The following is a 244,399-nucleotide window of genomic DNA, read 5'->3' on the forward strand; positions in this document are numbered from 1 at the left end:
GTTATCTGTATGTTACTTATGTTCGCATGAGGAGTGTGTGGTCTTGTTTCTTGACCTCCCCCATCTGATTCTTCCTGTCTGTGTCAACCAGGGTCCCAGTGTGTTTGTTGCAGTGACAGAATCCTCCATTCCCATAGAGCATTGACCAGGTAGTGACCTGCACACTACGTGCTTGCCGACCACTGCCTTTCATGTTCAGTTTCTTTGACTCATGTCAACACTGGCACTAATACCTCTAGCTTTCCACCTCTTTCCACCTCACCTTGATTCTGTCATGGAATAAAGAAAAGTTAATTAAAAAAAATAAATATATATATCCTCTTCTGACAAAAGGAATAAAGCCAGAAGACCCCCAACTGTTGTGCGGGTATTTTTTTTCCCACCCCCTCCAATTCATTTAAATGTATTCAGGCATTTAAGCCTCAGTGATTCCACCCCTCTGTCTCCAAGTCCCGGGTGTGCGACAGACGGAGGGGCCTGACCGCTGGCCAAGGTTAACAGAGCCTTAAACTGGGCTTGAGCTCTGCATCGCACGCCCACCGCCGCAGAGATCAAACGTCGTTCTCGTCCCAGCTCACAGTGACAACTCTCAGCTAACCAAACTGCTTCGCTTCTCCTTTCTTTCCTCAGTCTGCAGGGAACCGCATTCAGCCCCACGGCAGACTCTAGTCCCAGTGGGATATTTCTCAGTGTGCAGGAGTATAAACTTTCCAAAACTCAGTGTGAGACTAAATGATGTCTGTGTCTTTGTGGATGAGTCTCACTTTAGAAATAGCAGTTACCACAAAATCAGAAAATGTATCTTTTAAGATCATAAACTCCTCATAAACTCTACTTTTGTGTTTCTTTTTTTTTTTTTTTTTTTTGCTTTATGCAATCTCATTTCACTTTCTGATGTTTGCCTAATTTTAACTAGCAAGCTCATCAAGAAAGCAGCCATTTTTCATTTTAAGCTGCAATTAATTTCTCTTTTACTTGCATTTTTACAGCATCCTCTTTGTTATGCCTTTCGTTACGTTACAACTACTAAAACTACAGCACCTCTTTCAAAACTGAGCGTCAGAACAAAAAATGATCTGTAGTTCACGAGCACCATCTTCTGGTAGAAAAGAGAATGGCAGCGTCTGGATTGCACATCTTCACATGACCAACAGATGGCAGCATAGAGCCACTGAGAATTTCAATTTACAGATTTGAGGAAATTAAAAAACATTTTTTAGCTAGACATTATTCAAATTTAATTTAAAACATCCATAGTATGTGTGGTCTAATATGTTTAATTCTATCACACATGATTAGTAAAACTTGTCTTTGAAAGTGTGCTAAACTTCTAGACAAATCTGTTCTTTTAGAAAAATAGTGGCACACAACACAAGCTTTTGTAACTTTAAAAAGTTGAATAAATATATTAGTGTTATTCTAAAAAGGTACAAAGCTGAACAACACCCATTTTCTTTTTAATTTTTCAAGTGAGGATTCAGCTTGTTTGTACTTTACTTTTGTACTGTAGCAGTTGCAGAGGTTACACGGTAATGCCAACATTTCTTTTGCCTAAAATATCTGTCAAGGGAGGCATACAAAACAGTGTCAATTATATTCCATGGCATCAAGAAGGCAGTCATCAGAAACAAACAAAATGAAGGGAGATGTTTCATTTGAATAATTATTTTAAAAACACAAGTTAGAAACTGGCAGGGATGCAACCAAGATGGAGATACAAAAGTAACTTCATGAAATTTAAAAAAAAAACTGAGCATTCTCCACGTGTGACAATATCTCATGTCAGCCCAGTAGAAGAGCCAGTCCAAGATACTTACTATGTTAGAGGAAATTAGAGTAAATGAAATTCAGCTTTTAAAGAGAAAAATAGTCTGAATTTTTTTAAAGAGCGTCCTGTTCAGTAGTGAATTTTAACATACGTTTCTTCTGCACTTACCAGTGAGAAAATATTTTACTCTATTTCTCTTAGTTTGTTTCTTTTTCTTATACTTGTGGGGGTTTTCAAAGTAATAACATTTTTGACTTTCCCATGCTTCGACATCCTGCCCCAACTAGTCTCTTACCGCCTAGCAGCTCATAATTTTTCCTTCTGTGAATTTTATCATTGCCTCAGGTAAGGTATTTCACTCCTTCCGCGCCTTCCCCCAGCGTAGCAAACACACCCACACTACTCCCTCACTCGTGCACAAACAACAAGCACTTTGCACTCTGGGTGTGGTTTCTGCAGTGCAAGCAATAACACGAGAAAGGAGGCATAATGGCAGCTGGCGTGAATAAGAATCCTTGACACTCAAGGCCTGGGCTTGATAATTGATTAAAAGCAGCTGATGAGCTGCACGAGCCTTGGAAGAGAGGAATCCAACAACAACAACAACGCATCATGAAGTTCTCAATGCACGCCTCTGCTTTCAGGAGCGTGTTGCACGAGAACATGCTGACCCAGATCTCTCGGAGAATTAAGATCATTCTGTCAAGACAGATCAATTATTCATAAAAAGATGACATTGAATGCTTACTTGACATGCGAGGGACATAATGATGGTCGCTCCTGAGCGACCAGGATAACGTGCAGCATCAAAAAGGCAAGCGGGCCCAGTCAGCAGACATCAAGGTTAAAAATCAAAAGCCGTCCCTCTTCCTGCTCTTTCATTTTTCTTTATTTTCCTGCCATGGAAGCAAGTGATGGCATGTAAACAGCTGAATGTGTAAAAATAAAAGTGCAGATTGAGTAAAACAAGGTTTATCGCTGTGCTTTCTTTAAAAGGTTTATTAAAAAAAAAAAAAAAGGATTTCATATCAAGATAACTGTGCGGAAAACATTGCATATTGACCTTCACTCCTGTTTTTCAAGTTAAAAAAGACGAACAACTAAAATATTAAAACGATTAGCAGGACTGTGGTGTTTTGCAAGGAGCAGCTGGTGTCTTTACTAATTCAATTAATTACAGTCTGTTTAGAGAAGTTACAAATAGAAAATGGAGACGATCTCATCAGAAACACTGACTGACTCATTTAAAGTTCCAAACGTAAGAGTTCGGAATAAACTATGTTTCTTACAATTAACAAGTGTTCTGATCGTTCAGACCTCACTGGTGAGACCAACACTTTTATTTATCAAGAAAATACTAGCAGAAATCAGAGTGGTAGAAATGTTAAAGTCAAAATATTGTCAGGGAATCCTATGCTGCTAAGCTTTTTAATGTACAGCTTCCTCCTCTGATCTTTTCTAAATAAAAATAAAAATAAACTGCTTATAAATGGACAGATGAATGACAAAGTTCCTGGGGTAATTGATACGGTAGGTTAATGACCAAAAGCAATCTAAACTTTCTCCCACACTGTAGTAACATATTCCTTAGATATAGTTGCCAACAGCTAATTGTGTGATTGACACAATAAAAATTAAACATAATTGAAGTACATCCTTCAAACATGCAGATCCAACTTATTTGTTTTTGACTCAATGGTCACAGAACCTCACAAAAATGAATTAGTTGCACATGATAGCATAGTTAATAAAAGGCATGTCACATGCAGCAACTGTAAAATAAAACTCCTGAAATTGTATAATAGTATGTTCAAATGAATTTTCAATGCATAAAGTTATTTTATAAGCACCACGTGTATTTTTGTTTAAAAAAAAATAAACTAGTGAGGATTGGTTTGCAACTCTTTGAATCGAAGTTACAACACGCCCATCGCCTTGATGTCAAACTGACGTGTTCAATTCCTACCACCAGGGGGCGCTGTTACACCAGATGGGATTGTTGTTTTTTTTCTTCTTTTTCCCTGCCCGAGTCTGGGATCAGAGCATTAACGTGTGTTGTGCGCGCGTGTGTGTGTGTGTGTGTATCCAGTGAAAATTACCCGGAGACGGACGGAGACCGTTTTTGACCATACCAATGTGTCTGGCCTGTAAATACAGCGCATTAACCCCAACGGAATCATCTCCTGGACACGGTGGGACATCGAAAATGAGGGAATAATCGGAAGACTCGCGCGGCGAGGCTCGTCTGCAGCTACCGTTTTTGTTGAACTGAGAGCGGGGACCACAGCTGCCGCTGCTGCTGGCTTAAGAAAATGTCGAGAAAAATAGAGAGCAAGCAAGGTAAGTCCTGCCCAGGCTAGACTCAAAGCGTACTATTCCCACCTCGCGATACTGTAATAATGGGATTCTTTATAAAGGGGAGCTGTGGATGGATTTAACGCGGGATGTGTATGGGTAAATCTTCAAGCTCCCGGATAACACTGCATGAATGTGTCCAGTGTAAATGGTGGTTTAATTGGGCCCCATGGATTGCTCTTTTCTCGACTATCCAATTGAAAATAAAGCGTCACTCTCTGTCCTGCTCGCTGGTGTTAGCTGATTTAGCATGCCAGTGTAAAATAAGGCAGAAGTAATATCACATATAGATGCTGTGGTTCTTAATCTGGCATGGGACTTCACCGGCATTTTATCAGTCTCCCTGTGATTTTTTTTTTCCTCCTCTCCTTTCTACGGTCACATAAATAAAATCATTTATTGTTTGAAAACGTCCATACCCGCTGGAAACAAATCTCAAATGTTTTTTTGTGGGATGAGGAAATATCTCGGAATAATTTGGGAACTCGGCATATGTTATTTAAAATGTGTTCTCCCACGGCTTATCCTCATTTAATGTGGGTTTGCTGCTGGAAGCAGCAGCTAAATTGTTAGCTTTTTGAGGCTAGCGTTAGCTGCGTCGACACCTGGAGTTAGTTCACGCCCAGGACCTCCGTGTGTATCTGTGCTAAGCTGATTTTCACCACTGTGCATGTGGCAATTTTTTCTCTCTTTTTTTTTCTTTTTCTTTTTTTTTTTTTCGTGGCTTTGGTCGCTTGTTGTGTCTGCCTGCGTGGCTCATTTTGTATGCAGGCGAAAGGCAAATAAAGCACTGCATTGCACTCTTGAGTGCGAGTGCAAACAGGGGTCGTCTTAGGTATGTATGCCTTTGGGAAGGAAACTTTATACCCGCCAGATACACTTGCATACCCATTCCAGCAGCTGTCTCCCTGCCTGGCCTTGTTCATATATATATACAGTCCTGCCCGGTGTCGCCTGCAGTAAATGGGACTCCCATTAACCGACAGGCGGGGAGGGAGTGTCATCATCCACCGCCAGGCTCACTCATTCCTCACAGGCGTAAAAGTTTCCGATTCCTTTCGTGTCTTGCGGACAGATGACTACATATGGTCACAGCTAAATGAAAAGTCAGAGGCAGTGCCGATTCTGACTCGCACATCTGCTTTCCCAAGCTTTCCTAATTATACTTATAGGGTGACTTGTAGGTCTGTTGTCAAGGCACAAATCCATCCGACACATAATTTGCATCCGATTCCGATATTTGCCCAGAGTCTGTAAATGATGATAAAGCATAACGGTATTCTTCCGACATGATGAAAAAATGAATGAGCTGTCTTAATAAAACATTTTTAGAAAAAAAAAAACTGAAATAAACAATGACTTTCTAAAAAAAAAAAAAAAAAAAAAAAGGTTTGTGCAGCGGTTCATTTTGGATCATTAAAAAAAAAAGCAGTAAAATCTACCTGTAAAGCCTTAGACAATATTTTGCAGCATATCACATTTTTCTCCTTTCATAAGTTTGCAAAGTTTCCTTTTTTTACACACTTAAGAATATAATGTACAGCTTGCAAGATTTTAATTTTGGGGAAAAATAAGTAGTATGGACCTATATGCTATGCATTTCATACATGTTTATTCATATAAAGAATCTGCATTATTCAGCTAAGTTGAGAAATAAAATTTTAGCAACATCTCAAAAACAAAAAAAATAAAATGACTGCAGAGTTGACAGTTTAATCAGTCTGGTATCTAGGAAAACACAGGAATTCGGAAAAAAACGAACTCTTTACCTGTGAACTTTCAAAAGAAAAAAACTACCAGTGTTTCGTAATTAAACGTGATCCGTTCCATTTCAAATTACTCTTAAATACGTGTAAAACGGAGGAGGTTTGCTGGAATACCTTCACCTTCCCGACAGTCTTCCTTTCTAAAAGTTTCTCGCACTTTTAGTTGGTGTTTTTAGTTTGTGACTGATCGATCATCAGCCGGGATCAATCGGATTTTAAATCGTCTTAATCGGGTCACTAGAAGATTTTTGTTGCATCTCCACTTTTAAACATTTTCTGATTGTATGTAAAGCTCCCAGTTGTGAGCAGGTGGATTTTTAGCTATTGACTGAAGAATAACACATGATGCATGGGATAACTACTCTAGTGGTTGCCATGGTGCACAGATTGTCTCAGGTTTATCAATGCAATGCACAAATGGACCCCAAACTTCCACAGGAGAGTAATGGCCAGATTCACTTGCTACATAAACATACTCCCCTCTCGCCGTGGTAACCGTGTCCCAAAGTCGCCAGCTTTTTCTCTTCAGGGATGTTAACGCCCAGATTAGTGACCTGTTTATTAGAGTTGGCTTTGCAACCTGTTGTGTGGCGCTCCATTTTGATGTCACATCCAGCTGCATCAAAGTAAATAAATAAATAAAACATCCAAGAGGGTGGTTGATTTATCCTCTGTAGCATTTATTTTGCTGCATACGCACCCACATGACCTCACCGGTTAGGCACCCGGGACTGTAATCCTTAAACAGATGCAGAGTCTTGAGTGTTGCCCAAAAACCGTTGGAGCAGCTGACTTGCAAACTCGCTGCTCTGTGATTTCCTCGAGGGAACGGGAACCGGGTGGAGAGGAGCAGAGATTTACAGCAGTTTTGTCAGTTCACATTTGGTGTGCTGTGCTCTCTTTGCGCATCTACTTAAAAGTTTGAGAAGTTTTGTGTCGGCATGCATGTGTGACAGTTACGCGTATCGAAGCTAATAACGACTGTTGTTTCTATCATTTTCATAGAGACTACAAATATTATGATCCAGCTCAGAAGCTTCACTTGAGTTTCTGTTTCCATCTGTTTGTTAGACAATTTAACATCTGAGCAAAGCACCGAAGACATGAAAATGACAAAAGAAATGATCATTTTCAACTCAGATTACTTGTTGATCATAAACTGATTCAGTCTTTTAGTTCGTTTGAACTGCTTTTTTTCTCCCATTTCAGTCATTCAGTCCACTTGAACGAGCTGGGAATGGAATATAAATGAGATTTATTACCTTCCTCCTAAGGCTGTCAGTTATATAATGTGGTGTTTTTCCAGTTCGGTTCGTTCACTTGTTGGCAGCCGTGGTGGACAGTCTAGACGCCATTTGTCCAACCTCTCTCTGATTCCAGATTCGTTTACCTATCAAACCAAAAACTCTCTCGGCATTTGGTGTTTGTCAGGTGTAAACCTGAATTATATGATTTGTAAACAATACTGCATCCTTTAAGATTTGCTCAACTCACTTGTTTTTCCAACAATGCTCCTTTGGTATAGGTGGGATTAGCTGCTTGTCATTGCAACACATCGCAAAACTGTTGTGACATTCACGGGTGTGTGGAATGGGTATTGGTTTAAATGTGAGATACGTCTGTACTACAGAAATGTGTAAATATCTTTATGGAGTTGGAAACACTTTCAGAGTTTGTCGCTGTTTGTAATTATAAATTTCCCACCAGCAGGTAACAATAGCCTGTTTGCAAAAATTCCTTTGCTGCAACAAACCTCATATGATCTTCTCCATTAAATAATAAAGCTCTTGCAGAAACTATTTTTAGGTACATGTGAACTTATTCTGATTTGCAGAAAATGAGATTTGGATTGTTCTGCAAAGAAAGAACTCGTTCTGATGCCAGGATGTTGTGCTTCTTATTTTTAATTTGTATGAGCAAAAAGCTCTTATTTTGTTTATAAGAAATTCTCTATTTGCGCTTTTTTCCTTTTTTTTTTTTTCTTTTTTTTTTTTTTTTATTAAATCAAAGGCATGTGATGAACTAGCATCTTTCCCAAGGTGTAAAATATTGGTCAGTGCTGGTCCTACTAATTTGTGTGTTTTAAGCCTTAGAAAAGAAATCTTAATCTGTCACAACAGCCACTGGCACAAAGAGTATAAATCAGTATTGGCCAGGAAAAGCCTAATTCATGCATCTTTTTTAAATTTCTGTGTGCAGAATTGCCCCTGTCTGGCCTTCCTTAATGAACCTTGTTTATGTGATGACATGAATTTGTAGTTTTCTACGCGAGCGTTGAGCTGGTGGTGAGTTAGCATAAATTTAAATGCTGGAAGAGAAAAGAGATGGGCCTGCATTACCGTTTCCTTTTTATTTTCTCCCCGGCTACTGCAAAATCCGCGTTTCATTTTCGACACGAAGTCAGAAATCATGACACACGTTTTGGCTCGTCAGCGTTGGTAACAAAGCCGTGGGAGTATCAGCGTTTTAAAATTAGCCCGTGGACTCCTCTCTGACTGGACCGTTGATAGTAGTAACCGGCCGCAGCGGAACTGATCCATCAGTTTCCTATTTTAGACTCCCTGCCACCCCAACTCAGCCTCCCTGCAAATAATAGGAGTGTGTGTCCGTGTTTTGCTGCGATGCAAAGAGTTTCCTCTCTAGCATTCCTAGAGTTAACGCCGAAGTGTGAGTTATTCGGACGCCTTTGTGCTTCTGAAGTGGTTACTGGAATGCTTTAAGCCTCAAATATATTGTTGTGTGATGTACAGAAATAGCGAGGCCTGCGTGCCTTAGTCACCAGAGCTAAAGAAGTTATGATTACAAAACGCTTCCTGGGACAATTTGGTCAGCCCACATTGCTGGTGAGTGATCCCACTGTTACAGAGGGAAGGCTATGGGTCCTGGGTTGACATGCTGCAATTTTTGAGGTTTGATGGGAGCAAGCTCTTCGCCCTCCCTGCACCACAGAATGAGAGGCCTGCTGCTCCCATATAGGTTTAGCAGTGTTGTAATTAGATTTTCTCCTCTTTTTTTTTTTTGCGTGCGCGTGTTCTGTGTATGGGAAAGCAAAGAAGAGGGAGGGAATATGGTTCAGGGATGAGAAGAAAGAGGGTGGAGAAAGATTAGAGGAATGGGGTAGGAAAATGGATTGATTGCACGTTTGGTAACGACTGCGGCCGAGGCAATCGATGGGAAGTGGGAACAGTCGGGCCTTTGCAACGTGAAGGTTTTCAAGTTCTTTGGTCTTCTGCCTCTTTACCAGCGTCTTCCGTGGAGCAGAAGGCTGCGATAAAGGTCGTTTTGAGGGCCTCGTTTGTAAGTCGATGCCATTTCAGTCGGGCTCCCGTCTGTTTTCCAGACGCTTATCGCCCGGACGCTTCGTTCGAAGCTGTGTGTCGGTATCTACGCTAGAGAGGTCGCTTATTCCCACAGGTGGACGGCTTTCCCCAGTGCATGTCACTGGGAGTTGGTTCCCCTTCATGGACACTGATGTCACCTTCTTTGCTCAGACCAGGATTTTTTTCTTTTTCCCTTCTCAAGGTTTTGCTTTTTCGAAACAATCGACTGCTTTCCAGTGCCCGTCGACTTCTGTCACGTCTATTTGCGGCTCTTTCCTGTGAGGCGCGATGCAACATGGGTGAGTCAAGTGAGGACGGTCACAAGGACTAGTGAGTTCATGACTAAAAGTCAGCAGTCCCGTAGAGGGATGGCTGTAAAAACGCGAGGTTGATCGGTGAGCCTCAGCTCACAGAACGTGTGACCATCAATATCACCAGGACTAAGCTCTGTGGATAAAGGATTCTTGCATGGGCAATATAAGCTGGAGGAGCCAGGGTTCCTCCAAGGACACGGACTCCTCTCTACGGGAAGATGTGGATGAGGACGCAGGTAAAGAAACTGCAACACACACAGAAAATTACTGTAGAGCTGCCTTGTCAGAATTTTGTGTTTAAATGCTGGTTTTTGAAAACCTTGACTCTGTGATACTGATTTTATTGACTTTTGGTTTCTCTTTAAGAGAGATTTTTTTTAAAATAGATCCAATTGATAAAAGATAAAAAGGTACTCCATTTAGACTTGATGTTTTCTTTCTCGCTTTCTGAATGCCTGAAGGCAGACAAGTTGTAGAAAACATACTTGCTGTTTCAAAAGCGCATCTCTGCTTCTTCGCTGCAATGGCTGTTGTGCTTGGATGCCTGTACATGGTGCGTTCACTGATCAGAAAAAGATCCGATTTTTAAGTTTCCGACTAGCTGATTTCAGATCAGGCCAGTCAACCTGGGAAAATAATTTTCAGATAATTTTCAGTCGCCATGTGATTTATGAAGCACCTCTAGTTGTATTGTGCTTTTGAAACATGTTGAGCTGAAACTACTGAACAGATGAAAAGCTGTTCAGTAGTTTGTGTATTTTAATATACATGACAAGAATGCAGGTCCCTCATATTATCAAAGGCTCGTTTCACTTGACCTCTGCTTATGTTCTGACTACAGAAGTTTTACTGTATAGAAATGTTGCAGCGGTTTTTATGATTTAATTGCTTAGTTTTAATTGTCTTTAAGGGGCTCTTAGGGCTGTGTACGTCTTTATTTAAAGCTCTTCTTACCAGTTTGGAAGCTTTTTATTTATTTTTTTAAAACTTTGGTAAAATAGGTTCAACTGGCAGAATAAAGTGCAGGGGACATTCCTCGCTGTGCTTTTTGTGTCATGTGGCTTTATAGAAAGTGCTCATTTGCGCTGCAGAAGCCTTGGGCGGATCCAGCTTTAAGAGGCGGCTCTGCAGGCCCGCAGCCCTCCGTCGGAGGCTGCCGCTTGACCTTCTAGCCTTCACCATTCGTAGACAGAAGCGCAAGCAGCCTCTCTAATCCCAGCTCATCAGGTGACGACTTGCCACAGTTGCCTGGATGTCATCTTCGTAATCCTGTTGCACAATAAAAAAAATTATAGTAACAAAATTGCATCGCTTACACGGTTGTGGTTGATTTGCTTCACCATGGTAGCCGAGTATGTTTGTTGACCCACACGTAGGGGTTTGCGCCGCTCGGGTTATTAATGTTTGTTATGAGCCGGTGCTACCCCAGTCGCACTGTGTGAAATGATCCACCCTGGTGAGCCGGTAGCACGTACAGGCTCCTAAATTAAGGGAGTCGAGTCCATTATTGTGTAATTACACAGGACTGAGAGACCTAATGCCTTGTTTTGAAAACACACACTCTGGTGTGCTCAGCTCAAAAAAACCCCATGTATTTAAGCACAGCAGTTGGTGTTTGGATGAGTTTGTGTATCATTCGCCTAAAATAATTTGCTTGGTATTTTTAGCAATATTATGTCTCTGTAGTAACATGTAGATTCTTCGTTGTGATTCACTCGCTAAATAAATAGCAATATAAATAGATGGAGCAGGCTATACTCTATAGATGTTTTTAACATTTGGTGGGAATTAATTAGTTTGTTGCCTTTAATTTTCAAGAAAATGGTTTGATGTTTGTTTTGACTATTGAGTCAAAGATGGAATAAAATTCGATATAGCGCCAAATAGAATGAAATTTGACATCATTCCGTTATGTTTAGCTCTGCAGCAGACAATAATTTTAGTCATCAATCTATCAATTATTTTGACTACTAATCAATCTGTTAAAATTTTGGCACATTCTGCCGATTTTCCATTTGAATTTTCTTTTTATACAATGGGATTTAGAAATGTGTTCAAAATGCAAATAAACAATTCGGTTCCTGTTTTTAAATGAGAAAATAAACATTTTACTGCCTAAAATGCAATAACATAGCATTTGTTTAGCTGATCATTTGTAGCAATGGATGCCTCTGCAGTGAAAAAATAACTTTTAATATCAAAATGTGAAACTCTCAACCCTTTCTGTTCGACTTGACATCAGTGCAGCTGACTTTTTTCTTTTCTTTTTTTGGTTAAACGATTCATTGGATATCAAATGGTGATTAAGAGAATTTTTAAAATTATTTTTTATACAGGATGCTACAAATAAACGGCAAAAAAAGTTATGTTACTTAAAACATAACTGAGGTTCAGATGTATTAGATTACATTGTTTTTAAGTTCTTGGCTTGCTTGAACTTTTTCAAATTTCAATTTGCTGTTTTAATGTAGTTGTTAAGATTTGATTTTAGAAATTAGGAACTCATGACTTCCTCCAACGTATGATGTGATTGTTGAATGCTAACCTTAAGTTGTTTTGAACAATGAATTGTGTTTATTCTCTTGCTGACCACATCGCCTGCAATATTACTCTCGATTTTGGCTTTTTTTTTATTTTTATTTTTATTAATTTTTGTAAAGAAAAAAATGGAGATCCAGTAAAACTGTTTTTGTGTCTTTGCCTGGGCTGAGCTTGTCCACTCGCTGAGACCCTAAAGTGGCAGGGTGCCGGCGGACAATGAAGGGGAAGCTTTACGGTTGCTGCCAGTTTCCGACGCCACTCCAAATCAGGAATGAAAGGGGAAGTTGGCATCGCTTGCAAACAAGTCACTGCTGTTGTCGAGGTAGATCTATGTTTAGATGCCTTTGTTTGTTTTTTGGCTCCATTGATGACTGCGAATCCTTAGATTAATATCTTTTAATCATGCCGGAACTGTAAAGGATATGGTGACTTGCAGGGACACAAATTGTCGGCTTGCATCGACCCACTTCTTCTTGGATATTTCTATTTTGATCAGATTTTAAAATTTTCAAAAATGCTGGCTAAATATTAATTTGAGAACAAAATATTGTAAATTTAGATTAATATAAATGTGTATTTGTTTATTACTCTAAATATAGATTAAACGTGTGATAAAATTAAATTATTTTCTTTCATCATCAACACAAACCTTTGCAAACGCAAAAAAGTCTTGTTATATTTTTGTAGTTATGTGTTATTGGCGTCCTATTAAGTTAATCAAATCAATAGCATGTTTATCTATGAAGCAGTTTGGCCATTTGGTTCATTCATCGGCGTGGCTGCCATGGATACATCCAAGGAAGTAAAGTTTGAGACCATTAAGCTACAGTCGTTGCAGCAGTTAGCTGTATTGCTAACCTCATGGCATCTTGTTTACTCGCCCATTTTGGGCGTCAGCCCTGTCTAGCCTTTGTGCACAAAAGTGTCAAGAGGTTGACAAGTAGGCCACTGTACAGACAGAATGAGCTTTGTGCAGCTCTCTAACAGGAGGAGAGTGGTACCACTCCTCACTGCTCGAGGCCATTTACTGTTTCCTATGCTTCTGTCTCTCTGTATCTGTCTGCTACTCAGCACTGAAGTGATCGGTTCTATTGTGGCTGTTTGTCTCTGTGGGCAAGATCTGTCTCGTTTCTCGAGTGTTTTATAGCGAATGTTTGCTTTGTGCTCTCCTGCCAAGCAGCTGCCATTCTCTCAGAACTCCAAATTCAACCAGCAAATCAGCGTTGTTTTATTTTCGCTGTCGCAGTGTGTTCTCTGGTGCCATTTGATGTCAGAGATCCTGACAAGTGGGGGTATTTATAGCTCTTTGTGGTTCTTTAGTATATTGGTTTCACCCAAGGGGAACCTGCTGCCTGCCAGCCAGTGTGCGCTCGCTCTGCTGAAAGATTCAGTTCGAAAAGTGAGCTTTAAATGGAATCCTAAATTAAAAAAAAATAAAATAAAATGCAGTGATATGCTGCCAGAAGGTCACTTTAAGGATCAAGCTGCTTTGAGCTGTTTGGTGTGTCTGGGATAAATGAGGCGAACCATTTCGAGAGAGGCTTGAGAAAATCCAGAGACGTACCAATTTTAGGCAAGCCTGGACTGCGAAGAGGAAGCAGCGCTCGATGATGGAGACAAGGGACAGGAAATCGTACCAGTGGCTTCGGCGTCAGTAGGGAAGGAACAGGAGGGGTACCCAGGATGGCGTGTATGTGTGTGTTGTGTGATTTCCCATTTTCAACAATTTGCATCATACAAATTTACACCCCACCCTGTCAGGAAGCTTGGTGAATGTGTGCCAGTCTTTGGTGTCTTGTTTGGTACACAATGAAAGAATTAAGTTATTACTTGTATTTGCTGAGTTAAAGTTTTTTGTTTTTATGTGTACAAGAAAAAGTAAGATGTCACTGTCACCAGGTTAAATAAGCAAACTCATGGAATTTCAATTTTGCTATCAAAATACAAAAATATCATTTTATGAAATTTTTTGACACCTTTCCACACATACAGGTTTGAGTAGGGATGTCATAACACATTTTTGCTGGACGATAAATTATCCCAGACATTGCGATAAACTATAATATTGTTGTTTTGAGACCATTTTCAAGTAATGGCTACTAGTGGTAATGGCATAATAATTCAAGAACAGCCTCTTTAAAGATCAATAACTTTTCATTTTAATGAACAATGGTACTGGAAGACATTTTAAATATCCCAAATAATTAAAACGACAAATAAAAAAATTTAAAGTTTCTGTAAACAGAATTGTCCTTAGAAAAAGTGCTAGTTGAGACCAAAGGATCAGACTCAAGACTTTTGTCATCCAGTTTGTGCTAGAAAGAGAGCGAATAGAGGAAAAAAACTATAAATGGTGCAAATAGAAATTATTGAGCCCATTTTAGCTTATCATGAGATTGTCTGACTTACTGCTTAATGAAAGAAATCTAGACGGTGTTGAGGAACATCCCCAGACTTGCTTTTGTAAGATGAAATCCGTTTCATTTATTGCAGAAAAGGAAGAGACAAATTTCCGTTTTCAAGACGTACAGCAAGTTGTTTAGTTGCACAGCCTATATACATTCAATAGTGCATTGCAGTGTTGTGAGGATAGTGTTGATTTTTTTGGAAGCATTCTGATTTTCAGAAATTACTTGGAGAAAATGGCAAAAGCAGCCAAGTAGCACAGAGCAATCTAAGTTCAAGATACAAACATAAAGCTGTTTTTTATTTTTGTTTGTTGTTTTTATAGGAATCTGAAATGAAGTCGAACGTTCATCGAACTACGGCTGTGCCAAAGATAGAAACACTTTGTTTAGAGTAAATACTGACAGACAGCATAGTGCAACTTAAACGTGTCTGAAAGGTGAGCGCTGTTTAATCCGGAGGCTCGTAGATTTTATGGCACATTACCAATGTTTCGCAAAACGGTGTTTTCCACTCCACTGTTTGCCGTCTCATTATCGGCGGGTTTTTAAAAGAAGCCGGGACCATCAAAAGCTTGCCGCTCGTGCGCCGCAGACCATGTTTTGCTTGCCACTGGTGCTGCTGAAAAGTCGCACCCCGGGGGTAATTTGCTCTTGCTTCAGCTTGCGGTTGAATGCCTTTTAGAGACGAGTCGTGTGCTTATTTGTTAGTGTCACTGGATGTGAATGTGTGAGTGAAGGCCCGTGTGTTTTGTTGTACACAGGACAATTGAAACAACTACACCTTAGGGTTCGCTGCGTTACTTTCAATACAGCCCCAATAAAGGGATTTGCCCAGAGCTCCCATGAATATGTTCCATTAGCCTGTCCGGTGGCCGTAATGAGATGTCGACCCATATTGAAACCATCCGATTTGTACTCCAGCTGGCAGAGAGGCTGGATTATTTGAGCGCGCACACATTATCATAGAGGTCAGTCACAGCCCAGAGTAAGGACAGTGTGGCATGTTTTTTTTTTTTTTTTTATAGCTTTGTTAGAGTTGTTATGCAAAAGTAGAACTTTTACATAACGATAATGTGTGTAATGCAAGTAAGTGATGATGCTACCTTGAACTCAAATAGCTTGGGGGTGAGTTTTAGTGTTCCAACTAAGCCAACAAAGGCTAAAATTTTACTCCTGAACTATTTAGAGAAGTGAATTTTGGGGGTGTACTTATTTGGTCACAGTCTTAATATCTTGGTGTGTGTGCTGGCCATTGGAGGGCATAGTAATTTGAGAATATTTTAGGGATCAGAGAGTTTCTATGTCCTACTGCCTCAGCTGTTGAAAGTGAATTTAAAGAGGATGTGGTTACTTTTTTAATATCGCCGCTTTTACACATCCACATTTGTATTGATTCATACAGGAATGCTTTGTTCATTCTGAAAAGGAAAGTAAAGCATCAACTTGATTGAACTTTTTTTTAATTAATTTAATATACTACCAGTACTTTGTAGCATGACTAACAGGTTTTGTATAGCAGAAATCTTACCCACTGCTCTTAATATCTGCACAACATCCATTGCATTTCATTCAAGCATTTAATATTAAATGCATGGGGAATTGTAACCTCAGAAACCCTGAGATCACGCATTGTAGCTTATTTTAAATGGCTGTTATGGCTGTAATTTATGATGTTTGTTATTCTTTGCTCTGCCTTGTTCGTCATGTTGCTGTAATGGTAGACTGCATATAAAATAACCGTGCAACTGTGCCTGACGGTGGATGCGGATGACAGTAAATGTACTGGCTTTAGCTGCTGCCTCGTTTCCCATTAAAATTCTGGTTTAGTCTTCATGGGCAAAGATATGTTTTTTAATCCGTATTGATGTTTCAAACAAACACTGAACAAGCATAGGTGCGTCACCTGGGGATTAGGTTGGATTTGCGTTTGTTTTGTTCTAACATTGCGTGTTTGAATAATTAGTCTAGTCACATGTTTCACATTGTAGTTTCACCTTACCACAGGTTTCAGGTGTTTTTTTTATTTTTTATTTTTTGCATATTTTTACACTTATTTGGGACTCGGCGCTAATAAAAATATGCATCTTTCCCCCGTTACCGTGGTGACAAACCTGACAAAGTGGGCCAGGTGTTATGTGTTTAAGGTAAATGTAATGATTTCTTTTTGGCTTGTCTCCTCAGTTTACCATGTTGTCTGATATAATTTAGAAGAACTGTTTTTACTCTCGAACGTAATCACACCAAGCAGTTCAGTATCTGATGAGGTGCTTTGTGATATGGATCTGCGTTATAGATCGTCTTTACCGTGTGGCGCGCTCTGTTAGTCATGGATGACCAGGCTGTCTGTGCTCATGCGCGGCAGCACACAGAGGACCTCCATCCCCGCTCTGATATCTACTCCTGAGCTGACCCACGGCTTCTGGTTCTGCTTTGCTAGTCATTGATATGCTGAAGGGCGTGTTTGTGGAAGCTGCTGACAGCATACCATAGCGCCTGTGGTTGATTTTTTTTTTTTTTCTTTTTCTTTTATCGCAACCGAGATAAAGAAAAACAAGACAACCCAGGTGCCCTTGGATATATAAAAAAAATGTGTAGTACAATATATATTTCATGTAAAAGCTGCAAGCACAATATAAACCACCTCATTTAGACTTTGATTGGATCCCAGTGCAGTATTGATAAATCTTTCTCACTGTTCACACATCATGCTTGCTCTAACTCCAGAAGTCATTATAAAGAATGCTAATGGGGAAATCAGTATAATGCATTGCCAACTGTACATGGACCATGTAGAAACCCTCTATGGTCTCATTTACTATTTTGTTTTGCGGAAAACAATAGGTGTTAAGTGGGCTAAGCACTTAGCATCCACTTCATGTCATTTAGTTACTCAGTAAGTGAAGCTGATGCTCTCTTACTGAGTCTCCCTGTGGCTCTCTATTGAACATCATGCCTAAACAGCACAGCTGGAAAGCTATAAAACACACCATTGGACTTCTGCCTCCATTACTTCGTAAATCAGCTGTAAGCTATGCTCCATGCCAAGACTTTTTCTGTTGCTGCTGCTTTGCTACTTCTCTAATAGTGTTACTTTGCCTTAGATATCTACAAGTGCAACATACAATAAAGGGTTTCCCCCAGAAAACTTGCTAAGCCAGGTGGTCAGGGCACGGAGGCGGTCCACCGGCGGTCCACCGTTTTTTGTATTAAATGATGTTAAGTAGACAATAAAAGTAAAAATATCACTGGGTATTTGTTATGGGAAAACATCGTCAGTGAACTGCTATATAAACCCACAACTAGTCTTAAAAACAACTAATCAAAAAGTACAATTAAAATAAATATCAACTACGTTTACTTCTGTTAAATCCAAATTAAGTCAGCGGCTCCATCAGGCCCCCCAGAGCTTCAGGAGCCCCATAAATGCTAATATTTTATCATAGACCACAGATATATAAATGTAACATTTGTTTATTGAGATTATCATTGCTGCTAAATTTGACATAATGGTTTCAGCATATATACTGTAAATTAAAATGCTTTAAATTATTTAACATTTATATGTCAGATTTTAAGGAGCTGGCAAGTTTACTTTGTAGAAGTTCAAAGAACAATATTCATAGTCGGTATGCTACGGTGGCGCAGGGGTTAAGCACAACCCATTTATGGAGACCCTAGTCCTCAACGCAGCTGTCGCAGGTTCGATTCCCAGCCTTGGCGACCCTTGCTGCATGTCTTCCCTCCTCTCTCATTTCCCACCTTCCTGTCAATTAACTATCAAATAAAGGCCACTAGAGCCAAAAAAATCTTTAAAAAGAACAATATTCAGTCAGATTAGTTTGTTACCACAACTACAATCTGATGCTGTGAGTTTAATCTCTGAGTTTCAGCTGTTTGTTCACAAATACAAATTGGTAAACTGCAGTTATAATTTATTGCTTTTTAGGTTTGCCAATTTAAACTACTCCCCCTGTCCTAGATTTCACTAAATCTAACACAGAAGCTGTTAGAGGTGCTGATGATTTTAGCAACAAAAGGGGCCCCAAAGTCATATTCTGCTCAAGGCCCCATAGGTAACGCCCAGCGGTGTGATTGGTCCGGCTTTAAATGCATAAGCTATAAACATTTCTTCTATAAACATATCTTTTAGGAATAAATCTGCTCTGATAGTGAAACGCTCGGAGCTACAGAAACACTTGCAATCCGGCTTAAAAAAAGGCGATTTTATTTATTTATTTTATTTTCCTAAATAAAAAAAAAGAAAGGCTTAGCCTGGCGGTGGCGCTAGTAAAGCATGGCGGCCGCCAGACCTATGATATACTGGGGGAAACCCTGCAATATTTCCTGCATGTCTTCTGTCAGAGACCAATTTTTCTGTTTTAAAACTTGAACACAAACATTTAGAAATCCCTAAATAAAGAAATTAAATGATCACAATGATAATGAATCACATTTTTCCTGTTTAATTGTCCCTTTTTCTAATTTGTCTGTTTTTCTGCTGGTATTTCTGTTTACGTTTCATGCCATATTTTTTCACTCTTCATTGCTGCGGACAATATGCCACTCACTGTACTCTCATTTAAAGACTAATGAAGTCCCATAGAGAGAATTGAGAGGGATTTTTGTGGCAGCTTTAAAAATCTTTGTTTTTGTAAAGCATTGATGTGCTGATTCCACTTTTAGTCATTATTTATCTTTATTTAATACAATTCTAGTGTTTCTACTTCCTACTGTGTTGCGGTCATCAGTTAGTTACTTTAGCAGAGGCGATATCGTGCCAAACATTTTAATAAAAAAGACAGTTATTTCAGAGTTGACATTTGAAGCCATCTTCAGCATCTTAATATTGCCAACAAACCAAGGTTGGCATTACTAAACATCTAGGGACAAAGAGTGTTGGTGTTGGTGCAACCTGGAGTCAGACGGTGCTTCCACCATCTGACTCCATAGTTTAGCAGAATTATTCAGCAACAAATGACTTATAAATTTATTTATTAAGAATATATAATGAAACTAAATTGAATCTTTCCCTTTGGAAGATTTTTAAATAACGTTTCCCTTCATATGTAGGAAATCAAACAGCTATCTTAGAAAACTGCATCTGGGATCAAAAGTAATTTTTTGGATTGAATTTTCAGCAAAGGGCAATCAGTGAAAATGCCTTGGTCAGCACTGTTTTCACTAGCCTGCACCAACATGTTACATGTTTCCATGGTAACATGTTGCTTTACCGATGACGAATACTTTAGGTTTTTGCTCAGTTATGTGTCACAGCATCAAGACGTAGGATTTGGCGCATCTTTTTCTTTGTATGTTGTTAGACACCAGCTGACTCATGGCTCTTGCTGCTTTTTGAGATGTTGCTATGGAGTCAGTTCAAAACAAAAACATATCCACATCTTACTCCTGGCATGCTACATTTGTAGTCTTTGCTCAGCTTAATCAGCAGGTGGCCATGCTGTTTCTCTTTCATATTAACTTCTCTGTTATTGTTCATACATAATTAAGGCTTTTCCTAATCTCCACTGGGGGAAAAAACTATACATTGTAGAGCATGCAATGATATATAAAATGTTATATAAAATTATCTGAGAGAGATTTATTTTATTCTTCTTGTTAGTTTTTCATTCCTTAGGTAGAGTTATAGTAACAGTCCTCTATTACTTTGGAATACAGTGAGACTTGAAATCATTTTTATGTGTTTTTTTTATTGCATTTATTAAATTCATACTTTCAGATCTGTTTTTTTCCCAACAGCTGCTTTCTCTTCTCCAAAGCTCAAACAATGACCTTTCAGACTCTTGTTGCGCTCCTCCTGAAGCCGGGAAAACATGTCAGTTTAAGCACAAGGTTCACACACACTTTCATAGACATAAGGTTTAGGAGGAGATGGCAGCTGTTTGTGTAACCCGAATCACAACCTCTGATCCGTATCCTTTCACCCTGCAATCATCCCGTTCTACGGGTGGAAGGAACTTGTGATGGACGCACCAGCTGTCTTAGAAGGGTAACACCTTAACTTGGCGGTTTTAATGTTTTTATACAGACCTGGACCAAACACGCACAACCACCCGACAACTGCACTCACTGCCAGGAATTGGTCTTACAGTTATTAACATCAGAGATAAATATTTTATGCCCAATTCAAAATGAAAGATACATTCTAGCATTCCTGACATAGTTATTAATCACTTTTATTAGGATCAAAGGCGTAAGGGAGCTGTTGCTGTAAAACAAAGTTTGCAACAGAGATGGAAAGCGGAAAAGGGTTAGGGTTAGGGCCAGTCAACTTTAATATATTTGTCCAGCCTTCCTGTTATCTACTGAAAGTCTTGCTCTCTTGTGCTCTCTCAGAGCTTGAATTAACTTGACATGCTGTAAAGGCGTTGCTTTAAACATGCTGCTACATCACTTTGCTTAACCTGACTTCATGTATACCTCACTAATATTGAAAATGGATGCCTTAGGGTGTTTTCACTCCTGATAGTCTAGTAGACTCGGTTCAATTGGAGACTAAAAATTTGTTGCACTGTGTCAAGCAATCCAAACTAATTAAAAACCTCTCCACCACCTCGCCTGTGGTGGCGCTGGACCAAGAACCACTGACGGAAACAGCACAAAAAACTTTGAATCAGACACTGAGCACAACTTCCTTCTTCATAAAATGTAAACAAAGAGTAGGGTCAGATTTTTAGTGGTTGTAGGATATCTCTTTTGCCTTTTGCAAAAGACCATGAGCCATTTCTCCCGCTAGCACTCGAAATGCCCATTTGTTTTGGTTGCATCTACCCAGAATGCCCTGCTCTACAGTTGCTTTGTGCTTTTGGAGCGGTCTTTGGCACGCTTGACATTCACATTCAAACTGCACCAGAGTTCACTTCTATTGAACTGAAAATTAGATTGTTTGGCGGACAACAGTTTGCTCCCCCCCACCCCTCATCAGAGTATGATTATGCTGTAACCTCTCAATGAACCAGACTTTCTAAGAAGACAAACTAGAGTTTAAGTTTGACCAATCAAAGCTGGTATAGGCATACACAATGAAGACTGTAGCATGGGACAATAAACTGGCAATGTTAGAGATCAGGTTTACTGCCAACCTAAATTAGTATTCAGGTTAATGCTGCTTAACTTGTAGTTTATGGATGCACCTAGTCAAAATACGCTCACATTTTCTACATTGGGTGTGTGTTTGTTTACTGATTGTGCAACAAAGCCTTGCCTTAAGCAGCTTGAATGCTCTCCAGACTCTCACACCACAAATGAATGTGCAGTGTGTTTTGTTAAAGATTTACAGGGTTTGTAGTACTTGTTTTTAAAGATCTACAAGTATCAAAGAATAAAAAATTAACGGATAAAAGAATATTTAATTTGCTCAATATCTCACTGGATCCGCTCGTCAGTCAGCCTCAGCTTTCTCATGTATCCCTTTTGACGTCAACGTAGGCTACTTCACTATACCTGCGTCGTCGCCTGGATGACTGAAAGAGAAGTTTTCACTGTGAGCTTTCTTTCACACTTTTGCTCAGTCCATGACTGGTCCGATTCAGCATACGAGACATTACAGGCCATGACCTCACCCGCTTACAACTCTGGCCAGCGGCAGACAGGAAGCCGCAGAGAGCAGGAGCGATGGCCTGGCTGCTGAATGGCAAACGCAGAGAAGCCTGCTTGACCATAACAGAGAACCTCACTGTATTCCCCCTCTTTAGTCTCTGCACCCCCCACCAACTCTGTTTCATGCAGCTTATTTTATTTCTTTTGTCCGTGTAACGATCATGCTAGAAGCTTGACTTTCTGTTGGAGAGGCGTTTCCGTCCAGAGAACCGTTCAGACAGCAAAGCTTCGGGGACTGTGATGTCTGCCGAACCAGCTGCATGAATCACGGTGGTGAATCATTTCACTCATGGCAGCGTTGCTCTACTCTGCAGCTGCAGACTTGGACGCAGTCCTTTTGGGACTTTGTAAGCTGGAACTGAATGTCCAGCAAACCTTCGGTGTCTGTCTCCTCTCATGGCTCTGCTCTAGTGTACACCCCAACCCGAGTTTTGAACAGATTATTGGATGTACAGTTTTATTCTTCAGCCCGTTGGACGAAGTCTTCATGCAATCGATGCCCCTGCCTGACACAGATGACACTAAGATGCTAAAGGTTACACAGAGCATTGAACGCTCACATGAGAGGAAAACAATGGAAAGAAGGAAATGGAGATTTATCAAAATTATGATATATTGTCATCACAATATTTACCAGAAATGTCCCTATCATATGTTTATCTGACATGATATATTAAAATTTAAAAAGTAGCTTGTCATGTATGTAAAGAAACTACATAATTAGGAATATAGTGATCAATTGGCCCCCGATTTCCTTGGTTTTGGGTGAACCTCCGATGCTTGTATGAAAAACCAATCTTATCTACCTCCGCAAATCTCTGAAAATCAGCAACTGTCCACTTTTGCTCTGCAGTGATAGACGGCTGAGTGACAGATGCGCACACCAGGTCACATCAGCACATACGCGGTTAACAATAGTCACCCACCGTCGCACCCCTATAAATAATACAAGGTTGGCTGGAGAAGTAAAATCCCCTTACAGTGTTTTCTCCTAACCGCTTCATTCATAGAAACACAATTTTTTATGTGGCAATACTGCACTGCATATTGCAGTTCAGACAGTTGAGATGAGGATGTTGTCCTAGTCACAGCATCTTGTCCTGCCACTCTCATTTGACTGACTAGATGGTGTTTTACTTTTTTTTTTACCATCAATTTTCTAAAACATATCGAGGTTTTTTTTGGTTTTCTCTGCTTGAGTTTGGTGACATAATGACTACTTATAAAACTAGATGTAATTGTATCTTTTTGTTGTTTTTTTTTAACCAGCAAAGGCAGCATATTTATGTGTGGAGAATAATTTTGGCTCCCATATTCATGTGACTGATTTGGCCCATTTGGAAACTGAAAACTAGGTCAAGTGAATTTTAAAGGTAAAGAGGTGCCAAGAGGTACATTTCCAGTAACTCTGCACATTATTAAATCAGCGTTGCAGCATAAATAAGTCACTCACTCTGACAAAGCAGCCAGTGTTTTTGTAGTTTTTGCTCTAAATTGCAAAATACAGGGTTTTTTTCCTCCTTTGACTGTTCAATGTAAAACAAGAAGAATCCGTTCTTCCTATCCCTCTTGCATCTCCGGATCAGGAGGAATCGCTGCTGGGACCGTTCCTCATCAACATTTTTAATGAGACACACAGCCGTGTTTGGCTGCTTCAGCGCTCTTTAGCTTCCACTCAGGGTTGAGGATGAGGAGGATTAAGGGCGGAGAGTGGGAACACAGGGGTGGATATGTGCACGGCCTGTTGATCGATGGCGCCGATGAAAGCGCGGTGTGACTCTGGAAGTGTATTGTGTGCCGTTTACCTGCTGTTGATTGCTGTTCGACATTGTTTTGTTCTTTTTTCTTTTCTTTTTTTTACGCCGCTGGCCCCAGAATGCCAGATCAAGCTGTCGTTGAGCTAAAGGGAGATCACCACAGATAGAGGAGTCATTTTGTCACTGATAAAACCCACGCTTCCTGCTGACTCCCAGTGCTGTTATTAGCGTTTATCTCTTGAATTACTTTGGGGTAGCGATATAGAGAGGGAGAAAGAGGTGAAAACAAGCAGCGCGCCAGCAAAGGATTGTACAGAAATCGAGACGTGCTCAATGTTCAAATGCAGCTGGCTGGCGCTTCTTCAGTTGCATCATTTTAGTAAATCATTTAGCCATAATAAAGCTACTGTTAGTTGTGTGCCTTGGAGCAATTTTATTGCTCTATTCATCCCTCTTGAGTCAATACTTTATATAAGAACATTTCCCATCAATTACAGCAGCAATATGCCTTTTGGGGATCTCTTTACTAGATTTCCAGAGACTGAAATGGCTCCCCTTCCTATTTTGCAAAATAGTTTAATCTCAGTCTGATTGAATGGAGAGCATCTGAGGACAGCAGTTGTCTTGTCATAGCCTCCTTTAAGCCTGCATTTAAGAGTCCTCTTATTGCACGCTTAAATGTTGCGATAGCAACTGTTAATGCAAATTCAGTCGCTTTCAAATTTTGCACCGACTTGCAATTTTCATCAGTCATAGCAACTTTTTTCTCAAACTGATCGATAATGTTAACATTTTCTGCATTTCCTGCTTTTCTGACTAATCACTGCATCTCGACTGAATTTTGATCGATTCGCTTAACCCCCTTCTAATTTAACTTCCAGTTTCATGGCATCTCTTGAATGTCGAACCTGCAAGATGAAAGCTTGCTGCGCAAAAGGTTGACATTTGTATTTTTTTTTTTGTTCTTTTGTAAAAAAAAAATCTTTTAAGATGTGCTGTAGGGGTTGTTTGTACTGTGTGTACAGTTTATTTTGACTTGAATGACCAATATGAAATTCTTCTTTTGCATTTTGACGACTCCTCACTGTATGATTTTGTTTGTATTAAGGGTTCTGTTTCAAGAAGGTACTTGAAAATGTTATTTTTTGACTGCAACTTTTTGAATATGGTGCCAAAAAAATTAGTAATTTTCAACAATCTCCAAAAAAGAAAAAAAAAAAACCATCATGGAGGACCTGGTTAAGCTCTACCTTTCCATCAGTTCTAAGTTTCCTATCCCCAAGTGAGGCATCCCCACAGCATCATATTGCCACACCAATTTTTAGGCAGAATGTCACACTTTTTAAATGCAGCCGTCTCTGTTCTCTGTAAATGAATCAAATTGGCAAGTAATTTAACTAGTAAACTAATGACCATGTCATTGTTTTCATTCTGGCCACATTTAACTGTTCTGTCCTTGCCTTTGACTGACGCACGCACGCACATATAGGGGCCACTGGAAGAGCCTTGACTGTCTGACTGATTTATATCCAAGACAAACAGAACAGATGAAATACAGATGCTGCACATACTTGATAAAAATCCCTGGTGCACCAGTGTCTTAAGATTCCACTTTCGTTCCGGCATCTCGCTTGCGTCCACATATGATCCTCTCTTTAGCTCAGTTTCACAAGAGCGCCATTGTGAGATAGTGGATTTAGCTCTTCACTGAGCTCGTGCCATCTGTTTATAGATCATTTCCATTCTCTCCCCTCAAGCATGTTTACGCCGTGACTGACCACTCGACTTCCTCCGTTTTCCTTCTGTCCGCAGATTCGCAACGATCCCATCTGTCCACTTTCACCATGATACTGAAGGACAAGTTCCACTCGCCCAAGATCAAGAGGACTCCATCCAAGAAGGCAAAGCAGCTGCAGCCAGAGCCAGCAGCCAAGAGTACTGAGAAACCTGCTAACAAGGTGACTGTGCACCTTGTTACCCACCTCTTATGGGAAATCCATATATTTTCCTACCTACACCATTTGTTTGGGAGTCTTTTGTTTTCCCGATCTGTGTTTTGTGCCCCCTGTGGCCTTGTGTCCCTGCTGTGGCCTTGTGTGAGAGTTTTTCTGTGGGTTCCCACAGTTTTCCAGTTGCTGTGGAAGCAGGCTCCTTTAGAGCAGATGTTTTAGTTTATAAAGACACCAGTGACTCTTCCCTGCTTCCCGAATGAGCAGCTCTGATCCTTCTCTAGGGTTCAGTGTGCGCGAGTTTATTTGCCAGAATGATGCAATGAGACTTGGGACATTGTTTTGAATGAGGCTTTTAAACAAGGCGCAGCTTAGTAACGGTTAGCAATATATTGGAAAGTTTTGAAAATGTAGATTCAAAACCATAAATGTTCTATCACGGTTTCTATGAGTCTTTTTTTGTTTGTTTGTTTTTAATAATATCCCGCTTTAAGTATCAAAAGGCCCAGAATATGAACTTTATGGCCCATATCTTCAAATATTCAGAGAATTCGAATCAAAAAGTGGTTTGGGAAAAACTTCTGATTGCCCTTCACTTTGAAAATGTGGAAGCAAATAAATAAACCAGTGCACTGATATTTGTGGATTTTCAGTTTTTATGTAAAAGTGCTCAATTTCTCCTTTCTGTTTACTGTAATTTCCAGACTATTGAGCATACCTGAATATAAGCAACACCCACAAACTGTAAAAAGACAAAAAAATTTAAAATACAATTATGTACACACACTTATGCATAAACTGCAAGTGCCCCATGTTGTAACATGGGATTTTTACGCAGAAAAACATTTCTTGCTGTGTAAAAAGAAGAAAAAAACAGAACGATTTTCTGTGATTTTTGGTACATATTTCATGAACTTTTAATCAAATAAATCATATTTAATTAAATATTCCCTGGTAAGATGCACAAATGTGTAAATGCTTTTTCCAAACAGTGCCTGCAATACGGCTGCTTAAAAAAAAAATGTAATTAAATTCAATAGCCTAGGAAAAGTCATTGATCACCATCTTCATCTTCCTCCTGCACACTACAACCATTGAAGACATCTTCATCAGTGTTGGAATGGATCAGCTGCTGAATCACTTCCTCAGGCTCTCTTTTGTTGTCACTCTCAATGCTCATCATGCATCACTTTTCAGGGCATGTGAAGAATGTAGATGCTTGGTTCGGAAACTACGCTACGCAAGCACTTTGAATTGCCTTGTTGCTGAAAATGTGCTATATAAATAAAATTATCTTACCTTATATTTATTGTGCAAATACAGCAGCGGGGATATTTTTACAGAAGGGAACTGGAAGGCTTATAACAGCGGTTTCTAAACTTTTTAACTTCAGACTAAGGTGACGCAATTTCAAGGAGAATATTTAATTACCATCACTTTACATCACTACTGCTAAAAATTGTGATTAACCTTCAATTTCTAGATTATTTTCTGTCTTTCCAAATCAGAGAACATTCCAAACTCTCTCTCTGAGCTTTAGCATCTTGACTACTTAAGAAATACATCTAGTGTTGACTCTAAGAGTAAATTGACTCCATCCAACTGACCGTATGCATTATTAATGTGAGAGCTTAAATGCATGACACTTGAAATATAGTATCTTACCAAATACTGCTTCCAAGCAGTCCTTCGTGGTTGTAAAATGACATGTTGTTACTGCGATGATGATTTGCAGTTTGATTTATTGTGCAGCACTACTTCAACCTTTCTTTTGATGCTAAATAAACGACGATATAAACGCATCAATGGCGTGAATTTAATTTTTATTCATTTGTTAATGAGTTTTTTTCTACTACATCTGGTTCTCATTTTTATTTACGTTTCTGAAGAGGATCTTAAAACCCAACAGGTTTTGATTCCTGACTGAACTTGTCGCAGTAAGCGGTTAATCTCATGGTAAATTAAAATGAGCTCAATAATTTCCATTCTGACTGTTTTATGAAGGGCAATTTGGTTTACAGAGACGAATCCATTTTATTCATGGTTTATGTTCCATGTGTATTCATTGTTTTCGCCTGGTTTTTTTTTTGGATATTTAAAATGTCACCCAGTTTTACTGTTGTGTTCTTAACAAAATGAAAGTTTATTGGTCTTTCAGGGGAAAAAAGTTACAATATCTTATTTGAAAATAGTATCAAAAACAACAACGTTATTGTTTATTGCAATAGTTACTGGGACAATTTGTTGTCCATCACCATTTGTTATTGTTACAGGCCCATACATGAGCCCCAGTTAAGATCCTTAAGGATCCACTGACTTGGAGAACTGTGATACTAAATATATATTGGCTCGCTATAATAAGGGTGAATTATTGTTAGTTGGCATTGAAAATGTCAGTGGTTGCATCCAAAGCTACTATTTGATGACACATCCACTTTTCTTCTCAGAAGGTTAGCAGACTGGAGGAGCATGAAAAGGAGGTGGTCAGCGCTCTGAAATACTTCAAGACAATCGTGGACAAAATGGTGGTGGAGAAAAAAGTGCTGGAAATGCTGCCAGGCTCCGCCAGCAAGGTCCTCGAAGCGATTTTACCTCTTGTCCAAATCGAGGCCCGGATACAGCATAGGTATGTTCGGAAGTAACCGCTGCTGAAATTCTGGGCTACCTGCAGTGTTCATCTTCAGTTTAGACTACAGCAAAATGTTTCCTTTACTGTGTATGTACGTTTATTCAGCATATTTATTTATTTTGTGCCTTGACACAGTTTATAGCAGACAGGGAATTTTATAGGATGTTGACTTTTCCGACTGCTAAAGTTTTGTGACTGACATTCCTCATTTTTTTTAGCTTCTCATACATTTAATGTGGGGCTTGCAGTTGACATCTCATTGACTTATTCGGCACAAAGGTTATACTTCCAGATTTAATGCGAGTCATTTTCTTTTACTTTCCATATTTGTGTCTGGCTTGTATAAGCCAAACCTTGGAAAGAAAGCTCACCTGCAGTTTTTTCTCTTCTTTTTGGTGGACTGTCGGGGCATGTTGGAACCTCTCTGTCTTTTGTCTTTATCCTTTCCGTCTCAATGAGTGCTGATAAAGGAATAGAGGCCAAAGGTGGTGGATTTTTTTGTCTTTTCACCCACAGCCCTGTATCTAGAAGCAGTCGATAGTTGCCGTAATACTCATGACTTCAGCCTGTGAAGTAGAATCCTGCTAGTTTACAGCTGACCTAGATTTGAGTTTTGGTGAATCGAACCGTTTAATGCCAAAACACGCTAGCGCTACTTGTCCATCTAAAAGCGCCTATTTTCCAAAAGTAGAGTTTTATTATTCTCTAAAAACTCGACTCAAGGCTGCTTCCTTTGTTAGGTTAACAAGTATACCCAGCTGCATTGCAACCTATAGCTCATATCTTTCCATCCCTCAAATCCTTCTAATTCCAGTAGATTCAGCTGTCTCCCACTTACTTCAGGGATAAGCCCTGCAGAGACAGTCGGAAGAATATTCCGGCGGTGTGAATCAGTCACAACACGTTGCTACAGGCTTACGCCACACCTTAGCATCGGGTCTGAATGCGCAACGAGCTGCTTGGAGAAACGACACCCCTCTTCCATGTGTTGCTATCCATGCTGCTCTCAAGGCCTGGAAAGCTTACTTTAACACACCACACACATCTATCATGGCTGACCAAAAAGTCAGCAGTTGGAGTAGCGTACCTTGCAAAAGTATTCCTTCTCTTAGAACGCTTTCTCACAAATGTCAGTGTATTTTACTTTGATTTTATGTGATGGACTAACAAAAAGTAGCCAAAAATAATTTTTGTCAGTAATTTGTCTCTTTACTACTTTTTTTTTTTTTGACAAATCTCTCAAAAAAAGTCACGTTGCTTTCTTGAGCGTGTGTTAACAGTAGAGCTGGATTTAAGACCATCTTGATATGTTGCATTTACTACGATCGCAATAAAAGTGACAAATTAAAGTATTTAAATATTTCCTGCACGGTTCTGACTGCGGGTTACTGCATTCACTGGAAGCTTAACAAACACAAATATTGCTCTTTTTAGATTGTAATAATTAGGAAGTGGGATACATGAAGACACCAGTTACATTAGGAAGTATTGTAAACAGGTTTTGATTGAAGCAGTTTTTTTTATGGAATAAATTGACTTTCCATGACAGAATCAAACAAAAAAATACTAGTTTTATGTGTGTATATATATATGTGTGTGTGTGTTTTTGTAATTTAGTTGGAAATCATGTTCTGTCATAAATTTAAACGTCCAACAGAAGGGAATGTATCCATCTTTGCTTGGAAAGTATGTGTTTCTTTCTTTTAAACCTAAAAACGGATATAAAATGGGGTTCTTTAAAAAAAAAAAAATGGCAACAAATTCCTGGAAGCAAGCATTTATAAAAAAAAAATTGCAACTTTTACAGCTCAGAACAAATCTTATGTAGCTGGACTAGAGGCAAATATGGCTCTTAAAATTGTAAAGGTTGCAGACCCGTGGTTTGGATGGATGACCATGTCTTTGTAGCCATTTAATCATTCCCAGTAAATGGGGCTGAATGTAAATTCACTTATTACGCTTTTGTGATGAAGTGTATAAAATTCCTAGGGGATACATTGACTTAAAATAATGTATTTTTACAATTCCCACTTTGTTTACCTACTTCTCTGCCTTTTATTTCACCATCAATTACTCTACTACGCCACTTCATGCATTCCTTCCTGCCTCTTTAACATTTTTTTTTCCACTGATGTCTTCTTTCACATTAATCCTCATCGGCGGCGGCAGCTCGGCGCTGTCTTCGTGTCACAGCCGCGTCTATCAGAGTCTGGGCAATCTCATTCGCTGGGCAGACCAGGTGATGCTGGACGGCATCGACTTGGACGACAAAGAAAGCGTAATCGCAGTGACCAGCGTCATCAAGGCGGTGCTGGATGGAGTGAAGGTACGCCGCCTGCCATTCTGTTTTCCTCACGTGTAGTATTCACGAAGGAGTCACAAACTCTGTTTTTGTATTTTCTGCCAACAGGAACTGGTGAAGCTGACCATTGAAAAACAAGAGCAACCATCGCCCACCACCCCGAATAAACCGGCTCCACCTGTTACCGCTGCTGAGAGGTGGGCATAAAACACACTCGATTGACTAAAGCCAGCACATGAAGCGGTTGATTTACCCGGGCGGCTTTTGTGTGCGCAGCAACGCGTCCGTGGAGGTGCCCTTGATAGATGGCGAGCAGGAAGTGTCGAGTAGGACGGTTCCAGCAACCTCTCCTGCGAAGGCTGCCCCTGTACTACAAGACGAGGATGTAGCCCCACCCAAACCTCCTCTTCCTGAAGCCAAAGTGGCAGAACTCAGGTGACAATCTTACACCATTTTTTCAGAGCATTACTCCTTCTTTCTAACCAGAAGGTAATTTTTTTGATAATTTTCAAAAAAATTAAAAATAAACAAAACTTTAGCTTTTACCAGAAGTCAGCCATCCTCAGATATAGATGCTTGGGGCGGATTTTGGCGTTTTTGATGTTGATTACACTTTCTATGTTGCCAGGTTCTTGCACAACTTTCAAACTGTTTTAAGACTTGTGCTTCCTGTTTCCTACTCTTCCTGCTATCTCTCTCATTTATTTATTTATCTTCGTTCCGTCCTTGGTCTCTCGTTCTGGGAACAGAGCACAGTTGAGTGCTGACGCTGGCCAAAGGAGACCCTCTCAGAAGGAGAAGTATGTCGGCCCGTAGGGTCGTCTGATTTCATTATAACATCCCACCCTCGAACCTCACAACGTTTCTGGATTGGATGAAGGCATTTTGGCTTGCATGGTTGCATCACCCTGACGTGTGTGTCGTCCTTGGTAACCCGCTGAAGACCTCCTCATCCAATCAGAAATCCGCCCGGTGCATGAGAGTGTGTGACTGACCTCTGAGTTGTCGTTTTGCTAGCTTCCATATCATGGTCACCTCTGCTGGCTCGCTCCCTATTTGTTTTCCTGTTTTGACCTGATATTAACTCTGAGAGTGTTTCGGTTGGACAGACAGGATGAGTCTGTGCCATTTACAAGAGGGGCTTTCGTGAAACACTCATGATTTCATCTCACCATTAGAGAGCAGGGATGATAATGTCTGTGTTCATGTAAATATACATACATAATCAAAGTGCATACATGCTTAAAGGTGTGTTTTTATGCTTATACGATTGTTTTAAGAAAACTTTCATCACTCATTGCGTGCTTGTAATTTTTTTCCAATGTGTTTTTTTTTCCTCCCTGTAGTCCACCACCAGCACTTCCGCCTAAGAAACGTCAGTCAGCGCCTTCACCAACACCAGTGGCAGTGGTTGCGCCAATGAGCCGTGGCTCCAGTTTACCATGCAGCGATCACAGACAGGTGATAGATTGATTCGATTATGGATTTTCCAGAGTAAAATCGCACTTCTGTTTACAGTCTCCTGTGTTTCCTCAAATTTTTCAACTCGAGGAGCTAGAAAAGCAATTGCCAAAGTGTGTCATACAATCTCTCTGCCCTTTGGCAGAGTGTCAGTGTTCTAATCCTTCACAATCTAACTGTGCTGGGAACATTGTAGGCTAGAGCAAATAAACGTTTTCTAGCTAACGAGAATCACGACATGGGAATCTTCTTTTCCCACGCAGGAATACGAGCAGGAATTCTTGCAGAGGCGTTTCTCTGGGGGGAGCCACTCATACGGCGGAGACTCCCCTCGCCTGTCGCCCTGCAGCAGCATGGGGAAGCTCAGCAAGTCTGACGAACAGCTTTCTTCCATGGATCAGGACAGTGGTCAGTGTTCTCGCAACACCAGCTGTGAGACGCTGGGTAAGGATGCAAGCAGAACTCCGTTCTGTGGATTTTCATGTGGGACACTTGTGGTTCGTTTTTTCATTTGTTCCCGTGTTTGAACTGAAAAAGGTTTAAGTGTTGCCAAATTATTAAGTTCAACTCTAAAATCAATTACTTCTTTTAACAAGTTAAGCTAAATTAATTGTTGTTCTGTATTTTTAACTGAAATATGTTGCATCTGACAAATTTTTCTAAGTCATATTCTGTGGTAGACAGTTTAGTGTTCAACCCAGAGGTTCTCTGTTACCTACAGGTAGTAACCCAGAAGTAGATATTTCTTTCATTCTTTGCACTAAGGTTCTTACAGTCTTAGATTGGTCAAAATTAAGGTTTTAATTTTCAACTCTAGATAAGTATGAAAAACGAAAATGGAGTTCAATTTGCAGACTTTCTTTTCATCCAATTGACCAACATCTGTTTTCATCTGTTAATGCACCCATCCCTCCTTCTGTCTGTACATTCATCCACCCATTTCTCCACCCATACATGCATAAAATTCTCACATCTGCCTCGCCTTCCTTCCTGGCTTTCTTCCTCTCTTCCTTTCCTCCAGTGTGTGTATTCTGCTGCCTCTATTTAAAGCTTGACCACTGCAAAAAAATAAAAAATAAAAATGTCTGCCATGAAATTATAGAAAACGTTTGTATTTTTACTTTTAATATTTATAAAGTGATTTAGAACTGTGGAAAAGATATATGGGAACAGAGATTATTTTTGGGGAAAATCGAGGGACGCACCAATCCACTTTTTTCACTTCCAATACAGATATTTAGGGTTTCATATCTGCCGATACCAATACTATACAGAAACAGTGCTGAATTTAAAGTGCTTCTTTAAAAAAAAAAAAAAAACATAAATGTACTGAATTATAAATTTAACACACTTAAATACACCAATAGCTTCACAAGTCTGGTCAAACATGTAAAAACAAGAAGTGCAATTAGGAATCTATAATGCAAAATAAATAATAAAGCATGACGTCACTCAGAGCACAAAGCATAGAATTAGACTGAATAGATCTGCCATTGTGGACCGTTCATATTTATTTTAATACATATACCGTATTTTCCGCACTATAAGGTGCACCTAAAAACCTTCAATTTCCTCAAAAGCCAACAGTGCGCCTTATAATCCGGTACATTGGTACAAAAAATAAAGCTTTATAAATACTTCTAACTAGTAAAAACTACTTTTCTTTAGAGTTGGGATGTAATAGTTTTATCACAATCATTCTATTAACTTTTAGCTGTCTTTACCTTTTCAGACAACACGGAGAGTTATGACCCGGATTACGACTTCCTCCACCAGGACTTGTCTGCCGGGGACAACCTAACTGCGGTACAGGTGGGGGGCTGCCTGAGCCCCCTGCCCGAGTCTCACAGCGAATCCTCGTCCCCTGTTCCCGGACAGCATCTCATGCACCCCCCTCTAAGCGCCCCTCCCTCCCAGCAGCAAGAATACTGGACTCCACAGCCCAACCAGAGTAACCCGCTACAGTCATGTCGCACCAGCGCACCCCCCGCTCTGCCTCTGAAAAAACGACGCAGCACTCAGACCTCGTCCTTCCCTGACGGAGGCTCCAGGGTGCTGTACGAGCGCTACCCCTCCCAGTACGATAACTTGTCAGAAGAGGAGCTTCACCCCACGCCGCCGTTCCCCCTTTTCACACCCATCTCGCCCATGCCCCAAACCAACGGGGGAGTTTTTGTCTCCCAATACATGGCCAGCGAGAACGCAGATGTCCCCGCCAACCCTCCGCCACTTCCTGAAAAGAAAAACAGACACAGTAAGTGTGGTGGGGATGTTGAGGGGGAAAGGCGATGCTGTGGATGGAATAGACCCAGATGATAAACCGAAAGACTGCAAAATTTATGACAATAGCCACATCTGCATTTTCTGTGTTTTAAAAAAATGAAAAGTTGTTTTTGTCTTTTTCTTTTTTACTTGGCTGTGTGTGGGTAGGCTTATAGTGTTATCGTCTATTTATCGTTATCGAGGCAAACTGCTCAATATATCATGACATTGATTTTCCGCCATATTGCCCAGCCCTAGGAAGTAATGAAGTACGAAGGTCAAAAAAAGGACGCCCTCTGATTGAGATGGATGCAGGACACGGGAGCAGAAAGCAAAGTCAAGAACAAAGACTAATCAAGAGAAAAGTAAATAATGAGGTTGATTAGGAAAAGGAAAGCCGGACATTTGCAGCGCTTCGTCATCAGCTCATTGTTGCACATTTTATGTCAAAGAAATATTCAGTGTGAATAGAGACAGGAAGTAAATACTAGGATGTGCCACAATAGAGTCTGGGAGAGAGGCCACAGAGGGCAATATTTGGTCACTTCCTCAGCTGCTTATCCATCACTTCCTCACTAGCTACCGTGTTATGTCATCCATATGATCAGCCCTACCTCATTGTTGAGACCTCTTTTTTTTTACTGAGTATGACCGCAGTTATGTAGAATGTCAAAAGTACGGGTGTGTGGTGGCGCAGGGGTTGAGCACAGCCCATGTATGGAGGCCTTAGTCCTCGACGCTGCCGTCGCAGGTTCGATTCCCGGCCTGGCGACCTTTGCCGCATGTCTTTCCCCATCTCTCATTGCCAACTTTCCTGTTAATTAACTATCAAGTAAAGACCACTAGAGCCAATAAAATAAAAGAATGTCAAAAGTACAAGAGTCCTGTGAGTTTAAAGATACGTTCTGCTCTTTGGTCATTATTATTCACTTTTGTGTCTCTGGAGGAGTTTTGTCACCAATCGAAAATTGACGGTGGTTGTTTTAATGATGTAGGCTGGGGAATTTAATCATCAAGAATGTATTTGGGGACCTTCCTTATGTGGATGATAAGGATTACAGACACATTTTAAGAAGCAGGAGATAGTTAGAAGCTTTTTTTTTTTTAACCTTCCTGTCATGTTGCAGCTACAATCTTCGATGTATTTTAGTGGAATTTTATGTGGTAGTTAGACCAGCAAAAGCAAGAAGCATAAGTATGAACTGAAAGGAAAACCTGATTTTACAAAATGTTTAACAACTGGCTGTCTGAAAATTGACAGATTGGCGACTGGTTTATGAATAGATGCATCTTTGTGTTATTGCAGGGAACGGTGGGTTCAGGGTCTATCTTTCTTAAAAGCATCACAATCTGTCATTGCTTTGTTGGATAAAATCTCAGTAAAATATACCAAAACTTTCTGTTACTCAGTGTTGCAGGAAGACGTTTAAAGATGTACTAAATAAGTAATACATCCACAAGAAAACGCATGAAATCAAACCGTAAAATAAGTCAGTCCTTATGCAATCGAGTTCACAGCTCTAAATCTTTCCTCTTCCTCCTTCAGTTCTCCAGTATATGCAGTTTATGGAGGACTACTCGGAGCCGCAGCCCTCCGTTTTTTACCAGATGCCACAGAGCGAGAGGATCTACGAGCAGCATAACAAGCTTTTCCAGGAGGTCTACGGCTTCAACGACTCCTTCAGCAGCACCGACTCGGTTCACGAGCCCCTGCAGCCGCCAGCCTTGCCTCCAAAACAAAGACAGCTGGTGAGAAGCAACCGTTCTCGAAGGTTGCAAGCCAGTTAGTTTCATACTGTTCCCGGTCTCGCTTACCGCTGTGGTTGGAGTACATAAACAGCTGGATTCACTAATTTGAGTTGCATGAGCAGAGGTGTAATTTAAATTCTTCGCATTTTTTTTTTCCCCGCCCAGTTTAGACTGAGTGGATGTGATGTATTCATCAATGAAACTCCCGAGTTTCACCTAAAAACAGGAGTGTTATTTTTCAGAAAAGATGGAGAATCTGTCATGTTTCTTTCTTTTTTTTTTCCTTTCCAAGGCTTTCTCTTATCTTGTCATCTATCTGACCCACACAGCTCTCTCTCTCTCTCTCTACGTCTTTATTCTTGGCTATTTTTGTAGCCACAGCAGACATTTGTGTGCAATCCTGAGGCATTAGCTCGCCGGGGGGAGACAGGACAAGATTTTATCAGCCACGCATCAGATTCAGAGATTTTATCTTAATCTGAGGTGGTGTTTGGGTTAATTGAGACAACCTCTGCCAGTGAATCAGCAGCAAACGAGATACACAGGATAGATCACTGCAAGCGAGAGGCATTTATTTATTTATTTATTTATTTATTTATTTATTTATTTATTTATTTAGCTTGAACTAAAAAAATAGTTTTGAATAGTTTAGAAGCCATGTACGTTTTTCTTTGATTGATCACTCCTCTAGATACCTAAGAGGTGGCAAATCTATATGTCCTTAAGCTTTTTGTTAGTATTGCACTGGCATATTATAACACACCTCATCAGCGTTTGTCCTGTTTTTTTTGTTGTTGTTGTTGTTGTTGTTTTTTTTTTACCACCCTGACTGTGTATTTCAAACAGATTTGTATTTTTATCATTCTTTCGTCTGCGAGTGGTCTGGTCACACTGCACACATTTGTGCCGCTGCTGCAGGCCCTAATCCGGCCTCGTGTTTTTTGGACTTGATGAGCTCGAGGCCCGGTGGAATAAGCCTGTTTGCCCCCCGCATAAACCCGTGTTACAGGCTTACATGCTTTGGCGACTTTACACAGCTTTGCAGGAAGGAAAAAAAAAAAAGTAATTCCAGCTGCTGGGTGGATAAAGGCTGGAAATAAAACCCTACAGCACATCATATTGGCTCTGTTTGGACCATATAGTAGTTGGCCTGGTTTTCTCTCTAAAGCTTAAAAGCGAAGGATATCCAAAGGTTTATTTGAGGATCACCAATGATTTGCGTTACCTGAATGCCTCGCGTGAACTTCGAGGACATACGTTTTCTTGAGAGAACTCCGAAGAAGTATTACAGAAGTATTCATACCCGTTAAACTTTTCCACGTTGTCAAATTACAACCACGAACGTCAACAGGTTTTATTGAAATTTTGTGACATACCAACACAAATTGGAGTAAAAAAAAATAATCATGGTTTGCAACATTTTTTTTCCAGAAAAAAAGGGATGAGCATTTTTCATCAAAACCTTTTGACCTTGTTTGGTTGAAATTTAACACTGCAAACCGTCACTGTGATGCACAGTGGTGGCGGCTTCATTCTGCGAGAAATGCTTTTCTCCCCTGCAGGTGTGAGGGACCTGATCAAAGTTGATTTTAGCCTCTTTATGTAGGTTTGTGGAAAAATTTGAGAGGTATGAATATTTTTATTTATTTTTTTATTTTTGCAAGCTATTGATTCTTAGTCTTGAATCCGTCATCCGTCAGACTGAGCTGATGATTCAGCTTTTATCTCTCTGATTTTTACCATTCTGCTGCTGCTGAACTTCTGATTCAATCTGCTCTAACTCAATCTTGCTTACTCAAGTAATCAACTGTTCACTCTTTCTCTTTTCTTTGTCCTTTAACACCGTCTACTCCCTCTTCGCCTGCCCTTGACCCCAAACTACTCTCACTTCCTCTATTTCTGTTTATCTTCTCTATCTTTTCCTTCTTTTGTTCTCCTCAGGCTTCGCACTCCTCTTCCCCTTCTTCCTCCTCCTCCTCCTCTCTCTCCTGCCACCTCCAGCCGTCTGTGGCGGCCCTGGAGGAGGCGGGCTCTGGGCTGGGCCTCAGCATGTCCGTCTCTAACTCCTACCTGATCGGCCAGGCGTCTTTGACTACGCCCACGGTGAGTCGCCTCCCCCTCTCCTCTCCTCCTTCACATTGGCGGTCCGGCTAGATGCTGTGTGGTGAAGTGGTCGTGAGGTAGCTCGACATTTGAGACTCTGTTCACCTTTTATAGTTACTGGCGGAGCTCAAACATCAGTGCTTTTGTTGCTGTTTGGTTCTTGATTTCATTCATTCATCCAACCACCCATCCATGTGCTGACAGATGTTTTTTTTTTATTATTATTATTACTATTCCTTGAAAGAATTGGTTCAATTATGATAAAAATGCACTTTTTTGTGATTATGAGCACTTGCTGCCACTTTTTGTGACTGTGCTTCTGCTGGCTTGCAGCTATCCTGCTTTGTGTATGCTTGTTGTACTTTAGAAGCGTATCCCAAGGTCTGACGTCTGGTCAAGTCAACAAAACTGGGGAGTTCTTAAGTTTGACTTCAGCAATCAATGTATACACAAAAAAATAATTTCAAAAATTATACATATGCTACAAATCTTGCAAGAGACAAAAACAGTACTGAGAAAAAGATTAACAATATTTCAGTAGTTGATGCTGATCAAATTGTGTGTAAACCTGACACAGTGACGTATTTTGCTGGACAATAAATTGTCCCAGAAATGACGGCAATAAATGTAATGAAACTGGCATTAAGATGCAAGTACACCCTCTTAAAGATCAATAAACGTTCATTTTGTACTGAGCGCTTAACACTGAAAACATTTTAAATATCCAAAATAAATAAACAGCCAAAATGATAAATAAAACGGGATCATTGAAGTCTCAACAAAACAAAATGACCCTTCAAAACATATTAGTTATTAGGCTTAGACAAGGAAAACATGCAAAACTGCAAGTTAGAACTTTTGTTAAACATAAAGTGCAAACTAACACCGTACTATACTATGTGTCAAATATTTTCAGCATTTTTCAAAATGACTTCTTACCTGTAATATTAAAGGGCAGCATCTCTTTAAAGTGAACTACACAAGCATGCAGATGAAAATTAACATGTTGATTTTAATTAAGCTTGTGAATAGTTGATTTATTGCTCAGTTTTACAGGCTTAATTGTGTGGTCACAGTCAGGTTGCACAATATATTGTGAATGTATCATTGTCACAATATTTCCATATGCAAGACCTGCTGGGATTGCAATTAGTGCATTGATGTTACTTTAATAGTTATCACAGAGCCTTCCTATGCTTGTGATATATTTGGTGATACATCTTGTTTAACATGGCAGAAGATGCTTTGGAAGGTAAAGAGAAGGAAAGGTTGGTCAGGTCTTTAAGAAACTACAACTAAGTAGTTTCAGTGCTTAAAAAAATAAAAATAAAACGGACGTTGAACAGGAGCAACACTTTCAATAAAACTTTTAGATGGAATTTTTTTTATTTAATTTTTTTAAGTAATGCTTTCATCTACTCATAAACTTGGATCTGTTTTCTATGAACTGATTGGAAAAACATCCAAACTTAGCAGTTTAATAGTTTGTCGCAAGCCATATTGTTTATTCGTCATCTGGAAAAGAATGGAATGGCATGCTCCCATGAAATCGCCCCAACGCCAGGTCTTTCATAGAAGAGTAGGAAACACCTGCCTTCAAAATATAAAGGCATTCGTTTTAGTAATGGTTAAACCAAAGCAAAGGTATTTTTATGCTTTGTGGCGTAACATCAGATTGCCAGTTTTCTTTCCCGCCACAGGCTAACTAATTGCAGCTTAAATGTATGTCTGGTCTTCTTTTGATCACCTCTATTTTAAAATCCTTAATCCATAAAACACTGATTAAAGTACAGCTGAATTTATCTATGGGGGAAGTACAAATATTCTTTAAAACCCAGTGTGAGATTTATGAAGCATTCATTTTATTTTCTACAAATAGGAAAGACTTGTAATGTTTATTTTGGCCTAGAATTAAAAACCGAACTTAAAGTATTAGCTAGTCAGCCTAAACTGAATTATTTTACACTGACCACAGATAATTTAAAACCAAGTTTGTGATTTACAAAACGCTTATTTGTGTGAAAACAATCTAAAAAATATTGCATATTGTCTTTTTACCTGGATGAATCATTACATGTTTTTTTTATTTTCACGACGGGTGGAGGAATTAGAGGTGCATTTGATCTCTTTTACGTTGAAGCTACAGTTATGCAGCATCTGGCTCCTTTTTTTTGAGCTCGTAACTAACAAAACATTTCAACCTCTAACCGGTTCGTATGAATTTGGTATTTTGTAGTCAAAACGTCTCTCCGTGTCCCCTAACTTTAGCCTGGTGTGGCTAAGTATAAAAATCCCCCTCGGTGTGTTTGGGAGGGTCGACCCATGATAACCCCACGACATGGTGCGTGAGGCACGTTAAGACATGGCGTGGATTTCCCCTGGGATATCTCTGGTGGAATGCGGCACCAGATGGGCCTCATGGAAAACGCATTCCCCCCGTTTCATCTCGTCTTTGTCCTCCAGCGTCAATCGCCGTCCTCGTTCTCTCGACCGAGTTTTGCGCAATTTCCCTTTAATGAACTCCCTTTGGAATAATTGCGTCGTTTAGCTCATCGAAGGCGATATTTGGACGCATTTGCTCAAAGATTTTTAACGGTGCTTTTTTTTTTTTCCGGCCTTGATCTTGTTTGAAAAATAAACTAAAATTGGTGTGCGCATGAGCGTGTGCAGCGTTTGCCACTGGTCTGTGTCTGCATGGCTCTGCGCCGGTATGCTCGCACAGGGCTGGTATGTGAGACATGTTCTAACAGGTTACTGCTACCTCCCTGTTGACAGGCATCTCCTATGCTGGCGACACACTTGTACACTGAATCATCTCCGGTTTTAATTTATCATCCCGAGCTAATCGATGTCTCTGCAAGATTTGTCCCCCCTCACCCCTTTTTTTTTCTTACTATAAATCTATTAGTCATATTTGTCTGTAATTTTGTGTATACAGATGTATGTGTGCATGCAGCACATTTCATGTTCAGACACATCCCTCCCATAAATCCGAGTTGGCAGAGGTGACACTGCTTCCCATCATCCCGCTTTTATTGTTCTGTTTCTGTTTGCTCTGACTTCTCTTCTCTGATCTCTCAGTTCTGTCCTTTATTTTCTTTTTTTTCTTTTCTTTCTTTTTTTTACTTTTCCCCTGTCTTTTATTTTTCCTGCTTTGGGTCCTCTCCACCAATCGCAGAGCTTGGACCAGGTCGCCCTGACCAATGCCACCGTTCTGGATGGCAGCGGGGGCGGTCCCAACGGTTCCCTGGCTGGCTCAATGGGCTCTGTGGCCGTCTGTCTTCCCTCTGAGTCTTCTCTCACTGACTCGCTCCACACCTCGGCGGTGAGCTCATATGATGGAGTCCTTTAGGCCTTAATGAAATCTGAACGCCGACCCTCCTTGCCTCTGCAGATTCAAGTTAGATAACAGCTGTTTGGGTTTCTTGTACTGCTGCACATGTAATGAAACTATATAGTGAGTCATTCGCCGTGTGGCATCTAGGTGTCATTATCACGTCCCACAATCTGTGTTCTGTCTTATTATTAGTCTGAAAAGAATCCCAGTGGAGCATGCTACACTGCCTTTTTCTTGCCAGTAGGGTTTTTTTTTTCCATATGATGCGCTCCAGTGCCACCTGTTGGTCATGACGACTCACAGCTGCTCCTTGTAGAATTGAGGTGCACTTCAGTGAATTAGAATGTGATTGATAAGTTATTTCAGTAATTAAGCTCAAAAAGAGAAACTTGTTTCGCTTGATTACCCACAGTATGATTAGTTTAGTGTTTTATGATCATGGCTTACAGCCAATAATAACACAAGACCCAGTTCTTCTGAAAATCCACCAATAAAAAAGCAATTATAGAATTAAAGGGAGGGCCTGTTAGAAAAAGTATATACAGTCACTTTTTGGTGGGGCTCCTTTTGCATCAGTTATTGCATCAGTAATGCAGCGCGGCTTTGACGAACCTTCAGCTCATCTGCATTGTTTGCTCTGGTAGCTCAATATTTAGGTGATAATATTTCATAGAACATTTATCGATTAATCAAATTTTTGGTATTTTAGGATTTCACTTTTGAAAAATCTGGATTTTTTTTTTTTCACCAATGCACTCCTTGGGTTTCTGTCAGATTGATGTTAGGCCTACTACCATCTTAGATAAGTGTGTTTTAAAGCCTCTTTTGCAGTGGTCCCCAACCCCCGGTCCATGGACCGGTACTGGTCCGTAGACCAATTGGTACCGGGCCGCGCAAGAAATAATGAAATATTTCCGTTTCATGTATTATTTGAGTCTGGAGGATCTTTTATTTTGAAAATCCTTTAACCGGATTCTCTCAATTACTTGCACGCCAACATTGAGCCCAAAAGCAGCAAAATGAGTAAGAAACAGATCAGATGTCTTTGGAAAGTTTCCTTGCAAAGGGGAAAAGGCCCAGAGAAGAAACAGGAGAATGGATTTATCCCGGACCGGTAGGTGAGTCCAAGCCGCTCTGCGTAACATGCGGCTACCGGCTGCTAATGAGGCAATGAAACTTAAAGCTGCTTCGCCACATAGAGACCAAGCAGGCTGTGGATATAAGCAACACTTCAGGTGCCATTGTCTCTCGTCTCTCCCTGATAGGACCGACACGTTGCAGAGAAACAAGCTCAGGGCTCCCGTTAGTCATTATTGTGAGTTAAAATTTTCACGAAAGTAAAATGTTCGTTTTTGTGGCGCATCTGTATCTTATTTTGAAGGGATATGTAAACGTTACCATAGCGACCAGAGTCAGAGGGTTTAGGCAGTGGTCGAGAGGAGATGAGTAGAGCTTGTGAGTCTTAAGACTGGTTTAGACGGCAAGATTTATGAATTGTCGACCGATTCTCCAAACCTCTGTGACCACAGAGCTGATAAAAGAACAACAGGTTCGATCGGTTCGTGTGTGCAACACACCACACGAACTGATTCAAGTCACGAACATCCCGATTCCAGAAGAAAATCCACAAAACTCCCAACATAGCATACGGAAATTTAGAATAGCCAAACACGGATGACAATGTAGAAGCAGTAGTGATAGTTTGTGGAGTCATTTTAAGAGATAAAAGACGTAATAAAAAGAAAAGGCGTGGATAAAAGACGACGGGAGCAGCCGCTCTATTTGCTGCACTATGATTTGGAGGCGAGTTATGTTTTTTCATAGTTAACATTTTTAATTGAATAAACATAATAAACATATATGATAATGACCTTTACATATAATAATAAACATTTCCACGTATTATTTCCGATATCCACCGGACCCAGTTGCGCGATATGTCAGCTGTTTGGGATTCCCCTCTGTTCTGACGTCACCACGCTTTCTGATTTGGCTACCTGTCACATTCAGCAGGCCGTACTCTTGTCAGGCTGCGATAAAAAGGCCAAGACAACCCAAATTGGGTATATTCAGGATTTAGCGGGAACACCAACACGCAGAAGCCTTATCTGACGGTTCACGCCTCTCAGTCCCCCCGGGCCGCAGCAAAATTTCCAAATCTTAACTGGTCCGCGATAATAAAAAGGTTGGGTACCACTGCTCTAGTATAATATAAGGACAACAAAGTAGTAATTTTATAAAAATGCCAATGCTAAAAGTAAGAAAATTAAAATGAGGAATATTGAGCATGTCATGAAGTTGTGCTTTATACATTTTGTGAAAATACTTAATCTTTTAACATATCATCATCAAATTATTATCAGTAGCAGGACTTTGATAAGATCATGCAAACAGCTGTTTTGAAGGAAGAATGGACTGAGCTGCTCACCTCAATTTCTAAGAACTTTTTACTCATTAAAACAAGTTTTTCTCATGGTTTTAAGATATTGTTTTAGGTAAAATTACATAATTTTTTGCTAATATTATGACTTTATTCTTGTAATTGAACAAAAATCCTTCTAGGGTGACTATTGCTGTTGTACAACTCACAGAAGGGATGACTGAAATAAAAGTCACTTTTTAAAAGTATTTTCTGTCATTTGTGATTTCTCTTTTAGAAGAGAGAGAAGAGAAATCGGGTCAGTTTTTGAGAAATATGTTTTTGTTTTTAAGCCACATCGCCCAATTCTAATTCTCCGTGTAATTCTCTTGTGGAATATTCAGTTTTTATTTTTGTTTTTTGGGGGTTTTTTTTGGATCTTTATAAAACAGGAAATGAGTTTCCCTTTTTGGATTTAATTATTGTGACAAATAAGGTATTCAGTGACCTTCTAATCCATCGAGATGCACCTGAAGCTGACCTCAGCCAGCTGCTGTTTCTCCTTCAAGGCCGTTAAAGCCTCAGCAAACACTCTGCTGCTTCACGCTTCGGTCTGTGTCCCTCCTCTCTTCCCCTCCTTTAGAGCGAAAGCGTGAATGACGAGGGCGGGGAGGGGGAGTATGTCAACCTATACTCGTCCAGCCAGGCCAATGGGGAGCTGCCGCTCTCCCTCCGAGTAAGTAGCGGACTGCCGCGGGGGTGAAAGGTCAATCCCATTTGCACGTCCCATCGCCTCGGGGTATGAATCAATTCGGATGCGGGGGAGCGATTAAAAGTAAAAAGGGTCTCTGGCCCGAGTCGCTCGGCACATCTCATTCAACGTGTTGCGCCTATTGATTCATCCCCGGGAGGAAGAAAAAAAAAAAAAAAAAGGCGATCGGAAATGCAACGCAAGTGTAGCCGAACTGGACTACATCATGACTTCAGGTTCACAGGTTCGCCTGGGACTGAATCATGGGCTGGTGTTTGTGAGGGGGGTGGCAGGGCGGGGGAGGGGCTTTTGTTGTTTTGACTGCCTGGCTGGTGACTGGTGTCTCTTTGGCTGCTGCTTCAGCTGTGGTGAACATTTAACCCCGTTCTGCTCTAACTCCTGACATCTCTCAGCTCCCAGACTAGGATTCTCAATGGGTTTCCAGTAACATCTGCCTTAGTGAATAACGTGCACCTGTGCATGTGTAGCGGCTTATTTTGTTTGTGTGGTTCTATTCTTTTGGGTCAGCTTGTACCTTTGCTGCAGGTTTTTATTCTTTTCTTTGTTTGTTTTTGGTCAACATACAAAGGAGACGGTGTGTGTGTGTGTGTGTGTGTGTGTGTGTGTGTGTGTGTGTGTGTGTGTGTGTGCGTGTGCGTGTGTGTGTGGTAGCATTCTGGCTCAGACGGTGTTTGAGTTTGAGTTTTACCCCTTTTGGTGTTCCCTCTGTTTTTGGCTTTTGTGCATTGGGTTTTCTTTACTCACACTAAGCAAACACTTCACACCCACTCTGCATCACCACTTCTGGGACGATGTGGTAAATGTGTCGTCAACACTTCCATTCTTCCTTTTTCTCCGCCAGTGTGTTGCATGACATCCTGGCGAGATCATATGAGCTCATCTGCAGCCAGCTTGTTGTTGCTGCATGGAGTCACTCACCAGTGTTGTTCCACACACAGTTCTGCTCAGACTGTTGCGTAAATCCATCATAGGCATGAACAGGAGATTTAAAAAAAAAAAAAAAAAGATTCATTTAAGGTAGTTTTCTCCAAGGTAGAATAATGTAAATGTGTTGAATATTAAAAAAAAGACTTGAGTGAACAAGTTTGAATTTGTTGTGGAGTTTCTCTGATCCATATTTAGTCAAAGTTGTACATATAGGCTCAAATATTTACATACACCCTTAAGTAATATCGTCTTTTTGTGGTTTTCTTCCCAACAACCTGACTCTGACCGGATATTTGACCACTTTCTTGGCAAAATTTGAATTTAATTTGGTTGGTTTCCAGGTAAAACATTTTTAATTTTTTTTTAAATAGCCCAGTAATTTTCAGTAATGTTGAGGTCAAGGTATTTCATCACTACTAAGATTAGTATTTATGTGTGTTTGGCATTATCATTTTGAAACATCTAACTAGGCTTGCCGCGATTATAAATACTGCAGGGCAATAAATTGTCCCAGTAATTATTGTGATCAACAATATTATTGATGTTTTTGAGGTTATTTTCAAGTAATGTAAAATAGTAATGGAAGATGATTTAAATATCCAAATTAAAATGCAATCACAGCTATAAATAAAGTGGATTATGAAATCTCTGTTGGCAAAATATCCCTTCAAAAAATGTTAATCATGAGAATGGACATTTTTGAGCTCATTTTAATTTGTCATGTTATCAACTAATTAAGTTCTTATTACAACAGGCTTAGATCTAACCCAAGAAAAATTAGTTAATATGTCTAAACTCCCCAGTAACCAGTGTTTAAACCTAACTGGATACAACTGAATACCAGAGTCCCTGTCTATCTGGATGGAGTGAGTTTGACATCGATGCTTCCTCTGAGAGAAAGCCTAGAAACACAGAAGCATGTTTTCCAAAGTCAACACCTTCAAGCATGACTTAGATTAAATTAGCATCTACCCACCACAGACAGGCCAATTTCTTTCTGGACAACAGACAGGATAGTTTTCCCAAAAACACAAAAAATGTTTGTCATAAATTTGAGCCTGCATGTGTAATTTTGTGGACTGTAGCAAATTCAAGCTTGTGTGACCTATAGGAGCGTCGGATATAAAAATCAGCTTGACCTGAAAAAGAGTGGTTCCAATAAATAGAAACCCAACAATAGTAACGTTCATGCCAACGTTGGGTGGATGCAAACTTCTCAGCAGAACTGTAAACATCAGAGGCTGACGGTCGCTCTCTTTCCTTCGACTGCTAGGAAACCATCGCAGCTGATGACGTACTTCAAGACCCTGTTCCTCAGATGCCATCCAGCAATAGTAAAGAGGCTGTAGACAAAGAAAGGTAACAGTGATCATTCTCACTCACTTGCGTGTTCTCTAAAACTCCATATTATAGCTGATAATGTGATCTTTGTTTGGACGTGATGCCATAAATCACATCACAACGTTCAGTGCTACGTTAAACGTCCCTTATTGTAAATTTTTTTTTTTTAATGAATCTTGGAGCTCTTCTAAACATTCTTAAGTAAAGGGAATAACATCCTAATTTAATTTGTGAAGACAAATAGAATTACTGCTGCTTTTTGCTGTAAACCGATTAAAAAATATGGAAGATTAGTTTTTGGTTTATGAATGAACCGTTTCAAACATGCATATGGATGAGAGACTGTCTGTGTTGACGGGGAATGTGTGGGTTTGCTTTAGGAGGCAAAAGACGGCAGAAACGGCCGGGAGCGTTGAGGAGGATGTAGACGAGCTGTCTCTGATAGACCACAAGGAGATCATGAGCAGGATAACGCTAAAACAAGAGGTGAGTCGACTTCTGGGTGGTGTGTGATGTTTTTAGTAGGAGTTCACCAATCTATTGGCCCCAATTTCCTTAATTTTGGGTGATAAGAGTCGATTCTTGCATGTTTAACCAATCTTATCCATCTCTGCAAAGGTCTGAAAGTCCTCCACTGTTTCCTTTTTACTTTATTCCTTTTAGTGACTTTTTTTTGTGCCTTTTAAGAGGATCAAAACAAGTCTTTAGTCTTAACCTGTTGTGCAATTTTTGTTTGTTTTTAAAATATAAAAACTGAAGGACTAAAGGAGTGGATTTTTTTTTTCATAAAGTTTGGCTCCAAACTTTTCATTTGTATTTGAGAGCATGTGCAGCCAAAACAAGTGTGTGTTGTTTCTCTGGCATTTTTTGATTCTTTTCTAAAATAAAACAAAATTGTATGACGTAAGGTGCACGTGAGCTTCTAACACTTTGATATCAGTTATCTCGGTATTGGCCAAAATTGAAATCGTTGGGTAATCAGCCAATTTTTAGACTTCTCACAGGTCAAACCTCACAGCAGCAGCAGCAGCACCAGCACATTTTACCCAGTTGTCTTTGGAGCAGAAGTCATTGCCAGTCCAATCAGATCCTGCCTGTGGCCACTCTCGGCCGCTGCTGCCCTCTGCAGTTAAACCTGTTAAACTGCAGCGCTAAAACTTCCTCCGCCTTCTCCCACCCCACCACCTCCTCCTGCTTTGTCCTGAGTGGTGCAGTCTGATATACAGATGTGTGAAAATGCTGCACGCCTCTCCGCAAGGTTAGAGGCACTGTGACAGCTGCGGTTTACCGAGGGACGAAGGGAGGGGGATCAGAAACGCGAGGAGCTTCCTGACCAGGGAGGACATTTAGCGCTGTTACAACACAGACCTATTGCAGTGATTTTTTTTTTTTTTTTTTTTCTTTCCTTCCTTCCTTTTTTTTTTTTTTTGCACAAGTCAGACTTTTTCTTCGTCATCAGAGGAGTCGGTGCAGCGATAGGAGGGCTTGGTGGGGGAGAAGAGGAGAAAATGTGCATGCAATGTTTTGGGCTAAACTGCATCAGTCTCCAGGCTGATCTGCTCTTCATCTTTTCCTTATTTATCACTCCGAATCCTTGCAGAATGACGACGGTCCTGACGTTCGTGCAGGGTCGGGAGACATCCTTTTAGTCCATGCTACGGAAACAGAGCGCAAAGGTATGGTGCTAAAGCTGTTTACCTACTGTGTCTCGTCTTTTCAGATCTGAATTTATTTCACATTTGAAAGCCGATTTTTTTGAGAACATTTCTCCGTCTGAGTGGCATTAAATGGCCTCAGTCTGGCATTAACAGTCTGTCAGCCTGTGCTTGTAGCAGTCATGTTTGATTTGTTGTCAGCTAGTATTGGTTAATCTTGGCGGCACGTCAACTCAAAAATGCTGCTCTCTTATTTTTTGCCCTCTTTTTCTCGACAGATCTTGTTTTGTACTGTGAAGCCTTCCTGACTACATATAGGACTTTTATAACCCCAGAAGACCTCATTAAGAAGCTACACTACAGATATCCTTTCCAAATCACTCAACATGTCACGCTGACCTAATCATCTTTCTTTGCTGGCAAAACCTTTTTTTTTTTTTTTTTTTTGCTTTAATCCTTATTTACTCAGAAAAGGCTGTCCTTATTTAAATCTTTACTGAAGGATGCTGAAATTGCAGCTAAGATGAAAATGCTGCTTTTCTGGATTCTGTTCTCTCTTTCTTAGTTCTGAAAAAAAAAAGATTAGTTTCAACTCACAGTTCCTGAACAACAGAATGGTTTAGATGAAAGGATATTCACATGGTCCAGTCAAAGTCCAGGCCTAAATCCAATTGAGAATCTGTGGCCAGACTTGAAAATACAGTTGAGGCGCTTTTCAGTAAGTCTGAATGAAGAAGAACGGGGAAGATTTTGAGTATCTATGTAAAACCGGCGGGAGCGGACAACAGCATAAGCATAAACCAAGAGACAGCCGTAGCGAAATTATTGACTAGATACAAACACGTGCTGCACGTTTCAGAATTTTGAAAACAATTGAATCATTTTTTCTTCCACGTCTGTTACGTGCCACTTTTTATATTAAAACGTGAGACTTTATAGACCATTACCCTTGACCACAATAGCACATACACCACATTCTGCCACAGTCCGGACACCTTCAAGAAGCGAGTCAGCAAGAACACCTTCTTCGTTCTGGTTCGTGTCGTCGACGAGCTGTGGTGAGTTGAACTGCCGAGTCGGTCAAAATAAAGCCTTGCATGCCAGGTAAACCAGTCAGACGACGAATCAAATAATCCCCACCTGTCCACCGTTGTCTTCCAGTCTGGTGGAGCTGACCGAGGACATCTTGAAGCAGCTCATGGACCTGGTGTTCACGCTCGTGTGTAACGGCGAGCTCAGCCTCGCCCGTGTCCTCCGCAAGAACATCCTGGACAAGGTGGAGCAAAAGAAGCTGCTGCGGTACACCAACTCCCTCAAGCCGCTCGCTGCTCGAGGGGTCTCGGCGAGGTACTGCTGAGAGAAAGGAAAACTGACGCCGTCTTGTTTCCCCTGCTTACTGTGTTGTGTGTAATGTTTCGTAAATAATTGAAGCGGAGGTTCTTTACGGTTTGCGTTTCCTTCCAGGCCTGGGACTCTTCACGACTTCCGCAGTCACGAGATTGCCGACCAGCTCACCCTTCTTGATGCTGAACTCTTCTACAAGATTGAGGTGACGTGATTTCTCGTCTCCCTGTTGGTTGGAATAACTCTGCTTTTCCTCTCGGAGGCATGGAGAATAAACACGGTCATCTGTCATCTTCTCCTCGTCCTGCTTTCTCTTAGATCCCAGAGGTTCTGCTTTGGGCGAAGGAGCAGAATGAGGAAAAGAGTCCCAATCTAACCCAGTTTACAGAGCACTTTAACAACATGAGCTATTGGTAAGACGTGACTTGGATCGGCCGTCTCTTGATTTAGTCTCTCTTTAAATGCTGATACCTTTCATTTCTGGCCTGCAGGGTGCGCTCTTTGATAATTCAGCAGGAGAAAGCTCAGGACAGAGAGAAGCTGCTTCTCAAGTTCATTAAAATAATGAAGGTAAGGAATCTTACTTTTAAAAAGGCAAATTCACATAATGGCAACATTTAACACTTATTCTCCTCTTCTTATTCCAGCACTTAAGAAAGTTAAATAATTTCAACTCGTATTTGGCAATACTGTCCGCTTTGGACTCTGCCCCCATCAGGAGATTAGAGTGGCAGAAACAGACCTCTGAGGTGAGCTTTTTTTTTTTTTTTTTTTTTTTTTTTAGTACTTTAACCGCCCCTTTAAAAAAATCAACTTTTTTGAGCTCTACATCGTGGTCTGATGCTATTCCCTCATCAAAAACATACCTGGGATGCTGCATTGATTCTTTCATGTATGTTTGAGAAATTCTTTAACCTCCCATGGCAACCATTCAGCTGTGCAAAATCCTTCACTCAGCTCCTTCAGACTAGCCAGCAGCGATTAGCAAATACCTGGTGGAACTGCACATCAGCGGAGCTCTTTATCCATGTAGTGAAAGGCTGCTTAAAACGTTGTTAGAGTTAATAGAGGACCAATGTTGTGAGGACTTCCTGCAGAAGGAGTTTCAGAAAGAACAGGAGTTTCTTAAAGAGACAAAGGCCTAATTTAAATTTTTTACGTCATTTTTGATAAATGCAGGATTTTTATAGCAACTGAATGTAACATAGTTACTTGATTGTGCTATAAAATGGCGCTATATGTCTGCACAATACATGATACTGCCACTTGAATACAAGTTTTTTTTTTTTTTTTAATCATCTATTCACAATAACACACTTATCTCTTGATACTGCTCCAGGGTCTGGAGGAGTATTGCACGCTGATCGACAGCTCCTCGTCCTTCAGAGCCTACAGAGCTGCTCTGGCTGAGGTGGAGCCCCCCTGCATCCCGTACTTGTGAGTAAACTTTCCTGCTCAGACTTGAGCAGATCTGCTGCCGCTCTGCTCAACCTGACTTGGTTGTTTTGTTTGATTTCTCCTCCTCCTTCCTGCAGAGGCCTCATCCTCCAGGACCTGACCTTCGTCCACCTGGGGAACCCCGACCTCATTGACGGGAAGGTCAATTTCTCCAAACGCTGGCAGCAGTTCAATATTCTGGACAGCATGCGGCGCTTCCAACAAGTGTAAGACCGCTTACAGTTTCAGCAGCTGCATTCACACCCTTCGAACTTCTCTTTATCCAATTTATGAGAAATTTTAGGCAAAAACTAAAACAAGTGCATAATTTTAAAGTTGACTAAAAAACTGGTCTTAAACTTAAAATTTTAAGATTTTTGTAGTTTAAGGTTTAATGATAATAGAGCTACAAGGATAATCACAGGAAACTTATCTGTGCAGTCCATGAATCTGGCCTTTATAGTAGAGTAAATGAGAACAAAATCATTGTTGAAAGAAAACTATAAGAAATCCCATTTATAGATTGTAACAAACCATGTAGGAAGCACAGAAAGAATTTCAAAGAATATATTATTATTTTAATAACCAGATCACTGTTGTTTTTCTGTGTATGACTAAATTATATTGTGAAAAGATGTTTAATATTTAATTTCTAAAATAGTTGACTAAAATACATACAGTATTTTTTCATATTGTAACAATTTTATAGTTAACCCAATATATTCTGCCACAACCGGCTCTTTAAAGACATTCTTGATCTTGATGTGACCCAAAGTGAAAATAAGTTTGGCCCCCCTGATTTAGATCAAAGCGTAATTATGTGTTACAATGGTCTAGTCAAAGTTTAGACCTAAGTCCAATTGAGAATCTGTGTCAAAGCCTTGACTTTTGCTGTCCATTCAATCGGACTATGGTTGGGCTATTATGAATGGGAAATGAATGAATGGGAGAGTTCTAGACCCAAAATACTTGGTGCTCAAAACAAATGTACACCACACTTTTCAGATTAAATCTCAGTATCTACTTTGTGTTGGTATGGCAGAGTGTTTTTTAAGGAACTACTTCATGCTCTGTTTGACCTTTGTTAAATTGATCGTCTTTTGTTTTGTTTTTTCTCTAACGCATCTACCCTCTTCTGACCTCAGGCATTACGAGCTGAAGCGCAACGAGGAAATCATCTCTTTCTTCAACGACTTCAGCGATCACCTGGCGGAGGAGGCATTGTGGGAGCTGTCCCTGAAGATCAAACCCCGAAACATCAGCCGCGCCAAGACCGACCGCGGGGAGAAGACCTAGGGTCCCCCCCCCCACGCAGGCCTTTGACACCGACCTTCAACTGTGCTTCATGACACTAACTCCACTTTATTATACACTAAAAGAACGACGCAAGGAAGCTACCGGGAGACTCGTTCGCGAGGAATCCAGAACAAACTACAGACAACTGAAATGTCACTGAGGTTTACAAAGAGCTCTGCCGCTCTGGGAGATTATAATTTGGGATTACTGTTGCTCTGACTCGGTAGTGGAAAGCCCGCATCACGGAAGAGAGAGGAGTCAGAGCAGACGGTGGGAGGGGAGGGGGAGAGAGACGCTACGGAAATTACCAAAGTCTGCTCCCTGGACTCTTTGTTTTAGAGTGGAGCTGTCGCGTGTGAGAGAACAATTTGTATGGTCCATATTTCCTCCATCTCCCCCTGTTGTCCCTTATGTACGTGCCATTTGCTGGTCACCTTCTACAACACTAACAAGTCCTCAACCAGCAGAAGCTCAGGAGCCGCGAACTGTGACGAGCACACGCAGGCTGCCGGCTGAGAATCTGCTGCGACTGAACCGAAAGGGCAGGACGGGCCCCTACGGACTGGAATCAGTTTGTTTTGAAACTTTTTTTTTTTTTTGTGTAAGAATCATGTATGGTTATGACATGTATTATATACAGTGCTCCTTTTGTTCTTAAAAAGGACGTTTATGCTTATGAGAAGAGCTTAGCTTCTCCTAAGTGCCGTATGTATGTGCACTAAAAAAAAGGAAAAAAAAGCAAGGCAAAAACACGAAAAAGAAAAATTACTAAAGATGCTGTGATCTATGTACGTCATACTGAATCATGGAGTGCCGTGTTCAAGTATAGAGAACCACGAAGCAATCGCAATCATGTCCCAGTCGTGTGTGTGTGTGTGTGTGTGTGTTCATGTGTAACTATCCAACAGGGGACATGCGTGTCATTTTACACTGACCAACAGGGGACTCACCGTTGAAGAGGGGACATTTTGTAGGTCCCCTCTTGGAAATGACCCTGTTTTAGGGTCAGGGGTTGCAGTTAGGACTAAGGTGTGAATTGACTTTTGGTTAGGGTTAGGAAAAGGGTTAGGTATGTGATGGTTAGGGTTAGGAAAAGGGTTAGGGTTAGGCTGTAGAAATGAATGGAAGTCAATGGAATGTCCCCTGTTGGATAGTAGCGTACGACTGTGTGTGTGTGTGTGTGTGTGTGTGTGTGTGTGTGTGTGTGTGTGTGTGTGTGTGTGTGTGTGTGTGTGTCACTCCATGTGCTGTAGGAAATCATTGGAATCCTTTTTGGGATAATAATCACAGAAACCCTCAACCCCCCCCCCAAAACACATCACACTGTGCTCTCAAACTCCAATAAAACAAAAAGCTCTGTTTATATTAAATCTATGGCTGCAGAGGTTTCTTAAATGAAGACACTTAAATACTTCAAAAGAATTTATTGATGTACACTGTTCATAAAGTGAAAAAAACTAAACGTTAAGGCATAGACTTGGCAGAATATAAGCAAGTGCTTTCAAACTGGGAGTTTTTTTCCCCCCCCACTCGCCTTGCAAAAGTATTCATACCCCTTAAATGTATCTACAAGCACAAATGTATTTTAAAAGCACAAATGTATTTTAAAAGGATCGTATGTGATAAACCAAAATGGTGGATAATTGTATCCAGACCCCATGTCTTTACCGCCTTAGAGAACATTATTAAAGCATTAGATATTCTAACAAACCTCAGAGGCCTTCACAGACCAGTTAAGACTTTAATAAAATTACATACCAGTGGACCATTTCCTGATTGACTTTCTTAGGCAACTGGTTGCACTGGCTTTTATTTACTTAAAAGTAAACATGGCTGAATACCAAACCCCATCAGATTTTGTATAAGGTTTGAAAGCCACACACAATGTTTCTTTCACTACGCTACACTGTACGTAGTCCGTCAGTTTGTAATCTGGCAAAATGCAGGTAAGTTGAATAGGTATGAACACTTTTGCACCGTAGGAAGCCATTTCAAACCCGAACAGGTACGTCAACATAACCACGTTATTTGTATTAATTTACTTTAAATATATACTACCCTAACATTAGCAAAGAAGTTGCCCGCATGGTCACATTTAAAAGTGCAAAAGCATGACTCGAAGAAAACATGTTCTTATTAATAATCATAGGACCTGGGTTAGTAACTGCTTATTTACCCATTTTAAAAAAAACAAAGAAAGCCTTTGGGAACACTGGTTACTTCCGTACGGTGCAGGAACCCTGTTAATAACTACAATAAAATAAGACGGCAGATCTTAGAACCTGTAACATTGAATCACTGATATCACCCTAAACTGCAGAGTGTGTGACATTCCGGCAAAGTAACGTCAGTTCACGCTGCAGCTCCACGGTCTGGACCTATCTGTTCCTGTTCACTTATACACCCACACACACACACACATCTACATCCTCTCTGTTTCAGTGGGGCCGACTACTAGGCTCCAGCAGGACTCTTTTAATAGGAGGGTTGGTTGATCCGTTCTGCAGGTCGCTCTGCTCTGAGGTCAGCCTTTTGCAGGCTCGGCCATGGCTGTTGATGTTTCCCCGCTGCCACTTGCAAATGTCACCATTCAGAATATCTTGGATGTGCTGCACAATCAGGTTGATGGCCACTAAATGACAAATTAGGAAGTTATTAACGCTGCTATCCATTTTCTTGGTGATACTGAAAATAAGCCGGGATTTTTCTATTTTTAAAGATTACTAACCCATATTGTCAACCCCTCTCGGAATGATGACATCTGCATACTTTTTAGTCTAAAACACAATAAAAGTACTTAGAAATCTAGTTGAAATCATACAAAACATCAACGACGACTACAGTACTTACAGGCAGGCAAAACTCCTCAAACGCAGGCTTTACAAATGTCGTGTACTGATTCAGAATCTGCTCCAGGTCCCTCCCTCGATTCATGTCTCTCAGCACTGCAAGAAATAAGGTTGTTTGAAATGGAACGGAAATCCTGCAAACATGTGCGATCGGCGCTCGGGTACCTCTTCGAGACAACCTGACATCTGAATCCGTGTCCACGAAGAGCTTCATGTGGAACATCTCGCGCACTTTCTGGGGGTAGAAAACGAGGATCCCTTCAAAGAGGACGACATCCGCTGGGTAAACCGTGATCCTGTCTTCCAACCTGCAAGCAAACAAACAATGAGCTCTCAGAATACAAGGGAACAGGGCGATTTTTCGTCACGACTTCACAATCGTAAAGTGTTTTTGTCTCAACCTGGAATGAGTGATGAAGTCGTATGTTGGCACCTCGACCGGCTTCCCCTCTGCAATGTCCTTCAAGGTTTTGTACATCAACTCGTTATCGAACGCCTCTGCGAGGCATTAAAGAAGAAAATGAGAATTTAAAGAAAAAGTTCATTTTCCATTACAGCAGATTTTTATTCACAATCACACTTTCAAATTTATCTTAGCTTTGCACAAAGCTCGTGTAATGGAATAGCAAAAGTAAAAGTCTGGATTTATTTACCTGGGTGATCAAAGTTGTACTGTCCTTTAAGGGCTTTAGCCTTCTGATCTGGAGTCAGCACGTTGTAGAAGCAGTCCTGGCTGATGATGGCCACCTTTCTCTGGCGGTGATCCACCTTGTTCTGCCCCAGAAGCTCCATGATCTTGGCGCAAACTGTGGACTGTAAGCAACGCATCTCAATTATTCTATTATTAGCCACGCAGTTGTAATAACACACCTCAATATGGGTTTTTTTTAATATTAGCAAAGCTTCTTTATTCCGTAATGCATTACGGCAAACAAGCAACGATCAAATACATTGGACTGAAATTGCACAGGATTCCTGACTGAAACGGTTGTTATTCCTCATGCGTGACCTCGAGTTCAAAGTTTACGGTCTGACGTCAATAGCGTTACAAACGTGAGCTGTGTTGTATTTTCTTCTAAATATTCATAGTTGGAAAGGGGCTAGGTCAACTTAACCTCAACAAAAGAGTGTCTTAGCAAAGTAATAAACCATTAAACAAGTGGGCGTGACACTTGGTTTGACAGTTTGGTGAATGCTAATACTGATTCCGAGCTAAGATAACCGGTATGCTAATTACGTTTCTAATAGTTTACCTTTCCGCTGGCCGTGCCTCCGCTAACACCGATTAAGAAAGGTCGATGTCTGGGCTTTTCTGCCTCGTCTGTGACTCCAAGTTCTTCCATTGCAGTCAGTCCAACAATAAAGCCAGCAGAAACGAAATTTGGCAGCGTGTCCGACAGCTAACAGCCTGCAAACAGTAACGGCGGAAACTACTGTCATTCTCGCGAGAACTGAAGCTATCTGGGCGACTTCGAACACCAGTGTTCCCATGCAACACATTTTAGTTTGGTTAGGAGTCAACAAAATACTGTTATTTACACCCTTTGAACTGAGTCATAATTTGTCATGTTTCACCTGTTGGTTACGTATTATAGTTTAATTGGTAGATCAAATCACTGCAGCCTGATATTTTATTGGGGAATAAAAATAATCTTATCATTTTACTTATTTATTTTTTAAATGAAAAATCTGGGGTGCATTTGAGTGCAGTCTTTATTATACCCCAAAATAAAATCGAGTGAAATCAAGCACTTTCAGAAGTAACCTGTAATAAACAAAGTCCATCTTTGTCATAGCATAAACACCAATGTTTACACTGTTTTTCAATGCTTCCATGCAATGCATGAGAGGCACCTATTACTCTACATAAAAAAAAACACACAGAATAATTAATTTGGTGTTAAGAGATGAGCGTTTTCTACTGGTAACGAACTGTCAAGAAGTATAAATCAGATTTTTACTCACTTCTCGGGATCATAAATCAGATTTTTACTTTTGTGTTGAATATCTGTTTTACAATAAATTTACCAAAAAAAAAAACATAAACAAACAAACACTTTTCTGCAAAATTCACCAGCTGCACAATTCTTGTTAAATAGTGTAAGATGAGTAGTATTTCAAAACAGCAGAAGAAATCTTATGTTTTTTGAACAATAACAATTTTTGTTGTTAATCCGTTGCTAAGAGATACTAGTAACCAAGTGTCACAAAGATTTTTACTTTTATGAAATGTACCAACGGTAAATTTCTTGTATCTAATCAGGTAAGTATTATTTCGAAAGAGGTTATGTTTTATAAACTACATAACTTATTAATTTAGTTGTAAGAAAAAAGCGTTTTCTACTGGTAACGAACTGCCACGTAGTATAAATCGAGATTTTTACTTTTGTGTAGAATGTGTGTTTTATAATATATCTACTACTAATGACAAAAAGAATGAACTTTTCTGCTAAATTCACCAACTACACAATTCTTAACAAGTATAAAATAAGTGGTATTTCAAAAGAGCAGGAGAAATATATTTTTTTGAACAATAAGAATTTTTGTTGCTAATCTGTTGCTAAGAGATAATCGCGTTTTCTGGTAACCACGTTCCACAAAGTAAACATCTGATTTTCATTTTGCTAAATTTACCAACGGTAAATTTGTTGCGTCTAAGCAGATAATCAGTATTTTGAAAGCGCTTATGTTTTATAAACAATATTACTTATTAATTTGGCGTTAAGAGATAAGAGGATTTTTTTCTGGTAACGAACTGCCACGAAGTATAAATCAGATTTGTACTTTTGTGTTGAATGTGTATTTTATAATACATTTGCCACTAATGACAAAAAGAAAAAAACTTTTCTGCAAAATTCACCAACTGGACAATTCTTGTTAAGTAGTGTAAGATAAGTAGTATTTCAAAACAGCAGAAGAAATCTTATGTTTTTTGAACAATAACAATATTTGTTGTTAGTCTGTTGCTAAGAGATGAGAGCGTTTTCTGGTAACCAAGTGCCACGAAGTAAACAATTTTTACTTTTGTAAAAGTAAAAATCAGAAAGCAGTGCACAAACACAAACATTGCTAATGTATCTACTGCCCACATTAACAGTAGCATTTTTCCTAAAATAAGCTTTTTAGCTATTTTGTTTATTTATTAACCATGTTTAGCACACTGAATGGAGGAAGTCAATGTAAGACAACATGCTAGGCTGGGAATACCAAAAGCAAATGGCAACCTTGATGAGGTCACAAGGTCAATGCAGGAATAATTAGCTGGCCAAAGGAGGAGATAAATACCACGGATGTTAAGACACTCGGAAACTACTAACCATGCATGGAGGGCTCCACCCCAAATCCAGCACCCTGACTATATACGAGCCGCAAAGAAGGTAAATAAGGCAGGTGTTTCCTTGAGTTTTGGTTTTCTAAATTGAGGGAACCAAACCTCTAAAGAATCCTAAACACCTTTATTGGAAATAAGGCCCCTCTTAGAGGATTAAGAGGCAGAGCGACCACAAAGCTGATTTGTTGGATTCTGTGAAGACGTTTGCAGTCTAAAGAGGATATCCCACCCAATTCAAGAAGAATGGGTCTAAGTGGTTGCAGCACGCAATCTCCTCCTCAGGGTGAATTGTTTGGAATAAAATGCTGAACATAAATCTTTTGTTGATAAATTACAGACCTTAATATGTAAAATTTTTCTTTTGTGTGTTTGAATAAAGAAATAAAAAATATATTTCTTTTAAGGATCAGTCAATTAATACATTTATAAGGGACGATTTCATACTAAAAGCAGCTCTAAGAGCTGTACGAACAATTAGCCCTCAGGTTTCTCTGACAAACTGTTCCACAAACAGGAGCCATAATACTGGATGAATAATAAATGACTAAAACTATATTATCACGTAAAAGATTAAAATAAGATTCATAAATTTAAATGTATATGTACAGAAAACAAGAAAAATGACAAAACAAACCCTATTCGATTTCTATTTGCTTTTTCTATCTCCCTCTGTCTGAGCCTCATGTGGTGCATCTGACTTCTGACCTCAACTCCTCAAACCTGTCCTCCCACGGACCAGATGATGTCCCTCTTACAAAACCAGCCGATGAAAATGATCGAGAAGATCTGGAGGATCAAGAAGACAGAAAAGACCTCCCATCACCTCCAGGGCTCAACTGTCAGTCTCCTGTTGGGCATTTGGACTGAAAACTGTGTGAGACTGAGCTTTAACAACCTCCGCTGGTCTGCTGTCCAGTATCAGCATAGAGCAAGACTATAAATATGAAACTCCTAAAGAAATTTAACTGGGGCCTGCTTGACGCGTGTATCCAGCGTTCTGACATCTCCATTGACTTGAATGGAATTTTGTCGTTTTTCGCAATTTATGTTGCCATTTTAACTCAGAATCCCACTAAAAATAATAGCGCACTTCTCGGGATCAAGCTGAACGTTTTGATACCACTTTTGTCGGGGAGGACGCAGCAGTTTGAGCTGCATTAAGGATGATAGGTGTAGAACAATAGGTTCCTGCCAGGCAGTGCCTGGGCAGGCCCCAAAAAACTATAATCAAAAACGCACCAGGGGTGTTTCTCGCTTATTGATATGGAATAACCGAATAACCATCCAGAATATATTTCAGGGAAAAAAACACATATTTAAAATGTATTTGTTCAAACTTTTACTTTTCATCTGTTTCCATGCTTTTGTATCTTTTTTTAAAACTCAGTTGCAACCTGGTTTGAAACATTTTCACTTAACTCTCCCTCAACACGGTCAAAAAGTTGCGTTTGTTGTAAATATAAATATATATACAGAGCAGTACAAAGTGCAAATGCAATTAGTTAAATCATGTTGTTTCTGGCTCATTTTCTTTCTCTTTGTCAGTTTTTTGTGAACAGCCTCTGCTCTTTTCCTCCACGACTATTTCTAAAGCATCGCTTCCTTCAATCCTCTTCACGGTCTCCCCTTTGGCCGCGAGGATTTCCTCAATGTTTCTGAAACGTGAAGCAGAACAACAATGTTTAAGCGATGTGAATACATTTGTAAGGCCCTATGCATGGCTTAAAAAAAAATTATGTCTTTGTTATGTTTATTATGGCTGCAACTGCACCAACCTCTTCCCCTCCAGATCTGAGAACCAGCCGAGGTTGTCGGCGATGATATGGTGGTTCTTGCACCCTTGACAGGTCACTATTACCACCCCTTTATGGTAGGCCACTTTAGAGATCCTCTGCATGGACCTCGTGGAGCAAACCTGCAAACATGGCACAGCCCAAATCGTCAACACCTGCTACCTAAACATAATGCTGCAGACTGCATCACACAACTACAGTTTAAGAGGACAGAACTTGGGGAAAACAAGACGGAAACAAAAACCACAGTCGAATAGTTGCACTACCTTGCATGTGTAAACAAGATGATAATGTGTTGACTGGATCTTTCCCAGAGCTTCCTCTCTGGCTGGCGGTGAAGATGAGAATCCTCTGAAGGAGCTGGGATGAGCAGGTAGGACATGATGGTCATGTGACGACAGCTGATTTAGCCTGGTTCTGATGGTCGGACGGTGAAATAATACGCATGGTCTGGATACGTTAAGTCGCCTGTGGTAATATCGCGATAACAGGCTGGCAGGGAGCCTCCCTCTGGGAAACTCTAATAAAGAAAGACATCTTTGTAGGACTAGCATAATAACTGCTGTTTTTAGAGAGACTTTAAGGGCACAGAAGTTTTAAGTTTCATCAACCGGGGAGAAATTGACGCGCTTTGATGACATCATCGGTCCTTGGTTTTTCAAAATAAGACATGCAATGACGTCAAACTAATACATTAATCTATGACAATTTCTCCAGACGTATTGTTAAAATTACTGCTGATGCATTAAATGTTGCTTAGGAAAATTATATTTCAATGTTCGGTTTGATTGTCTATGAACTAATATTTTTATTTTCTGCCAACGACCTAGAATTTTGCTTAGAGAAATTATCTGTTGCTAATCAGAAACTTAGCAAAAGAGTTTCAATTTAGAACTGAATTTACACAGTAAATGTTCTGTTGTCCCTAAGTGAATTGTGCCATATCTCTTCAAAATTTAGAGGGAGAGGCATCCTGGACACATAGCTGTACAAAACAAACAGCAAACAGTGCACACCTACACACCTACGACAAATGAGTCAAGACAGGTATCATTTAGTCAAAAGGGTGAGGCATAAGGCCAGATAACTCTAACCAAAGATAATAACAGTAAGCAATGAATTTATTTTCTTAAAGTAGAATATCAAGGAAAAACAAGACCTTTCTGTATCTGTCAAATTCTTGGTCAATTTTACCTTCATTTGATCCTTCTTCATTTGTTCATTTGAATCTAAGGCCATCAATATTATTAATCTTTTAATCAGGCTTTCAATGCTTACTGCTTTAAGATTCATCATTAATGAAATGTATGTGTTTTATTGCCTTATTTATATTTATTTGTTTTATGGTTAAAGTATATATTTTTTCCATATTTTTATTTCTCATTCTTTGATCCCAGTTTTCCAAATTCATTTCATTATTATAATATTTTATTCAGTGTAGCATATTTTGCGTACAATTGTTTACAATATGATACATTCTGTGTTATATTTTTGACTGTTGCAACCGTTCTCTATGAATGAAATTTGATCACATGATTATGATTCATACGTATTTTTGGAAGTTATTACAGTTACTTGTCTTAGAGGCTATTCAAACATGAGCTACAGAAATACTTCTGAATCTATGCTCAGTGTCACTTCAATACATTGTGTCTTTTCATGCTAAATCTCTTCTGTAACAGCCTAAAAGTTCTCGGGACTTGTTCTCTATGTACATGCACTCTTTTGGAACAAAAATTTGACATTGAATTTACTTTCAGTCTTGTTTAGTTTTTGTGATAATATTTTATTGTGAGTGGAAGACTAGTTTGACTACATAAAAGAGAAAAGATGTTTTATTTTCTGGTTCAGGTGAGCAAAGCTGAATATGTGTTTCCACGTTGCACCACCAGGGGGAGACAAACAGATTTTGAAATCAACTGTTACGAAATTGAAATACTCTTGCAGTTTTAGGTTGTTTCAAATTATGTTTGCATATTATGATTGTCTGTATCTAAGTGTTATATTAAGTCCTTACGTTTTCTACCCACAAGGCCAAACGTTAGAAGTAAACAAAAGCATGCACAGATTGCAAATGTTAATTAAAAATTTTACTTTCACTTGCGGCTACAGGAAAAAGAATATAGAGCGGGAGTTAATGACAAAAGAAATGCTAAATTCACTGTGACTGAGATGACTAAAGCGCTTCCTACTTAATCCTTTCTGGCTGGCGCCCCGAGGGGATTGTTTTAGAGAAACTCGTACAAGTGGGAGACCATTGAAATCCTGAGTTACTGGTAAGTTCTGTATATCTCCTCTGCTGAATTGATAAGATACCGTGCAGTGTGTTTTATTTGGGGATTTTATGGGATATACAAATTTTTAAAAAAGCACATAAACTTAAAGTGGGAGTAAAAAAACATTCAATCCAACTTTTTTTTCAAATAAAAATCAGAATCCTTCTATTCATTCCACGACATGTTGATCACCATCTAAACTGATCAGAGAAGCAGCAAGAGATCAAAATTGTCACAGCTATGTTTCGATTATTAAGGACTATCAAGCATGCCTGCTACAAAACTGACTGGCTGGAAGAAAAGCATGTTGAAACCCTCTAGAAAGATATAACTCCTGTTAAAATTGATCTAAATTCACGGAGGGAACACGTGAAAAAAAAGTTGTTTTGATAGGATGAGACAAACATTGATTTTATTATTTTAGCCTACATACAAAGCTCTAAATGTAAAGAAAACCTAACTCAACCACACCCTGACCACACCATCTCCAGGGTGAAACATGGTGATGGCAGTATCATGGACCGTGGATAAAGGGAAACTGGTCTTCTTACTCTAAAAGCTTTTAAAATAACATTGGATGGGTTTAAAGCAAAGACAATTTAATATTTGACTACCTCCGTCAGACATCTAAAAATGTGAAAAGTAAGACACAACTGCAAATCATCCAAGGGACGCTTGTCCCAGACAGAAACAGTGACGTAAACACTAGCACCCTCTTTATATCGGTGCTTTTATTTTGAAGACCGGGCGCTTGCAGCACTTCCTGCTGCTTTGTGAGCGCACCGCTGCTCGGCTTTCTCTCGGATATTCATGCTGTTTTCTGCTCTTCGGCTGTCCTGCGAGGCTCCGGCCTGGTGTCCGAGCGGCCCCAGTCACTGAGAACCGGTAGAGAAATGTGTCACCCGTGTACGGAGGAGGCGAGACACACCAGTGTTAAAAACACAGGTGAGTTTTCCCCCTTCTGTCTTTAATATGAGTGCATGTTTTTCTTAGTTAGCTGTGAGAGATATTAATGCCGCAGCGCGCTGCTGTGGAGTCGGGATGAGACATCGTTTCCCGTCGACGGGTTTGTGGGTTGTTGTTCTGGAGGAGTCCGTCTGAAGAAAGGTGGCTCTTTTTGGTGAAACCGCACCCAATTCTGTCTAATGAGGTCATAGCCAGAGTCGGAATTCTCTTGTAATTTATTAGAAATAAAACTAAAAACTCTTTCCAGCTGGAGGCCAGGGAGGTGTTTTGTTATTTTGGCTCAACCACACACTGCTGCTTATTCTCGGAGGTTATAAACAGATAAAAAGAAAAGCTTCTGTAATAAATTGTGTGTTTAATGTTGTCGATAAAATAATAAAGTCTTAATCAGACGGAGACTTCATTCTTAGGTCTGCTTTTAATTGTACAATAGAGGTATCATTAGTTTATTGCCTCAGTTTATTGGTACTATTATTATATATTGCTAGCATATTGAGGGATGTTATTTAAATAAACTGTACACATTTAATTATAATTAAAGGGAAATTTATTGGCATTTAGTATTTAATAAATAAATGAGATGATATTGGTTGTTTATTATAAAATGGTGTGGATAAGAGAAGTAGTCAAGAGGTCTATTATGTCTCTTGGGGAGCAGCTGAGTTGTACAACTCACCACCAATCTGGTTTATGTTGCGGAGTGGAGCGATAATGCTGATAGAAAGCTGTTAGAAGTCCAATTTAACGTAGTCTCTAGTCAGATGAGACCACAGTTTTACTTCTTGGGCTACACACTGAACACTGTGTGTGACAGAAACCTGCAACACACATAATCCTCACCCTGAAACATTGTGGTGGCTGTATCATGCTGCGGGGATGATTTTCTTTAGACTGGCCAGGTCCAAGTTGTTTCTTGAGTAAACAGTCCATAAAAGAGCCTGTCAATATGTGAGATTTCTGAAAGCTTTTTTGAGGCCAATTGTAATAAAATAGGGATTTTTTTTTTTTCCAATTTTGGAAAAAAAAACCCTGTAATTAATAAGTTAATATTAATTTATCGCCATATATATTGACAAGCTTTCTAAAGTTTTGATTTTTCCAAGATCTGTATTGTGAGCATCTCTGTGTGTGTGGGTGTATATGATCTCAGCAGAGCTGTCATAAAAAAAATGTCAGTCTGAACCAGTTTGACCCAGTTAATACAAAATCTTGCATGTTCCATCCAACACTCTGAGCAGACAGGCTCAGGGTGTTGATTTATTGAAACCAACATGCTACAGGAAGTCAAAATAATCAAAACAAGTAAAGATAAAATCCACTGCAGTCTCTTTTATTTGCTAAAAAAAATAAAAAATCAAAAGAGCTGTCACAAAAAGATTTAGAGTAATGCTTGAACTTATTATAGATGTAAAGTACAGGGGTTAACATTAACCTGCTTGAGAACTGCTGAACCAAGGGGCAGCGAGAACAAATAACAAATTTATTAAACTGGTGGTGACTGAAGGGTTTGTTACCTAACTCTGCTAGATGAATGGAGGGGAGAAGGAGGTCTGTTTGGGAGAAACTCTAGTCTGTCTAAACCTTGGAGGCCTCTTTTCTGCTCTTTTTTGTGGACCATTACAGCGTTTCAAAAGGATCTGAGTTTAAAAGCTGCGATAACTCTGTTTAGTAATCAGGGAATGATATCCTGTGCTCAACAGATATCTGTTTATGACCCAGATTTTTGTTGTCAGTATCAAGCATCTGTTCGCTAGCAGCAGAAGCCCGAGAAGTTTCTGGAAAACCGGTTGGTTTTTAAAGCTTATTGTTTAGATTTTTTTTCATTGCTTTCCATCTGAATTCCCTTTTAGGCAGCTCATGTTAGCTACATGTGAAACTGGTAGAACTTGGAGAGTTAACCAAAATGAACTTGTGCACAGAGAACCCCAGATTCTTTCTGGAAATCTGCAGATGTGGTGTGAAGGAATCAGAAAGCGGTGCCGATGATGCTTTCAGGTCCTGTGGGTGTTTCCAACCACTTAGTTTGAAGTTGTTGCGGGGAAAATGTTAATAGTTGTGCTTTACATAAATGAGCTTCAAAGCCTAGTGTAAGTGCCAGGAATGTTGGCTTTCGTCCGTCTCTCAATCTATGCATTTCTCCAAACCGCATTTCCTGTTCAGCCAGATTGAATCCTGTGCCTTTATGGTTTCCTTGCAAATAGATGTACACCCTCACAGAGGCTGCCAGTTGAACCCTGGACTGACGGAAAAAACACTTAAAGACAAAACTAGGCTCTGATACGGAAAATCAGACATAGAACCCAAAACCATTTTCAGTGAAGCCTTAAGGTTGCTCATAAATCCTCCCTCTTGGCGTTATTTATTCAGCATGTTTGCTATTGAACGTTAACAATAAAAAGCTATTTTTGATTAAGCTGTTTTCCAGAGGAGAAGTTGTTTACTGAAGTTAGTTATTTATGTGGCATTTTATATAGCATATACAAGAAGAGTGACAGCATCTAGCATATCGCCAGTTTGTTTATCAGTTTTTGCAATTTTTCAGAGAAGAAATTTACAGAAAAAAATTGGTCTTGAGGTTTAAAAAACCAAGTAGAGTCTTAAACATTTTAGGTTCTCATTTGTGGAAAAAAACCCAATGCATTTATTTCCTTCTTGCTTACAAGTATATTATACTATGCTGCTCTATCATATATCATATGATATATGTTATATCTTATATGATATATATCATATAAGATTTTGTATAATATCATATATAACATATGTCATGTTATATATAATTGGTGTGATATATCAAATTTATGGTATATCATATCATATCATATATCATTATATTGTATCATATATCCAACTTTCTAACAATAGGGTCATACAGAGATTTAAAGAGAAGCCTCAAAAACAAATGAGATGGATTAGCAGTGCTCGCCAACAAATAGAATACTGTATCTTATGTTGGTGATAATATTAGCAAATCATATCATATCATTGCGATAACAACATTAGTGGCAATGTATTCCCATTTTGTTGTTTGTTTTTTCTCCTCTTCACTCTGTGACCTACTCTGCCCAACTGGCTAAATATTATGTTGGCATGGAAAATGCAAGTTCATAACTCTTGTAATTATTGCACTCTAAGCAATCCTTTGTGATATTAATATTGCACACACTGATATTGTGATAATGATGATATAGTTGCAATATATTGTGCAGCCATAGAGCACATCCTGGACGTTGAGCTGTTAGCATGTCAGGACCGTCAGGAGATTGTCTTACAGCAACAGTGTCTTCAGTCAAAGGCCTTCTTCAGTCATTTCCAGACCGACTGCCGCTGGAGATCTTTCCTGCCTTAAGCATCAGCATCACCATCCAACAATGTTTTTTTTCCCCTTTGGGATAAATAAAGTATTTTCTCATATAATCTGAATATAAAAACCCAACAAGTTAATTTTGTAATTGTAACTGGTATAGACAAGTGAAATTAATCACCTGTTAAGAAAAATATATAGATATACATGCCTGCTTTAAAGGCTGGTCTTGCCTGCTCTTGCCTGCTCTTAGCCTGTAGAGCATAGCCTGGACAATAGCAGCTCTGTTTAAGAAACTATTTTAGAAGAAATGCACCAGGAGATCCACGAGCAGAGAGATTGTTTAATCCAATGCTGAAATTCTCCTTTTGAACACACTTATGATGTCGTCTTCCTTTGGGGCTGCTTAGGTCCCAGCAAAAGTTGTGTTCTGTGTCAGGAGACAAGCAGTGATTGTCAGAAAGCAATAAGACTCTTGCAGAAGAAATCTTATTTTATGTCCCCATTTTATAACAAGCTGACTATGATAACATCATAAAAAATTTTTAGATTACACAACCTTTTTGTTATAGTTTACATGAACATATCAGTACGTTCTTGCAACAGGCCACTGTTTGCAGCTTTAATTACAAAGTTTATTTATTCTAGTTCCACCACTCGCTTTCCTTCCCTTTATCAAGAGAGTGGCATACTGTCAGTATAAACATTCCTGATGTTGCGTCTAGTGTCAGATGTAGTTCTAATCTCAGTATTACTCTGGAATATGAATCCCATTTGTGTCACAAAATTGGTTTTGTTGTTTAATACCACGTGAATTTTCTTATTGAGGGCTATTTTAGCAGCTGCTGGGAAGTAAAGCCCAACATAGAAGGTTCTGTGATTCCTAATCTGGCTAGAACAAGTTAACAATACTTTTTTTAATGGCTTACCAGGCTTATTTAATTTCCCTTTTGGATCAATGAGGTATTTTTGAATTTGAATTATTTTTGCTTAAATTTACAGAGTCACTCTGTAACCATTTTGTCTGTTTTTAAAATTAAGAGTAAAGCCTTGTTAGTGGTTTGTCTCTCATCTGGTGTAAAGTTGCCTCTGCTTGCAATATAAATAATTAATCGCTACTTATTGCAGGACTGCTGGAACAATATTTTGAATGCTGTTCATATGTATTGTTACAGTTTCTAAAGACAAATCAGAATCTGGAGAACTAAAACCACCCGCATACCTTTCTTTTTTTATTTCTGTGTCTCTTTATTAAGGTCAAGCAGGTCTTATAAGATGGAAATGTTATTTATAGTGGTTGCTAATGATATTGAGAAAGTTAAAATACATGTACTGTAAGACTTAATTGTTGGCACCTTAGCATTGTTAGCTCTCAGACAGTCTTGTTTTTCTCATTTGCTTAGTAAAACCTCCTTGTTGTCTTCCAGTCATCCTCCAGCTGAAAAAGTTTGCTGTTTTTTTTAAGCTGCCATCAGCATAATAAGCTTCACTTCCTTTTTGAGTAGACAGTTAGTCATTTTCTATTTAACCCTTGTGCGTGCGAGGACTGAGGCAAACGTAGAGGACTATGGCAAATGATACAAGTTTTATGTGTGTGGGGTTGGTTGGACCCCATTGCTACATACAAGGGTTAAACAGTTTCCTGATGTCATATCAGCATCTTTTGGTTCTTCTTTGTCAGTGAGAGTTACCTGATTGACAGAGCTCATCTGAAGGTCCATGTATTTTTCTAAGATGGTAAAGTGGGGTTTTAAATAAAGCCAAATGATCAAACTTGAACATTATTTCAGAAAAAGAAGCTAATTTTGAAAATTGTCTGAACTGCAGTGTGTCTGCCAGGCTCCTGTATCTGGTTTGACAACCGCTAGCATCTACGTTCTGCATGGAGTATGAGGATGACAATGCAATACATATTTTGGAGTTTAATGCCTAGCATTTGTTGATTGCTCATCATGAATTGTATCAGAAAATAAAATCTTGCATTATGTTGATAAAAATATATAGACTGAACAACCTGAAAAACTTAAGGTTGTTAAGTGCTGATGTCCTTCAGATGCCCTTTCTTTAAATTTTACACAATTTCCTAAATTCTTAATGCAACAACTGCGACACACTGTGGTAACGTAAAAAAAAAAAGCACTGAGCATGCCAGTGGACTCTTTATTTAAAGTTGTTTTCTAATTAGCCAGTTTTAGTTTAATAACTCCTTTTTTTCCAATGAGTTCACAACTTTGCATTATGCTACAACTATAAATTAATTAATTATGAGGAAATACCTGTATCTTGGCTAAATGGCTTTTGTTAGGGGTGACTGAATTAATGTATCTCCTATTCTCTAGTTATCATAACTCAGCAGACAGCAATATTTGATGTAAGAAAATGAACACCTGGCTAATTTGTATAATTGTTCATACTGCACGTTGTTGAAGCACAAAGGAAGTTAACATGACTGTTAGGTGATACGTGATAATATGGCAAAAAGACTTATGTTTGAAGTAAGAGACCCATATGAAGATGTTCCTTTGAGTAAGCCTGTCACAATAAGCAATTAATCAATTAAACACACAATAAATTAAATAGTGTTTTTTATTTCCGCTTTATTTATTAGTTTTAGTTGTGTTTTATTTTGGATGTTTGAAATCTTCCAGGTCTAGTATTTAGTGTTCTGTACAAATTTGTCTTTAGGGTGAACTTGCATTATTATCCCATTACCAATGTATTACTTGAAAATAATCCCACTCCTATATCAACAGTATTATAATTTATCGCAATAAATACTGGGACAATTTATTGTGCAGCAAAATTTGTTATTTACCTAAGAGATAATACCAAAACTGGACTTTTATTTTAATCAATATGCAAAAGTTTTATGTGTTGTGGAAAGCTAAGACTGAGATTCATTTCCCTGAAAATGTTTTCAATTTTGGAAGAACAAATTGTGCATTTCCTCTAAGCCATAACAGATAAAAAGAAGTAATATTTTGTTTTTCTGCTTTCACAGATAAACCATCATGATTCCCATCACAGAGCTTCGGTACTTTGCTGACACCCAGCCAACGTACCGCATTCTGAAACCATGGTGGGACGTTTTCACCGACTACATCTCAATCATCATGCTGATGATCGCGGTGTTCGGCGGGACGCTTCAGGTAACGCAGGACAAGATGATCTGCCTGCCTTGCAAGTGGATCCTCAACGACACTTGCGATGCCATGCCAAATGGAACAGGCATCTACGCCCCAGAGCCCAAAGGCATTCGATACGACCTGGATCGACACCAGTACAACTATGTCGATGCCGTCTGCTATGAGAACAAGCTGCACTGGTTTGCTAAGTATTTCCCTTATCTGGTGCTGCTCCACACTCTCATCTTCCTGGCCTGCAGCAACTTCTGGTTCAAATTCCCACGCACGAGCTCCAAACTGGAGCACTTTGTCTCCATCCTCCTCAAGTGCTTCGACTCGCCGTGGACAACGAGGGCTTTGTCTGAAACCGTGGTGGAGGAGAGCGACCCCAAACCAGTGGGGAAAACGAATGGCTCCATGGATAAGAAGGCGTCGAGCGTGAGTGAGGATGTCGAGGCCAGCGTTCCCATGCTCCAGCGAACAAAGTCCAGGATCGAGCAGGGGATCGTGGATCGCTCTGAGACTGGGGTTTTGGACAAAAAGGAAGGGGAGCAGGCCAAGGCGCTTTTTGAGAAAGTGAAGAAGTTCCGGATTCACGTTGAGGAAGGCGACATAGTCTACCGCCTTTACATACGTCAGACCATCATCAAAGTAATCAAGTTCATACTGATAATTAGCTACACAGGCTATTACGTAAGCTGCATCAAGTTCAGCGTGGTGTGCTCAGTGAACATGGAGAAACTGACAGGGTACCGTCTGTTTTATTGTGCACATCCATTGGCGACTCTTTTCAAGATCTTGGCCTGTTTTTACATCAGCCTGGTTATTGTTTACGGCCTCATCTGCATGTACACGCTCTGTTGGATGGTGAGACGCTCCCTCAAACGCTACTCCTTTGAGTCGATCCGCGAGGAGAGCAGTTACAGTGACATCCCCGACCTCAAGAACGACTTTGCCTTCATGCTACACATGATAGATCAGTATGACCCTCTGTACTCCAAGCGCTTTGCCGTGTTCCTGTCAGAGGTCAGCGAGAACAAGCTGAGGCAGCTGAACTTGAACAACGAGTGGACGCTAGAGAAGCTGAGGCAGCGGATCACCAAGAACTCCCAGGAGAAACTGGAGCTTCATCTCTTCATGCTCAGCGGGATCCCCGACACGGTGTTCGATCTGGTGGAGCTGGAGGTCCTGAAGCTGGAGCTGATCCCAGACGTGACGATACCCCCCATCATCGCCCAGCTCTCCAACCTGAGGGAGATGTGGCTTTACCACACTCCAGCTAAAATCGAAGCTCCAGCTCTGGCTTTCTTAAGGGAGAACCTCAAGTCTCTCCACATCAAGTTCACGGACATCAAGGAGATCCCACTGTGGATCTACAGCCTGAAGAACCTCAGCGAGCTGCACCTGACCGGCAACCTGAGCGCCGAGAACAATCGCTTTATCGTGATCGATGGGCTCCGGGAGCTCAAGAGCCTGAAAGTGCTGCGTCTGAAAAGCAACCTGACCAAGCTTCCTCAGGTGGTGACCGACGTGGGCGTGCACCTCCAGAAGCTGTCCATTAACAACGAGGGCACCAAGCTGATGGTGCTCAACAGCCTCAAGAAGATGGTCAACCTGACAGAACTCGAGCTCATTCGCTGTGACCTCGAGCGCATCCCGCACTCCATCTTCAGCTTGCACAACTTGCAGGAGATCGACCTGAAGGACAACAACCTGAAGACGATAGAGGAGATCATCAGCTTCCAGCACCTGTACCGTCTCGTGTGCCTGAAGCTCTGGTACAACCAGATCGCCTACATCCCCATCCAGATCGGAACGCTCACCAACCTGGAGAGGCTCTACCTGAACAGGAACAAGATCGAGAAGATTCCCAGCCAGCTCTTCTTCTGTCGCAAGCTGCGCTTCCTGGATCTGAGCCACAACAATCTGACGAGCATCCACCCAGACATCGGCTTCCTCCAGAACCTACAGTATTTTGCTGTGACAGCGAACAGGGTAAGAAGCTGAAACATTCCTATTTATCTAACCTAAAGTTCTGTGTAAAGCTACTTGCTGTCAAAGTTTTTAGTAGTTTTTTCTTCCAGTTTTTAAAAGACAACTATCCAGATTAACCTGACCCAGAGAGAGCGAGTAACTGGCTCCAGTCATGAAGTAACTGTGATTAAGGACATTATTTTTTGGTTGTTTTTGGTTGTTTTCTGAACTTTCACAAAAGTTCAGAATGGAGAAATCACTCGCATGGAACCTGTTAAGGCCATTTCTGACACTTTACGACTCCAGCGAACCACAGTGAGAGCCATTATCCAGAAATGGAGAAAACAAAGGGGTAGTGAACCTTCCCAGGAGAGTCTGGCCTTCAAAAACGACTTCAAGAACAACTAAATGACTCATTCGGGGGTCACAAAATAACTCAGAACAATGTCTAAATCACGTAAGACCTCAAGTTTTTTTGTTGAGGTTAGAATTCCTGATTCAAAAACAAGAAAGAGACTGGGCAAAATTAGTGACACAAATGTGGACTTTTTTGAAAGGCGTGCTTCCAGTTACCTTGGGCTTAAACCCAAGACAGCATTTCTGAAAAAGGAACAGTGGTTTGTGATGGCCTGCGGTGACTTTGCTTCTTCTGAGTTTGCCAGCCTGATGTACTTTATGAAACCTTGAATGCTGCTCACTACCAGAAAATCCTGACAGAAAATACAGAGAATACGCAGCAGGACAAGTTATCCTAGCAGACTATCAAGTCAACTTCTGTATGGCTTAAAAAAGCAGAATTAATCATTAAATATAAATCAAATGATGATTTATAATCTGAAACTTGTAGGTAAGAGAACACATTTTTCACAACACTGTCATAATTGATTTTTTTTCTGTCATTTTGCCTGTGATATTCCATATGATACATGAATTGTTTGGTTTAAAAATCTAACTTGCTCAAGAATTCAGATTAAAAAAACTATCTGATTCCTTCTCAAGAAATGCTGCTTTGAGCTCCGCGTGCAAACAACATGGTGTGTTTTCAGTTAACACTACTATTACTGCTGTTTTACTGCGCTGGCTCGAGTGGCTTCTTGCTGAAAATAACCTCCTGCAGGTCTGCGAGCAGCCACGAATAGCTCAGGACCAATCCTTTGTACTTCTTCTTCTAGTTTGTTTACACTTTCAGAATATTACCAGGTTCAAGTAGGTTTTAACAGTGAAATTCATGGTAATGCCATCCATTTTAGCTGTGATTCGTATGAAATTAAATGGGAGAATCAACTTCTTGGAGCAATCAGAACAAAGTAAATACAAATATATATCACTGGATTTATTCTTTGGGTCTTATTTTGGTCGTGATTTAAATGCTTAATGAGACTTCAGAGAGGCAGGCTGCATTTTAAGGAGCCTTTTATCTTGTTTTGACAGCGCCTGTTTTCATGTCTGGTTTGTGTTTCATTCTGACATGAAGTAGAAACATGGCTTTTTTATGTATTATTGCTTACTAATGTAATCAGTGCTTTGCAAAAGTATTCACACCCCTTGAACTTTGTCAGATTACGAATTCTCACTGGGATTATATGGCCTACTCCATTACATGTTACGATGGGCCAGAAATTTGAGAGCTACAGACATTATCTTTGACATGTGTCCAATATGCAAAAGTTAACATTTGCATTTGGATGCAATGGTAAAATAGGGAAGTATTTGTCAGTTCAAGCGGGGTTAAATCTTCAGTTTTTTGCTGTGAATTTTACAGTTACATAAACTAGCTCTGGGCAATAAATCAATATCAATATATACTGTGACATTATCAATAACAGTAGAAAGTACGGTAACAAAATGTTCAATCATTTCATTCATATCTAAACCAGAACTGCACAGTATTCTGGGGGATGTAGATAGAGTTCAATGCATTATGTGGATTGTTTTTCCTAGTAAAAGCTTGGTTTTGGGCCACTTGTGGCCCTCAGGCTGCCATTTGAAGAGCCTTGTTATGAGTCTTGTCACTCAGTGTAACGCATAGTTTTGAACTCATTTTGTCTTATAAATGAAACCTAAAAAGTTTGACACTCACCCCTCGAAACCCTGAAAGGAAGTTTCACTTGTAAAACTGAAACTTTTATTAGTTTCAGTTCTTAAGACCTCCATTGTCTTAGAGATGGAAATCTTACAACAATGACAATGCAATATCAAAAGTACGTTAAAACAATGCATCATAGTTCTTCTGTCTCACAGTTATGTTGTACTTTTCACATTATAAGCATTTGCATTTGCTGAAACACAACAAAATATGAAAACCTTCAAACATTGCCTTCATGTAACTCCTCCTGCAACAGCTTTTTTAATCTCTCTGTTTCAGATTGAGACTTTGCCCCCAGAGCTGTTTCAGTGCAAGAAACTTCGCACTCTGAATCTGGGGAACAACTGCTTGCAGACGTTGCCGTCGCGCTTCGGGGAACTCACCGGGCTGACCCAGCTGGAGCTGAGGGGCAACCGTCTCGAGTGCCTGCCGGTGGAGCTCGGCGAGTGCCGGCTGCTGAAGAAGAGCGGCCTGGTGGTGGAGGAAGACCTGTTCAACACGCTGCCAACGGAAGTTAAGGAGCATCTGTGGAGGGCCGATAAGGAGCAAGTTTGAGCCAAAACATAAATGCTGACGGGAAGCTTAAAGAGGCTTGTTAAAGCCAGGACAACCTTAGAGAGACGCAGCTGCATTGGCTGTGAAGGCAAAGGCAAACTGACAGCTTGTCTGCTTCTGGAGCAGACAGGACGATTGATTAGTAAGCTTTTCCTGATTGCGAAGTTGCCGAGAATCTGGAAGCTGCTGTTAAATATGCATGCCACAGTGGGATAATTCTGAAGCAAAACTTGTTCATCCGACGACTTTGCACGACTCAGCTCTGCCAGTGAGCTAACTGTGCTCTTTTTTTTATTATTATTATTATTATTTTACCGAGCACAGGGTACTTGCACAAATGAAACATGTTTAACGCTGAATTCACCCATCCCTCCTCTGGACTTCATATCTCGGAGAAACTTTTATTTTTTCAGTTGTAGCACAATGTGGCTCGCTGTATCTGAGGATGTTATCAAGAGAATCGTTTCTTGACTCAAACCTAATCTGGTCAGGCATGAACTTGTGTTTTTTTCCCCATCCATCTGTTTAATGTCATCATGCATCTTATGGGCACAAAATGACTCTGACCACGAACAAATCATCGCACAGGTAATCTCGCAGCTTCGGCCTTAATTCTGAGAAAACCGCTGGAAATGATTGCAAAAAAAAAAAATTAAGAACAAACTCTACATCTAAAAACACCCTGCGGTTATAAATTCCCTCATTAGCTCGTGTGGCAAGCTGTAACTTGCACAGGAAAAAGTGGAAGCCAGCTTCAGTGTTTGTCTTCTGCTCTGTTCTGTTCGTCACCAATTATTATTTTTACTTAGACGTGCAACAAGGAAACAACGTCACTCAGAATCAAACACTATAAACATTTTCTTAATGCTTAGCTTCACTTGAAGGCAGAGTATTATGATTGAAGATAGAACCAGAGTTGGGTTCAGAAACACAGTTTCAGCTAATAAGAGAGCCGCCCACTGAACACTTCCTGTGAACTTCTGGAACATGTACACTTTGTCGGATAATTTAAGTGACCTTTGTTCATTTCAGAACATATTTTACTTTAAAGAATGAAATGTAACTCTAATGTACACTAAGTCACATTATGGCACCTTTATGGCACCAACTATTCAGCTCCATTTGTTTTCAGATTAACATATTCAATGTCATGAAAACTTACTTACCCCCTTACAGAATTCTTTTGTTTTTGTAAGATTATCAAAGAAATGTTAATGTCAGACAAATATCAACCAAGTAAACACAAAAAAGCTGCTTTCAAACTGTGATTTAATGATTTATTAAGAAAAAAAGCTATCCAAACTAACATGACCCTGCAATTAAATGTGACTGAGCATATCTTGAATTACTTTCACTCGTCAAACTTCTTGTCCCAAATTAAGTCGAACCTGTTTGACAACACCAAACAGGTTAGAAGATCTCAAAAAGCAGCACTATACCATATTTGAAAAAAAAAAGTAAGAATAAGAAAGTCATTGATGTTTATGTGAAAAGGATCACGATTTTTTAAAAGAATTTAGAACTATCAAACCCTAACTTTAGACATTATCCACGTGCAGATATGTTTGATGATCAGAAACTTTTATGTATGTTGGAAACACATAAACAGAAGAAATCTTTAAGGGGGGAAAAAACCTTTTTCCTGCCAATATATGCCTATCATGCAAACCATAAGCATCATGGAAACTACTCAGCAAATTGATTCACACCACTGCTTACATTCTGAATCAGGAAATCTTGGAAAGTTCATTTTGGAAGCACGTAGGATGTGAATCAGTCTGAAGGAGAGAGGAGTTGTCTGCAGCGCTGTTTCCATGCAGACTCTCACTGTATAGTCATCATGCTTACGTTGCTCCACGGAAAGAAGTAGACATTTGTCACTAATGTGTTTATTCAGCCGAGGACAAACAGGAAATTGCAAAGCGACGGGAACTAGTTTCGACCGGATTCCACAAGGGAAGCAGGCTTTTTGTCGACTAAGATCGGAGAGAGTGAGCTGTATCACCTTCCACGCTCCATATTAGTGCAGCATGCCTTGTCTGCTTGAAACACTTTTCTTGTTTAGACCTGGGATTTAATAGCATCATGTGGAGCAAATGTCTTACGTCTACTCCTGCCAAATGTCTCTTATTGCTAATGTAGCCTTAGTTTTTTTACTGGCTATATCCTGTTAATGATCACAAACATCGTCAGGGCTTTTTCTGTTGTGTTGTAAAATGTATAGCTCAAATATTTAATGCTTTTTTTTTATTCTTCGCAGCTGTTTTTCTTTTGATTTGAGCTTTTTTAAAGGTACAGTAGGAGGAAGGAATGGGTTGGTAGAAGACTTTGCCAGTATGTAACCTTTGTGCAAAACAAAACCCTTATCAAATGACATAATTTCTTTTATTTATAACAGAAAAGTAACGCTTTCTGCTATTGGTACAACATTATAAAGACAAAGATATGGCAAGGATATGTGATTGTTATTTGTAACACACACTTGTTGTTTTATAAAGCAAAAAAAAAAAAAGATAGAATACCTGCTAAAAAAAAGTAGTTTATAAAAGTAGTTAGCTCTGTGTCATAGATACTTGGAGATTCCTCAACAATATTAGTATAATTTCTGCAGAAACGTCATTATTGTGATTTCTTTCAAAATAGGAATGCACAATACATTGGTATTAACACTGGTAGCAGTGGATGTGAGTCAGTTTTCAACAACCGGTATTGGTCCGATAAGTAGAACTGGGTTGATTTGACTAATTTATGTATTTTATATTGTTGTTGCTTGTGTCAGTGATACAGCACAGGATTATTTGGGTTTCTAACTGAAACAGAGAAGCAATATGAGCAGTATGGTCATTTTTAAGGAAACATGTAAAATATCAGTTATTAACCAACACGACAACATTAATTTTGGATCGGTGCATCACTATTTTAAAGACTTTCTTTTATGCACAGCATCCAAGAAATTAGGCATGGTCAAATAAATCATTTAGTTACCATTATCAGACAATAAACGACTGGAAAAGTGAGCAAAACCTTAGCACAACAACTCGTGCTGACAACTCTCTTCAGTGTAAGTTGCACTGAAGGAGAAAATGTAGTTAGCTATTTTTAATATTAGTAACATGATGGGGGGGGAGTGCACATTTTAAATTTAGTTGTTTAAAGAGATGTTAGAGTTGGATGAAATTGGTACTAACAGATGAAAGATTTAGAAAATCGGCGATTGGAAATTGACCACAAAATTGTGCCCAGGTCATCTCTACAAAAGAACAGCAGAACAGCTATTTTATTTTATGCTTGTTAATACAAACATGTAAATAAACAACCAGGCATGTTAATACATCAATAAAATTTATTGACAAGCTGCAGAACCCCCGCCCCCCTCACCCCCAAAAAACCGCAGTCAGCAGTTGCATATCATCAAATAGTGTTTTGTTTTTTTTCTTTAATAATGAGGCAGAGTTTTGCTAATGTTAAACAGATCTTGAAGAACTTTAAGATAAACTAGAACAGAATAAAATAAAACCGAAAAATCTTAATTTGTCCCACAATGGAGAAATTCGATATTTGACATTCTTATACTCTGACTTCTTTGGAGATTTAGAGAAAGTTTTCCTGTAAACATTTAGCTGAATGTTTCTCCTCTGTGAAATCTGTTTCTTGGCTAAAAGCTGCTGATCGCAGGTGAAACGCTTGTATAACGGAGTGTGTGTTTCGACCTCTTTCCTGTATATCTCTAAAACTTTTGAGTCTGTTATGTGTGAGGTGATAAGAGACACGAGAGAAGGATTTAAATTGCTTTTGCCTTAATGACAAATCCTAATAAGCGTGCAATGGATGGACTCTTCAATGATTTTTAATACAGTGCCTTATAAAACAGATTGTTTTACTTTTCATCATGTTTTATCCTCAAATTTTAACGTTTCTTTCAAACTTCATGAGATACAGTAACAACCACAAAGTATCTGAAATACCTGCGAACTGGAAGGAAAAGAATGGTTTTCAGGTTTTTGTTCAACAGATCTGAAAAGTGTGGCGTGCATTTATATTTTCTCTGAGGCACTTAGGTCTGGACTATGATTAACCCATTTTAGCTTATGTTTTTTTTTTCTTATCTTTACCATTCAACTGTAGATCTGGCTGCACGTGTAAGATGATTTTTCTCAGTTAAATCAGTCTTGGATGTTGGAAGCTGGACACCCAAGTTGAGGGTAATGTAGTTGCAAATCAGAAATCACTGGTATCTATACATTGTTCTCTCTTTAAGTGCTATTCATAATATAAGCTGATAATAATGTAGTTTTCTCCACATTATATGTTAAAACATGAAAGGAAAATGCTTTAAAGTACACATAGCACTATGTCTGCCACTGGTCAGCTGTGCTAGTGAACAAGTTAAATACATTCTACATTCAGGACCGCCATGTTCAGTGGTGTTTTCACGGTGAAGTAAAGTGTTTGTTCTCTGCCATGTTTAGTGTTTTTGCATGTGAGCCAGAAAGTTCAAATCTGGTCCAGTCAGACCAGAGCACCATATTTTGCATGTTTGCTTCTGTGTCCCTTTTATCAGTTGCTTTGTTCTTGCCGCTCTTCCTTTAAAGGCAGTTTCGTGATGCGGACAAATCGTAACGAAACACACTGACTGTATGGTGACGACGTGTGGAAAAAGTTGCGTGTTGTGCGATCGAGACTGAAGCACTTCAAGTAGATGAAGAAGCGTTTTTTTTTGTTTTGTTTTTTTTCCATAGCACTAAGAGCTACATAGACTGTTGTGCTGGAGGTGACTAGGTACAGGGAGAGGATGTAGGAGATGGTTTATGTCACTCCAGGGTAAATTTGATATTTAAGCGATCATTAAGGTGGTGCAGTGCAGCCCTCCCTTCTGCAGCAGCCTCCTGCAGAGTGTCAAATTAAAACGTAATCGCAGCTTTCTTTGTATTTGCTGCTGATAGCTTGTGGTTTCTTTAGTACTTTTTAACGTTGCTTGACGATATCCAATCTACATTTCGTCCTCAGTTTAAAAAATACTCTCCAGTGCTAAAGTAGTCTCAGAAAGCTTTCCCAGGATATCACTTCCAGCTGATTCAGATTTCCTCAACTAGAGCTTTGTATGTATTGCTATCGGTGCATGCTTTTGTTTCTCTGACCTCCAGAGCTTTGCGCAGACGTCATTTCATCTCTGAGTCATGCTTTTCATGGCAGCGAGCTCCCGTTCCCCTCGCGTCAGCGTTTGGGAATCAGGTGAAGGTCTGAGTTAAGGTCAATCAGATGCTTGTGGAAAACCAAAAAATAGGAAAAAAAGGGAAGTAAAGTCAAGCACTTCTGTTTCACTCGCATGGGCGGCCCGTTTGTGTTTAAGCGGTTATTCAAGCCATTTAAAAGCTGTGTTGTCGATCTGTGCGAACGTGCTAAAAGTTTTTAATTTAACGTCTGCCTCTTTTAAAGTGCAACATTATCTGAAAAGGTGCCCTGTGTGTATGTTCTGTACGCCTTAAGTGATTTTGTTTGCGTGAAAGAGCATGGTCAGTGAGTGAGCGAGTGTTTACTTGGTTGAGTTTCACAGGTTCAGCTCCACATCAACCTTTAGGGCAAACTGTCTCCATGTTGTTTTTTTTTGTTGATGGATGTACTGACACGGCTGAACAGAACCAGAATCAGCTCAAGACAATCTTAACTGGAAGCGAAGGCGATCTCTGCCTTCTGCGTTGACATCTCTTAATACCTAAAACGTGTGTATTTACATTTTGAGGTGGTCACATTTTCATTTTAATTCCTCATAATTCCAGTATTAACTTATTTTTGAAAAAAAAAAGTTTTTTTTTTTTAAGTGCTGAACTGCCATGATTTCATTTAATATCTGGCTTTCTGTGTAACTTTTAAATACACAATTGTATTTACTGTCTACAGTGAGTTTATCTTTGTATTCTGATGCCTGTAGATCAGGGAATTACAAAAACAAGACAAAAAAAACTGTTGGTTTTATTTTTCTTCATGTGACTTCTTTATAAAGCATGGGTTTGTTCAAGCTAAACTGATGTGCAGTATAGCCATACTAAAAACCACATAATTAACCCTTCGAATATAAACTGCAAGCTGAATGGACACATTTTTGTCTGGATCATACGTGACAATGCCTTTATGACGACAGTTTTCGCCAAGTGAATGAAACACTTAGCTTTTTAAGTGTCTGTAACGGCGAATGTTCAGATCCTACTTTTGTACACATGATAATAAAATGAACAGTTAACACTATTTCCTGTGTTTGACCATTAATTTGTCATCCGGGCTTGTTCCTGTTTCAAGGAGAAGTTAAAATTTGCTGAGACGTTATTCTTACACACGTCCAGTAAAGATGAGGGGATAGAAGCACATCCAATGTTAAAACAGAAAGTAAGAATTAAAAAATAATGTTTTGGTTTGCCCTTGTCTTATTATGAGATAGTTTCATGTTGATGCTCTAAAAGGGAGGGGAAAGCTGTAGCTAAAGTTGATCATTTTTTGAGCAGATAAACATTTTTAGCACTTTCTGTCACTCGCATTGAGGCATGTATATGTACAAAATGGACAAAAACTTTTCTTATCTAGTCTCATGTGATCTAAAACATTTTAATTGGTACAAACAGAGAATGGTCTTTAATGATTCCCTTTTCCACAGCATATAGATTTTCCAGAGACTGCAAGCTGAATGAGGTGCACTTCTGATCAAAATTCTTATTATTTATTATTTGACATAGGATTTAGGTCTTGGAATTTTGAAAAAAAAAATAAAATAATAATTTCCGACAATTCAGACTAATTTTATGTACAATGCTGTTTTTTAAGAGTTTGTCTCTCATACAAGATTGGTGAAGTTTTTATTTTTTCATAATTATCAGGTGTGTTTTCCAATTTTATTTTTTAAAATTGTATGGCTCCACTGAACATAGAAGGAAATACCCATAATCACTCTGAGTGTAAAATGAAGGTTTTTGGGGTTTTTTTTACTTATCGCCAGAGATTTAGATTTTATTCATGTATGCTTTATGTCGGGCTGCACAGTGGCGCAGTTGGTAGAGCTGTTGCCGTGCAGCAAGAAGGTTTTGGGTTCGATTCCCGGTCCGGTCTGCCTGGAGTTTGCATGTTCTCCCTGTGCATGCGTGGGTTTTCTCTGGGTACTCCGGTTTCCTCCCACAGTCCAAAAACATGACTGTTAGGTTAATTGGTCTGTCTAAATTGTCCCTAGGTGTGTCGGGAGGAACCAGCACCTCCCGACCCCACTAAGGGACAAGGGTGCAAAGAAAATGGATGGATGCTTTATGTCACGTTAGGGACACCCAGAGGCCAGACTGTGCCACTACACCAACAGAACGCTGCTGGTCGCCTTGTGATGCAAGGAAAGAGTTAAAAGTACAAAATCCTATTACGCTACATTTAAATCGGTTTTGACAGCTCACGTGTTCAGACTGCAGGTTACCCGGATGATAAAAGTTACACACACGGTGGCTTTGCCTTCCGCGGGATCGCTTCCCAGTAGATCATAATGGATTTTATGACAGATCAAGACGTCCAAAAGGTGAGTATTTTATTATATATTTTTTTTTTTTTAACCATACACATTCATTTAAAAATACCAACTTAAATAAAACAAAACTGCTAAAGCTACAACGTGTCCTGAAATACTCTAATGAACTTGCGGCTGAAGGTTGATGCTTTCTGCCAGGATCGTACTGCGAAAATGTGGAAAAGTGCAAATGTTTGAGATCATTACGTAAGAATGCTGCTCCCACAAGAGGCCGCTTGTGGGAGCAGCGTGTGGAGAAACTGTGATTAGAGCAACAGATGAGTCAAAATTCAGTTTTAATCACCAACATTAGGCGACCGATGTCTTAAAAACAGCATTCCTCGACCCTGATGGCACAGATGGTTACATAACGCAACTAAAAATTGCTTCAAGTTTTCACATTGATGCTGAATCAGTTATTTTCACCACAGTTTGGTATTCATGTCATATTTGTTATGCACTGCTTCGCCACTGCAACTGGAAAGGATTCAAACAAACAAACTCAAATTAAGTTTTAAACTAACAAAAAAAATAATAATCTAAAATAAATTATTTACCAATGTGGTTGGTAACCTTTAGAAGATGCTTTAATCTGGAAAAACGTTATGGTAGTGATATAAAACAACTAAAACTTTTGTCAAGTAGAAACATCTTGTGCATTCACTAATTGATCAAATTAGCCATTTTTCTTGTTGCATAATCATTAGAATGATTTTTTCAATCAAAAAAATGTATTCTTATATTAAATATTTATTGTGCAAATGCAGAAGATTTGACTGTCTGTTTAAAAAAAAATCAAATGTCAGCTGCAAAGCTTCATCTCCACACCTCTGTGGGTTTTTTTTTTTTTTTTTTAGTACAAGGAGGATGGATATGTGGTTCTGGACGGGCTGCTGACCTCTCAGGAGTGCGATGAGCTGAGGCAGAGAATGGCTGAGATCGTGGACCGGATGGACGTCCCCGACCACTGCCGGACCACTTTCTCCACCTACCACGACGAGCAGCTAAAAAAGCAGGTGACTTAGAGAAACACATGGTGAAACTCTGGCAGCTTTCGACAGCTCATTCAACCTGATTCTCTTTCTCACACGCTTTCCGCCGCATCTCGGCATAAAAGATGCAGGTAGGGCTGCAGAAAGTCCCGTCACGGTTAGTGTCTGGCAAAAGCAGCTACATCACATTAAAACCATGAACTTTTACGTGTTTTTGGGGGAGTAGAGAACATTGAAAAAGCAGAGTCATGAATGCTTGCAGCAAAAGCTGATTTAAAAAAAAGACTTAGTATATGTCTTTGCTACACTTCTTTTAAAAAGATTTTTATATTAGGAAATACTTTTTCCCCCCCTTTATTTCATAATTACACACAACGTCATGTTGGTCTGTTGTACAAAATACCAATAAAACATGCAAACGTTTGTGGTTATGACATAACTGATTGTGAAAATATTTTGCAAAGCACAAACAGTATATACCTTTACCCCAAATTTCCTTCTACCAAGTTAATGCCAGACTCTTTTGTCAACAGTGCGTTCAGAGACAGAGCGCCTTTCACCCCAGACTCATCAGTTGACTGCTGTTAATATTTCGTCCTGCAGGGGAATGCGGATTATTTCATCACAAGTGGAGATAAGATCCGTTTTTTCTTTGAGAAGGGTGTTTTTGACGACAAAGGTGAGCTCTTGTGAAACCCTATCGTGCCCTGTCAAATATTTAACAAGTAATGAAAAGCCAAATGAACCGGAGCATGTCTTGACCCGCAGGGGAATTCATCGTACCAAAGCAGCAGTCTCTCAATAAAGTTGGGCATGGTAAGAAATCCTGATTTATTTATTCATGTCCAAAAACAAAATAAATATAAAATCCCCCTTGTTGACACAATGACAGACACTTTCTCCTCTTAGCCCTACATGCATATGAAGCTTTGTACAAGAAAGTTACACATTCACCCAAAGTTCAGGTGAGTTAGCTGTAATACAAAATCAGAGAATGGGGTTAAAGGTCAAAGAATAATCAGCATTTCAATGAAATGTTGTGCTTTTAGGGAATAGCCAAGAAACTGGGCCTGGTTAATCCTGTGATACTGCAGAGTATGTACATTTTTAAGGTAAAGGATGTGTCTGTCTGAGAGCGTTACACAGTAAATATTGTATGACTACATTGAGGAATCATTCACTGTTGTATCTATTCTAGCAACCAGGAATTGGTGGCGAAGGTAAGAAAGATTATATTTCTTCATTTATCACCAGAGAGAGGAGTATAATAAAGATATTATAATTTAAAATTGTTCAATAAATGATCATACTGGCTCAAGGATGTTCCAGAGCACAAGCTCTGACTAAAATAGAAAAAATATTATGCAAACTTAATAATTTCATATCTTCATTGTTGTTATTTTAACTGTCTCATTAGCAGGTCAGAACAAAAAAACAGCTTTCAGTTTTCCTTGTAGCATGCAAAGAATTGTTCATTTATAAGCCCAGGTAGTAATTACTAATTCCAATTTGAGGTTTAATTAAAAAAATAAATAAATAAAAAATGCAGATAATATTTGGTTGAATTTTTTATTTCCGAGCCGCCAAAGAAACTTTACTCATAATAAAAGCGACTAAGATATTTTTAATGGCCTACGTAGCCTGAATGATCAGGTTTTGCCTAAATTAAAAATAGGAGAAAGCAGTGTGAGGCATTCAGAAAGATGAAGGTAAAAGCATTCGTATGCAATAAAATGATGCAAAGATGATAATCCGATGCATCCAAAGTCTTTCCCTCCCATCCCGTTCTTCATTCTAGGTATTTAATGTGCATCCAGATGGGACAACTGTGTCTTCCTCTTGACAAAACTGGATAAATATTGAATGTGGGAATTTAAATCAGCCAAACTAACTGCCTTTAGCCTGTTACGACACTGTTTCACTGTGACAGTATGCTGTAAATCAGTCATAATACATAAATGTGATCATTACCTTATGCACTCAGTGGTAGTGGGGAGTCACCATGATTCCTCGTGACATGATGAAATGTAACTTTAAAATCTGCAGTCGATTGTTGTGTTGCAGTGACGCCGCACCAGGACGCCACGTTTCTGTACACGGAGCCCCTGGGCAGAGTTATGGGACTGTGGATCGCCCTGGAGGATGCGACTGTCAACAATGGCTGCTTGTGGTTCATACCGGGATCACAGAGCAGTGAGTACAACACTGGACAATTTTCTGTTGGTGCATTTGGCTTTACGTGAATTTCTCACGTCACCGCTTTATTTTCTTAGGCGGTATTTCCCGTCGAATGGTGCGCACCCCGAAAGGCTCCTTCCCGCTGACAGACTTCATCGGAAGAGAGCCAACTTATGACGAGGACAAGTTTGTAGCTGCGCCTGTTAAAAAAGGTGAACGAGGCAAAGAAACAGTGTTCGGATGATGTAAAGATGGAAGGGGTCTGATTTGTTAAAGTGTCAAAATACTTACTGTTTACACCTTGTGCCTAAAATAAGATTTTGCTACAATGTTTATTGAAGTGCCACCTTTATTTTATCTGCATAGATTGGCCAATTTTCATGTGTATCTCTGGAAGACTATCTCCAAATGGATTGAGGCCTTTACATGGTTCACCTGGAAATAATAGATTTTTTTTCTCATCCGTCTGCTTGTGTTCAGGTGGTGTGGTTCTGATTCACGGGGAAGTGGTGCACAGAAGTGCTGAAAACACTTCTGAAGACTCTCGCCATGTCTACACCTTCCACATCATGGAGGCCCTGGACACTCGCTGGAGCCCTGACAACTGGTGAAAATGAGTTTTTTCCTATGTCAGACCCCCAAGGGTTGACATCACTTGCATTTTACTTTCACACAGCTCTTATCTAGCATATAGCTTACTTGTTGTGAACAATCATTTAATTCCACCCAACAGACAAAAATCATTTGGCTTTGTCTGTGTAGCCCATAAATCATGTCTCCTTTTGTTTTTCCAAGGCTGCAACCCACAGAGGAGCTGCCTTTCCCACCTCTCTACACTAAATGACAACAAAGTCTCTGGCAGCTTACAAAGAGGAACGGTTTTATATGAAGAAGATGTTCGACGACGTCTGCAGAAAGTTTCTGGGAACAATGTTTCACGCCTCAGTGTCTGTTGTTAATGTGTAAATCAGCTCAGTGTTTTTTTTTCCAATTTTACTGGGTCACAACTCCTCAGGCTGGCAGGCTGCACCGTCAAAGCACCGAGCATTATGTCGAAAAAGTATTATGTAGTTCATAAATAATGGTTGAACACTATAATGAATGCATACATATTTTTTTAAATGTAACAAATAATTACTAAAATAAATATGTTTTAGCATTTTAATAACTGTCCCATATCTTTGGTGATAGAAGTGGGGTTTTTTTTGTGAGCTACTTTAAATTTATATTGTTAGTATTAAATAATACACAACGCATAATTGGAAGCGCTCACCTTACCATAAACCTGTTTACAATTTATAATTTAGTTGTTTTTTTTAATATTGGAAAACCATGCATCATTTTTACTTCTAAAACTCAATAAAATGATTGAGACATTTGTCATTGTGGTGTGACAAAATGCAAGAAAGTCTAAGCATTCCAACAGATGTCCATTTTAAGATTCAGCTTGACTAATTAAACTTCAAGGCCAAATAATTTTTAACACAAACATGTAAACATTTTTTATTAACAAATCAAATTATAAATGAGAAAGTTCATTTTTGTGTATTCCTAGTATGGTCATTCATTCACACAGGAGGCTTAGCAGGTATCTGCCATGATGCGCAGATCATGCAATAATACAGAGAAAGGAAAGAATCATGAGATAACAGCATACTACTATGCCAAAACACGTCACAACTTAAAAAAATACACATATATGAAATGACGCCAATCAACACTGAAATCAAAGCTCAGACAATAAATTAAAGTATCTTTGTGTATAAATGAAGTCCAACTTAATGACATTTGTCTACAAAGCATCTTAAATTAAATCTCAGGGAGTCTGTTCATAGTTTGACCCAAAAACATACATACCGATTCATAATAATAATAATAGTTTAAATGATCAGTTTAACAAGGAATGGTCCAGTTAAACCACAAACATACAGAGCAAAGTAAACATTTAGAGCAAAAAAAAAAATCGTAGTTCAGGAAAGCTGCATATAAATATGTTACAGTACTAGAGTTCACATTAGTGTCATGCAGAATCACAAGGAGAGCCAGCCCTTATACAAATAAGTTGATTTGGACTGCCATGCTTTTATCTACAACTTCTACAATAAGTGATCGTCTGCTAGAGAAAATACACATCTTAAGGCATGTTAGCATAGCGGGCAGTCCTTTATATTGCCACGGGGAAGTCAAGACTGACAATCAAAGAACAAGATTTGATAAAGAGAGAAACCTTTAAAATGATGTTCTTCCAAGGCAATGCACGTAGATGTATTGGTCGTACAAAAAATATATCAAAACAATAGGTAGTAGTTCCATATGGGACTAAACTAATGCATTCCCACTGTGCTAAACTCAGTTTGCATAATTTAAGAGTTATAGGTGTCAGTGGTTGAGTTCTTCAGAGGCAGGACAGAAATGTACACCACCACTGACACTGAGCTCATGTTTCTTTAAAACCTGCTCTGGATCTCCTTATTGCAACGTGAAGGTGTACAGGGACAGACTTTATGTGTGCAACATCATTTTCTGAAGTGATCGAGCTTTTAGCAGATTTTTTTGTGCCGAGACGCTCTACCTTTTCTTCCCCGTTTGCTGAAACCTAAAGGGCTTCCGTTACTTGCTTTCCTTTAAGACATTTCATTCACAGTTTCGCTTTGCCACAGGGAAACACTTGAGTACAGACAGTGAGGAAATGTTTCTTTTAGTCGTTTGTTCACTTAAAGCAACAGCATGATGAAGAGGTACAGCGGCAGCAAAAGATTGTCAATCTGGGAGGTGTAGGCTTCCAGCAAAGCCACAAGGGTGATGGAGCCAACAATCCATGAGTAGGTCGAGTTCAGATTGATGCTTCCATCAAAGATGAGGAACATCGCCACGGCGATGATCTGGGCAAACACGGACGTTGCGGTCCCCTCCAAGGTTTTCCTGGTGCCAGGCCAGCGGATCTCTCCCATGGTGCTGCCAAAGACGGACGCAACGGTGTCTCCGACTCCCACAGCCAGCACGCCCGCGTAAGGTACCAAACCCCCAGCCCCAGAGAGGATCCCCTTGGGAGCACAGGGTCCAGGAAACAGCCAAATGGGCAGAGACATGCCCATCAGCAGATAAATGTGAGTGAGAATGAGGGGGCCAGAGTCTCTTTCATCCAGGAACAAGGTGAGAAGTTGCCTGAGCAGCTGGCCGAAAGGCAGGATACGAAAGTAGCGGACATATTCCAGCAACAGGAAAACCGCCAGGCATCCGACAGAAGCCACGTGTAGCAGCTGTCTGTCATAAATCAGTCCTGGAACATAGGTGGCCACTACTATCAGGTGGAAATACTTCCTGACAATGGTAGAGGCCTGGTGCTTCTTGGATCCCGACTGGCGCTGATAGTTCTGATGTAGTACGACACAAGTTGCGACGATTGCCAGAAACACCCAATACCCCAGCAAACAGAGTCTTCTGTCATTCAGGGTGACAAAGTCCAAAAGCCACATGATGGGGTGCCGGCCGATGAACAGTGACAACCACGGCATCAGGATGCCCAGAACCAGGACGGCTGTCATCATATGAAAGAAGAGGGAGGACACCCAATTTTCAGACTCCATGAAGCAGAAGAGCAGGGCGAAGAAAACACCCAACAGCAGTGAGCCCACCACCACCACCGGCAGGAAGTAGTTCACCGGGTCACCTTTGACCTCTGCCAGGTTCAGCGAGCGTTTGATGAGCTGGTTCAAGATGAAACTGATTCCACCGACGATGAGGAGGGCCTCTCCGGGTGTGAAGCAGCGTGGCAGCAGGTAAAGCACAATCAAACAGAGATAAACAAAGATCAACAACACCTCTAGCACCTCAATAACCTCCGACACCGTCAGGGTCTGCTTCGTCGTGTAGAGGATGGCGCTGCCGGCCAGCCCTGCGATAATGCAAGTGTTGGTCGGGACGGGTCTCGTAACACCCAGCGCAATCAGGGAGAGGAACAGTGCCAGCATCATGCCTGTGATGGTAATCACCATGGAGAACCGCTCAAAGTAGACATTCCCTGAGGCTGAGCACTTCTCTCTCAGCACCAGGCCCATCAGAGGCATCACCATGGAAGCGGGAACGATGCCACTATTGGCTGACAGGCGAAACTGGAACACGGCAGCTCCCGACTTGAGCAGACGGTCCCATTTGTGCTGGACGTAGAACGCCTGAATGAAGAGAGCTATGCTGCACCAGGAGTGTTGGTTCCAGATGGCCATGTGGACACAAAGCACCACGGCCAGGACGACGACGGACTCCACGTAAACTGGGTTCACCTGCATGGCGTCAGGGAGGATGAGGCCAAAGAGAGATGGAGGGATCGATCTGAACAGATGGGTCTGAAGCAGAACGGGATACCTCGTCACTTCCTTTTGATGCCGTTCTTCATCGTGTGGCAGGTATGTTTCGCATGCTGCAAAGATAAAAACAAAAATAAATAAACAAATACATGTATAAACAAATGAGAAAGGGAAAATAAGGATGCAGTGTCATAAGTTAATCACTGTATTCAAGATCGTAAAATCACTTTTTCAGTTCAAACGGGATATTGAACTCTTGCAAAACCTACTAAATATAGTCAGTGTGGAAAAACTGCGTTTAGAAACATGCTCAGTCTGGCGTGGAAAGACCCGGGTGATCTTTCCACACCAGCTGCAACCTTTGCTCCTGTGCGGGTGGAAGTCGGGGCGACAAGCAACCACGAATCAGCTGTCCTTTATTGACAGATGACCGCTATTCCTTTGCAGATAAATCCGAAAATGAAAAACACAATCCACAGAAATTCTTGTATTCTTACAGAAAAAAGGCGGTGGGTTAAAGACAGGATGCTGCAAGCTCCAACGACACAGAGCTAACACTAAAATCCAGCAGATCGTAGCGAGTTAGCAACTGAGCGCCGGCAGAAGGCTGTGTGGAAGTGAAAACCACGCCGATAAAGACAAACAAGAGTACCCACCACATAAATGCAGCTATATCTGGACGAACATGCGCTGGGACGGGACGAGCTGCCGCCGTCTCTGTGTAAACCTGTTGGCTTTGTCAGCTGTCGCTCCTCTCACAGCCTGCAGGAAGGGGCCATGTTTGACAGCATTGTCACGTGGTACCATCACAGCGGTCATAAAAAGACGGAAATTAACAGTTTTATTTGATTGTTAAATTGTTTATTTGTAATAATAATAATAATAATAATAATAATAATAATAATAATAATAATAATAATAATAATAATAATAATAATAATAACCAGTTTATGAAGATTTAAAAACTAATTTTGCAAAATATTGTATCATTTTTATACAAGTTGGGCTTTAAAATAAAACTTTACAATAACATCTTTTTAAAATTAAAAGATATGTGATTATAGCGCCTGATATTTACTTTATTTTATTATTCTTCCCCTAAATTTATTTGTTACATCAGAGCTTATTCGTGTATTCAAGGATCGTTTCACGAATGACTCGAGAAACATATATTCTCTAACAAAAAAATAATTCAAAACACACGTCTCCCTTTAGCATTTTGTTGTTTTTCGGGTTTGAATTACTGTATTTATAGGGCTTGTTAATTACATATTAATAAAATATTACTAAAATAATAAGATATTTAGTTAAATCTCATTTGAGAGTGTGTCTGGCGATGGAGAAGAACTTTCAGATCCAAAATTTAACTTATCTTAACAGAGAGCTGACATTTGCAAATATACAAGTGCTATTAACATTCATGATTTATTGTTCTTTTATGTTTTATAACATTTTCCAACTCTGAAAATAGATTTTAGTAAAAATTAAAATGTGTGTTTATTCAAAAGGTATATAACTTTCTAAAATAGATTATGCGGCTGCAAAGTAACCCAGGATATTGAAATTAAGATGGAATATTTGCTTTCGTTGAAAGCTCTAGATAAAAAGGAGAGAACCGTGTTTTATTACTGAGTTTATATCATGAAATCGTGCGAAAGATCACGGGGAGGCTTTACTTGACCTAACAATCTCATTCCAGAAAGTGGCAGTAGAGCAATTCTGAAGTTGAACGCTGGCTCCAGAAGAAGAATCTGATGTGACGGCCAGCTCTCACCGACCAATCACAGGGCCGAGGCGAAGATGGCGGAATCAGAGATCAGCGTCAGGTAGTAACAGCCACGCATACTTCATTTAACATTAATAAGGTCTGAAGACTTAACAAAACCTACTGGAGAGCAAACATGTATAAACATAGCGTCAATTTTTAATTCAAGGTAACCGACGCGTTTGACTGTTCGTCTTTTAAACAGTTAGCGCCACGCTTAGTTAGCTTAGCAACTGCTGCTAACGTTTGAAAGGCTTTTCTCCGGCGCGGCGCCGCATGTCAACAAAAACTACAAACGTCAGCTATTGAAATTACTCGTTATTTTAAGGGACAAATAAGTTATTTTAAATTAAACTATCTCTGAATTATCTTCAACAACTATCACTTCTCGTGAGGGATTAAATAAAGTTATGTGATAATGGACAAAGTAACGGAACAGTTGATTAGAGATATGACAACGAAGTTAGCTTAAGTTAATTAAGTGTAAAATAATGTATAGAGTTTTACAGCTTGGAGATCGATCTGAGAACTGAATTCAATATCCAATCTTTTAACTGTCACAATTTATTAGTTTGATCTAATAGAACCTTTTTAGGCTTAATGATGCCAGATCAAAACGATAGCAGATTTATTTTTGTACATATGTGGAGTATAGTTTAATAGCTGTATTTGTAATGAGCGTGCTAAACAGGATGATGAAAAGGCCATCTCAAAGTTCCATCCGTGGTTTCTATTTTGTCTTCAGCAATTTGCAATTTAATAGTATGTTTCTTGTTTTAAGAGAATATATGGAAAAGTGAAATTGAACAAAATGTTTTCAGACTATTTCATGTCCTGTTTGTCTGAATAATAAATATTTGTGATTATGAAATATATTTTTTTCCACCTGCATTTTATTTAAAGGTTTTGAGTTATCATGACATAAATGTCAGTACGGATAGATTGATCTACTTACTTACTAACTGAAAACCATTCATGTGTGTGTGCACAGACACCATGAGGTTTTATGAATAGATCTTATTTAGGGATAATGGCAGTGATGAAGCCTGTGTTAAGAACCCTTTGGAGAACAAATGCCTTTTCCATGTTGTTTGTGTTTATTCATGGTTTTTGTGACTTGCATATTTTAAATGTTAAGCAGTAGACATATTTGCTCTACAAGATGACTTTTGTATTTATATATATGTGTAAAATTGAATTTGAAAAAGGAAATCATTTTTAAATAAAAATGTTTGCATTTGAAATGCATTTGAAATGGTTTATTATATTTATAAGAGAATGCTGTGGGTGACAAGTAACTCTGATTACAATGATTGTGATTATATAATCAACAATATTCATTACATTGCATGTCTCCATTACTTATTTTAATGTTATTTTTGGTATCAGTTTAATTTAATTTCAGCATGTTGTTTAGAATGTTAGAACCAGTCATTTGCAACAAAAAAGTCTATCCAAAAGAACAAATATGGTTTTTTTGCAGGCAGAATTTGCATGCATCTAAGGATTTCTTTGTGATTACAATCTTGTAAACACAATCCAATTTGATATAATGTGTAGCTCTAATAGAAACTTATTCTCAAAGTGATGATCAAATCACCAAGAACACATCTTGGTGATTCGATCACCAACTGAGCTGTTAGAGCTCAGTTGTTAAAATTCCTAAAATGTTCAAAGCATAAAAACTGAAAACAGTTCAGTGCTGCTGATATGCATTAGCACTGCATTCTGCATTGCTTTGCCTAAATACACCACTTTCACTTTTTTTTCAGGAGCTGTCGAGAGTTATGGACAATTTTGCTGGGGAGATCTGCGTTGAGAGAGCCGGTATGCCTCCTCTGTACTTTTGTGACCTTGCTGAACATTTAATTTATCAGTTTTATTTTTGGTAACGTGTACACCAAATAAAAAAACAAACATTTGTTTTGGATTGTCGCAGGCTCAGATCGAGGGAGAACTTGACAGACACTGGGACAGACTGCATCAAGGACTTGGTTACTACAAGCCACCCAGGTAGATACAGCAAGGTATTTTCACGTCGCATTCATTCAACTATTATTCACAGAAAGAGTAATTGTCAGCTTCTTTTGCTGTAGCCCATCCTCTGCTGGGAAAGTGAAGGAGAAGAAAGATGTGGCGCAACCTTTGAAGGACTTTGGCTTTAGGATCAGTAAATTATTGGTACGAATTCAGTTTTCTTTGAGTAAACGCACACACGTCGGTTTTCAGTGCGCGTGCTAAGACGTGTGTTCATAAATCTCACAGAATCTGGACGAGCAGCAGAGTGTGCAGCTTTTACAATGCTATCTCCAAGAGGACTACAGAGGAACCCGAGATTCCTTAAAAGTATTCTTTTTTGCTCTCCATCAGTTTTTTTAAATTTTGTTTTTATCGCATGACATAAAGAAGAAGAAGAACTACTGCATTAGTGGTGGTGATTAATACAAATTTGTGTCTACAGGTTGTTCTAAAGGATGAGCGGCAAAGCCAGGGACTCCTTCTAAAGGTGAGTCTACAAGTCGGCAGCTTAATTGCAACTTTCCTGATGGCAGTTTTGAAATCCGACTGGTTCCGTAATTGTTTCCACAGATAGCTGATTACTATTACGAGGAGCGGATGTGTCTGCTTAGATGTGTTCTGCTGCTGCTCACGTACTTTCAGGATGAACGTCATCCCTATCGGGTGAGAGGTCACAAGCATATTTGATCGTTCATCATGACAAAGGTTGTGGGTTGTCTTATTCAACTTCAGGTGTTTGCTTATGTGTGTGTGTGTGTGTGTGTGTAGACCGAGTACAGTAACTGTGTCAATAAACTGGAGAAAGACCTGGTGAGCAGCTATCAGTCACAGTTTGAGAATCTCTTCAAGGCCGAAGCGCCGACATGGGAAACCCACGGCAACCTCATGGTAAGGGTGTTTCACAGCTCTTTTGTTTTCGTCTGGCAAGCCAACACAAAGTAGTTAGTGACTAAAAGCAACTTTTCAGCAAGATATACCTTGTTTTAAGTAAATAATTGACTTAAAACAAGCTTCCATGTTTTGCTGAAAAAAGTGCTTGTGAGTTAGTTTTGTCTTATTTCAAGCATACTAAGGTATTTGCACTAGAAAATAGACCAGAAAATACTGCTGTTCTAACTATTTGGGATTGAAATCTTGTATTTAAAACATTTTGTGACATGAATACTTGCAACACGCTGTATGTGGAAAACGCTCAACGAAGCGTGACCTCTTTTTATAAGTACCAGTCTGGGTTGTTTGTGTTTTTGTTCAGACCGAGCGGCAGGTCTCCCGGTGGTTCATACAGTGTTTGAGAGAGCAGTCTCTGCTGCTGGAGATCATCTTCCTGTACTACGCCTACTTTGAGATGAGCCCGTCTGACCTTCTGAACTTCACCAAAATGTTCAAAGAACAAGGCTTCGGCTTACGACAGACCAACAGACACCTGGTCGACAAGAGCATGGATGCACTGGTTGACAGAATTGGGTAGGTCGACAGTGTCGACATCGGCTGATATGATATTGACCAGTTTTATGCAATTTCATGAAATGTAAACATCTAAAACAAAAACGCACGACATGATCTGATTTTATCTGTTTGCTGCACAACTACTTCTACTTGGAATCTCCACATCAATAAAAGCCATTTCTTTTCATGATTAGTTTTCTAATTGCTCCTTTTGATGCAGTTTTAATTGATTTGTTGTGTTTCTCCGGCTGGCAGATACCTGAGCTCTCTCATCCTGGTGGAGGGAATGGACATGGACTTTCTGCACAAGTGCGCTCTGGAGGATTGCACAGAGCAGCACCAGTTTTCCGGGGCTCCTGACGTCATTAAGGTTTGACACAAACCTTTAATTGAAAAAGAGATAATCAGTTTTCTTTTCTCCCCCCCCCCCACAATACGAGCAGAGTGAATTTATGGGAAGAAGTTTTCTTAATTTATTTTTGTGATATCTGTATTTTTTTTCTTTTTTCCTCCAGGAGATGGATCAGCTGCTGTTGACTTTTGGGGACATCCCTCATCACGGCCCAGTTCTGCTGGCCTGGGTCCTGTTGAGACACACCCTCAGACCTGATGAGTCCAACCCTGTGATCCGGAGGATAGGCAACACGGCGCTGCAGCTGGGCGTCTTCCAGTACCTTTCATTGATGCTGAAGGGGCTTGGAGTCTCAGGAAATAATGTAAGATGGCAAAAATTATGCATCACAAAAGGATAAAAAAAAACATGCACAAACAGTTGAGTATTTTTTTGTTGTTGCCCTTGTGTAGGTAACTTAATTTTCTAAATCATCTTTTTGATTCTGCCTTTCCAGTGTACAGCAAGCACAGCCAAGATGTGTATTTACGGCCTGCTGTCATTCGTGATCACGTCTTTTGAAGAAGAGAGCTTACAGGTTCTGTCTGGCGCTTATGTGTTTAAGACAAATTGATGTGTGTGTCGGTAACCGGCTCTCTTGTAATCTGCTGCAGGCCAACGGTGTGGAGGGCTCTCACCTGATCGATGCCGCCTGCGAGGTTCTCTCCGCTCCCAGTTTAGCTGAAGTCTTTTGGGAAATGGTGAGACAAAATGCCAAAGGGAGAGAAATAAAATAAAGCTACCCGTGTATTTCTTGCTGTTAATCCGTCATGTTTGTCTAAATTTGAATCTAGAAGCCAAACAGGGGACTAGGGATGATCCTGGACAGTGCAGCTGGGATGTTCCCTCACAAGATCGGACCTCTGCTGCAGCTGCTGACCGCGCTCGTGTCGAACAAGTCGACTGTAAAGAAGGTAAAATGCCTTCCTGACCAGATGTACGGCAGCCCCTCTTTGTGCAGACGCCTCAGTGTTTATGCTCATGTTTGGCAGGTGTATAACTTCTTGGACAAGATGTCCTTCTACACACAAGTTTACAAGCACAAACCCATTGATATTATTTCTAAGGACGATGAGACATTGTGGAGGAGACAGGCGCCAAAACTCCTCTATCCTCTGGGTTTGTTTCGGTTCACATTTATACAGAGATGTTTAACCTCATTTATAGTTTAAAAATAAGCGCATCTTCATCCCATCATCTTTCTTTAGGTTCAGGACAGGCTAACCTGTGGATGCCCCAGGGAGCGCTGGGCCAGGTGGTGATTGCAGGGGAACAGGGCTACATGGTAAGGTGGGACTACTCTTACAGTGCCTGGACTCTGTTCACCTGCGAGGTGGAGATGCTGCTGCACGTCGTATCCACTGCAGGTACGTCAGACAGGCTGGAAACACAGTAAACATTCAGCCATGATGCTTTTAGTCTGTATTTAAGATTCCTAGTGTGGGCTCAAGAATATCAAAGCAGCCAAAAGTGTCACTTTGACATCAACCAAAACATTCCTAAGTGGAAACTTCTTGAAGCATCTTAAATGAACTTTTGTTGTTTTTTTGTTTTTTTAGTCCAGCTCCAGTCAACTTAAGAAACTTTAGGTACAAATGGAGAATTGCCAGTGATGACACATAACATTTTTTACACTGAAATTACACTTAAAAGTGTAATTTCAAATCAACAAATCCTTCAACAAATTAGTTTTCAATTCATCATTCTTAAGTACTTTGGAGAGGTTTTAAGCTATTCCAGTTTTTTTATGTGTATATTTATAATTTTTTAAAGTGGCTGTGATCAGAAGCTCACCTGGTTTTCTACATATTTTTTAATGTTTTTCTTTGGACTTCAGTGGATTTAGTTTTGTTTCATTTGCAGTTCATTTTTGTGAGTAACTGATGCACCCTAATGTATTGAAATATAATTAAAATAATGAAACGAGTTTTATATAGTTATCTCACATACACAGCATTGTATATTTCACTGAAAATACCCAATACAAACAGAAAAAAATGTTTAATGCAGACATATAAGCCTACTGAAAAATATGTCCATTTAAGGACTCGATACCTTTTTGTTTAAATGCAGCCTTAAGATTTCCTGGGGGGGGTAAATAAAGTTTTAAAAAAAACTTGCTTTACTGACCACTTAATTATTTAAAGTCAAAACTGAAATCCAGATTTGATTGTTATATTGCTAGAATTTAAACAATCTGCTGTTTTGGAGTCGTTCTCAGCATTTTGTCATCAAACGGTTTTTCTAGTTTATTCAAAACAGTTAATTACGTAAAAACAAGTTTTGGAATGTGTGTTGCAGCCGTCTAATTTATTCAGCATTGTAAACCTGTTTGCTCTAGACGTCCTGGCTCAATGTGCGCGCGTGAAGCCCATCCTGGATCTGGTCCATAAGATCATCAGCACTGACTGGACCGTGTCCGACTGCTTGTTGCCTCTCACCTCACGCATCTACATGTTGCTGCAGAGGTAATCTAACGTCAGACAAACTTCTCGAAACTTGTAGGTTAGGATTATTATTTTTTTATAGTCTCGATCTTGCACCTGTCTTGTTTATCAGGTTGACTTCAGTGATCAACCCACCGGTGGATGTGATCGCCTCCTGTGTGAACTGTCTCTCTGTGCTGGCTGCCAGGATGCCGGGGAAGGTGTGTATGATTGAAGCAGGGAGGTTCAGGTCGTTCGTCTCTCATTTTCTTGCCTTCATCAGGGTTTCTACAGGGGCTTCAAATCCTTGAAAATGCTTCAGTTTCAATTGGGTCTGTTCAAAGTTTGGGAATTGGTTGACACCTGTATATAGTCCTTGAAAGTCCTTCATATTCTAAACCACACAGTTTTATTTATTAAGTGCAGTCTAGAGTTTGATTCAAAACCTAAATTTGGTTAAATGTTGTTTACAGTTTAAACCAGATCATTTCATAATAAGGCCTAATAATGACACACATATTTTTTGACAGTTTTGAAGCTAAATTAAACCAAACTTCTCTTGTTTTAGGTCAGTTAAAATGACCAAGATTATTTCTATTTGCTAAATGCTAGACCTGTCGCGATAAACGATGAATCAATTAATCGGACGATAAATTAAACCTATCTACGATTTTAATTATCGTCTTTATCGTCTCTTCCTGCCTTTTTTCTTTCTGTTGATGACACTGAATGAAAAAAGGCTCAACTCCGGTGCTCTCCACTGACCCTCCCTTCCCATTTCCTTAGTCTAATGTCCAGCGCACATTACACAAGTTGTCGGCCCATTTTCAAAACCTGAGAGACACATTAGCAGACAGAAATCCTAGGTACAATGGTTCGATCGGGTTTGTCGTGCCGTGGGGTGTCCAACCACATGGGCACAAAATAATGGCTACAAGTCCAGTTAACTCATTTTAAAACCAGGCATTAATCAATGCTTTACTACAATCTACCTGTGATGCATGTGGCTAGAGTCAGCGTAAAGTCCTGACTGAATGAAAATCATTATAACCTATTTATGTCATGTTAACGAAGAACAGCTGAAAACTTACCGGATTCATCAACTGCGGTAGCAATTTGCCTCCAACTCCTCCCCTTGTCATTTCTATATTCTTTGCACGAAATGTTGAATAAACATTAATGATAGCACATATCATCTCCGGTTGCACCGTTTCAGCTGTTAGGGATTCCCCTTTGTAATTTCCCCTCAGAAAGCATGAGGAGAATCTGCACTTTCTGATTGGCTACCTGTCACATTCAACAGGCTGCATTAAGCTCCCAGTTGGGGAAAACCCCTGATTTAGATCAAAGCGGCCAGGACAATCTACCGCAACCCACCACACACTACAGGATGATTGGTTACGAAATCACCAGCGACAATCTTGGATCGGTCAGCGATCTAAGATTGTCATAAGGGGAAAATAGGGGCAAAAAATGGTGTAGTGTGAACTACTGCATTAGGTAGTCGGATGTGCCGGTTTTCTCTATTTAAATCTAGATATTACTGAAGAGCAATACAGACTTCATAATCTGCACTTTTTGGTTGAATGCAGTATTTATTTCCACTTTGGCTTTATGTTGTTTAGTTTTTATTCAAGTACGTTTTTTGTTCATGGAGACTGAGAATCCATTTTATTTTTGTTTTTGGTTGTTTTGTTTATTTAGTTTATCAGTTCCAGTGTTATGTGTTCTTTTGAAAATAAAGTGTATCTATCAGGAAATCGCATGTATTATTAGTCATTTCCATTAAATCAGTGTCAAACAATATTATCATTTATCGCAATAATTTTTTAGACAATTAATCTTCTAGCAAAATTTGTTATCGTGACAGGCCTACTAAATGCCAGAAAGTGTAGCGAGAACAGTTTTGGGATTTTTTTTGTAACTTTCTTGTGTTTAAGCATTTAATTTGAGCATGTCTTTTGTGTTAATATACATTAACACGAAAGACATTTCAAAACATAAAATTTTGTTATGTTTTAGTTCACTTTATCCCAGAATGTAGAATGCTGTTATAATATACTATTAATAACAGTAATAAATCATATAAAATAGTGAATTGAAATGTCTTTTTTTTTAGTTTATTTGTACAGTTTTTATTGCTAAGTGTGGTGCTGGAAAAGTTTGAAAACGTACCTTGAAAATGCTTGAAAGTGAATGCATTGTGGAAGAAGTGTATGACAGAGTATCTTCAGTCAGAGACGTCTTGAGATTCGCTGTAATACAGACTGCTCCAGAGAGATCTTTTCTGCCAACAGCCATTACTATCTATAGTAACTCTTTGAAGAATCTGAATTAATGATTTAATTTCCCTTTTGGGATCAATAAAGTATTTCTGAATTGAATTGAACCGTGTTCATTTCCTCTCAGGTGTGGTCCAGTCTGCATCACACTGGCTTCCTCCCCTTTGCCTCCAACCCTCTGACCAACATGGCCCAGTGTATCAGGTAACCACCACCCCTAATAAACCAGATTGAATTCTGATGAATCTGTAAAATGTCAGACTAGTATTTCTCCTGTCTTAGTGCTGAGGGGATGAAGGCAGGTAACTACGGCAACCTGCTGGTGCAGATTGAGCAACCCAGAGGAGAGTACGCTGTAACGGTCGCCTTCCTTCGTCTCATTACAACCTTGGTGAAGGTAAATTTATTTATGTTTTAAAGCATAATATCCGAGTCTTAGTTCTGGTTTTTAGTAATGCACCGCTTCACTTTTATCTCCTTCAGGGGCAGCTTGGAAACACCCAGAGCAAAGGCCTGATTCCCTGCGTGCTGCTGGTGTTAAAGGAGATGCTGCCGACGTACCATAAGTGGCGCTACACCACCAATGGAGTCAGAGAGAGAATAGGTGAGCTTTCCCGTTTTCCCTGACGTCGCTCTGGAAGAGCAACAGAGGAACCAGAGTAAAAGTTGACTCGTGTGCGTCTCTACAGGTTGCTATATTTTGGAGTTGATACACGCCATTCTCAACCTGAGCCCAGAAGGAGAGGACCAGGGCAGGTACGGATGGAGTTCAGAAATATCATCACAGCTTTCTGGTGATTCAGAGAGCTGGCCCATACGGTCGCTCGGATTTAGGAATATGTCAGAGTTTGCACTAGAGCGAAATACATTTTTTTAAAAACATTTTTAGTTTTTGAAGATTACATTTTTGGAAAGTAGGGACTATTTTTCCACCAATTTACTCTTTGGGTTTCCATAGTTCAGAGTGATGTCAGCACACTCAAAACCCACAGTTTTGTTTGACAAGCGAGTTTTACAGCTTTGATTTGTTTTGGACTTTGAATTCAGGTCAACTCTATGATGGAGTATTAGGGTCACGCTAAGATTTAAAAAATTTTTTTTTAAACATTACGAGTAGAATGTGGTAATATTAGCAGAATAAAGTCATAATTTTATGAGTAATCCAACACAAAAAAATATCAAATTAAAATGAGGAATGTTGAGCTTGTAAAGTTATAAAGTTATACTTTGGTATAAGTTTTAGAACATCACATTATTATCCGAAGCAGAACTTTGAGGCAAAACAACACCAGAACTGAGCTGCTCACATTAGATCCTGGCTACTTTTTTCCTTGTTAAAGCTCTTTTTCTCATAACTAAATTTTTTCTCTGGTAAAATTGCATCTTTTTTTCTGCTAATACTGACTATATTCTTGTAATTGAACAGAAATTGTCATAACCTGGCCCTGAGGTGCCATCGTACAGCTCACAGAAGGGACGATTGAATTTAAAGCTACTTTTTGAAAATGTTTTCTCCCAAAAGAAAGTGAGCAAAACAGATAAAAACGAGATCTGACATAAAGAATCAGAGATTTTATTCTTAAACCATATCAACCAGCCCTGGTTGGCGCATGGTTTGGTCATCCAAAGTTCTGTTATTATTATTTTTTTTTACCAATATTAAATACTTTAATAAGATGTGCACTAATTTAGAGATAATTTAGCTGATTGATTTGTTTTTTGTTCTCTGACATGCAGCACTCCCACCCTGCAATCCCTTTGCATCTACAGCCTGGCCAACACAGAGGCTGGCCAGGCCGTCGTCAACATCATGGCCGTCGGAGTGGACACCATAGACGTCGTCCTGACTGCTCAGCCCAGCAGGTGAACATTTCAATATGTTTGTTTTAATAATCCACCTTTTTTTTCCCCCTTATTTTTTATTTTGCTTGTTTGCTGTTTTGTCCCCTAAACTGGTGACTAATCTTGTTTCCTCTTACAGCTGTGGCTCTGAGGGTCCAGGTCAGATCCTGATCCAGACGGTCAAACTGGCTTTCTCCGTCGCAAACAACGTGATCCGCCTGAAGCCGCCGTCCGACGGCGTGTCCCCGCTGGAGCAGGCGCTGACGCAGCACGGCGGTCACGGCAGCAACCTCGTCGTCGTCCTCGCCAAATACATCTACCACAAACACGATCCAGCTCTGCCCCGCCTCGCCATCCAGCTGCTGAAAAGGCTCGCCACGGTGAGACCTCCTCGGGCCTTTCATCGATTTATCACTAGCTTACATCGCTAAGGAACTGGTTTCCTCTGCAGGTGGCCCCCATGTCGGTGTACGCCTGCCTCGGCAACGACGCGGCCGCCATCAGGGACGCCTTCCTCGCTCGGCTGCAGAGCAAAACGGAGGACATGAGGATCAAGGTGATGATCCTGGAGTTCCTCACGGTGGCCGTGGAAACCCAGCCCGGCCTCATCGAACTCTTCCTCAACTTGGAGGTCAAAGATGGAAACGAGGGGTCAAAGGTACGTAACCCTGGCGTAACTCCTTTTTTTTAATTTTATTTTTTTTAGCAGCTGAGCATCTAGATTGAAAACGTTTCTGTGTCGGACCTGCAGGAGTTTCTGGTGGGCGAGTGCAGCTGCCTCCACGTGGTGCTGGAGCTGATCGACTCCAAGCAGCAGGGGAAGTACTGGTGTCCTCCGCTGCTCCACCGCGCAGCGCTGGCTTTCCTCCTGGCGCTGTGGCAGGACCGCAGAGACAGCGCCATCTCCGTCCTCCGCACAAAGTGAGAACACACAGCTAAAATAAACCTGATTTCACTGTGAGTGTGTTGTGGAACAATCTCATGGTGCTTTTTTTTTTTTTTTGTGCAGGGAAAGATTTTGGGAAAATTTGACGACGCCTCTTTTTGGAACTCTCACCCCGCCGTCGGACGCCACGGAGGTCTTTGTTAAATAAACAAATCGCATCCCGTTTTCACCTTTCTGAACCAACTACTTCATCACTACCCGACTTGTTTGATTTATCCACAGCCATGCGTCCTGGAGGCCTGCGCATTCGTCATGAAGATCATCGGTCTGGAGATTTACTACGTCGTCAGGTCAGCTGGTTGACCTGAATCTGTGCCAACATCAGTCAAATGATCAATCCTGCACTGTAAAAACACAAAATACCACCAAGTCTAGTTTCTAGGGCAAATTATTTTAGTGCATTTGAAATGAGTCACAAGTGACTTTTTAGCAAAATACAGGAGCTTGTTTAAAGAAATGATTCCTTAATATCGATTAAAAAAAAAAAAAAAGTGCCAGTGCTATCGGCAGATTATTTCACTTATAACAAGTCAGACACTTCTCACATTATAAGTGAAATAATCTGCCAGTGGAACTAGTACTATTCCATCAATATTAAGAAATTATTGACTTGAAACAAGCTCCTGTATTTTGCTGAAAAGTTGCTTGCAAGTAACTTATTTCAAGTGCACTATAATAATTTGCCCTAGAAACTTGACCAAAAATACTTGGTAGTATTTTGTCCTTTTGCAGTGTAAAAACGCCCTGTGTGTGTGTGTGTATGTGTGTGTGTGTGTGTGTGTGTGTGTGTGTGTGTGTGTATGTGTGTGTGTGTGTGTGTGTGATGTTACAGTGGTTCTTTGGAGCAGTCTCTGAAGGATGGGCTTCAAAAGTTCTCCAACGCGCGGCGCTACGACTACTGGTCCCAGTATGTGATGTCGTTGGTGTGTCACGTGGCAGAGTCGGAGGAGGAGGGCATCTGCTGCTTCCCGGAGACACAGATGCTGATTTCTGCGTGGCGGATGCTGCTGATTCTTTCCACCACCCATGTGTGTTACGTTAATACCGATTTTTTTTTTCTTTCTCTGTAAATTGGTTGGTGAAATCCGTTTTATTTGGATAGTTTGTAGAGAAACATCAAATCTGAGTCGTCGTGCTCTGATGTTTTCAGGCGGACGTGATGCATCTGACAGAGGATTCAACCAAACTGAAGCTGTTTATGGATGTTCTAGATGGGACTAAAGCTGCTGTAAGTCGTGACATGAAACTCTTTTTAAATTTTTTTCATTTTAATCCAGTTCTAATTTTCCCTCCTGATTTGCAGCTCACCACACCCACATCTCTGCCTTGTCTTCGTCTGGGATCCATGATGGCTACGCTCCTGCTTATCCTCCTGAAACAGTGGAGGAGGTGTGCTTGGCATCTTCTACGTAGTGCTGCGTCTTACTGTAACAAATCTTTCAAATGTGAATGCAAGTGTCAAAATTAGCCTCAGGTCGTATGTCTTTCATAATCCCCATTAGCCACCTGAATTTCATGATGGCTTCTTAGATGATGGCTGCCATTTTTGAGCTTTTTAAAACAGTTGTTACCGTAAAACGTTCGCCATTTTCATGATTTGGATCGACTTTATGTCATATAATGCATTTTGGACTTTGCTCATCCTGTTCTTACAACTTTAAAGTAGTAATATGTAGCAAAGTCAGACGCCAAATCTGCAATGTCACGCCAGTCGTCACCTGGAAGTTCACTGAAATCTGTGACTCAGACTTAGAGACAGTTAGTGTTGGGTTTAGCTAATTTTGTTAGGTTTAGCGCTTGTTTCCGATTTTTTTTTTTTAATGCATTTAGCGGTTAGCATTAGCTTCTGCAAAAGAAATTTTTGGTTTAGCATTAGCTTTAGCTATTTTTTTCTGTGTTTAGCGTTATTTTTTTTCTGTTTAGAAATTTATGATTTGAAAATTATTTGACATAGAAAGTTGGCATTTTAGTGTAATAAAATATTTTTTCTTGGTTGCCATCTTGAATTTTTCAAACACAAAAGCAACCAGCGTAAGAACATTTGTGGCAAGTTAGGTTCTTGTACCTGCAGGTGAAAGATTTTGCTTAAATATTTATCGGCTGCTCTGCATGAAGTTTCATGATCGAACTCCTCTCTCTGTGCGCAGTGTGGTGGCAGCGGCTCCTGACATCCTCTCGCCCCTCACCCTGATCCTGGAGAGCGTCCTGCAGGCCGACCAGCAGATGATGGACCGGACCAAAGCCAAAATCTTCTCTGCACTCATCTCTGTGCTTCAGATTCAGGGTCTCAACGGTACAAAACCGTCCCCCTTCTCTTTGTCTGCACTTGAGTCAAACGTTCCTCAGTGGCTGACATCTGCATGATGGGTCAACCAGGCGGAGATATTTCCCAGCTGCCCCAGCTGTTGCTCTCCGTATGCGAGACGGTGAAGGACGAGGCGCTGGCGCTCATCGACAACACCCGGCACATGAGCCAGACGGGAGACCTGCTGGAGCAGGAGGACAGCATGGAGACGGACTGTCCCCGCGGTCTGCAGAAGGACCAGAGAGACGGGGTGAGCAAGAGAAACGCGCGTCCCGTTCGAGAGCGGCTCTCTCCGTCCAGAAGGTTTTGGATTTTTTTCAGCTCAGCGTGCGTCGTTGTCTCTCTTTCCCTGCTCGGTCAGGTGTGCGTCCTCGCCTTGCACTTGGCCAAAGAGCTGTGTCGCAGCGATGAGGACGGCGAGCACTGGGTGCTGGTGATGAGGAGGGTCCCGGTCCTGCCGTCGGTGCTGAGCGCCGTGGAGATCAGCCTGCGCTGCAAACACAACCTGTTCTTCACCGAGGCCGCGCTCCACCTGCTGCTGACGCTGGCCCGCACTCCCCAGGTACACGCAAGTACATCTCTACACCTCAACACTTCATTTCTGTGCCATCGTAGTCTAAATTAATGAGGGGGTGTCTTTAATGGGGTTTTTTTTTTTTTTTTTAGGGGGCAGCAGCTGTTGCTGGAGCAGGCGTCATTCAAACCATCTGCCTGCCCCTGCTGAGCGTGTATGAGGTTTCCTCAAACGGCACATCGCAGGTAAAAAAGAAAACACCAAACGCAGACTTTACGTTGAAGGAATAGCTTGTAGTTATTGTAGAGGATTTCTAAACAAACTGGAAAAGTATAGATTCAGTCTATTTTTTTTTTTGGCAGGATTTGAAGAATGTGAGTCTCCCTACAATAAGCAGTTTCAGCCAGAGAAACTTTTCATGTTTATTTTATTTTTTTATAGAAAAGATCGTATTGGAACATTTCAGCGTAGACGATAAGACGGTCTCACAATTTTAGTTAACTTTTTTTAAATTTTTTATTTTTTATGTAGATTTCCCTACAGCCCTGATATTAACCCAGATTTCAGAGCTGCGTAATTTTTCTGATAACCAGATGGTTGGTGTTTCTCAGAGTTTCTCTCGGAAGTCGCAGGACTCCGCCTGCTGGCCGGGCGTTTACCGCCTCTGCATGTCTCTGATGGAGAGCCTCCTCAAGACGCTTCGCTACAACTTCATCAACGAAGCCCTGGACTTCGTCGGAGTGCATCAGGAACGCATATTGCAGGTCGGACCCCTGATAGCATTCTAATCCATGTCATCCGTTTGCGAGCCTGTCGATTAGCTTGTCGTCGCTACGACATCTTCCTGAAAAGGCTCACGGCTGTAGTTTTGCTGCTACAGCTTCCTCTATATAATTTAAAATAGTTGAGATTGGATCACAGGAAGTTCCCCGCCTTGTGTTTCCTCTCCGCTCAGTGTCTGAACGCGGTGCGCACCGTGCAGAGCCTGTCCTGTTTAGACGAGGCAGATCACACCGTGGGATTTCTGCTGCAGCTCTCCAGCTTCTGCAAGGAGTGGCAGTTCCACCTCCCCAGTCTGCTCAGAGACGTGCAGGCAAGTCTGGCGGGAATCGCAGCCTCAGCGAAAACCGCAAACTCTTAAAATTCATTCACCATTTCTCTTGTCGTTCTCTCCGTAGATAAACCTTTGTTACTTGTGCCAGACGTGCACCTACCTGCTCCACAGCAAAAAGATGCTCCACCATTACCTGCAGGTTAAGATCTGAGAGTTTTTATTACTTTAAATCAGATGAAGATAATGTTTCATCTCTAAATGTGCATTTTCTGTTCAGTCTAAGAATGGTGAGGCGTTGCCCGCCGGCACCCGGACACAGCGACCGCCACAGGCTTTGAATAAAGATGCAGCAACAGCAGCAGCATCATCATCATCATCAGGAGGAGGAGGAGAGAGAGAGGAGGCCGAGCAGAAGGCCCTGTTGGCCGTTCAGTGCAGCCTGCTGAAGATCCTCAGTAAAACTCTGGCTACCCTGCAACACTTCACTCCAGACTGCTGCCAGATTCTGCTGGACCAGGTCACTCCCTCAAAGAGTTCACAATAAAATGACCAGACTTGATTATTTACGTTGAGCTATGATACTTGAAGCATAACATGTTAACAATGTGGCTGTCTTGCTCCTCAGTGTATGGACCTGGCTGAGTACAGGACCTTGTTTGTGCTCAGCTTCACGAATCCCGCGTTCGACCCGGACGTGGCGCCGTCATTTGGGACCCTGCTGGCCACCATCAACGTGGCCCTGGGCATGCTGAGCGAGGTGGGCTGCGGGACGCCGCAAAGGTCCGCGTCGATCAACCAAAAGTTAAAAAACGATGACTTAGTGCTGCTTACTTTCAGATGGAGAAGAGGAAGGAGCCGGCCTCTCTGAGCATCGCCTCGCTGGCCTCACTGGAGGAAATCCAGGCTCTTAAGTAAGTGAAAGCTATTTTTTTCTTTTGCAGTTTATGAACATGCAATAAAATCGATTCAGGTTCTTATTCACATAATTTTTTGTGACATTTTCTTTGGATCTCAGGTCGTTGTTGATGTTCACCATGGAGAACTGCTTCTACGTCCTGATCTCTCAGGCTTTCCGCTGTCTCAAAGATCCAGCCATCCTTCCTCGTGACAAACAGAGGCTCAAACAGGAGCTCAGCTCTGAACTGGTGAGACGTCCACCCTGTTGGCCGTGACGCCCATCGGGCTCCAGCTCTCACACTGCGCTTGTGTTAACGTGCAGATTTTATGCAGGTTTTAATCTCCGAACATTTTAATAACATCTAGGTCCCACTTTATTCAAATATTGTATAATTTGTATGTTGCCTGTTTTTAAAAAGTTTTTCATTTTTGAGGAATTTCTTGCCATCAAACTAATATTAAATTATTTACATATTAACTTGAAAAGAACACATGAAATTAGCTTTGTAGATACCAAATAGGTCATTTCGTATCTGATAGTAAGCATGTGTCCACTAGATGGCAGTCTACTGCTTCTAATGATTCTTGGACTGTGTGAAATATGCGTCAACATCCACTCGCTGCTGCCCCCTAGTGGCTATAGGATAGCACTCCTATAATTGTAACAATATTTAATTTGATGGGTAATCTAAATCCCTTTTACATTTTCTCATTAGTGTTAGTTTCTTCAATTAAATTTTTTTTAAAAAGTTATCCCTAAATAACGATTTTTCCCCGTCCAACTTTAGAGCACTCTTCTCTCCAGCCTGTCACGCCACTTCAGGAGGGGATCACCATCGTCCCCAGCCAGTGGCAACCTCCCCTCCCTCCAGTCCAAACCCTCCACACCCGGATCGAAGGCGAGCCACGAAGGTCAGGAACCCATCATCCAACTGGTCCAGGCCTTCGTCAGACTTGTGCAAAGATAAAACTTACGAAAAGCCACATTTCGTACATGTTTTCAGAAGAAACCTTTTCTAGTATCGAGCCCTATTTCGAAGTGAACAGTTGTGGTTCAAGGCGTAGAAACATTTGACTTTAATATTAAACTTGAGGACAGCCTGATATCTTTCAAACTGGTTTATATTGACGAGGAACTGAGTCTATAGGGATCTTGGTGCTGTTCCTCATCCGTCGCTGACTATGGTCCTTCATTCCCAGGCCTAGTTTTATAGGTCACTATGACTAGAAAAGTTTCAAGTGCTACTTAAATGTAATCTGCATGACTTTGTTCAACTCTTTTTTTAAAATTAGCTCTTGTTTTGGAAGTGTTGGCCAAAATTTGTACTTTCAAACAAAAATGTATATGCTATTAAAGGGAGTTTTGTACCACAGTTGGGGTCGTTTTTTTCCTTCAAATCAAACAGACTTCCTGGATTCATCATCATGATACTTTTTACTGCATTTGAACATATTTGTCTCACAGTAGCTCCTACACCAGGTAAAACAGTAGTAAAATACTTTTGTCATGTAAAAAAAAAAAAAGATAAAGGAAAATATTTTTGCTGCAATGCAAGGATGGCTATTTATACAGGCACTGTTTTAAAATAAACTTGTACAGCTTTAGTACCACGATTAAAATAAAGGCAAAGGTTGTGCAATTCAGGTATAAAAAGGCTTGGATTTATAAGGTGACGGTTTTACAGCAGGACATGAAGGCTGGGTAACGTTGGGTTCAGTCGCTGCAGTGCGAAGAGGCGGCGCCGTTTCCATCTGATAAATCAGAGTCTCTGTCTGCAGTCAGACTGGAAACAGGGAAACTTCTCTGCTCAGCCTCCACTACTGCACACTGACTGGGACCTCCTGGAACACATATGAAATGGAGTTAAGGGACAGGGAGGGGGAGGAAAAAATAAAACATTTGGTTGCAAACATGCAAGACAAGCTCTAGAAACATGCCAATCCAAGAAAAAAAAAATTACATGGTGACTTACCATGATGGGAAATATAAATTTGGGTTTTTAAAACTCATCTGTGTTCTTATGGTGTTTTACATCTTAGTTAGGTCGTAAAACTAGATTTATTTATTATTTTAATGCTTTCACTTTTTGCCACGCTACAAACTTTAATGTAGTGGTATTTGATGTGAAAGACCAGCATAAAGTTCACTTATTCTGAAAGGAACATGCTTTTTATAGTAAATAAAAACGTCCACAAATGTATTCTCTGTTTAGCCAACAAAATGAACACTTGATATTTTTTTTATTTATGAAAAACTTTTCCGTCTACTTCATAATCGAACTCTGTCTGGTGTTGGTCTATAACATCCCAATAAAACACATTAAAGTCTGCAGTTGCAACTAAGAGTTTTCAATTTGCTTCCACCTCATGAAACTCATGCAAAGTCTCGGCCTGCAGCCCAACCGCACTGACCTGCGCCTGCTCCTCCAGACGGGCCTTTCTGCCCAAAGAGGGTGCAGTAATTTGTCTAATGTTACGTCACAGAAGGGACAAAGAAGAACGATTCACTGAAGGACAATTTACCACCGAGGACGAAACGCCAGAGAAAACCACAGAGAGCGAACTCACCTCTAAATTCCCCCGAGCTTTCTTCAACACTCCATGAGTCAGAGACACTGGGAGAGAGAGAGACAGGGTTTTAATGGTGAACTAACGGCTTATATTAAGTTGGCCTTGTAAAATACCATATTTTCCGTACTATAAGGCGCACATTCAATGAATGGCCTATTTTAAAACTTTTTTCATATATAAGGTGCACTGCATTATAAGGCTCATAGAATAGACGCTTCAATTTGGGATACAAATTTGTTCCATACTCTATTATTACACATCCACATTTGTAAAGTAGTGGTCCCCGAGTACTTTATATAGTAGCTGCCCCAGTCGTTGTTTCACTCACGGTGTTGCAATATTGTGCCCAACTGCTTTCTGGGTAACACAGACCAACCGACACGCTGCCACTGCAGTCTCTATCTCTCTTCCCCCCTCCGTCCCCCCTGCTTTAAATGTATTATCAAACTTTATTAACAAACCAGCATTCTGACAACTATCCCAGCATGCACCGCGCACTTCTTCTACGGGGGAAAATGAAGTCGGCGGCTGCTTACCGTAGTTGCTACACCTGTTGTGGCTCAATATTGGTCCATATATAAGGCGCACTGTCGGCTTTTGAGGAAATTGAAGGCTTTTAGGTGCACCTTATAGTGTGGAAAATACGGTAAAAAGACTGATAAATCAATTATTGAGATAATCGTCAACTAATTTAGTAATTGATTAATCGTAAACCGATTTATACACTAAGAAAGTTCTACACACCCAGAAAAATTAAATCAAGGGTTTACAAAAATATACATTTTGGATTCAAAAAAAAAAAAAAATCTAATCTAAGAAACACAAGTGGTGTCAGTTAATCCTAAAAGTAACTCTAGACTGTATTATTATTAAATCTAAATTAATTTGATTAATTTTATCTAAAAAAAAAAAGAAAGTCCTACATTGGTCAATGATGACTCTCTCCATCCCCTCTTTGAGCTGGTTGGTGGTCCGCAGGCGCTTCACGGTTCCGCTCAGCATCCTCTCCTGCTGAGACAATCTGCTCTTCAGCCTGGCGATCTCGTTTTTCAGCAGCTCATCCTGATCCGGGGGAGAGCAGAGGAGGTTTGGGTCTTCAGGAGCTTCATTAGCAAGAGCGTTCACACCGTGTGAGCCGGTTCCCACCTGCTGGCTGTCGGTGCTGCCCCCTGCTGGGCCAGCAGCCGGCAGAGAGACCTTCCACAGCAGCTTGAGCAGCCGGCCGGCCTCCTCCAGCACCTGCTGCATGGTGCTGCTGCTGCTGGATAAACTCTTCAACTGCTGCTTTTCTCTTGTCTAAAAAAACAGAAAACCAAACCTCTGGTCTCACTGTGTCATTCCTAGAGAAGCTTCAGCACACGACGGTCCGGTCGCTACCTGGTTGTCGGAGCCTTGCTGTCTGAGCGAGTGCAGGCACTCGTGCAGCTGTGCGTCCATGCTCCGTGACAGCTTCCTCCCCTCTGAGATCTGCTTGCGGAGGGCGTTGTAGTCCTCGATCAGACCCAGGACGTGGCGCCCGTTGCGGGTGGCCCACATCCGGTGGCCCGGGACCAACCGGGAAGGAGCGCCGGAGACGCTCTGTTCGGAGCTGCTGCAGACGGAGTCGGCGTCGTTGTACGACTGAGCCTGATGTTTCACTTCTGAGGAGACTGGGACGATAAACGAAACGATAACGGTAGGTTCGATTGGAGTGTTATGAAGTATCGTGCCAACACCGGGCAGGCTGTCTCACCATGATGGACGCTGGTTTGCTCGCGGCTTTGGAAGGATAGAAGTGGAGGATCGCAGCCTTCCCGACCGGGTGGCCGGCCCGCTTCATCTACAACACACGCAGAAACCTGGAGTTTTCATGTCCTATCTCCTGTGTGATTATATTAGGGCTGGGCAATAGGCCTAAAAATAAAATCTAGGATTTTTTTATACTAGAAAAAATAGGAGAAAATAAAATTAAATAATTGTTAGAATTTATTCTTGTAATATTATCACTTTATTCTTGTTTTATTTCCACTTTATTGTCATACAATTTCAATTAATTAAAAAAAAATCTTCGTCTGGTCCAAATATTCTGTCGTAAACTTGACTTGAATTCAAAGCCCAAATAAATAGAAGCTGTAAAACACAGTTATTAGACAAGATGATGGGCTTTGGACGGGCTAACATCACAATAAACTACGGAAACCTGAGGGGTGCATTGGTGACAAATTTGTTTTTTAGAAAAATTCAGCTTCAAAAACTAAAAAATCAAATCATCGCCCGGCCCTAGCTTATTTAATTTTGCCGTTGCGCGCACCTGGAGACGACAGCAGGTAGTTGATGTTGATGGTCTCAGAGTGACCGGGTCCTCTGAGCAGCTGCTCCTCCAGTCTCTGGCGCAGCGCCGTGTTGGTCTGGATGCTCCTCTCCAGCTGCAGCCGCAGGTGTCTGATCTCGGACAGCAGCTCTCCGAGGTTCACCGAGCCAGACGGCGAGGTGGGGACAGGATGCGGGGACTCCTGACGCCGTTCTGACAGGGAAACAAAGAGAAAACACCGCAGGTGTCACAGAAAGCCAAGAGAAGAGCGAACTGCACTGCATGAGGAAGGTTAACGGCTGAGACAGGCTCCGTGTTGACCCAATACGTTAACTACTGATATCTGTCAAAGAGCGTAATGAATCTGAGCGACAGGTGCAGGTTACCATGCTGGCTGGAGTCGTTCTGGATGTTCTCATAAACCTGCAGCTCCACTCGCAGCGACTGCAGCAGATGCTGGGAGTCGGACAGCTGCTGCCTCTGGAGCTTCACCTCACACTGCAACCTGGGAGGAAACTAGGAATGAGTCTCAATACTTTGATTCAACTATGACTAGAAATATGCTTGGACTAACCTCAGAGGGTGTAATTTATATAGTTTATATATAAAAGGAGTGGAAACTGAACTGAAAGCCAAACACTCAGGAGTGATAAGTGGTAGAAAGGGAGAGGAGATCTAAAAGCAAACTCGATTCCTGGTTTTGGGTTGCAGTCTCACTGAAGTGTGTCAGTAGCCCTGGGGTCAGGAGGTCACGCACCATCACCAAGCTCACCCTCTTTCTCGCACGCACACACGACCGTTTTAAATGACTCAAGTGTGTCAGTGTTGAACCTTTGCAGCTCCTCTCTGCTGGCCTGCAGGGACTTCTGCAGCAGGACGTTCTCCTGGCGGCTTTGCTCCAGCGTCTCCTGCAGTCTGAGGTTTTCCTTCCGCAGAACTTCACTCTCCTTCCTGCTCTGCTCCAGCTTGGCTGTCCGCCGCGCCAGAGTCTCGCGCAGCTTCTCGTTCTCCTTCTGCTTGTCTAAAAAAAACAAACAAAGGCGTTTTGTAAAGGAGCCTTTGGGACTAAAATGAGCGATCAACAACTCGAAAGCAAATTGACCTCGAGATCCCACGTTGAGCTGCTCTTTTAGCACTTGATTTTGTTCCCAAAGGAAGCGAACTTCATTAACCAGCTGACCCTGCTCCTCGCTGTTCTGGATAAAAATGTTTGTGGCTGCAAAAAAAATAAAAGAAAATAGAAACATATTTAGAGAGATCTCTGCTGTGAAAACCAGCGATGAACCGCGGCTGCAGTCGGCTTTATGTACCCGGGTCTTTCTCCACCTCGGCTAACTTCCTCTCCAGCTGTTCTCTCAGGCGGTCGTTCGTGCGAATGCTCTCCTCCAGTCGTTGGCGTAACGCTCTGATCTCCTGGAGATATTCAGCCAGCAGGTCTAGCAAACATGGACACACACAAACACACACACGCAGCTAAATTAAAAGGAGATTCTCCAAGCTAAGATAACTCTGATGTTCGTTGTTCTTTTATTGAACTGTTCTTCTGGTTAGTGTATTGAGTTCATGTGGAAATAGTAAAGTGTGCATGTAAACACAGTGCTAACCTTTAAAAGCACATGCAGTTTGTTTGTTTTGGACTTTTACAGTATCTTGCAAAACTGATTGATTTGCATGTGAAACCCTAAAAAATCACCCCCCCTGTTCAATAAATACATAAAAACAAATAAAAGCACATATTTTGATGCACTTTTCAAACTTAAGTGAAAATCAGATTGGATCAGGAGAACCTTGCTATTTCTTTACTTTGTGTTGGATTAAAATCTTCTACCTCCAACTAACAAAACATATAATTAAAACTTTTACAGATGCTCACAATAAAGTAAACAGTTGCTGCACAAATCAGCATTTGACTCATGGTGATGGACAACTTCTCCAATTATTTGCTATTTGTTGGACTCTGAAAATCTTTATTAAAAGTTACACACCATGTGGAAAACAACCGCCAACTCTTACAGGTGGCATTATCAGGCTTTGCATTTTGCTCAACGGTTTACAAAAGTAGAGTACATTTTCTGTTACTTTAATAAAAACTTAATCTGATTATCTTACTGATAATGCCTCGTATTTACCTGAACTCATAGTGCGAGGCTGTTCTCCTCCTTGTGAGTCGACGTCTCCACCTTGCTCACGCGTCCCCGTTTGAGGCTCTGCGGCTTCCTGACCCGGCACTGGCTCCTGCTCTCGGTGGTGCAGGCTGGTCTGCGCCATAATGGAGCGGTGCAGGTCCAGCTCGCTGCGTAAGGTGACGTTGAGCTCCTCGTTGCTCTTCAGCTGCTCCTGCAGCCGCCGGTTCTCCCGCTGCAGATGCTGCAGTCTGCTGGCAGCGTCTCTGTGAGGAGACGCACCTTTCTCCGGAGCGCCTCCTGCAGGACAGATGGCTGCTCTCGAGTTCTCGGCAGAATGCTGCTGGCCTGAACAGAAGCAGGAGGAAGTTAGTTAATCATCCAACTTTAATTAAAAATGTCCTAAACTAATATTTCTGTACACTTTGACCCAGCTTCCAGAGGCGACTACAGGGTGTTCGTAACACGCTTTGTTCAACTTTGCTCCTTTTTTTTTCCCCAAGAGGGAAACACAATTTGAGGACTGAACCAGATAGGTGCCACTGAATAATGCAACTTTGAGAGGCGGTGGACTGAAACTGGACACCTGCTCTAGCTTTGGTCATCCAGCACGGCTCAGTGGAGCACAATGGACCTGAGTGGAAAATAATTGCCATTACAGACAGAAACTAGACAGGGTGAAGGACTGGAATGATCATAAATGACGTTACACCAGGCAGGAAGTGGAGAGGCGTGCATTTTTAATCACTTGCATTATAACTCTTCAACCACTCTGACACCAAAGACTACACTTCACACCTACAACTATCTCCAAGACGTCTTAATATCTCACGAGGAAACTCACTGTGTGCTCTGCTGCCGCCTTGTGTGGTGCTGCTGCCGCTGTGGCAGGAGGAAATCGTCACGTCTGAGCGGCTCAGGTCGGACTGGGAACTGCGGTGGCTGCTGGGAGTCTGACCTCGGACCTGACTCTGGAGGCTCTGGATGAGGCGATTCTTCTCCTGCAACTCCTTAGCCAGTCTAGAAGAAATCAAGCCAAATTCAGTGTGTGAGTGTTGGCTCTTTAGAACCTCTTCATATTTTGTTGCATTACAACCACCTTCATTTTATGAACTGCGCCTAAAGTTCACACTGACTCAATCATTTTGTAGGTATTTGTAAATGCTTTGACTAATATCAAGTTGTACTTTAGTCCTATTTTTACCTGGATGGGTATGTTCGCTCATTGTTACTTTGTCTTTTTGGGTTTTCTCTCCCAGCTCATCTGGGGACAAACATTTGTTTGTCGTCTTTGCAAAATATCTCAAAAGTTAGCTACACTAATTTAAAAAAAAAAACCTCAAATGCAACTTTCTTTCAACAGCAGCTTTCCTCTTACCACTCTACATATAAAATACATTGAAGGTCATGGTTGGAACTTGACAAAATATGAAAATGTGACAGTGGAGCAAAGACAAAAAAACACTCAAGAGAGAGAAATCAGAAGACAGTGGAAGACTAGTTGACGTTTGGGGGGAAAACACGCAGCTGGAAATCACCACAGCAACCGTCATGCTGTGCGTTTGAATGAAACCAACTCACAGGTCCAGTTGCTCCCTAGTGCATTCAGCCAGGCTGAGGTTTTGCTGGACCAGAAGCCTAATGTGCTGCTGCAGCAGCTCTCTCTCAACGTCTAGCTCCAGACGCAGATAATCTATGTCCTGCTGGATTCTACACAGGCTGTCGTGGGGATCGATTCCGCTCTCTTCGTTAGAGAGAGGCACCTGTTGATGCTCCTCAAGGCTGTCGCCATTAGTAACGGGTCAATTTTCATCACACTAACTGAGGAAAAATTTTAAACACTTGAACAGCTGTGAAACGTTTTTAACTCTCTGGAAAAGCTAAATAATTACAATACTGATCTAATTGCGAACATCGGCTGGGTGGAGCGGACTCTTCAGCTTGGCTTGAAACACTTTCATCAGATATCAGTGGCAGTTTTAGCTTCACCTGGTTCAAATTTTGTAAATAAAATCTTCTATTAAGCACATTTTGGTATGCAATTATTAATCCAAGAAAAAAAATGAATAAACGACAGATTAGTAGAAATTATGCAGAACGTTGGATATTCATTTCTCAAATCCAACCTTACATGCCTGTTGAATATTATTACTCCAAATATATAAGTTATAAATGTTACTAGCATGTTAGTTACATTTAGATAGCGTGATAAATATGTAGCGTACCTGCGAGACAGTTCTAAAGCTGCAACATCCTCACTAACCGGATGAGTTTCTTCTGGAGGACAGAAAAAGAGAAACATTTGTCATTGACAAATCAGAAATTAATATTTGTTTGTGCTGGCTTTTAATGTTTTTTTTTTTTTTTAGCTTTTAGACATAATTATGAAAAATAACTCAGTCATAACTTTGTATAACTCATATAGATATTCTTTTCAGTACTGACTCCCAAGTACAAAGTTACAATGTAAATTTCTTATTGCATTCCCACTACAATGCAAACTGTAGAGCAGATATCATTTTCTTAGACAGTGACCACCTTTGTCCAGCCGGCCCTCCAGCTTGTCCAGAAGGCTCAGACTCTTGTTCAGCTGCTCCTTCACCACCTCCCCCATGTAGTAGTCCACTTCTCCAGAGTGCACCAGGTCTTTGAACGCCTTGCTCAGCTCCTCCAGCTGGCGGCGCTGCAGCACTCCCAGCCTGCGGCTCTCCTTGATTTGCTCCCTCAGCTGTGACAACTCTCTGGCCTGAGACTTCACCAGAGAATCAAGCCTGTCAAGTGGTAAAAACATGATAAATTTGTTTACGACGTTCAAGGTTTGATCAATAAATGGAGTATATTTTTGCCGAAACGGCGCGATGAGCCGTTTACCTAGCAGGTGACGTTGAGCGGCTGCGGGTTTGATGCAGCTGTTCGTTTGTGCTTCGGTTCAGCGTTCTCTCTTTCCACAAGTCGATATTCACAACACCGGCTCTGTCCGTAGCCGACTGGTTTTCGGCCTCTTTTTTCCCACTCGGCTGCCCGACCCTTTCTTGATTGCAGTCCGCTTTGTGTGCGTCGTCTTTCTCCCTGACAGCGAGCGGATGGGAGGTGTTTGCAACCATGTCGCTGGAGAGGGAGTTTCTGTGCAGGAGGCTTTGCATTTGCAGGATAACTTTTGCCTGGTTTTCCAGGTGGGCTTTCAACTCTCTGACTTGTGCCTGAAGCTGCAGAGGGTCCTCTGAAGCCCCGAACTCATCATACATCTGTAGGTTTTTCAGGCTGACCTACGTAGACACAATGGGTGGTAGATAAAAGCTTAACTCAGCAGACTAATTCACAGAGAATGCATTACAACTTAAAACAATCAACAAGCAACAACAAGACTAGGGCTGGGCATTAATACTAGAATAAAATCACTATTTTACCAGAAAAAAGTTGTAATCTTAGGAGAATTAAGTAGTAACTTTATGAGAACTATATGAACAAAAATAAATAAATAAAATGAGGAATGTTGAGCATCTTGTGAAGTTATTCTTTGGTATACATTTTACAGATAAGGAAATACTTCATATTTTAATACATTACTATCAGTAGCTTTCTTTTTTTTAAAAAAAGAAAGCGAGAAAAAAAAAATTAAAGTCAGAAATCAGACCTGGTAATTAAAAATAAACAAACAAAAAAACCCATCTGATTTTATTTTTTATTCCACATCTCCCAGTCCTAATCAAAACAGACGGCGGTGGGCTAATGTTAGTGTCTGGAACTATTGGACTGGCACTTAAACTTAAATATCCTGACCAAGGCAATCAGTGGAATTTAATCATGTTTCATCGGTAAAATAGCTGACATCAAAATGCCTACTTTGGCTGAGCTGAGAGCCGGGGAACTTGGGTAAGGAGTGCTGGAGTTCGAGTCCAAGTTCTCGGTGGAGGAGAAGGCGGCATGTTCATTTTTCAAGAGTGAAGGCAGGCTGGACGCACTGCAGCTGGGTTTCACCCCCACCTCTAGATCTGTGAAACAGAAATACAGACATTTAAAAATAAAAAGGGACACCTTCACATTCAAAATAATTAACCATTTGATATGCAGCTCGACTTAATCAAGGCAAGAAATCAAATTGAGAGGTTAATAAGTGCTTGAAAAAGACATCCCCGAACCGCAGAGTGAAACATGCAAGAACCGATCAGTGAAACATTTTTACTTTTAAGGGAGCTGAGGGGGACAGTGCAGAAGAAATCCAAAGTTAAAACCAGAAAAATAGGCTTTGTGTGTTATTAGACCCAATATGGAAAAAAAAAAAACTTTTTGCTTTTCCATCCTCATGCGCACAAATAGTGAAAGAATCTACCCACATGTGAGATTAGTGTCCACGCAGCAGACAACATGCAGAGTCTGCCTATAGACTGTCTACCTGTGCTACTGCTCTCTTCCCTATCGTTCTCACTCTTGCCACTGGTTTCGTAACCCAGGTCCTGCAAATCCACCTGCACGCTTTTGTGTCCCTGCTCAGGAGCGGCTATTGGAAGCAATACATTTCATGTTAGACAGAAATCCTTGAAGGCACAGGGAAGATGGAGTATTAGGGCCATCCTAAGAAAAACAACAGTACGGTCATAAAATGATAATAAAGTCATAATACTATAACTATGACTTTTTTATGGTGCATTTTATGACTTTCTTCTTGCATTTTTATTTCTTCTCCGTGTGGTCCTGATACTCCATCATATTTAGAGTCAGAACATTCAATTCAAAAAAAGTTATCTAACCTTTTCTTATAGTTTCTGTAGAGGATGTGCTGGTAAGAGCGGTGGCCAGTTTCTCCTCCAGGTTTTTGTACGCTTTCTTTTTCTCCCTCAGAGCCTTATGTAATGTCTCCAGTTGGAGCTTAACATCTGGTGGTAATCCCTTGTCATCGTGTTCGACCCAGCGGACCTCGCCCTCTCTTCTGTGACCTCTCTCTTGCTGCGCGCAGCCCTGGAGGTCACTTATTCTTCGAGAGTAATCGCTGAGAACCTTGTGAAGGTGACAGAGATCCCAATAGAGCTTCGGCTCTTTTGTTTCCAATGAGGCAGAGGGCAGATCGCTGCTGCTTCTCCTTCCTTGCTCTCCAGATTCAGTCAGTTTGCTTCTCTCTTGAAGCGCTCTCTGAAGATTGTCAAAATCTTTTTGCAGGCTAGCGTTTAGTTCTGATTTATGAGAGGCTGGGGAGGCTGTGTTTTTACAGTGGCCGGCTAACGAGGAAACAGCAGCCTCTGTTGCGCTGAAGCACTTCAGTACGACGCTAAACATTTCTTGATTTAAATCGGGATTATGACAACCTCTCTTTGCACTGTCGTCATCCCTCGACTCGTCATCTTCAAGCAACTCTGTAGTTCCATCTCCTTGCCTCCAGGTGGGGCCAATTAAATGAGAACCGTCACGCTGTGCAGCTTCATTTGCAGCCCTTAATTGCTCCTGGAGCTCTGCGTTTAGCTTACTTTGTTCTAACAGGGCTTTTTGCAAAGAGTCTGCATGCTGCTGCAGCTCAAGCACAGAGTTCTCAGTTTGGCCGCTGGCTTGATCTGGGCTATCTCTGTGCGAGTGTGTGTGAACTTCATGTAAAGCACCCTCTATCCGTGAGGAGAGACCATCCGTTTCAGATTTCTCATCTTGGCTCTGAGAAGAAGCGATGGCTTTCTCCGCCATGCTCAGGAGCTCGATGAGCTGGTTGTTGAGCTCTTCCTTCTCCTGAAGTGCTTTCTGCAACTCCATGCATCTACTGTGGAGGTCGACGTCGGAACCCACAGAGCCAGAACTGGGGTGCGGACCAAAGCTGCTCTGGTTGTCCAGACTGCAGGCTGTCAAGTAAGCAATGGTGGATTGCGCAGCCTGCAAGGCCACAGCGTGCTGGGCATTCTGTCTCTCCCTTTCCTGCAGTTGAGCATGCAGCTCCTGCAGGTCGCTGAGCTGCTTCCTCATCTTATTTATCAGAACCTCCTTTTCCTGGCATTCCTGGTGGAGGAGCTCGAGTTGGGAAAGAAGAGCAGATTCGCTGTGGGCGTGATCCACCGGCGCTCCGGGATCAGAGCCCTCGTCTGACTCTGCAGGGCTGCAGCTAGTGTGTGAGTGTCTGACGGTGGTTTGCGGTGCTGAATCTGAGTTGGTATGCAGCTGCTGGTCAGAACCAGAAACATCTTCCAGAGCAGAGTGTTGCTGTGCGTCAGTCTGCGTCGGGTCAGAGGTCACAGACTGCCTGCCAGTGCTGCCCTCTGCTCTGAGCCTCACAGGCACAGGGAGGCGAGACTTGACACCAGCCTGCATTGGAAACAACACAAATTAAGCAGATGTTAGAAGCACTGCTAGTCAGAGCTAATGAAAATAGTCTGCCTTTATATTTATAGAATTGCGCAAAACTTGCCCTGTGTCTGGTGACATGCTGCTTTGGAGACTTGTGGTGTGTTTTACTTTGAGGTTTCGGATTTTTATCTGCAGAGCTGACATTAGTGACGGCGCTCTCTCCAGCCGACGCTTTGCTTGATTTCTTTGGAGTTTGCTTTGGTGATTTAAAGATCGTGGAACCGCGTTTAGGATTAGACAGAAACGTTTCCAAACTCCTCCTTAATTCAGCCTGCCCATCGCTGCTGTTCCCCGAGACATCTGCGCTCTCTTTTTCTTTGCACTCGGTGGACTTCTGTTCCTTCAATAGACCCCACAGCTTCAGATTTTCTGATTGAAGTCGGTGTAGTTCCTCTCTGCAATTAGCAGCTTATGATCAGTGTGATGTTCAGTTAACGGAACGTGAAAAATAATAAGATCTTGACTTGACTAAACAAAAGGACCAACCTCTGATGCTGCTTAGAGTTTGACACAAATCCTGCCAGCTCAGACGTCCGCGCCAAAGCCTCCGTGTTGCTTTCTGCACCGCCGTCGCCTCCGCTGTGTGACAGGGTGCTGACAGAGTGAGCATGCCCTCTACCCTGGCTGGACCTGCTGGTCATGTTTTCATCACCAAGCAGATTTCTAGATTCAGTCTAGAAGAAATTGGCAAAAATGGGGCAAACAAATTTCAAAACATTGTGTTTGAAATTCCATTTTTAAAAAATTATTAAATTAAGGATACTTCAAATTCAATAAAGATAAGTTATATTGCATTTTTAGGCAATGTCTTATCTTAATTAAATAGGAAAATTTGTGGTAACACTTTATTTGAAGGGGGGTGAAAAGGGTTATGACATTGTCATAAACATGACATAAAACATGTCATGAACATAAACTTTACCTTTAATAACATAAAGTTGCCTAATTTTTAAAGTGCAATCAGTTATACTTTTCCAACAAATTTATATCAGTAATGATTTCTTGGTTAATGTCAAGTTGTCATAACAAAGACATTTTCAATAATGTCAACTTTGTATTAAAAGTGTCATAATTTACCGAATGACGCTTTTTGACAACAGTCATAAATATTCATGAAGGTTTATTCATGTTCATGACAGAGTCATGTCAATCTTATTCACCCCCCTTCAAATAAAGTGTTACCAAATTTGTTTTTAATTTATGTATTTCTAATGTTGTATAGAAAGGCTGTACAATGAGACTTTTTTTTTTTCTGAATACTCGATTAACTATTAGAATAAGTTAATCAGTAACTAACGCAATCAATAGCTGCAGCCCTAGAACCATGTTGAATTTTCCTTCTAATTCACAAATATGGACTACTCTGTGTTGGTCCATGTCATAATAAAAATCACATTTATTTGCATAAATGTGACAAGACAAAAAGTGAAAACTAATTTTAAGTATCAGTTAATATCTTACCTTTCTTAAGGTGCTTGTCTCTGTCTGGATCTCTTTATCTTGACCAGGAAGACGTTCCCTGTCAGTGTCACACTGTGGCTGCCTCTCACAAATCTCCTGGAGCTGCTAGAGTAATGGGATGGGAGGCGAGTGTGACACATATGGCTTGGTAAAAGAAAACTTAAAGAGGGAACAGAATCCATAAGACACTGCACAGCAACAGCAGAATGGCATGATGTGTCTAATGTGGCATGGTGAAGAGAAGAAGCCGTTTCATGGCACACAGAGATAAAAAAAACAAAAAAACAGGGAATGGTTAGGAAAAAGGAGGACAGAAAAAAGGGCTGCTTCTACTATAAGCAAACATCTAACTTGTTAGAGAAACTAAACACTCAGCACTACAGACCAAAGAGACATCAGTAACAGGCTGAACAGAGCAAAGGTTAAGATGTAGGTTAGGAGTTCAGAAAGGAGCTAAAAAGGTGAATGTTAGACAATGACATATGATTCAAGTAACTGATTGAACTTTAAACAAACTCTAAATAGCAACAATTCCTCATTATCTAGGATTTAGTCAGACTATAAAACATTCCTGTTGAACTCCATGTATTTGGAGCTCTCTTTTATGACCCCTAACCTGTTTGAACCGGCTTCTACCAGTCAGATCTTTGTCTTCCCTTTCCAAAGCGTCCCGCTCTGACTTCTCCACTTGTGATAATCTGCTCTGCAGCTCATTGTTTAAACTCTGAAGCCCAGCGACATGCTCCTGTAAATCCAGCACCTGCAACATAAAGGAAACTGTTGTCAAGATTTGTTTTAATGTATCATTTTGTTTACCTTTGAAAAAAAAAGAAAAATAACAATCCAATCTAACCATTACATTTATGTTATATTCTACAGCATACACATCTTTCCCCAAGTGCAGTTATCTCTCCACAATACATGCTATTGATATATGCATTATATCTAGCTAGTTCAGTAGGCTGTTTTACCAAAATCAACTATTTTAAATACTATACACCGTAAAGAAGGTGATATTTTTTGGTCTAATATCTCTAAAATTTGTCTAAAATAAGCCTAATAATAAAGTTCTAGCATAAGAAACAACCAAAACATATGAGATCAGTCACATGTGGATGTTTTAGCAGACCTGGATTTACGGTGTCTTTTGTGTATTTTAAGTTGTTCACAATCAGTGCTAATAATCCATATATCACTGTATTCCAAATGCCCTTCACATCCTAAAAAGTTGACTTGATTTAATAAAGATTCTTTGTTTTGCATCTTTATTAAATCCATTTCATATTCAAGTCATATAGCATGTGCTAATTAAGCAACCACAGAATAATATACAGCAGTGTTTCTCAACCTTTTTCGGGCCAGCGCCCCCCTAGCCCTAATCCAGGTCCCCCACCGCCCCCCACCAAAGAATTTGTAAGCTACTTTGCACTGACAATTATTTTATTATTAATGTTACTATCATTATTGTTGATGTTTTGAAACGGCGCACCGATTATGTTTTCCAGTACACTTCAGCGCGCCTTATGCCCCTTCACCTCACGCACATAACGGGGTAAATGTAGCGAGTTTTGTCGTATCGGCGTCTGGAGTAGGAGGGATGTGGGGGGAGCGTATGTTTCTACACTCCTTCGTGGGGGGACGCCGATTTATGTTTTCGCATCCACCTGAATAATGTGTAGTTGCGCCCCTGCCCATGGAACTTCAACAATATTATTTTACCTTTTAACTGGAAATAGTGTCTGTTTATTCTTGCCATACAGTCTCTGTATTAATTATTGCTAGAAAGATCTTGCCATACCAGTTTATTCCTCCGTATTTACTTTAGTTTCTTAGTTTATTCTTGCATTTTGTTCTTCATTCATTTCCATTTAGTTTCATTTGATTCGTATTATCCTCTCTCGGTTTATTGCTATGTCCACTTTAGTTTCTTTACTGTTGCTAGATTTATTTTATCGTTTATTGACGCTCAGTAATTTTCACTCATCACCTCCTGCGCCTCCTAATCGTCATGTGTTTCACATCATGTGTTGATTTTTCACTGTTCAGCGTCGGATTCTCTGTTTTTATGCCATAATTCACATCTAGTTCGTCGCTCCGTTTTATGTCCCGCTTCTCTTGTTTCAGAGTTTTGCGCAATGTGCGCGTCCGTTTTTTTGTTTGTTTGTTTTTTAACTCCCTAAAGGTGCAGGGCGGTCGGGAAACATATTGATGGTGAAAAGGCAGACTGACATAAACCTTTTAAAAACAACGGAAACAATTTCGGTGTTCTGATTATTGAAATTTAAAAGTGCTGTGGTACCGTTGTTCCATCAAACCCGTTTCATACCGGACCACTTACAGCACCATGTTAACGCTATAAAATGAACGCTCTCTATCGTGGTAAAATTATGACAAAATCTTATCAAATGTCTCTTTTACACTAACCCTATATACCCGACTGGTCTGAGAAAGTTACAAAAAAAATCTCAAAAGAAAACGTTTTCTGGCAATAAGCAAATGAAGTAACTGTTTTAGGTCAGTTAATCTAACTGACCTAAAACAAAAGAAATTTGGTCTGATTTAACTTCAGACAATGAGAAAAAAAAAGTATGTGATTGTTTAAAAATATCTTTAAATACTTGGTATGAGCCTCACCTTCTGCTGAAGCTCCTGAGGAGAAAGCTGAAGCGAGCCATCATCCAGCCCTTCTCCCACACAGATGCTCATGTAAGACGTCTGATCTCCAATGAAACTCAAAGTTTCACCTGAACACGAAAACCGGCGTTTAAATCTCACAAGTAGAACGGTGGAGAAATCATTACAGTGTGTGTTTTCAGTCTTACCACCATCGCTGGTTCCGCCAACTCCTCCTCCACGGTTCTGAATTGCTCCCAAGCGAGCCTGCAGTGACGCGTTCCAGCGCTGGGCGTCCTCAAGCTGATGCCTCATGCTCTCCAGTTCCTTAGGATCAATGAGGTCCATACCTGAGCAGATCCACACGCAAGTTTATTTACAACTCCACCACATTTCTATTTAGATTTTTAATGAAGGTAACATTTCAAAAACAGCCTGAAAGTGAAGCATATTTTGCATGTTTATATTTAGAATAAATTTTAGTAAGAAGTTAAAATGAAGCGTTTAAATTTCATAGCTATTAAAGTACTGAAACTCTGCATGTGGATTAGATCAGATGGGGATATTTTCTTGGAATAATTCACATTTTGGGAAAATGGAGGGGGGGATAAAAGGAGACTTACTTGATTTTTACAATAAATTAGTAGTAAATCCAAAAAAATGCTAACTCTATTAGTGATTATACTCCCATTCTCATTTCAGACGAAAAACTCTAATTATAAACAACACCCTATAAAAAGACAGCTTTTTAATTTTTAGCTGCATACAGATTATAATGATTATGTAACTAAAAGTTAAAGCAAAACGTCATCGGAGCCAATTAGCCCGAGTCGTCTGTGCTTCAGTCTGGTAGAGTGTAAGCCACGGCTGCTTTACTCATGGCTGACCTATTTCTACACCTGCTGTCCTCTGGATAGTGCTGTGGGAGGAGCATGCGCTTAATCTGCCCGCTGGCATGAGACACGCATGCATGCAGACACTTGAGCTATGATGCTTAGAAAACAACCTCAGCCCTCAGAGAGGACTTAATTCAGGCTTTGTACTGAAGTCGTGTTGTATTTGAGTGACTAATGGAAGCAGAGCTGAAACGATTCACTGGATTAATCGTGATGAATCGATTACTGAAATAATCATGAAATTAATATACTAATCAATTAATCGTTAACTAGAGTATGCAAACTAAAAAAAAAGCTAATTTCACAGAAAACAGGGTAGTATTTAAGCCAAAACTGTGAAAAAAAATATATGTATTTTGCATTTACGATGCCTTTTGCTATCCAATTATTGATCGGTTAATATAAAATTAATCAACATATCAGCTCTAAAGTGTCAAGGACAAAGTACTGAGCTTTTCACATGTTGATTTTTCATTCTTTGCTATAAGTTAATAAGTGTTCACTAAAGGAATGCCGTTACTGTATTTCAAGCAATAAAACTTATTTGAAAAAGGAATCAAATTTGTTGTTTATTTGCATCTTAGTATTTTTATAATACTGATTAAAAAAGGTTTTCATGAACAATCTGCTAAATGTGCCAATTTTTTTTTTTTTTTTTTTACCCGAATAATCGTCAGAAAAATCAATAGGGTAATATTCACAGCTTTACATGGAAGTGTGAACTCTGCATGCTATGAAACTTTCGGGATGAGGATTTATTCTTTTCTGTTCAATTTCTGATTTCACTAGAAAAATACAACAAACGTATCAATCTTTCACTGAAGCCGTTATATAATAATGTAACAACAGATGGTTAGAATGGGTAGATTAGTGAAGCAAAGCAGATGGAGAGGTGATGTGTACACAAACATTTCAAAGGAACAGTTCACCCCGACAGTGGAGCAGAGAAAACATAAAGCAACAGAGGCATTATTTTTTATTTTATTTGTAATTGGTTTCGGGAGAACACATATATTTAGTGACAGTGAAACAAGTTGCATTTCAGGTACAGACAAAGACATGCAGATGAAAAAATGATTGGGTACAAAGCAGCAGACAAACAGAGCAGACAGATGAGAGGAGGATGGATCAGATGTGCATGCAGCATTAACAAACAGGAGCCACAAGCTTTTCAGCCAGATGTGATGTTGCGAGTCATGAATTAAAACGCTGCACAAAATACGACAGCCGTGTTTGTATTTCCTAGTAGCTGAGTACACACTGACATTAAGCTGTTGTTTCCCCATCACACCTTGTATTTTCTGTGTTTAATTATCATGATCATCTAGAGCCCAGTGTGTTTGACTGCACCTTCTCTGAGTTTGGCTCTCTGTATCTCTCTCTCCAAGTCATCCCTGAGCTCCTCATTAGTTTTGATGCTGTCTTCTAGCTGCTGCCTGAGCAGCTGAACTGCTGTCAGTTCCAGCTGCAGAGCATGGAGACGCTGGCCACTGGAAAGCACAAAGAGGATCAACAGAGTTAACACCCACACAAACAACCTGAATCAGTCACAAACATCCCCAAATTGTTTACTTTGCAGTGATTTACCATGCACCGATTAACCAGTCTGTGAATGAAACTGGCAAATTTTTGGCAGGTCAAATATTGGAAAAAAAAAAGTTTTTTTTCCAGTTTATTAAATGCCTTAAAAACTATAAACTATTACATTTTCACTCTGTTGGTACATTGAAAAACCATCTCTTTAATGTACATTTTTCAAATTTAAATCAGGTGCAGATCAGGGATATGTTACTTTAAAACACTGGTATAATCTTTTAATCCCTTCATGTTTAGTTGGATTAAAAACAACCAGCTCTATAATAAACCTGCAGCACAATTTTTTTTCTTCATAGTCAATTTCTGTTAAATTAAACACAAGCAAAAATCAGATTGTATGGACTATAGAGTTTTAGACCAGAACAAGAAATCGGTGCATCAAGCCCCCCCCAAAAAATGTCATCAATATTTTGTGAACATATTAAGTCACTTTTTATTATTTTGCTTATTAAAACATATAAAGCAGCTCATTCCACCTCCTCTTACCTATCCGGCTCCTTCACAGTCCGAACTAAACTGGAGTACAGCTGCTGTTCAGCTCTCAGGGCTTTATTTAGAGTATCATGCTCCTGCTGCAAGGCCGAACGATGGGGCAAAGCCTGAGGGCAAAAACAGGAACCAGCTTACTAGTGAGTAAAATGTTGCTACACATTTGATGATGAGGCAATTAAAGCTTTACGTTCTGCTGGCTGTCTCCTCCTATCATGGTTATCTCTCTCTGAGGCAGTGCAGGAAGGGATCTATCCATGTTGGAGCCAATCAGATGGTCTTGAGTAGAATCAGTCTGGCTGTGACTTCCCTGGCCAAGGCGTTGATGGAGAACCTGCTCAAAAATCAAAAAGGAACCATGATGGATGACTAAAGAACACAAAGCTTGAAGTCTATCTAAAAAAAAAAAAAAAAACGTCCTTTAATCCCAGTTACTATTTGCTTTAATCACCAACAAATTCTAAGGGCTCCTACCAACTTCAAAATGAAATACTTTGTAGACTTGTTCTGGCTTGTTTGTAAAATGAAAATACAAAAGTTCCCAATAATTTATGTCAGACTTTAAATATGGAACCTGCAAACACTGAAAAAAATTTGGAGGATTGAACAAAATATTATAGGAGCAAAGGAAGGGCGGATAAAAGGACTCAAGGACAGAAGGATTGGCGGATTAATGGAAGAAAGGGAGGCAGTACAAAACAGGTCCAAGGAAGGACACAAGGAAAAGATAAAGGCGGATAAACTGATAAATGAACATATGGATGAATGTGCATCACATATATAAAATCCAGAAAAAAAACCGGCCTAACTAAAAAAAAATAAAATATTTATTTAGACTTTTTAAATCTAAATACAACTCTGTGTGAGATCCCCTACAGGCATTCAGTTCTTACATTAATAATCTCATCCTTGGTCTTCAGTGTAGCAGTGAGGGAATCAATGTTGGCAGCTTGACCTTCACTGCGACCCTGGAGCTCGGACAGCAGTGACTGGAGATCAGCCAAAGAAATCTGGAAGTGAAAATAAACGAGCAGAATAACCAATAAATAAGCTTCTGCTAACATTACCCCAACACTGGATGTGAAAATGTGCTTCCTGCTCACAGACCTTCAGTTCGTTTTCCCTCTTCAGAGCTATGTTCAGCGCTTCAGTTTTCTGAGCCAACTCTTTCTTCAGGACAACAACCGTTTTCTTGGAGACTGGAATGTTCTCCTGATTGTCCTCGGTGTTTCTCCTTGATAGCTCAGCTTCAAACGAGACAAAACAGAATCAAACGTAGGATCAATACAAAGACTAGGTTTAAACATCCAAAATGAAGATTTAAAGCAGACCCAAGTCTCACCTTCTCTCTCATCAAGTTTCTCTTGCATGATCTGAATTGTTTGCCTGAGCTCCAACACGTGATCTCCGTCGGCCTTCTGACTTATCTCTGCCAAGAACTTGTCCCTCTCCTGACCCCGCTGCAAAAGCTTCTGCAGAAAAACATTACAACGCATAAAGATAATATCTGACTTTTGTTTTAATGCAAGTATCCCAACAAATTATGTTGTTCATGTTTTGTGGACATTTCAAGTCAAAAGCTTTACAGCAGTAAGGGATCTTACGTTAATGAGGCCGTCTTTCTCCAAAAGCAGGGTTCTTAGTTCTGCCGTCTCTAAATAACTCTCTTGGGTTGTTGACAAGCTTTTCCTCTCAGCTTTGGCAAGCTCCTGTTGCTTATCAGCCAACTGCTTCCTCAGTTCCTGAATCTCCTGAGCACGCTCAGAAAGCATGCGGTTAAAGTGCTCTGCAGACTCCTTAGGAGAGAAAACGGCAAATAAACGCAATCCGTAGGTTAGACTTGTTTTTTGTCCCAACCACTCCATAAACAAGTCTTCTTTTAATATTCTTCACTACCTTCCCAATGCTAAAGTATCTCTAGCTGATCTTTTGTAAGAAAAACAAAAAGGTTGACTAGACAAAACATCGGAAGGTTGGAAGGACAGACAGATGAGAGAATGAATGGATGTATATTAAACAAAGAACTGATAGCCAGATAGAAGACTTTTTAGACAATGGGATCCAACTAATGTCTGGAAATCCAAACATTTTCGGACTCTAATTTACTTCTTTCAAAACATAAATACCTGGAAAATAATTTCTCCGAGGTCAACATCTCACATTCAGTAGCATCTCTCCTTTGTGGCTAAACACACACAATCATTAAGAGCCACAGTGCAGCACAAGGAGACCAAATTGAGTTCTTCATACTTTATACTAACAAAAGCAAAGGTTTTGGCTGCCAAACTCTGGTAGAGTTGACACAATTACCCTCCAACATCTACAGGGTAGGAAGTAGATCATGTTCAGTAAAACACTATTCCTATATGCAAATTATTACTTGGAACAAAAAATGGAAGTGACAGGTAACAGGTTAAGAAGTTTGATAATTTAATTTAATGCACATAGAAATAAATTTTAGTCAGATGTGCAAAATTAATCAAGATAAATAAAAATGGAATGACATATCTGCTGCTTTTTGAAACACAAATAATATCTGAAAATACAAAATGAAATTGTCTATATCTGAACTACATATGGCATTCTGCTGGTGCTACCTACAATTCAGCCAAAAAATATTTTGGAGAGTGAATGAGAGCAATTCTGTAATATCTGAAAAAAGCCAGTCCTTATAACTTGCCTAATTTCTCCCTGCAACAAATATCTTTTCCTCAGCAAGTCAGAATCTCTCCTTCAGCCTACCTGAGAAAACCCTGCATCATCAACTTCACTGCTGCTGGCCTCTGGTATATTATCTCCTTCCTGATTTTGGTATTTCTATTGTGACAATAAAGACTTCTTTTAAAAATGTGGAAAGCAACAGGGAGTACAACTTCTCTACAGAAATGAAAGAGTGTTAGGCTTATTCCTGCTATTAACTAACTAGCAATGGATGTAAAATAGACATTATCTTGTTAACTAGCTTAATAAGATATACTGGAATTGATTATCTAGACATCATTTAGCTAATATGATCTGCATGAAGCAGCATTACTCAACTTATACATTTGTTTGGAAGAAAAAAAAAATTTTTTTTTGTCTTTTGGCTCTGGTTAGTTGCTGAACATAGCACACAAAAACAGTGGGAGGGGACATGCCCCATGCCTACCCCCCCGCCCCCACCAGTTACGCCCATGCACTGACCTTAAGAAGCTGGTCTTTGCTGTTAATTGTAGCCAACAGTCCCTCCACAGCGCTCTCATTGTCATCTATTAGTCTTTCTCTGGCTTTCACAGCCTCAGCCAGCATTGCTTCTGTGACCTTTAACCTCTGGCCCATCTGCTCAGCCAGGTCCTGAGCATGACTCTGTGATTGGTTCAGAACGTTCTTCGCCATTTCCTACACAAAGCGACAGATTTAGAGACAATTCATTGCAACTTCCAGACCAGGCTGAAACTAGACAGCTGTGACGACTGAAAGTTAAAATCTCCACAGCTGAATGTGGATCAAAGACGAAAAGTAATTTGGTAAACTAACTTCCATATCTTTAGTCTTGCCCTCTAAAGAGAGCTGTAGCTGGTGGATGATGCCGTCTTTCTCCCTCAGTGATCTGTTCAGATTATCCTCTCCAACTTGCTTGGCTCTCTGCAGGTTCTTCAGAGTGTTGGCAAGATGTTGCAGCTCCACATCTTTCTCCTTGATAAGACTGTCAAAGTTCTACAAGAAAAAATGAAATTGCTATACATCGAGCACATTCAGTTTAAGACTTTTACACAGTCAAAAAAAAAAAAAAAGGGTGTCACTTTGACCGGCGGAGGCTCTGCGTTAGTAAGGAGGAAGTGAGGCGACAATATGTCTTTGAGGTGTTTTTATTCAGGAGCTCCAAGTTACACCAACACCCTCTTCTCTTCAGGCGAACAAAGCAGCTTACATTTATACCTGAGGCAAGTTCCACTTACACCAGGTGAAGGGGTGATCAAAAAAGGACAAACAACAAACACTATTTACACAAACCTAACAACCATAAATGATCCAAATATTTACATGCATGCAAATTATTAAAACTAAACTATTCTAAGGTCAATCAAAAAGTAAAGGTAACAAAATAAATCCTCAGAGTATTACCCCTCTTAATGGAAGCTGGTATGTTCCAGGAGCATTTGTCTCCTCTCTGCTCCACCTTGCTGAGACACACCCAAAAAGGCAAGTACTCAATTAACTCAAATTGACTAATCTAAATCAAAACAAACTGACATCCCCCACCCCCACATTCTCTGAACAGGAAAGATGGCCAGTCTCCCTACCCAAAAAGAATGTTCACCAAATGTCAAAGTAACTGAAATAAAGAACTGATACAAAATACATTTGAACTGAAAATAAATAACATAATATCAATAATCAACATGGGATGGAACCCCTGGTCTCCATCACAAAGGGGAAAAAAGTTAAAAGCTACTTACATTGATGGTTTCCTCATTATGAGTGAGCAGGTTATTGAGCCGGTCCAAGTCCCGTTCCTTTTCTCTGAGCTGAAGCTGCAGCTGGTGGATCTCATTGTCCTTCTCCTCAATGGCAGAAAATTTGTCATCCAGAGCTTGCTGTGGGAGAGCAAACAAAAAAAAGTGTCAAAAATCTAATTATTGTCCATCTGGTGAGCAGATAACAATTAAAGGCATCCCAACCTCCAGGGCGCTCTCATTTTCTTTTAGCCTTTGCCGCAGCTTGGTGAGCATGCCGTCATTACTGCCGGGGCTTTTGCTTTGCTCCAAGTCTCTGACCATGTTTATGTATTCCTGATAAACAAATGTTGAACATGTTTCAGTGTTCCAAAGGAGATCTTTTTTAAAAATTAAAATCAAAGAGATCTTTTGGTTAAACATAGATTGTGTCACCTGTAGCTGCTGCTCTTTATCAGCCAGTGTGGTTGTGAGCCTCTGGATGGTGACTTCATGGCTGTGCAGCTTTCTTTTGGTTTGTTCCAGCATCTCCTGGTACTGCTGTTCCAGAGCACTTTCCCGTTCTTTCATCTCACCGTTCACTTTTTTCAGCTGATTGGCGAGATCCTGGGAGAAGAAAATAATCACATAAAATTTTTTTTTTGGGGGGGGAGGAAAAATGTAAAGACAGTAAATGCCTTTAAGCTACTTTACATTTAGGGCTTTGTCTCCTTTCTTTTTCTGTTGCTGCATGTCTTCTAGTTCCATCTCAAGTTGGTCCTTTGACTGCTGCATGTCAGCAAGTTCTTGTTCTTTCCTGTCCAAGGCACGCTGTAGTTTTTGGGCTTCGAGCACCTTGGTGTGATGCTCCCCTTGGAGTTGGGCCAACTCAGTTTGTTTTTCCATTAACAGGCTTTGATGCTCCTCTACTCCCTGAATGCAATTTTTAATAAGTAAAATTTAAGATTTTTTTTTTTAAAACCAATACAGAGATGCACTAAAAAAAATAAACTGCTGATGTGAATCGGCTGATTTTGGAAGCTGTATGCTTCGATTATTCATCCTGTTATAAAGCGTGAGAGAGAGAGCAACAGAAAACAGGAAGGCTGAATGTTTTATGCTTTAAAGCCTTCAACCTATTTCTGCTATGGAACAGGATGAGGTGTAAAAGCTACAGTAACCACTAAATTAAGACACTAAAACAGTTAAAAATGTCCACTATTATTCATTAAAAAATAATAGTAAAGCCTTTTTTTATAGCAACTGCTTTCTGATATATGTGCCATGACTCTGCCTATGCTCATAATATAAATAATGAATGGCCACTTAAGTTTTTAAAGTTATTCTAAAAGAGCAATCAGAATCAAACTAAATCTATATAAGCTGATCAAACCTGTACTAAACTGTTTTTCAAAAACACTTCAATCTGACCAAAGTATCTTGTGAATAAACAAATCGAGAGGGAAGAGTGAAATCTCCATGTAGAGTAAAGTGAAGGATCGATGCCTTAGTTTCTGTAACATACAGTAGGAACAACATGCCTGGTATTTCTGCAGCTGGGCTTTATGTGCAGCCTCTCTGGCCTTGGCCAAAGCATCGTCTCTGTCCTCAATCTCCTGACAAAGTTCCTCAATCTGAAAAATACACAAATTCATTTTAAGAGCATGGTATGACTTAAGAGTGATAGATGACGGTGTTGGTTCTTAAATATATCTTAACCTCTTTTTCCTTTTCTCTGAGGACCTGGGTAAGCCCTTGGATGGTTTTATCTCTCTTCAGAGTGTTTTTCTTCTCTGTGTCAAGCTCAGTCTCCTTCTCCTCCAACGTCACAGAAAGGGTCTATCCACAACAGACAGCAAATTATGTTACTTGAGATATTTCACATTCAGTTATTTAGGGAACATGTGGCAGAATGTAATGTCTCTTGTACCTTGTTGTGATTCTGTGATTCCGCCAGTGTTTTTGTCATGTTTTCATTGGCGCTTTTCACCCGGTTGAGCTCTTCAGTCAGCATTTTATTGACGGACTCCAATCGATTTATATTGCTCTTCTAAATAATATCAAATGACGCACACAAAAACAGAGAACAAAAATCAAATGAAAGAAGTTATTGCAAAGCATTCGTCACTTCACTTCAAAAGGCACAGATCAACCAAGACACCATTACTGACATGATCTACCTTTACTTTGACAGGGGCATACTGATCATTAAACTCCTCAGTGAGATCTTGCAGAAATGTCCATTCTCTGTTTCTTAGTTTGGCTCGAGTAACGGCAGCACCGGTGTTTAACCTCATTAGCACGGGAATACGACTGCCTGAGGGGGCAGACACTTGGTGCTTGGAGATGCAGCGCAGGAGCTGGATTAGGTCAGAGATTACAGACGGCTGACTTGAGGACCTGTGGAGCATTGCTTTTGGCTGAACTTTTCTTCTTGTGTCACTGTTGGTACCATGCCCAGAAAGAAACAACTTTGAGTCCCAAAGTTTTCGCTTGTGCGAACGATCTGCAGGCTGGTCAGAGCAGAAGTCTCTGTTGAGAGACTGTAGAGAAGTGGAGTGACTTTTGAATCCTTGCCTAGACAGCGTTCCCTTGCGCTGCACCAGATCAAGGTACATGCTCTGTGAGCGGTGACGTGTGCCACTCAGTCCGATATTCTTCATGCATCCATCTAGCCCAGCGCCTGATCCCAGTCTGCTGCTCCGAAGCCCCAAGCGGCCAGGTAGCACTCCTTTACCGACGATTCTATCCAGACTCACACACCTTCTCATGCGAATCTCCCCGTCAACGCTCCCATGTTCCCTGAAAAGCAGTCCTTCGTGGAGCGGCTGACACACGGCGTCCACATCGGGACTGCCAACCTCAGAGGACCTGAGGGGAGTCCTGGAGCGGGCGCTTCCCCTAGAACTACTCCCAGGATTGTTTCTGTTGTAGATATGGACAATGCACTGGATCAGGTGTTCCTTCTCCGTCAGGAATTTCTGAATCTTATTGTTGTGCTCATCTTGCAACTGGTTGATATTAATATCACACTGAATAACCTTCTCCAGCTGGAACACACATTTTCCACAGAGGAACTCTCCACGACCATCTCGGATCACCTCCCGACCCAACACGTGGGACAGGATGACCTGCAGCTTCCTCTTCCCCGATGAACTAAATATCCAGCGGCACTGGCTACCCACCAGACGGACACCACATATACGACACGGGTCCTTCATGGAGCTTTGGATTTTCGACAATCGCCCGCTTCAGTTAAGTCCAGAAGACCTACGTCTGTCACATCAAGTGTCCCGTGACTTAATGGCTATCATCCTAACAGCTACAGTCCAGCCATGTTGCATTTTCTCTCTCTCCATCAGCGAGCAAGCATAGCGGCGAATGACCGAGTGCAAAGCACAATAAGCCCTAAGCCTTAATAATCCCTGCCTCCGCCTCTCTTTCACTCTCCCCCACGTATTCAGTCAGATCAAATCCTCTGAGGCTGCTGTAGTCATCTGTGGTGTAGCCAGGACATTTCTGTGCACGTCAAGGAGTGTTCAGTCAATAAAACCATTCTTTGTAGGGATGGGCATTTATTGTTTATATTTTGTTGTGATAAATTTCTTATAAGATTTTGATTTATTGTTGCCACAATAAATTCCAATTAATGATTATTAAAAATCCCATAAACTATCCTTATTGTCAGAATTGTAAATTTTTTCCACTGTTTGTTCAATGAGAGTATCAATAAATATCAATTAATTTAAAAATATGATTAAATGCAGTTACTGTGTGCACTTTAGTGATGTAAATTACACTTCTTTATGTGACTTGTGTCTGAAAAAAAGCATTTTACAAATGGACATGTTTTTCAAGAGTAGCATTTGTATTTGTGGGGCTATGATTGCTGTGCTGTGCAAAGAGTTAACTAAAAAATAAGGAATAAATAATTCTTATAACTTTTATAATTATCACAAAGGAATCACAAAATATTGTGATAAAGCTTTAAGTCCATATCAATCCAAATCCTAACAGAAACCAAGACATTAAAAATATTTATATGAAGTAAATCTGTACATGCATCAGGCTGTAATTTAATGTTTTAAGGCTCCATATGTTTCAGTATCAGACAAAAAAAAAAAAAAAAGACAAAAAAAAAGAAAAACAAAGTTAAGCGTCAGCCAGTGCTGAAACCCCAAATTTACTATAAAGACTGATGTCCCTCATTATTAAAGCTGAGGGCAAGACATAAATCCAGCAACTAAATGTTTCCAGAGAGCTACAACAACAGCAAATCTTTGTTCCTTAGAACTCTGCCTGTGGGCACTTACAATTTATATATTTGAATGATCTTGCATGCTTTTTCACAGTTAAGATTTTTGTTGTGTTTTGGGTATCTTGCCAAAAACACATTAAAGGTCTGATATGACAAAAAAGGTGAGATGTTTGAGAAAAATCACAGCAAGTGGTCTGATAGGAACCACTGTCACTATGCCAAAGAAGTTAAACATTTTCTTAAAGAGTTTCTAGAAATATCTAAAAATCACCAACCTGTTGGTCTGGCTGCGCTTTGTCTTTCTCTCTTTGAAGCTCGTCCCTCAGTTCCTGGAAAAGAGACACACGAGTCCTTTATAAACCCAAGAGTCCTTTTAATAAGCACTCTCATTACAGCCATTGGAAAAAAAACTAAATATATCCTTGTTGCTTCTCAGGATTGTAAAAGGTAAAGCATCAGCCAGGTGCAACTGATCAAAAGCATGTGAATAAGTGATAATCAACAAATGTGTCCACCCGCCTGCCCAGCTGGAAAAACAGCAGTGACCTTAGAAAATCAACTGTTGCTGCCCATCAATATGTGAAAGGTTAGAAGACCATTTCCACATAATTTGAAGTCAACAATTCTACTGTAAGAAAGATTATTTACAAGTAGAATGTTTATACAATAAACGCATAGGGAAAGTGGAGGGTCCAGCAAATTTCCCAGTGATCATAACAGCACAATCGGGACATGACTAAATATTTTTTTCTGAAAAAAGGTACGGAAGAAAAACTTTTTCTTCTACTGCTACATTTTCTCCATGTCTGTATCATAAAAAACTTTGAGTTGTTTAATTTCAGATGACATGACAGAAAAAGAGTAAGAATACAATTAATCTGTATGAGACATTTTAATTCCCACCTTAAGCTCCTGGTCTTTTTCTACAATAAGCTCAGAGAACTGTTTGGTTGATTGCGGCTCTGTCTGTGAGTCTCCGCTGTTCTGCTGTTGGATCAAAGCCTCCTGGTTCTTTACGGTGATCTTGAGCTGCTTGATTTCACTGAAATGAGTAAAAAACACAGTTTATTAATTGTTCTGAACATGTTCAACTTTCATTTACTTCTCAGTTCAAATGGGATGTTTTTCTGTATCTCTTATTGATAGCGTTACACCTTCAAATAAATATGCTGTTCTTAAATGACAATGTACTTTCTGCTTAGAACATTGATACAGTTACATTGATCAATTCAAGCTAAAGACATTTGAAACTTTTTGATCAGTATAAGGGCTCCTGGCTCTGATTGGATGTTTCACGCCAAGTGGTGTATTTCTTCAGAAATACACCACAGATTATCTGTCTCATATTATACTGTCATTATAATATGATTATAATTGTTGATATAAAGATTATGTAAAAAATATATATTTTTATAAAAGTTACATACTCCAGTTGTAATCTTATTGTTTCTTACTTATCACTCTCCCGTAGAGCTTGCTGTAAATCCTGTACTGTTCTTGGGAGAGAAAACGGGGCATGGATGTCTGTTGAAGCAACAGCCTGAAGTTGCTTCTCCATGTTTATATTCTTAAGCTTCTCCTCTTCAGCAATGGCCGCCATCCTCTCAACCTCTTCTTCTGCTGCCTGTAAATTCTGCAAATATGGAAAAAGATGCTATTTTTTATGCTACTGTTCATTTCCAGAATGAACAGTAGCATTAGGTTTACTAGCAAAACTAATGTTGATCTAGTAAAAATGATTTTTTTTTAAATAAGAGAACTGAACATATTGCTTATATTGTTTATGACAAGTATTACATGATCTTTATCTTTTAAATTATTTTGGACTCACCTGTTCTAGTTCTGTTATCCTTTTGTTGAATACATCTCTTAATGCACCCATCTCCCTCTGAGCTTGCTCTCTGACTCGCTGGGGTTCTCCCGATTCTCGACCCGCTAGACTTTCCAACGCTTTACTGGAATGAACATTCACAGGTTACCTCAGGTCAATTAGCACATCCGTATTTAATAGTAAAAAATTTACGGCCAGTCGACATGAGTTTTCTGAAATACGTACGATGCAGACACAAGCAGCTCCTGTTTCTCAGCTAGCTCTCTCTTCATCGACTCCAACTCCACCTTAAGCTCTATGTTCTACAAAGAGTAATAACTTTATAAAGAGCAAGTTCAAACAAACAAAAAAATAATAATTCAAAGTTGAACTGGCCACTTTTCTTTTGATTAGCTTTGATCAATGGGTCAAACACTGAAAATTCTGATTATTCTCCTGTTCAATAAATGCCTCATAACTAAGACCTCCCACTATTTTCAGTCAATGAATGCATCAACAAGATACAGTTTAGGGATTAATGCTTTAATGTAGACACTGAATTAAAAACTAACATCACTATGAAGGAAAGTGCAGCACATTCTTTGTTTAATAATCCTTAAAAAAATAAATAAGAACAATAAGTTAAAGTTTAAAATTGGCAGGTCAGATCGCACTAAAAACCTGGAAGCTGTAAGGGCCAGGAAAAGCCTGATTGGTGCAACTAACGAGGCCAAGGACAGAAAGGCTTTAAGATCCCATTAGATAACCTTAGGACTTTTAATCTAGATGATCTTTTGATCTGTTCCTCCAAACTCTTTCAACTTTAGTCAGAGGCATGAAACACAACCCTGAAAGAATTGCGTAAATACCATGGCACGATGCATTTGATACAAAATAAATACCGTTTTGAAAATGTCTTCAGTGGAGTCATCACATTTCTGCTGCATACGCTCCTCCATGAAGTAAATGCGAAGCTTCAGATTAAAGTTCTCTTTCTTCAGAGCTGTGATTTGCTGTTAAACATAAAGGTATCTGATCAAATCCTGTTATACATAAAATGCATTTAAGACATCTAAGAAGCAACGAGTCAAATCTTTGAAACAATATTTGTGGAAAAAAAGTATTTACACAAATGCATAAAAGGGGGCATGTGTGGTTATTTTCAAAAGGAAGGGAGGCTTCTGCATGTTTAGCAGACTGTGCATCATTGTGCTGGAGGGTCAGAGCAGCGTACATCTGGCAAGTGGGGGTTGGGTGCACTGCTGAAGGGAGGAGGTAGAAGTCTGGACCCCTCTAAAAGCCTCGAATCGTGCAGCCAGTCTTAAGCGTGAGCCCAGAACCTGAACATGCATTCCATTCAAATGCTGAAATGCAGAGTTTAGCCCACCTCAACCCTCATCCTCCTACACACACACTTCATCCTCCAAATGTCCATAAATGGAAAGTATTGGTTTGAAGAGAATAGTGGATCAAGTTCATAACTTGTTTTTCTAAAGCAGTAGGTTAAGGCGTTATCTTTAAACTATCAACAGGCTTCTCATATACCATAATTACTTCACTACAGAGCAATGAATCATAAACAATTGTCTGTATGCAAGAAAGAAAGTGTAAAGTTTATACATTTACTCACATTCTCATAGTCCTTCATGGTGAGAGCTTTGATGGGGGACATCTTTTCAGGAAACAATGGAGCTGAAGAACAGCAAACAGTTTCACCACATTAAGGAAAAACTTCAAAACATTAGTCATAACACAGTAGAAATCACCGAGGTTAAAATGAAAAGCTACAACATTCACCCTCCTTTATTTCAGAAAGAAGGAAAGCAAAAGAGAAAGAAGTTTCTGGGCTTTTTTTTAAGTACAGAGACACAGAAGGAGAAACATTTCTAAGGGCTACCCTGTTTGAGCCAACTGAAGCAGTGAGCAGCTGATCATGTATCCGTACAACAACAAAACATTTCCCAACTAACTCTTGACTCACGATTCGCTCCTGCTCAACAGGAACAGGCAGTGAATGTGTATCACACAGGCTCTTACTTGCATTTTTTCCAAGATATATACAAACATTAAATGCTTTTGAAATAACAAAAAATATATTTTAGAATTAAATTAAATCTCTTCAGGTTTAGTAGGAGTAGGATATTTTACCAAGTAAGCATTATGTTGGTTTTCACACTGAAATGAACCCAACAGACATGGTTAACATTCACATAATTAAAGTAAATTTGTCAGATGGTTATTAATATGTTCCTTAGATTCCGATTTTTTAAATATTTATTTTTATTTAATACTTCTCCAGATTTATTCTAGAGTTTTCCCTACATTTTCAACTTTTGAGTGCAAGACATTAGCCTTGAATTTCACAAATAATGAAACAAGCCTAAGCTAAAGTAGACTTCCATTTTGTTAATGTAGTAAAGGGGATATTTCACCATTGTTGTTTTTCTGGGTTCTGCCTTTACTTAGATCAGTTCTACTTGAAAGTCTATAACATGGTCTACTTCTGGATTAAATTATTCAACAATTAACATGCATGAGAGGGTATTTTTGCTTTGGGTCATCTGTCTAATTAACTTAAAAACAAAAACAGCATGATCAATGCATTAGGACATATATCCAAGTTCTACTTGGCAAATCAATGGCAAATAATGTCCTTTAAATATTTTTAGACTTATCTAACACTTTTGACAAGTGTTTGAACGCAAACATGTTTTATAATCATTTTCTTCATAGATCTTCACACTTCAAAAAGGGATAAAATAAAATTCTGTGCTTTTCAAGGCTGCCCTACGAGATCAATTTTTTCTGTTTTAGGCGTCTTCACTAATGTGAAATACCACAAACCTTTAGTCATTCTTGACATGCAACATTTTGCAGACTTTCATTTCCAGATGATTTTTATGGCAGGTCAAAGCTTTGATGTCATCTCTAACTCGAGATCCTCTTGGCACCACTCAGAACCACTTTTGCCAAGTGTTAAAGCTAATTGCTGCCTACAACGCTGGGGCTATTACAGGACATCAAAGAAACTGCAGCTTGCAACATTCAACTTTCTGCAGAATACTGAGAAGATGCAATTAAAGGAGGGGTAACTTACTAAAATGTAACAAAAAGAACAACTAAGTTAATAAAGGAAGCATTAGCAATATAAATACAATTGTCCTTCATTTGTGCTTTAGAACCTAAGACCTACAAAATTACTGATGCTGACTACTGAGACAACAACAAACAGTCCATCTTAGTTTAGCACTTGATTTTACAGGCAGTGTCAAAATGGAGAAGTGCAAAAATAATATTTTTGGTGCACAATACTTCAACCGCAGCCACCCAAAACAGATTTACATGAGACAATCACAAGGAACAAGTGGAGAAGCCAAAAAAGCTTTTAAGCTTAATTACTGAACGGATGTTTAAGTACCGTAATGAAAATGTATGATAAAACAACAGCTTATCATGCTCATGTTTTTATTGATTTTAGCAACAAAAGAAATAACAGCAGAAATCAGTTACCATCACCACATCCATTTCTAATAAACTGAATCAAATCTGCATCAAGAGAATAAAAGAACAGCTAAAATCCAAAAAGGGAAGCAAAAAATTCAATTACAATCTGTGAAAGTATATCTATTGAGTACAAACTACAGAAGGGTTTGCTTAAAATAACAGAAGCTACAATTACAGTTTATTTAAGATGATCCCTCATAATCACTTAGGCTAACAAATACAAACAGAAATTTCTAATTGGAGGTTTAGTAGAGAGAATCAAAATGGTGAGTTGACTCAAGTGTGCCAAAATCTTCATATGTATGAAATCCAACCCCCTATTTCTGTTTCTTCTAAACAAAAAAAAACACATCGATCAAAAAACTAAATTAATATAAAATGCCAGATTTTTCTGTCTAATTCCATAAAGTGAAAATAACTTGACAAAAACACCTCCTATGGTTTTTAATTCATTTAGTCTGCTAACTACTGGCATACAGCAAACAAAGAGGTGAGTATATAATTTGAAAGGTGTTTGCTGATCAACATTAACTTTTTAGCACCTCGTTAAGGCTTTGGGAGATAAAATTGTGGGAGGACATGCCAATTTTGCAGCAGAATTAATTAATACACATGAGAATCGCACACCTGGGCAAGAAAAGAAACAAAGGAAGCTTTACCGTACCTGTCATGTTGTCTGAAGAAAACTCTCCTGCATTTATGGAGTCTGGGAGCTGGCAGCTGGAAACAAACATTCATTTGTTAATCGTGCAGCGTTCTGTTGTGAAGCAAGTATAATTCAGCAGTTTTACTCTCATCTCTCCCTGAAATTCTGTTGAAATAAGAGAGAAAGATGTGTCAAAAAATATCAAATGAAGCTCTGCTCTCGACATACATCATGTGAGAAACAGGGACGCATGTTGTTTATGTATTGCTCATACTGGCTAGTTCCACTGAGCCCTAAGGACGCTCCATAAATAGCTTCAGAATGAATCCGCTTCATCGAGTCCTTTCTCTGTATGTGTGCTGTTATGTTTTTCCTTATCTATGGTCCAAGAACTGGACTGCTAGGACTAAAATGTTTAACCCAAACTGTTTACTTGGATTTTTTTGAAGTACCCAAACTCTGTTTAGGTGTATGCATACAGTGTGTTGGTTAAGGTGCAAGAAAAGGTATGTATTTAATGAGAGGTCCCTTCAAAGACTTGAAAACAAGAATTGTGTGTAAGTGACATCATGTGCCAGAGGCAGCCAAGCTCTTGTGTTCACACAGGGAGGAGGAGACAAAAAAATAGAGGTTGGAAGGAGCTTTCATTTGCTAGACAAGCGGAGTACTGTGGCCCGGAATCAGCAAAGCATCACACTGTGAAGGGACAGTGGCGTTTCTAACTCAGAACAAAGCACAAAGCAACACACATCTGGACAGCAACAAACAAGAACACAAATGGGTATGCCTGTACCCGTCACTTCCACATGTATCATAGCGGATTTGTAAAAAATTATTTCCTAAAGCAGGAGAATGAGCTTTATATAAAAACAAAAGACCTAAGTGGTTCCAATTGTATGTTCCACACCCTGTGCTTTTACCTTCATATCTAATAATACAAAGCCCTGAAAAACCTCCTTCCACTGCTTTACATTACACATACTTCAGCTTCTAAATGAACGACGCACCAGCAAGACAAATAATTATTTATTTAAAACTTACGGCAAGATGTAATCAAAGAAAGACTCTATTTTGGAAAAATCATAATTACAGAGTCTGATATTTACAGTGCCTCGCTAAAGTATTCTTGACCTTTTCCACATTGTGCCACCTAACAGCCACAAAGGTCAATTCATTTTATTGGGAATTTTTGAAATAGAACAACACTAAGTATTGCATAATTGCAAAGTCGAAGGAAAATGAAACATCATTTTCTAAATGTTTTACAAATAAAAAACTGAAAAGTGCTACATGGATACGCATTTCATTCCCTTTTGCTCTGAAATCCATTTAGGGAGCCAGCACATTAAAAGTGGCTTTGTTTAACAGAAAACTAACACTGCACTCAACCTTGAATGCGGTATCAGCATCGTACACTGGGACAACCAGGAACAGGGAAACTGGTCAGCACGGTTTCATACTGACTCATTGGGGCAGAATACACGTGCACATCACACTTTTCAGATTTTTATCTGTGTAAAATTATAAATTGAGTCTTTATCTGGTTAAGCAAAAGCAGACTAAAATAAAAATAACAGATGCAATGTGAAAAGTAGCGATCATAAAACTGCCCAGAGTAATGCAATATTCCTCCAAAAAATACTGAACGCCACTAACTCTGTGTGGACAATCATTGCATCACTGAGGTTTCACATGCCAAGCAGCCTCTTCCTGTGTAAACGAAGAGTCAACACAGTACAGTTGACAGCAGTGGTAGCCGAAAAATTACTGTTAAACATATTCAACATAACAAAAATTACCTTTATTGAAACTAAAACATAAAATAGGCGTCAGTGACTGCTCAGTGTTTTGTCAGTGCCTCATACATAGTAACCCCTCAAATGGAAACAATGCAGGATTCTGTAAACAATGACTTCCTCTTTTTCTCACTTTGTTCAGCTGCAAATGTCAAACATAAAAGCAACTAAACTCACATAATTTTGAACAATCTTATTGAAAACTCCACCCATTACACGAGCCATCAGAACAAAGTTCATACTTTTAACAAAACTGAAACAGCAACATGAATCGGGTTTCAGAATTAGCCAATAAGTAACTCACACCACACATATCAGCTAACATCTTAAATTACGGAGGCAAGCTTACCACCTGCATGACCGCTTTTCCACAGCACAGCTGGACTGTGTCAGTTTAAGGTAAAACAACCATCGATACAAGGGTAAACAAAACAGCACAGATATAACTAGTTTCACAGCGAAACAGGAAAGCTATGAACTAGCTAATTCAACAAGAGCTGCAAAAATTTATGTTTACCTACCACAATCACAATCTTCGGTTAGGGAAAGCACGAGTGGGGGCTGGGGGGAACCCAAACTGAAAATAAATTCGGCATGATAACTCCCCCTCTTGCACAAAGCAAAGAGGGAGACGTCGCTGCTACAGCCGGAGCACATTGGCTCATAATTTCCGCTTTAATACACCCAGAATGACAGCTCAAATGCCGCCCTACCATCAGTCATATCACAGCATCATCCAATCAGATTGATAGGACATCTCTTTTTTTTAAACACTGTTTACATCTACAGGCATCGTAGTCTAGTCCTTATACGATATTGCTTAATTGATCTATTGGAAATAATTTTATAACACAAGCTAGGTAAAAATACACATCGATTATTTACTGTCAAAATGTCAAGTGATGGGACTAATCATTCCCAATGCAACCCTAACTACTTAATAGCAAGAGTTACTAACTAACAATGTTTTGGTTGGCCTTGAGCGGTTTTCGACGTTAACATATCCTAAAAAGCTTCTCCATTATGACGTGAAAAGTTCACGTAAGACTTAAAATAAAACAATACAAAATAAGATGTAATACTAACGCCTAAAAAAAGCATTTTCCGTATATTAATATACAAAAAGCAATTTAGTTCAATAACTCGCAACATGCAAGTCAATATGGTATAATAAATGTTGACTACGTGGAAGCAAATAGAGCGTTAGGTGACATATTTATAATATGACTTAGCTTCAACATACAACGGTCTGACATGCTAGCTAGCAGCAGCCCGCTAGCTTTCCTTGTTTTAGTTTTTACCTTCCGTTGACATCAACAGGGAGGGTCACGTCGTCGCCAACAACAGAATCCATTATAGTAGTAAACTTAGAAATCGTTTTTACCAATAAAACAGGTCATTTTACCGCGCAGACGCGCCGTAAACCTCGAAAAGCAGATAAGAATTCAAAATAGTTCAGGCTACCGCCATTACGATATGGTAAACGTCACCATTGTGCACGTTGAAAACTGATGATGCATTTGAGTGTTGTAGGAATTTTTAAAACTACCTGAAAGAAGTCTTGTTTGGACAATTTCAGAAGGTAAGCAGAGTGACTTACGTTTGCAACAACACAAGGAACGCTTTAAATGTTCGATTTTTCACAACATATTTGCATCTATATATACGCATGTGGGTGATTATTTTACGCAACCATGAAAATTGAACATTTCAAACAGTTGAGAAGGGAGCATTGAGATGGGTTTATACAGGCAAAAAGCGATTGGTCAAAGCAAGCACTCAAGGGAGGGCCGTGAGACTCAAAAATATCATTTTAAATAATTTGTTCCAGGCGAAGTGGGTGGACTTCGTCACTGTCTCTGATAAAATGAAAACATTACTTAAAAGCAAGAATAAGGCGTATGTGTCCTACTTGTCTTGAAATGATCTGACACATAAAATGAAGACAAAATCCGAAATGAGTGCTGTTTGCAAAGTTAGTGGTATGGCAGGGTTAACAGTGCATGGGCTTGTATCTGTGTTCCCCTTCCCTTAAGTTGAAAAAAATGTCTAAACATGCTAAGCTGTGTACGTGTTGACACTTAAGTGTTCCTTCAAGATAACTTGTGGTGAGTAGGGTGTGTTACAGCATAATTAACACTTACTCTAGGGAAAATGGTAATTATGCTATTTAGTGAAAAGAGTTTACAGCAATATGTAATCTGGACTTTTTATGACATTCAAAAACAGTTCTGTAAGGACAGTAGTGTAGAGGCAAGGTTAAACAAACAGTCTTTCAACTGGTCCAGTTTCAAATGAAAAATATCCAAATATTATTAGCGACACCATGTGGTGTAAACGTTAACTTCAACCAGTGGTGAAAGTAAGCGGTTACGGTCCGGTACTGCATACCTCTAAAAGATTTAACTCGCAGGTGTTCTAATTATCTGTGCTACCCATTCATCCGTCCTACCTTGTGGTAATGCGCATGCGCACATCGACGCTATGTCACATACTGTTTACTCAGTAGATTTCTTAACAATACATCCTACCTTCGCACAAGCAAAGACAGATAGACAAGACAGACATAGCTATTTATCCGTGCTACGGTAAGAAAAGCTGCACAAAATTCATTTCTTGGTTGTACTTTTATTTCAAGACAGTAATATCAAAAGATAAAAAAATCCTGTCATATACACAGACACCTACCTTGTATTTTCTGTGACTATAAACAAGAAAAACATATAAATGTATATCAGAATGCTAATTCTCCATAGCAATTTAGGTCAGTATAAATGAGTCTTCACATTTGTTTTTATTTTAGCCACCATTTCGTCTGGGAATCGAAATCTCTTAAGATCAATTTCCATTTTTATTCCTGATGTTGGGGTCTCTGTGTGCAGGTGAGGTTTTCTGAATCAGATTACTGTGGGACTGACCACCTGTCTGAGCTTGGAGAAGTGGTTTAGGCTCACGGAATTCTGGCACTTTTTAGAGAACCGGTGTTCTGACTATTGAACACCGGCTCTTTTGGCTCGGATCACTAAAAAGTGTCGTCTCTTTCGGCTCCAAAGCGGTTCTTTAGATTTGTTGTTGTTGTTCCTTAATTTATTCTCCAACAGAAAAATGTAGCAAAATGAATGAGACATCATAGTCGCAAATGACTATATTCAACAGCTCTTCTTCTTCTGGGTCACTCAGCGTAAAGTGAAATGTGCATTTTGAGTTTTAAAATATCATGTAACCAGACACCACCTTCTTTACATATGTATTGTTAAAAAGGTGAATAAACTATTTATCTTTAGCCTTCTATATACAAAACTTTGTGTAGCTCTGTCTTATGAGATACCAAATAAAATGCATTAAACCTTGTGTTTGCTTGTTCCAGGGATATGAATACTTTTTGAAAGAACAATATTCTTGCTCTGTTGTGTTTGATTAAGTACCTAAGCTTAGTTAACCACTATAACTACAATATTTTCTATGTATTGATGATTTTTTTCTATAATGGTGTGAGAATTAATGTTCCAAGATGACCCCCTCAGGAATCCTCAGATAAAAATTGTGCGAAACCAGTGTGAGTCTAAATAGAACACATACAGTATAGGTATTAACACCTAAAATGACATTATTATACTTTCACTGAGGTAAACAGTAAAAATCCACAGACAAATTTAAAGTATTTATTTAACAGACACTGAACAATGACTAAAGAGCGGACAAATAAGAGATGAATGCACCAGAAATGATCTCATTCAAAGTTTGATGGTTTGCTGCATTTGTCTGATATTTTCAAACAGGTTTTAATTATGAATGCAATAGAAAATCTTTGCTCATGTAAAATTATGAGGTATTCTTAGCTCATTTTCAGGAAAGATTTACAAAAACAAAAGTAGAAACCATTTTCACATATTTGCATAATTCCTTAAAACACAAGTTATAGAAGAGCAGAGTTTTCATACAGTACATGGTTGATTATCATGAAAGAAATAAAAACAATAAAAAAAATTAGAAAAATAAAAGAAATGATATTGCAATAAATTTGCTCTCTGGAGCCCCAAATTTACACATAAAAACCCCATAAACTCCAAGACCAGTTGGGAGCACGGCTATATAACATTGTCAATAAGAATAGTTTTGCTTTAACTAACAGAAATTTGCGCAATCTGCAACCACATTAACAGCATTAAATAACATTAAATTAGCAAGAGGGGATCCACTGTATACAGCAAGGTTTACAGAATTATACACACTTGATTCCAGCTAGAATAATTATTTTTTTCCCCGTCTAAAAACTATCTTCTAGTTGCTAAAAAATATTACATACAGCTCAGCGGGGGTTTGTACATATTTTTGGAAATGGTTTAAACCTTGTGATTTATACCAGATATAAACACAGAAATATTTGAGAAATGTAAAAAAAAAAAAAATGCTTAAATTTAGCTTTTATTTATATGCAGAGTGGAAATGAAAAAAAAATAATTTGGCAATTATGTCATGATAAATGGGTTCAGGAAGTAGCGCAGTGTAATGGAATGGGTAAGTTGCATATAAACTTTTTTTTATTAAGCAAAGCCTGCATGCACTATATGCATTTGAATAATTTAGCAAAGTGGTGTATAACAGCACTATCACTAGCACCTTTGGAAATGTTCTTAGCACCGGGGTAAAAGATGGAGGTTTCTGTTTTGATTCCTGTACCCGCTCTCCATTCTTCTGTGGCTCAGATCTCCTTTATGGACAGCCTCTACCTGTAGTCTTTTTGATTTTAATTGCTCAGCTCGTGCTGACTATGTATTCTGTTTTTTATTCATTAATGAGGAAGCGAAAACTTAAAGCTATAATCCACAGTTAGAGAAGATTTATTAAAACACTACTGAGAACTTAAGCTTGTCTTCCTCTTCCTCAGTCTGACATTTGTAGCCCTTCCAGTCATCAGTGGCATCCGTTTGTTTTTGGCTTTGGTTTGTGACCACTGTCCTTCTCACAGCAAGAAGAAAATGTAAATCTTCCGTTCAGAGTACATAAATATATGAATTCTGCTTTTGGATAAATTCACCTATGAAATACCATGAACATACGAGCACCAAAGGCAAGTAAAATGGCACCCTGTTCGACATTTAAAAAAATAAAAAATCCTTCCATAAACAGCTTAAACCAGATACTTGCACAATTTGTATTAAAAGACACAACAACTTTTCTCTTCATTGTCTGTCATGAAATCATGCTGAATGTTTTCTGGTGTGGGGTAGTTACCAAAATTATTAGTATATGCTAAATATCAGAATGATCAGAAAGAGATCATTCTGATATCTCTCTGATCTCTTTGATTCTGATATCTCTCTGATCAGAGAGATATCTGATCTCTCTGATCAGAGAGATCAGATATCAGAGAGATACAATAGAAAAAACATTGTACTTTTTCTACTGTATAGAAAAAGTACAATGCTTTGTACTTTTTCTTTGTGTCTGGTAGATTTGTCACTTAAACTGTATGGCTGTGGTAAATAATAATCCCCAAGATTTCTATGGGACTGAGATCAGGGCTCTGCCAATCATTGTCCATTTGCAACACTGCGGACAAACTTTAACGTCCTGGATGATGTTTTGAGATGCTGCTTCAATATTTCAACATATTTAGTTTCTGTCCTCATCATGGCATCTATTTTGTGAAGTGTAGAACACCCTCCTGCAACAGAACACCCACACATTATTAGTATACTGCCAACCCAATGCTTCATGCAGGTGGTGGTGTTCTCAGTCTTGCAAATTGCCTTCTTTTTCACCAAAAGTTGTCCCTGAGTGCATTTGCAAACTGTAATCAGACTTTTTATGTTGCTTTTGCCATGATGACTTCTTCCTTGGAGAGTGGCCTTTCAGCACATATCGACACAGGACTCATTTCACTGGATAATGAATCCCTCTTTCCAGCCTTACACTTCTGTTTTGGGGGTGCTTCACACATTAGCACCAAAACTTGCTCATCTCATGGATCCATAACCTGCCTCTTTCTTTAACAGAATGGCTGAATAATCCCATGGTGTTTGTGTTTGTTTGTAATTGTTTGAAGAGATGAATGTGACAGATTCAGGAATCTGGAAATGGTGTTACCCAAGGATAAACCAGACTTGTGAAGGTCCACAATTTTCTGTGTTTTCTCTATCTTAGCAGATTTTTTTTTTCTTTACAAGGAAGCAGTGCGTTTAAGGTATTGATTTACAATAAAGCAACAGTCATGTTCCTCATTTAACTAAAACATTGTGAATTAACCTACCAGAAGCTTGCAAAAATGACATTATAATGTGGACTTTACCCATCTTCTTAAAGCCACAGTAATCCCATAGTGCATGCAAGCCTCTGAATTTGAACATGATTTTTAAAAATCTCTAAAAATGTCTTACTGTTCTGGCATTTAGCAAATCCAAATAACACAGCTAAAACTAGAAAAGCACAGTCTAATCTGATGTCAGACATTGTGGAGAAAAAGCTTATGTGCCTTTTTGCACAGTGTACTTTAGCATCTGGTTTTAAGCTCTATGTTCCAAAATATTTTTTTTTACTTTTATCTATTGCACTTAAAGATTATTAATTTACAAAAGATATACATGTATAAAATCAATAATAGAGCATATATATATATCTATATTTACAAAATCCCAATTACTTTAGGTGCTATGACAAAATCTGAATATTACACAAAGTATACAGACTGTATACAATTGTGGAAATAAGTTACTTCAAATATCCACTGCTGAACCTCCTTTCACTTAAAATGTCCTGGAGAAGTTGCGTGGTATTTTATCCTTTAACATGGAGATCCTCTGGAAGGAGCTTGAGGAAGCATTTGTTGGTCTGAGAAGCCAGTAGTGCAAGAACTGCCCTGCTCCTGTAACCCCACCGCCTTGCTCTCTCTGCTTCCTCCTTTTTTCTCTGCTTGCAGTCCACTAGGAGTTTGGTTGTGAAGCAGTGTCTGTTTTGGGCGGAGGGGAGTGGGGGCAGGCAGTGAGTTTTTCCTCACTTGGACAATGTTTGGCCACGACTACATGACCTTTCTGGTCTCCGTGCCTGCATGAAGGTGATTTGTAGGGGGAAGTTGTCCATCCCTTTGTGCTCAGAAGACAGACCGACGCTGCGGCCCTCAAAGAAAGCAAACCGGACCGATTTCCAGGTGGTAATGTGAAGCGGAGTTTGTTTTTGGGAGGTTGTAGATGTCGATGACAGGGAGCAGGGTGGGATCAAGGGAATGGAACACAAACTGGGTCTGGTGCCAGCGCCCATCATTTATCTAAAAACACAACAACAACAATAAATAAATAGATTTTAGTCAGCAGATATGAAGATGGTGTGAGAGGATGAGGTCTGAAGTGATTTACACCAGATTACAACATCTTAATCCTACCCAGCAGGAGTCCTCCAAAACGTTTGGCTCGAGCTCCCCTCCCACTTCAAACACTTCTCCGGTCCAGGCCTTGAATCTCACAGACCGGTGGTCAGGGAGCTGATCCTCAGCTGACCTCCAAACTGAGATGTTCAGACAGTGGATGGTGATGTGCTGAATAGCCTCTGAGCTCAGAAGGTGCAAGAAGTTCATTTGGACACGACCAACCTCGATTGACGGCTGTAGGAGAAAAGAGATCAGTGAGAAAAGAGATCAGTGCAACACTGCCCATTTGTTTAAATATTCATTAAACCTGCAGTTGCATCTTGTGTACCTTGGAAACCGTTATTGGTTTAAGGCAGGTTTGTCCACCACCAGTAAAGCTGCAGGAGACTTCTATTGTATCAGATGAGCAACCAAGATTGGGATCTATCCAATAAGTGCCTGAGGAAAAATAAATCACAAATTTGGTTGTAAAACTATCCAAGCAATAAAACACTCACTCTATGTAGCATAACAAGTTTCCCGTCTCACCGTCATTTAACTTCTGTTCACAACTGTGAAGGTCCCTGCAGATACGGGCGGGATTGTCCCGAGTGCCCAATGGGTTCTTCAGGCTCTGGATCAAGTTACTGAGGTAGTGGAGGGTCTTGAAGATCTCTGCACCCTGGTCGAGCATCGGCAGGTCCATTGCTGGTCTATGCTGGAAGACAGATGAAAAGAATCAAAGATTTACATTTTCTTAACTCGCTGCTAGCCATGCTGATAGCTAACATAATTTGCTAAAGATAATTTAAGTATGTTTGCTTTAAATTTACTGCCTTGATAATGTATTTTATTGTAATGTAGTTTCAGCTAGTTGGCCTGTTAAATATTGTCTTAAAAGTCCAACTTTGGACAAAAGTCAAAAAGAACCTATAATAGCTTTAAGGCAACCAAAAATGTTTTAAATATTGCTCTTTTAACCATATAGACGTTTTTAAAGCAAAATTGCAAATTGCTAAAATTGAAATCAACACGTCAAAGCGTTATGAAAACTTAAGACTGGAAATCAACTACTAATATCTAATCGGTGCACAAAATAACAGAAATATTGAATCTGACCAACCTGAGTCCTGACAGGACTGGCTGAATCAACAATCACAAGGCCATCTTCTTTCTGCAGAGCAGAAATCTCACATTAATTCATTTCATCAGTTTCAGTGCCATCTTTTGGAAATTATGTTTTAGTAAATCCCTTTTTTACAACTTGTAAACCTGAACAATTAGGATTAAGGTACTTACAAATGAAAGAGGGATTGCAGGAGGGCCCTACAGAGAGGAAAATAAGTTACTTAGACAATGAGTTTTTAGTGGCAAAAATGAAATTTTGTGTTGTTAATTAAAGTTGAAACTTACTGGAGGTCCAGGACGTCCACGAGGTCCAGGTGATCCCTAATAAATAAAAAAAGAACATCCAGTGGAAACTCGTAAACTACTACAACATATGGGAATAATAAAGCACCCATTTTTAATATTTGAAGGAAAGAAAGTTAATATAAAGACATACCCTAGGACCTTGAAATCCCTGTTTTGAGAAAATAAAGACATGTATTCAGACCCTGAATGATCCATAGTTTTTTTTTCATACTGTGCATAATGTTGACTGTATGTCTGAAATACTTACATTCTCTCCACGGTTGCCTTTTTGTCCTCTAGGACCCTGTTAGAAGACAATTAACAGACTAGTCAATACTGTAGGCAACACGAAAGACGAGAAAATTCAAGAGAAATTTAAGGTATACTACATACTGCACTTCCACTGGGACCAATAATTCCAACAGGGCCGACAACTCCTCTTCCACCCTGCAAGAAAACGACACAAGAGGATAAAATGGAATGGATTGCAAAGCATTGGAAAACTCACTAGATTATTAAGCCAGGTACCATTGCACCCTGTGGCCCCTTTGGTCCCCGTATGCCCTTTGGCCCAAAGTCTCCTGGAGGGCCCTGAAAATGGAAGCACACCTCTATAAATTGACAGGACTTAATTTACATTTTTGCTCAAGCAAAATATATCATTTAATTTGTATAATGAATAAATCTTGTTTTAAAAAAGAATATTGTAATAAAAACTAAAAAATCCATACTTTTCCAGGCTTAAATTTGTACAGTTTTGTATTAGCACCATCATTTTAACCTTAAACATGGGTGGATGACTGGAAATATAGTTGGATTCATGGAGAGATGGATAAAAAAGGATAGATGGATAATAAGACAGGTGAATGGATTGAGAGATAGAGGGATGCACAAATGGATGAATGATGAATGGATGGACATTAAATTACTTTAAGATTTCATATTAACAATCCAGGTATGAATGCAACAATTTTTGTGACATACAGTAAAATCTATATGTTTTTGGTGAGATTGTACTTTCCATAAAGAAGAACCGTATTTTTTTAATATATATATGCTACGTATAAATTCCTACACTGGTCGTGTTCTGACAACTCTAAATTCTTCATACATTTTGACAATGCAATGTTCGATTCAATTTGTGAGTTGCTATTTTGAAATGACCTCACCTTTGGTCCAAAAACTCCAAGAACTCCTGGAAAACCTTGTTGTCCTGCATCACCCTATTGAAAAAACAATCAAGTTTAAAAATGGAGAAAAACATGGCATCTAAAATAAACTGAATTGACTGATTTGTACAGTATTCATAATGACTAAGTCTGAGTAATACCCACAGGCTGTCCTTTAGGCCCTCTGTCTCCCTGTGGCCCCTGTTGTCCCATTCCACCTTTGAAACCCCTTTTTCCTGAATGTCCACTTTGGCCTCGAAGACCTGGCTCCCCCTGAGTGGACGGATGAACAGTTGCATTATCGGTGAAGACATGACCAATAATATGTCAATGCAATGACAACCTAGGAGCTGCAGTTGTTCCCATTTATTTTTTCCTTTCACCTTTGGCCCTACGCCTCCCTGATCTCCGGGGAGTCCTGGAACGCCGGTTTTGCCACGTCCGCCAGATTTCCCAGGAAGCCCTACTGCCCCATCATCACCGTGCTCTCCCTATTTACAAATACAGAAAGTTAACGATTGGTTCATAGCAACAGCATTTAAAATATCCAATCACCTTGAACCAGTACAAGATGCTGGGTATGTTTCAAAAGTTGCAGATACAGAGCAGAGTGAAAATGTGACAGGAACAACGATAAATATGACAAATTGTTTGCGTAGAATATTACAATAATTTTGTACAATAACTGCATATAATCAGCCCAGAAAGTCCATAGCTGTGTGAATGAGAACTTTTATGAAACGAGTTGTGAAGGAGTCTCACCGGCATGCCTTTGCTTCCATCTTTTCCGGTGGTTCCGTCCTCCCCGGGCGCTCCCTCACGCCCCTCTGGACCCACCACGCCTCTGGGACCAGGAGGACCACCCACACCCTGAGGAGAATGGAGGCGTTACTTCCAGACTGAGCTACATGCTTCACAGTGATGCAATCAATGCCTTGCAAAAGTATTTGTATACCCGAGTCCTACATTTTGTTATTTTACTTCTCTGGCTTAAGGATTCCTTGTAAACATGATTAATCAGGTGACTTCTGAAGTTCACTGGTACATTGGATTTTATTTGAAGGTGTCAGAATAAATGAGGGAGGTATGTATAAATAAATTGGGGGGGAAAAAGACGTAGAGATTTACTTTAGTAATAAAATAAATGTTAAAAAGTTCCAGAGATGGCAATACTTCTTGTACAAAAACAACATATGTCCAAAAGTTCTTTGAGACACACATTGGCTTAATGTTTTAGCTGCCCATGCACAATGTTTGTGTCCAAACAGTTTTCCACAGATTTTTCCAGTTTGAAGTACTTCAGGCTTACAAAAAATAATAATAAACAGTTTTCCTTAAAACACAAATTTTTGCAAGTTTTAAAATTATTTTACCTACTTAAATACATAATATTTCACTAAAGTTAACAAAGTGGGTTTGTTTTTGTAAGAAAGGGATCAGAGAATAGATCCAAAATATTTTTTAAAAATGTCTCACACATTCACCTTATTAAAAGATCACTCCTAAAACGTTTTTGATTTAATGTTTTATTATTTCTTGCTCTTGAATTGATCTTTATTTTAGTCTGTGCAGCTAAAACGGTTTGAGTCGCTTGTTGTATTTAGCTAAGCATGGTCCACATCTTTCTGCTGTTATATGCCTTGCAGTAAAAATTGTTGGACGTCAATGGTCCTGAAATGACAGCAAGTGATGTCATCAATAAAATATTAATTTTGAATTTGAAATTATGTATTTTTGATGTTGAACTTCAATGTTTTTTGATTCTTAGAAAGATTTCTTTCTTTGTTTGGAAGAACTTGTATCAGTGAAAATCCCAGCCTAAAAAAGTGAACAAGTCATTAGCTGTAGAGAATTTGAACAGCTTTGTCCTACAGGAAGTCAATGACGTACCTCAGATCCTCTAGCTCCTTTTTGTCCAGGTTGTCCTTTTTTGCCTTTTTCACCCTGGATGAAGAAAAAAAAAACTAAAATTTTAAAAATGTGAAATACTTAAATAATTTTCACTTCTAAATTATTTTTATTTTTGTGAGTGAATCAACCTTTTTACTTGCTCTTTCTGCCCTCAAGTTTCTAGTTTTGTCACAGGCCTGTTGATTTTAACATAATGTTGCACTAATAGTTAAACTTGTTAAACAACCCAGTAAATAGCTGAGTAGTTGAATTGTTCAAAATTTGTTTTATGGCCTTTTCTTTCTTTCTTTCTTTCTTTCTTTCTTTCTTTCTTTCTTTCTTTCTTTCTTTCTTTCTTTCTTTCTTTCTTTCTTTCTTTCTTTCTTTCTTTCTTTCTTTCTTTCTTTCTTTCTTTCTTTCTTTCTTTATCTTGAAACTTTCAATTCAACATAGTTTAGTAGTACTATGTTGTAAACTACATTGTAGGATGTGGTGACTTAACATCTGTTGTCAAATTGTTGCCCCAAATCCCCATTGAACAATGTTTATTTTAATGCTATGCTTTGTGATTAACATCCACCAAGTACCAGTTTTTGATTTTGAATTTATGCAAAGATTTTTCTTTACAGATATCTTGCATTTCTTCACATCCTTACTTGGTCTCCCTTGGCACCTTTAGGTCCTTTTTGTCCACGAGGCCCAGGATGACCCTGCAATTGACATTTTTTTTCTTCCAGTAAATGAAAGCATACCAAAAAAACCTGCACGAATAGACGTGATGCTTGTTTTGCATAAACTCTGCTCTGCGTGACATTAAAGCTTGGTCACTCACTGGTTGTCCAGGAGCTCCAGGTCTGCCTCGTTCTCCATCCAAACCAATTTGACCCTGAAGAACACAACGTTAAAACTCTTTATCAAAACACCTAAATAACTTGTTTTGAAATAATTTGTCGTTCTTACTTTGTACCCTGGGTCTCCTGATTCTCCCCTCTCTCCTCTGTCACCTGGAGGTCCCTGATAACACAGAAAATACATTCATAAACAACAGATTTTCTGATTAAATTTAATTTGTAGAAGAACAGCCAATAGAAATATAGAGAATCAGAGTCATACAGGACTTACCATGAGACCTGGAGGACCAGGAGGACCTTCCTGCTTTCCATCGTCACCCTGCTCACCCTGAACAGAAACAATTTCAAAGTTGTAAAATCAAACTGGGATGCCTTCGAGACTCTAGTCTCTACATCAGGACATGTTCGGTTAATGCTGAAGTCAGACTGAGCAATTTGTACTTATTACACAGAAAAATTGGAGATCAACATTGCACATAAAGTGAATGAGGTGTACCTTTTCACCTTTTGGACCTGGACGCCCAATAGGGCCCTGTGGTCCCAGATGGCCCTGTGGCAAAGTGACAACAAAAAGTAATGAAATTCTACAGTCCCTTATCAGACGATCCACAATCTTCATGCAGTTTATGTACATCTTAACTCTTTATAGAACCAACCTCCACTGCAATAACAGCAGGAGAATTTGACTGGACCATCATAAGACAGGAATATGTCTAGATCTAAGCAGTTCCTCTTTAGTTGTATGTTTAGGGTTGTTGTCCTGTTGGAAGGTAAACTTTCATCCCAGACTAAAGATTTTTGCAAATTTAAAAAAGGTTTTCTTGCATCGTTTAGCGCCACCTATCCTTCTGTTAGCTCAGAACTACTTCTCCCCACAGCATGATTTTGGCACTACGGTAAGAGTGTCGTTTTATATGTTTCCCAAGAGTTCAATTTTCATTTTATGTGGCTAGAAGAACTTCCTCTACATACTTGCTGTGTTGCCTTCATGACTTGTAATGGACTCTCCCCACAATAACCTTCTCTTTGCAACTTCTTCTTCTCTACCTAACCAAGCTAAGTAGAGGATAACGTCTAGGTTAACCATACAACCTCTTAACCTGGGTTAACCTTTAGCTAGAGAAGAATCCCTAGAGAGGCCTGGCTAATCTATAGGTTGGCTAATCTCTATAGGTTAACCTGTAGATTAGCTAGGTCTTCATAAAACAGCCTTCGGTTGCTGCAGCAGATTTTAGTTTGAGGTATCTCAAAATTATGCTTGTGACAAATTGTGAAAACCATTAATCAATTTCCTTCCACCTTGTGTTGGTCCATCACATAAAATGTCATTAGAATATGTTGAAGTTTGTAGTTATAACATGATAGAATTAAAGTTTTATGAATGTTTTTGAGTATTATGCTAATAATTTCTCTAACCTCGTAGCCTAGAAGACCAACTTCACCTTGCTGACCCATTCGGCCCGGTGCTCCCTGCGGGAAACAAATATGCAGTTAATCACACCATCCATTATAACATCTCAAGTGTTTTCAGTTTAAGTAATGGCTGCTTCAAGTGTGCCTTCATCATTACTGTTCCACTTTACCACATGTGCTATAGTCCCTCTGGAACCCTTTGGCCCTAAAAATCCTGGCGGTCCGGTCTCTCCTACTGTTCCAGTTTCTCCAAGGTGACCCAGCTGACCTTTAGCCCCCTAGACATGCATAAAGCGTGATAATTAACTCCCAAGGTTTTGAAACAGATGCTGTCGGTCCCTCTTTTTTTTTGAATATTTGTTGTTGCTGAGTGATTTTTAGCTAATTTAATGTTTGTACCTTTAGGCCTGGTTTGCCTCGTTCACCGATTTTACCGGGCTTTCCTTCTGAACCCTTAAGTAAAAACAGTAGAGAAATGAATTGATAAAGCTCAAATGGATGCTTTATGGTGAAGGTAGTGAATTGTGCATGAATTTCAAGCAGACGTATGACTCACCCGGACGCCAGTGAGTCCAGGACTACCAGGTGGACCTTCCTTTCCCTTTAGTCCAGTTTCACCTTTTTCACCTTTGTCACCCTCCTGACCCATGTCACCTTTATCACCCTGATCACATAAATACAAGTATCTCTTTGAATTTTGGTTGATTCTTTAATGTATTTTCTCAATAACATAAATATGCAGCAGTAAGTATAGTGTGCAATCATGTTTACCTTTGCTCCATCAGGACCAGCTGGACCAGCTTCTCCCTCTAGACCTGCTTCTCCCTGCACACATGAAAAAGTGAACCAACTCTCCAGCTTTTCAGTAAACCAAGTGGTTTCATAACTCGGTTCAGACAAACTCACCCTCTGCCCTATCAGTCCTTGCTCTCCGATGTTCCCTGATGGTCCAAGCCCCCCCTGAGACCCAGAGACAGCAAATTTTTAGTGTTGATAAAAAGAACCTAAATGAAGCATTCGGGCATAATTACGATGGTTTAGTTTGCTTGCCTTCTCCCCAGGTTCGCCTGGCAGTCCTGGTTCACCCTCTTTGCCATCAGGACCCTAGAAAAGTGACCACAGTAAAATTATAAACCTGATTTAAAATGTTAAGATAGTTTCACTGCATGAAAACAATACATCAGTGCCAAGTTCCACTATTTACTATCTTAACTATAGTCAAAATGAAAAAGGAAGCATGTCAGCTGCAGTTAGTTTAATAGGGTAGATTGCTGATATAATTTTATTAATCCAGTGAAAGAAGCTAAGAATCACATACTTGTATTTTACTTGTAATAAATATGGAAGTAAATTTGTGTATCTGTGCAACTCCCTGAACACGTTTCTAGACTTCTTAAACTTTTTTCCAATTTAGTCCTCTCACAAACATTAATGTATAGATTGAGATTATATGTGACAGACTAACACGATATTGTGGGATAAAAGTTTTCATAATTTACCATTTTTGTTTTATTTACAGATAAAATCAGATAATTATGGCGTATTCAGCCCTCTTTGATTTGATACCACTTTTAAAAGTGTAACTTAAAAGTCAAAGACAACTTTTTGACAAGTTTAAAGCGGAGTTAAGTGATTAAACAACATCCAAAGCTTTGCCCACGACATGAAGCACTGTTTAGCTCATCATCTGACACTGTTAAGAGCATGGAATACCTGAAAACCTACCAAAACACCTAAACTGGCAGGCTGGTGGTAATTCTTTGCAAATATCCACAGATCAGGTGAAAAAATCTCTTGACAAGACGGCTATTAATCATTCTATAAATCTAGCTGCTATGAAGAAGTGGTAATGGGAAAGCAAGTGTTGGAAGAAAGCCGTGAAAAATCCTGCCTCCAGTTTATCGTAAGTCGTATCGAGGTCACAGTTAACAGGTAGGTGTAGTCAGATGAAACCAGACTTCCACTTTTTGACCAAGAAGCAAACTGCCACGTGTACAGGAAAAATGACAGTGCCCATCATCCTGAACACACCAACCCCATAATGAAACACGGTGATCGCAGCATCATGCAGTGGGAATGCTTTTCTTCAGCAGTGGCAGGGAACATGGTCAGAGATCATGAGAACATGAATAAAACTAATTCAACGGCTAATGCTGGAAAGAAACCTGCTAGAAGCTGCAAAAGACTTGGGACTTGGTAGAGATGCACCTTCCAGACAGACAAACATTCCTGAACATACAGCTGGAGATTAGACATCTCATTGAGAAGCTGAGGCAAGACTTTAAAACAGATTTTCCATCTGGCTGATATTGCAGCTGCAATTAAAAGAAAAAAGTGCTTCTACAAATTATTGACACATACGTTTGGCATACGCATTTCAGATTTTATTTGGAAACACATGTGTGCTCGATTATGTGTTGGCCTGCTACCTTGAAGCTCAAGAAAACACACTGACACCTGTGGATGCAATGTGAAAAGATGTGAAAAGTTGAATAGCTTTGCAAGGTGTTGTATATTTGCTTACCTTTGGACCAATTTCTCCTAACAATCCAACAGTCCCAGGTGGTCCGGGTGGCCCCTGCAGAAGACAATATGGTAGCTTGAATGATCATTACATTAAAGAAATCAAGATCTAGTACTATTTGTACGAAAAACAACAACATGAGGAGAAAAAACAAGCAGAAAATGTATGGATTAAACCTATTTGATGACCTAACCAACATAATAAGCAACTTATTTATGCCGTTTCATCATAAAATAGAATCTCTAAGTGTAAGCTTGTCATGTCTATTATAAAAAAAATTGTGAATATAGGGGAAAATGGACTCCCCAGCTGATGTATAAAAATCAAAATAATGAAGATTCATTCAAACTTCCCACATTGTCATTCATTTATATTTCAGAAAAAAAGCTCAGAGTAAGGAAACAGAAAGAAGGAAGAAAGAAATTTAATTCCCAAACAGGAAATCTTTATAGATCAGCCATCTATTATTGGTAATCACAGGTGTTCTGACCTTACATGACAACCAAGGCTGCAGCAATAATTAAAATATTACAGAAGTTATCAGCACAAACATTTGGAAAATGAATAAATATGGAGGAAATGTTGACTAAAGCTATATTTTCAAAGCTTGTTGTAGGTTTTAGCAATTTATGCTAAAACCTACAACAACAAAAAGAAAAATGAGACAACTTTGTGACAGCTTTCTATGTCACATAGAAAATGAGTAATTACTATAATGTTTTAATCCTCATTTCTGTGTTTCACCAGTTCTAATTTACTTCAGATTGAGGGACGGGAGAATTAAAGTACAGTTCTATTTCTTGAACGAGACGAAGACATGTTTGATGAGCTGGACTGATAATACCACAAAGAGGTTGAAGGCTGGGTCAAGAGTTTATAAGTCTAAACATACCGGGTCGCCGGCTATTCCCTTGTCTCCTGGAGGTCCAGAAGGCCCTAGGATTCCCTGACAACAAAACAATCTGTGAGTTTAGGAAGATAGCAGTACATCATCTAAAATTAATACAATACTTACCAAGAAACACAATAAGTTTACACAACTTATTTTTTTAGCAGATATTAAAAAGCAATATGAACCAGATTTTAGAAAGTTTCTTCTGCTTTTGGCTTTCAGAGTAGATCTTACCATATTCATGGCATCCATCTCAGCTACACCGACCCTCCTTCATTACATCCATGAAGTTCTGTCCAATAAATCCACCACACCTCCTCTACATACAGCATGTCTAAACCATTTCAGCCTTGCATCTCTAACTTATGTGTTAACTTAGCAATTTATTGAACAACTTGTTTATTTTCAATGATCTATGTCACAGAAAAATCAAAAACAAAAACAAAACATTGAACTTACTGGAAAACCTTTTGGCCCAGTGTCTCCCGGCTCTCCGATCTTTCCCTGTTGGGGACATAAAGGATGGCAAGACAGGATTAACAAAAGTCAATTGTTGAAAACTAGAGCTGGTTAAAATCAAACCTGTTCTAAAAAGATTTTCTTTTATCTTGAAGAAAATTCCCGCATTTCATATGTTGATTAAATGCGGGAATTAAAATGATTAATTTGACTTGTGTCTGACAGATAGTAGAAGTGTTACTGAAAAAAATACTAGATAACATTATATTTACTACCACTTAGTATTAAAACAACAAAACATATTTTTTTGTTGTAATTTGAAGAAAAAAAATGAGGAAAATTTCAAAGTGTCGAATGCTTTTGAATGGCACTTTATGGATGGCCAAATCCATTAAATGAGCATACAATAAAAATGGAGTAATGTTTATGGTCACTTATGTAAGTCTAGTAATAAGCTCTACAAAAAACTATGAAAGAATAAAAAGTGATTCTTTCATAGCTGAATCTGCATCTCAACCTTGCTGGTTCAAAGCAGAGGTTCTCTGAGAACATAGTTGCCAAACCCTCCCCCCCAAAAAAACCCACATCTGAGATAGAAACGAAAAGTAAAATGGTGTTTAGGAGCTTCACCTGTGATCCTGGGAAACCTATTTTTCCTGGAGGACCATCGGAACCCTTCAGTGAAGAGAAAAGATAAGATAATCAGTGTCCAGTTGATTGTATACGTACTTTTCCTTAGATAAAACGGAAGACTAGTGTAGGTCGCCGCCCATTTATTTGAAGTGTTTGTCTTTGAAAAAACATGTAATTGTTATGTTCACGCAGTTCAACTGTATAATTTTATTGAGTAAATGCCAGCACTCTTACCTTTTTGCCCTCTGACCCCATCTCTCCTGTTGGACCATCAGGCCCCATTGCTCCCTGAGAAAACGAGACATGTGTCACTTCACCAACAGAGGTCACTGTAGCACCACCAGACAAAACAAACAGCATGTCCTCATGTGAGGGTCGCAATATCTGTAAACTGCACTTCTTCAAAAAAAAAAAAAAAGTCTATATATACATATGTAAAAATATATGTATGCAGAGTCTTGATATACTAAAAGGTGGCTGGCCTTTCTAGTAGTGAAACTCACAGACCTTATCCTAACATTGATTTTACCACTGGATCCAGGGCAAAAGAGTTCAAACTTAAATACACAAACGATGAACACAGTTCAACTGTTTATCTTACATGAGTGAAACCTTCAAACATAATTAATCCAAACTGCTACAAACTCCTGCTAGTCCAGCGACCAATACAAACAAATATAAGTCAGGGCAGCGTTCCAATACGCTTCACCTGCTTTGCACCTGCGTCCAGTCAAATTTCATAGCTTTGCTCTGGAAAATGCAGCATTACCGACATAGCGATTCTCACTAATTAACAGTGAATACATTAAAAATCTCGATCAGTCTCTTGGTTGTTATATAAGTAGTTTTTTGTTTTTTTAATCCATGGCAAATTTCTCAGGACATCACACTGAAGGAGGCCTTGTTGTTTGACTGATTGTTGACCAGGCGCAGTGGGAGTCTGGCCCAGAGGCAATAACAATAGCTGAAGTGCTATAAGCCTATTATACATAGAGCTGGATGGCCACTGCTCATTAACATTCCTGTCTGGGGTACCTGCTTCCCGCTGGTTCCGTTTACATTGGCTGATTAGCTGATGAGTAGGGAAAATATTCCCTCCCCCACCCCCCAACTCCCAGTCAAATAATTAACAAAAAGAAACAAGCTACGTCCAGTAACTTCAATGTGCCGCAGATTCAAGACTCTTTTCTGACTAACAAAAATGGCAGACGAAATGAATACCAAAAGCATGAATTCAACCAGTTCAATTTAAACCAGCTCAGAAGCAACCACAGACTGCTGAGTGGTAGGAATAATGCTCTGCAACATGGTACATATTAACTCTGGATTTGTTCCTCAGATAGCCAGAGAAATCATCCGTTCCAGATATTAAAAAATGCAAATGTTGGATTTGTAATACTTGGGACTCTGACTTAATAATTTCAAGTAGTTTTAAGCACACAGATATAATGCAATCCAAGAACGTTTCCACATGTAACATTAAGGCCACAAATGTTAACATACTTTATTGGGATTTTATGTGAGAGAGATTACCACAAAATGGTGATAATTGTATCGTGGGAAGAAAATATGTATTATTAATATTTTTTGGGGGTAAAAAGCACCAAAGTGTAATATACATTTATATTCAGCCACTTTTTCTGTCAATTTTACCATTTTGTTGCTATTAAATTTGCACCTTATTTGCAATAAGCCTCCACCAGCTTTTCATATCTAGAGACAGAAAGTTATGTCATTTCTACTCAGGTAAAAAAAAAAACCTAGAGACTGGAGAGGGAACTGGTGTGAACATACATATACATTTTCCAAGAATCTCAATGGGATTTAGGTCTGACTTTGATTTGATCCTCAACCATTTCATTGTTGCTCTGGCTTTCTGTCGCTCTTCTGCTGGAAGCTGGATCTTCGCTCTCGTCTCCAGTGTTTTGTGTCAATCTGACCTGAACACATTCTGCCACATGTTTTCCGGGTCCTCTGGCTTGTGACTTGTGCTTTTCTTTGCCTTTCTTCTTCTTCACAGGAATGACTTGCGGAGTGCACGACTGTATAACCTAATCCTGTCTTAATCCCCTAAACAATTTCATCCCTGACCTGTCTTGTGTGTTCCTTTCCTCTGATTACGCAGTTTGTTTAAAAAAAAAAGGCTCTGAGACCTTCACAAAATTACTGGACATATACTGAGAATAAAGTCAGCAACAATGCCAAATTATGGGACTCTCGGAAAGTCCCATAATTTGGGACTTTCCGAGAGTCCCATTCAGCTAAAGGGAGCTGAATACAACAGTACCCTACATGTTTGAGGTATTTCTTGGTAAATTGTTGGAAAACCATTAATAATTTTTAGCTCATTTCACATTATGCAACAGTTTGTGTAAGTCTCTTTCACACAGAAACTTAACACAGCATTTTGAAGCCTGTGATTGTAACATGACAATATGAAGGAGCCGAGTTCGGTGAGTGAAAACAAAGACAGCACTGGATCCAACTTTTTTTTTTATGTTCTGAAGCCATCCTGCAGACACTTTCACATTAATCAGCATTCCAAGTTTTGAATCTGAGTAAAGGCAGATGTTTTTCTGTCACTATTATTTTCTATATTGAGCTTTACACATAAAAGACGTAATGGTGTATATACAGCTGATGTTTTTTTAACTGTACCCAGTCTCACCTTGCATCTTCTTATAAGTCGTTTCAGCTTTATTTTTAAGCTTCTGTTGAGTGTTATTTTTGAAAAGAACAAGATTCTTTTTGCTTAACTTGTTTCTTGCTGTGAGGAAATAATGTTTTGTGTAGGTAAATGAATCATTTAGTTTTCTAATCTTGGACAAAGCAAGGGAACCTGCTGACATTAGCACTAACCAAAAACACACACTGGAGTGAGAGTGTGCCCAGGCCAACCACAGTAAGGCCAGTGTTACATAAAGGCTTCTGACAAAAAAAACAAAAACTTCATGGTTATTTTCTCCTCCTCACATGGTTAACAGGAATAAAAGTTGTCTAAACTTAGAACTAAGATTCTTAGATTACATAAGCGTACAATTAAGATATTTCGGCTGACTTGCTCTTCTCTGCCTTGAAAACAGAGAACAAACATGACTATATTAAAGCCACTGTCTCCAGTATTTTAAAGTATTATTGGTGCATAAGCTTTGAAAGCAAGGTATTCTTTTTATTTTTTAAGAAAAGAATATAATCACGCTTGGCTTCAGTCGTGTATTCATTTCAAATTGTCTATCTGTCTTTAACAGAGGTAAAAAAAAATGCCAGAACGAAACTGACCATCAACCTGGACACACCACACCCATAGTTAGACATGGTGGTGGTGGCAGCATCATCATCATCATTATCATGTGTGGACGATTATCTTTGGTGCTGACGTAGAAGATGGTCAGAATTGTTATAAAAAAATGGATGGAGCTACAATCAAAGTAGCCCTCCAGGAAAACTTCTTAGAGGGTTGAAAACTCTTTAAATCAAACTTAAATATGATTGAGGATCTGTGACAAGAAAGACGACATGCTCACACTCCAATGCTACTGAGCTTAGGGTGTTTTGCAAATAGAGGGCATTTAAAAAAAAATAAAAATCAATTTAAATGTGCTGTTTTATGCAAACCAAAAGGCTTGCGGATGTGGCTGCTTGTAAAAGTAGTTCAACAAAGTACTGACTCAGGGGAGCTGAGTCAAATATATAAAATGTATGGCATGCCACATTTTTTTTTTTTTTGATTTTTATTTGTTAAAAATGTAAATGCATGCATCGTTTTGCAGTGACTTAACAATGATGTACTACTATTTATTAATCCATCACATACATGCCTGTAAAACTCCTTTAAGTTTGCTGATGTAAAGTGAAACTACGTCTGTGAGGAAGCTTGATGTCACCTCACTGGGTTCCTGATGTCTTCTAGTAGTGCAGAAATAGCTGTATATTCTTCTCATAAACAAACAACAGAATATTTACACACTTGCTTGAGCCAAACTGACTGGTGCTGGGATGCCTTCACAGCAGATCAGCGATTAAAGCTTGTGTCAACCCGCTAACTTACCCGCAAGCCTTTGGGCCCTCTGGTGCCGGCTGGCCCACTTGCTCCGGCAGGGCCCTAATGAACAAAAGAAAAAAAAAAAGGGAATAAAGGGGAAAGGAGATGGGGTAGGAAAAAGAGAAAAAAGGATGGAAAGATAAAAACAAAGGTTTACACTGACAGACCAGAGGGCCCCCATGGCTATTGACCCCAGGGAGGGAGCAGCCTGACCTCGGGAACACAGTATAGGGTTTGTTGTTAGATCTGTCACTCACACCAATTAAAGAGCCCGCTCCGGAATCCTGTCCTGCTGCCCCCAAAGCTCCATGTTTATGTTTGTTTTGGTGGCTCAGTGGCCCCCACTTTGAACAGGGGCAGGGCCTGCACTAAGCCAAGCGGGGGCCGAGGTAGAGACACACCTCAGGGACGAGGGGGGCCGGCAGCAGCTTGTAATTGGTTATAGGTGTTGGGTTTATGACTGACAGGCGGATAATGCGCATTCAGCGGGAGGTTGTCAAAGTTCATAATGCTCAGGAAACCTCTGCAGCCTACTGGGAATACTAGCCCTGCAGAATGAGATCGCCTGCAGTTGCTAAACTTACAGTTCTAGCAAAAAGAGCATTCAGTGATTTTTTTTAGTGCAAAATAATAAAAAGGAGGATGGAAAAAATAAAGGTGATGACTTACTGGTCTTCCTGGTGGTCCAGGAGGTCCAGTCTCACCTGGCGTCCCTGGGTGACCCTGTCGTGTTTGCAAAAATACACAAAAGACATAAAATCCAATTTTATATTACAAAAGAAAATGCTACACAAGAGCTTTCACGGTTCATTAACAACACATATTGCTAATTCTGCAGCTCTTGCAGTGACTGGAAAGAAGTTTCTCCAGACTTAATTCTCCAATTTGGAATTAATTACCGACGTGTCCATGTTAATTTAGTGTAAATCAACTAGAATCCGCAGAGTTTTCTTAGAAGGAATATATCGACTTTCCCGTTGTAGTAAGAAGAGTAAGACTCTGTGCTTGAAAACAGATTTAATGCGCAAATAGGGAAAATCAGAGAGGCCAGAGAAAAATCAGTTTGAGGAGCTGATTTTATATGAGAAAACATGCCACTTCTGGCTCCTTTTCTCTCTCTCTTTTCTTTTTTCTTTATTTTATTGGTCTCGATTTACTGGCCAGCCCATTTGTAGAAGTTGAACGGAATAATGGGGAATGTTTTGGTCAGACTCCACAGAACATCTGAGAACAATAAAATCCATTCAGTCTGCCGGCCTCACAGCGTAGTAGGCATTTCTGACGTCACGAGCACAGAGAAATAAAACATCGACGCTTACAGTAAGAGCTTTCTGTTAGCAGCTTCTCTCATTTTTAGCGATGCCTTCTTTTTTTCCAAAGGGTCTGTTTCTGCTTTGGAGATGAGGAAGAGAGCCAACAGAGAGCTTCCTTTAAAGTGAAAATGTGTACGAGTGGTCATGTCCTCGGGGGAAATCCAGCTGGCTCCGAGCCAACAGCAGTGATAACTAAATCTTCCTCCTCTCCAAACAGTCATATACACTGAGTGGTCCATAAAAGAAAAAAAAGTAAAATATTAAAGTAGGAATTTTTATGTATTTGAAAGTGGATCATATAGGTTTTTTTTTTTTTTTTGACCAACTTGGAGCTTTGTCAAAGAAAACATCTCAACTATGCCTCACATGTGTCTAGACTGAATAAACTGTTGTAGCTGTTGAAACAAAAGGGAAGTGTGTGCAGTAAAAAACCCTAAAAATAATTCAACTCACAAAGGTGATATTAATTTATGTGCTTTTTTTTGGCTGCATGTGGTGGAAAACTAACATGGCGCATCGCCCCGAACAAGCTGGACTTGGTGATGGCAGCACCAGGCTGCAGGGTTGCCTATTTAATTCCCAGCAGCAGTTAATAAGAGTTGATGGGAAAATGGATTGAGCAAATGCACAGAGCAATTCTGGAAAGTAATTTGTCAGAAGTTGCACAAGACATGACACGGTTAGAGGTTCACCTTCAGACACTATGGAATGATTTAAAAGACATTTGTGTATTCACATCAGACTTGAATTGAATTGAGAATTTGTGAAAATATTTGAACATAACTCTTCCCACCCTGATGTATTCTACACAAAAGAATTCCCAAAAATATTGGTTTCTGGATGTACAAGGTTAAGGGACCAATACTCAAAGAGTCCTGCTGCTGAATTTGCAGCAAAATGTTGTTTTTTTGCAAAATAGTGGGGCTGAACACAAATGAATGCAAACACAATTATGCACCACTTTCTGTTTGTCTATCACACACAGTCTCCCCCAGATTAATAATAATACAAAAAGTTTGTGGTTGTAATAAGAACCTTTTTAAAAATGCTTAAGGAGTGTGGATCTTTTTGCAAGATAATGTATGGAAAAATCCAAGGATTTCCAAACGTTTCTCATACAGTCACAGAATTCATAAATAATCTTGAGGAAACGAAGTGTTTGTAGCTCCAACAGCCATCATAAAAGATCATGTCCTGCAGAACTAGGGACTAATGCCAATACTCCTGCAGGACTATTCATTTTTTTTTCATTCTTTTATTTTTCTGGAAGATCCTTTTGGCATGTAGGATGATTTAAAACTTTCCGTAGTAATAAGATCCCAATAGCAAAATAAATCATTGTATAGGCTCTATTGGAATAACCACCCCTTTGTTTGAGCCAGTATTACACCATTTACAACTAAACGTCTTTGGCCATATGGTGAACACGAGATGTTACAGTAAGGACCCAAATAACTCAAACAGTGGTGTGCCTTTGCTTTCCTTGTTGACCTAACTCATTGTCAGCATATACCTTTAAGAAAGTAAGGAAACTTTGTCGCGCTTGGATTATCATAAACTAGCTTAGACCTTCCTTCCAAGTGGGGAAAAAAAAAATTATTTAGTTTTTTAAACAAGTATTGTGGCAAAACAAAGCCAATAATATATAAAGCTCACTTTAATGGACAGATAATTAAAACAAAGTTTGTGACTGCTGGCCATGTGAGTTTGAAGAATTATGGGGGTCAGTTATGATAGCTGCCCAGAGGTGGCAGTGCAGGGAGTTACACTTCAGAATCAGAAGGCCAAGATGAAGAGCTGTGTCCTTTCACAACCCTTGTGATGCAAAGGGTATCATGAAACATTGTGATCTTTACTGATGAACCACCTTACATCTGCACTCATGTTTAATTTTATGATTGAACATTCTCAGCTATTTAGTGGTATTTGTGAGTTAAATTGATATATTTTTTTTGTTTTTCTTACCGTTGATCCTTTTACTCCGGGTGGTCCAGGAAGGCCCATTTCTCCTCGATCTCCCTAAAATGCACAAGTATAAAATGTAGTTTCAAGTGTAGAAATAAAATAATCCATTTGTTTTCATTTCCTTTTATTTTGGTCTTACCTTCTCTCCTGCCAGCCCTGCCTCTCCCACAGGTCCGATGAAACCCACCAATCCCTGAAATGTAAAAAACTCAGCATTGGATGGATGAATGGAAAGAGTTTCCTGGATAAGTGGCTGGGCTGTGTGGGGGGGAAAGGACCATCATTCAACACAGGAAGAAGCAATGTCAGGAATTCTTACTCGTTCTCCCATGGACCCAACTTTTCCTGGGACACCGGCTTCTCCCTGCAGATGCAAATCCACTGTCATTCATTGAGTTATTATGAAATGTGCGCCACTTCTGTAGTTTTGGAAAATGGAAAAGAATGGTAAATGAGTTTGAGTTTATTCACCTTCACTCCCTCCGGGCCAACCTTCCCAGGAAATCCTTTTCTTCCCATTCTACCCTGAAAAAAACAAAAAAGAGCCGTAGAATAACTAACAGTGAGGAACAGACATTCACTGGGAAGTGAACGCATCGTTAACATTCATCACAAACTCTCTGTGAATGGAAAGGGTCTGTTTACGGGATGGGCAGTTTAAAGAGAGATCAGTGGAAAATCTCCAGGGTGCACGCTGATGACATAGGCAGGTAATGCTGACGGGACATTTAGACAGGCTGCAAAAGTGTTCAGTGGCTGAAAACTGTTTCTTTTTTTCTGAACCAGCAATACCTCTAGGTCAGAAATGTCTCAGCCAAACTCCATGAGACTGAGTGACTCAATATTTCCAAAGTTTCAGCTCACATAGGTTGGCAGCCGTTTTTAAATAGTTAAATCTTACACTTTATTTCACTCAAACAGCCAATAAAAGTCAATTTAGGTTGCAATATGAGGATGAATAGTTGCTCTCCTGGACTTGTGACTTCCTGTTACTTGATTTATATTCATGTCTGCAATTTTATGACCGAACTGATATAAAAAAATAATAATAATGAAGAAAAAAAAGGTGCAGTGCCAAGAGGGAATGCAAGGAACATCATATTAAAAAAATGCACAGTCGCTGGAAAAAAGGAAGGTAAGGATGAAGGCTCATTCCTGTTAGAGCAGTAAATGTACAGGTCTACTCGCGGCACCTGGCCAGAGATAAATCACAGCTCCTGCAGGAGCCAAACACTACTTCCCCTCGGACAGAAGACAAGAAACCGAGTCAGATTATGAGACAAGCAGGTGGACGGAAGGTGAGCAAGTGAGGAGGGAGTCAGACTGATATAAAGTGCAGAGAAAGAAAGGAAGATTCACAGGTTACATCTGGGATAATAATTAAGTCAGAAAACTAAATTGAAAACATATATAACAGAGTAAGTTTCTTCATCAGTTAATAAAATGTCTGAAAGAAAAATAAAATAAAACCTATATTTTCTATTTCCACTTTCCAGTGTTTTTATATTAGCTATAAATCTGAGTCATCTCTGAACATGGTGATGAACGCTATCACCCCCTGGCGGCCAAAGTGAAGGACTACACATGTTACAATAGAGACTTGCAGCAGTCTCAATAAAACAGCAAACACGCAGTTTCTTTTATTTGTCCTGAGAGATTGGGGGGAAAAAAAACAACAAAAAAAACTTTTTTTTATCACGTTACTGCTGTCTGATTAAAAAAGAGGCACAATAAACTTTTGCATGCACAATTAAATATGAGTACTAACACTGAACTGCATTTAATAAAGACAACTGAGGCATGACATTTTTACTGACCAATTTATTGATTTCCCAGCAATGTTGCTATAAAGCTACAAACTTTCTTTTTAAAATGACTAAATGCAGGCGTTGATGAACAAACACACGAGGATGAAGATCTCGTTAATAAAACTATAGAAGGAGTTATGTCTGTAATATAGGATAAAACGATTTTATATAATCACTATGGATCAAATTATTTAATGTAGGTATTTGCAGCTAATAAAAAAAAAAAGAAAACCAGTTTGTTAATCTCATGTGTTAATTTGAAAGGAATAGCCAGATTTGAGGAGATTAAAGAGTTAGCACTTATCGTTTCTATCTTAACTTTGTACAATCCCCTCCCAAAAAATATACAGATTCATTTATCATCTCACCTCAAGTCCTGATGGTCCCGGTGGGCCGATCGGACCCTCGTCTCCCTGGAAACAGAGAACACAGATCTCAGCATAGCTTATGTTTTTGGGATATCAAATGTTGCTAGCTGAAGACGAGGCTGGTGCCATGAAATGTTAATGTCTTCCCTTGATGTTGGTTAACGTCGGTCAGAATTACCTCTAGGCCAGGAATCCCTCGGGGCCCCGGTAAACCTCGGTCTCCTATTTTTCCCTTGATTGAGAAAAAAAAACAACGCAGTTGTAGTCAATGCTGGGGTGTAAATTAGGGTTTTAACACACAAGTTTACAGCCAATGTACAGTAATTATTAAAAAGTTGATTTCTACTGAGTTTAACATTAGTGGAAATCCCTACTGTGCCTCAACAAGGATGGAGAGCAAACTGCCATGTTCTGATTTGTGCTTTAAGTCATGCTTGTTGAAAGCTGAGCATGTCAAGTGGACGGTTTAACTCACCTTTAGTCCTTCGACGCCGTTCTCTCCGGGTGGTCCCATGTCACCAGGGAAACCCTGTTACCAGCGATAAGAGAACGGCCATCTTTTTTGTTTCAGAATAACGATAAACATCCCCAACAGAGCAATCAAGGTGCAAACACAAACCTCGGGGCCTGGTGGTCCAGGTGCTCCATCGGGACCTTTCTCTCCTAGTTTCCCCTGTTAAAACAGTAGCAGAATGAATGTAATGAAATATTTGTGTGCCAGCATTGTGCTCATGTGCAAATGTGAAGTGCTAAAACTTTATTTTATGCTTTTTCTTTTATCCATATGCATACTGCATGACAGAGATACCAGGTGTGCTCAGTTGTCTGCCAGATGACCAGGTTTATATTTGAAATGAATTCCCAAGGCCTTAAAAAGAGCAACAGGTCCACAGCATCACTGATGCTCTACCATACTTAACAGTAAGCATGAGGAAAGGGGGCTCCAGGTGAGTTTTTACACCAAACTCAGCTGAAGCCCCATTTGATCTAACACACTTCTAGATAAAATCTCAATATAGTTTATGTCAGTTTGTAATGACTGGAGAGAAAACATGTTTTTTTCCTGACAAGCCTCCCAAATACACAAAAATATTCTCACTCCTGGCAGAAATAGACTTCAAATTATTTAACTAGGAAGTTTGTTTTTTGAGACAGACATGGAGGACAATTTACTTCAAATATCAGATTTTAGTCATACCTGATTAAAAATGGCAGGTAAATGACCAGCCTTTTTCATGTTCCCACTGGCATAGTGATAGTTTATCCATCAAGCTAATCTTTAGCTCCCTCCACAGATTTTCTGAGACTCGAGTCTGACTGGGGCTTTTAAAATGCTCAGGAAACTCATGAATAACAAATTTAAAGTTCCTATGCATTATCATCAACTTAAAAGAAGTGAAGTAAAAATTTAGAAGTACTACAGTTACATTTAATTTTAAGGAATTGTTGGATCAGGTCAGATTAAAATGAAAGGCATGATTTTTTTTACAAAACATTATCAGGTGTGTCCAATAAAAAAAATTTAAAAAAAACCCTGACTATTTTTTATGTTTAATAGTAAACATGCAGCATTTAAAAAGAAAAAAGTACAAAAAATGAAATCACATTAAGAGATTAAGTCATGTTATCTGATCTGACTTTAAGTCTTTATTCTAGCCCTCAAGATAAAAAGTGTTATGCAAACATTTTAACATATTAAAGTAATCTTTGTGAGTGCAGTCCGATCAGATCTAACCTGCGGTCCTGGTTTCCCTCGAACGCCCGGTAAACCTGGAGCTCCTTGGATACCCTGACCGGGGTCAAACAATACACATTAAACAAATAGCATCCAATAAAACTCCTAAACAAAACACTTGATTCCTCTTTAAGGAAACAGACATTAGACATGCATGGTTCTCCTCCCTATGCTGTATCTCTTGAGGCCAATTCAGTCTCTGTTGGACTAGGTTTTACTTACACACACAGAAAGACAAATGTGAAAGACTGACATAAGAGTTTCCATAAGGTGGACAGCAGACATCTGGCTAAGTCATTTTGTGGAGGCAGCAGCGCAACAACGGTTGTGTAACAAGGGATATGCATGATTGAAGGCGAGTGTGCACAGAGAGGCATAATGAGGTCTAGTCAGTGGGGGGGCTTCGTGAGAGGATTTAAACTATAAAATGTGCTGCAGAAGTTGCCTACCTTATCTCCTTTGAACCCAATCTCCCCCTGCTGTCCAGGAATCCCAACGTCCCCCTGATATGCAGAGAGCGATGGAGACGCACAGAGGACGACGGATGGATTGTGGACAACCAATCCATGCAGGATTTTGGACAAAAAGAAAAAAGAGAGAAAAGTAGAAAAAAAACATTAGGGAAGGGGGCGTAACACTGTACCTTATAAATACTCTACTTTTTTTCAACATAAAAAACAAATTAGTGCCCCATAAATTGCAACTGTCAATGCACAATGAATGCAGTTCAATGGATAAGCCAAGGTTTTCATGTGGTGTCAATCTGTCTGATAACAGTCGCTTCGCTCCACTCCGCCATATGTTTCAGAGAGTCAGTCAGATTTCGCCAAATTGAGAACTGCGGCAATTTGTTCACTTTAGCTCCACTCTGAACGGAGACGACCAAAAGGAAACGTTACTATTACAGGTGGAAAAGATGTTTTGAAATCGGTTTGGGTTTCCTCATCTTCTGATTAAACTGCAGATGCTTTCCTGAATCTCAGTCAGACGAACTTGGAACACTAGCAAATCCTTTATGAGGTTCAACTGAACTCATTTACACTCAACATTTGTAAAATTATAAGAAATCTAATCTCAAAAAAACTACAAATTGGATATTAAAAAAGACTTTTTTCTGATGTAAACATATTAGATGAGTCACTTCATGACATTTTCCATCTCTAATGTGACGCATATCCTTTTATCTTTCAACTGAAAAACAAACAAATCTGTAGACGGGGGGAAAACACAAAACAACTGTGACAAATAATAAAAAGTCTGTTTTAGTAGTAAATTTCCAATCAAAGTGTGCTTGATATCTAAAGGCTGGGTACATTTGCATCCAAAGAGCACATAATAATCACATGCTACATATAACAGGCCAATAACAGGAATATTGAGATCACCTTATCACCTTTCAGTCCTGGTTCTCCAGAATTTCCGGGTACCCCCTGGAGAAAAGACACACACGCAAATTAGAGTTACAACATTCAGTTTGCTTAGAGAACAACAGACCAGGAGTGGGTAGTCCGGGTCCTGGAGGTTTTAGATCTGTCCTTGCTTGAACACACTTGAATCATGGACTGGTCGTTAGCGTACGCTTGCAGAATTGGTGTCAGGTTGAGGAAACAAGCCAGCTATTTTATTCAGGTGTGTTGGAGCAGGGCCACACATGATACATGCATGACATCTGCTTTCGAGGACCAGCAATGACAGTCCTTGCGACTCCAACCATTCTTTTGTTTTATAGCATATTAACAAGCAACCATTGACAAGCAACGCAAGAATGGACTTTTCGTCTGTGCGTTTCAGATGTTACCTTGAGTCCAGCAGGTCCGGGAGGGCCCATTTCTCCCACCGGTCCCATATCGCCCTAAAGCCAGGAAAAAGAGGGGAAAAGACAATAACCGTTTAGTGATAACACATGCACAAAGCAGAGATATGTTCAAAAAACATTCCGTTAGCACTTACACAATGTGAACAGTATCTAATTTTGTTTATCAACTGCAAGAACAAAAATCATTGCTTCCAGATCGTCCATACACATTATCACGCTGCAGAGAAGAATGAATGATAATATGTGAATGTTCACAGGCCAAGATTATGATTCATCTCCAGCCTGAAATAAAGGAGTTTTGGCTGCGTGTGTCCAATGTTTGCCTCTTTGAATGGGGCTTTAGCTCCATATGTGACAAAGTAGATTATTTAAGAATATGGCACAGAAGAAGTCCCCTAAAACAAATCAGATCCTTTGGCATTGAGACCTTAGATGGAGAAAAGCTTCTTCCTGGTTATTTGGGAACATCTAATGCAGAGGAATGACGTTATGATGCAGTGCTTTGAAAATGCATTTTTTTTATTTGAGCTTTTTCACATTTTGTCACAAAACAACCACTAGCTTAAATGCGTTTAATTGTTTCACTGATTTTAAGTCACGGAACAACACAAAGTAGCATGTAGTGTAATATATTGTGAAGCAGAATAAAAGGACACATGGCTTCCAATTGTTTTTTTTCTTTTTTACAAATAAAAATATAAAAAGTGCAGCATTTGTGATCAGTTTATATTTTGCAGATGCATTAACTCAGTCCAGTTACAACTGCAAGTCATTTGACTTTGACTAGACCAAGAACATTCTTTGATTTGATCCCTTACACTGTAGGGGAACTCTTGCCTGCTTCTCTGATTACAGCAATTATTGCCCAGTTTGCCAGTTTAGGAGGACAGCCTTGTCCTGATAGGTTTGGAAAATGCCACACTCCATTTTTGGATGAGTTAAACAATGCCCCACTTCATGTCCAGCGCACTGGGCATCTGGCATTTCTTGTTCTTCACAATATTATTTAGTTCATAATGTTCTCTGACAAACCTCTGAGGTCTTAAATAAAATTTCACAAAAGTGAACCTTCTCCATTTATTGGACCGTAGATTTATGTCACTGGATGAGCAAAAGCAACCAACGCATAGCATCTTTTTCATATTTTAGTTCTGAAAGCATTTGGAAACCTTGCATCATGTTCCACTTCGCACTACTTTTTATTGATCTATCAATAAGCCATTGAAGTTTGTGCCTAAAAAATGAAAAAATGTGGAAATTAAGATGTAGAAACATTTTTTTTTCAAAGAGCTGTGAATTGTAAGCTACAAAGCTCCTAGGTTTAAATTTAGGCCAGAACAACCTGTACAGCCAAGAAGTAAAAAAAAACAGAAAGAAAAAGTTACTTTAAGGACATGGCCCAGAAATTACATTTCTGACACTCGTAATGAGAGACAAGGAGAGAAAACTTCTGTCTTTTGTGTTTGGAGTTGCGTAAACAAGAACAGCTGTCTAGACATTTTCGGCTTTCCTCAGTGGCCAGCAGTCATTTAAAGCTTTCAGCAACGACTCCCCAGAGGAGGGTGTTTGTATACTTAAATCATTTAAGTGTGGCTCATTGCTGCTGGTACGGCATGCAATGGAATCAGATGGGTGTAGAGGACATGAATGTGGAGTGGGAGCTATAATCAACTAGTCCCCCGATTACAGGCCTTCTACAACCGCTAGTGGCCTAGAATAGACCAGGAGGAGCGGCAGTGACAGCTGAGGATGGGACACAACAAGAGAAACCAGTGAGACATTATAATCAGGTCCAATTATGTGGCTGTCGGGCCGGAGAGGCATTCAGGGTAAGGTGATGGGTGGGCGGCGGGCAGCTACTGGACGAAAATAGTTAATTTGAGCAGGACTCCTAAAAAGAAGATGATGCGCTTTGAGAATTTTGTTCGATTCAACAAACTTTTGTGAACTGTCAACCGTGTACTCGTCGTTTATAATCGATACAGAAATACGGAACCCTGGTTCTGCATTTCTGTATCGATTGTAAACGACTGTATTCTGTATTTCTAATATGTTCACGGCAACCTTCAGATTGTGGGCGGTTTATCACAAAAGTAGCTGGCGGAGTAAAATGATGACGGGATGAAATTGGGGGTGAACTACTCACAATTAGTCCAGGGACTCCGTTCGGACCCGGGGCTCCTAGGCCACCCTAATCAGAGAGGAAGGATGGAAGGAGCAGGAGAGGCACAAGTGTTATTGGCATTTAAAAAAAACAACAATAAAAAAAAACACGAGTGGCTTAGTATTCACTGTAGCTTATGAGAGGCCGCTGTGTGCATGTATTGGTGTGTATGTATGCGGCATGTGAGCCCCATCATCTCATTCTGGCGTTATAAAATATTTAGGTTTGTTACAGCTCAAAAGTTAAGAAGGATACTTTAAGGAGCACAAAATATGTATCTCAATGTTAATGGTAGCTTAATGCTTTCATTAAATCATCAAATATGAACAAAACAAATTTTCTTTTAGTCAAAACGTCAACATCTACCAGATAACAAGTTCAGTAATCAGTCCTATCAATCACAGACTCTTCCTTCTTCAGTGAAGAGTTAATTTCCAATGAAAACCAAAAAATAAAATTTTAAAAAAATTGTGCAGAAATATTTAACAATATTTTGACCTCCTACTGATTTTCTTTACAGTGGAATGTCACAATTTTTGTAGTTTTGGTAGATTTTAAGCAAGACAAATAAATATGTTAACATGCCTGAGTCACAATTTTGCGTTTTGTGGTTCCCAGCTTAACTCTGTGCACCTGCTGCATATCTGTGCTGTTCATTGATAAACATTGCATTTTAAATGCTGTTTTTAGAAAAAATTATATAGATTTGTGTGTACACATTATGTACATACAAGATGTGTTTATTTTGGCTGTGTGCTGTGTGAAGTTTTGGATTTCATGTGTAGCATCTGTTTTTACTAGTTGCAAAATAAATTTCCATTTTTTGTCGACTGAATTTTCAATTTTTCCCACTGCAGCTAAAATAACATAAACCGCTGATTATCAGAGCTATAGCTTTCTAATGTATTTATTAATGTTATTATTTAAAAAGCAATCAAAAATCTAGAATTTGATCTTAAAATATATTTTAGAATTAAATTATTGGCTTTTAAATTCTTGGAATGCAGAATATTTTACATTTTGATGTCGTTCTGCTTCAGGTTTACCAGAATTGCTTCCAAGTGGCTGAATGTGTTATTTCATAACCACAGGGGAAAGCGTAGGAGCCTTTATTCGGCCAGGTGTCTGACAGTGGGCAACAATAAACGGTGGAGGGGCAGACCTGTCTTACTCTCTAAGCTCCTTGTATTAAATGGCCTTTGCAACAAAGGGATGAAATGATAAAAAATTTTTTTTTGAAAGCATACAATTACATATGCCCAAGTATAACTTTGTGATAGTAACTGGCCCTTTTCTAGTTGGATGACAATACTTATTCTCAGAAAAATACAGTGTAAGAATCTAATTAGACGAGGTATTAGAGTAAATCCCTGATCTGGAAGCACAAACCATTGGGGGGGGGGGTGAAGCTGGTGTTTTTCTCTAAACATAAATGCACCTTATGTTCATTATTCAATTATAGGTGGGTCAAACTGCAAGTTGCTGGCAGGCTTGTATTTTTCCATTCAGGCATAAGAAGTGGCACATTTGTAAAAATAATTACAGTGAATATACAAAAAAATACTATTTGCATGTGATCTGGAATGGCTGCATTGCTGAATTACATGCAATTACTCATACACACATCTTATTACATCATTTGGTGTTTTCGGGATATGAGGTTGTAAAAAGGTCTACATGTGTGGTGGTGGACGTCTCACAGTAGTGAACGGAAACTGCTCACCACCTAACAGTGTGGGCTTTTTGAAACAGAAAGCCAACTTAAATTATTTTCAACAGACCCAAAGCATGGGATGATACTGAAAACACTAGTAAATCTTGTCCAGGTTAACTTCAAACAAGACAGAGAAGACAAATGGACAGAAAGCCACATCATATAGCTAGCAGAGTCTGTGTGCGCGGCTCGGAGCTAAGCTCTCACTCTCAGCTCGTGTGTGTAAAAATGTGGACCGGAAATGGTTTTACATGTGTAGTGGGTTAATGTGGAACATACTGGCTCTCCATCTGGTCCAGGTGGCCCTCTCTCCCCAAAGTCCCCTGGAAACCCCTAAGAACAAAGAGAACAACTTCAATTCTATGGAACCATTAGGTATGTAAGTAAAGAATTTGCTACCACTTGGTGGCGACAAAAACAAGCAATTTGGGTTGCTTAGATTGATAGCCTGACGCTTTAAAAAAAAAAAAAAAGACTTGGACGTGAATTGCGCATCCAGGATTTTACAGATTGTTGTCAGCTTTTACAATAGTGCTTGATATAAAGTTAGGTTAGTTTTATTTTTGCTTAGTATTCGTAACTCAGTATTTTGTAAAACATATCAAGAAGTTAAAGGACTAGGTATTAGCTAAGTATGAAGGCATGGACAAATCTTTAGGCATGCCTGCTAAAGATGTGTACAAAAAAAAAGAAAAATAAGATAAATTCTATTGGTACATTTATTCAGTGACGAAAAAAATATCTGCATATTCATATGTATCTTGCTACGACTCACAGAAAGCAAGACAGTAGAGGAAAAAAAAAAATCAGCACTGCAACAAAGAGTGGCGTCTCTGGGTCACCAAGTCTCCATAGCAACCATTAGACGATATCTCTATGCCAACCGTTTGTTCGGAAGGGATTGCATCCCTTTCATTTTCTGTCCTAACACGCAAAAACGTAAACATGTGGAGTTTGCTAAGTGCAACTGGGATTTTCATTGGAACCGTGTGCTTTGGTCAGAAGAGACTGGCTGTACAGTACAAGTAACCTTTGACCTTTGTTTTACACAATGGCTTGCTGCAAGTGAACGCAAAGCAAATAATTTCAATCTCCATCGTCAAGGCAGAACATTTCCAAATACTGCTTTAATAATAACAAAATCTTACAATTCAAATTTAGAGCAAACATTTACCTATTCAATCTTTTTGCTGAACAAATAAAGCTCTGCTGTTGCAAAAGTAATTGTAATGTTACCAGGTCAATTGCTTAAAATGAGCCCGTTATGGTCCTATTAAAAGCATTAAATCTATTAACTTTAGGGTGTAGGTAGCTTGCTGTTGGTAACTTTAAACTTTAGATGGGAAGAAAATGAGCCAAGCAATTATTCTGTCCATTTACCAGTAATAGGGAGGCTAATCTAAGCTTTACAAAACATTGGTGCTGGAGCAGAGAGCAACCACATCTGTAAAAAGCCCTACCGCTAAGAGCTTTTGTACCGAGACGATTCAGCGCTCATAATGACTACTTTTCACTACACTGGCCTCGATGCATTGTTTTAACATGATAATTACTGTGACCTCCAGATAATGTCAGTTATTTCTGTCGGAGCGGAGATCGCTCAGATAAGCTGCATGTATGTTTTATTTTAATCGTTGAGTCATCTTAGAAATACAATCTCCCGACTAAATGTAGCTCTTTGTGTTTGCCATTTCAATTCGGAGCAAAATGAGTCAAGGAGAGGTTTTTTAAAAAAATTTAATTTAATTGAGGAGGGAAAAAAAAGGATCATTGAGACTCTTCATGAACCAACAAAAAAACATGGAAAATATAGGGTGAGTGATTGGGCAGCTTAAAGAAGAAATGCAAGTGTCATGGAAATCAATTAAGTGTTGGTGATTTTTGTGTGACAAAGCAGACATCTGCTTTTTTTTTTTGCCCGTGTGCGATCCATATTCGACTTTTTTCTGATAATCAAAACAGCCCGTATCCGATCTTTTCACCCAGGAAAAAAAAGTCTGATTTGAGCCACTTCCATTAAATCAGATAGTTTGTTTCTGATTGTTTTCAAAGCGCCTGCAGTCAGACTCGTCATGCCACATTTTATCTGACTTTTAAGTCATTAATACGAGACACGCGGCCTGCATCCAGATGTGAATAAAACTATGCTGTTTTATTCACATATAAAACTATAACTATGAAATTATGAAAGCAGTGCAACACGTTCCAGTCCCACCACTCCTGACTCTGAATACACATCCAAACAGACTTCTCTGCAGAAGTTGCAGTAAATGCTACAAAAAAAGTCTGCTGCTATTAGTTGTGCTTCATTTTTATAAGCTCTGTTCGTCTCGTTATGATCTTGTGACAATACTGTCAGCTCCCATTGTTCAATAGACTTTAAAACATATATGGCTGGACCCACTGTTACTTCTGGAAACATTACGCTGTTGTGTGACATCTAAGTTCTTCTTCTGCACATGTGAGTCGTAAATCATTTGTACAGATGTTTGATTGTGGTCGCATTTAATTAATAAGTAATAATTGGATTTTGGCCACAAAAAAAAATCAAGAGCTGTTGTGTGAACAGAGCCTTAGTGACTCAAAAGCTGAGGAGCTTAGGTTCTCTTACTGCGGACATAAAAAGAGCTATTGCCATGTTGCAAAAATAATTCAAAACAAATTGTATAGATCTCAGAATAGCTCAGTATTAAGTTCTGCAAAACATTTGAAAACTGTTACTATCATACTCAAATTTGCTTAAATTCCTCTTGATTTGAAATAGCTAGTTATAGAAAGCTAAGGATGATCCATTAAATAGCTTAAACTTGAATGTTTACCGACATCTGAAGTATTTCACATGATCTGTTCTCACTCTCACTTTCTACCTCCATTCACCATGTAAACAGTTCCCGGCTTCCTTAGAAGTAACATGACAATAGTTTGAAAAGCCGTGAGGTTCACTAAAACCACTGAGGTCTTTTTAGGGATTAGTTATTTTCATTGACCCCAGAGGTCAATTTTGTCCTTGACTCTAATCTGCTCATTAATTACAGCCTCCATCAGAGACTTGAGGCCCCGTTTGCACGGAGCCCCGTTTGTTAGAAACCCTAGCATGTTTGTTGCAATCCAGCTGCATGTTTACATGTCTCCAAGTTGATCGGATTCTCAGACGGCAAGACGTTTTGAAACCAGGTCGGGGTAATAGTTTTCGGGAAGTACTCTGGATTTGTCTGCAATTCAAATTCAAGAGTTATTTACGGCAGGTCAGATATGAACTGCTTAAAACATCTAAAGATAATCTTGCTTTAAAAATCCTGGAATAATTACTTTAAGGAAACCTTCTCCCTCATGTAACATACCCCCCATCCCTTTTTATTCAGTAACAACTTCAAACAGATTCATTTACGATAAAAAAAAAAATGGCACTGTTTGACAACAGGGAAAGAGAGCTGCCAAAAAAAACAAATAAAGATATATTATTTTAAAAAAGAAGCATCAAATTGAGAAGGAGAACTGCTGGCAATGTACTTCGGAAAGTTGTTGCACGCTCTCTACCGTTTTTGATGTATCTGGGTCTGTGGGAAATGACAGAACGTGTGTCTGCGTGCGCGCGCTTCCTTGAGAGAGAACAAGCGCTGCGGTTATGGTCATTAAAATGTCTGGCTCAGGTTTGAGCAGTTCTCCTGTTTTTCCTCCTGGAAGACGAGAGCGATCTCCTAAGGATCATCTGGCCAAACGCCCTCATGCTCCGGTTTTTCCTGCACGAGCGATTAGGTGCGGATTGCAAAACTACTGAAATTACATAACTCCTTCTGACACCTTCTTCTCACTTCCTCCGTAAACACAAACTAACCTATAGCCATCGTGTTGAGCACAGCGATGCCTCAAAATACACAGCTACTGCCGTCATACATCATCTGCAATGTGCTGCAGGAGGGGAGCAATAAAAATGTGACGGCAACTCTTCTATGCAAATGTTTTTAGCTTTATATGATCTGTGAAACAACCAGAAAAAATGTTTTTTATGGCAGAAACGTGTCAGTCTGCCTTATAGAAAAGGCAGACTGACTTTTCTATAAGTCAGTCTGCCTTATAGACTGACTTATAAGTCAGTCTATAAGGTTGTATAAGGTGTATAAGGCTGTATAAGGTGTATAAGGCTGTATAAGGTGTGTAAGGCTGTATAAGGCTAAAGTGTTGGAGAAAAGGCATCTCCAACACTTTAGTAAAACGCAAGTAAAGCCACAAAAATTTTATAATGCATCCATACCGTCATCCTAAAGAGTAATGTTTTCATAGTTTAATTGTCGCTTCTAAAAGCTTCACATTAGGAACCTTCTGCCCGTCTCGTTAGAGTGTTCAGAAGTTTTGGCAACACAAATATCATATTTACTGAAAAGTCAATAAGCAACAGCTGCAAAATGATCTCAGCGGTGTGTTGTGGGGTTACACAGTTCAATGCATTCTTTCAGACTGACTTTAAACACTATTTAACAAAAAAATAAACCCTAGCAACCAGCAAACTCCTCACTGTGCATAGTGGCAAGATAAACATAATCCACTTCCAGCAATAGCTGCTTTAAAATTTTTAAATGTTGCATGCAGAGCATGTTTTTTTTGTCTTTCCTATTTTATTTGAAGAGAAAGTACAAAAAATAAGCCTCTGCGAAAGGGTATTTAACACATTGAAAAGTATTACCTGTGAAAGAAATACAGTTATAATTACTACATTAGTTACATTAGTGAAGCTTCCAAACATTTGTGAAAATGTATTATTTCTTTCTAGGGGAATTTATTTCAAGGCAGATTGTGGAAGGTGTGAGTCATTTTTACAATACAAAGCAATAGTTTTTATTCTCGCATTACCCAAGACTCCTTATCTCTAGAGGAAATGTACAGTGAATTTGCCCTAGTATCAGTGAGCACCAAGTGGAGAGAAGGGCCATTCTTTTGTGATGAAAGATAACTTCATTGACATATTTGTGGCCTTTGTGCTCAGCACTCTTCTCTCACATTGTGAATACATCTTCTTTTATGTCTAAGCAGCCTTAAACAATGTGTGCTTTCACAAGTCTTTAAAATTGGCTAAATACACCACACAAAAGTTGCTAGATTTGTCAAAAGTTGCTTTGTTGAAAATGTCACTAAAGTGGGTCTGAAAATGTACTAAACATAAAAACAAATTGGCAACAGTGGCACGCACTTCGAATTTGGACTTCAGTGGATTTTCTGTTGATTTTCTTTTCTTTTTGGAACTTAAAAATTCTAACTTTTGCCAAATTTCTAGTGCCAATGTATAAGAACAGCATTTCTTATCTCAATACAAATGGCAACAAAGTAAAAAAACAAAACAAAAACCTCTTGTGTTACTGTCAACGTGTCGTTCAGTGCGGCAGTACTTAGAAAACCTTTCTTGAGACAGTACTGGTTATGAAAAGTTGATAACCTCTGCATTAGTGTAACACGTCTTTGTCAGCATGATTTCCACATGAGTGTGATAGTTGAGTATGACTTTATGCAAACTGCAAACTTTGGTTCAAGTGACGGATCATGATTTATGGTTTACATGTCTGAGGTGTGGAAGTGGTTTTAATAAACACGTCCAGTAAAAAAATAAATATATACACATAAATACTTATCATAACACACATGATCACATTTAAGAATTATTATCTGTAAAGTATGTTGAGACAAAACTTTACCGGCCTACCCATCTTGCCCCTCTTCCCTGGTTCACCCAGAATTCCCTGAAAATCCAAACATCGGGAGGGCAGAAAGAGAGAAAAAAAGAGTTCAAGAAGGACAGAAAAGAAAGAAAAAGAAGATGAAGTCAGTGAAAAATATGCAAAAAACATATCACAACTAAAAACGCTCATGGACGGCACTGATATGAACTCAAAACACACCATTAAAAAGCTGCAGCATTCAGTGTCTCCCACTTCATCCGTCGCCAGATGTGAGGAGCAGCTGACTGCAGCCCATTAAGCATGCTTCCTTATGCAGGGTTTTCTACACTTATATTGAGAACAACCACAAGTTTCTCTGGGGTAGACAGACACTGTAGGGTTTATGACCCATTTTGTTGTCTGGTGATGAAGGGGTCCTGATTACAGTCTCCCCTGCTGTGACGCAACCCCCCCCCCAACCCAGCCAGATCATGCTATAACTAGGCTAATCGCTTTGTGTTTTCGAGGCTGTACACAAGCAGTGGGCGTGGAGTTCAGGCAGTTCAAAGGTTTCAAGCGGGGGTTTTATCATATGAGTCATCAGCACTCCCACACACCAACATCCTAGACAGCTGGAGATTACATCTCCTGTTATAACAACTTCAAAACAGCTGAATGGAATTGGCAGAAGAGCCATCGTTTTTTTTTTTTTTTATCTCAATGGGAAATTGCAGTGCCTTACAAAAGTGTTCATGCATCTCAAACTTTTGTTGTATTACAACCACAAATTTTGATGTCTTTCATTGGAATTAGATGTAAAAAATAAAATAAAATCAACACGAGTTAGATAACAATTGTGAAATGTTAGAAATGTGATGAATGGGTCAAAACTTTTTGCAAAATTATGATCTAAAAAGTCTTCACTCTGACACCCGCGTGTAAAATCCTGTGCAACCAACTGCATTCAGAAGTCAAAAATAAAGACCACCTGTTGATCTTCATATAAATACAGCTGTGCTGTGGAGTCCTCAGAGGAGCGCGAGGGAACATTAGTGAAGGAATGGCGCCACAAAGTCCAAGGAATACACAAGGCAGTTCAATAATAAAGACATGGAGAAGTTTAAAGCAACGGTAAGTTAAAAAGCTAAAAAATGGCAGGTAAAAACAAAAAAAATCTCTCTTACAGTACTACATGGTGGTGTCAGCATCATGCTATGGGGATATTTGGGTGCTGAACAGATTGGACTGTTCTGGAGGAAAACTGGTTAGAGACTCGAAACACTTTAGGTTTCTTCACGGCATCTCAACCAGAGACGCCATTCAGAGGTTTAGACCAAGGGATGTTTCTGTGCTAAAATGTCCTGGCCAAAGTCCAAACCTAAATTAGAATTGAGATCGAGCCTAAAAACATCCAACATGACCTGGCATGAGGCCATAGGCATTGTGTCCGACTCAACCAGTTAACTTTAAATACAGTCCTGAGCATGAAGTAAACCCGACATATTTTAGCTAAGCTTCTACGGCTTTTGTGTTTAAACCACATTTTGAGTAAACAGTGTAACTTCTCCTGTTTTTAGCTTTTGTTTAACGCTATACTGCTCTATTTTGTTGTTTGTTGAAACAACAGGACGAGTCAAGCACAAATCAGTTTGAAGTTTGACTCATAACTATGCTGCTTCTTACAGTTTGAGGAATTTCTGCATCCTACTTGCTTTCTTTATTCCCTCAACAAGTTAAACTTTCTACTTCTCTATTTAGACAATATAAGTAGATTAACACATCGTGCTTTCATGTTTGCCGTTTTATGTGCTGTATGTATCGCAGGCTTATTAAGCACGCCACAGAAGCCCGAGTCCAACCCGAACCTGACTATAAAGCAAATAATTCTGGCTCAACACCAGCCCAAAATCCAGGCCGGGTTCGGGTCGGGCTCAGGCCATCTGTAATTGCAGTAGAATCTTATTTTACAAAGTGCTGTAAAAAAAAAAGCATCCATCATTCAAAATCCCAGTAAAATACATTAAAGTTTGTGGTTGTAACAATAGAAAATGTGAAAAAGTTAAAGAATGCGGATTAAGGTCCACTTGGTCAGCGTCTGCCTGACAGCACTTGAGACTGTGTACATTTGAGAAGAACTCACTCTTTCGCCATCGGGGCCAGGCAGGCCAAAAAGGCCTGGGATTCCAATGAAACCCTGCAGGAGAAAAGAGAAGAAAGCAAGGGCACAGTTGTGAGTGCTTCAACCCAGTACGAGCAGCTAGGAGAAGAGCAGCTCCCTTCGGCTCTGAGGCTGGGTTTCAGGGCCCGACATTCCAGCATGGGGTGGGCTTCCATGAAGAACCAAGCCATGAGGCAAGTGTATATGCCCATGGACTGCATGGTGCTGGCTTCCACGATGTAGTCCAAGGGCACATACCCTCACGCCAGGGATCTCTGAAGATAACCGTGGGCGACACACTGGGCTGTCAGTGCAGTGGAGACAACACACACACGCACGCACGCACGCACACACACACACGCACACACAAAGGAAAACAAGCACAAACGTCACAGTTGAACTGTAGGGGAACAGTCGAGATGCGTGTTATTGATGAGCATGAACCTGAGCAGGTTTACATTTGCACAATGTGGAATATGCACCAAAACAGGGAGGGGAAATGTGAAAAGGTGGCTCAGCGAGTGTTGAGGGGGTGGGGGGGACTAGAATGCCTCCTTAAGACAGCAGGGCCTCATACGGAGCTTAAACAGGAAATTCCAGCCTTCGGGGGCAGGGAAGACTTTGGACAAGCCAAGGAGAGCTGATAAAGGACCTTTATAGGAACACAACCCAGAAATCAGTTTGTGTCCCCGACTGTGTTTCTTTCTGTTTGTATGCAGAAGCTTATTGACTAACAGACTTTCAAAAAGGCTACTGTATGAACCAACACTGTGTTTACGCCTCGTGTGAGGGCGCTACCTTTCTAGCCCACTATTAATAGCAGCACACACTGCACTGGTGACCGAGATTATGTTTATGTGTGCAGAGGTGTATGCTGCAGCACTAAGTACACGCATTCTTTTCATGCATGCATGCATGTGGATGTTGTTTCACTGAGCTACACAAGCATGCTTTCATGCAGCACCGCATTTACAGCATAAAAGACTCGTAGTGTGAGGCGCTAAATAAAAAATAAAAAAACGTTCTGTGGCTAAACAAAGATTTACGTGCCCCCCTTCTACAAACACTGTGGAGAGAGAAGCGCCAATGAGCTGCCTTGCTGATCATTGCATTTACTAATTATGCCAAAGCACCACATTTTATAATTTTATCAGATAAAATCAAACTTTAACGGCACGTCCCCTTACCCGAACGCCTTTCAGCCCTTTTGGTCCAATAGGTCCCGGTAAACCCTAATAAGTAAGAAGAATGAACAGAAATTTAACACCTTAATATTTTTCTGCTCCGTACATGAAGAGAACAAGCCTCTGTCTAAACCTCACTCTAGCTCTGGGATGCACAATAATTGTTGATACAATATAAAAACATGACAACATTTCCTTATTAGGCAAAAGACACATTCAAAATAATATGTGGGGAATCAATTCTATCTCATGTCTGATAAATGCTCCAGCTGAGCATCCCGGAAAAGGAGAGTGTAGCTATTAACGTTGAACATTTTCTGACTTAATGTAGGTATAACCTGTTTAGTGTTTTCCAAGACTTTTTTTTATTCCAGGTCACCTGACCAGCAAAAGCTAATTCCATCCTGGCTCTCTGCCTTTCTTTGGCCCTGACCACAACTGTACCAGTCACAGCAGAGGATTTACTGCACCTGCCTGCCAGGATAACCTTTGGCACCTGGGCTTCCGATTGGACCCTGCTCTCCCTGGTGGGTGGAAAGAGAAAGAAGTGGAAGGGACAGAAAGAGAAGTGGGAGAGATGAACAAAATGAACACAACTCCGACTTGATTTGTAAATCCTAATCAAGATATGGTTCAAGTTAAAAGTCACATAAGCAGGTACTTGAAGAGCCCCAAAGGACTCAAACTGCTTTTTGCAAATCAGTCATAAATGTTACAGGTAAAATAGTTTGGTCAGACTGAGGACATCTTTCGAGAGGAATAAATCTTTTTTAAACAGGTGATTTTACCAGAAATGTACCAATGACTTGACTTGTTTGATGCACTGGATGATTTTACATCTGACTGACCTTAATCTGTGGTCAGCAGATCGGAAGCTAAATATCCTGTTTTTTCCAGTCAGTGATTGGATTTTACACAACAAATGACGATATTCCAGTTTGAAAGTTGTTGCTGCGTGTAAAAAGCTCAAAGTTATCCGTTTACAGTAAGTATTTTCAGCATACAGTGAAATGATTTAGATTTTCTAGAATAAGAGTGAAACCCCGTTTATCTGTGAAGCTAATAGTTACTGCTTTATTGCACATCTGGTGTCATGTCATATCTGCTACTTAAATAAACGACAAATCATTCTTTACAGTGAAAAATCCTCTTAATGCTTCTTTATAGTAACCATGTATGAAATAAATGAGTCACCAGTAAATCTTAGCTTTTTCCATTCAGATATTTCATGTTTCAATATGGTTCTTTTTTTACATTTTGACTCCCCACTAATGTCTTATAAAGAAGTGAATAATATCTGCTGCAACTGCTTTTAGTTTGGGTTTATTTATTAAACAATTTTGTACTGTAAATTTGTAAATGCAGATGTACTACAATGCATAAGCGTCTTAACATGATGTAATGCATTTAAAGCTAGCTTCAAATAATATTAGTGTCCATAAATCAGTTTCATAACTAACTAAAACCAATCTCCAGAGTAAATATGTCTCTTTCCAGGGAACTACATGCTAAACAAAATATAACCTGTGTGGATTAAAGTTTGATTTGACTAAATTTCTGATCTTACTAGACCATCAGAAATTTAGTGCAAAAACAAAACAATTCAGTGGGTTGCAGTTCACTACCAATGTGTGTGCTACATTACAGTGATATATAGAAAACATTATCTGAATGATGGTAGTAGATGGAGCTCCAGTTCAGATTTTTTTGGCACCATGGACTGGCTCTGACATTCATATTGGATCACAACTTTAGACAAGGTTTATAGGAATGAAATTCTTCTGTTTATTTCCGTAAGAGTTCTAAGCATTATAAACCATAAAATACATTGTTTCACTAATCAGGATAATTCCTAGACTTCCCTACCAGCGATTACATAAGACTAGGATGGTAGATAATTAGCTTTGCAGAGTCTCATAATGCATCGCAATGACTTATGGATGTGCTTAAAAACACATTACAGTCATTGCCTTTGATGAAAGCTGTTCTTTTCTCCTCTCTTTCCCAAATGTTTTCTGTCCAGGACTCTGCAGATGCTGATTAGGAGGTTATGCATGTTTATGTAACTTCTGGAAAGCATAACAAACACACACTCAAAGCAGGTTGTGTCCGAATGTCACAGAGATCCAGTATCCGTGTATAACTTCCTTTGACGCAGCCCACGCTTGCCACTTGCCGTTCCCTCTCCTGGATAAATATAGTGCATAAGGCTGCTAGTTAGAAGGAGACAAGGCTTTGGCCAGGGGTGGATTCAGATCTTTAACTGGCCAGCAAAGAGGGAGGGCGGGTGTGTGTGTGTGTGTGTGTGTGTGTGAGAGAGGAGCGAGGGGTGTTGAGGGCTCAGCCAGACATACATTACAGTAACAAAGTCAGCAGAACTGCATGAGCACCAGCTGGCTTGTGGAGCCCACAATGCCAAACAGTTGTGCCTGTTAGTCAGACGCCGGTGGTGCTATGGTGATTCAAACTGCAAACTCACACCATTACCATCATCCACATCATCATAACCAGCAGCAGTAGCAGATCTGTGGGAAACTGGGGGGCGTTTGAGGGTGGACACATGCAGGAGATATTGTTAAGAGAGACGAAGTGCTCGCTCTTTGTAAAGAGCGCAGCGGGAACTCCCTGAGATGATGATGTCATGGAGACTTACTTAATTAAATCCAAGTTTCTCTGCACAAATAAGGAATCTGAGTGTTTCTGCACTCTCAATGCACTTATGCAAGAAAGAAAAGGAAAAAAAGAGGAACAAATAAGCTTGGCAGGAATGTTGCACGGTAAATTATCTGTAGTTACAAATGTGATTGTTTGGATGCTGGCAGCAACAGGAAGACAGAAACAAAGACAATGGGGAGACTTTCTACAGGGCTGCAGTTTAACAGCCATGAATATGTCACTGCTGGCCTAGTTGGCTTGTTCTTGTTTCTCCACTCTATTTTCTCTCTCTCTCTCTTTCTGGCATCACTTTCTAATATCCTGAGGAGCGTCACTGCAACACAGTGCTACAGCCAGATGTCAGTTCTCACCAGTGCTTCATAACAGGCTAATCTAATCTAGCTACGCTGCAGGCAAATGTAGGGTGCTTGCACACACGCACGCACGCACACACACACATACGCAGACAGACAGAGAGGTCAAACAACTATAAATGATGACTAAGGAGTTAGATAATGAATGTAAGACTGAAGGATTAGATTTAAGTGCGCAAGATGAAAGCAGGACACTGATGAAAGCTGATGAGTGGATCCTTAAAATTAAAGACCCTGTGAAAAACAGCAGAAACAGTGCACTGCAAAAACATCTGATGAATGTTTTCACATTTTATAATGTTATTTTCCACAAATCAAAGCATGAAAAGCGGACATGCTTTTGCATTCAGCAACGCTGAGTCAACACTTTGTGGGACCATCTTTTGCACCAGCAGAGAACGAATTTTCTCACATTTCTTTTCTGAGCTCTGATCAAATTGGATGGAAAGCATCCGTGAAGATCAATTTTCAAGTCTAGACACAGCTTCTCAGTTTTATTAAGTTCAAGACTTTGACTTGGCCATTTGAGCGTATGAATGTGCTTTGATCTCCACCACAAAGTTCAGTCTTTCGAAGTCGCACAGGTTTTCTTCCATGGATTATTTTTATCTACTTTTCTATTAATTCAGACCTGCTTCCCTGTCCCTGCTAAAGATAAGCATCCTTACCGCATGATGGCACCACCACTATGTTTTACTGACTATGCAGATTGCTCTAAGTGATGATTCAAAGGGGTCGGTGTCTCATCTAATAAGAAAACCTTCATCCACATGTCTGCTGTTTTCCCCAGGTGGCCATAGTTGCACTTAGCTTCATTTAGGAGTATCAGAGTAAAGGGGACTGAATGCAGCAAATGCATGCAGTGCCTTTTACATTTTCCTTAAAAATATAGAATTGCAATTATTTTCCTCCCACTTAAAAATTATGTACTACTTTGTGTTGGTTTATCACGTAAAACCCCAATAAATAGACAGTGAATTCTGAGGCACCATGAGTAAGATACATAAAAAGAAAAATTTGCCAACCTAAATGTCAGCAGCATGTAAAAAATAACAGGAACAAGAGTTTAAACATGCATAAACTGCAGAAAAATACATACTGTCTCTCCAGGAAGTCCGGGTGGACCGGGGTATCCTTTCTGTCCCTGCAGAAACAAAAATAAGAAAGGATGAGCGTGGGTAGAACAGATGAAAGAAAGCACAAATGTGAGATGAAAAGATTTCCACTTCAATTATGGCACATGCTTAGAGGGATCTCTAGTTGGCGAATGGCAAATTTGCTAAAAAAAAAAAAAAAAAAAGCATGTTAAAATTAACAACACCAACAGACCGGTTTAGTGCCATTTGCAAGAAATCAATCTGCTCTTCTGTCAAAGGATCAGAGTTTCCACTGGCTGCGTTCACAGAGTTTTGGTGCCAGGTTCGTGGCATGTTGAGGATATAAATGCCTTCCTGTTTGAGTCAGATATCAGGACTCCCAGACTGCGTGCAGGGCAACTACAAGACGAAAGAGAACCCGGTTGTGTTTTTCCACAGATCTGCTGACTCCAGAAACACAAACCCCAGTCAATGAGTGTAGAAAAACTAAATAAAATGTGGGAGGACATGCCACCGCAGACCACAGCTTGATAGATTGAAAGAACAAGGCAGAAACAAGGAGAAAGAGAAAAAAAAATAAAGTAAAAACAGACATGGTAAATATGGAAAAACTCCTGTTGTCTGGGTTCAGAGTGGCCTAAATCATTTGATTTCGGCAGTAGAAAAGGGATGAAGTAACCAGGTTGCAAGTATTTTACATGGTCAATATCACTGACTTAGAGGTTCAGGACTTTAAAATATCATCCTAAACATGGTTCTCCGCTTCTGATTAGCTGCTACAAAATGTATCAACAAAGCATTACATTTGAAAGTAAATAAACTAAGTACAGTTCTGCAAAACACATGAAAGACAAAAAGGCCTGAGTCCCATTATCATTCATAAATCATATGATTTTATTTAAAAAGCATCACTAGTAGTCAAGTGAGCTCAGTAGCGGAGGAGCAAACAGCAAAGAGAGAGATAAAAGCAACTGCAAAAAAGAAAGAAAATGATGATAATCTAGTTTGCATGCTAGCTTTTCAATTAATTTCTTCACACACGTTTCAGAGTAAAACTTTCAGTAGATAACAGGAAGGCTAATTTATTTATTTGTTTTTTGTTCTGCAGAGTTGTTCCGTTTTTACCATTTTGAGGTCTGAACCTCTGTTAAAAAAAAACAAAATTAAGTACTAATAGCGCTGGAGGACAGGAAGTCTATAATATATCTTATGTATTTTTATAGTCCTTAAAGAGAAACAAGAAGGTTTTATTACTGCTGTTAGTCTGCCAAAACTTCGCAAAAATCTGAGATCAGAATTAGGTCACAAAATTAAGATTTCTTCACTTTTTGAAGATGGTTCACCGAATAAAAACGTTAATTTAATTGACCGGGACAGAAAAAAGAAGAAATGATTCAGTTTTATGTGCGCGAGCTGAGCAATGTGTTTTTAACTGAAGTAGGACAATCTTACAAATGAACACGCTTGTGATGTGTGTGCCTCTTTATTTCCCCATCTTTTTAGATTATATACCCGGCAGTAGAAACATTTACAGGGTCTGTTTTCCCAGGCTGATCAAAGAACCCCCAGTACACACACATGCAAACACATGCTGTGGATCCTGTGCATTAACTGGAGCCTCCAAAGCTAAGCCGTGTCATCTCAGATCCTTATCTCACTCATTATTTTTCTAACGAGAGCAGCCATTTCCATCAGCGCGAGTGTATTTACAGTAGCACTTGTTTAACAAGCATGTGTGTGCAATCAGATCAACCCCACCAGAATGCTTTTATTTCGCAGCAGCTCTCCAGTAGCACCCTATAACCTCCTCAGTGTGCCAGGGAGAGCTCTAGGCAGGGCAGAGCACATTTTTGCATCAAGAAAATTGAAGACACATTGTGTCTACCCATGATAAGACATGGGAGGCTATTTGGTTTCTCTTTTCTGTACACATTTGACTCCTGGGATGCTTAACTGAGTATGTGCCTGTTCCTGCACAAAAGATCACACTTCACATTACACTGGTGGTCTGAAAGATAAACACCTCCTTCATTTAAGCTTTCATCTCTCCAAGATCTGTAAAGGCATGGAGCCAGAAGGTTGCTCAGTAATTATCCGGCTCCTTGCACGCTTGCATGTACAGTAGAACATAAATGTCGATGTCTGCCTGGAACAAATTAACAGTCTGAACTAAATGGACAATTTGGATAAAATTTACCTTGTGGTGTTATCATTACAGCTACGTCACTGTAAATTGGAATATGTTTTCCAATGAGGTTCGGTTGACAGATTAAAAGTACCTTTCGAAAATAATTTGAGTAGGTGTTACACATGCTTTTCATTGATCCCATATTTCTGTGGGAGAAAAAAAAAAGTTCCTTGTTGGTCTGATGTAATCTAATATTCTGATCTTTTCAGAAATGAAATGTGTTTTCACAAATTGTAAGCGGAGATTCATCATAATTAACAAAAATAAAGGTTTGAAAACGTCAGTCTCCATGTAAATGAACTATATGTGTCTTACTTGAGTTAATTCAGTTACTGAAATAGATTAAAAACAAAATTTTGTCAGAAAAATTCATATAACAGGCTTTCACCAAATTTTCCATTTAAAAATGTCTTACTCTTCCAGACTGAGGGTTAAAAAGAAAAAGAAAAAAATAGAAGTCCAAACACTTGTTTATTTTATCGGAGCAAAGGACATTTCTACAAAAATTAAGAACTTTGTCAATGAAAGCGCTAGCAAAGTGTGTTAAAATACTTTCACAAATGTGGCTCTTCTTAATTGAAATGTTGTAAATTAACAAACTGGAATCTAACAAACCATGAAATCGTAGTCTGGACTTTACTAAAATGCTTACAGTCATTTAAAAGTTGAAGAAAGTAATAACAAAACAAAAAAAAAAATATATATATATAAAAAAAATAAAAAATTCCCTTCTCACCCTCCGCGGGTGGTCTGTTTCATCCTCTGAGCTCGGGTCCTCTACCAGAGGCCTGGGAGCTTGAGGGTTCTGCGCAGTATCTTGGCTGTGCCTAGAACTGCACATTTCTGGACAGAGATGTCTGATGTTGTTCCTGGGATCTGTTTGAGCCACTGCTCCAGTTTGGGGGTGACTGCCCCGAGGGCCCCGATGACCACAGGCACCACTGTGGTCTTCACCTTCCAGGTCTTATATATATATATATATATATATATATATATATATATATATATATATATATATATATATATATATATATATATATATATATATATATATATATATATATATTTATTTTTTATTTTTTAAATATTCTGACATTTAGGAAGAGGAAATATAATTTACCAATATATGCTATTGTAACGTTACAGTAATCCTGATTGAGTTGACACAGTAAAGGTTTAATTTGATTTCCTGTCAGACGCAGAGGAAAAAAAAGGCGACGGGTATTGCTGAAAACAAGGAGCAGAAACACGATGGGAGTTTTATTCAAAACGGGTCTTGAGTAGCCACAGAGAGAGTGTCACACGGAAACCTGCTATGCATAAAAAAATGGAATGATTGATGAGTTATTTTAGCTTCTTCAGGGACATTACATCAAATCCTTTTACTTATGTTTTATGGGGTAATCTTTCTGGGATCGCTAAAGTTCCTCTTTGCATGAAAATGGATGCAGTCCAATTAAAAACAACTGAGCTTCTCCACTACAATGGAAAATATTGAGTTATTCTAAATGTGCATGTGGATGAGTGATTCTGGAGGCTACTGTGTTAAAAAGCCTCTAACCATGGTACATGTGAAAAGAAAATAGGCGTGTAGAGTTGCTTACATGATCTAAAACTAATGTGTCTGACGGTGGTCACTATTTTTTACAGAGCTGCCTGAAAAAATGGGTGCATGAATGACATATCTATTTGAAATGCCATGAAATGCACATCATCTCCAGGAGGAAAAAGCTTAGATGAGTGAGAAGAGACAGCTTATGTAGCAGAGAGAGGAGACGCAGCCACAACGGGGAGACGTGTGGCCTGTGTTGTGGCCTTGTAGCTGAGGTTTGGCTCGGCGCATGTCCCCCTCTTCCTGACCCTGCCTGACATACTGAAAATCCATTCAAGGTCTGCTTAGTAGAACAAATGTTGTACAGAGCGGAACATGCTCGGCCTGGCCAGTGGTGTAAAATCACACTCGACTATGGCGCTTTTAAAGCACCGCTGCTTTTTCCATTAAAAGTTTTTCATGAAAACCTCACAGCCAAATTCCTGAATTCCCACTCGTAGCATCAAGCATAAGGCAGATTTAGGGTCCACTCTGTTGTGCGGACCGGGGTGGGTGTGTAACAGTGTCTTAAATAAAAAGGTGGAATAGAAAAAACTAAAGATACAGGAAAAAAGCCCTATGTTTTCCCATTGTCCCATTGTAGAGCTCAAAGCTAAACAGCAGGGAAGCTATGCAGACAGTTCTGAGATGACCTTCAAATGACATAACTATAAAAGCTTAAGTTTGTTTTGAGTATTTCGGCGCATGTCTTGGTGGAGAAGACCTGCGTAGGGACTTTCCACCTGAGCCGACTGTGAAGTGGAAGAACAAAGACGCAGTGTAAGAGCAGAGTCAAAAGACTGATTCATGCATTTGTCATCGGATGGAAAGTTGTCAAAAGTGGAGCTACAGCTGGTTCCTGCGTTTTGTTCTCTGCTGAGTAAGCCTGTTTGTCTCCTGTATGGAAAGATGTTACCTCCTTGGGGTTAATTTAACAAGCTTCCTTTATCGTCAACATACATGGGACCGCCAACAATACCTGAGTCTTACTCAAGTGAGGTCAGCCTATTTGTGTGCGTGTTGTTAATGTTGCTATGGCAATAAAGATCCAGACGCCAAGCTATTATGTCACTCTGATATGTAGCAGCTACAATTTGCTTGTGAGGTTTACTAAAGAGAAGCTACTGAACACTTAAGCTGCTGTGCATGATCAAGTTATTCACTCTTCATCTTTCTTCCTGATTGATGATCTCATCTTTATAGTGAGCAATAATTTTGAACGTGATTGAAGTATTAGCATTGCCTGGGCTATTCTTTCAAAGGTGAAAATTGATTTAGTTCCTGACCGTTACTTGGCCTTAGTTAGCCAACTAGTTAGTTAGATACCTGAGCTGTAGATCTCTGCAGCTCTCCCAGTCACCACAGGCCTGTTTGCAAACGCTTGCCGCGCTTTTCAGGATTTTACTTTTGCTCTGCTTCAAAGTGATGCGCTGCTCTTTGTCGGGTTATCACAAAATCCCACTAAAACAAATTAAAGTTTCTAGTCGGGACATGAAAAAAAAAAATTGCAACCATTTTAGGGGTGTAAATACTTTTGAGAGACACGGCACATGAGCTTTATGACATGCGAATCAGTCGTCACAGTCAACTTGATTGATGCATCACTGGCTAACCTTCCAATAGGCCTTCAAATCACTTCTATCTCGCTTAAAAGGAATCTGTAAATGTTTTCCACTACCCTAATTTCTTTTCCATTCTGGCTCAGTGTGTCAGTGTGGGTGAAAGAAAGAGGTAGAAACACTCAAATAGACACACACACACACACAAAACAAGCACACACATGGAAAAGCAGACTCTTAACAAAAGCCACATGTTTAGCTTGAGGTAAAAAAAATAAAACCCTGCTGGAGTCTGACACTCATTCATACACTATTGTGACTCTGGAAAGAAAGGTACTACATGCATACAAGCTTTACACCTCTACTGAAATGCACATAAGCGGCCTGTTGTATTCAATTACCCAATAATGCTTCGACTTTGTTTGACAAGGTTGCATGGCTCAGTTGTAACAAATACAGAACGTGACTGGCAGCGGTTCCTCTTTGCTTCTGTTTGTTTGGAAAAAGACCAGTCCGGCAGTAAGAAGCACCAAAATACGTCAGGGGAATGTGGAATAAATTTCACCTTTCCAGTTGCATTAATTTCAATACACTGATTTTAGGTTTTGGGGTTCATGTAGAATTCTTATGCAAAGCAACCGGAGGAATATGGAGCAACATGGTTCTTTTTTCAAGGTCTGCAATACCAACATTTACATTCCAGCATGATAGTTGGATCAGTTGATAGGCCTAGCAGACGTAAACATAGCAAAAAGTTGCAAAGGCCAGATGCATGTTACCAAGGCCGTGTCTGACTAGCTGAAGATGTTTTGTTAGGTTAAGAGAGAGCGCTTTGTACACCTCCTCAATTCTGTTTTAGGAACTTTGAGAATATAAAAATCTGAGTTGAAACTGATTGAATTTTGGACGGCATAATGGTGAGGTTGGTAACACTGATGTCTTGCAGCAAAATGCTTTGAATCCTGGCCTGGTGTATCTTTGAGTACTCTGGCTCCGTCCCACAGTCCAAAAATATGACAGTTTGGCTAATTGGTCTCTAAAATGTCTGTAGGTATGAGTATGTGCATGTGCACTTGTTTGTCTTTTATGTCTTTGTGTTGCTCTGTGATATCGCACTAGTGAGCTGTACATGGTTTACCCAGTCTCTCGCCCACTGACTGACAGAGATAAGCATCATCAACCCCATGACCCTATGTGGACACGCAGATATAGACAATGGCTTATTGAATGTTAGCTTGATACAGATGGGAAAAATTCAAATCAGAGTGAAGTATCAAAACCATAAAGAATGCAGAAGTATCTTAGTACTCTGGCTGAAAGCAGAAATCTTTAGCCTTTGTGTTTCTGCAACAACGCTAAGCCAAAAGTCAACCAACACCACCAAAAAGAAAGAATCCCTGATATTTTTCTATGAGTTGGACCTACCCAAAACTTTATCGAACTCATGCAAAAACAATGCAGGAGCAAAAATAATGTCACTGTAAGGCAAAGCAAGAACCGGTTTTGGATTTGCTTTCCTCTCTTGTAGAACAGAACAGAAAAGAGACACATTAAGAATGAAAAAGCACATGGCAGGACAATAAACAACCTTTTTCTATATACCTATGATTCATATAATAAACCACACTGAAATAATGTCATGCTTGTTACACCCCTGTCAATTAAACGTATAACTCCAACTATTTTTTCTTATGGAAAACCCAAAGTGTGTAATTTTGAGTGGGATTGACATCACCGTTTTCACTGCTGACAAATATAGTCTTTATTTGTAAAAAAAAAAAAAAAGTCATTTGTGCTATCTGTAAGAACGCATTTCCACAGAATCTAATGAACATTCAAAAACTAAAGATGCACAACAGGAGAAAGAGAGGAAGAGAGAAGCAGGAAGTAAGGACCTTTACATGCTGAACACATCGCTCTGACACAGCACTGTCACTGAACGATTATGAAGTGATGCAAGTGACTCATGCAGAATCTGATTCCAAGATATTTCAAGGGACTCTTTCTATTATATTTGGCTGGTGTGCTCACTTACAACAAAAGCTGGTAAATGGTCAGCTAAGGATATTTATCCCGTATGAGGCAGTTATTTAACCTTACCTTTCGCCCCTCTTGTCCAAGCTGTCCAACTGGGCCAATAATCCCTGAGTCTCCCTGAAATACAATGCAAGAAGTTCAATGGGGACAAGAATAGAGGGACGCTGCAGATCAGTAGGAGCCATAAAAGAAGAAGACATACTTTCTCTCCTTTAGGTGCTGGCCCGGGTGAAATACCAGGATCTCCTTTTTTCCCCTGAGAAGGATAATTTTATATGCATTAAATATATCCAAATGGTAGATATTTTAACCCCACAGTTTGACAAACATAAAAAAATGACAAAATTATACCTATTCTGTGAAAAGGCACAGCTTAAAGCTACACAGTAAGTAAAATTCATACAAAAATAGGCATGGATTTCTTAGTTGATTAAGGGCGGCTGCAGTCTCCCACACCAACATACACACGTACGTACCAAGCTTCATTGTCAGCAGGTAACAATAACAGGGTTTCAACACATCAAAGCTATGAATCGGAAATTGGACCGAGTGGGTGCTGGCTCCCTCTCTTTGCCCTTCGGGCTGCCAGCATTTACAACTTTGCTTCATTTATTAATGATGAAAGGGCAAAAACTGCAGTGACCCCCCCCCCCTCCACAGACATCAAACACCTCATAATCTTCCTTTCAACACACTTACCAGGTAGGGGGAGTATAATCTCTGCCAGGTTGCCAAACAACAGACCTGACTGATGATTCATGTGGGGGGGATTTTAAATCTTCACTCATGATGGTTCTACATTGCTGCTTTTTGATTTTCTTTTTTTCTTTTAAAATCTAGAAATGAGCTTTCTCGGTTGAGTGGCTTGACTGAGTGTGAGAATGATAAGGTGGGAAGATTTATTATCTGATGGCAGTTCAGATTACGGGATAATATCTCATAACTTTTAGAGATGTTTTGTACGATGAACCTTGTTGAAGTGTGTAACTATATTGGACACCATTAACAACTGGCGTACTCAATCCACAACACTGACAACTAAAAAAAAAAAAAGATCAGTGAAATGTTCTTCTAGGAGATGTTGGACCAGTGGCAGTCATGATATATTACTGTAAAAATAAATAAAGTTTAAGATCCACAAATGAAACAAGTCCTGGTGTAAGGTAACACAAGATACGCAAAAAGGTTGCGACTCTCTAATGGTCCACGGTATTTTATGAGGAACAAAATTAGACTGTTTAATATGAAGCAGATGGTTATAATTTTGTCACTGGTTCAGTGCACAGCCCCTTTTGAATTACAACAATAAAAAAGTACTAAAGTCCCATCAGTCCACTGTCTACCGTTTACCCAAAACTAGATCTGCAGGAAACGGGTCCAGGGGGACCAGAGGTTAAATACAGCCCTTCTGGTGTGTTCTGGGTCGTCTCCTAGTGGGAAAACTCAAAATAGAAGTGTTTAGGAGGCACTCTGATCGTCTGCCTGAGCAAACAAAACTGACACAGGGACTCACACCTCAAGCTACTCCATGATGACAAAGTTCCTCTCTCAGCTGAATTCATTTAAGGTGCTTGTATTCAATACCTCAATATTTCATTGATAGTCCATATCCCATGATGCTAAGAGAGGGAAAGAACGTGGTCCGATCGGTTTAGCGACAACTTTATTGTTTGACTCAACAGTCTGGATTTGTCTTGATTTGTCAAGGCTTGTCCCACCTCATCCAACCATCACCTCAGAACTAGACACCAAAATCTCCTTGGTGATATAGGCGTCTCCTCTGCTTATCTAATATGGGCCGTTAAGCAAGATATTAAGAAACAAATCAAAAATACATTCCATACTTTTTCTAAGTCTTTATGCAAGGCTAAGCTAAATATTTTTACTGCAGACTTGGGAGTTATAGTTACTGTGTTAACTCTAAATAAGAAACACAATAAATACAATTCCTAATAATGCACTTGCAAATTGCAGATATCTAGAAAAAATTAAGGTAAGATATTGATTTATTATATCAGTGAAAGAAAAGGAAAAGCTATCTACATTTAGCAGCTACATTTATAGAATTTATTAACCTTTTCTGGGTTGAAATCCCTTTGACCTTCAGAACTACCTTCATTTTTCATGGTGAAGGTTCAACAAGGTTCCAGAGTTAGTCCTCGGAGAGTTTGGTTCATGCCGACATGATAGCACCAAACAGCGGTTATACAGATTTGTCTGTATCACCGCTTTCACTCGTCTTCACGAAGTGAAAGTGGTCTTCCAATCCACCACTTCCCACTGGTGTCTTTACTGGATTGAGCTCCGACGACTGTAGAAGACTTTGGAGAGCAGCAAACCCATAGTCATCTTCAAATACGCAATTTGATAAGAACTTTTTGACATGATGCATTATTCTGCTGAAAGTAGCCATTAGAAGATGGACCCACTCGTATCATTAAGAGGTGGATATGATCGCAAACATTACTTAGGAAGCAGTGGTGGAGAAAGTACTCAAAAAATGTACTTAAGTAAAAGTACAAATACACAGTCAAAAATTTACTCAAGTAAAAGTAAAAGTACCACATTAACATTTTACTTAAGTAAAAGTAAAAATACTTAAGTATTAAAAGTAAAAGTACTTGCTGAATGCATTACCTAATCGCTAATATCATTAAGTGAACTGATCGTATTTAATTTTAATTCATCAGAAATGTGCCATTTTAATGAACAATGCCACAGATTAAACATTTTCTTATTGTGTTTATTCTTTGTAACAGTTTAGACTTTGATATGTGATTCTATGAATCGTAATTTCAGGGATGGAAACATTTTGTCTCCTGTCCAGGGTTTCCTCCAGTGTATTATAGGCCTGGCGGTCCGCCAAGCTTTACTAGCGCCACCACCAGGCTAAGCCTTTCTTGTTTTTTTTTGTTTTTTTTTTAGGAAAATAAAATTTAATTTTAAAAAAATTGCTTTTTTTTAAAGCCGGATTGCAAGTGTTTCTGTTGCTCCGAGCGTTTCACTATCTGAGCAGATTTATTCCTAAAAGATATGTTTATAGAAGATATGTTTATAGTTTATGCATTTAAAGCCGGACCAATCACACCACTGGGCGTTGCCTCGCGCGCTGCAGCAGCTGAATATCTAAAGTTTACCTTAGCGCGGATCCGACAGTCCTCCTTTCACTCGAACTGGACACAGGCTGACAGCTATGGATATTTACATAAACCCCCTGTGAGGAATTATGGTTAGTTATGAGGAGTTATCGATTAAGGTAAGAGTTTAAACCCACTGCGTCAGCTCAGGTTGCGCAGCTCTACCTGAACCGCAGGAATAACTTGTAGTCGCGCTTTCAGTGGTGTTTTGAGCAAGCGGTGAGAATTATGTATATTTGTGAACAAAACATTATGCGGCGTTTTTGCATCTCAACACGCTGCCCAGCGTTTGGCCCCGTCTTTCCTGTAAAGTTTAGGTCTGTGTTCCCGGTTAGCCGGTGCGTTAGTGGTTAACGACCCAGTGCTAATCACTCATCGTGCAAGTTTAGCACGATGAGTGCAGGTCTAGCACTGCGCAGACTGCGTATCACTGCATGATACGTGACTGCGAGGAGCTTTCGCTCTCCTCGCAGTCACGTATCACGCTGATATTATTTTATTATTATTACTAGTATTATTTTTCCGCTTACACTAAGCACCAAACCGTATCAAATACTTTGTCCACTTAGTCAGACAGAGATAATGCGCACGGCCGCCGGACATCTGAGAAACTCGTCCCATAAACGCGACCAACCAAAATAGTTTATGTGTCCCCTTGTTAAAAACTCAGCAGACACGAAATGAAAGAGCTACTAAAGCCACATTAGCAGCATTGAATTAAATCTCCCATTTGTTAAATCTCCCCACGATGTTTTCCCATAACATATACTTACCCTGTAATATTTTTACTTTTATTGTCTACTTAACATATTTTAATACAAAAAAAAGGTGGACCGCCGGTGGACCGCCTCGGCGCCCCGACCACCGGGCTTAAGCAAGTTTTCTGGGGGAAACCCTGCTGTCCTAACATAGCATGAACTTCATTAGTGACATTTATTTAGAAAGAAATCCAACTGAAAGGGGATGAAAAGAAGGTGTGGAGGGAGGACATGCAACCAAGGAGCCACGTAGCAGAGTTGTAATCAAGACCACCGAGACCAAGACCAGCGCCCTGCGCTACATGACACAATAAAATTAAGTTTACCTATCAAAATTGGTTGTCAGATTGATATGAAAGATCCACAGTCCCATAAAAACACCTAGATATTAAATACTTAGAGCTGACCAGTATTAATTAAAACTCATTTCATTCTGTTTTGCTTTCATCGCTGTGCTACAATCCGCAGAGGTCTCCTGCCATCCCTATAAAAATAACACCCTGGGCGGTTGCCCATATTGCCCATGTCAGAAACCACAACTGTCTGCCCCATTAAACCATGAAACATAGCAATTAATGATAAGCAACTCTCAACTATGAACACTGTCTTTAAATGACTTCATTGATTCATATATATATATACATACGAACACATGATTTTTGTTTTGTTTTATTGTCTTTTTTTTATGATGATGTTTCCTCATTTGGCCGGGAGTTGTTTGTTGCCTTTTGACTGATGTTTTGATTTAAAGAGGGTTTTTTGGAGAGACAAGGTTGCTAGGCGATCTACACAAACTTCTGACAGTAATTGATGATTGGCTGTTTTGGACATAGTGCAAAGAGTGAGCGAGCATATGAGTCACGGTTGAGTAGAGATAACTAGGGAATAGTCCAATTAAGGTCCAGACAATCAATTTACTAGCGCTTGGTTGATGAGGGAACAAGGTGGGTGTTTTGATGACTGAATTGTATTTATTGAGCGTGATTTTTATGTTTTGACATGAAATGTTGTTAATATTTGATTAACTGTCAAACAGTTGAAACAGTTAAATACGTATTAGTTCATTTGTAATACAGAAATGTTACAGTTAATTAAATGCATGTATTGTAAATTTAATGATATTACATAAAGTGAGGTTTATAGGTTAAAGTGAAAGGTTGGAACCACTAAGAGTTGCTAATGGTATTTTGTTTGTATGTTTGTAGCTGTTACGTGTGTTCATGTATAAAGGCAGTTGAATAAAGAAACGGGAACCATCAGTTAAAGAGACCATCTTTTCAACCGGGACGCTACACTGCCCAACGGCGCAACAAGCAAGAAGTAACCAAGCAGAAGGTGCATCGTGACTGTTCTCATCCTCCCTCCCACTGCGATGCTTGCCACCATGACAGGAGACGAAATCTGCCTTCATACATTCAACTTTTACTTATTCGGCGATTAAATAAATGTTTGTGTGTATGTGTGTGTGTGTGTGTATATATATATATATATATTTATAGATTTATACAGCTATTGTCGATCAGACAGACATCTTCTCCCGCTCTGGAGCTCCGCGTGCGAGTAAAGGGGGAAGCGATGGGTGACCACAGACACGTAAGTCACGTAATGCTTGGATTTGACGGCGCCACCTTAAGACCCCGAACTTCACATTTTAACGGAAAAAAAGCTCAATGCGACTTGGATGTAAGGAGTAACTCGACAGTTTTCTAGAAATGTAGTGAAGTAGAAAGTACAGATACCTGGTGTAAAATGTAGTGGAGTAAAAATATAAAGTATCCATTATTAAATGTACTTAAGTAAAGTACAGATACACGAAAACTGTACTTAAGTACAGGAACGAAGTACTTGTACTTCGTTACTTCCCACCACTGTGTGTGTGTGTGTGTGTGTGTGTGTGTGTGTGTGTATAAATATATATATATATATATAGCATCACGTCCACAGAGCTTACCTTTCTTTAAGCTTTCCTGATTTTACATGTCGCCATATCTTACGATTTATGCAGCTATTGTCGATCAGACAGACATCTTCTCCCGCTCAGAGGAAACCACTGCGCATGTCTGGAGCTCCGCGTGCGAGTAAAGGGGGAAGCGATGGGTGACAACAGACACGTAAGTCACGTAATGCTTGGATTTGACGGCGCCACCTTAAGACCCCGAACTTCACATTTTAACGGAAAAAAAGCTCAATGCGACTTGGATGTAACAGTAACGCGACAGTTTTCTAGAAATGTAGTGAAGTAGAAAGTACAGATACTTGCTGTAAAATGTAGTGGAGTAAAAATATAAAGTATCCATTATTAAATCTACTTAAGTAAAGTACAGATACACGAAAACTGTACTTAAGTACAGGAACGAAGTACTTGTACTTCGTTACTTCCCACCACTGTGAAGTCTGTGTTCCACTAAAGTGCCCAGGAAATCCCAGTGAAATACCGCCAGCAGCGTTACGCCCTTCCAATCTGTCCAATTCTGGTGAGGCTGTAGACTCGGTGTAATTGTAGACTCAGTTTAATATTCTTAGCTGACAAGAGTGACACCCATGTGTAGTTTTGCTGGTGTAACCCACCAGCTTCAGGGTTTGATATGTTGGCAGTAACATGTAATCCAAATACCTTGGCTGTAGCAACTGGCTATTTGAGGTACCATTGCCTTGTCTCAAACCAATCTGCCCATTCTTCTCTAACCTCTCATTAAAAAAAAGACAGTTTCGTCCAAATTAAGGCACCAAACTGGATGGTATAGTTGTAGATGGAAGTCTGAATTGTTCAGATCTTGTTGTCTGGCAATAATAGTTTGGCAAAGTCACTTAAATCCCTTTTATCCCCATTCTTCTCTATGTCTAGAAGTAATTATCACTAATTATACATTTTTTATACAAAACTTGAAATAAAGATTGTACGTCTATGTTCCAAACACACAAAGTCAGAGGTCAAGAGTCTTTGCTAATGCATACAACATTTCAGACCGTTATGGAGGATGCAGAATTTGTCTCGGTCAAGGTCATCTCCTTTTCACACATTAAAATAGGTAAGATTTATTTGGAGTTCTTATTTTCCGACTCCTAATGTCTTTCCCTGACACCTGGATAAATCATTTCGACCCCCCTCTGGTGTCAATGTACTTATTCTGTTCTCTGTGCTCAGGTTACAGTGGACGCACAGAGTCAGCCTTCACACAGAAACTGCAAAAATCTGTGCACGGCTTTTTATAAACTTATTCAAACATTGGATAATATCGTGTCAACAATTAAAGCCTAAAATAACTTGCGTTCGGCTTGGATATTCTAACATAAGCGGAGTGGTGTTAGTGAGTTAATGAGCTGTCAAGTATCTTGGCTTTGTTGTGAACTTTAGTGACCCCACTTCTGCAGCAGTAAAACTCCATAGCCTTGTTTTTCTTAAAGCTTGCACACACAAAAAAAACGAATATGCAACATGTCTTCGCAGATATACAAGCAAATTAGGATAGATATAAAAGCATGATTTACTTTTATTTTTTTTTTTAAGAACAAAATGATTATGATTGTAAGTCTGACAAAGACCGTTTACCTTTAGCCCAGGTGGACCAGGTCTACCAGGATTCCCATGGGGGCCGGGGTCACCCTAGAAAAAAACATCAGATAAAACAAAACACATAAAAAATATTGCAGGATTCTTTTCAGTCTACGTGTAAAGATGCATGATGTGTGCCTTTGCCATAGCAAAGATACGATTAAGGAAAGTCTGGAGGAACTCAGCCATTCTGCTAATATGTTTTAACTTTGTGTGTGGGTGGGTGGATGTGTGCATGTGGTATTTGGGGTTGATGATGCAGGGGGGCTCATGGAAAATGGGGCTCCCTGGAGCCGCTCCAACATATGGCTGTGTTTTCCTGTCCATAGTTGGCTCACGATCCAACCCCCACTTCCATACATCCAGCCACAAACAAACACACAAGAGCCAGGCATGTTAATGACTAATGCTGACAGTCCAATGTCACAGACTTGCGAGTTTGAACTTCACCGCAGATCTCCGTGTCTGTCTGCGCTGGCAGATTATGAGGAGATGGACAGAAACGGAGCAAGATCAGTCATGGCAGCACGTTGGTAATGTGAACCCTCGCAGTCTATCCAGCACCACTCCCCCCCACTCCATGGGAAGGTTCAGCAAAGAAACTTTGGGAGCCAGGGAACGAATCAACAACTGCTTTTGGGTTTGAGCTGTAGCCTGCAGACAGGAGCGTGGGGGGTGGGCTGCAACAACGCTCATCAACCCGTCTGACCGTCTGCTTTCAGGAACCCTGAGAGAGCCCTTCCTGTTGAATTTCTGATCTCCCCCCTGTTCTCTTCATGTGATGTGGCACCTTAAGGCCCCTAACCTATCCCAGTTCAGGGGTCAAGGGTTGGCTGGTGATGAGTGTAGAAGAATAGCCATGAGTGCTTTAGGTACTGGGTCACAGGATTTTGTTGGGGTCACTCCAAACAAACAACGAGGCTTTAATGGTCAAGGTCTGATCTGCTGCATCAAAAGCTGACACCAACTGTCAACTAGACTCTCAAAGACCCTTTTTTTTCCAAGTGAGAGAAAAAAAAACACTTTGGGGTTTGGACTTGACTATACAGCTCCACAAAAATGCCCTTTGAGAAAAATTCAAAAACAGACGTTTTGGTTTGGTGCAGACAAGACTGCATAAATCCGTTCTGCTGTAGTTGATTGGTCTGTCAGAAACTGATGACAGTTTTGTCTAGCCCACCTAAAGCAGATAATTCACTTATATACAAGAGATTTTCTGTTTTTTGTACATGTCAAAAGACAAGATCGCTTTTTTATTCTGATGTAGAGTCAAGATAAGTTTTTTGCCAAATCATTCATACTCCATCAACTTTTGCCAATTTTGACACTGTATTCCACAAAATCCAATGTACAGTATCTCATTGTGATTTTAAGTAACAGACCATCAGAAATGCAAAGGAAAGGAGAATACATGTTTTTCCAAATGTTTTACAATTAAAAATATGAGTATTTGTGTTCTACCTTTTAACTTTGAAATCTTAAAACAAAATCCAATGTAACCACTTGTTTTTAGAAGTCACTACTTGATAAATAAAGTTCACATGTGAGTCATTTAATCTCAGCATAAACACAACAGTACCATGGTAAGGTCTGCTCACCAACAAATAACGACTGCAAACACAAACTGATTGTCGGGGCATCAATCAAAAAACAATCCCAGAAGCCCATTTATGTTTTATTCAGTTTGTCTATGTAAATGTGTGTCTGTCCCTATCAAATAAACTTGGAGAGACCATTGTGACTCTAGAGGAGCTGCAGAGATCCACAGAAATGTAGAGGACACAGCAACAATTCGCAAGAAGATGCTCTGATGAGATAAGATCCTAATAGAATAACATGCAGGTTTGAACATCGTTTCCACAAAGTGCGACTTGGCAGTGGCAGAATCATGCTGTGGGGATGTTTTTCTTAGGTAGGCAGAGAGATGTGAATGGAGCTAAATACAGAGCAATCCTGGAAGAAATATTTCGAGACTCTAAAAGATTTATGTCTCTGTTGAGGCAACACACTTTTTACATTTCCATCTGGTCTGTCACAAAAAAACTGTTAAAATACATTACAGGTTGTGGTTGTAATATGGCTAAATTTCAGGGGCTTTAGATCTTGTTGCTGGGCACTGGAAGTCCAACCTTGTTCATTTATAGAGGTCTTTTTGTTTCCTATTAGTTTAAGGGGAAAAAAATGCTATTAAAGAAATATTTCCTTTTCACAATGTACCATTCTTCTCTTCTAAACGCTGTGACGTTTTAAAGATCTTTTCATCCCACACACTTCCCCTTTCACCCTTGAGTTTGTATGAAGCTGGCATTCAATGGGAGGCGGTCTGTCCACACAGCATTAAGGAACGCTGTTGTTCCCTAAATAAACTTAAACAAACAAGGCATGTTTGAATTACATGTTCCAAAATTAAACCAGCGGCTTACCACAGGTTGGGCAGTGCACTATTGGGCATGGGCTGGCACTTGGGTTTGGTTGTATATGTTCTTGTCTCTATGTAGTGTGCCTTTCTCTTAAAACAGGTGTCTAATTAGAGAGCACTAGGGTGGAGCACAAGTCAGCTGAGGGCTACTAAATAAAAAAATAAAATAAAATAAACCACTATTCAGTGAACAGGGATTCAGGGGCGTCATTGTGGTTCTTATAAAAATGTTCCTATGCAACACATTCTTTGTGGACGCCACAATGGTAAGGATCCAAACTCTCGTGTTCACATCCTTTTAGCTATTTTTTCCCTCATTCTGTCTCATTGAAAACCAGAATCCTCCCATCAATCTGACTGAACAGAACAGGCGGGCCGGGTGACTTCTGGAGATGGGACTGGATTTTTATTTAGTGGTGTCAGAGCAAAAAGGAGCATGAATACAAACCAAATCTTTCAGATTTATTGTAGCAATAAATATTCCACTTCACCTTTATGCACTACCCACAAAAAATACATTAAACCTTTCATGTATGAATTATGATCCTTTGTGTCAGGATTTTTTCCAGTTTTTTTTATATTTTCTTAATGCATAAAAGAAGTGGGACATTTTGTTTGGTAAAAAAAAACATTTTTCTTTTATTTTTTTTTAGGTGATCAATTGTAATTTTCTCCAAATGTAAAGTTGTTATTTGAAAAATACATCAGTAGTATTGTTCTTTAGGGGTTATCTGATGTCACTATATATATATATATATATATATATATATATATATATATATATATATATATATATATATATATATATATATATATATATATATATATATATTTTTTTTTTACCTGCAAGAGTCGTCTACAGTAGAAGGTTTAAACAAAAATTAGTTTAAACAAATTAGTTTAAACAAAACTAATTCCTTAAATTTGCAGCTGACGGCCAGTAGTTGATAGTGTATTTTATGATGCGCTAGTGTTCACTTCAGTGGTCTGTGTGCATTTATAACATAAAAATCCACAAGAAGCACAAGAAAATGGGTTTTAGATAGCTGTCCACTGTATTGACCACTATGCATGAAAGGGTTAAGTTTGTAAGATGACAAAATGTGGAAAAGTTCAAAGGGGTGAAAACATTTGTAATGCACTACATTATATGTTATACAACTTGATTCTAGCTGAGTGACATCACTTCTATCATTACATTCCCACACAGAGAAAAAATAGACTATGCAACAAACAGACCCTGGCTCATAAAACACACTTCAAATGCATATAAAGGCATCACATTAAAGATAAAAGAAGTAGTCTGTGGTATTGGGCCAAACAAGACTCTATGGGACAACATCTAATGACCCTAACATGAAATTAAGAGAGCATGCGAAACCTCTTGATGTCCTGATAATTACAGATTGTGAGCCGGACATGTACACAAGAGAACATTTTCCTCTAGGGGAAACATTTCACTGTTCGTTAGAGACTCAAAAGCGTGTCTAGCCATTGTTGAGTGAGAGGAGTGGAATTCCCAGCTTAATAATGTCATGTAAATTACAGCAGCAGACTGTGTTAATGTGCGGCTTTAACAGCCAGTTTCAGAGGTAAATACATCATACACCGAGCCGAGGTCTGGACATCTTAAATTCTACGTAATCCGACGCATTAGCACAGCAATAACAGTAAAAGCCCATAAAAGCCACGACAAGTCTGAAATTGATGATGGAAAAAAATTGAGATATTTGCCCAAATGTAAAAATGTATGAAGGTGCTAACAGGGATTGCAAAAGTTAACAACTAGAAAGTGGTTGTGATTTTTATTATCCTGAAACATATTAGTCATTTTCCAGCACAGGAAGCATTATTCACAGTTTAGAGAATTATTAAGACTCTCACAAAGCCGATCTGTTGCCATGGGAAATGGTCCCAAACACGCTCAAACGCTGGTTTTAGAATGAACAAAGCTGTCTCGCATGACATTTCAGACTGGCCCCTCAATCAGACCTATTGAAAATGTATTGAAAATGTGTTGAAAAGTTGGGACCATGTTAGGACACTAACAGATTTAAATAACTCCACCAATTTTGATAAGACCGTGAAGCCTGAAGTCTGTTATTGGCTACAAAAGCAGTTTGGCATCTCTGTGACAAGTCACAAGTGCTCAGTCAGGAACATTTATCCAAGTGTTAGTGAGGGTGTAAGTGTACATTTAAAACTCTCGGTATAACATTTTGATCTTCTCCAGAGCAGAGTCTTGTGCACCCAAGTCATAAATAAAAAATAAAAAATATAAAAAATAAAAAACATAAATTTTGTTTGTTCTACAATCCTTTTCTAAAAAAAAAAACAGTTCAAATGCATCAATAAAAGCTAATAATGAATATGACAATATGATGAGTTTATGTAAACTTCTGACTGGTTAAGTTTTTCTGATTTCTTTCTGTTCAAACGGGTGGAGGAAGGTTTCAGGGATTTATTTAAGGACAGAGGAGTGTTGTGCAGGAGGAAGCAAGAGGAAAGATGGGTGACGGAGATTTTCTTCCTCTGAGACAAAGACCCCTTTGACCCATAAGGCTCCAGACAACTCTGTGCAGGCGGTGCCCGAGACAGATACACGGCCTGTACGCCCATGAAGCATCCACTTTTCCTCTCACACCCTCCTACCATCCTCATCATTGCACACCCACAAACACGCCTGGAGGAAAAGGTCGGACTGGTCATTCATGGACACCTTGCAAAGTGCCTAAGCAGACATTTGTTACTATGACAAGGGCATCTCACACTCACATGTGCCAGACCAGAGGTCAGGGTTCATGGGTGACGGTTCTGGGGCTCAATGGGCCTCTGTGTGTAATTGTACAGACCTCCAGTAATCCAGGGCTAAAGAAGGTCGGGGGGGGGGAAATGTTGGAGAAGTTCGCTCACTCTCCGGCTGACCCCAAGAGCGGAAGCTGCTTTTTCGTAGCTTCCGCTTGAAGCTACGAGTGGCGTAATATGAATATGTCAATTTATACTTCACCACCTGTAAGCCTGAAGCCTAGAGCTGTTATTTGGAGCTGATTGTGTCCCTGATGTGGTGAATCCTTTTCTCTAAATGGAAACCACACGTCCATCTGGTTAAGAGGCGTGGCTTTTGGAGAGCATTTGTTTGCGCAAAGTATGCGTTTCCATCTGTGTAAATATGTGTACATGCATTCATGTGTTAGCACACACACACTTACTTGGCAGCTGCAGTTGAACTTGATAAATGATTTTGTTTACAGGAAAAGCTCCATAATTGGCCTAGCTCTTAATATAGGAAGGCCATAAACACAGATGCATACATCCATGCTTCACAGTGTGGGATTAGTGCAAAGGCTATGTATACAGTCCCATGTCGCAACGTCATAAATAAAACGGCCATGAGGTCAGACATTGTGACATTCACAAGAGAGTCTTGTATTTGCAAGAATCCTTTGTTAAATTTGCACCAAAATCACTGATGCTTACAAGGAAACCTTGACTTTCATTCTTTGCACTTTGCTAACCCTCCATTAACATTTAAGGATGAAGGGTGGAAACCAGGACAGGAGAAAACAACTATAAGAATTAGTCAGGTACATACAGACCATTAACCCGAACTCGTAACTCTGGTGGAGAAATAGAGATTCCACATCTCAATATGTTTAAGGGACAATGGTAAGTTGCAGTGCCATCTGACTTTTCGTTGTTTGCAATGGAACCTGAGAAGTTGATCTGTGCCGGATGGAGATAAATGCAGAGAAATTCCCAAAGAAAAACTCTCTGAGGCTGCAAACGACTTGAAAGTGGAACAGAGGCTCTCGTCCCAGCAGGATAAAAACCCTAAAAGATACAGCCGGAGCATCAGTGAAACTGTGCAGCTGAAAGCCTTTTCATGTGTTAAAATGGATCAAAGTCCAGTTTTAAATCCAATTAGGAATCTTTGGCAAAACATGCAAAGATTGTGTAGGTTTTGCGTGCGAAACTGTATGCAATTCGCACACATTTTTTCTCCACTTTGACTGAAATGGAAATATCTTGCAAATAAGAATCGGCTGAGGGTTCAGCCGTAATGTGCAAAGCTAGTAGAGACACTGCATAAGCATTTTAAGTCAGGGGGACACAGCAGAAATATACAACATACTTTTCAGATTTATTTTTTTTATCTAGAAAATAATGCATCCTTTTTGTTTGACTTAATAGTTGTGTTCAGTATTTTGTGTTTTTTTTTTTGATAAATAAAAATCTTTATCAAAGTTTGTGCAAAAAAATTTGACCCCAACTCCAAAACTTTCACCAGGCAAGAAAACATCTTAACCAGCAATGATTCTATTCATTCACAGGGAAGTGGCCACTGCTATTTATTTTCACTATGACATTGCAGTAGATAAATATGTTATATTTACATTTTGTTGTTATATTTGAAAACACTGCTGGACTTCAGAAAGCACAAAATATTGGACTCTGAGTTAAACTTGGTCTGACTCGGTTTCACTGCACTGAGGAGGCATTTCTAGCTCAATTAAAATTTAATTTACCTAAGTGTGATTTGGATCATAAGCACTGCTTATCTGAGATGAAATTGTGGAACTTTAGGTTTAATTATCTCTAATGAACCCAGAAAAAGACCTTCTTATCCTCCTAAACTTTTATTCATAACAAAGTATACCCCAGAGTAAATTCTAAAGCTTTAATGTTGAAATGATCTGAGCTTTCTTCTTCTGTGAATATGTTTAATTTATCCTCTAGCATAAAAAAACAAACAAACCACCACAGTCAGTAATCTAAAGAAGAAAGAGCTGAGCCACAAAGTCAATCTATGTCTTAACCCTCACCTATGGTCATGAAGTATGGAAAGCGAGACTATGAATAGTAGCAACTGAAATGATGTTTCATCTGTAGGGCGGCTAAGCTCAGCCTGGTTGTGTCCTACATTAAGGGAACTTGGAACAGAGCTGCTGCTCCTCCGCAGAGCACTGAGGTGGTTCATCTGGTCAGGATGGAGGATTTCTGAGCAGATCCAACTGGGTAGAGACCCCAACACAGATCCAGATTACACTATGGGCACAATCCACCCCTTCCTGTCTGGGAACGCTTTGGGATTCCCCAAAATGAAGGGAGGAGGGATGTCTGCATTTCCCTGCTGGACCTGTTACCTCTACAACCCAATCTGGGATAGGTGAAAGCCTATGCATGGAGGGTTGTATTTTAGTTTCATCTGTTTTTTGGGGATTTTTAAACTAAACACCATGGGACAAGCTCGAGATGCTGATTGCACCGGCAGAAGAGTTCACCAGGTTTGAAGCAGCTCTTTCTGAGAGGGAAGAACATTTTATGGCAAACGCTCTCACAGCTGTTGAGGCAATTTACTAAAAGCTACAATTCTTAACTCTAATTGTGCCACTAGTGGAAAAAGTGAGTTGTATAAATATTGGCACATCACCTCATTCAAAGGGATTCAGATGTTGTAAGAATATGTCTGTTTTTGACAAAAGTAGTAGGACACAGTTGTCCAAATTCTCTCCAAAATTTCAGAGGCATTTTCAAAACCATGACTCACAAGGAGAAACAAAGGAGATGGAAGGACATTCTCTAAGTGAAGACTCTAGAATGATTAACTGGTTTGGAAAAACTGGGGCCTCCATTAGTCTAGAGTGGGGTTCCTACGAAGGCCTGCTGCAACAGCTCGGTTGAGAGGAGAAAGTCCAGTGAAGCCATGTGTTTTCTGTCTGTTTACTGTGCTTTAGTAGGCATCCTGTGGCACAGACATGCTTTTGAAAGGTCGTCTTTATAGCAGCTTTCCTGTTTATGCTCAGGGGTGGGAGGTCAGCACTCGGAGCCCTGTGCTGAACATGGTCAGTCCGCCTGCACAGGAGAACTTTGTCTGCAAGCATGCAAAAGAGCTCGCGCGTATCAGCTGCTCAACGAGGGAGATTTAAAGTGATGTGGGATCTCGCTGCTTCAGCACAGAGATACAGCCTTTTGCTATTACAATATGCTATGCAAGAACGTGTCGAGAAACAACACACAGAATATATCTAGATGTGTTTGGTCAGCCAGACTTACCTGTGGACCCCTCTTGCCTGGCAGGCCTGGTTTCCCTGAAGGTCCTGGCAGTCCCTGGAGAGAGAATTTTCAATCAGTGCTCCAAGCTGACATACCAAACAAACAGTCTCTTTAGCACCCCAGTAGTCTTTCACAGGCATATTTGTCAAATCCATCAGCTCAGGTTTTTTACAGGTTAAATGGTTCTGCTCTGTGTCAAAAAAAAAAAAGTGATCCTCTTTCCCTCTGAAGTAATTCAATCTCTGGGTGATAAGAGTTAAAACATATTTATCAAAACCATCAGAGCCCATGCAGGCAGGAAACTATAGAGAGACTAGAAATAACAGGTCATTTCCTGCGTCACTCAATGCCTCTGTGTGTCTCTTTCAGGCTTCTGCTCATTCGTTTTCTTTTAATTAGAAAAGAGGGACAGGAGGAAGGAAAACATGAGCAGTGGTAGCTGCTTTTGGCTGACACAAGGCCTGTGGATCCTGTGATTAATATTTCAGACAGATGCTCTGCATTTAAAAGATATCCTCAATTTATCTTCATTACATAAATTAAAATAGCAAGTCTTTTGAGGTTCCTCATCTTAGTGTCAGACATTCAATATTTAAATATAAGAAAAAGCAACTTCATTTTTACATCTCCTGAAATATTTTACATTCACAACTGAATGTTCTGAAGTGTAAACTCATGCTTACATCAATGTAATCTTCAACTGATTTTATACCTCTTCAAAATATAACTAGGGTTGCACCGATTGCAGTTTTCAAGCTAATCACTATTATAAGAAGATTGGCTATTTGCTGATTGCTATTCTATCCAATTATTTTTAAGTTACAACACACCATCAGTGCAAATGCTCCAATACAAATATAGCGACAAAGTTGCTAAGTTGGCAGCAGCAGGGGTGACTTTTGTTTAATCGCACACATGCAGATGAGACCTGCTGGGAAGGTTAGTCAGTCAGCAATCAGTCAGCAAAAGGAGACAATGGTTAGTTTTCAGTCCTTTGTGGGGGTAGATAGGATTGCTGGATAAGATTGGCTTCAAATTAATTCATAAGAAAGATGTGCATAAAACACACCTTTCCACAGAATTTGTCTCTTCATCTCCATCACCAGATGGAGATGAAGAACTGGTAGAGATATTGAAGATGAGATATTAAAGCTGAAGAAAAGAAATGGCAAAATAGGAAAAGACCATCAATTGGTCTGGAACATTTGGAAAGATCTTACATTATGGGGTGCAGATGACCGAGAAAAAAGTGAGGGATCAGCCCACAACCATTTACCTTGGAGAAACTTGTCAAAGATCTGAAGATATGCACGAATGTATTGTAATCTTGCAAACCTCATATGTAAGTCAGTTTTACGTTTTGCCAGCAAACATTCAAAGTACTGGTTTTAAATCCTTACTGTCCCTCATGTTTCCCTGCCAGAGAAGGCTTGGAAATAAGAAATGTGCAATCAAAATCAAGCTTTTTGGCATCAACACCACTCACTCTGTTGGGAGGAAGAGAAATGTTGAGTACGAAGAACATAATTTTCACAGTTAAGTATGGAAATGGTAATATTATGCTTTGGTTTTCTTTCTTTTTTTTTCTTTCTTTTTTTCAATAAGGGTACAGGATGACTTTAATGCATCCTGTAGTCGAAGGAGCCATGTAACATAAAATCCTGGAGGATACATTTCTGTCCTCAGCCAGAACGCAGAAAGTGGGTTGTGGAAGGGTATTCCAAAAAGAAAACGAATCCAAACACGCTGCCAAAGAGACACCACACTAAGTACTGGGAGGGGCCGAGCCAGTCTCATGACCTCAATCTAATAGAAAATTTGAGGAGAGACCTGGAATCTGGAGTTGCTAAGTGGCAGCAAAGAAATCTAAAGGATTTAAAGAGTTTCTGTACAAATGAGCGGGCCAAAATCCTTCTTGAGATTCTGAGCAAACCTGGAGACCACAAGAAATGTGTGACTAATGCAACTGCCTACAAGGGTTTTGTGAAGTCCTAGGACATGCTTTGTTGGAAATCAAATACTAAACAAGATAAATTCAGATCAGCTTAAATATAATTAATATTATCTGGATTTTTGGTTGATATTCTCCATCTCCACAATAAAATTAAACAGCCATAAAATAAAACATTGTACAAAAGCAAACTGGGCTTAAATGTTTATTTAAAGCACTTTATGCTGTAAGATTTAATCAAATTAAGTTCTCTTGATGGAAAGAGTATTTAAGCTCCAGCTGTTTAAATGTCCCTAAAAGCTGGCAGACGACAAAAAAATTTAAATCAATCGCCACATAACCAAATTAAATTTAAACACGTGACCACATTAGCTTAACAATCTCACTTATAGCAAATGTCAACTTATATGCCATATGAAATAGATTCAGTTGCACAACTAAGGTTACAGGAAGTCTTTTCAAAGCAGTAGGAAAGCCTGTCATTTTAGTCAGAATTGGAGAAAGTGATTTAAAGAAGATTTATTTGAAGAAATTATCTTTGCTTTGCTAAATTAAGCAGACAATAGTAACTTGTGGCAAACATAGTGTAAATTTTCTTTTTTAATATTTACTTAGCATAAGATACACTGGTAATTCCCTCTAATCTGTCTATCCCACAACTTATGCCCTGTTTGGAGTACATTGCAGGAGCAATACGAAAACCACAGATTACTTATAAAAGCTAAAATAAATAAATAAAAATAAATAGTAGTATGCATGCATTAATGGTTAAGAATTAGCTTCAGTAAGAAATTACTTAAGCTGAGTGGTCAGCTGTAATGCAGACAGATTCTGAAGCTTAGTGTGAACTGACCTCTTGAAAGGGTTAAGCTGGATTTCAGCTTCAGGCGACACACCGAAGGCCTGACCTAACCTTGTGCGTGTATTGAGAAACTCAATGTTTGCCGACTTCTTTGACCTTCAACCTTGATCTGAAAGGGGCTTAGTGTGACCTTGTCTAGCCTTCTTTGACAGAGGAATCTGGTCAAGAGATGGCAAAGTGTGAAACGCGGCACGTCACAGCCATCCTGGATGGTTCAATGAACAAACGGAGGAGAACGTAAGGAAGTAAATTAGGAACTCTTAAGCTGTTTAAGACAACAGAAAATGCATTTAGAAAATTTTCTATTTAAAGTGTTAGTGTTTGATTTAAATGGCATCTGTAAAAGGTTTTGACATGAATTCAGAACCTACTGCCTTGACTCTAGTGTGACATTTATTTCAGGTTTTTTTTCCCCTACGAAAGGCCACCCAGAACCAGCAAAAGAGAACATACATTGGATGTCCTTCTCAGTTTAATTGACCTTTTTGTGATAGCACTTCTAATTAAGGGTGAACAGATGTTCTTACCGGTGGGCCAGGGTCTCCTTTCTCTCCCTTTGGTCCTGTCAGCATTGAGAACTGTGTTGGTGGCACCTCCCAGCTCAGGAAGCCATCGGTGGCAGGTGGCGTTACTGCGTTGTCTGTAGGCTTGGTAGGTCGAGGAGTGACTGAAGCTTTGGTAGTTTTGAGTTTCTTTGTTGGCTTGATGGTTTGTTTAGAAATTGGCTTTTGAGGCTTAGCAGTTGTAGTTTTGGGGAATATTGATTTTGAGGACTTTGCTTTGGATAGTGTTGGTTTAGAGGGGGTAGCTTTGACATAATCTGATTTGGAATTGGGCAAAGGACCTTTGGATGGAGAAACCTTAGACTTGGGGAGTATTTTCTTGGGTGTTGTGGGCTGGGGTTGGTTCGGGACTCTAGCTTGGTCTTGTAAAACAGTGTCAATTTTGGTTTTTGGGGATTTGGTGGCTGGAGTGGTAAGTTTCTTCTTGTCTGTTCTTGTTATAGTCTCTTTTGAGGTGCTTTGATGAGTAGGCTTTGGTGGTGTGGGCTTAGCAGTTTTGTGATTTGAAGCTTTAAAGCTTGGAGTTAAGGGAGATTTTGTGTGCGGCGCTGGTGTCCTGAGTGGTGCTGTTACAGTTTCAGTTTCAGTCTTGGTTATGGAAGAAGGGACGACCAAACCCAATTGGGATGTGGTTGGCATCACAGTTACTAGCAGGGGAGCGGTTGTGGTTGTCTGATTTAGCTTTTTTTTATGGTCGGGGGCCCCATACCTGACAGCTGAGGCAGCAGCGGCGACATTCCTGGCAAGGCTCAGCTTTGTGGTCTTCCTTGCGGCGTCTGAACCACCACGCTTAGGGGTAGCAGGAGTAGCTGAAATGTTTGTTACTCTTGGTAGAATAGGCAGTAGAGGAGAAAGGTTAGGCCTGTAAGTGTCAGCTTCCCTGCATTGTTTCTTAATGTATTTGCAGTAGTTGTGAGCTGCCTGTGCAGAAGGGACAAGATCAAACTGGCAAATTGCTCCTTCAAAGTATCCTGATACTTGGTGCTGGCTTGACTTCCCCAGCAAGAAGGAGCCCTGGCGTTCTGGAGCCAGTCCCTCCTCACTGTCCCACCCAAAGTCTGCCTGGACACTCTGCTCTCCGCAGGAGGCATATAGAGTCACTGTCTTTCCATTAATTCCCAGTGCCAACTGGTGCCACTGGCCATCATGGGGCTCATAGGGCAGTGTCACTGAGGTGTTCGGTCCTGTGTGTAGGACAAGACTACCTGGTACAAGCTGCAGACCAAGAAGGAGCTTCTTGTTGCTTGAAAGCAGAGTGAAGAGGAAAGCACTGTTTACACGATGTGAGCGTACACTCAGGACCAGTGCCAACTTGGGCCAGATGGCCGCTGGAAGGACTGAGTGCAATGGAGCCTCAATATGCGCCCTCTGGTTAAGGATGATCCCCGCTCTGAATGGAATGACCCCTTTTGGCATAGAATGTGACGGCTTCTGTCCTTTAAGCCCCAACTTTTGGAGGATATCAACATCTGGGGAAAAAAAAAGAAAAAAAAGAGAATGTAGTGTTAGTCATGCATGCCTGTTGCTATACTCCATTTATTATCTGAACAGCATGCAGACTTTTAATGTTCAGAATGAAGAATACTTTAGCGTTCTGTGTAAACCGTTTTAGATCATTATCTTTGAGATTTTGCATTAACTAGATTGAATTACAATGCATTATTAGGATACAATGGACACTGTGGTCCTAATGAAAGACTTCTTCTCTCTTGTATCTTGCTATTAACTTTGCAAGGATATTTACATTATTTACATCTGCAGAAAGATGTAGATGTATTTAAATAATATATTTACTATTTAAATATATTTTAAATAATGTACTAAGATTGATAATCTTTGATAAAGTATAAAGGGCTAAGCAAAATCCTCCACACAGCACAATATAGATTCAGTCTCACACTGAAACATTTAGAAAACCCGTTCTTTAATTTGAGTAGCCTAATTCAGTGTGCAATATAACAACTTTTTGATCTTTGACATTTTCATTACTTATCCATGGCTTTCTGTTTCCCTGAGTTCTAAGCAAAATTTGACACACAAGGTCTTTTATTTTCTCAGCCACTCTTCAGAATGGGAAAGACCATCAAACATTTACATTTTTGGTCACAAAAATGTGATTTACAAAAAAGGAAATAACTTTTAAACAAAAACAAATCACTAACATTTCATTAATATCAACAAAAATGATTGAAAACACCTAAAACTTGAACAAAAGCTTCTCTTTCCACATCTTATCATCTAGTTCTTTTAATTGTCAATACTTGTGGAGTGTGCTGTATATAATCAACCTACTGGATTATGAAATGACTTTACAGATGCATCTTATCAACAAAACAAAGCATAAGCTTGTAAACATATCCCATGTGAGCTACTTTGAAAGTCGCTTTCACCTTAACGCTGCAGGGTAGTAAGACTATTTTGATTATTTTACCCATTGTCCTGGTCACTGAATGAGCAGTTTCAGCAATGTTCCTCAAAACAAAGTTGTTTTTTCCTCAGTCTTACCCCATAAGCCACTTGTGATGTCTTAAACGGCTTTAAGTGTGGCCACAACAGTAACATGTTTCCTGCTTTAATGGTCTGCAAATTGTCAAAGGAGCAGTCTGACATAAAATGTGATGCAATGTCTGTAAGCGTTGGCTCTAATTTTAAATAATGTTGACCACAGCGTACACGGCTTGAATTGTGCCATATGTAATTTAAATTAGCTAGCCGGTTATTTGAAATTCAGCTGCTTTGAAGGCAAATAAAAAAATAAATAAAAATAAAATATGTGCAAATACAGAGGTTGAACTAAATCAACGTTCAGAAGAACTTTGCATGCATGTCTAGGAATGCAACTGCATCCTAAAGGGGCTTAAATCTTTCTTTTTTAGACTTAATAGTCAGCACATTTTGCCACAAGTGAAAGAGAACTACTAAATATTAAGGTACGCCGTGAAATTGGCTGCAGATTGAAACGAAGAAGTTTGCAAAATTAATTTCCAATAATTTTTGAAAGAGTGACAGCTCTGTAACTTTGAGCTAAGGACTTTGCTATAAATGTGCCAGTGTTATTTACAGTTCTGATAGAGAAATAAGAATACACTAGAGTCAATATTATCAGTTCAAATCTTTAAAAAATAGATTTTTGCCACAAAACCTCTGAATGATCCACCTTTATTAATTAAAGTATAATAAATACTCTGTGTATTTTGCACACAGTGGCTTACTTGCTGAACCAAATATGTTACATTTAAAATTCAATATCAAATGATTATCTTTGGAAAGCCTGATATATTCTTTTCACACATTAAACTATTACAGTTGGATTTTTGGGATGTGAACACAAGATTATTTGACTTGCTTTTACCAAAATAAGTTAAGGTTATTGACTAACACTGTGTTTTCTTCAGATATTTAGAAACTGAGCACACTGTCTCCCTCCCTGGAGCCAGAATACAGTCTGCAGCTTTTTATACAGCTTTAACTCAGTCAGCATTCAGTCTCAAAGTAGTCCCAGCTTTCATCTTCTCAATGACCTATGACCCACAGGATCTGCACTATCTTTATTGTCCTCAGGGTGAACTCGGACTTGTGGTTGCCCGTTTAATGGGGATGTGCACTTAGAAGAGGGATGAGTTGCCTTAATGCGCAAATCTTTGTCTACAATGAAAACATTTGGAAAGATGATTACGTTCAGACTTTTGAATTGTACAATAATAGACAACTGCTGAAAGTTATAATGCAGTGTGCATTTATTTTGTGGAGAGAACAGACCTATGACAGGGAACAGTTGCTTTGGTGCAAAAAAAGAGTTTTTGAATTTATGAGTCAAAGAAAAAGCTTTCCAAATAAAGGTTAAAATGTCTACACAGTCTGGTTTTCTAAAGCTGTTCTTGCCTCAAAACATAAGGACTTCATAAAACAGAACTAAGGAATACACTGAGCGTATTGTATACTCATCCTCAGTAAATTTTCCTCTCTGTGTGGTCTCTCTGGCAGCAAGGGACAGCAGGACTTGGCAGTAAAGCAGGGCATGCATTACATGTAATGTACATACTGATGTTTCCAAAGTCTTTATTTAACAAATTATTCTATTACAGGCATAGTGTACATTAACCCAGTGGTTTTACAGCATAACATATGTGTTTGAACGTCAGTGTGTCAAGCACATGGCGAGAGCTCGTAGCATTGCTCTGTGCCAACTCACTAATGTAGCACAAATACAAAAACCAAGGGTCTGCCCGTTGTAATTTTATCCACTGTAGAGGATGAAGTCATTTATTCTCACTCAAGAGATCTCCCCTCAGCTGCCCTTGAGCACTGCAGTATGAGCAGTTGTGATTATTCTCATTCCTCATCTTTTTCTTTCTGCTAGTAAAGCTGAAAAGTCAATAAAAGATGCTTTTCCTAAAGGTTGTGACCTTTCTCAATCAGAAACAACAACCGGGCTGCACACCATGAATTGGAAACATCTTAGGAAAAACACATAAAGCAAAAGGCATAATTTTTCCCCCCCAATTAAAAAATAATCTTAAAAAAAATCTATGAATTAAGAATGAACAAAAAGGCTAAGTCTTACATAATATATATATATATTTTCTATATGGGTGGCTGGGTGATGATTTACTGGAGTAAATCTAGAACTTCTTCGTCAAGGAAAACCACCAAAACAGTGAAAGAGTAAATTTACCTGTTATTAACACTGCTGCTTCCTGGCAAGAAAATCATAGATTCAAATCTCAAACAACTTTGCATGTTCTCACAGTGCTTCCGTGGGTTCTTTCCAGGTACTCTGGCTTCCACCAAATGTCTTAAATGATGCATGTTAGGTCAATGAGCCACTTTAAATTGCCCTTAGGTGCAGGTGTGAGTATGAATGGTCGTTTGCCTTCTAAAACAAAGGAGTAGTGACCTGTCCAGGGCGTAGCTATCTCACCTTTTGCCCTCTTGACTGCTGGAGTTATGTAGCTCATAAATGTGAAGTGAAACACAAGGTTTTTTTGTAGGTACAATGTTCTAATCCCATTTCTTCCTTAAATTTGCTTCCTTTATCAATTTGAACTATCAGCAACAGCTGCCCCAAATTCACAAAGAAATCTTGTCACGGCTTTGAACTCTCCACAGCTTTACTGAACAGGTAAAGGATAATTGCAAAATCACCTCAGCCTTACATATTTTGCCTTTTGCGTTAACATTTTTGAACACACAATGAAAAGAAAAACATGAAATGAATGGAGATGAACAACGAGTCTTACCTTCAGAGTGTTCTTGTGTATGTCCCAGGTAACAAGTACAATATAAAACTGCACAGAGCAATAGGGCTCTCCTGGTAAAAGAAAGAAGAACAGTGTTGGAAAAAGGAAACAGTTTGCAGTACATGGAGTCAGAGACTTTCCTTCATTTTCATTTGATTAAAATCATGTAGTTTTAAAATCCTTCTTTAAAGGCTGTCTTGTGTTTGATAATGTGGAAACGTGCAATCGCAATCCAGTTAAAATATTGTGAATTTCTTAATAATCTTGCATCTTCTTTTTCATCACCGCAATATTTCATCAACTTTCTCCGAGCTGTAGCATCTTTGTCACTGATATTCATGTGAGTTGTGGGCACCAAGGGAAGGTTTGCTACATGCAACCTGCCAAATATATTATTGACATTCGCACTTTGTGGTATTAGGAAAACATCTAATTGCAATATTCTTGAAAATGATTACATCAGTATCAATCAGTATCGCTCACATTGCAATGTTGATTGTCATTTGATATATTGTGCAGCTCTAATTGGCATTCAAAATGTGAGTGCGTAATAAAACTAATAGGATTATTCAAGTTCCCAGTTGGAAATGCAACCAGAATATTTCCAGGATTGAAATTTTGACCAGGGAAGTCCCAACCCCCACCAAAGTCCAGATTATCAAATACATCAAGCAGTGTAAAAGCTGCAGGTATAAACTGTCTATCAGCATCTCTGATAGCTTATCTTTTCAAAAGACTGACATGAGATCTCTGGGTTTAGCGGTTGAATGCATTTAATTGAGAATAATAAACTGTACTTACAATGCTATTAGGAACAAAACTGGCTTGTGATGTTGCTGCTATACCACAACAATGAACAATTCCCACAATTAGAACACATCAATGGAATTGAAAATGTCATCAATCCGATCTTAAATGTGTTCCAGTCCTAGGCTTGTAAACCAGTGGAGTTTTCTAAGCGATATACTTAGAGCACAGCCTAAGTATAATTAGAATTACATCATCAAACACTGAGTCAGCATGGCCATTTAGACTTATTGTTGGAAGAGCAAAGAAACTTCTTGATTCAGCTTTGAGTAAGCTTTGGATGCAAGGGAGCCCTACCAAGCATACTTTGATTGTCCTCAGACTTGCTATCCTTAGGAGTCACTTGAAGATGTATCACTTCACACAACATCTTCCACACACACACAAACATCTGAAAGTCCCTAGAATGACTAACCTTGCTTTGCACTTCTGTACCTATTCAATTTCATTCAAAGTTAGTAGCTAATATTTAGACCAGGATCTTTAAAGCGGCTGTCACACAATTACATTGCCATGTGTGCAGGTGCATAAAAAAAAACCTGTGAGGAAATGAAGGAGATTTTGTGGATTGTGAAATTGTGTCACATCTTTTAGGTGTGTGTGTGTCACTTTTCATGTTTCCCTTATCAGAATTTTACACATACATGTTGGGATTATCAACTTCTGCTAAACCAGGATTGGGTGGATTACTCCTTTCTTGACATCAGTGCCTTGTGTTACTTAAGTTTTCCATCTTTAGCGACTAACATTAAAGATGGAAAACTTAAGCAGTTGTTTATTTTCAACTGCTTTGTTGAAAATAAACAAAGCAGTTAGCAGGAGTAATCAAAGCCAGCTGTTTCATAAGTTTCAGCTTCTCTATCCCAGTATTCAATAAGCAACGGTGAGGTCAAGTAAGGTTATCACTGGTTATTTGAACAATAGTTGTATCTAGTGAAAATACTCTTTTTCACTTTATGAGAACTGTGCATTTGCCAATCAATAGAATATTTACAAAGAACCCTTCTCTGTTATGTCACACTAATACAATTACTGTCAATTCAAAGAGCTGTGTTATTCGGAAACCTGGACACAGCACAAATTCATAAATTCATAGATTAACGTTAACATCAAACCAAAACACAAGCTTTAACAAAAACAACTGTCAGCAACTGAGTTTCCATGGGAGTAACAACGGGAAGCGGGACTCTGCAAAAGCACTTAGAGCACCTCTTTGAAAACCCCCCCAAACACAAACACACACAGGGCTGTAGGTCGTGGGTTCTGGAGGTAAAAATACGTGCACTTATCTAATAACTGTATTTTCCCAAACCAATATGCATTCACACGTGGAGCTAAACAAAATGATCTCTCTCAGCAGTCTCTACAGGGCCAGGTGTGCAGCAGAACCTAAAGACTGGCCCATGTTAGTATTGAGAGCTCAATAGGGGGACCAAGCTCCAGTGACAGGCAGGGGAGCCACTGTTTACCGCTGAAAGTCCTCGCACGCACGCACGCACGCACACACACACACACACACACACGCCCCCACACACGGACACGCACACACACACTGGAGAGGAAATGTGTATAGCAGCTGTGCTTAGAGGGCCACAGAGAGGCAGACAACAGGGTTCCAAATACAGAAATGTGGGAAAGAAAGTAATGAAGGTAGCTGTCTTAAAATGCATTTACCTGAACTACCGCTACCTGCACACAGGAACAAAGAGTTGTCCCTGTGTTTAAAGGAGTTAACAATTAGTCTAAGCATTAGAATCCCCTTCAGACCTGGATAATTATAATCAGAGCATGTGTGCAACATGTACATTTGTGGTGTCTGCGTCTTCTGCTTGTTCAGCCCCTAGATGCTAATAAAGATTCATCACAGCCATCCCCACATACAGCTGGCTGTGGTTTTCACAGGATGTGTGTGCGTGTGTGTGCTTGTGTTTAGGTGTCTGTGTTATCTCCATGACTCCAAGTTAATTACAGTCTGATTTTGTCTTATCAGCTGAGAAACCCGTCCTCTGAAATCGAGTCATGAGACCACTGCTTGTTATTGCAGTAAAAACAACTTTCGCTTTATTCCTCGGGCCGTTTGCATCTGTGGAAACTGGAACAAGTTTACCCAGGAAGCTGCACTGCTTTCCTTAGCTTCTGCTTATTCAAAATTCTCAGTAGCTTGTTTAGATTTCTATTGGGGTGCTTTAGAAGTGCCCGTGACAGGAAGGGGTTTTTCTTTTGCACAGAAATTTTATTTATTTATTTTTTGTTCAAAATGAGTCATAAATTGGAAAGGCTAACATCACTACAGTTAGACTAGTGTGGTTTTATTGCTGCAGCTATGAGCAATGACATGACTCGCATTGGAAATTCGACCGTAAGCTGAGTGGACAAAATGCAAGATGGATGAGCAAAGGCTCCTATGATGTTATCCAGTAAAACACACAATGGTTTTTATGCTGTTTGAAACTTCTCTTTCGGGAGCAGACCTAGTTGATGAAACTGGATCATTGCATACATATTCCTTTTGTGTTTTTATAGTATCCAAGTAATATATATAATTTTAACAGGGATTAATAAAGCTTACATTCCTTGTAGACACCAAGTCTGCAATGGTTTTACTGTTACTGTCTTGAAACCTGTACTGTTTTTCTGCAGACATCAGTTGAAAGTGGGCTTGTTGCAGAAGGGAGGTGCAGTCGGGTGGATTGGGAGGAGGTGGGGGGAGTGTACGGGTTAGACACAGAAAGCCCAGTGTATAGTTTCCATTTCTGTTCATGTGTTTAGACTACTGACTGATTCCATGCAAAGGTTTCCCAAAGGACATCCTTCCCTCGTCAATACACACACACACACACACACACACACACACACACACACACACGCGCGCGCACACACACGCATGCACACATGCACACATGCACACATGCACAGACACGAAGCGGAAAATTCCTATGGATGAGTAGACACTAGTGACACTAATGTGAAGGACACTCACACCTCCATCACCAGGTCTGTCTGTGCTCACTTGGTGACTAATTTCAGTCACGACCTAATTCAGTCCTGCAAATGATGCATAAACACCTGCAGACCTAAAGGCTAGGAAACTGATTGCCAAATTAGACCTGAATGTGATTTTGCAGCTAACTCTCAGGACTAAAACTGGGAGTTAACCCCCCACCCAACCCCACGCCCCCACCCCCCACTCCCGTCCCCCACTCCCGTCCCCCCAAAAAACACAATTACCTGTACAAAAGCTATTACATATAAAGGGCGACACCTCGTGGACGCCTACTGAAAAACAACGCAGGTAGATTGCTTTTATTGCGCAAATACATCAGTAGCAAGGAAGGGCAAAGCATTTGTAGGACGAAGCCCAACAACTTGTTCTGGTGATTCAGCTGTGATCATCTATTTGTGTTATTAAAGAACACAAAAGTGGTTACATCCCTGGAGATAATTAAAAAATAATTATCTCCAGGGATGATACGTGAGGAGAGAAGCATGCATGTCCTAAACATTGATTGAATGAATGAATGAATGAATGAATGAATGAATGAATGAATGAATGAAACTTTCATTCATAGCTAGAACCAGTCTATCTGTGGACATTTGCAGCTTTGTTCCCCACAACAATTTCAACACTAATTCCAGATTAAATTCAATTAAATTACATTATCGCCGGGAGCTCTAAGGTTAGTTTTAATGGCATTTTCTTTAAAGCACTAATGCGTTATTGTCAGTGCGTAAAAGTGGCCGCTTAGCCGGAAAAATGGAAAATATCCGACGGCGCAGAGGATGCTGATGAGCCACTCATTACATTTTATAGGTCCTAATAATTGCTCCCCCTTTCTTCCCCCTGTGTTGTCAGATGAGTCGGTTTAGCCAACCTTGCATGAAAGACTGAACCATTTACCTTTCCCAACATTAAAAACAAACAAACATGTAAACGTGAAATGCAAGAATTATACAAGTATTGCGCAACTTCCATGTTTTATTTTAATAATGACTTAGGCTAACTAATTCCTGCTGCAACGCTAAATGCATCACATTTGATACGTGCTATGGAACATGTCTGATCAATATTCAGAACCTCCTTTGACCCCATGCGGACATCAATCCTGGACCAAAGCAAGCCGGTATCACAGGTAACCCCTCCGTGTGTCTGAACGGATCCCACAAAAGCATCAAACACACACACACACACACACACACACACACACACACACACACACACACACACACACACACACACACACACACACACACACACACACACACACACACTAAAGAAATCTTACTTACTTTGTATCTAGATGAGAGGTTCTGCAAGCTCTCCTTCGGGTGCCTAAATTCATTTGTATTCATTTGTCCTGCCAGTCAAAAACCTGATCCGTTAATCACAGCGTGACTCCTTTGCGAGGGGGGCAGAAAACACCGGCCGCCGTTTCACGCATTTGACAATCACGAGATGAAGTTCCAGACATAAAAAGTCATGCTGAGATGCCTGTCAAGCTCGACATAGAGTCCTCCTGGTTGTCTTGTTTGACAAGAGAGAGTTTCCAGGTTGCGATCGTCTGGCGATATTCCCTTGTGGCTCATTCATTTATGCCGATCCAGATTGAGGGACGCTGCGGCCGGCGAGGAAAGCTGCGTGGGTTCTTCTCAGCGGGGTTACGGAGTCAGAAGCGCTGGACTCATCGCTTTCCTTTTTAAATAGATTTTTCTGAGGGTAAAAACGATGGCAAACGAACCGCGCAGCCAGGTGTCAAGTTACAAGCCCAGCGGTTGGAGAAAGCAACTACACGCCTCTTTCTCCAGGGGGTGGCCACACGGATCCTGTCCCAAAAACTCTGGTTAACCATATGAATGAACCACGGTGACAAAGTTGGGCTGGACGGGCACCGAGTAAAGGATGTGCTTCCAGGGCGCACAATGCGGGTCTATCCATAGCTGCACCTGAGGCTGTCAAACTGTGATGCCACTGGTGGTCAGCTTGTGTTTGAAATGTTGAGTTATTTTATTTAATTAAAGTCTACAGTTAAAACTTATATACAGATTTGTCCCACTTAGAAGAACACAGTGCTGTGAAGACCTGTTTTCTCCCCTTAAAGATTGCTTTATTTATTTATTTTTATTTCTTTAATTGAATGCTAAACATAAAACTCCTGGTACTAATGTTAAGTCATTAACGTTTTATATTTAGTTTTTATGACCACTCCTGATTACTACCAGACTTGGTGGCTCAAGAAATCATGAAAAAAATGTATGTACCAACATGCCTCAATCCAAATGTATTTAAAAAAAATAGACGAAAATCAAACACGTTGACATCCACTGCTCTGGAAAGGCCATTTCTAAGGCCCTGGGATTCCAGAGAACCACAGTGGGTACCATTATCCACAAATGGAGAAAACATGGCGGTGAACCTCCCTAGGAGTGGCCAGCCAACCCAAAGAGCATGTCAACCACTCATCTGGGAGGTCACAAAAGAACAAAGAGCATCTAACGCCCCGGAGGCCTTACTTATGATAAATGTGTATGACTCAACAATAACAAAGAGACCAGACAAAAATGGCATTCATTGGATTGCCAAGATCATATTCATTGTTGACTAGAAATAAACATAAGCACTTGTCTGTTAGACGTTTGGTTTGCACCGTTACGTATGTGAGCTTAGAGTTGTACCCTTTAAGTCTTCTGTTTCTAGGTATCTGTTTCATTTCCCCTGCTTTCATGATCACCTCTCTGCTAAAGGTTAACGAGCTAGTCCATTAACTTGCTGCTGCTTAACTTTGTTGTCTGTTTGTCTACTCTTTATGCCCATGTTTTTTTTCTATTTTATTTCCCTCCTTGGTTCTACCATTTCACCTTTTTTAGGTCTTTGGACTCTGGACTTTTTATCGGAAGATTCAGCTTCACTTCTCAAACATCCTTCACATCCCACCATCACATCACGTATTTGCATTTGATCCACCGCACCATAGCATGACAATTGCACATCTGCTTTTAACACATTACCTTGATATTTCCCAATATTTGGGGAGGAACAGTCTGTGGATAGACGAGACAAAAGGCACACTTTTTGGACAATGTGTGTGATAATCGCTTTAAAACCACAACTCAATTAAAAGATATTTCTGAAAATATAAATCTTTTGTAAATTGTCAAGGGACAGTAGACGCAAATTAGTTCATGCTATAATCTGGAACAGTGCATCAGAATAGGACATTTATGTTAGAGTTGTACATTGTCCCTTTTTAAATGAAGTTTGTCATTAATGTCAAAAAGAGATCCATGTAAAAGTCAAAGATGGCGGTGGTATTGTCAGCGTCTGGGGTTTGTTTGCTTCCTCAGACTTGCAATAAATGATGGAATCCCAAAAAGTGCAGAGAGAATATGCTGGATTATGGTCCAGAACAACGGCTCATTGTATATGGGTAATGCTGTATACCTGTTGTTGCTGCCAATCTTGGTATAACTATGTTTAAGGGGCAGGTTGATATGGATATCTTTTTTCTCTTTAATACATCAATTTGAATGTGCGCATGCACACCCAATGTCAAATACTCCTTCAGCAAACTGTGTATTTTGAGCATATATTTCTGCAAATTTGTACTAGATACAGAAAAGTTGACCTACTGAAAACTGTTCATGTGCTCATTTTCCTCTAGACAGTATTAGACTCTCCACAGGAACTGCTTGAACACTTTAGGTCAGTTTTGCTGGCCACTCAAACACACCATCAGTGAATAATATGGCTTTCCAAATCATCGCTGACTGTAGAAGTTTCCCTCTGGACTTTCAGAAAGTCAGATGCTGCGTCTCTCCACTTTTCCTTTTAAGACTCCAGGATCTTGATTTCCAAATGAAATGCAAAATTTCCCTTCATCTTTATCCTTACCCCAGCTAAGAGATCTCTGATGTAGTTTATGACTCAGGAGGAGATGAACTCAAGGGATTGACACATGATGTACACTGACTCCCATCCACATCTGATAAATCTCCCCCAAAATTTTGAATAACTATTGCTTTGCAACCCTCTCGGGTTTAAATGTGTATCTTTTTTTCATCAAGTGTTCAGAATAGTTTTTATTCAGCATATGGAAAAGTTGAGCGACTTTGGGTTAGTTAAGCTCAAGTGACAGAATGAATGCAAACAATAACTTGTAAAGGAGATATTAAAAAGTGTCATACTTATCAACAATTAGGAAATACATTAAAAAAAATTAAAATAAGGGAAACTATTTGAAGCAAAGATATCTGTACCTATTTATATAAGTAGTGAATATAACTAAATATTTAAAATAATTCAACATTTCAAAAACACAATGAGTTTACCTTTTCGTGAAACCTGTTCAAATGGGAAGCATTTTTAAGAAACAAATTTTTGATTGGGGTCCGTCAAATCACAATTTTAATATTCTTCAAAGTAAACCCAAATAAAGATCTACTTAGACGGTAATTTAATCAAAGAGATTAAACTGGAATGACGCCTAGATAGGGAGGAATTAAAGTTTAACTCTGACTAAATGTTAGCACTCCGAGTCTGTTATTACAGCAAAGACCCAGATGAAGGGTGTATTCTCCAAAATTAGTGGATAAATAGCGAAGGAGGTGACACGTACGTACGTCCTGCTTACTTTTTGAGCTGACTGGCTGCAGGCGTTTTGAACTGAAAGGTCGTCTTTAGTCACACAGTGAAGGTGAGGCTGACAGGCTGTCTCAGTGCTGGTGATCTTCTCTCGTTTTGACCTCAGGCTGCTGGCCAGCCAGCCACAAGGGTGGGTGATAATGGACACAAGTCATTAACATTTACTTTACAGGCCTTCGCACACACACACACACACACGCTGGGCCTTGTGTTTCAGCACTGGGTGCCACCTGACCCTCCCATGCGCTTCCAATGAGCCACTCTGCCTCCATCTTCAAAATTACAAACTCTGTGTTTGCTAGTGCGCTCACTGCCACCCCTTAAAGCAGCTTAATTATGGTCATTGGCACCAAGTATGAAAGCTCCCTTTATCCCCCCCCACGCTCCCGAAATAGGTCCTCATCGAAGCTCACAGGCAGCCCAGATCAAACGCTCCCCATAGGGAAGGGGTCATTACTGGTACGCAGGGCGGACACAACCCAATGGGTGCTGGGCCACGCCTTGAGCCGAAATTGCAGCCTGGGACTGGTGAGGACACAAGCCTCTTCTTTGATGAATGACAAGGGTAACAGCAACACAGCCTGTTTGAATACCGCTGTTTACAGTCGACTATGTGCTGTACATACAGATAAACATCCAATAAAGTGTTTTGCGGATTTGAAGCAAAGAAAACTAGACGCTGGGCTTGGTCGGGTGTTCACAAGTTTCTCATGGTTTATATTTATCTAAATGCTGGTGCTGTTTTAAATAAGTACAGTGCCTAGCTCAGATGCTGAGCGGATGTCTCCTTCGTTGGGAAGTAGTCCGGTCCATCCTTCGGCCTGATCTGAGAGGAAGTATCAGGTCTGTCTACATTTATACATCACAGAAAGTGTGCGTGGGATCCAAAAATATCGATACCAAATCGGTATCAGTATCGGATTGATATTTTAGTTGAAGTGTTCCCGCAAAAATTTAGTTGTGATTTGCTCTCAAATTAGATTTTTTTTTTTGCATTTGGTTTATTTATTTAATAATAATAATAATAATAATAATAATAATAATAATAATAATAATAATAATAATAATAATAATAATAATAATAATAAAAACATCACACAATTAAAATATTCTATAGACATCTATAAACTTTGATCAAATTCTGTACTAGATTTGAGCAAAAATAATTTACAGGAAAAACCACAAAAGTTAGGTCAAACTTATTGGTATTGCTACTTACTACTTGGTATCAGATCAGTGCCAAAGTAAGCAGTATTGCACATCTCTAAGCTTTGCAAAGAACGCTGAAAGAATGATTTTTGTGTATTAGGATTTTAGGTGATAAACCCACACATATAACACATATAACACAAATGTGCAGAGGATGAAAATGATGGATGCGTTTAACTATGATTTATTAATAAAAATATAGAAGGAGTGCTATGTATTTGTTTACCCATCTTTACATCAACTCTGATGATGCTCCCCTAACCTGCTGAATAACAGCATCCCCACAGTGGATTCTGCCACCACCATGTTTCTTTGTAGGGATGCTGTGTTCAAGGTCAGGGACAGGGTCAGTTTGCATGAAATGCACACCAGTCTCCAATCTAATATTTTCATTTTCATCAATCAATCACAAAACTCCCAGTAAATAAATTGAAAACTTTTGCAAGGTTTTGTAAATATGAAATACATGTCCTTTTAATACAGTTTTCTTTACTTGGGCATAGAAAGTACACTAAATTACATATGTAATAAGCCATATTATCTTTGTCATCTTAATCACATAATTATCTTCTACCGACTTATTTTAAGTCCAGTTGCAGAAAAAAATAACAACATAATGCCACCCAGCAAACAAACATCGTGTAAATACAGCCTCCTCTGTGTACCTGCATTTCCATGGTGGGCATTTGCAGAGGTTACCAAGGTGGCGGCACGAACCCAGACAGTGCTGTCTCTCTCAGCTTCACGGAGCACAAGAAGACTGTTCATACAAGGAATGAGTGTGAATCTGACAGTGTGGAAAGCACGCAGACGTGTGTGTTTGTGTGCGGAGTGTCTCGGTGGCTTGTATTTTTCCCTTTACAGGTGGTTCAGTCCATTTGCTTGTATTCCTGGTTTTGTCTCCTTCATGTGGATGGTTTGATGACACGCTGTGGTGTGGAAAATGGTCAAGCACACAAACACACAAAGTCACACCTCTCTGCATCGACTTATCCTATATCTGCTGCTCTTTTCTTTACTGTTTAATCTCACATAACATTCCTCACAGTAACTTTTGTCTGCATAATTCACACAGCTTCTTTCTCCCTCGTTATGTTTATCTTTCTTCCTTTTGCTGACATTTCTTCAACAAAGCATTCCCGCTGTTGGCATGATGAAGAAGACAGCCACCCCGAAAATCTTTGCCACAACCATAATGAGCACGTTGACCTCTCATAATAACACCAGAATAACCTATAGGGGGGAGGAAAGCTCTTTTGGGGTAGGCTTGGAGACCGGACCGGCCTGGACTGTCAGCACTGCGCACAACAACAATTGCTGAAGTGTGAAATATGTTCCCGCACCGTGTTGTTTTTCTTAGTTTTAAATTCTGCAGTGTTGCAATCTTCCAACTTTTTTGCAGAATAGGTTGCAAGAAACTCTAAGATGAGCAGCATTGTAGGTGATCTGCTGCCAGATTTATGTTCTTTCTTGTGTGGAGGTGAGGGAGTCTTCGTAAAAGGGAGAGCTGCTCAATGCAGGATAGTGTAAACTTGTTAAGTAACATTTAAAATGTTATCTCTGTCAAGCCATATCCGCATGATAACAGAAGCAGAAAATCTTGACATAAATGACTGCATACGTACATTAACTTTTACATCAAATTGACAGTCTCTGGGAAACTAAATGTAATTAGCTACATTGTCCAAATAAGCAAACAAAACCATTTTGATTACTCATTTAACAAAATCGTTCATGTGTGCAAATTGTCCCAGTTAAATGCAACATTTTGCAGTTTTAAAAATTGAAAAGCTAAAATGTTAAATTTGCACAGAATAGCGAAGCAGACACTTTGAGATGGGGTGCGTTCAATTTCTGTCAGTCACTTCCAGGTTTTCCTACCCTGACTGTCCATCCTTTGACTCCCTTTAAAAAAAAAAGACCACATAGCAGTGATGTGAGTTTTATGGTTTATTTAAAGTGAGAAAAAAGGGGAGACACAGTGTGGCGTGGCAGTTTTATCTCAGCTGAAAAACGATCTGGTTTACTGAAGGTGAGAACATACTAGAAGATTTTTTTTTCTTCGTTGGGCAAAATTTGAACCAGTCTGCACTAGTTGGGGCCAGCGGGCACTGGAACAAAAATCTGCTAGTTTGTGAGAGGAACATACCAAACCCATCCTCAATCACCTTTATTTGAATTTTTAAAAGTCAAATCTGGATGAACTCGACCAGTGTGGACCGATTACTGACTCAGCTGTAAAACTTGCTGCCAACAGCCAATGAAAAGAAAGGAGTGAAGTGCAAGAGGGGGGTGTAAAATGGATTAGGCCAATTTTTTATCTTGATGTATTGTTGCCAAAGTCTCACAAATGTTTATCTTAAAAAAAAAAAAAACAAACCCTGAAATATTAACAAGTGTATTCATGTCATGTTAAAGAAAGGACTGAAAAGCCCGGATAATAATGTCATGTGTTTACTTCTTTGTCCTGTTCTTCTACTGCACAAAGTTTTATTGGCTGTTAGCAAACAACAATTACCCTGCCAGCATGCCTAAGTGGGCCCCATATGGGGAAAAGGAGGGCAGACCAGATGGGTCCCATATGGGTTTGTCCGCGGGTTCCACGATGACCCCATTGGTTTGGCCATGTAGGGCCACCTCCCACATGGGCCCTACATGGTGGTGGGCCTACATGGGTTTGCCCATTTAGGGTCCATGTAGGGCCCACGTAGGCTGTGGCCCTACATGGGAAAACCAATGGGGTCATCGTGGAACCCGCGTACAAACCCATATGGGACCCATATGTGTGCCCACCTTTCCCCCATATGGGGCCCACCTAGGCATGCTGGCATTGGTGCATTACTGCAGCTAACTGACATGCTTTTATAACTGCCTTGTTGCTGAAATGTGGTATACAAATAAACGTGACCTGACTTGACCTAAACCATGTGTCTGCAACCTGCGGTTCCTGAGCCTCATTGGACCTTTTGCAATGATTCTTAATAACTTCCACTAGAAATGATGAAGAACCAGGTAGTAGTTTAGATATTATAGTAAACACAGGTTTTGGCAGCTTTTTATGAAAATAAAAAAAAGGTAAAAATGGTGTGCTAGTGAATGTTCTGAGGCTTCTTTAAAATCAGAAAACCTGCGTCCCTTTTGTGTGTTCTCAGTTACAGAAATTCACAATCTATTGACAACTCACTGGTTCCGACATCCCGAAAAGGTTGTTTGACATATGTTTGAACTCCAGCATACAACATAAACACATTTAAATGGCTTACTCTAAAATGTACCTCCTGGAGCTCTTCCTCCTCCAGGAGGAGGAAGAGCTCCTCCCTCTGTGAACAGGACACACTATGACTGTGTTCAGTAAAAAAAAAAGACTGTTTTAGTTCGTAGGTAACCTTCTTGTTGAGTCTATTGTATAATTGTCACTTCATCTACAGACAAAATATACATTTATTTTACAGTTTTTCTAATGCACTCATCATATATCAAACAGAGCCAGAATTCATTCTTATTCTGAACTTAGGGCTCTATATTCAATTCGCTCTGGGCCGCTGGGGACCAGCAGGGTAGTTGAAACAGCAGAGTCCACTGAAACCTGCTCTCCCTGGCATAAAATCAGTGTCCAGATTCCAGTGATGCCTTCTGTAAAAGGACTTCATTATGCTCTCAGAATATGAACTACACAAATATTTGGCTTGGTCATTATGATGCTCTGTCCACACCCCCATGGTTCTCCAGGTCTTACACCGGGTCCAGTGTTTCTGCATTGCAGAAACCGCCGCAAAATGCCTCCATTACTTCCTCATGAGTCAAATGAGAAAAACTAAACAAAAGAAAGACAGCAATTTATTATTTGTCACAGCAAAATCAATCACGATAAAGTGGGCTTTTGTTTGAGGATTTAAGTCTCTCTTAATTATATCTGAGTAAAAATGTAATGACAACGTACTTAAGAATAACTTATCCCGGGCCTTTGCTCTCTCCTTCCTGTCTGTGCTTGCAAATATTTTAATTTTCATAGCTTCACAGGACACTGTGTCTTGTATTTTTGCAAATTATATATTTTTTCCGTGTGCAGCTGCCTAACGTTAAGCAGGTCTGTCCTTTGCCATCAAAACAGTTATGATGTCTAATGATATGTCAGGAGATCAAGGGATCTCCTGCCAATGGATGGGTTTCTTCAAATACCACCAAACCTGGAGATTTTGTAAATTGAATATGCCCAAAGATATATATCCAAAGATTTTCTGCTGTGACCCGAGTTATCGCTCTCTTTTTTTTTATAGTGTGCAAATACATTATTTTTCACCTTCCAAAAACATGTGCACATTTTAAATGTCAATATGCGTCTAATAGTTTGTTTTTATTTCTGTGTCCTGATGAATTGGGTTCTTTTTAACTGAGCAGATACATGTCATATTGTCATTTTGTGTGAACATTCAGAAGAACCGATCTTAATCTGGAAGCACCTTGTCTTCTGAATGAATCTTCGCTGTGACAGTATTATTTTCAGCTGAGGAGCCGTGGAGTTATTATCTGACTTACTGCACCATGGAGACTGCAGGAAATTGTGAGACTTTGCTACAGGCCAAGTGATGTTTTTTTTTGACCGAGTGTCCTGTCACTGAAATTACATTTTCCTCTTTTGACATTAGTCATAAGTATGAGCAAGGCACAAGTGGGTTATGCTTCTTATTTAAGAGACTTTCTTGGAGCCTTATGATCTTACTCAGCAAAATGTGGCTTACTGAGGCTCTCTTAGCTCTGAAGGGCTGGGCTTACAAAATCTCATATTATTATAATAAAGCTACATGCATAAATCTATTCTTTTTTTTTCAGAAACATGGCTTAACTTAGCTACTTTCAATTCCTCTGTATTTATTTATAAATCATTAATATGGAGTAGGGAGCTAAAAGGAAATAAAGCTTTGAACATGTTTAGAATTTATCCATGTGAATGAAAGCCTGCAGGCAAAGAGCTGGTTAAGTTTTATTTGCGGTCAAGTTATCCAAGGTGTGTCAACTGGCTTGGTCTAAGAGCTTGTTTTAAACACTTTCATGCCACCAGTGCTTTGCAAAAGACTAACGATGCAACATGTATTCCACCACGTAAGGCACTGCAAAAGTTGACCTAAAGATTGGAATCTAGATGATCACTTGCAACTATATGACAATGACAAAATCAGACTCAAACGAACACAATTTTAAAATTGTGCAATAAATATATATCAAAATAGATTCTGTTAGATGTGCAGCATTTGTGTGAATACAAGGGTATTAAAAAATAAACAGAATGAAGAACAGTGTGTGAATCATCCTTTGATAGGATGATTTGTAAAAGACAAACTTTCCTTCTTATAAGACTACTAACACAACTGCACTGGGTTGTGTAACTGGAAAAATATGCAGAGTTTTATAAATGATCTGTAAAACTCTATATATACCTATGTATGCCAACCATATTGCTCCTAAAAGGACATTTTTATGGCTAGAGTGATAGTTTTAGCTTATATTGTTTGAAAAGGTAAAGTTTGGGGCATGAACACGACTGATCTGCTGCGATTACGAATCGGATGAGTGCAACCCAAGCATGACTGACATGGAGTTAAGCTCAAATCCCAGTAAACACCATAAATAAAAATGACCCTGTAGTGGTCAGGGCGGTAACACGATAAAGGACAATAGCAAACACTTTGTTTAAAAGTCACACAAGTTTTTTCTAACAAAGCATTCTGCTGAGTTAGGAAATTATACCTTTTTTATTCTTTGGAGCCCGGCCTCTAGAACAAAAAAGTGCACCACCACACACGGATGAACATGGAGCGTATTTAAAAGCAGAGCATGGGTTCCTGCGACCACAAAAACCTTTTCTTTCCCAAAACAGCCTTTCTGGTGGAAACACGCCAAGTGGACTGGCGCCCAACACTAAACATTCAACCTGTTTGTGACTAATTTCATTCACAGTTTAGATTATGACAAGACTGAAATTGCTTCTCTAAGAGAAGAAAAACAAGCCTAAACAGAAGGACGAGCCCACAACAGAGTCCGTGCCGCAACGTTGACAGATAGCTCGAGCGTACTCAGCAATTGAACCACCAAAGTGACGCTGAGGGCGATGTTGGTTGTGGGGAAGGCCGACAATTTTTGGGGCAAGGAAATGCGGTGCTTCTCAAGAGAGTTTACATGTAACACGGCCTCTGCCAGTACTAAACATCTCCTTAAACCCGTAGCACTGCTTAACTTCATAACCTCTAACTTAACTTTAGTTCTACAATGTAATTTAATAGTTAGTTGTAGTAGTTTATTTGTATTTAAGTGTTTTTACATCCCATGTGTACAATTTGCTTGGAGTCAGAAAACATGGTTTAAGAAAACTACAGTTAAAAAGGGCAATATAATATATTCTTTTAGGCACATAGTGCCATTTTATAGCACAATAAAGCAACTGTTACCTTAATGACTTTATAAAGTTTGACTTTAGAATTTGATGCCCTGAAATTGCACTTCTGTGCCCTAATAAGACATTTTTTAAATAATTGTTTTATTTCAGGTACATTTTCTGTTCTATATATTCTACAAAGATTCACATTTGGGAAATGTATTATAAAAAAACTCTAATTCATTACTGTTATGCAATTGTTGTTGCTGCCTTAATTCACCAACGAGTTTTGGGAATCTGAATTTCCACTGAGTGAATTTAGGATCAACATTCTGTTCATGCCTCCATCTTCATCCCGTCTTGCTGCTCTTTCATTGTAATTTCTGTGACCCTGCCTCTACCTCACGTCTCTTAGGTTCCACAGGAGGAGGCCAAATTTAGAGGCGAGGAGTGGAAAACCTGTCCTTTCTTTAAGGCAACCAAAATTCTCTTTGCTAAAGCCCCAGGGTTACACAATAAACATTTCATTTCCTCTGGCAAGTATTTCCTCTGGGTAGGCTTACATGATGTAAAAATGCAGAAATGGCCAACGAAAAATCCTTGTCATTCACGAGAATCATTCTTGGACCTTAAAGCCCAAATCTATTAATGAGGATTTGATTCATATTGCAAAAAGGATATAAATGCTTTATTGTGAATAGCTCATGCAAAGAAGAGGATGTTTTATTCAAAGAAGGAGTCAACAAACAGTAACTTTGGAGGAAATAAGGAATATATCTGGCTAAATCCAGACCAACACTGTTGCTTTGGGACATGTTTTTATTTTATAAATAAATGCACAGTCAGTTCAAACAGATGTTTAGAAAAAAAAAACAATGCAATAAAAGCAGATGTGATAGCATGCCTTCCAACCATCTGATTGGTTGTGATGAAGCTCGTTGTGCACGGAGAAAAGATAAACCTCTCCAGGGCCGTCTGTCCAGTTTCAATTCTTTTAAAAAATGTTTTTGTCTTTTCCGATTTGAGAAAGGTTTTAAAAAAATTGGCTTCTGTGTCATGTCATATTTATACTTGAAGGCCACAGGAAATCAAACCAAAGTGTGTGATACACACAGGTTAAAGGCATAAACCTATTATCACCAATAACGCTTTAATAAAGCAGGTCATTAATTGACGGTTTTCTTTTTCCCCGGCTAGACGAGCACAGAGCCTCTCTCAGTGCCAGACTGCCAATTACTCTAACAGACTGTTAAATCCAACATATGCTGCCATGTTGGAGCCAAAAATAAATACGGCTAAAGTAGGTTTTCTGCAGGAGGATGTAGTCTATTCATGTATGAAACACACTAATCTTCCATGTCGCTCTTAAATTGTAATCCAGTCCGGTGAACAGTTGCAGGATGAAAGGAGGAAAATGGGGTAATCTAACTGTATGTTTATTTTTCTGAAGAAATGGGCACCTGTTCCTGTTCACACCCCTTTGTTCATTCTAATCAAAACTCTTTGCGCTTGCTTTCTAATCCACGGTCAGGGTTTGATTGCTGACTTACGTCGCCTCCATGTCTAAAGCCTTGTGTTTTGGTTTACGCACTGCGTTCCAGTCGTGAAGCCGGCATGGCTTTGAGATCAGAAGCCTCAGTCTGTTCGTCGGTAAGTTCACACTGGCAGTGGATACACCTTCAACCCACCGAGCCAGATTTATGGATTTCCTTGCCTGTAGTTTAGTACGACTCTGAAGAAATTTGGAAGCCATAATAAAAGCCTACAGGTTTTAAATAATCATCCCTTTCCCATATGTTGAACTAATGTGATGAGAACATATCAAATCCTTTGTCAAAGAGAGAAATAGCAATAAAATGCAGAAAGAGGGCAAGAAGACAGCCCTGCTGACTTGGAGCAGGTTTTCCCGTAATAGTATCCTGGAGGAGATGAGCTGGCTTTCTCCCAAACCCTGAAAAACATCCTTATGTGAGCTTGAATGACTCTGCAGTGTCGGCGCCTGTTCTTGGAAAAGAATTACAGTTTTAAGGCAGTTCTTGGCGATAGATTGAAGAAGTGAGATTCGGCAAAGCGTCTCCATCTTTTAATTCAACAAACTGACCTTTCTATTATTTAGCAGTACAAAAAATACATTGCTTAAAATGAGAGAATCCCAAATTTTATTTCCCAATGCCAAGAGTGTGAAACCAAGTCTTCTCAGCTTTACACATTTAACGGAGTATTTATTTGAAAAAAATTTGAAGGATAAAAGTTGGACCATTTTGCAATGTTGCCATTATGGCTTAAAATGTGTGCAATCACATGGTATCCTTGTATAATAACTCCCCACCATCAGGCGAGTTTATTTGAGATTTCACATGTGAGATTAAGACTCCATCTTTCTGACTTAGACTTATGAAACGAATACATTGCTCCTATTTGTGTTTCAGCTGTCAAAATGACACTTCGAAGTTAATGGTTGCAAAGTTTTCTGTTTCACTGTGAAATTCTGCGTAGAAAATTATTCACTGACAGAGTAAATGTCAATCAGAGATAACGCGCCTCAGAGCAAGTTCACTAGTTTGTGTTTTTGTAACAAGTCATTGGTGTCGTTAGTTTTATGATGCTAAATTGCGAGTTTTCAGCATGGTAACAGCCACATTCATAGAAACAAAATCATTTATATTCACAAATTCTAAAGTCGTCCAACTTGTTAAGACAAACAAGTTTTTTATTCTCTTAAGCATTTTATGAACTTCCGTTTAGGGCATGCCTGAGGAATGGATAACTTGAGGGATCAAAAAAAAAAAAAAGAGCCTAATGCAGTGTTTCTCAACCCTGGTCCTCACCGCCCCCCCTGTCCTGCATGTTTAGGTATTTCCCTTCTGCCACACACCTGAATTGTATCTCTGGATGATTCTGCAGTACTTGATGGTCATGCAATCATTTGAATCAGCTGTTCTGGAATAGAGGCACATCTAAAACATGCAGAGCAGGGGGGCTGAGGACCAGGGTTGAGAAACACTGGCCTAATGTCAAACACATCCTCAAAGTGAGTCACCTTGTTGTATGAGAAAACCCAGGAGTTTCTTAACTTTCAGCAGAAGACATTATAATTACTCATACTTTTTCTTGATAACATCTCTTCTTCAG

The 244,399-nt window shown here is 39.6% G+C and overlaps 9 protein-coding genes across 29 annotated transcripts; 4 read left to right on the forward strand and 5 right to left on the reverse strand.

Moving 5' to 3' along the window:
* The first annotated feature begins 3,773 nt into the window (after window positions 1-3,773).
* On the forward strand, window positions 3,774-54,139 carry rapgef1b (Rap guanine nucleotide exchange factor (GEF) 1b). Of its 12 annotated transcripts, XR_014090030.1 has the most exons (28): window positions 12,227-12,386; window positions 25,659-25,804; window positions 28,243-28,421; window positions 30,594-30,750; window positions 30,835-30,923; window positions 31,003-31,161; window positions 31,476-31,526; window positions 32,073-32,187; window positions 32,451-32,631; window positions 33,920-34,441; window positions 35,996-36,198; window positions 38,140-38,301; window positions 41,480-41,626; window positions 44,641-44,733; window positions 46,970-47,055; window positions 47,418-47,523; window positions 48,638-48,713; window positions 48,971-49,055; window positions 49,658-49,750; window positions 49,854-50,039; window positions 50,157-50,241; window positions 50,355-50,449; window positions 50,528-50,606; window positions 50,684-50,785; window positions 51,376-51,473; window positions 51,572-51,700; window positions 52,619-53,838; window positions 53,872-54,139. XR_014090030.1 is itself a non-coding variant. In XM_008423672.3 (27 exons), the coding sequence occupies exons 1-27, from the start codon at window positions 4,081-4,083 to the stop codon at window positions 52,767-52,769; spliced, it is 3,603 nt and encodes a 1,200-aa protein (XP_008421894.2). In that variant the 5' UTR covers window positions 3,774-4,080; the 3' UTR covers window positions 52,770-54,139. The 12 variants fall into 12 exon arrangements, 11 of the variants coding, with proteins under 11 accessions (XP_008421894.2, XP_008421892.2, XP_081469209.1 ...); XM_008423672.3 differs by lacking the exon at window positions 12,227-12,386 and adding an exon at window positions 3,774-4,108 and having other exon boundaries at window positions 52,619-54,139; XM_008423670.3 differs by lacking the exon at window positions 12,227-12,386 and adding an exon at window positions 8,489-9,759 and having other exon boundaries at window positions 52,619-54,139.
* A 39-nt stretch (window positions 54,140-54,178) lies between these two features.
* uck1 (uridine-cytidine kinase 1) lies at window positions 54,179-57,172 on the reverse strand. Its single transcript, XM_008423680.3, has 7 exons — window positions 56,872-57,172; window positions 56,272-56,431; window positions 56,020-56,116; window positions 55,784-55,926; window positions 55,620-55,714; window positions 55,498-55,546; window positions 54,179-55,401 (listed from the first exon to the last, which is right to left on the reverse strand). Exons 1-7 carry the CDS (start codon window positions 56,959-56,961, stop codon window positions 55,208-55,210), a joined length of 828 nt encoding a protein of 275 aa, XP_008421902.2. The 5' UTR covers window positions 56,962-57,172; the 3' UTR covers window positions 54,179-55,207.
* A 3,101-nt stretch (window positions 57,173-60,273) lies between these two features.
* Window positions 60,274-61,395, reverse strand: dnlz (DNL-type zinc finger). Its single transcript, XM_008423681.3, has 3 exons — window positions 61,009-61,395; window positions 60,725-60,864; window positions 60,274-60,604 (listed from the first exon to the last, which is right to left on the reverse strand). The coding sequence occupies exons 1-3, from the start codon at window positions 61,294-61,296 to the stop codon at window positions 60,457-60,459; spliced, it is 576 nt and encodes a 191-aa protein (XP_008421903.1). The 5' UTR covers window positions 61,297-61,395; the 3' UTR covers window positions 60,274-60,456.
* A 2,365-nt stretch (window positions 61,396-63,760) lies between these two features.
* Window positions 63,761-81,271, forward strand: lrrc8aa (leucine rich repeat containing 8 VRAC subunit Aa). The gene is made up of 3 exons (XM_008423683.3): window positions 63,761-63,963; window positions 70,290-72,408; window positions 74,753-81,271. The coding sequence occupies exons 2-3, from the start codon at window positions 70,300-70,302 to the stop codon at window positions 75,026-75,028; spliced, it is 2,385 nt and encodes a 794-aa protein (XP_008421905.1). The 5' UTR covers window positions 63,761-63,963; window positions 70,290-70,299; the 3' UTR covers window positions 75,029-81,271.
* Window positions 81,272-82,428: 1,157 nt separating this feature from the next.
* Window positions 82,429-86,897, forward strand: phyhd1 (phytanoyl-CoA dioxygenase domain containing 1). The gene is made up of 11 exons (XM_008423686.3): window positions 82,429-82,571; window positions 83,417-83,575; window positions 84,155-84,230; window positions 84,320-84,367; window positions 84,461-84,516; window positions 84,601-84,663; window positions 84,750-84,771; window positions 85,616-85,744; window positions 85,825-85,941; window positions 86,210-86,336; window positions 86,525-86,897. The coding sequence occupies exons 1-11, from the start codon at window positions 82,539-82,541 to the stop codon at window positions 86,571-86,573; spliced, it is 879 nt and encodes a 292-aa protein (XP_008421908.1). The 5' UTR covers window positions 82,429-82,538; the 3' UTR covers window positions 86,574-86,897.
* Window positions 86,898-87,216: 319 nt separating this feature from the next.
* dolk (dolichol kinase) lies at window positions 87,217-90,849 on the reverse strand. The gene is made up of 2 exons (XM_008423684.3): window positions 90,690-90,849; window positions 87,217-90,146 (listed from the first exon to the last, which is right to left on the reverse strand). Exon 2 carries the CDS (start codon window positions 90,013-90,015, stop codon window positions 88,444-88,446), a length of 1,572 nt encoding a protein of 523 aa, XP_008421906.2. The 5' UTR covers window positions 90,016-90,146; window positions 90,690-90,849; the 3' UTR covers window positions 87,217-88,443.
* Window positions 90,850-91,745: 896 nt separating this feature from the next.
* On the forward strand, window positions 91,746-109,293 carry nup188 (nucleoporin 188). The gene is made up of 43 exons (XM_008423687.3): window positions 91,746-91,859; window positions 93,571-93,625; window positions 93,738-93,811; window positions 93,895-93,979; window positions 94,064-94,144; window positions 94,260-94,304; window positions 94,388-94,480; window positions 94,586-94,705; window positions 95,070-95,281; window positions 95,519-95,633; window positions 95,779-95,979; window positions 96,112-96,192; window positions 96,269-96,355; window positions 96,449-96,568; window positions 96,647-96,773; window positions 96,863-97,021; window positions 97,996-98,122; window positions 98,214-98,301; window positions 100,490-100,566; window positions 100,645-100,759; window positions 100,846-100,966; window positions 101,052-101,118; window positions 102,100-102,225; window positions 102,344-102,584; window positions 102,656-102,862; window positions 102,956-103,125; window positions 103,214-103,283; window positions 103,373-103,440; window positions 103,983-104,178; window positions 104,301-104,378; window positions 104,454-104,539; window positions 105,298-105,443; window positions 105,527-105,705; window positions 105,817-106,017; window positions 106,122-106,214; window positions 106,581-106,733; window positions 106,925-107,062; window positions 107,148-107,222; window positions 107,301-107,540; window positions 107,649-107,780; window positions 107,861-107,934; window positions 108,039-108,168; window positions 108,709-109,293. The coding sequence occupies exons 1-43, from the start codon at window positions 91,834-91,836 to the stop codon at window positions 108,886-108,888; spliced, it is 5,259 nt and encodes a 1,752-aa protein (XP_008421909.2). The 5' UTR covers window positions 91,746-91,833; the 3' UTR covers window positions 108,889-109,293.
* A 43-nt stretch (window positions 109,294-109,336) lies between these two features.
* Window positions 109,337-146,192, reverse strand: cdk5rap2 (CDK5 regulatory subunit associated protein 2). Of its 10 annotated transcripts, none has more exons than XM_081613490.1 (52): window positions 146,008-146,192; window positions 142,929-142,984; window positions 140,391-140,452; window positions 139,663-139,773; window positions 139,007-139,083; window positions 138,782-138,905; window positions 138,405-138,583; window positions 137,854-137,992; window positions 137,226-137,279; window positions 134,623-134,742; window positions 134,412-134,531; window positions 134,234-134,326; window positions 133,407-133,625; window positions 133,149-133,319; window positions 132,939-133,049; window positions 132,717-132,854; window positions 131,794-131,973; window positions 131,461-131,655; window positions 131,020-131,094; window positions 129,882-130,073; window positions 129,620-129,749; window positions 129,385-129,524; window positions 129,171-129,287; window positions 128,468-128,611; window positions 128,275-128,387; window positions 127,543-127,682; window positions 125,506-125,646; window positions 125,318-125,427; window positions 123,300-123,443; window positions 122,684-122,788; window positions 121,709-121,896; window positions 121,284-121,617; window positions 119,653-121,180; window positions 119,298-119,402; window positions 118,748-118,896; window positions 117,776-118,170; window positions 117,443-117,675; window positions 117,130-117,181; window positions 115,749-115,924; window positions 114,911-115,252; window positions 114,092-114,217; window positions 113,884-113,997; window positions 113,613-113,802; window positions 113,168-113,286; window positions 112,782-112,994; window positions 112,224-112,310; window positions 111,869-112,140; window positions 111,638-111,787; window positions 111,415-111,553; window positions 110,489-110,535; window positions 110,333-110,387; window positions 109,337-109,762 (listed from the first exon to the last, which is right to left on the reverse strand). In XM_081613490.1, exons 1-52 carry the CDS (start codon window positions 146,058-146,060, stop codon window positions 109,635-109,637), a joined length of 8,895 nt encoding a protein of 2,964 aa, XP_081469616.1. In that variant the 5' UTR covers window positions 146,061-146,192; the 3' UTR covers window positions 109,337-109,634. The 10 variants fall into 10 exon arrangements, with proteins under 10 accessions (XP_081469616.1, XP_081469618.1, XP_081469617.1 ...); XM_081613492.1 differs by lacking the exon at window positions 146,008-146,192 and adding an exon at window positions 145,228-145,366; XM_081613491.1 differs by lacking the exon at window positions 146,008-146,192 and adding an exon at window positions 143,139-143,427.
* Window positions 146,193-148,354: 2,162 nt separating this feature from the next.
* col27a1a (collagen, type XXVII, alpha 1a) lies at window positions 148,355-230,851 on the reverse strand. Its single transcript, XM_017307958.2, has 61 exons — window positions 230,340-230,851; window positions 225,246-225,316; window positions 219,970-221,474; window positions 216,630-216,683; window positions 208,154-208,207; window positions 200,911-200,964; window positions 200,772-200,825; window positions 193,336-193,380; window positions 189,678-189,731; window positions 189,211-189,255; window positions 188,006-188,059; window positions 185,902-185,946; window positions 180,497-180,550; window positions 178,486-178,530; window positions 176,322-176,375; window positions 175,909-175,953; window positions 174,973-175,026; window positions 174,524-174,577; window positions 173,408-173,461; window positions 173,264-173,317; window positions 172,967-173,020; window positions 172,789-172,833; window positions 171,084-171,137; window positions 170,932-170,976; window positions 170,752-170,805; window positions 170,613-170,666; window positions 168,004-168,057; window positions 167,341-167,394; window positions 163,527-163,580; window positions 163,290-163,334; window positions 162,660-162,704; window positions 162,201-162,254; window positions 161,309-161,362; window positions 159,835-159,888; window positions 159,691-159,744; window positions 159,556-159,609; window positions 159,341-159,448; window positions 159,184-159,237; window positions 158,955-159,062; window positions 158,788-158,841; window positions 157,868-157,921; window positions 157,643-157,699; window positions 157,481-157,534; window positions 157,353-157,406; window positions 157,177-157,230; window positions 156,521-156,574; window positions 155,393-155,500; window positions 155,014-155,121; window positions 154,796-154,903; window positions 154,631-154,684; window positions 153,990-154,052; window positions 153,855-153,908; window positions 153,730-153,765; window positions 153,613-153,630; window positions 153,462-153,497; window positions 153,348-153,374; window positions 153,172-153,222; window positions 152,598-152,766; window positions 152,398-152,507; window positions 152,085-152,303; window positions 148,355-151,970 (listed from the first exon to the last, which is right to left on the reverse strand). The coding sequence occupies exons 1-61, from the start codon at window positions 230,390-230,392 to the stop codon at window positions 151,824-151,826; spliced, it is 5,289 nt and encodes a 1,762-aa protein (XP_017163447.2). The 5' UTR covers window positions 230,393-230,851; the 3' UTR covers window positions 148,355-151,823.
* Window positions 230,852-244,399: the final 13,548 nt, after the last annotated feature.

This window comes from Poecilia reticulata, chromosome 12 (assembly GCF_904066995.2).
Source record: "Poecilia reticulata chromosome 12, P_reticulata-male-v2, whole genome shotgun sequence".
Classification (NCBI taxonomy): Eukaryota; Metazoa; Chordata; class Actinopteri; order Cyprinodontiformes; family Poeciliidae; genus Poecilia; species Poecilia reticulata.

Bases quoted from the DNA above. Each gene is read 5' to 3' on its own strand.
- rapgef1b (XM_081613082.1), top strand. From the start codon at position 12,281: ATGAAGGGGAAGCTTTACGGTTGCTGCCAGTTTCCGACGCCACTCCAA. The intron at 36,199-38,139 runs GTGAGAAGCAAC...TGTTCTCCTCAG, and splicing joins CTCCAAAACAAAGACAGCTG to GCTTCGCACTCCTCTTCCCC. The intron at 51,701-52,618 runs GTAAGACCGCTT...TTCTGACCTCAG, and splicing joins ATGCGGCGCTTCCAACAAGT to GCATTACGAGCTGAAGCGCA.
- uck1 (XM_008423680.3), bottom strand. From the start codon at position 56,961: ATGGAAGAACTTGGAGTCACAGACGAGGCAGAAAAGCCCAGACATCGA. The intron at 56,432-56,871 runs GTAAACTATTAG...CGTTGCTTACAG, and splicing joins GAGGCACGGCCAGCGGAAAG to TCCACAGTTTGCGCCAAGAT. The intron at 55,927-56,019 runs GTTGAGACAAAA...GTTTGCTTGCAG, and splicing joins GACTTCATCACTCATTCCAG to GTTGGAAGACAGGATCACGG.
- dnlz (XM_008423681.3), bottom strand. From the start codon at position 61,296: ATGCTAGTCCTACAAAGATGTCTTTCTTTATTAGAGTTTCCCAGAGGG. The intron at 60,865-61,008 runs GTAGTGCAACTA...CCATGTTTGCAG, and splicing joins ATCTTGTTTACACATGCAAG to GTTTGCTCCACGAGGTCCAT. The intron at 60,605-60,724 runs GTTGGTGCAGTT...TTCACGTTTCAG, and splicing joins TCAGATCTGGAGGGGAAGAG to AAACATTGAGGAAATCCTCG.
- lrrc8aa (XM_008423683.3), top strand. From the start codon at position 70,300: ATGATTCCCATCACAGAGCTTCGGTACTTTGCTGACACCCAGCCAACG. The intron at 72,409-74,752 runs GTAAGAAGCTGA...TCTCTGTTTCAG, and splicing joins TTGCTGTGACAGCGAACAGG to ATTGAGACTTTGCCCCCAGA.
- phyhd1 (XM_008423686.3), top strand. From the start codon at position 82,539: ATGGATTTTATGACAGATCAAGACGTCCAAAAG. The intron at 83,576-84,154 runs GTGACTTAGAGA...TTCGTCCTGCAG, and splicing joins ACGAGCAGCTAAAAAAGCAG to GGGAATGCGGATTATTTCAT. The intron at 86,337-86,524 runs GTGAAAATGAGT...TGTTTTTCCAAG, and splicing joins CGCTGGAGCCCTGACAACTG to GCTGCAACCCACAGAGGAGC.
- dolk (XM_008423684.3), bottom strand. From the start codon at position 90,015: ATGCAGGTGAACCCAGTTTACGTGGAGTCCGTCGTCGTCCTGGCCGTG.
- nup188 (XM_008423687.3), top strand. From the start codon at position 91,834: ATGGCGGAATCAGAGATCAGCGTCAG. The intron at 102,863-102,955 runs GTACGTAACCCT...TCGGACCTGCAG, and splicing joins ATGGAAACGAGGGGTCAAAG to GAGTTTCTGGTGGGCGAGTG. The intron at 106,018-106,121 runs GTACACGCAAGT...TTTTTTTTTTAG, and splicing joins CGCTGGCCCGCACTCCCCAG to GGGGCAGCAGCTGTTGCTGG.
- cdk5rap2 (XM_081613483.1), bottom strand. From the start codon at position 135,913: ATGAAGGACCCGTGTCGTATATGTGGTGTCCGTCTGGTGGGTAGCCAG. The intron at 127,683-128,274 runs GTAAGAGGAGGT...TGTGCTTTCCAG, and splicing joins ACTGTGAAGGAGCCGGATAG to TGGCCAGCGTCTCCATGCTC. The intron at 113,287-113,612 runs GTTCAACACTGA...GTTTCCTCCCAG, and splicing joins AGCAGAGAGGAGCTGCAAAG to GTTGCAGTGTGAGGTGAAGC.
- col27a1a (XM_017307958.2), bottom strand. From the start codon at position 230,392: ATGAATTTAGGCACCCGAAGGAGAGCTTGCAGAACCTCTCATCTAGAT. The intron at 163,335-163,526 runs GTAAGAGTGCTG...TCTTCACTGAAG, and splicing joins TGGGGTCAGAGGGCAAAAAG to GGTTCCGATGGTCCTCCAGG. The intron at 159,745-159,834 runs GCAAGCAAACTA...TCTGGGTCTCAG, and splicing joins CAGGCGAACCTGGGGAGAAG to GGGGGGCTTGGACCATCAGG.